Source organism: Lontra canadensis, unplaced genomic scaffold (assembly GCF_010015895.1).
Source record: "Lontra canadensis isolate GAN:19392208 unplaced genomic scaffold, GSC_riverotter_1.0 scaffold24, whole genome shotgun sequence".
Classification (NCBI taxonomy): Eukaryota; Metazoa; Chordata; class Mammalia; order Carnivora; family Mustelidae; genus Lontra; species Lontra canadensis.
In genome coordinates this window covers 11,028,662-11,317,019 of record NW_022631018.1, presented here as the reverse complement: position 1 = coordinate 11,317,019, position 288,358 = coordinate 11,028,662, and the positions used below count along the sequence as shown (strand labels likewise).

Genomic DNA, 288,358 nt, shown 5'->3' with positions numbered 1-288,358 from the left:
TTTTTGTCCCATGTAATCCTCACAAGGACCTCATAAAGGATGCACTGTCCCATCTCACAGATGTGAAAACTGAAACTCCAAGGGGTATTCAATTTGCCGAGGTCCTATGTCCCTTATTAAGGGGTTGGGCTGAGGAAGAGTGGGACAGAGAGAACAGAGCGGAGACTCCAAGTGGGACAAAAGGAGGAAATGTAAGGAGTAGACAGGGGAGGGGAGGCTGCTGTGGTGAATGTCACTGTGTAGTCACCTCAGGTGGCCTCAGGATGACATATCCAATTCATACAAGCTTATTTCACTGCCCCTGGGCTCTCATTTTGCTCAGATTGGTTCTCAGGGTAACACAAAAGCAAGTCTGGACTCCCACTAAATCCCTTAAGGAATTATTTATCCCTAAAGCTTGGTGTCTCAACATACAAAGTCAGATGACATGTATAGTTAAAGAAAACTCTGCATTACACGTCACATAGTCAACCGGAGCATCTCCTTTCCACGTTAACACTGCAGATCAACATTCCATTCACTTACTCAGCCTATGTCAATTACTGCGTAAGCAGACAACAAAAAGCTGTATCACCATTCATAGTGTCTAGCCCTTTTCTTGTAGAATTTTCTTTACAAGTTAGTCTGTAATTTAACTCCAACAAGAGCAAAATAACCAATCACAAATTTAGTGTATGCATTACAGTTACACAGCCATGTGTGTATATCCATTTTTCATTGCTATAACAAATTACCACAAATGTTGTGGTTTAAAATAAGACAAATGTCTTACCTTCTAGTTCGGGAGGTCCTAAATCCAAAATGGGTCTTAGGGAAGAGATACAGGTGTCAGCAGAGGTGTGCTCCTTCCAGATGATCTAGGGGAGAATCTGCTTCTTTGCCTTTTCCAGCCACTGGAGGCCATCTGCGTTCCTTGGCTAGTGGCCTCTCCCTCCATTTTCAAAGCCAACAGTGTGGCAGCCCCCAATTTCTCTAACCGCAGCACTACTCCTGCCTCCCATATTTCTGTCATCCTATCTTTTAACTCTGACCCTCCTGTCTCCTCCTTTCGGGACTCTTATGATTATATTTGGTCCATGCCGATTATCCAAGATGATCTCCCCATCTATCTCAAGAATCCTAACTTAAATATACTTGCAAAGTCCCTTTGCCACGCAAGGTCACAGATTCACAGCTTCTGGGGATTAGGACGTGACCATCTCTAGGGGATCAATATTCTACCATGATATGCTTCCTAATTTCTTTCAGCTCGTTGACTTTTAATAATGTGTGGAAACTCAAGACCCAAAGGCTTTAACAATAAACGGACGCATCACTATCACCTTCCAGAGGACTCTTGACGTGAGAGCCCAGGGCAGGTGTCATTGAAGGTCACTGTTGGCTCAGGCTATAAAAAGTCCTGATAAGTTTTGTCCAGTATTGTCCTAGACATTTTCACCATTAGGAAAAAAAAAATAGGGTAAATCATTCTCAATTTCTATTTGAATATTCAAATTTGCGCCTTAACAAAAGGCACGGGCTTTAACCCCTTTTATATTTTCAGGAATGCATTTTTACTGTATATTTCAAAAAAGATAGCCGAGGGTTCCACAACCAAATCGGATGGCCACATTTGCATTGCTTTCTGGAGCAGAACAATCTTCTCAACGTATCGGAGGAGCTCCTGTCTGTCTGGTCCTATCGATGGTTAGGAGTCTTAGAAATCACACCTTTAGACTTTATTTTCTAAGTGACTCTGTAGCAGGGAAGCATGGTGCCTGAAACTGAGGTTTGAGCAAAACAGGGAGCCTCTCTGGTACAGCCTATGTAAATGGAGGAACCTAGATGTAGCATTTGGATTGTGTGGGAGAGGTTGGAGGAGTGAGTTCTCACTGGTTAGCTTTTATGGTTTCCCATGGGGCCATTCTGCCTCCCCTGGGGACATTTAAAACAGTTAGGGTGTCTTGTTGGGGGTGGGAGGCAGGAACTACTGGCATTTGTGTGGAAGGAGGCCAGTGTCTCTCAGCTCAGTGCATGGGAAGCTCCTGGACTCGGATAAATTATGTCGCGCAAATGCTAACAGCACCAATTTGAAAATCAGATGGTCCTCTCCCTGTGTCTCACCCACATTGATTTCATTCAATCTCCTCTACTCCTCATACCCCCACAGACCTGCTGTCTCCAGCATTAAAGGAAATTTAAGCTATAGTTCTCGTGTTTCAGCAGAAGCAGTGAATACCCAAGACAACGCTATATGGTAGCTTAGGTAGAAAATACTACCAGTTTGTAGCGATTAACATTTGTCCATGGGGCTAGATTAAAACAGGGAGAGGCCCTGAATTCTAACAAAGATTGTTTTTCTTGTCCCTCACGTAATTTAAAATAAAAATGACACTAAACCATAATGTAAGAAAGTCTAATAACTCAGAAAAGTTCTGATTCTTCGTATGGTGACTACCATGATTTTTATTTTTTTTAATAAATAGCAAATGCCTTAAAATCTATTTTCCTCATTTCTTTTGCCTTTCTATTTCTGCTTGGATGAAAATTAGAGAACTCTTCATTTTTAATCTACTTAAGTTGGTTGTTAATGATTCAAAGTGAGGGGAAAGCAAGCTACTTGGTGGACCCCTGGGTAGAATTTCAGCTCTATCACGTACTAGCTAGATGACTTTGCATCAGGTGCTGAATAGGTCTGTAAAATGGGAATAATGAAATATGCCTAACGATTTGTAAGAATTCCGTGAAAGCGTGTGTCCCTTAGTATATTTTTATAAATGCTCAGAATATTATAGCTATGAAGAGTATTATATCTTCAGTGCTCAGTGTGTTTTAGCTATAAATAGTATTTTTTTCTTCCAGTCCCACCATTCCTCAATATTCATTCAAACACCTTTGAAGTCCTACAGTGTGCCCGTCCCATGTGCTAAATCCTGAGGAAATACACTCAGACCTCACAGTTTGTGACTCAAAAGTTTGTAACAAAGTTTGCTACAACAAAGTTTGTTCAACAAAGTGAAACAAGTTTGTAAATGAGCAAATACCACAAAGTGCCATGAATTTCTTGATTACACACACACACACACACACACACAGTCTATATAGCCTACAGAGTGGGGGGCAGAAATGGTCGATTCGGAAGATGCAGAAATGTCTATGAAATTCTTCCAAAAAACAATGCTGTCCCTGACTGTTTAGAGTATTTTCATCTAATTCAAAAGCAGCAGCTTTCATCCAGATGTGCCATAGATAGTACATTAAATTATGTTCTAGGGAATGTTGGCAAATACTTCTTCAAAGACCATATTGCCTGAGAATTATTTTCTGAATCCTTGATAGTAAGACACATCTAGATAAGAAAACAAGTTGGCCAACCGTTGTAAGATACTGATTCTATTCTATGCATTCTGACTTCAGAAATGTTGAAGTATATAAAAAGGATGTTTGGAATCAACTGAAATGTGGTATATGTAGAATGTTGGCATGCGTATTTGAGTAGTTCATTCTCTTAGCATTGACTACATAGTAAATGGATTTGTCTTCCTGTCTCACTTTGTCTACTTGCCACTACAAATCTATGGTGTATCCTTTCCCACTTTCTCATTTACCCGAACACTGAAGACTTCCTCCATTCCTACAAAATAAAATTCAAACCGGTTGACATGGCACTTCCACCTTTTTTTTACTTTGAAGATTTTATTTATTCATTTGAGAGAGAGAGAGCAAAGGGGAGCTGCAGGGAAAGGGAGAGGGAGAAGCAGGATCCCCACTGAGAAGGGAGCCCAAGGTGGGTCTCAGTCCCAGGACCATGACCTAAGCCACCCAGCCACCCCACAACCTTCTCTTTGGTCCTACCTTTTGATCCTCAATCCTCCATTCTATGCCCCCTTGACTCTCAGCCCCCATCCCTCCTTTCAGTTTTAACCTACATGAATCCTTTCCAAAGATTTTCATCCCTCCTCAGAGTATCACTGTATCAGTTCTATTATCTCTTGCCATTTTTTGCCAAATGATTTTCTTCTGCGATTTTTCTCTGCTTATCTCCCAGCCAGAAGCACAAGTTAAGGAAATTGTCAAATATTGAATAATCCTTGTTAGTAACTATGCTTACAAATAGCAAATAGCAAAAGCAGCAGGTTAATCTGTAATTACATAATGTAAATGCTTAATGTTTGTTAACAAAAAAACTATACAGCGATTGAATACTTTATGTTAGTGAGTCTTTGCTGTGTTACCCTTTCTATTTCTTTTGCAATTTTTGCCCATTTTTTTTCTTCCTCAATACTACCCTGTAGCCTGGTCATCCTGCATGCCCAGCAACACCTCAGCTGCGATTTCCCTTTAAACCCCTGAAATCTGCATAAGCCAATGTGGTGTAGGAGGGGAGGCCACATGCACAAAACAATGAAGTAGATATTAAAATTAGTTTATTTTTCTACTTAACTTTTAATAAATGAGAAGAAACACAGTAGTCTGTCTCATAAAGAACATTTATAATACATAACAATCCATAAAGCCTCATGGTGAGGTAGGAACAGCTTTGGAAAACAACGCACGGTCATAAAACATACAAAAAGTTAGGTAAAATGTTGCAGCACTAAAGGACATTTTATATGCATCTGCATTGAATGAGATGATAATTGCATTTAACTGTGCCACATCTGGCCCAAAGGACAGGCTATGGTCGACATAAAACAACACAACATGGAAGTTTCATAAAGAATCACACAATACATTGATACACTTCATTGTGCTGTTTCAAGGCAGGACCATAACATGGCAATGTGTTTTTTTCTATATAGCCACATAGTAATTGTATGTTACATTCCCTTCAGCATCTTTTTGCCAAAGACGCTGGACCACAAAATTTTTGGTTTAAAAGTTTAAACTGAATGACATACAAAAGGCTCTTGTGCCAGTGAAAATGACTGCTAAATGTTCCAGAGCTTGTTGGTAAAATAAAATAGCATTGCCACATAGTATCGGTAGAGCTACATCAAAATAGTGCTATTACAATTCCCATTTCAGATGGCCAAACACTGTATTTGACAGCTTTCCATATAAAAAACAACAAAACCCCTCCACCTTCCCAAGAGTTTTAACACTGTTTTATGCCTTAACTGAAACTCCATTAAAATAAATATTTCTATATTGTAGAATTATTCTCCATATTTGTATATGTGTGAACATCTTAAGACAGCAGGTAAATGACATATCATTCAAATGGTATCTGCTTATAAACAACAAAAGAATCTTCAACTTAATACCAGTTAGCCTACTAAATACTTCACATTAGGTTCCATAGGCCCTTTCCCTCAAAACTTTCCAAAACTTCAAAATTAACTGAGCATGTTAACAGGATACAAACATGTTAACAGTCTCCTACCTACTGAGATTTTTCCAAGGTGCTCTTGATGGAAATGTTTCCTATTCAAATTACATACCTTAGTTATTCAAATATTGTTTTCTAAAATGCTAAAATTCATACACCTAAGTTTTTGCCCTTTTGGACTTTTTTAAGCTTCTAGTCCGTACTTTTACAACACAGATGCCCTTCAAAAAACCCTTATTAAACAATCGCGGAAGCTGAAAGGTGACAAAGGAGAAGGAAATCTCTCCTCACTAAGGCGGCATTTGGCTTGGAAAAATTGGAGTTGGTTTGATTTCAGGCACATGCAGCACCTCCTTTTCACTAAACTGAGACAACAACAAGTTTCTAAACACATATTCTACTAAATACACTGATCTTGCTCAAATATAAAAGAGCCAGCAGGAGAGATGCACCTCCTAAAATTGATGCATTTTTGCTATAAAACAGCGTATTTAAATATCGGGTTTAAGTCTCCTAAGAATTCAGGGTATTTTCCCTCATTTTCTTCCAGGAAGGAATAAGCTATTTTGGAAAAGACACTTAAATCCCACAATATTTAAATATAAAAGCATTTTTTAAAAGATAATGCTAAAAATGGGTTAGAAAGTGCATTGTAAAGAAATAAATAATTCTCTGCTAAAACTCAAAAGGTGAGTCAGTGCCCACAGATTTTGCTATTATGACAAAGTCCTTTGAAAAAAGAATTCTATGGTACCACTTGGTTACGTGTAAGTGATTCAAGAATTATGAAAGTGAAACAACTGAAATCTAAAGGTTGTTACCTTCAAAGCACTTCTGGGAAAAAAAGGAAAAAAAAAAAAAAGCCCTTGTCCCATGCTTATTATACACCATCTAAAAAAAATACAAACCCTCATTTAGCTGATGTCTTATACATTATACAACCTTTAAGACCCAATAAAGCATTTGTAAAGAAAACCCCACTGGATGTATTTTACCAGTTATCCTATTTTATGTGTCATTACCAAAATGTTCCTATAACGTAAACTGTTTTAAGATCTTAATAAAATGGTTTGTAGTTTTTAAGTGTTGAATCAGGAATGTATGTGATACAGTACAGTTTGAAGCTTTCTTTTACCCATGTGAGATTCCCGAATTTCATGTTTAAAAAAATTTTTTTGCAAAATTCAAAGTAACTTCCAGCTTAGGAATTGAATTACACAATTATCAGGTAAGAGTATTAAAAGATCAAGATGTATTGCAAATTGGCAGGTTATGGTTTTGGCCCATTATAGCAAATGTGAACTTACAAACTGTGTTCCTAAAATTACCTCATTCTCATTGGAAAAATCAGCTGTTCTTAAATAGGCCCATTGCCAGCAATAGGCTTACACTAGGAAAAAACACACCATCTACCACAAAAGACCCCTTTAAAAAGTTAACTGTCCAATGCCAACCAACGCTTTCATCTTAAGACCCATTAAACAATGAATTATTTCAAATCCCAAAAGATAGCCATCCCCAAAGTAGTCAGCTATAAAAGTTACCGAAGTAGTCAGGATATCTTATTTCTAGAAAAATAGAGCTATACATGATAACTGATATTAATATTCATCCTTATGAGGACAAAAATCTAGTTTCTTCACAAAGCATAACCCCTCTCTGTCAAGAAAAATATAACTTAAATATCCTTAAATACTATTTGCGTATGGATTCGAAACCCATACAACAACGAAATAGCCAAGAACAATTTCCTGTGTAGATGCTGTGGCATCTTACAAAATAAGCCACTATTGCAAGATCTGAGCAATGTCAAGAGAGGATGACCTACAGAATCTTAATTATCAATTTTGCCTTAACTTTTTGAAGAATTTATTATCCAAACTGCATTAACCATTAGATTTCCTTTTTCTCCTAAGTCAGTGGCTCCAGGCAAAGCACGGGAACCGCTAGTTGTCCTTGAAAAAAGCTCCATTTGAATCCATTTATGATCTGTCACCATGAAATGACTCTTCTAAGTTTTGTTTAAATATCTACAATTTGAAAGATTACATGAGTAAGCTTGCATTTAACATGTAACTATCAGATTAGCTTTAATGTCCTTAAAAATATCTACTGTATATATTTTGTAAGTAAACTTTCAGCTCAATGCTCCTAATGCCAATCTTTCAAAGGAAGTAATGCTGGTGAACATGTCCACATTTTAGACTAACTTTGGTAAAAGAAAACACGAGTTAAAATCCTCCTGATAATTTAAAAATGTCTGAATATTAACTTACAACAATGTAAATATTTAATTTGGTAAACCTCCTTCCCTGTTCTTACTCTCCATATGCCCTATTATATATAAACCATGGTTCAACTTGTTAATTATCTCAACTGTTTATTAGAATAATACTCTCAGCAATATAGAATCCAGGATGGTAACTGATCTTTAGTATTACAAATACCCCGTGTGAAGAAAATAGGGGAATTTTTCCTAATAATATCCACGAGTCATTCTTAAAAAAAAAACATGCTGCCATTATGCTCTGTAATGATTTCAGAGGGCAAGTAAGTATTACCTAAAACGTCAAAGGAAACAAACCTGTTGATGATTTTTCAAGGTTAGTGATTATAATTCTAAAAAACAAAGTGTAACACTGGGGGAAAAGAAAAGCAGAGAAATTCCAGTAACAATTTTAATTTATTTATCCCCCTAATTAATTTTTTACCATGGAAAAACTGGAAATCAAATGTCATTATGTTATATAAGGTTTATACTTACTTTAAACAAAAATGTAACATAGTGTTAAAACTGGCTTTCCAAAATTGTTACAGCATGGCTGTACTCTGCACTAATAATCACAAAGTTGTAATATAGAACTCTGTTAAGCAGTCCCATTATGTTCTTACAAAAATAGAATTAAACTGTGTGACCAGACAAGGACTTCAATTACACTACTTGGCAAACTTAGAATTTCAATGGAGTCTTTTTCCTCTTGCAGTTTAAAGCAAAAGTCAAGTATCACATCTTTCTCAAGACTCATAAAGATGATTCAGGTTGTTTGTTTGGCATTTTTTTAATCTCTATCACAACAGCTGGGATGCTTTCAACTTTAGTCCTTCTGGGCTTCTTCTCTAGATTGTCACTAAGTTCTAGACAAGAAATGCTAACTGTCGGGGCCTTTTCTGCTTCCTTTCCAGAAGGGGCTTGTGGCCGTGTCCCACAACATTGCTTCAAAGCACACTGAGTTCTGCAGGCAAGTTCACATGGGACTACACTTGATTTAGAGCCTACACTAGCAAATTCAGGCTGAATGGTGGTAGCGTGAATTCCGTGATTATGAAAAACGTCTTTAATGATTTTGGCCACCTGCATGTATGATGTCGGGTCTTCACATTTTATGTGGGCAGTGGCAATGATTCTGCTTCCAGCAAGTTGCCAAACATGTAATTCGTGAACTTCCTCAACTCCTTCAACATCTCGAAGTTCTTTTATCAAATTTTTTATATCAATTTGTTTGGGAACAGTTTGCAGAAGAATGAGAGCAGATTCCTTAAGCAATGGGTAAGTTGTGTAAAGGAGTATACAAACCATTACAATGCAAAGAGTTGGATCTAAATATAGCACCCAGCAAGGACCGGCCTCATGAACTGCTGTGTGAGTACTATTAAGCACTTCTACAAATGCTTTGCAGGGGTCAGGGGCACATGGATTCACACAAAACTCCCCTTCAGGACAACCCTTCCAAGAAAAGTAAAAGACCAAGGCATTTACTACTACAATCACTGAACCCAAAGCATCTCCAAAGACATGCAGAAAAACTCCACGCATGTTAAGCTGTGCAGCCTTATCATCATCTTCCAGTTCCACCTGGTCAGGTTCTCTGATAAGATTCCCATTCACTTGTACTTCCACCGCATCATTTCCGGACTTTTCTGGATCTACGAAGAAAGAAAAAAATGCTGTAGCAGATACATCTAAAGTGTTTATACAAACACCTTCATCTAATTCCATTTTAGTGAAAGAGATGAAAATTTTCATGGAACATAATTTAAAAATGTGCCCAGGGCAGTTTAGTATAAAATGACATACTGGTGACAAGCCAGGGCATAGCAGCCAGGGCTAAATAAGTCATTAGGAAGATACGAATTCCCTAACTGAACCACCCTTTTACCTCCCCACCTCCAAAAAAAGTTCATCTTTTCTGTGGGGGGTCCTGAGAACATTCCCCTATGCTTTTTGGCATATACAAAAACACAAGAACACATAAAATTGAATGCTATCTCCCATAAACTAAATGCCAATTATGGAGAAGTCTACCACAACTGCCTGATTTGACAGAGCTCTAGTCGCTCTTTGTCATGAAGGTGTGTTGTGGCTAACTCAAACTTTTTTGTCATGAATATAAACCAGAGTCTCTTGGTGGAGCCGGTTTAGGAACTGACAAATCAGTGATATAAACCCATCAACGAAGATAAACTTCAGGAAACGGTGAAATAAAGCTCCATCTACCCTGCAGGCTCTTAAACCAAATGTACCTATCTCTTAAAAGGAATTACCATATACACATGAGAGGAGCTTAATTTTCTTTGGAATAACACCTTGCAGAGTGAAGTGAGGGGATATTCAATTTTTATTAAACCTTTTCAATATACAAGTTCAATTTCATTAACATGATATCCTGCATCTTCAAAAAAGAACAAGCTGTCTACATAGAATCATACCACTAAGCAAATAAATGTAAATGAAAAAAATTAGAAGGAAATACACCAAACTGTTAACGTCATTAGAGCCTGGGTAGTTGGGCTTTGGTGGATTCCTTCTCCCAGCTCTTGTCTTCCAACATATTCCGAACTGCCTTGAAGAGCAATTATATTTAGAATGAAAGCAACCAGTAAAAGAGATGAGTAAGTTACCATCACTTTTATTTTGGTATGATTTTGGAAAGTCCTAAGTGAAATGTTAAACATGACCAAACTGGTCTTAAATGAAGGATTTGCAGGATTAAGCTCAAACTTTAGATAATTAACTGAAATATACATCGCCGTTCTGGAAAGAAACCTTTAACCAGTGTTTTGAGCCCAGGAAAGTCCATGGCTAGCTGGCTCTGAATAGAATACTGAGAAACTTGTTTAAAGGGCACAAGAACCGCTTGGGCAGGGCAAATTTTCAAATGGCCAACCACTAAGGACAAATTGGGGATCCTCTCCGTTTCCCAAGGGGTGGGGGGCGAGAAATTTATTTAGGAAGCACTTTTGATTCCGTGAAAACCAAAATCGGTCTCTCGAAAAGGACGGCTAGTCTGGGCGTCCAAGTGCAGCCTGCATCGCAGCGGGCTGACGGTCACCTCCCGACCCTTTCCCCACGGTCAAAACCACACAGTCCCCACCGCCACCCCCAGCCGCGCGCCCCGGCCCAAAGGGGTCCTGTTTCCTCGTGTGCCCTGCGGGTGCGGGACCCGGAGGGCTAGAGGCGGCGGCGGCAGCGCGGGCACCAGGGGGCGTGCGGGCCATCCCGCCCAGGGCCAGGCGAGGGTCCGGGCTCCCCCTGACCCAACCACCTGAGGTGGCCACTCTCTCCTCACCTGGCCGGTCCAGTTTCAGCCCGTTGGAGTTGCTGCTATTGGACACCAGGGTGTTGGTCTCCTCCTGGTCGGGCCTCTGGTCGCCCGCGGTCACGTTGCCGTCGCTTTCCCCGGCGCGGTTGCTCTTGCTGCGGACCCCCTTGGCGTGGCCGTGGCCGTGACCCCCGTGCGAGTGGCCGTGGCCGGAGTCGTTGCCGAAGCCACTGTGATGGTGGAAGAGGCAGAGCCCCATCACGTTAACCAGCAGCCCGGCCACGCCGACCCCGAGGACCACCAGCGGCTGCTGCATCTCGTGCGGCTCGATGAAGCGCTCGATGGCCTCCAGCAGGATGGCGAAGCAGAGGCCGGTCAGGAAGATGGCGTTCACCAGAGCCCCCATCACTTCGGCTCGGATCCAGCCGAACGTGTTCTTCTGGGTGGCGTGGGTCCGCCGGGCGAAGCGCTCAGCCACCAGCGCCACCACCAGCGCCAGCACGTCCGACAGCATGTGAAAGGAGTCGGAGAGCATCGCCAGCGACGAGGTCACCCGGCTCACCACCACCTCCAGCACCATGAACATGAAGGTCAGCATCAGCATGCACAACAGCCGGCCCCGGTTCCGACCCCAGCACCCCATGGCTGCGGCTCACGGGCCCGCCGAGCGCGGCCCGGCGGCTACACTGGCGGTGGCGGCGACTCGCCGGCGGAGGCGGGAGGACGGCGCGGGGCTCTCGCCGCCCGACCGGGCCGCTCAGGAAACCGCTGAGTGGCCTCCGCGACCGGACGGGGACGAGCCCGGGGTCAAGCCCCGGAGCCCCCGCGCCTGAGGGCGTCCCCGGCGGGCCGGCGGCGCGTAGCTCCTCAGGCGTCCGTGCTCGGAGCCGGCGCGGAGGCCCGGCTCAACCCCAGCAGTCCCCACACCCCCAGCGGGGCAGCAGAGGCCGAGGCGGCGGCTGCGGCGGCGGGGAACCGGGGCTCCCGGAGCCCGGGGACGAAGAGCCGGAGCAGGAGCAGGCGAGCGGCGGGGGCGGGCGACGGGCAGCTCCGCGCTACGAAGGCTCCGAGCATCTGCAGGGCTCTCCACGCAAGTCTTCCCCTCGCTGGTCTCCTCCGCTATGGCTCGAACCGGGAAGCCGCCGCCTGAAGAGCTAAAAAGGCGGCGGCCACGGCAGCTGCACTCGGCCCGGTCTCCGGCGCCTTCTTCGCCCCCCCGCCTTTGCAGACGGTTTACAAAAAAACTTTGCTTTGCACTCGGAACCCCCGTTTTCACACGGACCCGAGCGTGACAAGGCCTCGGTGCCCCGCCCACCAGGCCCGGCTCGCTTTCCCATTGGCCAGAACCCCCTCACGACAGCCTCCGCACCCCGCCCATCCGCGCTCGCTATTGGATGGAGGCTCGGCGGGGCGGGAGGGGGCGTTGTCGAGGCGCCAACAGATGGGGGCGGGGCTTTTCCCTTCAGGAGCCGGGCGTGGGCCGGGGGCCGCGGCCGGGTGCAGCGGCGGGCGTCGTGGGGGAGGGTAGGGGGCGCGGGCCGCGTGCAGCAGGAGGGGGAGGAGCAGGCGGGGTCCCCCGGAGTGGCGGCGCTGCTGCTCAGGCCCTGCGGTCCTCGCGGCGGCCGGCACACCTACGGGGGCCAGGCAGCAAACAGACTTTGATCCTCCGAGCTGAGTCCACGTGGTGAAGGGAGGCTCGGGAGACAAGTTGACCAAAGTAAAGCCATTTTGGTATTTAGGCTGACCCTTAACCTAAAAGTCAGCAGGTCATAAAAAGAGTCACAAGATCCCACTCATGGAAGACCACAAGACCCGACTCCCTCTGGCAGTAAGAGTCATAGAGGCTGGACATTCTTAAAATTGCTCCCTGTGGGTAATTCCACAACCCTAAGACAACAGAAAAACACCGCTCAGTGTAAGTGATAAGTCAAGCAGTAAGCCCATTCCTATACGTCAGACATTTAAAAAAACAAACAAACAAAACTTACAAAACCGTTAGAGGCAAAGGGGGTCTTCTTCCTCACCTGGGAGGAAAGGCCGCTATTTTGTCTATGATGTAGCCCCTTTCTTCTAGATACACCCTGTCCCTTTCCCTAAATGGCTTGCTCTTGAATTATTTCTCCGCAAAGCCAAAGCTCCCCGCCCCCACGCCGGACCGCCCTGCCCTGGCAAGGGGCCTGAGACCCTCTCTCTGGCAGCTTCCACTGGCCGGCATCGGCATCAATAGAAGACACCAGAGACCCAATAGAAGAGACCAGAGACCCAGACCGCTGTGTGGTCAATGGCAGCCTGTGGTGGGCTTGGCGGGGGGACTGGGGGGGTGAGGGGGGGAGTGGTGGCGAGAGGGGGAGCCGGTGGGTGTGGGGCTCCCAGGTGTGTCCTCCTGTTGAAAAGGGGACAACAGCCTGGGCAAGCGGTGCTGCATGGGGCCTGAACTGAATCTCTGAAAATGTTTCAGTAAAGCAGACCGCAGACCAACCCTCTCACCACCATCCCTAGGAGACCTTGTGTAACATCAGATATTTCTGTCACTGATTATCTAAAGACAATTTAGGGTGCAGACGTCAAGCAGGAGCAACCTGGGTTCTGGTCCTTGCTTTGTCACTAGCCAGCTGTGTGACTTTGGGAGAGTCAACTAATCTCTCTAGACCTGTTTCTTCATCCATCACGTAAAAGATTGGGCAAGAGGAACTCCTAAGATTCTTTCTGAGTCTAAAATTCTAAGGCTCTATGATTTAACAAACATTTTATTTATAGACTACAAGGAGCTGAACCCTGTGTTGGTTGCTATGGGGAAGGGGAGGGGCAGTTAAGAATACAGAAGAATGAGCTTCTGTCCAGGTGGAGGTAAAATATAAACACACAAAATGTTTAAGTTACGATGAAATACTCAATTAATTGTGCCGACACTAGTTTAGAGTGCATACATATTCACTGTGCTCTGAGCGGGGATTAGTCCATCTGGAAGTGAAGATTTCCTGTTCCTAAAGTGGAGGGGAGGCTGGAATCAGAGAAAGCAAAGGAGGACCCCTAAAGGCCTCACCACAGCCCCAGAACGGAGGAAGAAACCCCACTGTTTTGGATTGCTAGAGCAGAGCGGTGCTAGCCAGTGCCTCAGGATCTATATATAAGGCTAGTTTGGAGCCATGTTGTTTTGCATTTAAAAAAAAAAAAAATTTCTATTTCTGTTTTTTTTTTTCTTTTTTTTCCCCATTTGTATGTGGTGTGTTTCTCATTTCTCCAAGCAAACTGCAAAGCAGGATCCTTGTCTTCTATTTCTGTTCTGCAATCATAGAAAAGAAAGGAGAAAAGTTTCCCAGACAGTAGCAAAGGAGGAATTGATAGGATTTGATGATGAATTGGGAGAGTGAAAACGAAGGAGGAGAATTTAACAAAGATGTTTCAAATGTTAACCTGATAAGGAAAATATTGCTTTAAACATGAGGAAGTTGGGGGAGAGGGTGGAAGCAGCTGATTTTAAGGGGAAAATAATCCATTTTTAATGTGCTAAATTTGAAATGAAATCTGGATGGTGACAATGCTGAGTGGGGAGATGGGTCTTGGGAGTTGATAATCTCCCCTCCTTTGGTATGGATAATTGACACTTAACTGACCATATTGTGGAAACACAGCTTCAAACTTCCTTCCAACCAGCCCCTCCTATCTAGAACTTGGGGAGCCCCTTATAGGTCACGGTATCCTATGGAAATAGCTGAGAGGCAGTTGGATGCCCATTTTGCTGCCTATTGGGAGCTGCTGTGTCCCTTGATTTAAACCATGGATTTCTCCAAATGTGAGAATTTAATGCCCAAAGAGGAACCAACAAGGAGATGTAGAAGGCAATGAACAGGATAGCAATCCCTTCAATAACGAAGCAGACTGAATTGGAAGATGTTAAGACCCATATAAAACAGGCTCAGGGGTACCTGGGTTGCTATGTCAGTCAAAGGTCCCATGCTGATTTCAGCTCAGGTCATGATCTCAGGGTCATGATCTCAGGGTCGTGATCTCAGGGTCAGGAGATTAAGCCCTGCTCCAGCCCCCGGGGAGCCTACTTAGGATTCTCTCTCTCCCTCTGCCCCTTCCCCTCACCTCTTGCCCTGGTAGGCACTCGTGCTCTCTCTTTTCTCTAAAAAAACCAACCAACTAACCAACAGGCTCTTGGGTTCCATTCAACCCAATGGTCACTTATGAGAACCTATTTTGTAGAGATTTTTCTTTCTCTTGTGTAAGCCATTTCACAATGTAAAAGGGGAGGCGGGAGGGGAGGGAGCTACATTTTCCAGGTCAGGCCTCTGGTTATAAAAAGTTATAATCCTGCACTCCACAAAGAGTAATACCGGCAAAACCTTTCAGTTGAATAAACTTTCCTTCCCCCCCCAGTACTGTGTAGTCAAAATCCTTTGGTAGCTTGATTCACATTTGTCCTTTGTCCTTTGTCAGCTGGTAGGCCTTTCCCAGAGTTAACACAGCCAGGAGTGGGTTAATGCAGAAGGAGTCCATATCATTACTCACCAACAAGCCTGGGGGTTGTGGTCCTTGGTTGAGTAAAATGGCTTGGCTTTTTCTTCTGAAATCTTGAGAACTCTCCGGATACTTTGCTTAGTATCCATACTGACTAATCTCAGCATACTTTAAAGATGAGAGAATAATGCTCCTTCTGGAAAGAGACTGCCAATTTGAGTGAAAAAATCAAATGTGTAACCCAAACTGTGATCTCCAAGTCCTCTAAAGAGCCCTCCCTGCTCTCAATGCCAAGTTCTTCCAACCAGGAGCTACCCAGGGAAGGAAGCTAGCCTGAAGATGGTCCAGCCCAAACGCAGGTCTCTAAAGACCCTTGCAAAAGACTACTTACACGCAGACACACCTCCAAATCTCCGTTATCAAAACTAATGGCTGTACCACGGGAAGAAGAAGAGAACCACGTGAAAACCAGATTGCGTTTGACTTTGGTTGGCAGTAAATCACTTCTAATGTTCAATCTTCAAGCAAAAATGATAGGGGAAAGGGATCTGTTTGTTTTTTTGTGTTTTGTCTGTGTGTGTGTGTGTGTGTGTGTGTGTGTGTGCGGTTTTTTTTTTTTTTTTGGAACGTACTTGAATAATTATTACAAATATACAGTAAAATCTCTAGCAATAACATGAGGGCCAAGGTTTGAATTTCTAGCTGCTCCCTGAGGGAACAGGCAGTAGAGAAAAGAATAAACAAGTAACAATGCAGTAATAAAGCCCAGAAACATCACAAAAGAGCTCAGCGGTGTAAGGGAAACCATATGAAAGAAAGGGTCAGAGCAGGAAACCCTATGAGGAAGCAAAGGGGAAAGCAGGAATAGTGTAGAGTAGAATGTATATCGAGAGGCCCAGGACAATCGCAGAGATTTTTGTACTTGGTTAAGCTAAGGAATGGCAGGTGAGAATGAATAGCAAAGGAAAGCTCATTTTTCCTGGAGACTGAAAACTGGATCAAAGTACGCCAGTCACGCCTGGAAATTAAATCTGGAAGTAAAGGCAGTGACACCTATATAGGAAGGCTCATTAGAGACATTTGTGAATTTCTTGCATGTGGAATCACATTAGACCAGCAACTGCTGAAGGCTCAGGTGGTCATTTTGAAGGTTTAGATGGAATGTCCATTCTCTCTTTAGCCCTTCTACTCTAGGGGCTGGAGATTGTAATGAAAGTACAAAGAACAGAAGTTTAAATTTTTTTTTAATTTAAAAGCATGTTTCTATGGCTCTCTCCCTCACTTGCCTATAAAGATGATGCTGACCCCAGAACATCTTCAAAATATTACACCCCTAATGAATTTTAGAAAATCCAGGGAACTGGTCCTTTAAGTTACTCTGTGACTTGAGGGGCACCTGGGTAGCTCAGTCGGTTAAGGGTCTGACTTGGTTTCGGCTCAGGTCATGATCTCAGGGTCCTGATTGAGCCCCGAGTCAGGCATGGAGTCTGCTTGACATTCTCTGCCTCTCCCTCTCCCCCTTCCTTTGTTCACTCTCTTTCTCCCTCTCAAATAAATAAATAAAATCTTTAAAAAAAATAAAAAGTAACTTTGGAGAAGTTATTAAGCCTCCCTGGGCCTGCCTTTCTACATCTTTTCAGTGAGCGGGTCAAAGAGATGATGGCCTCTCACTGGAGTAAGGCAGGGGGTACTACCTGCCTGACGCTCGGAGCCTTTCAGGCTAACTGTTTTTGGGGTTCCCATGGACCCAGGGCTGCATTTTCAACCTACAGACTCAGAAGCTGCGTTTTTATCATTTCACCTGCGTGGGATGGATTCCCATGGGTTCAGCTTGGGCTAATTTGCTGGCTGGACCCCTGGTCTGTTCACTTTCTCTGTCTAGAGACATTGCACCCAGCCTGCCCCCCTGTTGGTGGACAGGGCCATTCCGAAGCAAGCTCCCCAGGGAGGAGGGAACTAGACCAGCAGGTGGGTCTTCTGCAGAGGGAGCATTTCTGCTCTGTGTCGTAGGCTGTAAAAGCCTCCTACCCGTCTCTGTACACACTCCACCCTTCCAGCCCCTGAGTTATATTCTCCTTTGCTGCTGCCAGAGTCACCTTTTCAACACCCAGTCTGGTCACTGCAAAATTCACACCCTCCACCACCACCACCACAGTGCAATCCTTCAGAAGCCTCCCAGTGTTCTGGGAGGAACCCAACTCAAGTGCACGGGGTTGGATATGGTCGGGCCCTGGCTGCCCTCCCCAGCCTCAAGCCATCACCTAACAGGACTGGCCTTTCTGGCCACCATGCACCCTCCTGCAAAAAGGCCTGTGCACACACTGTCCCCTCTGCTGGGACACTCTTCAATCCCCTTTCCCCCACTTTAGTTCTTGCTTATCCTTTGGCTCTCAGCTCAAGGGCCAATCGACTCAAGGAGGTCTTCTCTAACACCTCTGACCAGGTCAGATCTCTCTAGTGGGAATGCTCTTGGCTCCTGGGACTGATCTTTTGTGGCACAGAACAATGATGCAATTAAAATTTAGCCACGTCAGTATTGGTTGGATTGTGAGCTCCCTGTGGTCAAGGGCAGTGTGGGCTTTTGCTCACGATTGTATCCTAGCCAGCCTGGCTCAATAGTTGTTGAATGAATGAATGTTAATAAATCACCTTCCTCCAGCTTAGTAATTCATGCATTCAGTCAATAGGACCTGAGCTCTGAACATCCATGCTTCCCCATCTACCCTTGAACATGAGAAAGCACCTTTTCTTTCTGGACAGTGCTGGAAACGCCATGACATTTTCTTACTCATTAGCTCACCTTCTTCTTTACTTCAAGCAGGCTTTTGCTGTGATATTATCTCACACGAGAGGTAACTAATTGGGTGAAACTGGGACTCAGCCTTGAAATCTGCCCTATGATAACAGTCTAGGTTCTCACAGGTTTCAAAGTAGTTCCATGTTCCTTAAGGTACATGACGACTCTGTGAGGTTTGCGGAGTAGATCCTACAGATTATGGGCTGAGATTCCAAGATAGGAAGAAATGTGCTCAAGGTCGCATGGCTTGTGAAGTCCTCACGGCACCAAGAACATGTTTATTTTTAACTTCATACCCAAAGTCAGGGGGAACATACCCAGTTTGAGGCTCAAAACCTAACATGCTCTGACTAGACTCTGGCATTCATCTTAGTTCTGAAAGTTTCTTGTTCTAGGATTTTCTTATTAATTTGTAATTACTATAAGGACCAAGGGGAGGTGGCCTACTTGTGAGTGACATCTCCTTCACAGGTCACTCCGAAGTCTGATGCCCTAGGGGTGTGTCCCAAAATTGGGTCCTGTTCACACATCATTCTGTAGAATGAGTTAGTTAATCCCTCTGCTTCTATCTACTTCTGTCTTTCCATTTCTGTCACAACTGAGATGTCTTCCAAAGGACTCACAGTGAAAAATGGACCTTCACCTGGGGTGCCTTGGCAAAATGCAGGTTCGGATTCAAGATTCAGTGAGAGCTGTGGTGGGGACTGAAATGCGGCGTTTCTGACAAGCCCCCAGGATTCTGATGTTGGTGGCCCCCAGACCACACTTTGGAAGACAAATGCATTAGAAAAAAAAACATTTTTTTTAAACCCTGGAAGAATATTACATGGAGTTAAGATAGTGTCCTCAAACTGAAAAAGTAGAGGAGAGGTGAGACTAGAGATGTTTCCCTCCACCTGTCTGCTGATTGGGGAGGAAGAGAGCCAAGATCTAGCCTTCATGGTAGCTGCTTCAATGACCACGCCCATGAGTCCTTGTAACTGACTTTATTTATGCTTTAATTTGGCTTCAAGGCTTCTTCCATCATAAGGTCAGAGTTGACCATCTCTTAACCTCAAGAGAGACATCCTTCAGTCCCCAAAGTGCTGTTGTCTTAAAAGTGACTGTGATCAAAATTACAGGGTTTACATTTCTAGGCACTGCTCTGGGGCCTTCCAATTTGAGAGCAATCCTTTCATGGGAAAACCAGTGTCTGCTAAACTGGGGCAAATGGAGATTGTCTTCTCTCTCAGTTGCCTCCTGGAATGGCACCGAGGAAGATGGCAGAGCTAAGTCTAATGGAAAAGGGAGTCTGGCTCCACACATTGGGATGGAAAGAAGGATGAGCTGATAATTAATCGTCTCTGTTTCTGCAGTCAGCTCTGCAGTCTGGGCCTACATGTCTCTCAAAGCAATTATGCGAGCACTCCTAATAGGCCTCTGCCTCCTGCCCTCCTCCAGTCTACTTAACCCAGTGCCTTCTGATCAATATTCCCATACATCAATGCTCTCATGCTCACAATGCTCTTGCTCAAAACCCTCAGTGGCTGCCCATTACTCACTGAATAGGGTCTTTGATCTAGGTACTTAAAGCATCCTGCACATGAACTTAACTTGTTTATCCAAACTTACCTCTCACTTCCCCTCAACACAAGCCCACCACTCAAGCTAGATTATCTTAAGTAATGCTTCCAAGGTAGCTAATGGCTCCGTGCTCCCATTTCCTCAATGTGGACCAAAATAATAACTTGTCTTATTGGGTTATTGGGAATTAAGTGAGTTAATACATATAAGACGCTTAGGACAATGCCCAGCACACGGAAAAGGCCTGTGACAGGTTGGACAGTGGCCTGAAGAAGATATGCCCGTGTCCTAATTCCTGGCAACTGTGAATGTTACCTTATTTGAAAAGGGGTCCTTTGAAAATGGAATTAAGGCTCTTGAGATGAAAAGATGCTCCTGGATTATCTAGGTAGGCCCTGAATCCAATGACAAGTGTACTAATAAGAGACACATTGGGTGACTAGACAGAGTAGGTCATGTGAGGATAGAGACAGACTGTCAAGGAATGCCCACAGATGCTGCAAGAGGCAAGACAAGAAATCTCCCCTAGAGCACAGTTTTGCCCACACCTTGATTTCAGACTTCTGCCTCCTTAACTGCGAGAGAATAAATTTCCGTTGTGTTAAGCCATGATGTTTGTGGCAATTTTTTTATGGCAGGCATAGGAAAGACATATGGGGCCCATTATATTTTAGCCATTATTATCATCAATTAATCCCCAAATGTGCCTTTCCTTTTTCCTCTCAGCATCACTTTTTATCTCACTGTTCTCTTTAAGTGTCTAGCACAGTACTTTGCAATTAGAAAACAGAATAAATATCTATTTTAAAAATCTAAGAAAAGGAAGGAAGAAAGAAAGGAAGGAAGGAAGGAAAGTTGGTTGGGAGGAAGAGAGGAAGGGAGGAAGGGCAGCCCTACACCTGCCACTTACTTGGTGCTCCAAGCCCACAGTAGCTTTTCCTGATTGTCCTAGTCCATAAACTCTATCATACAGTGACTCTGGCATACAGTGACAAGAACAATCATTTGATACTTGTCACATGTTGTCCCGTGGTGTACCTTTGTGTGACTCTCTCTTCCCAAAACTTCTTGAGAACAGGGATTATTTCTTTTATCATTCTGTACCCTCAGGGCCTAGTAAGTAACTCAAATCTGTGACAATAATAATCCCATTGTCAAAAGCCGTCCACTAATTTGTTACTCGTTCTAGTTTCCCTAAGCCCTAGCATTTATCATATCCTTGTCAATGCTAGTGGTTTGCTCCTTCTGTCAACTATCTTTCCCAACCAGCGCAGAACCTTTTAGTCCCCACGTATTTCAAGGAGCAGCAAATGGAAAATGAGCTTGAACAGGCTGATTCTCCCACTGGGTAGTTTGTGTTGAAGTAAGTGGCTGTAGGCCCATGCCTAAAACGCCTTTCCTTACACATACAGAGATGGTGGTTTTCCTGATGTTTCTCTGGGTGGAATCATTTGGTATTTCTTCACTTGTGAGTCTGTTTTCTGTGTGACCCACATAATTCCTTGTTTAGGTTGGTGAACCCCTAAACTGCAGGGAATGAGCTCGGCCTTAAGCTTCTCGCATCTGATGACAATTATTCTCGTGACTCAATGTAGGTCATTCCTTTTTTTTTTCCCCCCCTCCACACAGTTTAAGAACTTGGACTGACCACCACTTGCTAATGTAATATCAGACTGACTTTAAGAAGAAAAAAAAAGGCCTTCTTATTTGGACATATTTTCAAACTTAGGAAAAGTTTCAAGGGACCCCCATTTACCTTTTACCTATATTCACTTCTTGTTAACATTTTATCCCATTTGCTTTAGCATTTGTCCTCTCTCTTTTCTTTTTTTTTTTATTTTTTAAAGATTTTATTTACTTATCTGACAGAGATCACAGGTAGGCAGAGAGGCAAGCAGAGAGAGAGGAGGAAGCAGGTTCCCCGCTGAGCAGAGAGCCCGATGAGGGGCTCAATCCCAGGACCCTGGGATCATGACCTGAGCCGAAGGCAGAGGCTTTAAACAACTGAGCCACCCAGGCGCCCCTCCTCTCTCTTTTCTCTCTTGAACCATGTGATGGTAAGTTACATACATCAGGATCCTTCACCCCTAAATATTATGTGCGCTGCCTGAAAATAGGAACAGTCTTGACCTAACCACAGTATATTTGCCAACTTCATCAATTTACATGGTACTGTCCATATTCTAATGCTGTCAGTTGATCTAATAATATCTCTTTTTTTTAAAAGATTGATTTATTTATTTGAGAGAGAGAGAGAGGAGACCACACATAAGGGAGAGGGGCAAAAGGAGAGGGAGAGAGAGTCCCAAGCAGCCTGAGAGCTAAGCGTGGACCCTGAGGCAGAGCTTGATCTCATGACCTGAGCTGAAACCAAGAGTCAGCCGCTTAACCGACTATGCTACCCCGGCACCCCAGTGTCTTTTACAGCATTGTTCACACCACCCCCCAAGCTTATACACAGCATTAAGTCTAGGGTCAGGCTTACATTTGGTTGTCTTGTCCACCTTCCCTTCCTTTAATCTAGAATATTCTTACAGACTGTTCTCATTCCCTATGATGTTTACATTTTTTAAGAATACAGTTTACCTTGCCTTTTTTTTTTTTTAAAGACATTTTCATATTGCATTCATCTGATGTTCTGCGTGTACATTCTTGGCTGGAATGTTGCAAAATTAACATTTTGTCCTTCTAAGAGTGTCACAGCTGGAGGCACACGATGTCCATCCACCCTTCACTGGTAATGTAAATTTTTCTCATGCATCAAGGTGTTGTTCAATCTTCTCTACTGTACAATTAATTTTTTTCCTCCCTTGAGCTAATAAGCAGTCTTTGGGGAGATGCTTTAAGACCATGCTAATGTCTTGCTCAGTAACCTTTCTCCCTTAGATTTACCAGATATTGATGGTTCCTGCCTAATCCCATCTTTACCCTGATTATTGCCAAAGAATGATTTTCTAGTTGCAGGAATCCCTCCACCTTGACCAGTCAATCCTCAGTATTCTACTTAACTGTCATCTGTCTCTCAATCATCTATCTATTTGTCATCAGGAAGGCAACTCGTGAATCTTATGTTTCAGTGGTTTATAATTTATCGTTGTACTTAATTTTAGTGCTGAATCTCTCCCAGACTTAATCAGTGGGAACCCTCTTCAAGCTGACTCCTGTGTCAGATAGCTATTTAATTAAGGCTTCCGGATTTTGATCAGAAGATAAAACACAAGACTTTAATAGTTATTCTCTGCTCCTTAGCAGAATAAGAGAGTATATAGTACAGGGGTAAAGGGTTTGGAATTGAGATAGATCTGGGGTCCAGTCTGACTTTTCTATTTACTGGTGATGTTTCTTGGGTCGATTATTTCCTCTCTCTGTGCCTTAGTATCCTCACTATAGGGTAATCATATTAGAACCTACTTCACAGGGTTGTTGTGAGAACTGAGTAAGCTAATGTATGTGAGCTGCTTAGTGGCATACCTAACACTTGATGTACGTGGGCTACTGCCCTTATTTAATGTCCCCATCTGACAGCTCACACGGGGTCAGGTTGTCTCCGATGCCACTGCTGCTTCCTACTGCTAACAGACACCATCCAAAAGCCACTGCAAACTCCTATCTGTCTAACCTTTTAAAATACATCTCAATTAACCAAATTGTTGACTATTGTGGGTCTCCAGGAATCCAGAGATTTCTTTCCTTTTGTTGACAACGAGGAGTGCGAGACCCTGAGCGGTGTGTTGGCTGGTTGTGCGTCACCCGGAAGAGTGGAAGAGCCAGGAGGGCTGCCCAGTCTTCAAGTAAGTGCTCTGGATACCATTCTCTATCTCTACCGAGATCAAGCACAGCATTCGTTCGGTTTCATTTCCCAGTCAAGGGGTATTATTCAGAGCATCAGTGGGAAAGCATCTCATTTTCAGCATGACTCATCCTTGTTCCAAGATTACCATGCTCCACTTTCATTCTTTGCCTCCCACTCAGTTTCATATCCAGCCGGAGCCCCGAGAGTCGGTGCCCTCTCTGCCCCCCACCCTGCCTTGTTCCTCCCTCTCCCCAACCTCCCCCATGTGTTCACCTCCCTGCCCAGCCTGTCCTGCCACCCTCAGATTCCTCTGGCCACTTTTGTTGGACTCTTTCTGGTTTAAGAAAGGCATGTCTTCCTGAAATACCACCCTGATCTATGTTGAAAATAGAATAAAGAAATATACTCAAATTGCAGCAGACATACAGGGACAAGTGCTTGCCCATATGCCTCTGACATTCCATTAAGACCCAAGCATTATAGCAAAAAGCGCATATGTCTCAACATATATATTTTATTTCAACCTCCTCCAAAAGAAATTAGGGGTTCTTCTGACGTGTCGGGATGTTGTTGAACAAAATAGAAGTGGGAATACACGTGCCATTGGCTGACGCTTGGGGGATCTTTTTATTGTGCCAAGATTTTCAGTTTTGTGCTGTTTTTTTGAAACATGCTCTGACCTGTATAATTTGATCCTTGCTTACATCAAGATGCTAGTAAAATACTGAATTATTTCCAGATGGAATGATATGATGTTTGGGATTTGCTTTAGAATAATCCAAGATGTGGGAAAAGTGGATGAGGGGAAGGGTGAAACAAGAGTGGCCATGAGTTGGTCAAGTTTGAGGCGGAGTGATGAGTACATAGGGCTGCTGCAGCTTGTATATGATTGAAGTGATCTATAATGAAAAGTTTTAAAATTAGGGGGCACCTGGGTGGCTCAGTCAAGACTCTTGGGACTCAGTGTTGTGAGATCAAACCCCAAGTTGGGATCTGGGTGGGGCAAGGACACTGCTTAAGATTCTCTCTGTCCCTCTCTCCCTGTCCCTCCCCACCTCCCACTCTAAAAAAAGAAAATGTTTTAAAATTAGTTTAAATTCTCATAATTTGCTTTTTCACCTCCCCCCCATCCTGTTTGTTTCTTTTTTACTCTGCTTTTCTCAAATATGACATTTCTTTTTTTTTTAAGATTTTATTTATTTATTTGAGAGAGTGAAAGAGAGATAGATCAGGAGCTGGGGGGAAGTGGTAGAGGGAGAAGCAGACTGGCCGCTGAGCTGGGAGCCCAATGCAGGACTCGATTCCAGAACCCCGGGAACATGACTGAGCCAAAGGCAGATGCTTAACCAACTGAAGCCACCCAGACACCCACAAATCTGGCATTTCTTAAAAGCCCGCTCAGGCTGTGTACTCTTTAATAAAAGCTTTCTGGCTACTCTACCCACTAAAGCACTAATACCACTTAGCACCTAAATGTGGGTTGCCTTGCGTAAGTCTGAGTTAGTCTTGTGGCCCGACTAACCTGGATACTTGTTAAGGGCAGACACTAAGCCTTATATTTTGGAGTAAACCCCACACTGCCTGGCCTAAAGCTGGGCTTAGTCAGTGCTTCTTAACTGATGGACATGCTTGTTGGTAGACTGGAAGAGATTGGTGAAGCAGGTTCTGAAAGGTACCGATATAAAGAACAAGCTGTGTGTTTGCTCTGTTTTTTTCTTCAAAGCTCTTCTGCATAGTTTGAACTACCTCATTTTACCCTTTAGGAAGAACTGTTTTAAGAGAAATTCTTCTCCCAACTAAAGCATTTCACATTAGGCAGTCATTCAAGAACGATCAGGGCAAATGCTAGTGGAGAGTTCACCCCCAAAAGACACTTAATAAAATAAAACCCGATACATGGAATTAATCTTGGAGCTCTGCATCTCCTCCCACTGCACTAATTGAAGGAGGCAGTAGGGTGGGAAAATATCAAGAAGAAAATGTCAGTTGTTAGCTTTCAAAATTTTGCCTGGGGAACCACATAAGAACTGTCTCATTTTCGGCTTGTCCCTGCTGGTTTAATGCAGGGCGAGAGCCAAATTCAAAGGGAGTCCCATTGAGCTGCCATTTGCTTGTTAGTTTCCTCTTACACACTGGTCTTTCCAAATGCTTAGAACTAGTTAGTGCTTTATCAGACCAGGGGAAGAGCCACTGCAAAGCTGGAAAGAGTCCAAGGAAAATTTCTCCATCTTTCTTCTCCCGTTGGGAAGTCCAGGGAAATCATCCCTGTGGGGAAGCCTTCTCCCACCTGTTAGCCCCCCTGGGAAGGATACTCCCTAGCATTTCCCTGGATGAGATTTTACCTCAGTAATAGCCCCCAGAAGCAGAAACATTTGTCCCCATCCACCCAACCACATAGACCCCCCGGCCCACCAGCAGTTGCCTATGATCTTGGACACAAATACACAATCTTGTATCCACCATGATTTGCTTCTCAGCCTTCTCTTCTCCAAGGAAGATAATCCCTGGAGAGGATGGGTGAAAGAAGTACAATTGTCTGGCATTCAAGCAGAGCATAAAAGAGCCCAAAATACAGAACGTTCTGCCTTCACCTGCTGGAGATCCCCACAGAGCCTCTCCAAGTGGGTCGTTCAAGACTTCCCCAGAGCCGACTCTTCCATCAGACAAGTGAGGCCTGACGGTAGAGAAACACTGTTCTCTGCATTAAGCACTGATTGGGACGGTAGAAAGAGTAACAACAAGAGAGAGTTTGGTGAAACTTCAGGAAGAAGTGCAGGAACCAAGAGGTTGGAGGCATTATGAAGCCTTTGCCCCCAGACAGTCATAAGTCTTGCCCGGTTTCATTGTTCACCTGCAATGAAGCAAGTGAACCAAATGACCTTTTGAAATCCAGTTCTAGTGTCCTTTGATTCTAGACACCCAGCAAGTTTCCTTCTGCTCTGCTTGTACTCTGAACTCCATGTGAGTGACCTTGGCTGGGCTTTAATCACTCAGTCTCTAGATTTCCTCAACTGTAAAACACAGGTTGTTGCAATGGGTGACAAGTCCAAGTGTCCAGGAAGCGGTAGGGCTCGTTGCCAGATTTCTGCTAAACGAGGTAGCGCTTTCGAGATGATTGATAACGGTGGTTGGCTCGGCTCCGACAGATGAGCCCAGCGTAGAGAAGTTGGGTGGATGTTTTTCAGAGTATCCAAAGGGTATTTTCCTCCAGGAGTAATACATTTTGGTATTCTTTTAGGTGTGCTATGAATAAAAGGGATTTATTTTTCCAAGAGGAAGTTCTGGAGCAGCTTATATTCCTTTTCCCCAACACCCTGAAATGCCTTCCAACTACAGGATGAGTTAAACATAAATTTGATGCCGGGTACGCACTCTCTCTTAACAAATACTTATTTCTTGTTTGACGTTGTGGGGGTCCATCTACTGCCTTCATTGGAAATGCTCACATTCACATTCTGTGGCTTTGGGAGAAAAGATGAGAAGGGACAGCAGCACAGAGAAGCCCCTCTGGGAAGCTACAGCAAAGGCTCTGGGCTGACCATGATTTTGAGCCCCAGGTTTTGTAAACAAGTAACCACAACCACAAACCACAGGGCATTAGGAGTAAATGCGCAGCAAACAGAGGGAGACATGGGTCACACATTTCCCTGTCTCGTCTACTACAGTGGAATACAAAGGGCAAGTGGCCTTGGTTTTGAAAATGAAGGACAGAGCGATCTGGCTGCTGTTACCCAAATGGCAGGTTTGTCTGTATAAATCACGGAGGGTGTTCCCGAGCACAGACTGGAGCCACACTCCATCCTTCAAGGTGGACACCTGCGTAACGGAGGATAACTAGCGGTGCACATACTGGCATCTTGGTACTTCTCCTTTTGTAGTGAGAACAGCACTGGGTCCAAGTCGGGAACCCTGAATGCTAGCCCTGGCTCTTCGACAGATGGTTATTGCCACTTTAGACAAATCACTTTCTCTCTCCCGGCCTCAGTTTCCCGTCTGTTAATTTAGGGATTAATCAGTGATGATTCAGATGTTGGAGCCCTACCCTAGACCTCCGGAAGATGCCTCTGGAAGTGGGGCCTGGACAAGTGACGTCTGCAAAACCTACCCCATAGGACTCTGATGTCCACACCGAAAGAACTACTAGATTCAGAGGTTGGTGACTTCCCGGATTCTCCAAGATGGAAAAGAAAGAAAAAAATTCCATGGGGAGCGCTATCAAGTTGACAGCTTGTCATTTGGCCAGGGCACTTCATCTCCAAGGGCACTTGGGGGCTCGACTGCTCATTTGCAGAGTTTCCCCAGGTAGTGTTTGGGCTTGGTTCTGAAAGTTTATACTGTATAATGAGAATGCCAGTGTTTTCAAGCCTTGACTACATTAAAAAATAATTAAGATAATTCTATAATTACCAGACATGACTTCATTGGCTTGCCCTTATTCTAATGGAATCTGCTGAGGGTACTTATTTTCCCCTTCTGGAGATGTGATCTACAACCTCAAAAATTCCCTACGAGGGACTTCAGAGAGAACTGTCCAGCTGAGCTACACTCACAGCTCTTCTTAGTCTGAGTACTTTCCCTAGAAGGTGTTATATGCATCTGTGGGCTGAGAATGGTAATGAAATAAAGGTAGCATTTGGCCAGAGAACCCAAGAAGGCCCAGATCCTGGCCTCTGGCCAGCAACTCCTCTCCATGAGATCCTCTAAGGAAACCCGTTCTCAGAGAACCCTGGCTGATGTCAAAGACCGACTCTGAGACACATGCCCATCATCCAGGCTGGATGGGGCTTGTGCAGAACCCCATTGTTTGAGGCACGGGGCAGCTTTTTTCTCTTTATCCTTTTCCCCTTAGTCACTCCTGGGTCTGGATCTCACTGTGTCCAGCACAGAGGAATGTCCAGGCAACAAGAAGAGAGCACAACAGCAGGACAGACACAAAGGCAAAAGGGCATTTGTGTCACTACCAAAAGCAGAGCTGGTCCAGCCTGCCCACCCCAGGACTCCCTGGTGGGAGAATCTGTGGCCTTTTTGACTTGAGAGACAAGAGGAAGAGTGTAAGGAAGCAATGCCAGAGAGAACCAAAGAGAAGACAAGTGTTAACTCTCTGGCAGGAGAGAGGGTCCAAAGAAAGATAAAAATGCTGGCCCACATTCTGCTTAGAGGCAGCTGGAAAGTTCTTGGGAGGAAACCCAGGCACCCCTAAGAACCACTTTCTGGGGTTGGGTTCCCAGCAAGTGTACCCCTCCTGTTAAGGGCCGGCATTGTGCCATTTCCCCCGTATTCCTGGGATTAGCATAGTGGCTGGCATACTGTGGGTCCTCTGTGTCTGTCATGGACTGAATGTCTTGTCCTCCTCAAAGTTCATATGTTGGAGCCCTGGCTCCCAATATGATGGTATTTGGAGGTAGGGCCTTTGAGAGGTCATTAGGGCTAAGATGAGGTCACAAGGTTGGGGCTTTTATGACGGGATCAGTGCCCTTAATGAGAAGAGACACCAGAAAGCTTGCTTTTGTCTCAGCACACACACAGAAGACACGTGAGCACAAGAGGGCGGCACCTGCAAGCCGAGAGACCTCAGAATGAAACCCACCTTTGCTGGCACCTGGTACTTGGACTTCCAGCCTCCAGAGCTGTGAGAAATACGTTTCTGTTGTTTAAGGCACCCAGTCTGTGATCTTTTCTTATGGCAGCCTAAGCTGACTAAGACAGTGCTCCATACATTTTAATGGAATGATGGAAAGATGAAAGAAATCCATATGATTTTGCTTTCCATGGAGTTATAGCAGGATGTGTGTAGTACCACATCACCGAGATGCAAACGATGCCCAGCTCAAACGCCTTAAGCAAAAATGAAGGATGTCTTGGTTCGTGTAACTGAAAAGTCCAGAAATGAATCTTTGGGCACAGCTGGATTGAAAGGCATGAACACCGTCTTCAGAAATGTTTCTCTCTCCATCTCTCTGCTCTGCTTTGTTGTGTACTCAGTAGCATTTCTCCAAGCTTATTCTTGACCAACCAGTTAAAAGAAAACATTGTTTTTCCAATAGTTCCAGCAGAAGTTTCTGCTGTTGACTTTCATTGGATAGACTTGGGACATAGGTGCCCTGAATATCTTTGTGGCCAGAGAGCTGGGAGGCGTGGACAGGTTATGTGCTCCTTCACAGACGTGGTGGGCTTGGCCTCACAGGCCCTCCAGGGACTCAGGAGGGGGACAGAGTGCTCCTTAAGGGCAAGCCAGGCCCCCTTACCTGAACGAGGAGACGACGTTCTACTCAGGAGAAGCACACATAGAGAAAGCAGGTGTCCAACACAGGTAGTATGGGACTGTCGTGGATTAATATGAACAGCAAAGCCTTAAATTGAGATTTTGTTTATATATTGCTGTTAAGGTTAATTTTGAAGTTAATTATTTGCTTTAACTGAAATAATTAAAAACGAGAAAATGAAAATATGTTTGAGCTTGAATCAGCATGCTTGAATTTCATTCTAAAGGCTTATCCAATTGTATCTTTTTATCTATCTTCTGGTTATGTAAGTAATGCTCATTATTTTTTTTAAAGAAAATACAGCAAAGTATGAGGAAGAAAATAAGCATCCCCTATAATCCTAAGTATAATAACAATAACTACTAGAATTTTTCTATACCTTTCAAGCTGTTTTCTATTTTATATATATGCTATATCTTGTGCAATCTATTTTACAGAATGTATTTTAAATGTTTGTTGTGATTCTATTCTTGTTTTGATTGTATTGATTGTTATGAATATATTGTTATGATTGTTAAATATTGTTTCATGTTGGGGTGCCTGGGTGGCTCAGTCAGTTGGGCGTCTGCCATCGGCTTGGTCCCAGGGTCCTGGGATTGAGCTCCACATCAGGCTCTCTGCTTGACGGGGAGTCTGCTTCTCCCTCTGACCCTGAACCTGCTTGTGATCTCTCTCTAATAAATAAATAAATAAATAAGGTCTTTAAAAAATATATTGTTTCATGTTTTTAAATATTTAAATCATTGCTTTTAATAACTACATAATATGACATTTATTAACTGATGGACATTGGACATAAAGATTGTTCCAGTCTTTCCCTATTATAAGTAACACTCCCATGGGCGTCTGTGACCATACAGCTTTACACACATAGGAGAGTATTTCTTTATGACAAATTCCAGAAGTGAACTTGCTATGACAAATGGTACAGGTAATTTTAATTATGATGCATGTCAAAATTGGCTGGTTTTGTCTTTTGCCCATTTTTAAATTTTCTTGTTGATTTATAAAAGTTCTTTACATATTAAGGATATTACCCTACATTGAATTCTCCAGAAATTGACTCTGAGACAGATTCCCATGCAAAAGTTTATTGGAGAGTGCTCTTGGGATCAATACCTAAGAAGAAATTTTAAAAAGCAGGATTGGGCAGAAAACCTCACTCAGCTGATTCTATGGGAAGCTCTGGAGCTAGGGTGACCTGCCTTGAGGAAGGAGGGTGAGGTTTTATTTTTTATTTATTTATTTTTAAATTATTTTTTTAAGGTTTATTTATTTATAGGAGAGAGAGAAAGCTGAGAGGGCACAAGCAGGGGGGAACAGCAAGCAGAGGGAGAAGCAGACTCCCTGTTGAGCAAGGAGCCCAATGTGGGGCTCGAACCCAGGACATTAGGATCATGGCCTGAGCCAAAGGCAGCTGCTTAACTGACTGAGACACTCAGGTGTCCCAGGGTGAAGCTTTTATAACCTTTTAGTGACAAGTCACTGGATGAGGGCTGTCCCCAGAGAGTGGGGATGACCAGGCAGAGTGACTCTTTTCAGCTATGGATAGTTGAGGAGAAGAGCCTAGCTGTGACCTCTGAGCCCCCAGCACACCTGACTTGACAACGAGAGGAATGACCTCAAACCCGAAGGTGGGATCTGGTCAGCACATCGCAGCAGCCTCTACAGATATCTTCAACGATGGTATGTGTTGTAGATGCTTTTTTCTACCTTGTCATTTATCTATTGATTTGTTTATAATTATTCTTTGTTGTACTCAGTTTTTAAGATGTTTTACATAGTCAAAGCTGGTTTTTTTTTTCTTTCCGGTTTCTGACTTTTGAATCATCCTTTCTCACTCTAAGAATAATTTTAAACATCTCTATTTTCCTCTAGTAGTCTCGTTTTTGTTCCCATTTAAGTCTTGAATCCTTTTAGATTTTATTTTGATTGAAGGTACAAAGCAGTTATATTTTATAATGATAAAGACCTGTTTTCTTGACAGCATATTAAATAGTGCCTCTTTCCCCCCATGGATTTGAAGATGCCGTCTTTAGCAAAACTCATGGACTGTGTACACTTCCCTCTGGCTCTCTGTGACGTGCCATACATCTGTCTATACTTGCACTCATGTAACACTGGTTTACTTTATTTCATTTTTTAGTTTATAAACTAAATTTACCCCCATGCCCTCAGGCTGCCCTTGCACAGTCAGACCTCCCCTGAACTTTAACCCCTGCCACCACTGATCTGTCTTCTGTCCCTATTGTTTTGCTTTTTCCAGAATGTCATACAAAATGAATCAAACAGTATGTTATGATTTTGAAGCTGGCTTCTTCCACTCAGCAGCACATCCTTAAGCTCCATCCGCGTTGTCGCCTGTACCAATGGTTCCTTCCTTTTGACTCCTGACTAGCGTTTCGATGCATGAATGTACCACAGTCTGTTTATTCACTTCTGGACTGCAGGACATTTGAGCTGCTTCCAGCTTCTGGTGATGATTAATCAAAGTGCTGTAAATATTCAATGTTTGTGTGAACATAGGTTTTCATTTCACTTGGATAATTATCTAGGGGTGGAATTTCTGGGTCATACTTTTAACGACTGCTTATATCTGTGTGTGTGTGTCTCTGTGTGTGTCTGAACATTTGTAATGTGTATTAATATATGAAAAGGAAAGTGGCTGTCTCATTACATTTGGACTCCTTTTGGTCTTCTCTTTATTTTTTTTTTAAGATTTTATTTATTTGAGAAAGAGAATGAGAGAGAGAGAGAGAGAGCATGAGAGGGGAGAGGGTCAGAGGGAGAAGCAGACTCCCTACCGAGCAGGGAGCCCCCAATGTGGGACTTGATCCAAGAACCCCAGGATCATGACCTGAGCCGAAGGCAGGTCTCAACCAACTAAGCCACCCAAGCAACCCTTGGTCTTCTCTTTCTCTTCTTTGTTCTTGGTCTCTTTTCCCCATTAGAATATTGAGTAGAGTTGCATGAAATCTGTTGATTGATTTGTGTAGAAAGCCACCTATCCTAAGTCATGACCCTTTTTAACAAGGCCAAGAAGTTCCTAAAACTGAATCATGAGTAGCCCAATATCTGACAGACATTTTGTGAGTTTGCTAATTATTCCTTTACAGGCAAGGGCAAGGACTTTGTAGTCTTAAATTTACATAGGACCAAGTCATCTCTTTTGTACGCAAGGCCTCAAGACCCAGGTGGGCCAAATTTGTCTGAGTCAGGAGAGTGCTCTCGCATGAAACCAGGGGGCAGAGGACCCTGGAGTCAGGTCACCAGAAAAGCATAAGTGATCCTGGCAAACACCACTGTTGCTCTCAAGAGTGGTCCACCCTCTAGAATCTCCTCATTCTGGCGCACAGTTTGGGGGTAAATCATGGAGTAAATGCAATCCATTAGGACGCTGGAATTTTCAGTCTTGTCTTGAAGACAAGATGGCGTCCAGGTATGAGGACCATATGTACGGCTCTCCAACTTCCTTCACTAGTTACTTCAATAGGTATCAATCCTTGCCATCTGCATGTCTAACCAAAAACTTGTTTTAAACCATTTAAACACATTTCTTCTTGGCCTTTCCTTGAAACGACACTCACAAACTCTTGCAAAACCAGAACTACTTGTTCACAGTCAGCCCTGAGCAGGGTGCTTTCATCAGGGCTGGTGATTCCAATTATGCTGTTTAGCCGCTTAGGCTCCCTGAGTCTTGGCCACCTCAGGGACTTCCTTTTAATTTGTTTGTCTCCCTTAGTTAATTGGATAAGCTAAGTGAAATGAGGTGTCTCTTGTAGAAGTGCCTGCAAAGAGGAAGTCACCGCCAATTCACCAGTCTGGCATTCTCCCTGGTTTGCCAAGAGTAGAAAAGTATGAAGAAGAACCCCGTCAGCTCCTTTACCCGGGGAGAGTTCAGCTGTTACTCTGTGCCTAATGTCAGGGAAGAATCCATTTCTTTGAAGCGTTCCCAAGCTGTTCTGGCTTCCCAGCTTTTTAACCCACCCCATAGTTTTGGGCCCACAATAGGGACCCATCTACATATATCTTGGCTTCCAAGTAGGACCTTTCTTCAGTCATCTATCTGTGCTTTCATCCTATCTGAGTTGAACTGAGCACCTGCTTTGTGTTGGAAATAAGACAGTTCTTGTCATTCACGTCGTTATTTACGACTGGTTATTTTTTAAAAGATTTTATTTATTTTGAGAGAGAGTGTGTGCATGAGCACGAGGGAGAGAGAGAGAGGACAGGCAGAGGGGAAAGACAGAGGGAGAAGGAGAAGAAGACTCCCCGTCGAGCAGGGAGCCCAATGAGGGACTCAATCCCAGGACCCTGAGACTATGATCTGAGCTGAAGGCAGACGCCCAACTGACTAAGCCACCCAGGTGCTCTATGACTGGTTAGAAACCATGCTTTGGAGATAACGAATGATGGCTCTGCCTTTGAGCCAGGGATGAATCCAGATTTAATGGGGACTACAGCAAACACAGTTAAAGAGGGGGCCTCTTTAAGAAAAAGAACACAAGGGGCGCCTGGGTGGCTCAGTGGGTTAAGCCTCTGCCTTCAGCTAGGGTCATGATCCCAGGGCCTGGGATCGGGCCCCGAGTCGGGCTCTCTGCTTGGGTGGGGAGCCTGCCTACACCCCTCTCTCTGCCTGCCTCTCTGCCTACTTGTGATCTCTGTCTGTCAAATAAATAAATAAAATCTTAAAAAAAAAAAGAAAAAGAACACAAAATTATGACACGGAATTAGGCACAGGGCCTCGAAAGGGGGCACGTAAGAGCAGGACCCTAACAGCTCAGCTCGCTGGCTTCTCACAGGCTCCCCCTCTTAGCCAGAAACACTTAGGTTCAAACCCCAGTTGTGTGATCTTGGGCAAGTGACTGAACTGCTCTCTGCTCTTGTCCTCATCTGCAAATAATTTTGGAAAATGGCAAGATGATAAAATACACCTGATAATGGTTTGGGGCCAGCTCCAAAGATGAGGACAAACACATGTAGCCCCACGTCTTGGCTCCATGATAGGTGCACAACAAATGTTAGCTATTATTAGAAATGTTATTATCGTTATGAGATTTTACCCAGTCGGATTGCCTTACCACAAAATTGAGCTTCCTGAGCAGAATTTAGGAAGGAGAGGGGGAATGAAGTCCAAGTTCACAAATCTGTACTAACCTTGCCTGTCTACGGTCCATACATGTGTGATGGCAGAGCTCAGCCCCACGGCCCAGCCAGCAAGCACAGCTCAGAGAGCCGCGGCCCGCGGCCCATCTGCTGCATTAAACATCTTCTTGCCCCAAGAGCTGATTCGCTCTGAGGTCATAAAGCATTTCTCTTCAAAAACAGTATATTAATATCTGGTTGTGCAATTAAACCAGACTTGTCTAGTTTTGCTTTCCTTGAATGAAATATGTTCATTTAGCATAAGTGAGAAGGATAAATACCAACAAGTTTTGTGTTTTTTTCGATGCATGAGGACTGGATGGATGATAATAAAACAAGAAAGTCCACTTGGAAGCTATCAAATTACATCCTTTGTATTTGTATAGCACATTCCTCTGATTCTGATGCCATGATGTCCCTATAAAGTAAATATAGACTTCCATATTACTGATTTACAGGGTTTTAACTTGGCGTTCGAACCAGATTTTCCTACGTCTTCTTTTTTTTTTTTTTTTTCTTTCTAAGGTCAAAATCTCCCCCTCTGCCCAAATAATTAAATATTCTCTATCTTAAAGCCTGTTATGGGCATCAACCCTGAGAGTCATTTTCTCACCCATATCTCCCTCTGGGAGACAAGGCTAGGGCATTTGGAAAATAAATTGATAAACAAGTTATTAGAGAGGACCAATGCTGTTTCTTCCCTTTGAAAGTTTCTTCTTGAGATCTTCGTGCCTTTTGAAGCCTGAGATATCTGAAAGCCTGATAAACCAAATATAATTACGCTTCAGTTAACTAGGATCAATGGCAGCTCCAAGGTTGGTTGGGGGGAGGCAATGATTTAATTAATCCATAATTTCCAATAGCCGCCTCTAGCCAGGCCAAACAGCCGTGCAATCTGAGTAGAAACAGCATACTTGCTGTGTAAACATGATTGCAAGACAACCTTCCAGCCTCCCTCCCTAACAGATTTCTGGCCTTTAAGCCCCTCCTGTGTAGAAACTCTTACTAGCAAAGCAGGCTAGAATGTTCTGGTAATAAAACTTAATTGGATTATCTAAAGGTTAACCCAAAAAATTTGTTTCAAACTTTGTAGTAAAAAAAATTTTTTTCTGAAGATGTTTTCATTCAGTTTTTGCCTTAGCAGATAAAATAACCCTGGTGTAAACTTGGACTTAGAGTCCAGCCCAATGGCCGGTGCAGAAGAGGCATTCAATAAATGTTTGATAATATAATTAACTAATGAGGTAGGGAATGGAATAAAGACAGTGTTGGATTTGTTCACCAATTTTTTTCTAGCCTTCTCTTTATCTATGTAACTGACATGTTACTGACATGTCAATTACTTGAACATGACAAAAATACAGGATTAAAAAACGTCCCACTGCTTGGACTCCATAAGCTTTCAAAGCATCCCTCATTCTTTAGGTTCATCTAAAATCATCATTCTTTTAGAAGAAATACTGCTTTGTAGAAATGTTTACACTCAAGTAAACTCCACAGATGTCTCAGGTGCCGGTTAGAAAAAGAAGTGGGTGAATTAGCTCATTCATCCATTTATCAAATATTTCTTGAGCATCTGCTGTGTGCCAACCTCTCAGGACTCACTAGTGAGCAGGACAAACAAGGCCTCTGCCCCCACAGAGCCACAAATGAACAAATATAAACATAATTGCAACTTGAAATTAGATTCCAATAGGAACACAAGTGGGAGGGGGTTAATTTAGTTTAGGAGGATTGGAAAGTTCTCTTTAAGGAAAGTCATTTAAGTAAGACTTGATACAAGAATAGGAATTAGGCAACAAATATCACGGAGACTATTCCCCACATGACATCAGCACATAAGACGAGCATGAGGGAGAAAGACACCTAGAACATTCTGGGAACTTCACAAAACACAGAGAGAAAAAGCAAGGTGAGGCAGGGCCAGCCCATACAGGCCTTGGGAGCCATGTGTGCGGGGCTGTTTATTGCCTCTGATGCTTCCGATAGCCTGTCTTCCTCCCCAGAAGAACCGAGTAAGTTCCTAGGAGCTCCAGACACTGCAGCCACCCACCACAGGCCTGGGAATCCCGGGGACGCAGATCTCACCTCCAGCTTGAGAATTGGCCCCCCGGATGCGTCTAAGCCAATCAGTAAATGGCATTTCTCTGGTGACTCTCATTGGACTAAGGTGTGCACGTGATCTAACGTGGCCCAATCAGATTGCAGAGAGAAACTCCGCGTCCTCGGCTGGGAAGGAGTTCACCCTCCTCCACCATTCTAGTCACTCCGCCACGGGAGGATTCCGCTCTTAGGCTGAGCTGGTGCCCAGGGCCGCAGAGCAGAGAAGCGGATGTAGCGTGGTTTTCAAGTAACAATGCTGAGCTTCTCAATCAGCCAACGCCAGAACCTGCCCAGTCAGCCATATTTCCTTGAATTTGCTCCTCCCTTGGGTTTTTTGGATATTCCATCCCAGGTCCCCCAGCTCTCTGGTGAATCAGTGTCTCAGCTGGGTGCGCTTACATTTTCTAATCTGTCAGTCTCTGCAAGGCTCTTCTGGACTCCTCTCTCCTCTTTCTCTCTGGGGGCTCTCACCCGCGCCCATGGCTTCCTTCTTTACTTAACTTCTTTACTTGCCAAGTGATGGCAATTCCTTATGACATCTCTAAGGGACGGCCCGGCTTGAATACCTACAATAAATTCACTGGGAATACAAATAAGTTCCAAAATGATAGTTTCTCTTTGGAATCAGCAACTCCTCCGGATTTCCTACTTCAGAAATAGGTGCTTAAAAATGTATATGAAGAAGCCAGAGGGTGCCTGGCAGAACACGAGAACAGCAAGTACATGCAGAAAGCTGGCAGCCCTCAGGGATGGCGGCGGCTGCTCCCAGGCTCGCTCTCGGACACCGTCTCTGCCTCTGCTGCGTTCTTCCTATTGCAGGCTGGCTTCCTCCGCTCCTGGGACCACGTGGAAGAATGAGGCCAGTACCAGGTTACCAGCTGCGCCAACCCCATCGTCAGCCTCCCAGAGAGAGATCGACATCTCTTTCTCACTTCTACTGCCAAGTTGAGGAAGCGTTCTCATTGACCCATGTTGGGTCAGGTGCCCCTAGACAGGGGCTGTGTGTTGGTACAGTGGCTTCACAATAACCATGGAGGGGTGGGGAGTGGGCAGTTCCCAGACGGAGAGAAGGGTCCATTCCCAGAAGTAAGAGGAGTGCCAAGCTGCCCACACAATGAGGTGCCAGGACAAGGGCTCTTTCCTGTGAGTGAGGGGATAACTTTCAGAGAAGGCAGTTAAGGAGTGGGGTAGACACTCCAAATTTTCATCCAGGTCAGAGACCTTGGGGTCATTTTTGACTCCTCCCTTGGCCACCATCCTCCCACTTCCTTGGTGTCTAATAAGACACAAATTCCTATTACTTCTTCTTTCAAGATTCTTCCTAGCTGCCCTCCTCTTTCCCTTCTCATTCTGGTTCCCTAGTTCAGTCCTCACTGGGCAACCTCCCACATTCTCTAATACCCCACTGGTTTGCCAGACTCCCCTCTTCCAATCCAGTCTATGGTCAGACTGCTCTTTCTGAAATACCACCTCAAATGGTTACAACCCAGATCTGAAGTTCTCCCATGTCACCTTGCTGCCTAGATAGAATAAAGGTGGATCCCTTTGGCTGGCTGGTCAAGACTGTCCCCAACTGTAACCAGCATTGTTAATTGTCTTCTCCACACCTGTGACATCCAAGGTCTTTCCATCAGGTCTCCTAGCCGTGTGCCTCGGTATGATTTCACCTACCCTAGCCTCAGAGTGGGGCTCAAATGGCGTAAGCCCACCAGGGTTGTCCCATCACCTGGCCCTAATGACTACTTCAGGAAAAGCTGCTGAGTGGGGTCCACACGAGCCAGCACACTCTCCAGGCCAGTGTCATCAGCTCAGGGGATGACATGTGAGCCCAGGTGACCCACTAGAGTGAACCGAAGGACTTCTGCTAGCCAGGCTGGGGCACAGAGGCTCCTTCTCCTGATGGACCTGAATAGAGAAGCTAATAGCCCAGGGGCTGTGGCAGCCATCTTCATTTCCAAGAATAATAGCTGAAAGCAGGGCAATTTGGCTAAAAACAATTTTCTCAAATCCAATTAGCTGAAAGCTAATTTCTGAATCAAATTAAAAGTATATGCATTTTCACCAACTGTTTTAAAAAATAGTATTTCTTAAGTTATGTTTTTGGCTAATTGGTCATTTGGCAGATTGACTTAAAACCCAACCCAGTGGGTTTAGGATGATGCCTCCTTCAGAAGAGTGGAAAAGTCATCAATGCGAGGTCCTTTCAGTAGGATTTGAACTCCAGACTGGGCCTCCACGGATGCCTGCTGCACCTGCTGACTTTTCCCAAACTCGAGCCAGTCTGTTCCCATTAGAGTTTAAGCCAGGTTTGGTCAGGTTTCCTTGTTTTCTTCCTTCCATCCATCCTTCCTTCCTTTCTCTTTCTTTCTTTAAAAGATTTTCTTTATTTATGTGTGTGTGTGTGAGAGAGAGAGAGAGAGAGAGCGAGCAAGCGCACAAGCAAGGGGAGCAGCAGACGGAGGAAGAAGCAGCCTCCCTGCTGAGCAAGGAACGTGATGTGGGACTTGATCCCAGGGCCCCAGGATCATGACCTGAGCCAAAGGCAGATACTTAACCGACTGAACCACCCAATGGAGGCATCCAACGGTCAGGTTTTCTAAGGGCAATTAAAAACATTCTAACTGTTATAATAAAGTATCTTTCTGAATATTTCCAAATTCTGATCTTCTAATTGTTGGCTCCAACCAACAACTCACGTTTCCTCAGATAGCCTTCACGTCTTCATGTCTCTGAACTTTCGATGTCCTCTTGGCTTCCCAGACAGGAACCTCTGTCTTCTCCTCAGGCTGATACAGCCCCCAGGGTCCCTTCCTTCTCTGAATTATAATCCCACTTTCTCAGTCCCAAGAGTCAGACTGACTTAAATTCCTTCAGAAGGTCGTTAGGAACTGAAGCAGCTCCCAGGGTAGCTCCTTCTCATTTCTCCTCAGGAGCTTCCCAGTTGCCTCTGCATGCTGTTTTCTGCTCTGTGTCTGCTCTGGTCCCATCTCTGTGAACGGGCAGCCTCTTAGTCACCATTGTGCCTTTGTAATGTCAGGGTATGTGTGCCCTGCCGTATCCTCGCTTCTACCTCAGAGCATCTTTTTCAGCTTCTGTTCCCTCAGCTTGTGTCTCATGTTCTCCATGGGCCCAATCTGGGTTAGAATAACTAGGCTTGGGGCACCTGGGTGGCTCAGTGGGTTAAGCCTCTGCCTTCGGCTCAGGTCAAGACCTCAGGGTCCTGGGATCGAGCCCCCGCATCGGGCTCTCTGCTCAGTGGGGAGCCTGCTTCCACCTCTCTCTCTGCCTGCCTCTCTGCCTACTTATGATCTCTCTCTCTGTGTCAAATAAATAAATAAAACCTTTTAAAAAAATAGAATAACTAGGCTTTATACACCAGGTCATGCCAGGTCCGTGGCTGGCCTGCAGTTACTGGGCTAAGTCTTGGCCCTAGGTCCAAACACCTGTGGACAGGTGGCAGGTTGTGTAGTCCACTGGGCTGCCCCTTCCATAGGGTTGAGGGAGAGGAGACCTGGCCACCTAGAAATGGACTGTGGGCCCAGCAGAACCAGTCTGGCCTTTCAGGAAGCTGTACCATCATTTGGCAATCAATCCTATACCCCATTTGTGTTCTAGTGTCCTATTAAATTATTATTTATTGGAGCGCCTGGGTGGCTCAGTTGGGTAAGTGTCTGCCTTTGGCTCAGGTCATGATCTCAGGGTCCTGGCTCCAAGTTCCATGTCAGGCTCTCTGCTCAGCAGGAAGTCTGCTTCTCCCTCTCACTCTCCTGTGTTCTCTCTCTCTCTCTCAAATAAAGAAATAAAATCTTAAAAAAAATAAAGTATTATATATTATCTAAAAGTGCATATGCTTGTTTCTTACCCATTTAACTAGATTGTAAATGTCCTTAACAGTAGGAATGAGGGTCCTAGATGTCTGTAATAAAATGATGACAATGGTTGTCGTTGTCAGTAGTTATCAATACCCCGGTTCTGTCTAGTAACTGCTGATATGAAGTTATTAATAGTAGGGGTATCAATAGTTAGAGTAATGGTTCCTGAGCGCTCACCATGTACCAGGGTACAGTGCTAACCGCTTTATTGGGGGAAAAAAAAAGGGCCCTCCAGTCTACGCCTCACCTCTTACCCCACCTACAGATGAGGAAGTTGAGGCCATGTCACACAGCCAGTCAAAGTGTTCTGACTGGACCCAGCCAGTCTGATTCCAGAATCCATCACCCTAGCACATGGCTCCCCTTTGAGTGGTGCTCGTTACGTGGTTATTGTAATTGTGGATACTCTGCCGAGAAGGAAAAATTCCCTCTTTGTGCCGGGTTAGTTCCACTGGTCTATTTGTTCCAGGAAGACTTACTTTTTGGCCTAAAGCCTCTTTCACAGTCAGCAAACGCATGCCAGAGAAATATTCACGGAGCGAAAGACAATCCACTTTCAAACCAAAAAGCCCGTCTTGGCTGCAAGCAAGTTCATTAGCCAGACGCCCCTCCCTTCTCCCATGGCTCCTTGGCACGGCTCTGCAGAAATCCGGATCCAGGGGCCATGTGCAAGGTGGCTTCTGTGGGCATGAGTATTGCTAGCCAGACATGTGGGCGGGAGGGCCAGCCGGGAGATGGTGTCAGCTGTTTCCATCTTCCCTTCGCTCCAGGTTCAGGGGGCAGAGGAGGGAGTGTCCCAGCCTGGATTTGCCTTGAATGATGTTGAAGTATCCTGGAGCTGGGGCCCGGGCTCTTCCCAGCCCAGCATTTCATCTGCTGACCCCTAGCACCCTCAGGTCCCCGGTGACACTCCCCTGGCTGAGGTGACTGTGCCTGTCTGTCCCCTTTGCCAGCTAGTGGAGCAACAGGCTATCTAAAGGCTCTGTGAACGTCCCCACCCCTCCCGAGCAGGAAGGGCATGTTTGCCCACTTTAAAGATGGAGAAGAGGCGGCAGAAGACATTTGGGACCACCTTGCTGGTTGTTGGAGGTCAGGTGCGGGAGGGGGGACCCACTTTCTCTGCCAAACTCTCTCCGTCTCTCTGCCTCTCTCCCCACCACCCCCACCCCAACAGGCCAAGCTTCCTGTTCACTACCCACACCCCCTTCGCATCACACATCACTGTCTTTCCTTGAGCCCTCAGAGCCCCCAGGAGTCTCCTGAATCCTGGCTGGATCGTAGAGGCACGAGAGGAAAAGGGAAGCACAGGCGGCCAGAGTGGGGATGGAGGAGGAAGCAGATTCAGCTGACAGGGTCTGATGGTGGAGGCATGTCTCAGGCCCAGAAAAAGCTGTACCCTAGACTCTGCTTTCCCGGGTAGCCGGGAACCTGTCAGCAATGTGGGGTGGGAGGGATGTGCAGAAGCCTTTCTTTCTTTTTTCTTTTTCAAATATTTTATTTATTTATTTGAGAGAGAGAGAGAGAGAGAGAGAGAGAGTACAAGCAGGGGGAGCAGCAGGCAGAGGGAGAAGCAGGCGCCCCCCGTGAGCAAGGAGCCCAACATGGGAGTTGATTCCAAGACCCCAGGATCACGACCTGAGCCAAAGGCAGACGCTTAATCCGCTGAGCCCCCCAGGCACCCCAGGACATGGGAAAGCTTTTCTAATGAAAGGAATGGGAGAGGGAAAGAGCGAAAAGAACCCCCAGTGCTGCCTTCTTTGTCCCTGTTACCCCCACCCGTCTGCCCGCTGACTCTCTTAGCTGTTCCTCTCTTTTGTCCTGCACACAGCCACATGTTCTGAAGAGGCCCATAGTATTGGCTAGGAAGGTCAGGGCTGGAGGAGACCTTTGATCTCATCTTGTCTAACACTATCTTTTTGTAACCGAGGAACCTGAGGCCCAGAGAGGGGTCATGTCTTGACCAAGATCACATAGCTAATAAGCAGTAAACCTGAGATAAAAACCACCAGTGCTCTGTGTTCCGTAAGGCTGTCTCATTCATCCCTACCCCCCACCCCAGCCATACACAAGGCCCCCACAGAGACTGGGCAAGCCAGGTCCCCAAGAGGGTGTCCAAGAACATGGGCCATCTACTATCTCTCCATGTCCACTCAGGGGGCCTCAGGTGTGTCCTGTCATGGCTTCTCTTCCCCCATCTCTGTTCTTTACTGTGGTGGATGGTGCTCCCAGAGCAGGTGGTCCCATGTGGGGCTGTGGTCATGGAGGCAGTGGCCGGCCCCATGGCCCTCACACCACAAACAGTCCGGGAGCCTTCTCTGCTCTGTGCGTTTGCCAAACCAGGTTCAACTGCACCCTGAAGTGGGTAGGAGCCCAGGGACCGTAAAACCTCTTCCCACACAAGCCTAGCCATGCTGCCGGGCACAGCTGCTTTCTGCCTTCCACTGGGCCTCGGGACCCTTTCCGGGGTTTGCTCTGCGCCCTCCTTCTTGCTTGTTACCGTTTCCCATCTAAGGGCCTTGTGGGGAATCTTAGTAGAGCCTTCTGGGAACACTCTCGAAGGAGCGTCCCCATGCCTTGCTCTCTTACCAAAACGAACAGGCCTCCATTTTGAAATCCCAACAAATCTAGAAGGGACAGAATGGAAGCTCTAGGGCCTTCTGGGCAGGACTCGGGGCCCAGAGCTGTTCCTTCTTAGTCCCTATGAGGGGACTGGCGGCAGGGTGGGGGAGGAGCAGGAGGGGTAGGGGATCTGTGTTTGCATTCAGACTGTCTTAGGAAAAGTCAGGATGAGTGTCCCAGGAAAAGGCTATTAATAGGCCTCCTTCCACACGCTCAGCTTTCTGGGGCTGGAGCTGTGTGAGAATGAGTCAGCAGACGGAAAGGCTAATGGTGAACCTGGAGAAGCAGAACTATATCTCCGGCAAGGCAAGTAGATGCCATGAGACTGCACTTTCGTGAACCTCTGGCCTCGCACCATGTGGCCCTGCCTTGGTGATGAGATCTGTTCAGCGGGTGCGTTCCTGAAGTTGGTTCCGATCCTGAAACCAAAACTGACATCGGCAGAAACATCCAGAAAGTCCTTCCCCTCACTTCCTCTCCCTCACTTTCTCTTCCCTGACGCAGCAGGTCGCCAGGGGGCAGGGCTTCGGGGGCCGTGTCATGCCTCTCCGTGCACATGTCTACTGGGCTCCCCGTGTCCATTAGACACACACTGCAGAACCCCCGGCCCCTGGCGGGCGACTTTGCACATGTTACTTCACCCTCCCGTAACCCCGGGAGGACATTGTATTGATATCTCGCTTTCACAGATAAAGAATCAAAGCTGAGTGACATGAAGTCTTTGCCGGGGTGGGCGGGGGGAGCGCAGCCCAGGCCATTTACCAGCTGTCTAGCACGCGCCGGGGGCTCAGGCATGGGCTGTTCAAGCTGGCTGAAGATCCTCCTTTCACAGATGGAGAAACTGAGGCTTAGGGGACGCAGGCGACCCAGGAAGTAGCAAGGCCTGGACTTGGTTCTGGGTCTGCCTGACTCCCACACCAGGTGCCTCCAGGCCTCAAGGCGGCAGGGACCCCAGCTATATCTCTGCCATTAAATCTACCACACCTGCCGCCTGTCCAGGGAGGGACTGGCCTTGCGTTTCCTGCCTGAGCACCTGTCAGTGTGGGGGAGCCCGTATCAGTCGTGGCAGACCGGCCTCCAGGCAGGACTTCCCTTATCGCAAATGATACCTTTGCACCCCCATCCTCCTTAAAGGGGGGCCCCGGCAGGGCAGATCCAAGGTGTCGGTTCAGGAAAGTGAAAGTTGGGAGAGTGGCCTAAAGGGGACACTTTCTTGAGACCGAGGCCTTGGTGATGTAAGCAGAACCTTCTGTCAGCTGCAGGTCTGAGCAGTTGCCATAAAGGGAACGGATGTGACATTGGCCTGCCTGTTTTCATCACATCATCAAAGTTCTGTGGTTTGTGGCTGATTCATTTAGATCCAGGAATACTTGACTCTCAGGGAGCTTGTCTACAGCGTGGGGACAAACCCAGGGTCTCAAGAGGTATTTTAACCTCTGATTTCTAAGAGCAACGATGGCGTCCAGGATGTTTTGAAAACCAGCCTGAACGTAGAGTAAGTCCAAGCTTCCTGAGCCCATTTCCCCAGCTGCCCAGTCCAAAATTGTCCTTCCCCTCCCTGTCTTCTCTCTGCTTTCGCTTTTTTCATAGCCCCTTTCTTAATTTTGTATTATTTTCTTTTCTGTCTCAGCTACCCCCATAAGAACAGAAGCTCCACAGAACAAGGACTCCGTCTTTCCCGGAGGCTAGAGCACGTAAGAAGCCTTCAGTGAAGGTGTGTTGAGTGGATACATGTGTGGGGGAGTGAGAGACCACAGCTCGAGCGGTCATTTCACCATAAACACATCCTCCCTGTCAGCTTGCTTGGGGGGTGGGTGTCCGAGTCCTGCGAACCTGGCCTCCCCACTCCTCAGCTTCAGCCAGATGGAGAGTCTCCCTGGGCTCTACACTAGGGGGAAGGGACAGGGGGCTGAGGTTTGCAAAGAGCCCCTCTTGAGACCTAGTAAGCTCTGAACAGAGGAAGGAGTTCCAAGGGGACTCCCTTTCTTGGGAAGATTCCCCACTGCTGAAAGTGGCATGTCTGAAGCTAGTTGTGCCGAGCAGGGAGACTTTCTAGAAAGTGCCCACTCCAGATGATGGTGGGCCGTCCAGCTGCACGCCCCCAGCCTAAGCACCCCTTCCCCGCCCAGATCCTGTTTTGTTCATCAATTCCCAGAGCCACAGCTAAACTGCACGTACACAGGGGACAGATGCCGACAAGTGTTCTCTCTGTTCCCAGGCCACATGGATAACAAGACACTTGGTGTGCTCAGATGAAAAGGGGCTCCCCTTGCAAAGGGCGTGTTGCACAATCCCACTGAGCTCCCTGGAGTGGGAAGCTGGTCCCTCTCAACTCGTGATTACCGCCGTGGAGATTAAAGGCTTCCTGTCAGAGAGAGCGGTCCCCCTGAGCCAAACAACACTGACGGCTGGCCAGCAGCCATCTTGTTAGGGCTGCTCTGGGCAGCCAGGCCTGGAGTGACTGCCTCCTTCCTGGGCCAAATTGCCTGAGGCAAAGTCAAGGTGCCCAGGCCAAAAACAGTCCCTCAGTGAGCACCGTGCCATGGCCTGAGCACTTTCTAGGCCTCCTCAAGCTGCATTGTGGCCAGAGCAGCTGCGCTGGCATGTCCAGTGGAAGCCACCAGAAGGTCTTCACTTGCTTACCCTCCCCAAGGTACCCTGAGAATTTCCGATGTGTGTCAGAGGGGGAAAGAAGGGCTCCGCTGGGGAAATCGACTCAAGGGGGTATGAGGGGTGAAGGAGGTCATTGCTCCCCGAGCCTGCCATGTTTACCGCACTAGGGGCCTGAGCCAGTCAGAGTCTGATCTCCCGGCCTCGTGTCCCCAGACTGGCTAGGGATCCAAAGAGCCTGGAGCTCCTGGTAAGAAAGCAGACCTTGCGGTGGGGCCTGCAAATCTGAGCTTTTACAAACCCTCCAGACAATCCTGATGCCATTGGCTCTGAGTGCCCTTGAAGGAGGGCAGGCGGCAAGGATCACCGGGTGAGGAGTCAGGAAAGAGTTCTCTGGTCTCTGCTCTGTCAGGTGACTTTGGGGAAGTCGTGTCACCTCTCAGCACCTCAGTTTCCTTGTCAGTGAAGTACAGAGCTTGAACAATCTGTTCCCACCCTCAGAGTGGCTCGAGGAGACGCGTAGACGGTTACTGCTCTATCCACACATTCTGCGGTGCAGTCACAGTCACGGTCCCGAGGAACGTCCTGGCCGATAGGCCACCCTTGCTGAGAGCAAGGCCACTCCAGAGGCTCCAGTAATAACAGCCACAGCTGGGGGCACCTGGGTGGCTCAGTTGGTGTCTGACTCTTGGTTTCAGCGAGGGCTGTGATCGCCAGGTGGTGGGATTGAGCCCCATGCCGGGCTCCATGCTCACGTGCAGTGACCACACCGTGTGCTCACATGGAGTCGGCTTGAGTTTCTCTCTCTGTCCCTCTCCCCATTCTCTCTCTCTCAAATTAATAAATGGATCTTTAAAATAAAAAAAAATTTAAAAATGTTACAGTGACAGCTGGAGGTATGCACTTCATCTGCATCGTGTCATTTAGACTTTATGAAAAGCCACTTACTGTAGCCCGTATCCTCACCGTCCAGTACAGTGCACACTAGCTGCATGCGGCTGCTGAGCATTTGAAGTGTGGCTAGCACAACAGAGAACATGGATTTTCTTCATTTCCATTTTAACTGAATTGTAGTAGTGACTTCAGGCGGCTGCCATGTTGGCCAGCACAACTCTGAGCGGCAGATTGGTGTTAATCTCATTTTAGGGATAAAAGGACAGGATTGGAGAGGGAAGGTGACTTTGTGGCAGAGCTAGGATTTGAAGCCAGACTTGATGGACTCCAGATCTGTTGGTCATGCTCGAATCACTGTCATGTTCCCTGGAATGAGTCCCATCAAGTCAGGAGGGCCGGACTCCAGTCCCAGCCCGGCCTCTGAGAAGCTAACCACCTTGAATGTTCTCCAGGATTCTCCTGGCTCGGACATCTCAGGCCCGTGTGTTTGCAGTAGGGCCCTGGAGAGAACATGGGGAATGTTCTGTTACCTAGAGCCTTCCAGAGGCCTCTGTTCTCACTAGTCCCCCCAAATCACTGGTCTTCTCCATCACCCAACTGAGCCGTCTGAAGATGGACTACTCCTTATGACACTTCTATGCTGTAAAAAGTATTATACCCATTTTATAGTTGAAGAAACTGAGGTTCAGAGAAATGAAGTAACTTAAGGTCTTACAACATGGTGAGTGGTAGAGAGAGGACTGAACTCAAATCTGACTCCAGAGGCAGAGCTCTTAATTTCTGCCACATGTGGTCACTGGGGTCAAGCCAAGTTTCCAAGGATTCACAAGTTTATTTCGGGACCAAGGCATACCCACTCCCCATGTGGTCCTTCCACTTTGCCTGAATCCAGCAGGGATTCATTCTCCTGCCACGATCCCACCCCGTGGGTCCACTGAGGCTCCAGACCTTCCTGGATCACGCGAGCGCATTACAATGTGGCATGTGGGAGCCTCCAGCTGGACATAAAGCAAAGGAAGAACAGCTGGTCAAAGGCTCTGTTGGCCATCTTCATCCCCAGAGCCCAAACCTACCCCACATGGAGCTAAGAGAAGCAGAGGCCTCAGTGATCAGGGCAGTGGGCTCAATTCTTAAGGGGGGGCCACACAGCGTCCTCTGACTTAAGGCAACTTCCTACCCACCGGTCCGTGAGCTGGTTGGTTCCAAGCTCCTGACAAAGGCTCCAAAGCCATGTCCAGTATCCTCACAGTGGATAAGAACATCTTCGTCCACAGGGACAGAGATCACCCATGCCCACAGTGAGATGTATGCACCTCAGGTCAGCTCTGTGGAGTACCCAAGAGGCCCACGTGCAGTGACCACGCTGTGTGCTCGTGTACACTTTCAGGCACACGCACACTCATGGGGTGGGGTCAAGGGAGGAAGACAAAGGCTGCCAGCTGTTGGTCTGGTTAACTGGAAAGGATCCTTTCTCTAGGAAATTGGGGAAAACACCCCCAAAAGCCCAGTTCTAGACCTGGCAACTTGATCTCTCCATCCCGCCAACCACTGCCCCAAGAGAGTGTCATGATCAGCTCCAAAGGATCCTTTGGAGAGTGCAGGTCCCAGCAGGCTGGAGAGCCCCCTACATGCTCATACTCGCCACATACACACCCCATTCACACACACCACACACGCATAGTACATACTCACGCCCACACAGGTTCACAACCTCCCATCCTCGTTCACTTGCTGTCATGCACACACCTCACATACCCTGACACACATGTTCACGTTCACACACACTTACTTCTCACACACACCACACACTTACACGTCCATGCTCGCTCAGCCCGAGCACAGGGCAGGTGTCTAGACCCTCAGCAGCACCTCATCCCTGGCTCTTTCCAAGGGTGTGGAGGGATGTAGGGCTCTCCCCCTCCTGCCCCTGGGGCTCAGATCGTGCTGGACCCCACTGCAGTCCCTAGTGTTGTCAAGGCTGCGTGGGCTGGCTGGGCAGGGGGATGGGGGAAGGAGACAGTTGCAGAAGGGGAAAAGCCGACCTCTTAGGGGAGTGTGAAAGACACAAATGGAAAGAAATTCCCGATTCACTCCTCTTTTCTTGAAGACAGTTCTCTTTCTCTTTCCATCACAAGGACGGAGGGTATGGGTCTTTAGGACACAATCTCCTCATCTCCTCTGTGGTCTTGCCTGCCCGTGTACCCAGCAGTGTGCCTGGTGCCTGGTGGAATGCTTTCCAGCCTGATGAGCCAGAGACCCAGATTCTCCAGATGTTTTGCAAAGAGACCGCACTAAACTTTTCAACAAGCCCCAGGAAACCTACCTACCTGCCCATCTGGGGCTTCCCAAGAGCCTCCCATAAAGAGCTTTGTAACTTTTGCTCCAGCCAGGCCTCCGGGTCCCAAAGGCTACCCTGGGCCACTCACCTACCCCCGCACCCCATCTCCTTCCTGGCATGCTCCCCGGGCCCAGGCTACACTGTCCAGGCCCAGCAACCTTGGTGCTACAAAGGGGACCCCTAGGTTTTAACCTGTCCCCAGATGCTCACAGGGCTGGAGTCCCAGCCTTGAATGCCCCTGCATCTGGGCCTGCACCCTGTCCTGTCCTCCCATTGTTCTGCCCGCCTGTGTACTTGCCAGGAGCTGCCCTGGGACTTGGGGAGGGGAGGCTTCTGCTCAGCGGGCTCACTTGGCCCTCAGATTCCTCCCAGCAGTCGGTGGTTTCCTACAGCCCTTTTGTATATCCTGGAGGAAGAAGGCCCCTCTTGTGGATTCCTGGCCTGGGCTCCCAGCCTCCCAGAACTCGGAGCCCATTGCTCCAGCCTAGCCCCGGTGGCCCACAAGCATAGAGAGAAGACTGATGGCGTCTCAGAGAAGAGCCACCCCTACTACCTGGGGAGCAAAGGGCAGAACCTATGCTCTGACAGGGGAGGGCAGGAAAATGGGGAATTCCAATGTTGCTTGTCATTGGCCTCTGACTTCACAGCTGAGTCTGGCTCTGTGACTGCCCCTGGCAGGATGCCCCAGGAAGCCTGGGCCGCCTTCCCTGGGCTGGCCACAGCCTCAGCTCAGAACAGGCATTGCAGGGTCCAGGTCCTGGGCCTCACATTAACCCGTGTTTTTCTCTAACCCTGAAGCTCATTAGAAGCCACTCCTCACACCCGGGTGCCTCCCCTTTACCCGCCCTCCTCTTCCCTCCTCACTCTCCAGCCCTGGCCATCTTGGCCCCTTGTTAATGAGACTCCGCAGTGTTTCTGGGCTCTCTTTGATCCAGGTTTTAATGAGCACAGCCCTCCCCGCTGGCGCCTGGGCCAGCAGAGTCTGCTCCTCCCCCAGGGGGATGCTGGAGGAAGGAGGCCAAAGGCAGTTTTGTGTCTTCTTGTCCCCAGGGGTCTCAGACTCTCCCTGGGACTCCACGACACTTTGGGAGTGGGCAGTGCATCCCCTCGGGGTGAGGAAGCTGGGTGGGTGCCCACCATGCGAGGCCACGCTTCTACTCATTCATTCCTTCCACCAACACCTACCTACTGAGCACCTGCTTAAGGCGGGAGAAGCCGAGTGTGGAGGCAGGCCTGGGAGCAGAGGTTAAAGTCAATGAAAATCCAGAGCGGGCGCAGGCAAGGCAGGCAGAGTCACGCTGCTCATGTCTGGAGGAGCAAGCTCCTGGAACCGGTAAGGAGGGCACCAGATCTTTTTTTGTTTTTTTTTTACATTTCTGGAGCCCAGCGCTAAGTCTAATATAGAAGGTTTTCTGAAGAAAGGATTAAGGGCTAAATGAAAGCATGCATGCCTGAACAGAGGACCTGAGATCCTGGGCCCTGACCCACTGTCCTCGGCCAGGAGGGCTCCAGCTCTCCAGAAGAGAGGGGAGAGGCAGGGAGGCAGCTGGGAGCCCCTGGCCACGGCCTCTCTGCCATGCCCGTAAGGATGAGGCTTAGAAAGCTGCAGGTTTCCAGGCATCAGAAGGCAGAAGTTTGGACGCTCAGAAACGTCAGGTAAAAGTGACGGCTTGTAGCCGCTGGGGAGAGGAAAGGCGGTGGTGGGTCTGGGCTTTATTCAGAAAGTGAGTGGATGGTTTATTCAGAAGGTGAGGTGGCAGTGCCTTGGAGTTGCTCTGATTTTCATGCCTCTGCAAAAGCTTCCCGAGGAGTGCCATTTGGTCCTGGTCTCCCCCATCCTTCCAGAGGCCCCACAGCATACCTCAACAGCGTGTGTGTGTGTGTGTGTGTGTGTGTGTGTGTATGTGAATATATCAACAATAACAGGGATGCCTGGGTGGTTCAGTTAGGGGCTCAGTCTGCCTTCGGCTCAGGTCGTGATCCCAGGGTCTTGGGATCGAGTCCTGCGTCATTGGGCTCCTTGCTCTGTGGGGAGCCTGCTTCTCCCTCTGCCTGGTGCTCCCCCTGCTTGCGCTGTCTCTGACAAATAAATAAAGAAAATCTCTTAAAAAAAAATTAGTTTCATTCAACCAAGATGTATCAAACTTTTACCAAGGAGCTTCTTGGGATAAATACAAGATGACAGCCCCTGATCACCGTCCGGTGGGGCTGGCAGACAAGAGACTGGATGTTAAGCCCCATGTGGAAGGTGTGAACACAGGGTGGTCCCGTGCCTAGGGACTCGCTCCAGGCCGACTCTGTCGCTGTCTGCCATCTGTTGGGAAATGGCAAGCTCCCTGAGGACAGGCGCTTATCCTCATAGTCCCACCCCCAGGCCTCACAGCGAGACCCAGACCCAGAGGAGGGGCTCCGTGCAAGGGACTGGAATGAATGATTGCTGAATGGGAGCTAACTTCCAAGAACAGAAAAGCCAGGAAGTCAAAAAATCAAGATAAGAAACCAGAACAACTGGGCTCAGAGGAAATAGAGCGAATTCAGGGAACTCTAAGATAATTCTAATTTGTAACTTCCGGAGTGATCTGAGAAGATACAGATGGCGTCTATAAACCAGAAATAGGTCGATGTGGAAAAGGAACCATTAAAGAGGAAGAAAGGTTTCTGGAAATTAAAACTGTGATTGCTAAAATAAAATATTGACTGTAAGGGCTAGAAGAAAAAGAGGAACCCATCTTCCCGAATATAAGCCAAAAAGAAATAGTCAGAGAATCAGTCCAAGAGTCCAGAGAGCCAAGAGAGATAATAAAGAGGAAGAAACTATCAAAGAACTAAGAGAAGAAAGTCTCCCCAAACTGGAAAAAGATTCAAACCTCCCAGCTTGGAAAGGCGCATTTAGGTGGGGAAAACAACCCACGTACACAGACACAGCTTTATGAAATTCCTGGGGACCTCATATGCAAATGTAAATGATATTTTGACCACAGGCCTTCAGGAACTCCCACCTGCCCTATTTCTAATGGTGGGCAGGGCCCTGCGCCATTCCAGCCCAGTCTACCTGAGGGCAGGAGCACTCTCGTGTAGACAGTATCCCTCCCCAGGCATGTTTTTTTCTAAGGGCACTAAAAGCAAATAGTCTGGAGCTTGAGGATATACTTATATTTTTGAGGTTGTTCGCCTGCAGCTGTCCCCCCAACACTGAGTCATTTTATATGACCTTTCTCTGAGAGGTTTCAAAACATGGACTCTGGAGACACCCTGTCTGGGTTTGAATCCCATCTCCACCTTTTACGAGCTTGGGCAAGTTACTTAACCTCTCTGTGCCTCAATTTTCTCATCTATAAAATGGGAATGAAAACAGCCCCCGCAGAGGGCTGCTGTGAAGATTCAATCATGAATATGTCTGAAATGGCTCTAATAGCACCTGTTCTAAGAACAAATACTAAACAAGGGCCTGCTACGTTTAGGTAAAGACGTAAAGGTAACCAATGGAAGAATTGCAAAATCTCGGCAAAATAATCAAGTGGCTGAGGGGGTGGCAGGGAGTGGAAGGTGCTAGAGACAAGCTAGATTCCTAGTCCTTCCAGCCAGGGCATTGGTGGACGCTGGGCATGATAACCGGAGCATGCTGGTTTAAGGCCCTCCTTTGGGGCTGTGGAGCTAAAACCAGAAATTATTGCAGATGGTTCTCTGGGGGTAAGACCAAAGGTGACAGGTAGTGTCTCCTTCTAGGCCCCCTGCGCTGTTTGATTTTCCTATACTATATATTACCTTCCTACTTTTAAAACAAGTAGTCTTATGGTTTTAAACGAATATGGTTTTAAACTAGCTAGGGCTCATGATGTGCTGGATGGGACCCTGAGAGCCAGCCGTGTGTCCCTGGGCCGTGGGGGAGGTATTTACATCCTAGCAATCATCAAATACGCAAACCAGAGCTTTTTGCTCAGAGAGTTGGTCTATCAGCACAAACCAGATAAGCCAGTTATCCCTGTGCCAACTTTTAACTCTTTTGATACCTCCTGCTCAAAAAACTCCAAAGGTCGGAAGCAGGGGGCACGCCTCTCACAGTCTCTGTTCACCCCGAGAAATAGGTGAAGTGAAATTTTATCTTTCTGATCTCTTCAGGGCGCCTCTGGTCAGTCCAATATTGCAGTCCAGGCAAGGGGTTATCCAAGTGACAGTGTCCTCCTGACACGGTGACAGAGACATGAACCCTGGGGGCTGGTGATGCATTTACCCATGTGCATTTATTGGGTATCTATCCTGCACCAGACACTAGGCCCAGGGAACCCTAGTCCCAGCTACAAGCCCCTTAGGGCTGCCTCTTCCTTCATCAATAGAGCAAAGGCTCTAGAAACTTGGCAGTGGCTGGAAAGTCCTTCTAGAATAGCGGTTTTCAGACCTAAAGGGGCATCAGAGCTACCTGGAAGACTTATCAAACACAGATGTCGGGCCCCACCCTTGGAGTTTCTGATTCAGTGGAAGTTGTTGATGGGTCAGAAACTTTGCATTTCTAACAAGTTCTCGGGTGCTGGGATGCTGATGGTTCCAACCAGTGATTCTCCAGGGGAGGAATGAACAATGAGAGAAGGTTTACATTTCCAACCTTGAGATAATTTACCTAATTAAAGTCTTCTGGCTCAATTACCATCCTTAGCCTGTGAAAGGGTTGGCTAAGACCAGTTCCTTGGTGTAGAAGCAAACATACTTGTGCAAATGCACACACATTTGCATTTACTCATGGGCAACTTCAGATTGCAGTGGCACCGACCATCCCTCCAGGTCTTTAACACTGTGGTTAAGTTTATGAAGTCTGCGGTTTTGAAGACCCAACTTCAGACCTGGCTCTGCCACTTGCCAGTTGGACCTCGGGCAAGTTACCCACTCACTCAGGGCTGTCATTTCTTCACCTGTCTTTCGGGGCTAATAATATTATGGAGTCTACAGCACTCTTCTGAGGGAATGAGGCATGAGAAGTGTTCAGTACACAGTACTTGCCCAACCCTTGAAGGCCATTATCAGCCTTGATGGAGATAGCGTTACAGTTGTTACTGATTTGTGTTTCTAACTAAATACTTGTCTTAGAGGTGGTTTTGCGTTGGGGGTGTATGGTGTTTGTTTTTAGTGGACACTCTGTGTTCCTCATCAGATTAGCATTTGGGGGCTGGGACGGTCACCTTTCTTCTTCTGCATCTTTTAACAGGGGTTTCTGAATCCAGCACAGGAGAGGGAACGGCAAGGATACTCAGAGGACTTAGCTCTTCCGCTCCATGCTGGAAATGCAGAAAGAATTAAGAATTCCAGGAGAGATCTCTGGCTCAGAAATTTCTTTTCTCTGAGATAGGTATTTAAAAAAAAAAAAAAAGAGGATAAGAGAAATTTAGTTCGTATGTGCTTATGCGTGCATTTTTTGTTCTCTACTCCCACTCAGCGCATATACATCAGAAAATGTTTTAAAAGGTGCGTGTTGTAAATTCCAGGTGTAAATCCCATGTCTGTTCCACGTGCCATGTCTCTCCAGGGCCAAGCACTGTACTGGTACTTTGTATTTGCTAAATGGTGTGAATGGATATTGATCCAAGGGAGGACGCTGGATACAGAAGCCTGGGGAAGAAAACAAAACAAAAAACAAAAACAAAACTGTGACTACTTGAACCTGGATTTCTCTAGCTGGTGATGAGGTGGTCCTGGGAGGAAGGGCTAAGCGACAGCCCAGGGTGATGGCCTCGGGGTTGCCATTTGCCCCCAGGTGGTCTAATACTAAGCTAATTTGGGACCTGCCCAAGGAAACCATCGCGGCTGCCCAGGGCCCAAAGCCCTGTGACTCTTAAACAGCCAGATCCCTCCGCCTTCCCTCAAATGCTGCTTCTGTCTTCACTCCTGCCGGCCTCTGGACAGACGGTTGCCACATTTAGCAAGTCAAATTCAGGATGTCCAGATAAGTTTAAATTTCAGGTAAATAACAAACCACTTTCTTGTGTAAGTGTGTCTTGGGCAATATTTGAGACACAAACTAAAAATGTTATTGTTTATCTGAAGTTTATCTGGAAGGTTTGTATTTTTTCTGGCAGCCCTCCCTGGGCCCAGAGTGCCCTTCTGGGCTTGTCTACTTGGGGGACTTCCTATCCTTGAAGGCCCAGTCCACATGTCACTTTCTCTGATGCTCAACTCGTCACCAGGCAGAATTCAGTGAGCTAGCGCTGTGGGCCATCTCACACCTCACCAGCACACAGGCGGGCCGTGTCCCTCCTCTGCCCCCGACTGTGTCCCCAGCTCATGGGAGGAAGCCTGTCATCGAACACTGCCCCACACCTGGGATACCCAGAACAGGACAGGTGTTGAGCGAAGAGATGGGAGGAGGGCAGAAACACAGACAGAGGATCAAGAAAAGAGAGCTAGTCCCTGACGTTGTATGCCTCTGACGGGCAATCACATTAGAACGTTATTTCCTTACCCGATTTTTTGGTTGATTCTCGGAATGGTCAGAAAGAGAAGATGACTTACTGCAAACCAGCAGCCACTGTCCTTCCTAGCTAGTCAGGTCATCGTTGAAGAGTCTTCCTATTAGCGTTCTCTACCCTATAGATGATCTGAATCCCGAGTGACATGTCTCGCAGAAGCACACCCAATGGGAGCAGGAGGGAGGGCCAAGGCTGTAGCTCTCAGGTGATTCGGCCAAAAGGGAACTGGGGCCCATAGCCCAGCAGCTGAAAGGCAAGACAGCAGGCACCGGGGCTCACGAGGCTTTGTCAGGCTGCAGGGATTCCTGGGATGTGTCCTACAGAGAGACGCGGCGGCAGGCACCCTCCCTTCCCCACCCCGCCTCTCTCATGAGTCATCACCTCCAGAAGCAGAACTAGATGACTGGTATCGCTGCTGGGGGGCCCGTGGGTGGGGACACTGCCCCCTTATCTCAACAGCCCTTGCTCTACTTACCGCATCCACAACAACTGTGGCAGGAGAAACCAGCTGGTAACGGAGCGACCTTCCTTCCCCACTGGACAACTCCTCGAAGTAACCGCAGCCAGACTTCCCAGCCAGAGGCAGGCCCCAGGGCCCTTTCAAAGCCTGCCCAACGTCCCTCCTGTTGTCCTCCTCAGCTTCTGGAAGGGCTTGAGGAGCCTGAGGGAGTCTGCTGAACAGGGGTCCAGTCAGAGAGCTGACTGCAAGGCCCCCTGCACACCCAGGTCCCTGTCCATCCTCTGCTTTGTGCAGCGTTGGCTTTGGTCTAATGTTGGCTTTGGCTACATGCCCTGGAGGCTGAGAATCCTGAGCAAAGCCCTTCCAGCCCAGGGATCTCAGCTCCGTGGGCTCGAACCACAGGGGCTGCTGAGTTTATACCCGGTGGAGGGTGAGTCTAAAAGGGAGGCCTTCCAGAGGCAGCGGGGAGTCAGGAGGGAGACAAAATGATCCCACCGGCCCAGAGCCAGAGAAGTCCCAGGCAGGTCTTTGGGGGCAGGGCCTAGCTCGGCTGGGCTGGAGGGGAAGTGAAGAGAGGTGGAAGGGAGGGAGGCAGGAGGTGACTGCGTGTGGTAATTACACACCTGACTTCCCCAGCAGCACCAAGGATGTGAGGCTGTGGTTTGGGAGCTCCTATCATTATATTTTGAGTGGAAATAATAATAATAATAATAATGATAATTCCCTTGTGCAAGTTGCCACTAGAACAGGGCTGTTCAAAGGGTGGAAAGAGAGAAAGCGGTGTGCCTTCTTCTAGACCAGCTGTCACTCCCAGAGAGTGAAATCACACGCATTTTTTCCTTAGGCTGCCCTCCGTGGGAACACGGAGGATTATCTGACCTCCTCTGTCAGCAGCAGGACCTAAGTGCTCACTATCAGGGTCCAGGGAAGGGGAGGGATGTGTGAGCCTCGAGCCCTTCACGCCCTCCAGGGCGGGCCCTGCCTGGACCACAGCTGGCTGGGCTCACAACCCCTGTCTGCAGCTCTGCGAGCCTGGGGGACCCCGGTCTCTCCCCAGGCCCAGTCTTGTGTCCCACCTACCCGCCCCCCCAGCAGTTTGCAGCTGCCGAGAAGAGAAACAGAGGAGGCTAAGGAGAGATGGGAGGGAGAGCAGTGGCTCTCAGGCCCTTGGTGATGCCCTGGTGCCCGTCCTTACTCCTGGGCTGGGAGGCGGAGGTGGCTAAGGAACCCGGCTGTCACTGGGGACGTCAAGCGATTCACGTTGTAAAATGGAAATCGTTGTCCAATCCCGCACCTTTGATCCATCTCCCGTGGCCAAGGCTCCTTATAACTCAACTGTCCCCGCTGGGGAAGGGACAGGATGGATTGCTAGGTGAGGGGGGATGCCTGCGCCTCGGGTCTTGGGATGACAGCAATAAAAGCTCTGATATGGAAAGCATGAAACGTCTGCCTGGCACCAAGCCCACCCCTATGGGATCTCGTGCATCTTCACAACAACCTATAACACAAGCACTAATATTAGACCCACTTTAACAAAGAGGAGAGTGAGGCTTAGGGCAGTAAATAACTTGCCCCAAGTCCCACAGCCAGCAGGAACCCAGAGCTGACTGGCTTTGGGTCCACCCTCTGGGTGTCCGTATTGTGTCCCCTTCTGGGGACCCTCACCTGAGGGCCTCTGCCGTTCCTGGCCCCTCATGGGAGCAGATTAATTCTCAAAGCACTTGGATGATGGCCCCAAGGGTAGCAGGTGGGGGGGGGGGGGAGCCGCTGTCCAGCAGTGGAATCCGTGTTCCCCTTCTGTGCTGTGTGACACTAGGTCTCTCTTTTTTTTTTTTTTTTTTTTTTTTTTTAGATTTTATTTATTTATTTGACAGAGAGAGATCACAAGCAGGCAGAGAGGCAGGCAGAGAGAGAGGAGGAAGCAGGCTCCCCGCTGAGCAGAGAGCCCGATGCGGGGCTTGATCCCAGAACTCTGAGATCATGACCTGAGCCGAAGGCAGCGGCTTAACCCACTGAGCCACCCAGGCGCCCCGACACTAGGTCTCTTCACCTGGCAAACAAACCTGGGGATTTATGTGCATTGGAGGTGTGGGGTCGACGAAGGAGCTGGTGTGCACCACCCAGCACCAGGCACAGGCAGGCAGTTTTACTCTTGGGCAGGCTTTCTGCTGCTCAGCCTCAGTTTCCTCATGTGAAAACGAGAGGAATGATTTCCAACACCCTTCATTGCCTCTACCTCTTCAGCTTCATCCCTTACCTCCATCTTCTCCCCAGGCTGGGGAGACAGGGGAGGGTAGCCATGTGAAGGCCACTGAGACTGAGATTTCCCAGCTGAGCTCATCAGTGATTTTTGACTTTGGCCTTGAGAGGCATGAGCTCTGGAGGGCAGCGGGCCTGCGGCCAGAGGAGGGCAGGACAATAGTTTTATAGCTTTGTTTTATGGGAAGAAGCAGCATTGCCCAGTCCCTGGAGAGTGTCCAGTGACCTAATCTCTGGGAAATGGACACTAGAAACATTTTTGGCTTCAGGGGAAAGGCATAATTCGGAGGTTTCTGTGTGGACCTCCTGTAGAAACAATGGCGTCCAAATGTTTGGCTCTAGGACCACACCCTCTCCCAAATTCCACACATTCCCCACCCCCAGCCGGGTCTTGGTGGTAGGGCTGCTGCCAAGCATGACTCTGACCCTCACGTACCTCCGGGGGCGGGTGGCGGGGTGTGAACGTGGGACCACTATTAACGGCAGCCCCCCGTGATACCCCCAAGCCAGCCCTGGGCACAGAGCCCACAGAGGAGGGCCTGGAAGCCAGGGGAAAGAGAGGCCAGGTTGGGGGTGACCTCAGCAGGCTGGCATAGTGTGGCCCTGGCCAGAACGAGGCTGGAGGGTGCTGACCTTAGTCATGGTTCCCTTGGTGTCACATCCGCATGTCGGTATGGGCCAGCCAGGGAGGAAGATAGCATGTGGCAGGCTTTTGGGGAGTGAGCTCTGTCCTCTTCCTCGTTCCCCAAAGGCCCTAAAGCTGAGGCACCAGGAGGTATGAAGGAAGCAGAAGTCTCATGGAATGGAAAGGGCTGGGAAGGGCCCTGTCCTGGGCCCTTAGAGGCAGCCAAGACAAGCAGAGTTTTCAGAATTCTGTAGTTCCAAAACATCCACAGGACAGTCAGGAAGTGAGGAGAGTTTTGTGCACAGGCTTTTGGTCTCATTTGCCTTCCACAAGCCTGCTCAGGATCAGTCATCTGGCTTCAGAAAGCCTCAGATCGTGAGAACCTGCCCACCCCCATGCCTTCGCCCCCACCACCTCACCCCGCTTCAGCCATGATGTGAACTCCAGAGTCCTCTGTGGGAGAATACAAACGTGCTTGGTGTCCAGAGGCCCGAGTTTGAATGAACGACATCATGACTTGCTTGCTGTGTATTCTTGGGTAAGTCACCTAACCTTTCTGGGCCTTCATTCCTCCCCTGTAAAGGGAGAAGAGCTACAGCACAGGGTTGTTGTAGAAACGAAGTGAAAGAATGTTCTCGAAAGGGTCTGAACATACAGGGAAGCGTGTGTGTTCCCTTCTCCCCCCAGCAGTGTTGATGGTAGACACAGGCGTACAACTTGCACACGTATGCATGTCTTTCATTACATTATCGCATAAGCCCCTGGTTGGTTGCCTTAAGACCTATTTGGAGCAACCCCCCGTGCTGCCCAAACCACTCATCCCCCACTCCTACCCTTGGCTTCATCCTGGACTCAGCTTGTCGTCTGGCCTTGTGGAAACCCAAGGAAGACAAAGGCCCCATCCGAGCACTCACCCACGATGACCCCCCCACCAGCCCCGCTGTCAACACCCCCTACCCGGGTAGGGTTGCCATGGAGGGGGCGGGGACTGGAAAGAGAAAGAAGAGCCTTGAATTCTCACCCATACCCTGAGGAAAGTCAAGGGAGTGAGGAGGAAGATGGCAGGTTTGGAAAGAACAGAGAAAACCACTGACCTCAGAAGAGAGCCCAGGTTGAGGCTTAGGAGACTGTGGGTCTGCATGGCTAAGTCCTGGGCCTCAAAATTCACGTCAAAGAACCGGAGCTCCCTTATTATAAGAGAGGGAGGGGTCACTGATGTTGCCGGACAGAGAAATGATAATGCTTGGAACGATAATCCCGATAGCAGCAAATGCGTCCTGTATGCTGGGCAGGGTGCCAAGCCCTTTAAGGCATCGTCCCATTTAACCCTCAAAATAATCTTGTGAAGTCGAGATTATCATCTTTATTTTACACAAGAAGAAACAAGGACTCAGAGAAGGTAAGAACTTGCCCAAAGACACATGGGGAAGAATGGGCGGAGCCAGGATTTGAACCCTGACCATCTATCTCGACAGGCTATGCCCAAGAGCAGGAAGACATCCAGGGTGAACAAGCGAGGGTCCACGAGACATGGGGAAACACTGATCCAACTGTGTGGCTGACTCCAAGGTGTCGAGCACTTAGCTCAGTGCCTGGCACTTACCTGCAATGGCCTCCATAAATATTTGCTGAATGTGTGCATTGAGGATCCAGCGGATTAGCAATGCCCGGCATGGTAGCTACAGAGAACCAGAAATTAGTTTTCACTGGGGCTCAGGGGACATCATGAGTCTGATGGAGAACTGGGGGACGTTGATGAAGGGAGCAGTCACTTTGGAGAGAGGTCACTCCGGCCGAAGAGGGAGTCTCTGCATCAAAGAGAGTCATGAGGATGGGTAAAATCCTGGAGCACAGGGACAGAAGGGTCTCCGAGCAGGAAAGGAACTTCGAGGCTTGGCCATGCTTAGGTGGACTGGAGCAGAAAGGGAACAAGAGAAGGAGAGGCAGAGAATGGGGGAGGAGAAAGTGTCCCTGGGTTCACACTTGAGAACAAAGAAAGGCTTGGGGACACAAGAGGTCTTCCCGAAGCTCCCGCCTCCTCATTTCCCAGAGATCCCCCCACATCTGAGATGAAGCGTTGGGGCTCCTAGCTAATGCAGCAGAGGGCCCCCCCTCCGAGGACAGGGTTCTGGACATTTTCCTCCCTCCTCTCTATCATTATTTCCCCCCTCTCTGCAGGATCACACTCCTGTCTTAATTTTTTTGTTGTTTTGGTTTAAACTCCTCTTGATCCCACTTCTCCATCCAGCTGCCACCATATCCTTCCTCCTTTACAGCAGAACTCCTTCCTAAGGGAAGTGAAAACAAAGGTCTAGATAAAAACTCGTACACAAATGTCCATGGCATCATCCTTCACCATGGTGGAATCAACCCCAGTGTCTGCCCACGGATGAGTGGATGCACCAAATGTGGACTGTTATGCAGCTGTGAAGAGGCAGGAACTAATGCGTCTGCTACAACATGAATGAAGCGTGAAGGCAGGACGCCAAGAGCAAGAAGCCAGACACAGAAGACGACTACGGATTGTGCTATTCCACTTATATGAAAGGTCCAGAGTAGGGGCACCTATAGGGACAGAAAGTAGATCAGTGTTTATGTACGGAAGAACGGATTAGAGGTTAAAAGCCAGAGGGTAAGGAGTTTTGGGGAGGAAGGTGTTGAAATAGTTTAGGTTACGGTGATGGTTGCACAATTTTGTGAACCTATCAAAAACCACTGATCTGTACCCTTTATTCTTTTTAAGATTTGATTTATTTATTTGACAAAGAGAGAGAAAAAGAGAGCCCAGGCAGGGGGAGTAGCAGACGGAGTGGGAGAAGCAGACCCGTGCTGAGCAGAGAGCCCAACATGGGGCTCGATCCCAGGACCCCAGGATCATGACCTGAGCCAAAGGCAGACACTTAACTGACTGAGCCACCCAGGAGCCTGTGAACTGAGCACTTTAAATGGGTAAAATAAAATAAAATAAATAAAATTCTATCTGAGCACAAAAATAAATAAATAAATGTGTGAATTTTACGCTATGAGAAGTATATCGCAATAAAGCTGTTAAACTAAAAAAAAAAGCTCCTCGCTAGTTGTCTGCACTCACTGTCTCCAGGACTTCTCCCATCCTCTCTTGACGCCAGGCTAGTCAGTCTTTTGCCCACTACTGGCACAAAACTGCTGTTGTGAGACTCACCAGCAACTTCCATGTAGCCCAATGCAGGGTCACCTCTTCCCACCCTCCGTCTTCCTCATCTGTGATATTTGACATAGTTGTTTCCTCCCTCTTCCCAGAAAGACCTTCCTTCCCTGGCTTCCAGAAAAGCAGGTGTCCTGGGCCCCTCCTACCTCAGGGAAGGTCCCTTTTCACTTTCCTTGGCTGGTTCCTCCTCACCCTGTGAGCGTCTGGCTGTTGGGCCCACGCTCACCCCTCAGCGTGATCGATCACACGGTGTCAGAATTTCAGAACACCAGCTCTCGCCTGATGACCTTGGGATCCCCTTGAACTCCACACTGCCTTGACATCTCCAACTGGACATCTAGTGGGCATCTCAAAGCCATGTTCAGGGGTGTGGAGACGTCAGAACCCTCATCCCCTCTGGGGGTTGGGGGTGGGGAATGTAAAATGATGGAGATGCTGTGGAGAACGATGTGGCCGCTCCTCAGGATAGTGTTTCCATCAGATCCAGCAATTCCACTCCTAAGCACAACCCAAGAGAAACGGAAAGTAATATCTACACGAAAACTTGGACATGAAGGCGTTACCAGAACGACAGCATCAAAATTCATGAGTTATTTACTTTTTAAAGTCAATTTGAGGAAAGTCAAGTTCATGCATAAAACAGCACAGCCTTTGTTGCATTCCGATATGCATAACGAAGTAGGGCTTGTTTCCGTCCTGTGGGCTGGGACTCTGCTCTGCGCCTGGGTTTGTTTCGGGAGGTGAGACCCACTGACAAGAACAGCCAAGGACACGGGGTCTGAGAAGGGACGCCCGGATTCCCTCTCTAACCCGCTTCCGTCTAGAGGTGTCCTGTCTCCCTCGTTGGAGCAGAACTTGGCTCTGAGTCTTCTCGAAGATTGTGAGGCCTGAGGGAGGGGGCAGGCTGCTTCCATCAGATCGGGAGCTTCCCTGGGGTAAGAAACTGTGTCTCTGTCCCATGCTGGGGGTGTGCTGAGGGCAAGCTGGGAACTTTCTTCCTCAGTATTCGCCCCCTGCCCCCACCCTCCTGCACAGGACCAGCAGCACCGCCACAGCTTCCAGAGGTTACGGACAGACGGAAGAGCCGGTGGCCACAAGAAGATGCCACCAGTGGAGTCCTGTGCCAATATAGGCATTGGCAGCCAAGGTGCTCCCAGGCCACTCCCAGTGCGGTGGGGATTGTGGGTTCTGCCATCCCAAGCTGAATCTTGTGTGGTTTCCCCCCAGAAACCACAGGCCATGTTGCTATCCTGAGATTTCCCCCTCCTGCTGCATCGTCTCTGGCCAGAGTGGGTGGGCGGAGAGGGGTCCCCTGCAACCCCTCCACCCGTTCCCTGTGGGTGGAACCATGTGTCCTGGCCTCCGAGGAAGACAGGGAGGGTTGGCAGCCATCCGGGGCTGGGATCCCAGGAGCACACCCTCCCTGCCGTTGGGCAAGCTGGCTAATCTCTGCTGGGACGATCTTGGCCAGTGGCTCACTGGGCCCCAACAGCTCATCTCTCTCCGCCAGTGGGGGGAAAGCAGCCAAAGCCACAGGCCTGTGCTCAGCGGGAGAACACTCGGGGCTGGCAGCGCCCTTGCTAAGCTCTGGCTGTTCTCCTCCCTTCCTGCTTGAGAAGTTTCCAGGGGAAACTCTGTAGGGGACAGGCTCCCCGGAATGTGTCGTCAGCACACAGAAATGGCTTCTTTTCTCAGCCATTTTCAAGTTCATGTTTCAGCTCTGCCACTTCCTGTGGGTGACCTTAGCTTTGCCAGATCTCAGCTGTCATCTGTGAACTGGGAATAACAATGTCTACTTGCAAGGATTAACCAAGATGATGCCTAGAAGCCAGCTCTTAGGGGTGCCTGGTAGACAGGAGGCGTGCCCTAAACGTTCTTTTATTGTTGTTGTTGTCGTCGTCGTTGTTGTTGCTCTCCCTTCCTGCTATGCTTCTGGAAGCTTCTGGTGGGCTGGCTACAACGCAAGTGTATGGGAGTTGTGCAAACACAGAGTATGTTTGAGGCCCGCTTTATCAGAGGACAGAAGAATGAGGCCCAGGGCCACCCCCGTAGGGCCTTAAAAGGACAGAGCTGGCAGCTGGAAGCGGCCTCACTGTAATCTAGCCACACAACCCTCCCCGGGGACTTGACCATAGTTATCAGATCTATTCAGGTAAGGGGGAGAGTTAACCTGTTTCTACCTTGCACCTGCCAGTAAGATGCCCCACCGCTCACGAGACCCAGGAGATGCAGGCTTGCCTCAGAACCCACACTCCTGCCTTGGAAAGATGACAAGCTGAATCTGCTTTCATTTTTCTCAAGGCAATCAAGGATTTGAAATGCTGTAGTGTATTTGCTATTGTGAGAGGCTGCAGCTTGGCGGTGTGGAGCCATGCTGTGCAACAGAACTTTCTGCGATGAAGAAGTGCTCCATACGTGTGCCGCTCAGTACGGAAACCACCAGCCATGGGTGTTTCCTGGGCTCCTGAGGTATAGCCAGTGTGACCAAGGCACGGAGTTCTGTAATTAATCCGAATACAAGTAACCATGCGGAGTCAGTGGCTATGGTATCGGATGGCCCAAGTTTAGAGCCTAGACCCCGAGCTGGGCAGATTTGTGGCAGGCAGAACACGATATTTACCTTTCCTGAACTTCTTTTCTCTCTTCTGTGTAACGGGGATCATGACACCTGGCTCACAGGACCGATTTGAGGATTATGTAAGTAAATGAATAGAAAGCACTTAGCACAGTAAGTACACTATGAATACCGGCTGTTATCATTATTCTTTACAAACTCTAAGCTTCGGGGGCCTTAGTCATTTGGTCAACAAATATTTGAACACTTACAATGTGCCAGGCACCGTTCCAGGCACTGGAGATGCAAAAATGAGTGAAAGACCTGCCCTCTCGAGAAGTCTCCAAATGACTGAGGGAAACTGACGGATAACCAAGGGCTGTGAGGCGGGAACAGTGGGAGATCTGGTGTTGCAGGGTCCCAGAGGAGACCTTCAAAATAGCCTAAGCTGGGAGGAGGAGGTCGGGAAGTCTTCCTGGAGTAGGCAGTGTTGCTTTCTTGACATTTACTGACCCAGCTTGATCTCCTAGCTCCAAAACCCACCACCACTTGACCTTGTCTCTGTAACTTTCTGTTTTAGTTTCATTTCCTGCTGTCACAATTTGCCACTAACTTAGTGGCTTAAAATAACACATTATTATCTTGTTATTCTGAAGCTCATAAGTCTGAAATGGCTTTCACTGGGCTAAAATCAAGGAGTCAGTTGGGCCCCATTCTTCTGGAGGCTCTAGGGGAGAATCTTCTTCCTTATCTTTCCCAGCTTCTTAGAGGCTGCCTGTGTGCCTTGGCTCATGGCCCTTCTTCCAAGTTCAAAGCCATAGCATCTTCCGACCTCTTCTCTCTGTGTTTTTCTCTGTCTCTGTCGCTGTATCTCACTTTCTCTCCTGCCTCTCTTCTATAAAGACCCTTGTCATTACATTAAACCCACCTGGATAATCAAGGATCGTCTACTATCCTTTCTGCCAGGTAAAGTAACACACTCACTGGTTCTAGCAATCAGGACATGGACGGACATCCTTTTCTGTTTAACAACTTTACTGACATAAAATTCACAGAGCAGACAGTTCACCTGTTTAAAGTGTGCAATTCAAGGGTTTTTTTCTTTTTTCTTTTTTTTTTTTAGTATATTCACACAATTGCATCACCATCGCAGAGTAAATTCTGGAACATTTTTGTCACCAGAAGAAGAAACTTCAGGGACACCTGGATGGCTCAGTCAATTAAGTGTCTGCCTTCCACTCAGCTCCTGATCTCTGGGTGCTGGGATCGAGGCCCACACTGGGCTCCCTGCTCAGCAAGAATCTGCCTTTCCCTCTCCCTCTGCTTGTGCTCTCTCTCTCAAATGAATAAATAAACTCGCTTAAAAAAGAAGAAGAAGAAGAAACTTTATATCCTTTAGCTATCATTCCTTTATATTCCCACACACCTGCTCCTGCCCTAAGCAACTGTTAATCTATTTTTTGTCTCTCTAGGTTTCCCTATTCTGGATGTTTCATATCCATGGTATTCACATAGTATGTGATCTCTTGTGCCTAATTTCACTAACCATAATAGTTTCCAGGTTTATCCATGTTGTAGCAGATGTCAGTATTTTGTCTTTCCTATTTGCTAAACACTATTCCGTTGTACGGATAGACCACATTTTGTTTATCCACTCATCTACTGATGGGCGCTTGGGTTGTTTCCATCTTTGGCTATTATGAATAATGCTGTTATAAACATTTGTTTGCAAGTTTCTGTATGGACACCTGTTTTCATGTCTCTTAGATATCCGCCTAGGAGTGGAATCGCTGGGCGGGGTGTGGACATCTGTGGGGAGCATGGATTCTGTCTATCACACTCTTACTTCAAAATTTTGAAAGACTGATCACAGAGACCAGCCTGTGAACTTATTCACTTGGGTCTGGAGTGCAACTATGGCTGCACAAGGAGGCAAATTCATAGGCACACACGGGACAGTAGGTAAGACAGATGGTACCAGTGACCCCACAATAGGGAGCAGTCACTGTGGTCCCTAAAATGTTCACAAGCCATCTAGCTGGGTTGCATTTTTTTCCTAGGACTCAGAGATGATTCCACAAACCTCTCCTCCTCCTGGAGCCAGTCTGAGTGGGTTCCTGCTTCTTACATAAGACACTAATAATATCACAAAGTGGTTTGAAGGTTTGGTGAAGCCTCGATGAGGAAACTCATATAGAAGAGGTGAAATACTTTAAGAATGAAGGTAGGAGGGAGACCCAGGTTGAGCTCAAGCTCTGTTGAATGGGATCCAAACATGGGAAGTCTGTGAGGCCTCTGGCAGTGTGAGACCAAGGAGAGTGGATGTGGTAAGTGCTGGCCCTTCAGAAGGAGACAGAAGCAGCTCAGGGGAAAGCCCTAGATGGGGCAGCAGTGGGAGGAGGGGCTGATGGCCAATGGTGCAGAGGGGACTTGCTTGGGACATATATGAGTCCTCTCTGGCCCTTTCAGGGATGGTGGTAGGAACTCTACAGAGAGCTAGGGGTGTGGCCAGGCAGGAGGGCAGGAGCTAGAGGGACAGAAGTCTTACAATGCAGTGCCCTACCTTCCAAGACCCAATTTGGCACCGTCTCACTTGGATTTCCCACCAAAGAGAGCAGCGTGCCTGACAGACTGCCTCCTGCAGACCACGAGAGAGGATACGTGGCATCTCTGCTTGGGCAAGGCCCAGGGGTCACTGCATGGACAGTGCCTTTCATTCCTACCCCCTCTGGATGACTTACAACCAAAGTTTCTCTTCAGGAGCTCACTTGAATTCAAAAGAGTTAATATTTTTTGCAGGGAGGACAGAGGTTGAGTCAAATTGGCCCATCTGGTCAAGTGACAGGGTAGGGGACAGCAGAGTCTGAGGCCAGAAAGGAGAATTATCAGCTAAACAAGTTTTTTCATGGGGCAGGCCACTGGGAAGAGGGAAGGACACAGAGACGGGGCAGGAAGAGGGAGATGAACTCAGGCAGGTCAGGTGGGCAGCAGGAGGATATTAGAAGGGGATGGAGGAGGGTATCTGGGGGCGGGGGATGTAAGCTGGGAGGTGCCTTGTAGAGGGCACAGGAAGAGGGGCAGCCTGGGGCAATCATTCACAGAACCATCACTCATTCACCCCATAACAAACATGTACTGAGCATGTGCTGGGCGCCAGACATCTGTTAGGCTCTGGACACCAAGGTGATGGGGGTGACATCCCTGCCCTTAGAACCAGGGCCCCATAGGTCCCCTGTACCCCATAAGGTAGGCAGCTTGCCCTTCTGGCTCCCCTTCCCCACCCACACATGCATCCTTGCCTCCAGGGGAGTCCTCTTTCTTTGGAACCAATACATGGAGACATTTTTTTACTGAAAAAGGATCATAGCCCAAGCTCTTCAGGGTCTGTGTCTGGTCCTACAGGCCGCTCCAAAGGCAGAGCCAAAGAGAGGAGCCCCGAGCTCAGAGCCATGGCCTCATGAGCTGACACGTGTCCCTGGAACCCCTGTCTCCACTCATGGGAAACTGCTGTCCTCCTGGAGGTGCCCCCTTCCCTCTCCCCAAAATCCCCAGGTGCACAGACTGGAAGCAGAAGGAGGGAATCCCCCGAGACCCAGGGACATGGCAGGAGAAGGGGCCTGGAGTTCGGAGACAAAGGCAGCATGGGATAACGGAGTAGCAGGGAGCGCTCTGGAGACAAAGACGGGTACTTGATGTATATCTGCTCTACGCTGCCAAAGAGCTGTGTGCCGCTGGGTATGTAGACCCTCTGGGTCTCGGTTACTTTGCTGCCCAGATGAGGAGAGTGGCCCCCAGGAGAGATGCAGACACCACGGCTGGACAGTGTGGGTGTGACCAGCCCCAGGGGCAGAGTCCACCTGTGTAGGGGGTAAATCCTGGGAAGGGAGCCCATCTCTTCCCTGACAGACACAAGCCATCACTGCTTCCTTGGGCTTTCAGACAGCTGAGCTCCCAGACTCGTCTAAAGGGCGGGCTGAGCTGTTTGCAAGAGGGATTACCACCCCCCGCTAAGCCTGCTGAACTTCGCACAGAAAATGGGTTAATATTTTCCCTCCAGGAATCTTAAATCTGTACAGCACTTCTCAGTTTCACTGGAAAGTGAAAAGTAGTAAAGTAGGAAAAGTAGTAAACCCATTTTATAGAGGAGGAAACAGAGGCCCAGAGAAGTTAGATTTTTCCCTGGGGCCACTTAACTGGGAAAGACCCCTGGGCTGCCAGTGAGTTCAGGACGTTTCTACCAAATGGTGCCACTGCCAAGAGGGGACCTACAGGTCTCAACCCTCTGGCTTCATCCACAGTTGAGGCAGATGGGCACATGTGAGAGCCCTGGGCAGGCTCAGAATTTAGTTCCCCTTCTTGAAATATCCATGCAGCATTTATTTAGCCAAAATTTAAGAAAGCCTCATTTTTCTTTGCAACAAAAATCTTTCTTCAAAGGTCAAAAGAAGAGATTTGTGATATACACTAGCTGTAACCAAACGTTTTAACCTAATTGAATTTGCCTCTCTTTTCAAATTTTCCATCACTCATACTACTGGTGACTCACACTCACCAGGAGAGAAGTAGCGAGCGCAGATACAGTTACAAAATCTTCTTCGAAACATGCTTTAAAATTTTTTCCCGGCATTCGTGTCAGCAAAATATTTCCCACTTTTCTGTGGTTTTTGCTCATTTTCATTTTCTTCTACAGTTGTGAAACCAGACAATGTTTTGGGAGATGCATCAGTGAGGTGGCTTATGGCCATAAGAAACCCCAAACTCACTTCGCCAATGAAGAAATCCATTGTTCCACAGATCTGGCTCATCCAGAGGTAGGAAGGCTTCAGGATCAGCTGGGTCCAGTAGCTCAGCTCCAGTTCCCCAAATTCTTTCCACTGTGTTTTCCTCCAAGCCTTGGCTTCGTTTCATAAGAGTAAAATGGTTGCAGTGAGTAGCCAGAAAGTGGAAACAGTCCAAATATCCATTGACAGGTAAATGAAATAAAAAAAAAACATGGTGTACCTACAAACAGCAGAATTTTATTTTGGCCACGTAAAAGAAGGAGATCCCGACACGTGCTACAACATGGATGAAACCTGAAGACATTATAAGTGAAATAAGCCAGTCAGGAAAGGATGACTGCTGCATGATTTCACTTACATGAGGTACCTCAAGTAGGAAAATTCAGAGACAAAGAATAGAATGGCGGTTGCCAAGGGCTGGGGACCAGGGTGTGGGGGAGGGAGAAGTGATGGTTTAATGGGGACAGAGTTTCAGTCTGGGAAGTTGAAAACAACTCTGGAGATGAAAGATGGTGAAGGTTGCATAAGAGTGTGGATATGATTGTATTTCATGTCACTGAGTTGTACATGTAAAAATGGTTAAGATGTTAAATTTTATGTTAGGTTTATTTTAGCACAATTAAAAAAATATATACCTACAGTATATACGCCAAATATATATACAGTGTATATACAAAAAAATACAGCCTCAGGACCCCCACCACTCTGAAGAGAGCAGTGTTCTTTTAAAGGAAAGGATGCCTCTTCTCTAGATGCCGTTAACAAATCAGCCCTCTGGTTAGGGTCACATTTTCTGAGTCCTAAATCATTGGGGCCAGGAAAAATGCTCCGCACTGATTGGCTTCGGCCTATTTCCTGACCTAATCACTGTGACAAAAGGCTTGGGATTATCGTCTTTAGACCAGCCAGGTCAGCCTCCACTGTAGGGACGGAGTCCACTTCCCCTGAACCAAATGAGGGAGGGGTAGCACGGAAGGGAGGAGGAGAGTGGGGTTACCTGGAAGGGTGGAGGCAGGAGGGGAAGGGAAAATGGAGGTTGGTGGGTGGAACAGAGAGTGTTGGCCCTCTTCCAACATTCATTGTCCCTTTCTCCTGGACACCTGACCAGACTACATTTCCCAGCCTCCTTTGCTGTTATGTGTGACTTGGGACTAAGGACTCACCAGTGGAATGAGTAGAAGGTCTTGTTCTGAATCTAGACCAATGCCTGAAGGAAACAGGCCTGCCTCCTCCATGCTCTTTTTACTTTGTCCCATAGCTTCAAACATGCAGAGGAAGACAAAGTTTCTGGGGGATGGTAAAAGAACTTACCAGAAGGAATCTGGGTCCTTAAATCATTGCCCTTAAAACTGCGACCATGCACATCATCATTGTTACATGCATGAGGAAAAATTTTCTATATTTGTTTCTTTTTTCTTTAAATCTAAATTCAATTAATTAACATATAGTGTATTAGTAGTTTCACGGGTAGAGGTCAGTGATTCATCAGTCTTATATAATACCCTGTCCTCATTATACCATGTGCCTTCCTTAATGTCCGTCACCCAGTTTCTATCATTTTTTTAAAAGATTTTATTTATTTATTTGACAGAGAGATAGAGAGAGAGCACAAGTAGGCAGAGCAGTAGGCAGAGGGAGAAGGAGAAGCAGGCTCTCCGCTGAGCAGGGAGCCCGAACGTGGGGCTGGAGGGTCACAACCTGAGCGGAAGGCAGCCGCTTCACAAACTCAGCCACCCAGGCACACCTGGTTTCTATCATTTTTTTTTTTTTTAAAGAGGTTTCTATCATTTTTAAGGTGCAGTCCAGGTGAGCAAACTGCGGCTCATTGTCTGTTTTTATAAATAAAGTTTTATTGGAACACACCCAAGCTCATTCATTTACGTGTAGTCCAATGGCCGCTCTCGCCCTATGATGGCAGAGTTGCGTGGTTGCAACAGAGACTGTATGACCCACAACACCTAAAATACTTATTCTCTGACCCCTTAGAGAGAACGTTTACTGACCCCTGTCCTACCTCATTATTGGATGTCTTTGGTACAGCAGCGCAGCCTTCCCTCAGCTAATGCAGCGCACACCCAACACTGCTCACTACGGGACATACATGAAAGTGCCTTAAATTGAAATGATAAATTACTTATTACCAGTAGAAAGCACCTGTATATGCTACTGCCCTCTCTGGGTGACTGCCAGTCTCAGGCATGGTGACCTAAGCAATGTCGCACCAGACGGCCATGGGAAAATTTCAGTACAGATCAGCAGGCTGGGGAGAAATACATATTTTATTCCTCCTGGGTAGCTTTGATTTCTTTGGCAGAAGCTGGACCAAATTTTACAGCACAGTTATGAGAAAAGACATGCGTAGAAATCTGGGTCGACTGGCCCCACACTTATTTCAGTGCTGTTTGAGTCTCTTATAGATCAGTGCCCAGAATGCTGTCCATCTGGTCCAGCCCTTGAGATGCCTTGGTACACTGTTCTGGATGCTTCTTTCGGCTGGTTTCTGCTAACCCAGCTCTGGCTCTGGCTGACCAGGGGGTCTGGAGTATCAGCCCCAAGACAGCTGCGGGCCTCCCGGTTTCTCACAAGAAAGCGCTCTTCACAGTCTCCTTTGGGGACAATTCTGACCCACCAGTACAAGGAGACTCCGTGAGTCCGAGAGTCGTCTCTGAAGGGAAATATCCCCATCGCGATGGAAGATTTGAGGGGTTGGGGTTGGCTATGGACTCCGAGGTGAGGGAGGGAACTTCCTCAGGTCAACACACTGGCCAGCAGCTGGCTTCACCCCAGCGTCCAAAGGGGCTCAAATCAGCGCTCCGGAGTCAGCTGTGGGATTTGAATCCCAGCCTCGCCCAACCGTGTGAATTTCTGCAAGTTACTTCACTTTCTCGGCTTCAGGCTGGGCTGTAACAGGGGTAACCGCTCTCACAGGGTTGTTAGAAACTTTACGTGACATCTTGCTCAACGAATGTGGCTCTGGCTCCAGAGGTTTAGACCTCTGACCACTGCTAGGTTCAAAGACGACATGGAATCGCGGAAACGTGTGAGTGCCGGGAGTTTTGAGCAAAGCAGGCGTGCCAGAAGGGGCTGCCTGTCCGTTCCTGCCGGCATCCCCCCTTGAGCACTGAGCGCAGAGCAGGGTGGAGGGGAGGAGTGAGAAGGGAGGCAGAACATCGCCTGGTAGCTTCTTTCCATTAAAAGTTACTGGCAAGGGAATGGGAGTTTGCCAGACCCAGAAAAGTAATCTCTGGGCCGATCTGCACTTGAACCTTGAACGCTGGAAATGGTTTACCCTCTTAACTAAGGGTGACAATCCAGTGCCACCAAGCTCTTGGCAAATGCTCATTCAAAGTTGCTCAGAAGGACCTGGCCAGATCTTTCTTATCCGTGAGACTCTGTTTCCCCATCATCTCCACAGGCAGGCCTGGGCTGGGGTTGCCCCTCGAGCCTTCCCCCACACCACCTTGCACACCCCCATTATAAATTTATCTCACGTCTATTTTTGCAATGTGTTCAACAAATATTTGTTGAGCGCCTGCCACACATAACTCTTTGTTTATTGTCTGTCCGCCCACTGGACTCCCTGAGTGAGGGCAAGGTGTGGCCACCCCCAGCTCTCGGGGGCCTGCGCCCGGCCTGGTCCGTAGATCTTCTGAGCATTCACGACTCTTATTCAGTGAATGACCGAGGCCCCCAAAGCTTCGCTTTATTCTTTGATGATTCCGAAGGATCCTCACAGCTACCATGAACTCGGTGCTGTGTTCCAGCCATGACGTAATGTTGTCTACTTATCTAACAACGCTGTGAAAGAGAAAGTCCCATCCCACTTCTCCAGGCGAGGAAGTGGAAGCCCCAGCTCTCACCCTGCCTGACCTCACACAGCTCCTGGCCGGGACCCGTGCGGCCGGACACAGTTCACTCCCACCCACCGCTAACCAGCTCGATGCTAACCGGGCTGCCCCTTGCTGGGTGGGTACAGACATCTGCCTTATTTCAAATCTGTGACTTGGCTTAGAAAACCAAAGCAGGTGACTCTGATCTTCTATGTTTTCATGATACGTTTGTGCAGGTGGTTCTTGGGAGGGCGCCCACCTCTGGGGTCAAATAAGGTCGGGGAATTGTTCACACTAAGGTCAAACACTATAAAGCAGAGCGACCAAGGTGACTTTCCTGTTTTAGGAAGACCAGATACATGGAGCCGATCTCCACGGGAAAGCTGTGTGGCTAGACGATGGGGCCTCATGAAGTTTTGGGATGACAACTTCCTCACTGGGGGAGCCTACAAGTTGGGCCTGTGGGTTTTACTCATCTCCCTTCTGATAAGGTGGGGGTGAGATTAGGCCTGCAAGCATCAGAGTGCATGCAGGGTCCCCATGCCTGCGGGTCAGCGGGCCGCATCCCCTTCTAGAAGCCCCAGCGTGTGAACAAGCCTCTGGTAAGGCCTTGCACTATGACTGCCTGGAACAAAGGAATGCTAGGACCACCAACATTGATCCCCATTTTCTGTAAGTCAGGAGTTAGTCTTAAAAGAAAATGCCCCAATTTTGACCTCCGTGGGGTGATGCCTGGGAGAGGGAGCGGGAGGATGGAATTTGAAAAGTCCCAGAGAAGCCAACAGTCCACCTGACGGAGGGAGAGGCTCCTTCTGCCTTCACCGTCCCTGGTGACCGGAGAACAGGGCGAAAGTGCGGGGGGGGGTGGGGGTGGGGGTGAGGGGGACACAGGGACAGAACTGGGCCAGGATCTTCACAAACACAATGCTCGGCAGTAAAAGCAGGGCTTGAGATCGCCTGGGTTTCTACTCACCTTGTCAGAGGGAGTCCGGGACCACCCACCAGGGCAGGCGGTATGAGAGCTCCGTTTGGTTCTAGAACTTTCAGAACTTCATGCTTGCTATGTTGGTGATGGCTTGTCTCATTTCCTAGAGGAAAAGCAGCATCTGTGAGCCTGTGTTGGAGGAGGAAGGTGGGAAATCAGCGTTGCTCCCACCAGCTCTGTCCAGGGCTAGAGGGGGAGTGACTGCCTTCCCCACAGAGGGGACGCTCAGCAGGGTCCCGGGGACTTGATCCAGGAAGGCAGGCAGGGGTCACCAGGGCAGCCCGTGGGCCTCGGAAGGGGCCTGAAATGCTATAGGGGCGGGCTCAGGGCTAGGGGCTGGGGTTCTGTGATGACTAGAGCCCAGGATAGTAGAAACAGCCTCGTTCAAGAAATGCACGGATTTCTCTGTATGAATCCCTCCACTGCCAGCCAGCAATCCACTAGCAGTGTGACCCTCCTCTGTCTCCACTGGTCATGTCTGAGCCTCAGTTTCCTTATCTGTAACATGGAGATAATCCAGTCATGGTGATGAACAACTAAATGGATACAGTCGACTCCAGATCTGACGGACAGCACAGGCTACATGAATCCTAGCTGTTCCAGGCCTCCCCACCACCGTCCCCCAGGCTGGAAGGCTGCCCTCAGTTTCTCAGTCCAGGCCCCTCTTAAACGAAACCAAGGCAAGGACGGCGGTGAGAACAGGGCTGTGCTTGTGGGAAGTTCATGGCCTCACATGTGCCTGATCTGGAGCCTGCTTTCCTGGACAGGGCTAAAGTCCACGGACTCAGTGACCCAGAAAGCACGGGTTATGCCGAGGCTTGGCTCTTGGGTGTCCACTCCCCAGCACCCTTAGGCAGCCCGGAAGGCTATTCTGGAGAGATGTCCTCACGGTCATTGGCCAACGCCCAGAATGTGCCAGCCTCCCCAGATTCCTGAGGGCCCCGCTGGCCCCCTGGTCTCAGCTGGTGTCCACCCAGGGTGGGCTGTGTTCCTGAAGGACCTATGGCCCAAGAGCATGGCTTGCTCGGGAAGGAGCTGCCCCAACAGGCCAGTGTGGTGAGAGCCCTTGGTCTCTTCTGGGCTCACGCTACCCCAGGCCTGGCATCCAGCCCCAAGCTGGCTGCCTGCCCACTTCTCGCGTCTCATTTGCTTATTGCTGTTTGTTTTGGAGGCTTCTGGGAAACAAGTCTCCACCTGAGGGAAATCTCTGGCTCTGGGGACTTGTGACACCTGAGACTTTGAACTCTCAAAGAAGCCGGGCTCACAGTTGGCCACCTCAGGCCAGGGGGGTGGAGACAAGCTTTATCTCAGCACCTGGCCTTGCAGTGGGCTCCTCTCAGCCTCCTCTGCAGCCATCTCGGAAAGAAGACAAGTGGGCCCGAGACAGAGGTCGTGGACAGGACCTGGGGGCTCTAAGTGGCCGCCACCTGGGGGGTCTGTGCCAATGTGGCCTCCCGCTCTAGCTGAAAACAGAAATTATAAACATTTTTGTGTTTCTCCCATAATTTGTTTGGATTTATTTTACTATGAAAGTCAATGACTAGGAGCATGGGGAGAGCATGCAACTCTTGGTCTTGGGGGTTGTGAGATCAAGCCTCTTGTTGGGTAGAGAGATTACTTTAAAATAAAATCTTAAAAAAAAAACAAGTAATAACCAGAGGAAGATTATTCAAGTTAGTTGTGAACATGTTCTTGCAGTGGCCAATTAACAGAAACCCCAAACACACCCCAGTGTGAGAGGCAAGGACAGAAAAGTATTTTTTTGAAGTCTGCTCAGCAAAGAACTTTTAAAAGCACAAATTATCTGGCAATGCCTAATTTTTTAAATTGTGAAATAGATGTTTAAAAAAAGTCATTGAAATTTGGTAGAATCATAAAAGAAGCAGGTTTCATATAATGAATTTGCAAAAAAAAAGAAAGAAAGAAAGAAAAAAAAAACCCCTCAGGTTATTCCCACCAGAGATAACCGTTCTGGTGTACATTTTGGTGTTCAAGCTATCATACTATATATATATGTATATCATATATATATATGTGTGTGTGTATATATATATGTATATATATATATACACACACTTTGCATCATGGTTAGCATTCTAACCTAAGCATTTCCCCTGATCAGTCGATTCATGTTCATTGAGATGATTTTAAATTTTTAATGGCTGCATAGCCGACAATTGTATGTTTCAACAGAAAGTTTTTTTTTTTTAACCATTTCTTTTTTGACATTTAGGTTGTTCCTACTTTTTGTTCTTCTAAAAAATATTTAATAACTGTCTTTGCACATTTATCTGAGTACATACTCAGATAAATGTGGTTTACTTAGGTTAAATGGAGGTTTACTTAGGATAAACCTCCTATAAGTGGAATTTCTGAGTCATGGTGTAATAACATTCTAAGGCCCATGGCGTATCCCACCCTTGCTGGCTTCTCCTTCTGCATCCCCAGAAATCATTCCCACCTTGAGATCAGGTATTTGCTTGAACGTTTAGTAATGTTATGATTTTGTCTTTATACATCTGGATTACAGCCCATCTGGATTAATCATAACACTAATACCAGCTAACAGTTATCAGGTAGGTACTATGAACGGGACACAAGGCTGAGAACTTTACACGCATTACCTCGCATAACCCCTCATTACCCTATGAGGCAGGAACTGTATCTCTTTGGTATTAGAAAGACACAAACTTTGGATTTAACTTGGCACATGGGATGAGGTAGGGATCTAGTACAACATGTTCATCATATACTACTAATTTCCTTTTATATATAGGATCCCTTCCTGGGTGACTTCTTCTCCATTGAGCTGCCTGTCTTGTTTTGTCCCTCCCTGTTTGTTTTTCTTTTAAGATTTTTATTTATTTATTTGACAGAGATCACAAGTAGGCAGAGAGGCAGGCAGAGAGAGAGAGGGAAGCAGGCTCCCCGCTGAGCAGAGAGCCCCGATGCGGGGCTCGATCCCAGGACCTGGAGATCATGACTGGAGCCGAAGGCGGAGGCTTTAACCCACTGAGCCACCCAGGTGCCCCATTCCTCCCTGTTTTTATCACTGAAACTTTAGAATGTATTTTATTTATTTTTTGATTACGTTTTAAATTTTAATTTCCGTACACTCAGTATGCTCTATGACGTTTGTTTCACGCACACAGTACATACAATGTATCTTAATACCTGGGAGTACAGGTCCACCCAGTTCTTTTCTTCCCAGCAATTTTGTGGCTCTTTTCACCCATTCACCCATTTATTCTTCCAGCTGAATTATTCCACACAAATGCCTTGTGACAGATTTTACAAACCTTAGATATTTTTATCAGCATTGCATCAAAATCATAAATTTGGACAAATGGCATTTTACCATATTAAGAGTTCTCGATGTGATGTTTTACCATTTATTTAGTGCCCCTCAGAGCAGTTTGGTAAAATTTTTATGAGCACTGTGCATTTCCCGTACACTTTACGTCTTGGTGTTGCTGTTGTAAATGGGACCTTTTTTTTTTTTTTTTTTTTTTTTTTTAGCACTTAAAATCTTTTATTTTGATGTAGTACTCAAGATAATATTCACAACACATTCTGCTCATCAGTCTTATACTGGTTATCTCAATTTGGTCCTACACAGTACTTCCTTTTCTGTAGTACATTTTCTAAAAACACACTGATGAGATATATAAAAATGTACTTCAATTATCACTGTTCTAGAAATAATTTTAATATTTTGAGAAAACTGTGTGTAAAAAGCCCAATACACTTTTTTCCAAGAAAACAAAGGGATTCATCAATAAGGTAGCAATCTTTTCTCATGGTAGAAATAAATTATATAAAATTTAAGTTCTTGATTTATATCATACTTTATTTTCTATCTTTTATATACCACATATACTCATTGAAGGAAAAAGACTAAAAGCACAGATTTACACCAAAAGAAGTGATAAATAACTGCTCTTACTCCAAAAGAATCATATTAATATAAACAATTAAAATTTCAGATACATGAATAAGCCATGTTCTGTAAACAACAATGTGTTAAATATTATATGTTACATAAATATTAGTTTTACTAATTTGCAAAATATTTTAGCCTTGTCCATTTTTTCCCTATGCCTCAGTTTTCTCATAACTTAGGTACTCACCTCTTTTTATAGTTGTATCAGAAATTAAGATATTTTGCTAATAAAAATTGTCCTTGAAATCTTACCAACAGAGTAAAGTCACATCAAACACACTGAGATCTATTTTTTGAAAAACACAGTGATTCTCAATCTTACTCATAGGTAAAGTTCTAAAGTCAGAGCCCAAATCATTCTTGTGAAGGGCCACCAGGAGGATAGACGCACTGTCAGTGAGCAACTGCTACTCTGTATTTTTCCTCTGGTGTGAGAGTAGATCCTTATTCTTTGGTTTGAACACCAGATAAAATCTGTAGATGGTTGGATTTAGAGTTCAGACTATACAACAAATACCTATAATTAGACACTAGACTTACACGCAGCACAGGGTGACTCCCTACCTAAAATCCTTTTGAAGTGCTGAACGTCACCTTGAATTCAGTCCAGGTATACACAGAGTGAAGTCCACCTTGTTTAAATTACTTCTCTCTCTCTTTTCCCACTTTTTGCTAAGTGTATATTTCTGCTCCTCGGTTTAAATATGTCTCCTCACATGAATAACTAATAAGAAAGCCACTTAATCTTTAGGTAAGAAGATGTTCTGTCCCATCTTCGTATTAATTCTTAAGTTTAGACAAGTTTTTTTTTTATGTATTATTCATTTAGAACTACTGTTGTAAAATAAAAATCCCTCAAATCTTTCATACGACTTTCCCCCATACATTTATATTCCAGAAAGTTACAGAGCTGGGGAGGTGGCTCACAGAGAACACACCATCTCTACAGAAGGAGCAGATACAGAGCAACCCTGACTCAGGTCAAGATTGTATTCCTTACTTCCATGGTACTGAGATCAAAGAAAAGAAATTATTGGGACCTACAATGTTATGATACAAAGAAAATCGTAACCACCCAATTTCGAAGAGGAGATTAACAGACTAAGGAACAAGAAAACCTTTAAAGTTTCAGGGATGCACCATTATGCTAACACATTCAGATAAGATTATCAGGAGAGAAGTGTCTGCACTTGCTGTGGCGATCGGTGGAGGATGCTCTCTGGATCTTTGTATTCATTGACTGGATCCATGACGGCGGCATACACTTCACTGTAGGCTCTGCAGACTAATTCTGTAGACTGTTTTATGATCTGCTCTTTCACCGTGGCACTTAGGAGAAAGTTCAGCTGTGGCATCAGCAAGCTGTCTGGGGCTGACAGGTAACGATCAAACTGAACCATTGCAGCCTTCAGTGCCACAGAATCTAGGTTGGGCAAATTAGCTAAAGAGCCCTGTTCAGGCTTCTGTTGCTGTATGGTGTTATAGATAGAACTCAAGCCTGCTCTAGTTAAAACGTAAGAAGCTTGCTCATTTATAAGTGTGTCCAAATGTGCTTCAATCTGAAACTGCAGCATTTCTAGACGTCTGTCAGTGAACTCAAACAGAGCTAGTGTTGTCTTCATCATATATAGTGAATTGACCATGAAAGTGGCCATGTCAGCTGTGCCTAAATTGCTGGCAGATACAGTACACATTTGGAGGAGGGGATCCAAGACACATGATAAAACTTGCACGAAGTCAGCTTGACGGGCATCTAATGGTACAACTGAAGAATCGTGAGAGGCCAAAACTTCACGCAACAACGTGAGTGTCTGATTTAATGCCGAACTTGGTCCAAGATCAGGTGGTGGGAGTTCAACCTTGAACCGGTCGCAGGCTCGGTGAGCTCGGAGCGCAGCCGGAGGCCAGGCAGACGGGAGTAATTGGACACTGTTCCCTGAGGGCACACTGAGGAGTGGGACCCCTAGCTCTCGGCTCCTCCGGGCCAGAGACTGGGAGGCCGCCATCTTCCTTCCCGTCCTCCGGACTCTACGGAAAGCCTTTTTTTTTTTTTTTTTTTTAAAGATTTTATTTATTTACTTGAGAGAGAGAGACAGAGAGATCATGAGAGGGGAGAAGGTCAGAGGGAGAAGAAGACTCCTCGCAGAGATGGAGCCGATGTGGGATTCCATCCCAGGACTCCGGGATCATGACCTGAGCTGAAGGCAGCGGCTTAACCAACTGAGCCACCCAGGCTCCCATAAATGGGACCTTTTGCATATGGAGCTCCTGGCCTGGTGTTTGCTGCATGGACAGCCTCCCATTCAAGGGCAGCAAACCCCTAACCTCAGCTCCCAGACATGACTGTGTCCAGCAAAACCTAGCACCCAGCTAGAGCTGACCCCGTCAGGTGGGAACACCTGCAGGCAGGAGCATAGAGGAGCTTTGACTCCTTATTGAAAGCAGTGATTCTCACTGTGTGGAGTCAGCGTCTGGGGAAAAAGAACTATGGACTTTCAGAAAAATGTCCCCAATGCTGCCAACACTCCCAGAGGATTCATGGACAGCCCCAAACACACCTAAGAACTATAATTAACACACTTGCAAAAAAAGGATGGCCCGGGGGCACCTGGCTGGCTCAGCGGGTTAAGCCGATGCCTTCGGCTCAGGTCATGATCTCAGGGTCCTGGGTGAGAGCCCAACATGGGGCTCTCTGCTCCGCAGGGAGCCTGTTTCCCCCCCTCTCTCTCTGCCTGCCTATCTCCCTACTTGTGATCTCTCTCTCTCTGTCAAATAAATAAATAAAAATCTTCATAAAATAAAACAAAAGGATGGCCCGGGGGTGCCTGGGTGGCTCAGTCTGTGAAGCATCTGCCTTTGGCTGAGTTCATGATCTCAGGTCCTGGGATCGAGCCCCGGTTGAGCTCCCTGCTCAGTGGGGAGTCTGTTTCTCCTTCTCCCTCTGCTGCTCCCCATGCTTGTGCTCTCTCAAATAAATAAATAAAATCTTCAAAAGATAGATTAAAAAAAAAAATAGTCCAGCTACAGTCTCCTCCAGGTGGGTTGTGTTGAGCACAGAAGTCCTCGGGTCTGTGTGACCGTGGGTGAGTCACTTCTCTGTCTGAATCTTTATCTTCTTCAGGAGAAAAATATCCACGCAATGCAGTGACAGCACCATCTGGGGATCAACCGAGGTGCTATTTGTGAAAGTGCTTTGGAATCCGCGGCTCAGTAACACAAAGGTAAGAACCATTCATTCCAGGAAAGGGCCGGTGACAAGGCCTGGCTCAGACACAAGGTGAAGCCCTTGTGGATTCTTAGAGAGCATTATCTGCCCCTGTGCCACCACCGCCCCCGTGAACTTGGCCTTCGCCCTCAGGAGAGGCCGATAAAGACCTTTGCGGCGTTCCTCTTCTGAGGTTACAAGACTGTTACGCTGACCCAGCTAAAACCATGATTAAGTGGCTGGATGTTGGAAAAAAGGCGTCGGGGCTCGTGGTTCACAGATATCAGTTTCAGGGTTGTTATAAAAATTAATAATTAATCCTTCCCTGCATGCTGGAGGAGAACAGCCGGGAGCCTTAGCGAAGCCTTGCACAGAGTGATGGAGAACAGGACCGGCCAACCGGAGCCCCGGGAGTTCTGGCTCTGCGTGACCACAGGCTGGCCCTCTTCTCTGACCTCCCGGGGTCCCCACTATAGAATGAGGGGCTACACCCCATGAAAGTTAATTCGCCACTGAAAAATTCTGCAAAGTGTAATGATAAATGCAAATGCCTTACAAGAGACTTGAAAGGTCTTCCAAGTTATTGTCCTGCTTCTGACAGCTGAGGCCACCGGATCTCACGCCCCAGCTTGAACTTTGGGCTCTAGACACATCAGCCCGTGTGTGTGTGTGTGTGTGTGTGTGTGTGTGTGTGTGTGGTAGGGATGGGGGTGGGAGCACATCATCCGGGGAACATTTTTCTAAATACAAATGAATTGCTACTCCCTTCTTCCCAGGATAAATCTGAATGGGGGAGGGGATAGGCCCCATCCGTATCCCAGACTTTCCAGGGTAAAGGGCAGAGGATAGGCCTGCAAGGGAATTAACAGGAGCATTTTGAACACTCCACTCTCCATGTGGAAGGTAGGAGGGAAGCCTCATTCTGCTTTCATCCTCTCCTTGGAGAATGAGCCATATGAGGCATGGAAGGCCTTTCTGATTTCCCAGTTTCTGGCTCAGTGACTGGCATACAACAGGAGCTTAATAAAAGACTCTTGGACAAACGAACGAGGCCTTCTCCCAGGCTTTGCTTAAACCTTGTTATAGCCTGGGTGGTTCAGTTGGTTAAGCATCCGCCTTCCACTCAGGTCATGATCCCAGATCCTGGGATCGAGTCCCGTGTCTGGTTCCCTATTCAGCGGGGAGCCCGCTTCTCCCTCTGTCTGCTGATCCCCTGCTTGTGCGCGCGTTCTCTCTCTGACAAATAAAATCCTTAAAACAAACAAACAAAACCCTCCTCATACCCTTCCCTGCCCCCCTCCCTGCTACTAGGGTATCTCTTCTGCTTCTGACTTCCGCTCAAAATCCACCTACCCAGGGTGCCTCCCACTGAACCCCCGCCCCTCCCTAATTTTGCATCCTCAGCCCTGTGTCCCCCTGTCTCTGCTAATCCCACTCGGAAGCTGCCTGTGTGTGAGTTCTTGTAAATGGCCCTACAGATAATTCAGTGGGCAGCATTACAGATTATCTCTGTCTTGTCTGTTACAGTAACAAATGCACACGCTCTGCCCAGACGAGCAAAGTTATGGCTTCTGCTTCCTGTAATGAATCTAACATTGTCACAAATTCCATCAGGTAGGGTAGTAGAATCAATAGGCTAATTAATTGACTGGTTTGTGTAAATATTCAGCGAATTTTAAGTTCAAAACAACAAGTCATTTCAGCCTTCCCAGATCTCTTGGTAATGTGGCTATGAGTCCTCATGCCACGGCTCAGGTTCGTGGTGGGTCCCTTGCTGACCCTCGAGGGGCTCTCCATGCTAGGTAGCCATCTGCCTGGTCCATAAGCCAGCCTGGCTTCCCCCAGCCCTCAGCTATTCCCACTACCAGAATTCTCAGCAGGGATCAGGGCACAAAGGACCCTCTGCTTTTGCCTTAGCCCTCAGTCTACTCAACCACTTGCTTCCTCACTCGGGAATGGCATCCTGGCGCAGAAAGACGGGCACCCATGAGTCTGGCCACTCACGTCCCAGATGTGGGCCCATCTTCCTCCGGTAGTTCCCAGGCCCGGGAAGGCGGAGCTCTCCCACAGAAGCCTTGCTATCCCTCTCACCTGCACGGCCAGAGAGTGGTCCAGGGACAGCCAGACCAGTAACAGCTGGGAGCTCGCCAAGATTCTCAAGCCCTGCCCCGACATCCTGAATGGGTGCTTGCGGTTCTACAAGACTCAAGGGCAGACCCTGTGCAAGTCTGCGGAGCAGGACACCTCCCAGGGCATCCCGGGTGCTTTCTGCCCTCACCCAGCCTCGGGCTTTGTACTCTGGCCCTCAGGTCCTGGGCCTTGATATTCTTGGGGCTTCAGCAAATTTAGGAAATCCTTTTTGCCACTTCCAAAGCCCAACTTCCAGATGCCGTGGACCCGGAAATCTTGCCCCAGCACCTGTCACTTCCGTGGACATGGGCGTGGGGGACGCCAGCAGTCTGCGTGGACAGGATGGGAGGAAGCGCTGGGGCCTTGGTGTCACACGGGCTGCTGAGATGTCACCTAGGAGCGTCCTCCCCTCTGTTAGGGTGTGAGAGTCCCTCTCACCACTGTGCCCAGACAGCCGTACACTCCTTGAGCAAGCAGACACCTGCCTTTGTCTTCCGGGTCTATAGGGGATAACTAAGCACGTCCCCCCGTTTGCTGCTGGGAAGCTTCCAGTCAAATCCACGGCCCAACAGTGGTAAGTGTGTAATTCTGTGTGATCCCCTCATGTGGCTCGTTCCTGCCTCCATCCTTCCTCCTCACGTTCCATATAAGCATTTTATTAAAACCCATCTTTCCTTTATTAGTCCCTTTAAATCTCTTCTGAAGCCAGGTGGAAGAAATTTACAGTCAGGTACCGTTCTAGGTCCCTGACTGCATTTTGTCTCACTTCACCTTCACCGGGATCACGGTCTCTTTTTTCAGGAGGAGGAAAGCAAGCCTCAGAGAGGCTCGAGACCCGAGCCAAGGGCAGCAGCTGAGTGCCTAAGTCGGGGGTCTTGGCCCTCTGCATTCAGAGCTGGGCCCCCAGAAGGGCTCTCATGGGAGGTGGGCCAACACTGCTGAGAGGGAGCCGCAGAGAGACACATATTGGTTTCTGCTGGGCCCCAGAAGTCTCCACCAAGCATTATGGGGATTTGCCCAGTAGCCAAACACTAGCTGGAAGGCTTGTTTGTGCTGGGCCCACTATTTCCCCCAGTTAATTGATGATGAAGGTCCTTTTTTTTTTTTTTTTAAGATTGTATTTATCTATTTGACAGACAGAGATCACAAGTAGGCAGAGATGGAGGCAGAGAGAGGAGGAGAAGCAGGCTCCCTGATGAGCAGAGAGCCCGATGTGGGGCTTGATCCCACGACCCTGGGATCATGACCCGAGCTGAAGGCAGAAGCTTTAACCCACTGAGACACCCAGGCACCCTGACGATGAAGGTTCTTGAGAACAGAGCTGGGGCCAGTGATTCTGTGAATGGAGCAGGCACACTGCTTTGTGGGAGTGTGTGTTGCAATGGGGTGCGTCTGCCTCACCCCCCAAGGCCCTAAGTTCTTAAGGCAGGGACTATGTTCCCCACTTTGCCGGGTGCTCCAGGCAAGCTGGTCCCCTCAAAACTCAAAGTGAGCCTTCCCTCCGAGAACTAATTTCGGATGAATGCGGAAGATGACACCAGGCACCTACTTAAGAATGAGAGAATTTATATGTACCAACAAGAAAAAGTTATCTTTAGTTGAAAAAAGCAAATTAAAACACAGTATATGTATTAAGATCCAATTTGTGTGTTTTTTTTTTTAATTTTTTTTTTAGTTTATTTGACAGAGAGAGCACAAGTAGGCAGAGTGGCAGGCAGAGGGAGAGGGAGAAGCAGACTTTCCACTGAGCAGGGAGCCCGATGCGGGGCTCGATCCCAGGACCATGGGATCATGACCTGAGCCAAAGGCAGACGCTTAATGGACTGAGCCACCCAGGAGCCCCCAATTTGTGTTTTTTAAATACACAGTCATATGCATGCACGTGTACACACACACACACATACACAGGTCTTAAAGGAAGCCTCAAACACCAAATTATTAACAGCTACTTCTGGAAAGAGAGAGAGATAATGGGGTTACGGGTGACAGAACTTTTTTATTGCTTAATTTTTACTATATATACTTCCATACTGTGAGAGCTTTTTACACTGATGTTATCACTTCATAATTTAAGGGAAGACTGATTTTTTTCAGTGTAGTGAATAAAGTCAGCCACTGTGAACATGTCCTGTGAATGTGTGACTAAGATTGCAGAATGCCTCGTTGCATCCAAAGGGCCAGTGTGTTGCTTCAGAGAAAGTCTGGGCAGGTGGGAGGAGGGGATATTTGCTCCCTGGCTGGGCAGTTGTAGGGAGTGATGGGCAGCCTCACAAGCCTGGGGTTTTAGCAGCTCAAGCAGAGTTGCCATGGTTGTGGCCTCAGAAATGTAGCCGAGGAGCCTCGGTGAAGTAAGCAAGGGTGCCCCTACTGGGCCCTCTGAAGGCGGTGTGGAACCCAACCTTTCAGAGGTAGGAGGCTTCGGAGAGGCTGACCTCTGTTCCTCCCTGGGGGTGGGGGCGGGGCAGAGTGACCCAGGGTGGTGGCGAAGGCCTGCCTCACACCCCCAGCCTCCATCGGCTAGCCATCCGTCTGGGAGGGCCACTCCCCTCCTCCTCCTCGGTGAAAGCCATCCATCCAACATGGAGCCTGTCTTCCCAGCCACCCGGTCACAGTGAACGAGCATTCTCTCTTGATGGGCCACAGAAATTCTCATTCTTTTTTTTTTTTTAAGACTTTATTTATTTGACGCAGAGAGAGATCACAAGTAGGCAGAGAGGCAGGCAGAGATAGAGGGGGAAGCAGGCTCCCCGCTGAGCAGAGAGCCCGATGCGGGGCTCCATTCCAGGACCCTGGAATCATGACCTGAGCTGAAGGCATAGGCTCTAACCCACTGAGCCACCCAGGCGCCCCTCTCATTCTTTTTTAAACAGCTGCCTTGTGTCACCTTTTACAGAACATCCTCGGTTCATTGCAGGGGGCAGGCTTCCCTCCAGTCTTTGAGGGAACCAGCCGGCCTAGAGAAATGGGCTTTGTCCTGGAAGGCCAAAGGTCAGCTGGAAACCTCAAATACCCAAGGGGAGGGCGGGCCGAGGGCTGCAGAGGAAGCTGGGCCTCTAGGCTGGGCTTTGGAGGGCGTGGAGCGCCAGGAGGTGGAATGGAAGATGCTGGGGAAAGGAAGTAAAGTGACTGGTCTGAAGCCATTAGGCCTGGGGTCCTACTGGGATCCCTTGAAAGCCACCTCTCTGCCTCCCTCCCCCAACACCAACCTGTCCGTCCCAGCACACAGATAGGAAAGGCCACTGGGCCCTACCATGCCTACTCCACTCCCCACTCCCTTGGTTATGCAGATGTCCTTGCTAAAGCCCAGGGACTGTGACCACCCCCCATCCTTACAGGAAACGACATGGTTTGGGGACAGAACGGACCCTTTGCGGTCTTGTGCAGGCAGGCAGTGGAGGGTGTACTCAGGACCATGAGCTATGGAGTCAAGAACAGTCCAGAAACCAGCTGTGCGTCTCCCCAGCTGCGAACCCTGAGCATCATTAGCTCATTTCTCAGGGGGCGTTGTGAGAACTGGATGAAATAACAGGAATAAGACATTTAACCAAAGCGTGCCAAGGAATCTCTCCGTAACTACCGATTGCCAAGGCCGCAGGCCCGCGTCGGACGTCTGGTCTAATGGAGCCATGGCGCCACCTTGTGGCTGCTGCTCACAGCAGTACTTAATCGCCCTCAGATCCAAAGACCCTTTTTATCCCAATGCCCAGGAACCAACCGTGCTTGATAAAGCTCGTTGTTTAAATATGTAAAGTCTGTAATGGTGAGTATGGGATTGGTGTCCAGCAAAGGATCTTAAAAGGGTCTTAGAGTTGCCAGAGAAAGATCATATGGGAGCGCTCTCCCCTTCCCGCCATTAGAGATCACCTTTCATCATTGCCCAAAATCCCAGGCTTTCCCAGCTTTAGAGGTGAGCAGGAAGCAAGCTTTTATTAGCGTTAGCACAAGCCGGTGAGAACGTCTGTGCTTAATTTCCAAGTGCCTGTGTCTTTTCAAGTTCTGTGCTATTGCGTGATTCCCAGTCCTGCTGTTTCCCACCCCCCTACTGTCCTGGCCTTCTTCTCTTCTCCCCCTGCATCACTCAAAACTCGCCCTTCCTTTTCTCCCCCAGCCCCACCTAAATCCTAACCTACAGTCAGCCTCCTTCTCATCCTACACACTAAAGACTATCTCTTCTAAAATCGCACCCCGGTTCCCTCTGCTCCCCTTTTCCAAGTCACTCTGCTCCTTAGAACAAGCACATCATGTACGTGCTTGTTTCCTCTCTGGCCCCATTTGAATGGAATCTCCAGGAGGGCAAGGATTTCCATATTTCTCCGTTGCTGTATCTTCAGGGCCTGAAACCGGTGCCTGGCTTACAGTTGGTGCTCAATAATTGTTGGTTCAATGAAGAAGGAATGAAAGTGAAGGTGGAGTCTGAGGTGGGGAAAGTCATCACAGACTCAAAAATGAAAAGGAAAATGTTTTCCCAAGGTAGCAAGGGTTTCCTGAGGGTGAGACCGGTGCAGACATCCAGGCCGCACACATAGGAGGACGTGGCTCTCAGAAGGGGCCTGGGACCCAGGGTTTAAAGCTCTTTGCTTGCAATCTTGAAAATTTGAATCATTGTATCTTTGGATGTGTGTTTTTTAAAGTCAAGTCTGATGGGACCACGGCACCCACAGGGGCTTAGAGCCTAAGTTCCTTGGAGGGCCTGCCTCCCACTACCAGCTCCCCCACTCCCTGATGCACCAGGCCCCCTCCGGCTTTCCCATCTTACCTGTGTCCCATGACCACTGACACATTCTGCTTCCAGAGGGGCCTGTACATGGGCAAAGGAGAGGTCAGGATTGGGGGCCTGAGGCCTCGCGGGATGGGACATGAGAGCAGTGTCCCCCCTGCCCCAGGCCTTCCCCATCCCCACCTCCCAGGCTGGCAACTCCATGGCAAGGCTGGTGGGTGACCACTGGAGACCTTATCTTGACAGGGGCGATCCAAGAACCCTTATCCAGGTACCAAGAAAATCCAAGCTTAGAGGTATAAGGATGCTTAGGAGTGACCTATCTGCTGTACGTGGGTCCGAGGGGTCGATGCCTGGCTCGGCTGCTCCAACCTGACACTAGGCAGGTCTGGAGTCTGGAGGGATGAGGAACTGGATAAGCACCCAGCCAGGGGTCCCTAGACGCCAGTCACAGGGATCAGTGTGTGTCTCTTATGCTCAGCTTTGAGGCACCCACCCGGATGAGCCACAAAATACAGATTCTACACATGCACAAAATGCACTGTTTACATTTAAAACTGCCATGGCATGATATAAGAGGAGTGCTAAATTCATGCTAATAATTCACAATCTTTTCTTTACTTCAAACATTAAATAACAAATAACACTGTAAGCAGAGAGACCTTATAAATAGTATCTATGCTTCGATAGTATCGTTTCGATAGTATCATTTGTCTTTATTGGAACTGCATTATCAACTGTGTAATAAATCAGCCATAAAATAGCCAATAAAGGAGCGGTTTCTTCCCATGTATCATTAACCCCTCATAATTCGGTCTCATTTCATGAAGCTGGAAAGGTTAGAGTTGCTAGGAACCCATCACAAACTGTGCGGGGTATGGCCAGCCCTGCTGATTTGTATTAAGTCAGACATGTAAAAAAAAGAATCCATCCAAGCTAAGTTTCTTGAAAGGGTGGGGTATGTTCCAGCAAGTTTTAGCCTCCATCAGATTTCTCAAGAGTAGCACTATTGAAAGAAAGAAAGAAAGAAAGAAAGAAAGAAAGAAAGAAAGAGGAGAGAGAGAAAGGAAGGAAGGAAGGAAGGAAGGAAGGAAGGAAGGAAGGGAGAAAGAAAAAGGAATGGCACTATTAATAGACATTTTGTGGCGGGCGTGGTCCCACACATTGTAGGACATTGAGCAGTGCCCCGGCTTCTGCCCATTAGATCCAAGTAGGGCCCTCCCTGCAACCATTACAGTTTCCGTCTCCAAGATTGCCGAATGTCCACCGGGGGCGGGCCTTAGTTCAGGATGACTGGCTTAGATGGATGAATGAGATGGGGAGTAAAATACCATCCTGGCTCTCATGAGCGTCAAACACATGTTCTCTCCTCCGCCTGCTGGGGCCCAGGAAGCACAGACACAGACACCCTCCACTGAGAGATCAATAAATGCAAGAGACATAAATATAGGAAAACTAAAGCATTCTTTTATTTAGTGAGAAACAGGTGGTAAACGACAGCCAGCTGAAACACTCTTAAATAGAATAAAAAGGAAGAATATAGACATCACAGTGATGAATTTCACAAAAGGGGACACATTTCCACTGCAGACCAGTGGGACACTTATAAACAAGAGGTCGCAGTATTAGTGGCCGGTTTGTATCCAATTAGGTTTTGTAAGCTCAAGAACATCTAAAACCTTACAATGAGGCACGACAACTGTCAGAACACCACTCAGTCATTTAAAACTTCTCACTAAGTGCTACGCCTGGCTATTTTTTTTCCTAACATTATTTCCCCCCAACATTTAGAATGTCGTATTTCATGTTCCAGTAGTAATCACACTCAGGATTAAAAGCCCAACCCACCAAGAAAATGTCATTCTTTCTATAAAGAAAGAAAAATTAAAGGTGTGTACATTTTGTAAAGAACAACCAAAGTAATTCTAAAATATCTTGCTCACTATACAGAAAGGCATGGCTCATGGAACCGAGTATGTAAAGCTACAGCAGTTGAATATCAATCTTTAAAAGGTAGGCAAGGTTACACACTGTACACAGCTCTGGGGCTCTCTGCTGGGCTAGCGCATGCCCAGAATCTGTCTGCTTTTCAGCTGGTAATTTTTTTCAATATCTGACAAGGCTTGAGCGCGGAGCTGAGCAGCATGAAGCCTTTTCTTCAGGTCTTTGCACTTGGATTTGGAGGTGAGCAGACTCTCAGAATTCTCACTCCTCATGACGTTCTCTTTACTTTCACCACTGAAATGAACTTTCTTCTTAATTATCGAGGATGGAAGATCGAAAAGTTCTTTAGAAAGCAAAGAGAAAGGGTTTTAAGTTCAACTCCTCCGTACTTACCAGACTTCTCAAAAACATTTATTCTTTCCATTCACGTTGGAAATCTGGGGACCTGTGCTATTTTCTCTGGGATAGGAGGTTGTGGGCTTGATGCTGGCAGAAATCAATCCATTTTTTAGCCCACAGCATTGAAAAACTTGATCCTGGAATGTGCCAAGGACCATAGTCTCTTAACAGCCAACTCTTCTTTCAAGGTTAAGTGCATTGGGGATTACAGGCCACAATGTAAAACCTCTGGAAATCGATGTGATTTATCTCTATTCTTGAAAACAAGTGTTATTCTACTTAGAACACATAACTTTCACAAAAGTAAGGAAGCAGGTTGGATTTTTGTTTGTTTTTTTACAGAGAACATGTATAGTTTTGCTTAAATATTCAAGAACACTTATTTCAAGGCAGCTTAATTGAGCAGAAAATTATTTCAAAAAGAATCTAGGCAAATTCAGCTTGGAAAAGGTAATTCAAGTTAACGGTGTAGTGAAAACTGTGAATTGTGTTTTCTATATGAAGAAAAATGTACTTGAAGTGGCTACATTATTAGCTACTGACTGAACTATCTGGGGGCTGGGGACTTGCAGTTTTGAATTCCAGAAACTTTCTATTTTTCCTTTGTGTTCTTTTAAAGGAACTATGTTCAAATATTTACTGAGATCACTGTATGGGCCATTGTGGACCAAACAAAGGTCCCATTCTCGTAGGAGGAGACAGACCATAAACAAGTAAACAAGCACACAGGGGTAATAGTTGAGGTGATGTGGGCCGGGCGGGGGCACAGAGAAAGGGAGACAGAAGGGCTGGATGGTGTTTACAAGGATGAAGGTGACTTGTGAGCAGACCTGATGCAAGGGAGGAGGTGAGAATCCATGTGGCTCTCTGAGGAGACGCTCTAAGCCCAAGAAATGGAAAGGTTCTGGCGTCCAGCTGGTGTTGGGGCAAGGATGGGAGCGGGGGGTGAGGTAGGGAGTAGGGCGGGGCAGTCTGCAGAGAGAAGCGCTGCCCTCTAGTTGTCCTGGGACTTCCCAGGACATACCTTGTGCCTGTTCCAGCTGCAAAGCCAACTTGGCTTTCAGACCTTAACTCTACTGCTTCAAAGATGTCCACCTTTATTATAACAAATCTCTGTCTTCATAAACCATCAACTTGTAGATCTAACGAATAGGGTAATTTTAGAAGAAATAAGTGTTGAGAAAAAGAATTCGTATTTCACTAAGTGAAAATGAGTTAACATTTCACTAAATAGACTAAGAGCATTTACAGAGATGCTGCTGCTGACTGGGATGATGATATATTATACTTTCCTCTGATTAGAATTTTATAGCTTGAAGGCAGAGAGAGGATCTTTCTAACCGTCCTGAGTGCACAAGGGCACCCATTTGTCCCTGCTTTGTTTATGACTGATGTGCTCAGTGCTCTCTACCATCAAGTAGCTCCTAGTCCCAGGGGTGGGGGTCCTTGATTCCTACAGCTCATTTCAAGTGTTCGCCATGACTTGCATTGAGGTAGGTAGGTAAAAAATATATATATATTATATATATATAGAAATATGCATATTTGGATTATATAGAAATATGCATATAGAAATATGCATATTTCTATATTTATATATACAATTTATATGTTTATTATTTATATATTTATAATTTGTATATTTATATATATTTACAATTTACAATATATATTTAAAATTTATATATTATATACAAATATATATTAAATTATATATATAAATACATATATTTATATTTCTATATCCTATATTGAAACACATCATCCTGCTCTAGCTCTTTCCAGACTTTGTTCAAAGACTCTCAGGGCAAGACAGAAATAAGCTCTTTCCCCGGAGGAGCAGACCCGGCAGAACCTTCAAGAATTCTGAACAACAGGTTTGATGCGTGAAACTCACCCGGATAAAAATGTCTCCTGCCTCTACCACAGTGATCATAATTCCAGCCTACTTTGTCTTTGTGGGTGGCATTAAGGGAAAAACTGGAATAAATATTCTAAAACTACTGAAATGGTAGGTAGTAACATTGAGGAAAAAGAAGATATTTCCAAAGAGATGAAGCCCAAGTTTTAAATAATTCTTGTTTCATTCACTTCCATCACGTATCTCTATCATGTCATTATGACCATAAGATTAACTTAAGTAGTTTTTTTGGTCTGTTCCATAAACAAAATGCTGTCACTCTCACTGAAGTAACCAGATTCTCTGTCAGTTTACTGCAGATGGAAGGGATAGCCTTCTCCAGTGCTGCCCTCCAGGGTAGTAGGAAGCCATAAGAGAACTCTGCCTGTTTCACCGGAAAATTCAGATACTCGATTTTTAAAACGAAAATAAAAACACTCTATAAAAAATTTATGTCATACAGAAATTTAGAGAAAAGAGGTTTAACACTGTGCTTTTCCTGTCATCTTAAAGACTAGATTAAGGTGGAGGTAGGGTTTCTGTGGAGTAGAGAAGGCCCGTCAGAGCTGGCCCACGGCGGGGGGTGGGGGGTCCTCACAGAGCGGAGCGAGGGCACAAGGGCCGCACAGGCAGGGCCCTGGGAAGGCTGATTGTCCGCCAACGACGCCGAGTAATGGGAGAAACACAAGCAGCGCATGGAGAGATCAACCAACCACATTCTGACAAACACACGTTTCAACGTGAAGGGGTCTTTGCAAAGATCCAAAAGTGATGGCCTATTCTACGGTCGGTTTATCACACCTGTTAAGCCATAACTTCTGTAAAGGAGGTGGCACGTGTGACCTGCTCACGCGGTGGGAGTTAAATGCTGGGATTTCTGCTTGAAAATGGGGGAGAAATGTAGAGTTTTGGTAGTATAGAGTTTGGGGTAGAAAGGTAGAGTTTTGATAATATACCCATTTAAAAAAATGTCCTAACTTTTAAAACCAAGTCTCAAAAACTAAACACGTAGTTTGATGAAGTAAATAAAATTGAAGACGAAATCATGATGACTCATCGCCTCAAGTCTGTGAACCCATGAAGTAAATCACTGCCATCACCGAATCATTTTTTCCATCGAAATGCGTATATTCAATTAATTCCGTGTTAAAACAGGAGACTTGGTCAGTTAAAAGTCGCTTATCAAAGCCCCAGGGCGGCGACGCGGGCGCCCTTCCTGTATCTGCGGGGGCCGCTCCTGCTGGCGGAGCCGATTCTCATACCTGGACCGCTCGCCAGACGCAGGAACTTCTGCTCCTTCAGCAGACTGTAGTTCTTCAGCAGACTCTCTGCCCGCGCCAGCTTGTCCTCTGCCAGTCTCTCCCGGACACAGAGCTCCCGTTCCTTCTCTTTAAAAAGGCAAAGGAGCGAGAGCCATGTTAACTGGAGGCGGCGGGCCCAAGGCAGCTCACACCCGGTCACCGCCCGGCCTCACGTCTCCTCACGACCAGCGCGCCTCAGGGGCGCCGTGGAAGTTTTGTGACCAGAAACCCCGTCAGCCTGCTGTGCTGGGTTCTGATCCAGCACCTCAGCGTGTGCGGGGCCGCCGCAGGCTTTCGCAGAAGGACCGGTTTGGGCACAAATACGAAGTTGGCCTCCACCTTTGGTCAGGTTGTCCGAGAGGAACTCATTTTGGGAAAATAAACAACTAAAGTCATCTCTGCTCTCCACTGAGAATGGGCAACGGTCCACGTTCCGGGCATTACCTGACCTCATGGGACAAACCCTCCTTCTCCTTCTGGGAGAAGAAAAAAACAAAACCCACAACTAATGTGGAGGTACTTCTTTAGATCAGTGACATTTTTTAATCTATGGCCCAGAATTCAGGAAGTTCGGATTTCAGTTGCTGTAAGAAACTGCAGAACGCTGGGGGAAGTTTTAATAAAGATTTGTTTGTTTGACAAATTCTATTGACAAATTCTACTGACAGAAGCCTCAGGCAAAGGTTTCTGGGTAAGCACAGAAAGTGCTTACCACAGAAAGCATATCTCACAGCATGCTACGGCCGTCATCAGGAGGTAAAAACTGAGATGACTGCGTTGGATGCTTTCTAAGTTCATTTGAACAGAAACGTGTCTAGAGTCGGCATCGAACACGCAGCTGAAGAAGCCAAGTCAGCTGAGCCACGAGGGTGGCCTGACGGGAAAAAGCTGACGTGAGGCCCCCAGGCTGCTGCTACCCCACACCGTACTTGAGGGGAGTAGACGGACTTTCAATGTCAAGAACTCATTAGCACCTGGTCAGTTAATGCCCCTCAGGGTGTCTGTGGGCCTCGAACACCGTGTGCTCGGCTCAGTTGCCCGAACACATCAAGGCCCTCCGCGTGCCAGGATTTTACATCCGGACTGTGCCGGCTCAGCCAGATCAGAAAGTGGAAGTGATGGCTTTTATTACGGAAGCAGCAAATGCACAAATGCTCTTTTATAATGGGAAAAAATGTAGGGTATAAAGATGCGGAGGAAGGGAAAGTGCGATGGCTCCTGCGGTAGGGTGGTCAGGGTCACAGTGACCGCCGGTCGAAGTGACCGAGCTCAGAGAAAGAGACTCAGCATGCAGGTGCCGGCACTCCTCATGTACTGTCACACGAGACATGGTTCGGGTTCTCAGGTATTTACAGGAATGTTCTAGAACATACGCGTGTCACATACTCCATTCAAGCAGATCGAACACACCAGGAAACCGTGCGGAGCTCTCCCGAGCTCGGCCCCGTGCGGACTTACGCTCCAGCCTCTCCTCTCGGGCTTGGAGGGCCCGCTCTCGCTCCTGCAGCTGACGCTCCTTCAGTCTGAGCTCTCCCAAGACCGGGCTGGAGTCCTGGCGCTTCTCTGGCTCTAATCGGCGCCCTCTTCTCTCGGGATTTTTTCTCTGTTCTTCTGCAACCAGGTCTGCTATCAGAGGATTCTCAAGAATTTCTTCAACAGAAGGTCGGTGGTAATCCTGGGGGGGGAAATGTCCAGTGCTACAGTCGAGATTTTATGACACGATACTCATCCTAAAAGAGCAGATACATGGAAAACTGCGTACATTCCCGAGACAAAAAGAAAGACTCCTTCATGGATGAGTCTTAAACACCCAGACAGATGGAGTTCGCTGGGGGGTTTATTAACCCATGTGGTTCTGGGTCCACAAGGTAATGCAGATGTGAGCTTACCTTTGTTCCCGCTTAGCCTTTCTAACCAAAGTTCGGTCCCTGAGCTGGTGCTTGGTGCATGTCCAGATCCGCTCTAGGGCACGTCCTGCCTTGCATCCCCAGTACTGCTTTAAGTGAGATCCTCTCTCCCTGAACTTCTCTCTCCCTGAACTTCAGTTCTGTTAGGTGGCCATTATCCTGCTTTGTAATTCCACAGCATTGAAATCCTGCTCTTACATCAACCTGACCCTAGGACACCTCCCTTCGCATCCCATGGCCAGAGTTTTTCCACCGAATCTCTTTATTTCCCCTTGACTCTTTCTAGCCAGGCCTCCCCTGCCCCACCTCTGGTCTCTGATCTGGAGAGAGGGGCAGGGTAATGAAGTCTTCTATTTGTGGCCCCTTCCCTTGCCACATGCCACACTGAGGTAGATGAGGGAACTGAGGATTTGGAGCTTTTCTGTAATCTTGCTTTGCTACCATCTGCTAGTAGGGCAGAGAGAGAGGGAGGAGACAAAAGAGAGCACAGAAGGTAGGCCAGCCAGGAGGCACAATTTGCCAATTTACATGTTTTCACTTGGGTTAACAGAATAGATTTAGCTAAAGAAATACAGCTAATGCCGCTTCAGTCTCAGTGCTCCGAGAGAGAAAATATGCTACTCTACAACGTAATCGAGAGACAGACAATATAATCTTATGGTCTTTACCTTCAAATTTAACATCCTCGTAATTATGTCATTCAATTCATCAGAGTAACGATAGGGAATTCGCCTGAATTTGCCTTCTCTAATCTTGCCAGCTAGTTCTTTCTGGTTGAAAGCTGTAAATGGAGGCCTGGGGGAAAAATGTTTTTAATGTAAAAATGAAAATACAGAATAGGAACCAAATCAAGAGCACAGTTTAAGCTCCAGTTTGTGTTTATGTGTCTTCCGGGACTGTCTTCCACAGCTAAGTTGCCCAACCTTGGCATTAGACATTTAGGGTGAGAGAATATTTGTTAGGGGGCCTGTCCTGTGCATCCGACGACTATGTTTTGTAACACCGCTGGCCTCTATTCATGAGATGCCAGTAGCTATTCCTAGCTGTGACATCCAAATAGATCTCCGGTCATTGTCAAATGTCCCCTGGACGGCAAAATTGTTTCCCGCTCCCTGGCTAAGAACCACTGCTCTACAGAATAGTTTAGAAAGAAAAAAAGGAAAAGAATGGGAGCTCTTTCTTGTTCTCTATTTCCCCAGACCTCTCCCCTAGATTTCTGTTTCATTTCTTCCATAGGCCAGACTGATGTATTGTTCTCCCCTTGAGCTAAGCATCAGTCTGGCAAGGGACGCATCAAACCAGGTTAAAAGCCTCAGGGGTTACACTGTTAATTTGTAAATAATTTTTTAACCAGCCCATCTTTTTTTAAAAATTATTTTATTAACATATAATGTATTATTTGTTTCGCGGGTACAAGGTCTGCACTGTCCATCTACCTTAATTTTAACCCAAGGTATGAGTCTTTCAGACTTGAAAACACATGGATGCTCAAAAAGCTGAACGCAGTGAAAGGCGACAAGCCTCTGTGACTATGAACTTCACACCAGAAATCTGTCTTCATCATACTTACATTAATGCACACAATTCATACAGCAAACAACCCAGCGACCAGATATCCGATTTCTCATTGTAGGACATGCGATTCATTTGTTCCTAAAGGGGAAGGAAAGGGTAAAAATGTAGGAGTTAAAAGTCTGTTTTAAAACTTACAAAATGACCTGAGATAAAAATGGAATCTTTAAGTTTGATTATATATTGACTTGGAGAAAAAAAAAAAAAAAGGAAAATATTTTATATTATATTTTATATCTGTAACAAAAATATTAAATAAAAAGACCCATTCAGTTTATGTCTGAACCTGTATCATAATAAAAAGAGATGGTACTTTGTATTTTATTTTCAAATGTATAATGGAAAAAAGATAATGATCTTATCCTAATATACTTTGTCCTATATAATTCACTCACTTATTTTTCATTCACAAATGTTGTTGTGTTACAATAGATCAAGGGCTGATAATTCAAACCTCTACCCTGAAGGCATTCATAATCTAGAAACTCATTTTAAAAGAACTAGAGAAAATTTCAGAATAACCAATACATATATCTGGCCATTTAAATGACAGAAGTATAAATGGCTAATTGAATTATCCATTTATGTATTTTCCCTCAGTCCACAGTATAAATCACAGTATCAACTAATATTCTCATTTTCTAGTTTAATCATTTGCCTGTCTCCCACACATAAAGTAATAGTCTACCATAGTTCTTATTCTCAACACAGGGCACAGAATCAAGTACCAAAACCTTCAAGAAGCGTCTTGCTTTTTTAAACTCCCAGCAGGTGAATCTGATACCATTTCCTGACAATCAATGCCTTATGGAGGGCTGAACTGATCTAATTATAAGGGCAGGAGGGAAAAGGAACAAAAGAATCACAAGGTTTCAAGTTTTCTAAGAACCCCTTCTGGATGATTTTCCTTTAAGTGAAAGCCTTTCTATTTGGAATCTGATCCACTGAGAAAATGACAGGGTTCTGGCAGTGTCTAATCATAGTCAAAAGCAAAATTGTTAATTTGCAAAGTTTTATACTATAGTCAGCTTGGTGAAAATAAATCAAAAAGATCTTGAAAATCCTGGAAATGTTTGTGAACTGTTAAAAAAAAGAAGAAGAAGAAGAAATCCCCATCTTGATCTGCTCAGATTTCATATACAACACATTGGTAATAGCATTTACTGCTTCAAGCTTTCCAAGAGCCATCAGGTAATATCTACAGAGCCATAAACAGTTCATATCCTTTGACCTTTCAATTTCATTGAGAGCCACATGCCAAGGAAATAACCAAAAAGAACAATTCACAAAAAGGTATGCAGAGCAGGGCTCTTTAGAAGGATAAGGAATTTTGGAAACAAAATATCCAGCAACAGAGGGAATGAGACTTAAGGTGGGTGGGCTGCAGCTCCCCTGCCCAAAAAGGCATTAAAAAAAGCAAGAAGTGAACACTGTAAAAACATGTATCTGAACTGAACCCTGAATCTGCATGCCCAAGAACCATCTAGAGAGTGTATTAAAAGGCAGAGTCCAAAGTGAAAAGTGGAAGGTGTTGCGGGAAGCAGAATCCAAGTCCAGTGCAAGAACCAGTCACTGGATTTGGGTTTGGGGCCCAGGACTTTACATTTTAAACAAACCCTCCAAATAAGTCCAAGCTGGTGTATAGGACCCATGGCACTTTAGGAAATGTTGCTCTTGAGGCCAGAGACAAAACCCATTTCATCTTCGTAATCCCAGCACTTGGCACATAGCAGTCATTCAATAAAAGCTTCTCTTTAGGGGCGCCTGGGTGGCTCCGTCAGGTAAGCATCTGACTCTTGGTTTCAGCTCTGGTCATGATCTCAGGGTCCTGGGACTGAACCCCGAGTTGAGGTCTGCTCTCAGCTGGGAACCTGCTTGAGATTCTCTCCCTCTCCCTCTGCCCTTTCCTCCACTCAGGTGCTCACATGCTCTCTCAAATAAATAAATAAATCTTAAAAAAAAAAAAACCTTCACTTTAATTGCTCATCAGAAGAATTTAACAGTCTGATGATCCATTTGGAAAAATGTAAATTTTCTTCCCGTAAAATGAACAACATGATTATTTCTTGGCTATTGTGTATTACTAAGCAAAGAAATAAACAAAACTTCAATTTCCCCGCATTTGAATGCTTAGCATTAGGATGTTTAAAAAGTATCTAAATGCTGAAGTACTTACAGGAGACATATAATAGGGTGTGCCAACAAATGTTTTTGCAAAACTCGTATCATGGTTTAAAATTCTAGCTAGCCCAAAGTCGCCAAGCTTAACGTTTTGCTTGCCATCCAGGAAAACGTTGGCTGGTTTCAGATCCCGATGGAGCACGGTATGACCACCATCGCTCCGTCTGTGGCATTCCTTTAGGGCCAGAGTCAACTGAGTCATCACTCGAAGAACAAACTCTTCATCTAAGTATTGTCTGAAACCAAAGCAGTTATACAGCTTTGTGTTACTATATATATGTGTGTGTGTGTGTGTGTATACATATACTACATACATGTATTATATTATTAATATACTATTAATTATCAATACATTGTTAATCATTAATATACATTAATAAAATATATTATATATTATATACGAATACATTATATATACATATATTATATATATAAAGATTAATTTACCACATATATATATATAACTTCTGAACAAAACCGTTAAAAAGATGGGATTATGTGAAGTATCTAGTTTTCGAAGTGTACAAATAGGGAAATAAATAAAATAAATAAATTTTCAATATGAGATAGGGATGTTCATTCACCAGGGATTTTCTAAAGCACTGTGGACCCACCAAACAAACAAATACAAGAACAGTCTTTTACATTACTAAGTACTCCATCCCCAGTCCTACAACAGGATGCTTAACAAAAATGAAACTTGGCTCATTCTCAGCTTAAGAATAAAAGATTAATTTACCTTTCCTTTGTTCCCTTTGTAATTACACTAGCCAGGTCCCCTCCTTCACAATATTCCATTACAATGTACAGTGTTGTGTTGGTTCGGTCAATAATTCGATCATAGTAACGGACGATGTTTGGATGTTTCAGTTCACGGAGTAAATTCACTTCAGAAACAAGCATCTGTTTCTCAGCTTCTGTCATGGAGCCATAGTCAAGTTCCTTCCAAACTAATATCTGAAGTAAGAATTTCCAAGGTATGAGTGAACTCTTTATTCTCAAAGACAAAGAATGAACATTCTAAAATTTAAAAATTTTTGAAGTCACTTCTCTATTAAATAGCGCACACGATCATTACCATCTAATTTATTTATTTCAATGAACTTTAGAACCCCTGCGTTTATTTCCGTAACTTTACCCTAAATTTCAATCAATAAATTATGCAGCGAGAGAGAGCGGGATGAGGCACTTTAGGCCTCCCCCAACCCCCAACCCCTTACCCTCAGTTGCTTTGTGGCAAGGTACTTTGGTCAAAGCTGGAGCAGAGGCAAAGTCCCTCATCATTCCAACCAAACTTTTCCAGGGTGAGAGACCTTAGTAAAGATCCCTCCGTCAGCAGTCGAGCAGTTTCCTCTCCATTGTTTCTTCCTGTATAAGATCTACCTACACACACTGGGAAATTAAGAATCCAAAAATCCGAAGAATGGGTATTTTAAATGAGTTCTGACTGCGAGACAAAATCTCCAGGTTCTGCCGATCCTGCCTCTTTCCCATGTCCAAGAGGATACTCTACTCTGAAAGAGCTCAAGACTCAGCGACCTGTCACTAATGGGAGGCCCTTAGCAAGTCAAAGCGGGAAAAAGAGAGAAAGGGAAGAAAACAAAAACAGAGAGATCTTAACAGATGCAGTCTCCCAGCCCTTGCGCGACCCAGGGTAGACACAGACCTGGAAGAGATGAGCTCTTCCAGGCAACCCGCCTTGGAGACCCACAGCCCCAGGCCTCCCGCTCTTCCGCCATCCCAGGGGCGGAGGGCGCTCGCCGCAGGCGGGCGAAACCGCTGCAGGGGCGGAGACACGGAGGTGGCCCGCGCTCACCTTGCCGTCGCTCTTCCTCCGGATCTTCTGGCAGCGGCCATAGGAGCCCGTGCCAATGGTGTACAACACCTCGTAGTCCTCCGCCCGAGTGGGCATGGCCGGGCCCTCCGCAGACCTCCTGCAGGTCGCTCCGCCGGCTCGCAGGGGTCTCCGAGCCACACTACCTACCTGGCCGCACCAGTCTCCAGCCCGGTTTAACCGACGCGGGCCCTGGCCTGGCAGCCTATTGGCCCGCGGTGAGATGGCTTCGCCTCCCTGATTGGTTAAAAGAACACAACATTCTAGGCATCTTGGGAAAGGCGCGTCGCTAGGCAACCGCATCGGCGTCGCTGTCGGCGCCGGCTTCCGCTCAGCCCAGCGCTCGCGTCGGGAGAAAGGGGCGGAGCTAAACCAAAAAGAGGCAGGGGATAGGAAGCGGGTGTAGGCGGGCCTCCGCAAGTCTCTTCCTCCCGCTGAAGTCGCCAAGGTAATCGAAAGTAATCGAAGTCCAGTCCGGGGACCTCTCCTCGGACTTCTTTGCACACTGCTGCCACCAGCCACCTTCTGACCTTTGCACTCTGACCCCTTACACTAAGCACTCTCTTCTGCACACGCCGTCCTCCTGGGTTCCTGAACCCTGAGCCTGGGCGGGGTCACACGGCAGACTGGGGGCTCAGTGCTGAGATGCAGAGTACAGAAGCTCTGCTGAAGATAGGTGAACGATTCAGACTGTGGTCGGGGGCTGTGCCAAGCGCTTCACACGTGTTGTCTCGTTTATTCCTCAGCACAGAGCTATAATGTGGGAATTAGTGTTCTTTCCCATGAGGAAATGGAAGCACAGAAAGGTTAGATTATTTGCTTTAGGTCCAACAGCCAGGAAGAGAAGAAATCGATTTGAAAACAGTAGATGCTCATAGAAATGACTTAAAGCTTACGCACGACGTTAGGGTGTAGTCATCATAGAGAGACTGTATTTTTGAACACTAAATTTAGAGTCCTGTTTGCGCAGGATGTATGCAAAACCTCAGTGTAGAATATGGAAGTCCTTGATATTTTGGAATACCCGGCAAAATATGGTGGCTCTAGGACAGAGACAGTCAGGTTTACCTTTAAGACTCCTACAAAAATTTTTTTATTAGAAAAGACTACCACATAGGTTATTTGGGGTGCCAAACACATAATTAATTGACAATAGGTCATAAGCTATAGCTTCTTCCCGGTGCCTCGCTCACCTAGGCAGATCAAAGAGTACCGTTTTTACCTGGAAGGGGGGCCAGGCCTCGAAGGAGAAATAGTCCATTATCAGAAGACTAATAATTTGGCAGTGCATAAGTAGGTCAATTTTCTTTAAATATCTGTTCAACATGGAGTTGAAAGGAACTTGATTTTCTATTAAGAATTACAAACCAGTTTCTGTTAAAAATAAAGAATTTCTTACGTGCACTGAATATAGCATAATTGGAATTGCCAGCCAGAAGCATTATTAAAATAACATTCAAGGACACTGTCTTACCTCAAGGGAATAGGACCAATTTAGGTTTCAAAAGTTATGTAAAGAGCCACAAGTGTCTGAGCTAATTGACATTGTATTTCTTATTTTAGTACTTCTTAAAGATTGATATGCATGATGCTCTTTGGTCTGCCCCAAATCCAGTCCTGCACCTTCTCTCTGGCCACTCTTCTGCTCTCTGGCTTTGCCCCAGTTCTCCAAACCTGGCACACTTTCTCAGCTCCCACCACCACCATCACCTTTGTACCTGTTTTTCTGCTTGCCTGGAATACTGTCCCTTAACCATTCATTCACCCCAAGTCTGTCCAGAGGATACAACTTGTCTTTTGATACTCAATACCAACTTACTTTCCTATACCCTAGGAAACCCTTCTAGCTTGCTAAAACAAGCAATTTTTCCATTTACAGTGTTCACAGACCCCCTTGTACATAAATCAATATTTCCCTTGTTATTTATCATTATTTGTTTACATGGGTCTGGCAGTAGCTCAGCTCCAAGCTCCTTGCAGCCATTATAGGTCCTATAAAAGGAGGCATGCAATAAATTTTTGTTAAATGAAAGTATGAGAAAGTAGTTTATTAATAATCATGCAAGGATCTGGAGTGAGCCCTGAAGTACACATGTTTCAAATGCCCCAGCCCCGTGGCAGAAAATATTGGAGGACGGCCATCCCAGGAGTATGGAGAGTGGCATCTAGACACATATGATCATTCAACAAATATTTATTGAGCACTTACTATGTGCCAGGTGTGATGATAGGCGTTGATATGCTAGGTGTTCATTAGAGAAGAAACACGGGAGCCTTGATCACAATGATAAAGGAAAAAGTAACATAGACATGGCAGGACAAACCCTGACAACCAGCCAAAGTTAGTCCATACCATTGGGGGGCAGTAAGGGGCAAGACAGCCCAGCAGAGTCCACTGGATACTCTGCTGGACAGAACTCCACTGGACACTAGAACAGACACACTGGAGGCCAAGGAGCATATGCAGGCCAATCAGGAACACGGTACAGGAAAACATCCCTTCCCCCATCACTTCCTCTCTCCTTCCTCCACTGTCTGCCAATTTTTTAAGACTCGGATTGCACCCGGTTTCTTCCCTGAAAATTTCCCTACTCCCTTCAACCCACGGTATTCTCCTAAAAGAGGAATTAACTGTGCTTTTTACTCATTCAGAATATGTCTAGTCTTTATCCCTAGCGTCTTGTGTAGCTCTATCTTCTCTGACTTATTACAACAAAAACTCTCAATCTTCAACAAACATAAACTGAGACCCTGCCAGGTGCCGAAGATACCCCAGTGAGTAGGACTCACATGCAGTCCTGAGGGTGGAGAAGAGAGATGTACTGGTGTGCCTCGTGCACAGAGAAACTCAACCATTACAAATTGTGGTCAGAATTAAGAAAATAGAGAACCGAGGGGTGCCTGGGTGGCTCAGTTGGTTAAAACCTTTGCTTTCAGCTCCGGTCATGATCCCAGGGTCCTGGGATCGAGCCCCACATCGGGCTCTCTGCTCAGCAGGGAGCCTGCTTCCCCTCCCCCTCTCTGCCTGCCTCTCTGCCTACTTGTGATCTCTGTCTGTCAAATAAATAAATAAAATCTTAAAAAAAAAAAAGAAAATAGAGAACTGAGACAGAAACCAAGATAACATTGAACAGAGAACTAAGAGCTGAGCAGTTCCATGAGAACGGGGCCAAGGCGTGAACTTCTCGCTCACACCCAGGGTCAAATTCACTGTCCTCACGGTCTTCTTACTCATGTGATCAGTTTTAACAGAAATGTGGTGAAATCCCAAATAAAGAGATTATCTGCATTATGAGGGTTCTCAGAGACACAAGCTAATTTTGGAGAGAAGCTAGTGGGAAGACTAGTGAGTATCTCTAACTTAACATGTTCAAAATCAAGTTCCTGGTCTTTGCCCCAAATGTGTTCTATTCACTGTTTTCTTTGTCTAACTAATGCATGGGATTTTTGTTTCTGTCTATTTTGTTCACTACAGTATCTCCAGCTCTTAAAACGTGCCTGGAACAGAAATGGGCACTCCACTGGCATATGTACATTGAATGAATGAATGACTGAGTGAGTAAATGAATGAAGGAAGGGAGGGAGGAACAAGTGAAGGGACAAACAAAAGAACAAAGCCATACCTCAGTGCCCTCAGCTTCCCTTATAATGTTACGTGAAAGAGCCACTAGAGGGCTGTAAATCACCATGTAGTAAAGGAGGAAGCGTCCCTCATGCACACCAGCAGGGCCTGTCCTGACAGGAAACTGAGATTTGCATATTGAACATTTCAAACCTCAGACAAATGCTTTGTGTCTTTTCTTTCTACAATTCCCAGGAGCAAGCTGAAGTCAGGGATTACGGAAATTCTTTCAGGTACTTAATAAAGATTTCTAGAAGAAAAAAAAAAAAAAGGAGAGATTCTTTGTTTAAAAAATCAGAAGAGAAAATATGTTTCCGAAAAAATGTGCATGACATCGTATGTGCTGAGGAGATAACTACGTTCTAGGAAAAAAAGAACGAGATGTTACCAAGATTGGCCCTAATGGTGACACACTGTTTCATATAAACAGAAGGGCAAGGCTCAGGCTGAGAGTCAGCTTTGGACGTGATGTCAGGCAGCAGAGGAAGAGTATGATGAGAAACAGTTCATCTTTGAAAACCAAATAGTGGGGCGCCTGGGTGGCTCAGTGGGTTAAGCCGCTGCCTTCGGCTCAGGTCATGATCTCGGAGTCCTGGGATCGAGCCCCGCGTCGGGCTCTCTGCTCAGCGGGGAGCCTGCTTCCTCCTCTCTCTCTGCCTGCCTCTCTGCCTGCTTGTGATCTCTCTCTGTCAAATAAATAAATAAAATCTTAAAAAAAAAAAAAAAACGAATAGTGTCGAGTTCTGAGCTCTACCACATGCTCAAGACCGAGACTGCACCCAAGGCTGACTTGTGTTCAATATAAAGATAAACTTTCCGACAAAGAGAGCCATTCACAAATTTTACATGGTTTTTCATGATACTTGTGAAATAAGGTTATCTGTTATCTCTGAGAATATTGAGAATATAAATTAGTAAAGAAGAAGTGTTCAAACTAATCTCAGATGCTGAAGCCATGATGTATTTCTAAGGGAGCAGCCTCTGGGGAACCCTCCCGGTTCTCCCTTCAGGGGGCAGCAGAGTGAAAGTGTAGAAGGGGGTGGTTGATGTCTAGGAGCCCCTTTCTGTTTTCCTAAGCTGTGTCACCTAGGGAATCGGCTCTGCCTCTCTAAAATGAGAGTGTGAAATCAGATGACCTTAAATGACCCTTCCGGCTTGACACGTTGTGATTTTATCTCACGTTCCAGAACATTCACGGGAACTGCTGTTAGAGCCAGAACACTGGGCTGTTGAGCTCTTGGTTTGACCCCAGATGACAGTTTTTATTAAGTAGCTATGTCTGCATTGGATTTTTCGGCATCCCCTCTCCTCATTCTCTACCTTTCCGGCAACATTGACTGAATGACAGACACAGTGAGAGGTCCCCCTAGAAAGGTGAGACAGGTGTAAACTAGCTCTCCCTATACAGGGTGATAATCACTCTGGAAGAGCTTTCCCTAAATGTTCAGGGAACACAGGAGGAGGAGCCCAGACCTGATGAGGATGGCAGGGAATGCTGGTTAGGGCAAATGTTCCCAGAGAGGTGGCATTTGAATGACATCTAAGGGATGACTGGGAATTAGGAGGAAAGGGACTGTGGTTAAAAGCAAGGAGACAAGGGACAGGCTGCAGGTTGGTGAAGCAAAGCGTGTGTGTGGTTACCTTGTGAAACAGGTGGTCAGACAGGTGAGCAGGACAACCCAGGGGTGGAGGCAACCTTCTGACAGCGTCCCCATGGAGGCTTTGAGCAGATGCCCATTACCAGACTGTGCTCTCGAAAGTTCACTTTGGTAATGGTGCGGAGCATGACCGTGGGGACGGGAATGCAGGTGTGAGCTTACAGTAGTAAAACCCAGGGGATAATGATACCAACGGAACTGAGGGAGTGGCTGGGGGAATGGAGAAGATGGGGGCAGGCAGCGAGACCGGGGTAGGAGGCAGATCGACTGTATGCATGTGGGGGAGGAACGGGGACAACTCCTGGCTTGAGTGACCAGATGGATGGCGGTGTCCTCGCTGCAGGATGAAATGCAGGGGGAGGAGCACGTTGGGGTGGGGACACTGAGCTCATGTTCAGCCCGAGGGCCTCTGGGGGAGCTGGCTAGTGGGCAGTCAGAAGTGACGTTTCAGCAATGGTGTCTGGGCTGGAGACAGAGCTGGAAGTAGGTGGTGACAGAAGCCAAGTGTGGGGGTGAAAATGCCCCGAGAGGGGCAGAGTGATAAGGGAGATGGGAAGGGAGCCTGGAGGGTGTACTGGACACGAGGAGGTGGAAAAGCCAGGGAAGGACCCCAAGGAAAGTGACCAAAGAGGTAGGAAGCAATAGGGAAATAACTTATAACCCAGCTTCCAACCCAGGAGATGGCTTGAAAAATGTGGGCATAGTCCACGGTGCTGGATATTGTCAAAAGGGCAAATAAAGTTAGGGCAGAAATGAAAACACTGGGTCTGGTCATTTGGAGAGCCTAAGGGAACCACCTAGGAGCATTTTCTTTTTTCTTTTTATGAGAGAGAGAGAGAGAGAGAGAGAGAGAAAGTGGGGGGTAGAGGGGCAGAAGGAGAGGAAGAGAGAGAATCTTAAGCTCCACTCCCAGCGGACAGCCTGACAGGAGGCTCGATCCCATGACCCTGAGATCATGACCAGAGCCAAAAACAAGGGTCAGGCACTCAACCCATTGGGCCACCCAGGTGCCCCACGCAGGAGCATTTTCAAGGGGAGCGGTGTAGAAGCCGGCAGGACCAGATGGTGAGGGCAGATAGAGTGTGTGTGTGCACAAGTGTGTGTGCATGTGTGTGTCCTGCGGGGTCCTGCCTTTCTGCCCGGCCCCCAGAACAAGTGGCCTGACATCAGCCTGCAGCTGGCTGCAAGTCACACACTCATGACGGGTCCTCTCATGGAGCTCACGGTCCTTCACAGCATAGGCTTCCCCGCCGGCCGTGGGTGAGCTCCCGCTGTAAAGGCTCAGGCCACCACAGGCAGCTCGCAGCCCCCCAGAGGCCTCGAGAGGGGCGGCGTGGGCCTGCCTCTGCTCCGTGAGGAGGGTTCACAGGAAGTCAGAGGAGGAGCTCCTATTTTGACTTTCAGGGGAAAGAACTGAAAGTGTAGGCACCAGCCTGGGTCTGCTCCACGGTCAAGGCTCATAATGAGCTCCCAGTGCCTCCCAGCAGCAACCAGCTTGAGCCCGGATTCCATCCAGAAGAAGAGCCCCCACACCCTTTTTTGTTGTTTCTCAGCTCTCACTCTTTGACCAAGGCCTGCGGGCAAGTAGCCTCAGTGCTGCAGCGTTTGGTCAGGAGCACAAACCCGGGCAGGTGCAGAAAGGAGAGCCTGCAGCGACGGGCCTCGCACGGTGACTGGTCACAACTGGTCGCTGAGCTAGGCCAGGCCCTGGGCCAGCACAGGTCCCATCTCACAACTGCCCACAGGGAGTTCACAGATGAGGTGCTAGAGGCACGGAGACATGAACTGGCTGACTCAGGGTGGTGAGAAGCAGATGCAAACCTGAACCCCAGATGCAAACCTAAACCCGTCCAGCAAGCGAGCAGGATCCTGACAGCTGGTTTATGGGGTTGACCTGGTTTTGTCCAGGACGGAGGGGATTAAAAAAAAAAAATCAACAGCAACAATCCAATGTCTAGGGTAGTTTCTGTTTAACAGCTATGCCATGAGGCCTGTCATCTGCCCAAGGGCGAGAGCTCGCCACCCTCGATGGACCCCAGAGAGCTCACGTACTGCAACAGTGTGGTGTGGCGGGAGTGTGAGCTCTTGTGCTCCTGAGTCACACAGACCTGAGACAGGTGCCCGGCCCCACACACACAGGTTGGATGAGATGATGGGCAGTTACCCACGGCCCCTGCCCCGGAGAAAGGGGGACCTACAGCCTCCCTCGAAGGGTTTCATTGAGGGTTCGATGAAATCGCAGCTGTGGTGTCGGACTTGCTGTAGATGCCCCTGGTGTGATAGCAACAAGGGTTCCTAGTATAATTCTCTTGCCGCAGAGGGAAACACAACACTAGCCGTTCTGCTGACTACTGAGGCTCCCAACAGACACTTTTTTTTTTTTAAGATTTTATTTATTTCACAGAGAAGAGAGCACAAGCAGGGGGAGCAGTAGAGGGAGAAGCAGAACCCCCCCCCCCCACCCACTGAGCAGGGAGACTGACCTGGGGCTCGATTCCAGGACCCTGGGATCATGACCTGAGCCACCTCCCCCAGCCCTGACACCCCCGCGACGGGCATCTAACCTCCAGCCTCCCGCCCGTCCAGCGTTTCAGACACCAGCACTGCCCCACGGGGCCCAGCTCCTCCGTCTAGCCTCGGCGTTCCTGCTCGCAGGTGGCAATCTACCCATCGAGGGCATTCGAGACGGGGAGCCGATGTGAGGCACAGCTGTTTCCATGGTGTTTTAAAATTCACTTCCCCATCAACGAGCAGATGGAAACAGCTCCCAGGGGCCTGTCACGCTGCTTTCGCTGTGCTTTCTCTCCCTCTTGTCTTCTTCTCTTCCCTCCTCACTACCTGTCCAGTGCAGATAGGCAGCCGAGGGGAGGTGAGGGAAGGAGAGGCCCTGGTCTGTGGCCCTTCAGGGCTAATTCCCTCCCTCATAGGCATCAAATTCCAGAACTGGCCTCCCTCCGGTCTAATACACGTTGCCGAGACCTCACTCTTCCTCTGGGAAGCTTGTTAGAAATGCAGATTCTCGGGCTGCACCCCAGGCCTGCCCTTTACCACAGAGCTCATGTGACTCCTGCGCAGGCTCAAGCCAAGAACAATGACTTCCAGCCTCGCTTTGCTCAGAAACACAATGTGGACAGCATCTGCTTCTGAGGCACTTTTTCCTGGGAGTCCCCGATTAGACCCAGGCCCAAGCTTTGGGAAGGCCAGGAAAGTGCTCGGCCAATTTGAAACCATCCCAGCAGTGAGTAGCTGGTCAGTGACAGCCTCTAAGGGAAGGCTTCCATGGGACCAGGAGGCCTGCCAGGCAGCGCCGCAAACATTTCCTCCCTGAGGAGGAGCAGAGTCGGAGGACCGGCCTCCCATCTGCTCTAACTTAAATATGGAAGACGATGAATGCATCAAAACGTTGGCATCTTAACTCTGTATGATTAGCGGGAAGGTATTTGCAACACCTCATATCTGATCTCAATATCCTATGGTTCTCAAATTGAGTGTTGACCAGAAGCCCTGTGGGGCTTGTTTTCCTGAAAACAAAAATGCCAGGACCACACCTGGGACCTCCTGCATCAGGGTCTCTGGGGAGGGGCCAGGTTTCTGTTGATCTGGGGAAGTCCCCAGGTGGTTCTAGAACCCCTAGGAGCAGAGCCTGCAGCCTGCTCAGACCTGCCCTCTCCCTGCCATCCTACCTGTCACCAGATGAGGGTGCCCTTCCTCCCTCTAGAAAGCACTGAAGGGACGCCTGGCCCCTCACCTACTTGGGCCAGCACTCTTTGGGGGAAGGAGAGGGTGGAGGTAGGAGAGGAGTGGATGGTGAGAGACTAGACTAGACTAGACTAGAGAACCCAGACCCTTGGGTGCTTAGATGCACAGTGTCCAAATATAGAAACCTTGACCCCATGACTGAAAGAGTAACAGCAAACTTCTGCTTTCTGGGGACAGACATGTTCCTTCCTGAACGTGCCTCAGGACCTGACCGACCCTTGAGCTGGGTTTTGAAGGTCAAGTAGGAGTTAGCCAGGGAGCTAGGCCAGAGTGGGGGGTAGTGCCATAGAGAACAGAGGGGACGCCCTGGGTGTGTGTGTGACTATGCTGCTCTAGCAAGAGGCTGAAGCAGGCCTTAAAAGTTCTTGAATCTCGGGACGCCTGGGTGGCTCAGAGGGTTGGGCCTCTGCCTTCGGCTCAGGTCATGATCTCAGGGTCCTGGGATCAAGTCCCACTTCGGGATCTCTGCTCAGCGGGGAGCCCGCTTCCTCCTCCACCTCTTTCTGCCTGCTGCTCTGCCTACTTGTGATCTCTCTCTGTCCATGAATAAATAAAAATCTTTAAAAAAAAAAAGTTCTTGAATCTCGGGAGATTATACTCTAGCCTGACGGTGACGTGGAGCCCCTGAAGGGTTCTCAGCCGGAGGGAGGGGAGCGCCATCAGATGTGCATTGACACAGATCACCTCAGGATCAGAGAAAGATTTGACCTCCAGGGGCAGGGCATCCAAAGAAGAGGTCAATGTGGAATCCAGGGCATTTGAAGACCCCTACACCAAGACAATAGCCATAGAGAAGAGAGGACACACTCTGGTCATGTTTAGAAGATAGAACGACTGGGACATGGTGGCTTGAATGGGTGCAATGAGTGGGAGGGAGGCGTGGAGACAGACGCCCAGGTTCCTAGATGTGCCCCCTGGGGAATGACTGCACCGTTTAGACATCAGCAGGAAGGAGGGGCGGCCTGTGGAGGAGGTCAAGCCCTCCCCCTGGAGATGCCTTTGTGCAGTGGACAGACGATCGAGGGAGGAGAGAAATAGAGATCTGGAGTCAGCAGCAGGTAAATGTCCATGTGGAAGACCGGGAGGCTGGGGCGGAGGGGGGTTCTGGGGATGGGGGACCCCGGCCACACAGGGTGTGTGGGAGGGGGCTATTTTCATGACTTTGGATTCTGTTGAACCCCAAACTGGCTAAGTTCTGCCTACAGTCACGAAATTAGGAATGGTGCCTGGGGTTAAAAGCAGTTCTCCACTAGATGGTTTGTTTTATGTAATTATTGGTGGCTACTTTCATTAAGAGTTGTTGGTAAAAGCCTTGAGACTGCATTTATTGAGGCTGCTTGAGTGAAAACAGAAATTACAATACAGAAGCAGGTTAGAGGAGGCCCCCACTCCCCATGCCCAGTGCCACGATGGGCCTTCGCAGGAAGTGAAGAAGGGTCTGGAATGAGCACACCTAAGGCCTGAGGAAAGGCCCAGAGGGGTGGCGCTGCAGCTGCTCAGCTGGTCCCACTGGGTCCTTTCTTCCTGTGACACACAAAAGAGGAGGCGGGGACGGGGGCGGTGTTGTAATTTGCACCCAGGACGGGAAGCGCCGGAAAGGGAAGTCGGCAATGCCAGCATGAGCCATTTGTTCCCGTGGCCACTTGGGCTCTGGCTGCTCACAGGGCAGCCTGCTGGAGGAGGACAGCCGCTTTCAGTTGCTCCTGTGGGGTGGGGCTTGCCCCCAGGGCCCCCTCAGGCCCTCACCACCCCCTTTATCTATCCACCCCAGCAAGCAGGTGCAGCTACAGAAGAATGCCTGGGTGGGATCTTACGTCCACTGCTTGGGGCCAAGCACCTTGGGTCGTCCCACGGTCTCACTTTCACTCCTAACCTATTTTCCTCAGGGATTTAAAGGAGGAACCAACTCCACTAACACTGGGATCTTAGACTTCTGGCCTCCAGAACCATGGGACGATTTCTTGATTAAGCCACCCAGTGTGTGATATCTGTAACAGCAGCCCCCCACAGTCCGGATCTGTCCGGATGACCGCAGGGGCAGGCCACACCAGGCTGCGCTTGTCATACCTGTGAAGAGGTGACCTCTTTCGAGAAGGGAGAGGGGGATGTATCTGTCGGGCAGTTAACCTTCTGGCTTCTCAGCAAGTCATGCTCGTTCCTACTCCTGTAGCCTGTCCCTGCCTCTGTTTGAGTTTGTTTGCTCACTTATTCATTTGCTGGTCCACTGTCCATTTGTTTATTTGGGTCATTCTTTTCACTTTTCTTGTCCACATTCTGTGGGCCAGCCACTGTTCTAGATGCTGGGCGCGCGGTGGGGAAGGGGACAGACAGAAGGCCTGTCCTCACGGCACTTCTATTCCAGTGGGAGGCCAGGCATGAGCCATGTCAGTCATGTGCTGGATGCTGCAATGACAGGAGCAAGGTTTCCTGGGGGGTCTTGATGTCCCAGCGAGCCCTGACCTTGAACCCCCTGCTTCGGTGTGAGCACGAAGATGGCTCAGGTGTGTATAAACAGCCTTGTCAATGCTGTTAAGTGTTCTGCTAGTCGTGAAAAGCTGTGCATCTTGAATACAGATGGGGGCCTTGGTGTGGTCCGCCTGCCCCCTCTGTAAGCCCCGTTTTGGGGAGAGGACTGAGGGACACTCTGACCACGTGGCATGGATGTGTGACACCCACTGGGACTGGATGTTCTAGCTAAAGACCACAAGGTGACAACAACCAGAGGGTCATGAGACACTCAAGGGGTCTCTGCAGGAAGTTGAGGGTCACAGGTGTTGTTCAGGGCAGGGCAACTCAAAGCGTGCCTCCTGGGATCACCAGGGCCACTTGGGACCTTTGGAGAGATGCAAATTCAGGCTCCACTCCAGACCTACTGAATCAGGAACTCTAGGGTGGGGCTCCCTGGGAGTTGCTGATGTGTCCGGAAGTTGAGAAACATTGGTGCTGGGGACAAGCATGGCTCTGGGGACAAACGGGGTTCAGTTTGAGAACTGGCCTTCTGCTTACTGAGCTTTTGTTCTCTTATACTTAATAAAGTATAAGTATTTATACTTTATAAAAAAGTATTTATTATACTTAATAAAGGCATTTAAAAAAAGTACCTAACTTCCCCCACCGACTTTCTAAAGTTGTGAATAGTGTATTTAGATAATGCGAGTGAGTGTGGGATCCAGTCCAAAGACAGGAAACACTAGCTAGTTATTGTCTTATAATAATTATTATTCTCCGGTCAGCTTCTGGAGAGCAGGTCTTCCTACCCAAAGCTTTGGAGCCTCAGGAGCTGGTTAGAAACCCTCAGTGTGACCCCAGCCCTCTCTCAGACTGGCTGTCTGGCTGCCTCGGAGCTCTCCGCCACCCAGCAGAGCCAGGGAGGCCGCCTTGCTCAGGGTGCTAGAGGCCAAAGGGCTTATAAGCCAAGAGTTGTCAGGAATCTGGGCCCCAACTTGCTCCAGGAATTCTGGCCTGAGATAAGGCAACACCATTATTACCCCACGCGACAGTGCAAACTCAGGGCCTCAGCAGGATCCAAACAAGGAAGCCTGATGGCATTCTGGGAAGGAGGGGGCTCTGAGGGGAAGAGCAAAGTGATCATTACGTGTGTGTATGAAGTGGAGGGGCTGTAAAGATTGCCCAGGCACCCAGGCAGTCCAGGGTTCCGGGTACCAGGGAGGGCGGGAGTACGGGCTTACTGTTCCTGTTGTCTCACCGACTTCTTGATTAGGTTGTCCCTTTGAGCACCTGGCTTTGTGACCCAGAGAAGAGGAGGCTGTTCAAAGCTGTAACAGAGCTCTGTACTTGTACCGGCTTTACGGTTGCTGGAGACAGTCGCCCCGAGCAGTTCAGAAAGGCCAAGGTAGACGTGCACACTCAGCGAGCTCACGCCCGGACCGTGCCTTTCCTGCCCTGCCCCACCCCTCCACCCAGATTTACTGGGTGATGCTGGATGTGGGGGTGGGGGGCACAGCCTTAGGACTCCCAGACCTGCTTACGTGCACAACCGGGCCACAGCCAGCCAGCCTCCTCTTGCTCAGGGGCTGAGGTGGGGCCCATACTCCCTCACACCTTCCCCTAGCTTCTTCCCAAGATGCCCTGGGAGGTAATCCAGGTATTGGGCCCGTATGTCAGGGTCATGAAGTGGCTAAGATACAGTGGCTTCCCCTGAGGTCAAAGGGCTTTGGCCCTGTCTGCACAGGGGACACGTTCCTGGGTCTGCTCTTGACTTCGGTGTGCCTCTGCAGTGGGCTCTGATCCCTTTCCCAAGCGTGACCCACTCCAACCCCTGCAGAGATAACCAGCCATATTCTCCCATTGACTCTCCTGGCCTCCCCTCTGGGGTTCGTCAAATGGGGTGAGAACATTGACACACCAGCAAAAGATACGCCCAGCCGCAGACAAATCAGAGAGAGGAAATAAACGGTTATATATTCCTGTCCGCTTTACGTTCAGATATATATTTTCCTCTGATCATCCTTATTTACATGTGTCTTTTATTATCTGGATTCTTCAAAATGATCTAAAATTATTTATGAAAAATACATGTTTAGTGGCAATCTATTTCTTATCTCAAAGGGGGATGAAGTGTGAGGAAGAAAATTAACCCCCAAGTCAAGGCACAGTCTGGCTACGACACATGGAAAGGGACAGGGGGTTGTCTGTGCTGAGTTGACCGTTATGCCCACTCAGGGTCTTGACCATCTCCCTTCCCATCCCTGCCCCCTTTCCCCTGTTCCCTCCCCAAGAAAGAGAGGAGGATGCCACTTGCGGAGAAACATCTCTCTCCCTCTGCTCCTCTGCTCCTCACTGGTAAGGAAGAGCTCCTCAGCCCCCCCCCCCGCCCCCAGGCACCGGGCCCCTCACTGAAGGAGGCTTCTTGGCACACCCACCCTCATCCAGCCTTCTGACACCCTCTCTCTCCAGCCTGTCCCAGTCTCGGGTCACTCGGTGTCCCCTGAGCCTTTAGCAGTGAGCCTATAAACCTTCCCCAGACACCGGTACTGGTTATTATTTTAAGGTATACAGTTCAGTGGCAGGAAATACCTTCATATTGTCGTGCGAATCACTACCTCCCAGCTCCAGAACTAATCTCGCATAACAGAAACTGGAAAATTTTGACAACATGGTATAACATGCATGAACCTTGAAGACATTATACTAAGCGAAAGGAGTCTGTCACAGCAGGACAAATGCTGTAGGATTCCACTGCTAGGAGGTAACCAGAGTTGCCAAATTCATAGACACGGAGAGTAGAAGGCTGGGGGCCAGGGGCTGGGCAGAGGGGGAAGTGAGGGGGTAGTGCTGAATGGGGACAGAGTTTCAGTTTGGCAAGACGAAAAGAGTTTTTTGGAGGTGGGATACAGAACAATGTGACTATTTTTAACACAAATGAACTGTACACTTAAAAATGGCTAAGGGCGTACATTTTATGTTATACGTAATTTACCATAACTAAACATTTTTAAAACAAAAAAAAATTTTTTTTTAAAAACTGGAAACTCTGTACCTTCACCCCACCTCTATGTGCCTCAGTTTATTCATTTGTCAAATAGGAATAATCCTACTACCCGATCTCGGAGGAACGTCGTGAAGATCTGCTGGGTGATCTACAGGAAGGGCCCACATTGGTGCCTGGCCACCTCAGTGCCCTGTGTCAGCTGGTGCTATTACTAGTGTCCCACGTGAAGCAGGGTGGGAAGGGAGAGGTCAGTGGGGCTACCTTTCAGAGAAAAGGGATAGGGATGATAGGACAGGGTGGGGAAGGGTGAGGGAGAGGAGTCTGCTGGGACCTTGGGAATCTATCCCCCGGATGGAGGGATTCCTTAAGGCTTGACCTGCACACCTAGGTCCCAGCAGAACTGCTGAGTCTGCCCATTATGTGGCCTCTGATCATTTTGAATTTGTGGTCCTGGATCTACAGCAGGCTGGAATTTCTGAGTCTTTTACTCAGCAGAAGGGTGAGCTGAACTCAGTTTTGGCATAGACCAGATAGGTCAAGTGCAGGGGAGATTTTTAAATTTCTTAACAGAATAAACTACCTCCACGCCCTGCAACAGGGTTGCTGGGAATATGATTGCAAACTGTCTTACCTTCCAGTTCAGTAGACCCTCAGAGCAATTTTTTAAAATGTATTCATAAAAAAAAAGCCTTATGAAACTATAAATACGATTGCATGTAATAAGTAACCTTATTTAACGGGAAAAAAAATCACATCCTTGAAAATCTGAGCATGGTCCCCCATTATGTGTCACCATAGTGATGCCCAGGGTCCTGGACTTTCTCCTCCTCATGGCAGCCCCCACCCCGTGACCAGAGGACAGCGGCTGAGCAGAGCCCCCCAGTCCTGCGGAAAGATTCAGCTGCAGATGGGCAGCAAAGACTAATGAAACAAAAAGAGATTACTCCAAGGGGTTTTACAGCATCTGTTGGACCAAATGTTTTCTGACGTTTGTACTAATTCTCTGGGGGTCTTGCTCCAAGGACTCTAATGACCTCATTCCTCTCTGATTTTGCTCTCCATCCAGATTGCAGGCAAGCACGAGCAGTCAGTCTCCTGATGCAGGGGCTGAGGAGTGGGGATGGGCTGCCTCCTCTCCTTGGGGTGGGTGTATGGATGGGGGTCAGCTTGCATGGAGCCTGGGAGGGAGGGCTATGGGACGCCTCAGCCTCGCCCCTTGCCTCCATCCTCCATCCTTCGGCAGTGGCTGCAGCACTAATGCTAGGAACGCTGGAGATACCGGTTCTTCTTTTCTGTTCTATAGCTTTCTCGGGTTTAAGTGACATACGATACATGGCACACACTGCAAGTGTGCACTTTGAGGAGTTTTGACACATGCGTACACCCATGAAACCATTGCCAGGAGGTACGTATCTACCCTCCCTCCCCTCCACACCTCTACGTCCCTCCCAGGCAACCACAGATCTGCGTTTTGTTTTTTTTTTTTAATTTTATTTTTTCAGTGTTCCAAGATTCATTGTTTATGCACCAGACCCAGTGCCCCATGCAATACGTGCCTTCCTTAATACCCACCTAACCCCCACTCCCCTCCCCTCCAAAACCCTCAGTTTGTTTTTCAGTTTCCACAATCTCTCATGGTTTGTCTCCTCCTCCGATTTCCCCCAATTCTCTTTTCCTTTCCATCTCTCAATGTCTTCCATGTTACTCCTTATGCTCCACAAGTAAGTGAAACCATATGATAATTGACTCTCTCTGCTTGACTTACTTCACTCAGCATAACCTCCTCCAGTTCCACCCATGTTGATACAAAAGTTGGGTATTCATCCTTTCTGATGGAGGCATAACACTCCTTTGTATATACGGACCATATCTTCTTTACCCATTCATCTGCTGAAGGGCATCTTGGTTCTTTCCACAGTTTGGAGACTGTGCCCATTGCTGCTATTAACATTGGGTACAGAAGGCCCTTCTTTTCACTACATCTGTATCTTTGGGGTAAATACCCAGTAGTGCAATTGCAGGGTCATAAGGTAGCTCTGTTTTTAATTTCTTGAGGAATCTTCACACTGTTTTCCAAAGTGGCTGCACCAACTTGCATTCCCACCAACAGTGTGAGAGGGTTCCCCTTTCTCCACATCCTCTCCAACACTGGTTGTTTACTGTCTTAATTTTGGCCATTCTAACTGGTGTAAGGTGGTATCTCAATGTGGTTTTGATTTGAGTCTCCCTGATGGCTAATGATGATGAACATTTTTTCATGTGTCTGATAGCCATTTGTATGTCGTCTTTGGAGAAGTGTCTGTTCATGTCTTCTGCCACTACATTCTTTTCATGTTACAGAATTTTATACGAATGGAAGGGGACGTTATGTCCTTCTTTGGTCCACACTCACTCTGCATCATTATTTTTTGAGATTCATCCATTATCATGTATACCACCTATTCATCTCTTTTTAGTTCTGTCATTTGTTTATCCATTCAAGTGTGGATGGGCACCTGTGTACAAGACTTTGTGGGGACATAAGCTTTCATTTCTTCGGGTTGAATAGCTCGGTGTGGAACAGCAGGATCATGTGGTAAGTGCATGTTTATTTAAAAGATTACCTCACTGTTTTCCAAAGTGGTTGTGCCATTTTATGTTCCCACCAGCAGCACGTGAGAATTCCAGTTGCTCTGCATTCTTGCCAGCATTTGCTACTGAAGGCCTTTAATTTTAGACATTCTAATAGCCGTTTGGTAGTATCTTGTGGTTTTGATTTGCATTTCCCTAACTGATGATTTTGAGCCTCTTTTCATGGGCTTATTTGCCATCTGTATACCTTCTTGAGTGGCTTATCTGTTTGAATCTTTGTCTATTTTTAAAATTGTGTTGTTTTTTATTATTGAGTTTTGGGAGTTTAAAAAATATATAACACAAGTCCTTTATCAGACAGATGCACCACAATCTGTGACTCGCCTTTCCATTCTCTTAACAGGATCTTAAGAAGCGCATGAGGTTTCTTTCTAAGAAGTCTGATTTATCAATATTTAATTTTATGGATCACGCGTGGTTGTCATGTCTAAGGAATCTTTCTTCAGGGGAGGTCCCAAAGGTTTTCTTTTGTGAGTTTTTCCAGATAATTATAGATTTGGTTTTACATTTAGGTTTGAGATCCGTTTTGAGTTAATTTTTATATATGCTGAAAGGCATGATTCCAAGTTTATTTATTTGCATATGTATATCCAACTGTTGCAGCCCCATTTGTTGGAAAGACTATTTTTTTTCATCACTGAATTACCTTTCACCTTTGTAGAAAATCACCTACACATTTGTTTCCTAGGACTGCCTAAGAACACACCACAAACCTGGGGGCTTAAAACCACAGACGTGTATTCTCCCACAGTTCCGGACGCCTAGAGTCTGAAATCATGGGCTTGGCAGGAAGCCCGCTCTCCAGAGGCTGAGTCGCAAATTCTCTCTGAACTCTTCCAGCTTCTGTCAGCTCCACATACTCCTTGGTTTGTGGCAAAAGAACCCCAGTGTCTGCCTCCATCTTTGCCTGGCCTCCTCCCTACGTATCTTTCAGGATCTTCCCCGCTTCTTATAAGGATACCTGTCACTGGATTTAGGGCTGATCCTAAATCCAGGATGTTCTCATCTGATGATCTCCAACTTAATTACATCTGAGGAGACCCCTTTTCCAAACAAGATCACATTCACAGGTTCTGGGTGGACATTTGCTTTGGGGAAGGGAGGAGCACAAGTCAGCCCACTACACCCACGCAGATGTGGGGCTATTTGGCTACTACTGCTTTGTAGTAAGTTGTGAAATCAAGTAGTGTTAGTCTTCCAACTTCGTTCTTTTTCAAAGTTGTTTTGGCTATTCTAGTTCCTTTGTATTTCCACATTAATTAATTAATAGAAAAGGGAGGGAGGGCAGGGGGAGAGGGACAGAAAGAATCTTAAGCAGGCTCCATGTCTAGCACGGAGCCTGATGTGGGGCTCAACCCTGAGATCACGGCCTGAGCAGAAATCAAGAGTCAGATGCTTCACAGACTGAGCCACCCAGGCGCCCCTCCACATGAATTTTAGAATCAGCAAGTCAATTTCTACCCAAATGACTACTGGGGTTTTTTTGAGCTTGTATTGTATCTATCTGGGGAGAATTAACACCTTAGCAATATGGTGTCTTCCAAATTATGAACGAGGAATGTTTCTCCATTTATTTAGATCTTTAATTCTCTCATCAGTGTTTTTGTAGTTTGCAACATGCATGTCTTTCACATTGATGGTCATGTTTATCCTCTTTTCAGGTATTTTGATCCTATTAAAAAGGGTATTGTTATTTTAGTATCAGTTCTGAGTGTTCGCAGCTAGTATACAGAAATGCAATTGATTTGCAGATATTTACTGTATCCTGCAGTCTTACTAAACTCACTTATTAGTTTAATGGCTTTTTGGTAGAGTTAATCAGATTTCCCTCTTATCATCTGAGAGTAAAGACAGTTTTACTTTCTTCTTTCCAATAGGGATTTCTTTTCCTTGCCTTATGCATTGGCTGAAGTCTCCAACACAATAAAATTGTTGAGAGTAGATGTTCTGACGGGCACCCGACCTCAGGGAGAAGACATTCAGTCTTTCACCAGCAAATATGGTGTTAGTTGTAGGTAGAGTGACCACTTGTCCCAGTTTTCCTGGGACAGAGGGCTTTCATGGGCCGCACCACTCTCAGTGCTAAAATTGGCCTATTCCCAGGCAGACTAGGACAGTGGTCACCCTAATTGAGGGTTCTGGGCCAGTTTCAGTGATGATATTTTCTTCTCATTATAGGTTGTATTTTTCTATTTCTTTACATGCCTGGTAGTTTTTTATTGGATGCCAGACATTGTGAATTTTACTTTGTTTGTTGCTAGGTATTTTTGTATTCCGATAAATATTCTTGAATGTGTTGTGGGATGCAGCCATTTTATCCTTTCATGCCTTTAAGATTTGTTACGTGAGATGAAAGCAATGTTTAGTCTAGGGCTAATTATTTTCACTACTGAAGTAAGATCCTTCTGAGTACTCTACCCATAAATTATGAATGTTTCTAGTCTGACTGGTGGGAATAGGGACTATTCCCAGCCCTGGTGAGCTCTGGGTACTCTTCCCGTCATCGGTTTGAGTGGCTCTTTCCCCAGCTCTGAGTACTTTCCTTACACACATACGCGGGTCATCACTCTGCTTAAAACTTGGAGATTCCCTGGGTTCTCTCTCTATGCAGCTCCCTCCTCCTCAGTACCCTCTTGTGTACTGTAGCCGCCTGGGTCTCCCCAGATTCGCAGCTCCTTCTCCTCACTCATAAAATCTGCCGGGCTCTGCCTCAGTTTCCCTTCCCTGCATTTTGGCTTAGAAATTCTCTCAAGGCAGTAAACTGTGGCAACTGTAGGGCTTGCTTGTTTGTTTCCCACCTCTCTGGTGTCCTTGAACTTTGTTGCCCGAAGTCCATTGTCTTGGAAGCCATCATTTCCTGCATCCCTCCCTCAGGCTAGGAGCCCTCAGAAGACAGGGGCTGTGCTTGCTTCATTAGGCTGGTGCTCCTGGAGAGCGGGCAAGACCTGGGCCTCTGCCTTCCTCCTTATCCCTCCTTCAAAGCCTGTTTTAACAGATGCTTAAGACCATAGCATTTTACTCATGGTTATACCTCCAAGTACATGTTTTGCTTTCATGTGACACAGATCAAGCTGCAGTCCCTTGAGACTATCCTTTCTTCTCTCAATGATTCCCAAGATCACACATCATCTAGAAAGTCTTCCTGGATGGAGTGAGCTAGATGACATCTCCTTGGCACACCATCTGCCCCTGAGTTTATGAATCCTTTTCTCCTGGTTTGCCACTCTTCCAGTGACTCCTGGAACTAATGTCCCCAATCTTGGGTTGTCCCAGGAAGGTCTTAATCAACCTTACCAGTTCTGTGGGAATATGTGGGGGTTATAGTTGAAATAATGTTAGGAAATATTGCTGGTCATATCCTGCTCATGGGGATTCACAGAGCATGTTAAGATTTTAAAGGCACTGATAAATATTGTAGTAGAGGAAAATGTGTGCTTTGTTGACACATATTTGCTAAATGTATTTGATTCCAGTAACTTTTCTTTGATCTCAGAATCTCTCTGGACTATTTATTGTTCTCACAAACATACTTAAAGAAAACACTAAAACACCAAATCACCATGAACAAATCAGAGGTTCCCCTCCTCTGCATCTATCTCTTCCAAGAGAACAGACAAATGTTTAAGCAAATGATTCAAAGAAAGAATTTGAAATCACTCTCAACAACCCGTTCTGATTTTATCCTCACAGAGCAGGCTGGTTTTCCATGGGATTCTCTGGAGTCTCACCTCCGGTATGTTCCATCACCTCCTCCTACCCTGTGTTTTTTGAATCCCACGTTAGTCATTTGCTCCTACGTGGAACTGGTTTGGTGTCAACACGAGTAAGGCTGGGGTCACAGACTAATAAGGACACAGAAGAGGGGGCAGGACCACACCATCACACAACTTCAGGGGGCACCCTTCATGCTGGACTCCATGTGACAGTCACGCCCCCAGAATCATGCAACACAGTAGCCCTGCAGAAGGGTTTGAAAGTAGACACTCCGTGGGCTTTCGCATTTCCAGAGCTCTGAACGTACCACGGCTCTGCGTGGAATGCTATTCCGCACATTCTCTTGTTAAAAGTCTACTTCAGTCATAGCTGAACGCCACTTAAGTGAAACCATCCTGGGTTCCTCAGGGGGCATTCATGTTTTCTTTCTCTGGACTCCCATGGTCTTATCAGAGTCTGCCTTTGAACGTGACTAGTTGTGTCCAGGCCTTTCTCCCTGCCTAGAGTGTGCATTTCATGAAAACAGGGACTGTGTCTTACTCACTTCTGTATCCCTGGCTCTTAGCACAGGACCTGGCCTGGCAGAAGCTCACAGATGGTTTAATGGGTGAGTAAAATAAATGAGCTGAAATTCAGTGGAAGCTCCAAGGATCAGCCCTTCTGGGAAAGTCTTTGGTGTAGCATAAGAGAGTTCTTCAGGGCTCAGGGCAGGGTGAGGAGGGGGAAGGGGTATCTGAGACATTAGGGTATGTGTTCGGTTCTGGACAAAGCCAGGGAAGTGGTGAGACTCAGCTCAATGTCCAGCCAGCTGTGTTGATGTTGTCATGTTGCTGGACATTAAAACCTGATAAGTTTCGTTCTTAACATCCTCAGTGAGGATCCTCCAGCACACAAGACTGGACACATTCATGTGTGCACAGGCACAACTTGGGCAAACATGGGAATTATCGCACGTGGTCACATCCACAGGGAAATATGCAGATGTGCACTTGGATGGCTGGGCATAGAGGTGCATGAGACAGAGGCAGGATCATGCAGACGTGCACAGGCTCGGCAACCTTCGAGAGCCTGGAAACATAGTGAGTGTGATAACAGGTAGTCAAGGGTGAGGAAGTGAGAGCCGTGAGCAAACAGATGGGCTGTTCTTGATAACCAAAGCCAAAGGAAGCTTGGAAAGACTGAACACCGAACTCCTCCCCACCTTCCCTTCCTTTCTTCCATAGAGTTCTGGGACTGAAGGCAACAAGCCAGCAAGATCCTTCCAGCATTGCCCCCCATAAGGAACCACAGTATCTGATAGCAGCTGCCAGCACCAGCACGCATCCAACTCGCTTGGACCCTTGCTGGCACAGCTCTGCACAGAATGGCAGGGAGGCCTCTGGGAACTTCAGCAAATCCACTCCTTTGGGCCACACTCCTGCAGTGGTCCAGCTAGTTCCAGCCTCCAGAATAATTGCTTACACCTTGCCTGTGTCTTCCAGTTGCTGTCCTTAGAGACACAGTGTGTGTGCTGGGGTGGGGTGCATGTGTGTAGATGTCCCTGTGTGTCCTCCCTCTGGCCAGGAGCTCCCAACAGCTCCTCTCTCTTGAGTAAAACCATGCCTCCCCTGGCTCCTCTAGAAGGTGCTGTGTTCTCCTCACCTGCACACCCACCAAGGGCCCCGAATGACTGTGGGTTCTGAGTTGGGCTGTTGCCATCTCAACCCTCCAGAACATTTGGGCAATTCTGGCTGCAGAGGACTTTGAACATGGGGCCCTGGTGAGCCTCCAGACTTCAAGTTTCAATCTCTGGCAGGCTCAGAGGCCACAGGCTGGGGAAGCGATCCCCGGCACAATCCCAGCTGCGGCACCCCAAGGGCAGAGCCCTCTCGGGTTTCTTGGCATATCTGACTCTCTAGGGAGTTGTTGAGAACCTGAGGTTTCCTCAATAATTTACATCCATGCTCCTCCCGTGACAGGATCACATGGCCCTGGACAAAGTCAACAAACACTATCCTGGGGAACCTGATCTCCTGGGTCCAGTAACATCAACAGAGGGAACAATGCCGAGGATTGCTCTGAGTTCCAGCCAGCACCTGGGAGGTCTGGACCCAGCTGGAGGCCTGTGACCTGATAGGGCCACTCCAGCTGAGCAATGGCCTTACTTGCTGGGAGGTGGAGGGTAATGGAGAAAAAGGCAGCCAGCTACTCTGGGAGTCTCAGGAAAAAGATGGAGGCTCAGTTTTGCCCAACCCCACTAGCCTGTGGAGCTATCGAGTGAGGTGACTGTGCCGTGGCCGCTCCACTCCCCACCCTGTCTCTGTCCTCGCCTAAACTGAGCATCTGCTTGGTCTTCCTGTTCCTTGTCCTCCCACCTGTGCTCTGGGCCCATCCCCCTCTCCTGGTTCCACTCTCCTGCATCCTCAGCCCTCTCTCTGCACTGGCTCCATTCCCTCAAAGAGAAACACACTCGGAACTTTGGAATCTTCCAATAAATCCTCCCTCGCCTCTCCAGTCACCACCCAACTACTCTCCTTCCCTCCCTGGATAGGCCACTGGAGACAGACTGAGGGCCTTCCTCACAGCCCACTGGCCTCTACCTGTTCCACCAGCATCCCCCCAATGATTAATTATACCCACAAACACTCCTGGGCATCCGAATGTTCCACAGACAAGCTCTGAACTTGCTATTGTTCACCAAAAGTTTTTAAAATACCTTCTCTGTGCCAGAAATGGAGGTATAATATGAATGCAATTAGGGCTAAGGAGCTTATGATTTGACAGTAAGCAGAAATACGAACCAAGTGCGACAGATCTGATTGCCAAGGGATACAATTGAAACATGCCCAGAATCTTATGGGAACCCAAGGGAAGTGCCTGGAACAAGGAGGGGAGAAACAACTGGTCTGAGGAAACTTTCTGGGAGAATTAGGTTGGAACTGAGTTTTGAAGGATGTGTAAGAAGTGGATAGAAGAAATTAGGATTTGGGTTATAGGAGTCTTTCATTTTTTCTTTCTTTCTTTCTTTCTTTCCTTCTTTCCTTCTCTCTCTTTCTTTCTTCTTTCTTTCTTTCTTTCTCTTTCTCCCTTCCTTCCTTCCTTCCTCTCTTTCTTTCTTTCTTTCTTTCTAGGAGATAGAGGGAGAGGGAGAGAGAGAATCTTAAGCAGGTGCCATACTCAGTCCAGAGCCTTATGCAGGGCTCAATCTCATGACTCTGAGATCATGACCTGAGCTGAAATCAAGAGTTGGATGCTTAAACCACTGAACCACCCAGGCGCCCCTGAGTCTTTTGGTTTTAAAAGTGACAGGATGAATTTAAGCAAACCAGGGATAACTGGATGAAGCAGGACTCTGAACTCACAAAGCATTCAGACCCTCTGCTCTCCTTACATCATTGATGTTGTTTCTTTCTCTGTTTTGAACTCATTCTCTCCTTATCAGTTAAGCTTCCTTCACGTTTCAGGGGACAGGAGGGTCATGGTCACAGAAAATCTTAGGCTTATATCACCTCAGCTGTTTGTTCCCAGAAGAAAGAACCCTTCCAGCATTAACATTTATTTTTATTGATTTTATATTTATTATATATGTAATATATGTTTCATATATAATATATATTTATAACATATAAAACAATAAAGTATATATAATATATAGTTATATTTATAAATTATATTTATATGAAAAACAATACATAATATATATTTATAAATTATATTTAATTATTTTAGTTAATAAATTAAGAATTAAATAAGTAATAGTTATAGATTTAAAAAAATCCCAGAGGAGGGCTCTGATTGGCCCCGCTTGGGTCACGTGCCCATTCCGGGCCAATCATGGCAGGATGGGATAACCCTGCTTGACCAGGCCTGGCTCTCCTCACCCCTGGGGCCAGCGGGAAAGACGTGATTGGCAGCCCTGTCAGGACCCCACGGAATGAGAAAGGAGTAATCCAAAGGAGCGGGTACTGAGTACACAAATAACAGATGTTCACTGCAGAGCACTTTCTAGCCAGAGGGAATCACACGTACAAAACTACACAGCAGCCATGGAATGTGTCTTGGAATAACCAGGAGTTTTATATAGCTGTATCTAAGGATAAACTTAGGGGAATGCAAGAAATAAGCCTATAGGAGAAGGAAGAATTTGGAGGGCCATATGTGCTAAACAACAGAGTCTGAATATTATCCTAAAAGCTGCGGAGAATCTTTGGTAAATGTTATGTCAGATAATTACATGATCAAGATTCTTATTTTTGAGAAGAAAACCCCTTTTTCCCATAGACCTGTTTTTTTCCTTTCTTCCCTGTTTTAGTTAATGGCATCCTCATTCTGCTAGTCCCATGAGCTAAGACATCTGAGGACAACTCGGGGTCATCTCCCTCAGTCAAGTTCTTCCTGGAGCCTCTCCCCATTAGCCAACCCTTTCCTTTCTGTGCTCTGCCTTCGTTCAGGCCTGAGTCTGTTCTTGCCACGACTGCTGTGGTGGGCCCTGCTGATGAAGACCAAGCAGGGAGGTTTCTGCGGCACAGCCCAGGCTGGGTTAGACCTGGTTCTCTCTGCTTCCATGGTGCTCACGGCTCTCCTAGCACGCATCCCATGGCCTTGTAACTGTGGGCCGCCTGGCTCGGACCATGCTGTCTACATACGCTCTGTGGGGCCTCGGGAGCATGAGCCCTGTTTTTCATTTCTTACCCCAGCTGCACAGATAGTGTCTGATACACTAAGACACTGGGTCAATGTTTGTTTGCTTTTAAAGACTTCATTTATTTATTGGACAGACAGAGATCACAAGTAGGCAGAGAGGCAGGCAGAGAGCGGGGTGGGGGAAGCAGGCTCCCTGCTGAGCAGAGAGCCCGATGCGGGGCTCGATCCCAGGACCCTGAGATCATGACCTGAGCTGAAGGCAGAGGCTTAACCCACTGAGCCACTCAGGCGCCCCAGGTCAATGTTTGTTGATTAATGAAAAGACAAATGAATGAATAAGCCCCACCTCCTGCCACTGAGAGGCGAACACGAAGGCACCCATAGCTGAAAAATGACAATGTTCTAAGGCCTTGGTGAAGCACTCTGAAACAAGGGTGTTTGCCTCGTCGACTTGCAATGGGCATGCACGTTTTCTCTATCCTCAGAGGCCTCTTTCCTGTTTCCCTCTCTCTATCCAGCTCTCTAGGCTGTCTATCCCTGCATGCTGTGGAACTGAAATCCATACCCTGTGTGTATACGTGTGTGTGTGCACTAAGTGCCTTTTGTTCCTATTTTAATTTTTAAAAAAATTTTCTGAAGCAGGCTCAACGCTGGGCATGGAGCCTACTTCAAATTTTTAAAAAATAAGACTCACTGCCCTGAGATCAAGACCTGAGCAGAGACAGGAGTTGCATGTTCAGCCAATGGAGCCATCCAGGTGCACCACCGATTTTCATTTTTTTTTTAAGTAAATAATCTCCAATCTTTGCGATGTCACGATTAGTACCACTTATTGCAAACATTTCACATCTGATTGTGTGAAAAGTCTGAGTTTACCCCCCAGGAGCTCTTTACTGAGGGCTGAATCATAAGGAAGGACTCCTCCGTGTGCACCCTAGCTAGGGACCCATGGCCAGCCAGCATCGGGGTCAGGGAAGCACGCAGAGCAGCCCTTCCCAGCCCCCGCCCCAAGGCTTTGGGCTCCTTGGTCCAGAACTCACCTTCTCTGGAAAAGCTCCTCTGGCAGAGCCCACCTTCCTCCTGGCACTCTTCTCTCTGGTCCCAACCTCATGGCCTTGCATCTTCCCTGCTGGATCCGCACGTGCCTGCCCACTCAGGAAGTCAGTTGGCCTCATGCTTTGGAAACTCTGCCAATCCTTGCTTTACACTTTCTCATCTTTCCCTCCTTCCACCTAGGAGAGTCCTATGCCACCTTCCTCATCTGTCCATCTCCCCACCCCTGTACTGCCTGGTTCCAGCCTGGGCTCACCCAAGCTCATGGTTCACCAGCGTCTGATGATCAGATTCTCTTTCATTCTCCCCTGAGACTCTTCCGACAGGTGAGAGGAGGCTGCTGTCTGACCTTCCATTTTAGCTGTCTGGGGCAGCTGCGTGTCCCTCTGTTCAGCTTCAGTTTTGGTCTCTCCCAGGTGGAGTGGAAAGTGTGCGGCAGCAAGAGGCAGAAACTCTGACCTATGCTATCAGACCTACCACCAGTTAGCTCTGAGACCTCAGGGGTCATCTGTGCCCCCTGGTCAGTTTGCTCATCCATTAGGGAACAGGGCGAGATCCCTCCTCCTCTTGTCTTCTGGGACAGCTGTGTGAGACAAGTGCCTGCAAAGTGCTGAGCAAACTGTACGTTCCCTTCGGGGGGTCGAGGTCCCAGTGTCATTTTACCCCTGGTTCTCTTGTCCGTGGAACGCTAAATTACAAGTGGCTTCAGCTGTGAAGACATGCCTTGTCTCACATGGCAAGGGGCCTGGAGGGAATTCCAAGACGCAGCAGCTTGACAACGTCCAGGCTCTGGCTTAGCTTCTGTACGAGGCTCTTGGCTTTCTTCTTACTCGGTGCCGCAGCCGCTCCCGCGCTCAGCCTCTCACGCCAATGGGGGTGAAGCAGGAAGGTGTGGGCAATGGCGGCGGGCGGGGGAGCTGGTTAGAACTGTGAACCAGCTATTGTCCACTGGGACAGGACGGGGTCCGGACTGACCTCCTTGGTGAGGAGGAGGGAAGAGGCTCCCTTGTACCGCTCTCTGTTTTTATCCAGGAGGGAAGCGCTTTCCCAGAAGCCCCCAGGGCATTATGCCTCAGATTCTATTGGCCAGGCCTGGGGGGGGCGGGTCTCAGGACTAAGCTGACCCCGGATATAGTAAGATTCTAAACCAATCACGGTTCGTCCATGGGGTCGGGAGGAGGGCCCTCTGACACACAGAGAGAAACTGGGGTTTAGCCTGCACGGGGGAGCCCGTCCTGCAGCCCCTGCCCTTTCTTCCTCGCGTCAATCCAGGCCCTGCGTCGTGGGCCCTGCCTTGCTCTTCCTTTCTGGTTCCTGCCTCCACTCCAAAGACATCTTGCCATTTTTGTCTTCCTTTCCCACGGTTCAGAAGTCCGCTCGCTCCCCTGCTGACCCGCCGTACCCGGTACCTTCATGCACCGAGCCCACCGCCCAAGGATGACGATGACCTGCTCCTCCCGCGAGCTAGAAGCTGAGTCTTTTTCTTCTTGCGCCGACTTTCTCAGATGTTGCGGAAAACATTTCAGGACCGTCTAGCCCTCATGGCCAGATGTGTGCTGTGGAATCATGTCCGAAGGCCTTTATTTTTCCAGGAACAATCCCCAGCGTTCACACAGCACCGAGTGTGTTGCTCTCCCTTGCTGAGACCCACGTCCTCTATCTTGAACCCCCGGGGGGCCCCAGGAGGCAGACAGGCCGGGCCGGCCTGGTAACCACCTGTGTGGGATGAATCACGAGGCTCCAGGAAATCAAGGAGCTTGCCCAAGGCGATGGGGCTCCCAGCCGCTGGGTCTGGAGCGGGGATGCCTGGCTCGGGCCCAGAATGAGGGCCTTTTCCATGGCACTGCGACTCCAAGACAACTCACAACTGGCCTGTTTAGATTCCAGACAAGCAGGAGTTCGCCAAGCTCATGAGTTGCAAACAACAAAGTCCCTGTGTGTGCCAGGAAGAGAGCGTAGGAATCGGGTCTGATGGGAAGCCAGGCACAGGGCGGCCAACAAGCGTTCTTATGTGTCCCATCGACACGGAGCTCCGTTGGTTTGAAAACGTCGCTCACAGACGTTTCATCTGATGTCTCAGCAGCCCTGTGAGGTGGACATGGCAGGGCAGATGCCTGCTGCACGTGGGGAAACTGAGGAAACGTGGTCGCACTGGCTAGAAAGAAGCTGAGCTGGGATCTTAGCCGAGATTTCTATTTCCCAGGCTGGAATTCTCCCTGCTCATAGAAGAACAGGTATTATAAACCCGCCCCTCTGCTTGCAGGTTCAGGGGTTCTGGGCTGGTCATCTTGTCAACTAGTTTCTCAGAACAATGCAGAAAGCAACCAGGGCCTAGCGAGTGGTTTCAGGGAAATGTGGCCAACAACCTTGGCTGAGCCCAGGCCAGCCTCAGGCACGCAGCCAGCTGTGTGCAGGAGGTGACAGAGGGGCAGGCTGGCGGGGTCTCCAGGGTCCTCCGGCCAGCAGGGAAGCATTACTCGGAATTTTTTCCTGGGCTTGGCGGCTCCTTCTCTAGATGGCCTGTGGGGATCAGCCTCTCCCCTGAAGCCCTTCATCATGGCCACAGCCAATCTCTGTGATGCCATCCGGGGTGTGTCAACATGCTGCCCTAAGGGGAACAGAGCCTCTGTCTTCCCCCTCCCTTGCCCCTTTGCCAGCCCATTCAGGAAGCACACTCCGTAAACAACAGCTGACTGGCCCTAGCCTGCCGTGCCATCTCCCATGCTCTGGGCCTGGGGAAGACGGTAGCTCCAAGAATGAGAAAATGCAGGCATTGATGAGGAACCCAGAGACCCAGGGGAGAACAATGCAAATGACATTTTGTCCACAGATCTAGCCACCTCTGCTCCCAGATTCCGTTGAGAGATGGTCCCTAGCGAAAACTGGTGGGCCCTGTACAGACATGTTGGGGGTCCCTCCCTCTATTCCCTGGGTCCACTTTCTTCAGCTGCCCTGGTGGTAGCTGGCTCTGGTGTACTGGGGACTTATACTCACCTTGAGCACATCCTACCTGAAGCCCACTCCCTGAGTCTTTTTGCTCTTGGCCCCGGGGGTTTCTCCAGTGACAGGGGAGTCTTTCCCACCCACGACAGGAACAGCCCAGAAATTTGGGGAAGTTAATGGCCACAGAGGCAGCCCCTAATCAATGGGGGACAGGAGGTGATGGGTGAATTCTCAGCTTTCTGCAGAACTGAGCTCCCCCTGCCCACAATGGCAGCATCAGTAATGTCCCCAATATTCACTTTTCCTTGTCCCTTTTTCTTTCTTCTACACACTCTCTGATCCTGAACTCATTCGAGGAATCATGTCCCAAATAACCGATCTGCACTCAAAGCTGAATCTCAGGCTTTGCTTTAGAGGGAACCCTAATGGGCACCTGGGTGGCTCAGTCAGTTAAGCATCCGACTCTTGATTTCGGCTTAGGTCATGATCTTAGGGTCGTGAGCTCGAGCCCCACTTCGGGCTGTGCTGTTGGGTGTGGAGTCTGCTCAGGATTCTCTCTTCCCTCTCTCTCTGCCCCCACCTCACCCCTGCTTGTGCATGCTCTTGATATGTCTCAACAACAAATAAACAGAAGAGGAGGGAACCCAAACTAATGATCATCTCTGCCTACCTGGGCTGCTGTAGCTCCCAGCAACCTTGCCCCCTCCTAGATGGGTTTGGTGTGGTTTTATAGGGGCCGTAAAGGAGAAGAGGCTGCAACCTGGTGATCCAGTGACTTTCCTGGACCAGTTTCCCTGGCCACTGTTCCCTTCTCTGAGGAACTATACAGAAGACCCCCCGGAAAAGCATAAATCACAGAGGTTAAGAGGTTAGACTCTGAGGCCACTCTGCATCTGAATCCTGACAAGCCACTAAACTCTAGGTCTCATTTCATACATCTGTAAAATAGTGATAAAATCACCTACCTCGGGGTCATCGTGAAGGTGATGAAGTTCTCAGAGTATGTTCTAGAACACCAGAGCTGGTATGTGTGTTTGCTACGCATCTCCTCTTCCTAAGAGTCCCTTGTGCAGTGTCTTGGGAGAGGGACAGACTGGGGGCACTGAGGCCCCCCAGCGGCCTGGCTCATTCACATATCTCACTTCTGCCTTGGCGGTCCTGGTGGCAAAGCTGACTTCCTAATCGTGTGACCAGCACCTGTTTTAGTGCTCTGCAGTTGCCATCTTGAAATTCTTAAAATTTTTGGACCATTTTTGTTTTGCCCTGGGTCCTACAAACTACGTAGCTGGTCCTGCCCGTCGCTAAAGTCTTGGGGAGAGGCCTCTGTGAATGATGAGAGCAAAATGAACCCTGTCCTATGGCCAAGCTGAGCTCATGCTTGCTTTCCCCCTCTGAGCTCAGCAGAAGATGCAGGCACAGTGGAGCTTTTATCAGAGTACTTGCGACGGACAATGGCTCATGGTGGGGAAGGCTGTAGGGGCCAGCCGGTCCAACCCTCAGCCAGAGTTGGGTTCTCCCACCCACCCCTGGCACAGGCTCACCCAGCTTCTTTGTGAATTCTTTTAGGGCCAAGAAAGGATCCGTTTCATTGTTGAATGTAATTGTTACTGCCGCTCATTCTTGTGAAGTGTTTCAAGTTCTCTGAACCCTTTCGCAAGGATTATCTCATTGGGTTGTCACCAACCCTCTGTGCAACAGGCATTTTCTAAGAAGTAGAAATTGAGGAAATTATAACTTCCAGATTAGTAGCCCTTGCTGCCCACACTCAGCCTCCCCCTTCCATCTCTCAGCAATTGAAATCTCACTTCATCTAGGAAGTCCTGCAGTCTATTGAAACAGAAGAACACCTTAATTCTTTGTACTAAATTATTTTTCACCCAGGCTATAGGTAATATAATACCTTCTTTTCATATGTGCTTCATTTTGAATAACAGTCATGAGAAAGGCATGAACTAAGCAGCCTTTTGATAAATTGAATCTTTTTTTCTTAAAATACATTCAACTCGTTTAAAGATGGATAAAGCAGAATCACAGAAACTCCCTCCCATTGCCCAAAGAAATAATGCAGAAATTTAGAAACTAGACAAAAACACAACTTCAAGCAGCCACCGCGTCAATCACACAAGAACACACACTTAAAAATGTGCTCGTCAAAGAAACAGAAGCTTCTAGAACCATGTGGTTTTGTCCCTCTCCTGATTGTGCAACTACATCCATGGAGAAAATTTTGAGCACTTCACCAGTATCCACCCATCCAGAGGGGAGCCATGTGAGGGAATGATAGAGCAAGGAACTGTCTGAGAGTGGAGATCCCCAGGTCCTGGGTCCTGAGTGGGCAGGAAGGACTGTCCTTGGCTCATTGTTTTCCTGGTGAGGTACAGGGTTGACCAGAAGAGCTGGAACCCACAGGAGAAGCAGCCCCGGTGGAGAAGCTGGAACCCACAGGAGAAGCAGCCCCGGTGGAGAAAGCCTCACCACGAGGACCTGCCAGTTGCTAACTGCCCAGACCTGTGCTACCAGATGTCTGTGACTGAGTGTGTTGCAGGTGCTCCCTGAGACACACTATTGCCTCTCGCTTGCTCAGGAGACCCTATTTCTCCAGCTTCTAAAAACAAAGGCTTTTCCTTCATTTCTTTCTTGTCTGCCGTGTTCAGATTCTTGTACCCACCACGACCACACCTCCCCACCTCCACTCAACAGTAAACACCTTTCCAATGGGAAACTCATGGGGCATCTGCTGGGGCTGGTCTCTCCGTGTTAGAATCTATCCCTGTGGTTAGACAGGTCACTACCCATGGGGCTGGTAAGGTAGCCCTCTTGTTAATCCTTTCCTTCCTCTTTCAATAGCCGGTCAGTCTGAATCAGCGCTCCTCCTGACACACCAGTCGTCCCATCATTCGGACACAACTCTGATTTATTCCAATTACTCTTCCTGATCTTACATGGAATGTACTCAAAAGGCTGAGTAATCAACCATTCCATTTCTCTGCCTCCAAGGAGAAAATGCTTTATAAATTCCACATTCGTTAACTCATTCAATCCCTTGCCTTTTGTAGTAGCCCTTTTAGGAAACCAAAGCCAGGTTATCTTCATCATGGGCCAGCCTAGGACTGCTGTGAATTCTGTCATGCCTCAGCAGGCACAGATGCATCTCCATGAGTCATCCTTCACGCCAAGCTTCTCCCCAGACGATGGCTTCTAAGTATCTCCAGATCTCCTCGAGGAGACCTGTTCCATAGTCTCACCTTTGCCCTTCATCCCCTCCCGCGTGGAATTGCTACTTCCTGGTGTCGATAACCTGAGGAAATTCTGTGAATTCTGGCCAGACAACCTGATGGGTATCAGGCCGGGGCTCTTGTAGAAAGATCAGGCTTGCTATGCGAGCTGCCCCTGGAGGTTCCTCTGTAGTCGACCACCATCCCACAGTAATCATAAGCAGCATTTGATTCAACTCTGTCCACTTCCTTCTCGTACCTGCTTCTTAAGAACTGAGTATGCGGCCCTTAAAACGGGAAGAGAAAATGTCATCTCTCAAGATAGAAGCTTCAGTCTTCTTCAACGAGAGAGGAAAACATCTGCGAAATTACTGTGGCTTCCTGAATCTTCGGGGTGCCTTCAGTGCAGGCTTTTATATTTGAGGATCATATGAATTATACATAGACAGCTATGAGCTGGTGGACAGCTTCCAACTACTAGAAATTATATTTCCCTCCCTTTTGATAATGAGTTCAAGGTCTTCACCACAAGTGACATCATGTCTCAGAGGCAAAAATAGGTCTCTATGAAGACTATGTAATGTCTTCTGTCTAGCAGATCCTATTTCCTCTTTATGCCCTACTCTCCTTACCTTCCTAATTGGCTCTCGGACCTCAAAGCTCTTTGTTGCTGCTGTCGGGAGCCTTAAATAATTAGATGTAGTCTGACTAGGGGGAGGTTAGGCACTTAGCTGGGCTGACTATATTTCAGTTCATCTTAGAAACCCAAATGGCCTAGGGCTCTGCAAAAATGGGATGGTGGACATTACAGCCTGGGGGATAGTAATACAATTCTTAGGAACCAAACAGGTCATTTGGACCTTAGACACAGGTACATGTGAGAATAATTTACATACTCTGTTAAACCCAACTGGGGTGAGATAAAACAGCCTCCTTTACTGGGCGTTCAATACAATGGGCTTTACAGAGAAGATCTCATGTAATACTGAAAAGAACTCTTTCAGAGTTTCCCATTTAACTCACGAGGAGAGAGAGGTTTAAAGGATAAGTAAGATGCTTAACAAAGGGGTTCAGATTCACGCTCACAGGCTGGGTCCTGGGGGTTGCTGCCCTTCTGCGGACTCTTCTTGGCTACGCTCTGGAAGCTAGCGGCTGCCATGATGAAGGGACATTTGTGCACTAGAGGCCGTGGTGTCTCTGAGCTTACTACCTGCTGCCTGTCATACCCAGAATTCAGAAATGAAAGGAGCTGTTATGAGACGGAGATCTCTCCCCGCTTTGGTCTGAAGTGAGGCGTTCTCTTTCTCTTCCCCTCTATGGGGCAAAGATAAACACAAACTACATTTCACTTCCACCTTCCAAGAAATTAAAAGCATGGATTTCAGACTTTTTTTTTTTTTTTTTTTTTAGCAGCTAACTGTATCTCTGCAACAGCTGAGGGAAGAGTTTAAAAAAATAATAATCTAGCGCTTGGGAACTATTACATAGACTTTAAAATTGAGGAAAAGCAAATTCTAGAAGCTCTTAATTCCATCACCCCTTTAAGAAGTATACTTAATCCTTTAACTCTTTTTTTTTTAAATAAATTTTATTTTTTTAAACATATAATTTTATCCCCAGGGGTACAGGTCTGTGAATCGCCAGGTTTACACATTTCACAGCACTCACCATAGCACATACCCTCCCCAATGTCCATAACCCCATCCCCCCTCTCCCAACCCCCCTCCCCCCATCAACCCTAGCTTTAACTCTTAATTTACTCAAAACAGAAACCCAAACAGGCAATTTGTTGTTTTGGGGAAAACATTTCAATGGAAATCAAGAGCCCAGTCTCTAGCCCCCACAATTCTGTTAAGTAGCCATTTGATGCTACCAGCAAGAGACCAAAATTGCACCAGAATGAAATCCACCGTCTCAAAACAAGGTGATTTCTGAAGTTCATGCTGGCTAAGGGTTAATGAGGTATGCATCAGTTGGAGCTGAAAATAATATAAAGATTACTCCCAAACAAAACTGCCGTTCTTTTATATATGTGTCCTTTTGACGAATGTGATTTATATGAATGAGTGATGGACCAACAGATCTAATCCTCTTAAAGTATTTGGAAATTCAAAATATTTCCAACTATTGAAATTATGGGCAAATTTGTAAAAGTCTAAGAGTTCTAGACCCATCTAGTGTTGTTTATTCCAGTAAATTGTTTACTGTGATAGCCCCTCTTCGAACATGGCTCCTGATAAAGCCATGCCTCCCAGTATTTACACCCTCTTGTAGACCCACCCACGTTGATTGAATCTGTGACTCACTTTCTCCAAAATCACATCATGCCAGGACTGGGTCTGGGCCAAAAGAAGTCTTGGTGGGCTTCTACTTCTTGTGCTTTTTGGAGCTCCAAGTTGCCACGGCTCTCACTGCCCCACACTGAATGTGTGAGAGTTCGATACATCCAATAGAGACTGTCCCAGATGCCTCGTTTCCAATGTCATCCTTGGTCCTAATTGAAATGTGTACATTTCAGGGAAAGCTAAAAGCCCTATTGTGGGCTCTAGATGCCTTGATGGAAAGAAGCTCCTTGTCACCAATATTTTGAATTGTCCTTTTGTTTAGCATCCTGGAGATGCCTAATGGCTCAGAGGCATGCTTTGCTTCTGCCAAGAGGGCAGAGTAACTGAAATGGCATGTGGGGTCCTCCACAGGTGAGCCCTCAAGATGGTGGTCCTAAGACAGAGTTCTCACAGAGGTGGATTTCCTTAAGACTCACCTTGGTGCTCAAGACTCTCTGAGGTCTGCCTGTGTCAGGGGCTGTGTGTACCTGCTTAGAAAGCCACCTTTGTGCTCCCTTTGCTTTCTATCACTCCTGGGTTCCTCTTCCTAGTACTCTAAGCTCTTCTGATTTCTCCACTTCTAGGGCTCCACTTTCTTGTCCCTCAAATGTCCACCAGCTGATCCTGACACAGTCTTCGTTAACTGGTAAAAAACTGAAGATAAGGCCTTTGTCAGGAAGTTTTGCATCAAAAATGAAACACAGGCATGAAGCTGTAACAACTGACAACTTGGGGAGGGATCCCAGCCCTATGATTTCTCAATGACACCAGGAAGACAGCTGCTGTCATCACAAGGATGGCCCAGTGTTCTCCCTTGCTCACAGTAAGTGAGCGGTAAGAACTTTACCACCATCTCTAGAGCAAATCTCACACCTAAAAAGGCAGAAGAGACTCCAAGGACAAGCAACAGAAACCCTCTAGGGGAAAATTCAGAGACGAGCTTCATGATACAGTCATGTTTTCTAGCAAAAAGCAAAACAAAACAAAAATAAAAAAACATTGTTCCATTTCTTCCTTTGTAAAATGGGTTTGAGCATAACAAATTTTTCTGATGATGAAAAGAGCCTGGCTCTTTTCTGGTGGTTAGTTAACCCTTCTCCCTTCCATTTGTGTGTCATTTATATGTGACCTGGATGACTGATTTTTTTTATATATATATATATATATATATATATATATTTTTTTTTTTTTTTTTAAAGATTTTTATTTATTTGACAGATCACAAGTAGACAGAGAGGCAGGCAGAGAGAGAGGAGGAAGCAAGCTCCCTGCCGAGCGGAGAGCCCGATGCGGGGTTCGATCCCAGGACCCTGAGATCATGACCTGAGCCGAAGGCAGAGGCTTTAACCCACTGAACCACCCAGGCGCCCCTGGATGACTGATATTTAATATTTCTTGTGCCTCTAAGAGTTAAGAACAAGGTTATACAAGTCCTGAGAGGTAAAAATTTATTGATTTATATATCAGCATGTTATGATATGGTCACACCTGCTCATACAGCTGACTTTTTCTTATAGCCAAAAGAGGAATTTTTTTTTTCCTTTTAAAAATACATATTATTTTTTCCAGCAGGAAGAAACATTTTAAAAACAAGCATTTTCATATTAAGTGGAGATTTAAAACAATGGCTTTTTTTCCCCCAACTCATGAGAAATAGGGCTGGTCAGTGAGAGATCTCTGAGAGCTTCAAATATGCCGTCTTCTGCCCTCGATTTGTTCTTCATCTTGGACAGAAACAACTTCTAGAGGGAAAAAATTAGAACCTCAACTCAAAACAACAGCCTGAATCCAAACAGAAGAAGAGGTAGACTGAACTGTAACATTTTAACTTATTTGGTAGATTGTAGTATGATATTTTAATACATTTAAATTTTTTCAGTGGGATCAAACATATTCTACAAACAATGATCTAAACAATAAATGTTTTAAATGCTCAAAACAAAATCTCAGAGAGGCTCATATCACAGTCTACTTCGCTTTGAGACCCGAAAGCACAGAATCAGCTTTAGAAATAGGCAAGCTTCCCATGCACTTCAGGAAAAGTTTGCTTTTGTCAAATTCTTCAAATCAAAATCGTGCTGTTTAAGACCACTGTGAATGCTTTCCTACCTTCTGAAGCCACTGGAAGGATCTGTGGCAGGAATTTCCTGAGAGCAGTGAGTAGCTTAACTGTGAGAAATTTATTCAGTACTAACAGTGAAACCAACAGAAAAGACAAGGCAGTGGTATGCTGGAGATCGCTCCGACTGGCTCCTGACCCTAGAGCCGATGGTTAAATTTTATAATTTTGCCAGCAGTTGTTAAACAGCTGTTACTAAAATTATATAAGCTTGTAATTAGCGCTGAAGCTCAAAGTGGTTCACTTTAATGAGTAAAATTTGTACGAGGGTAAGAAACAGTTTAGCAGTAGATCATATATTGGGTTGAGCGACAAAAAATTTGAGAGATAGGTGAATTAGGATGTTATTCCATTTTTCACATCACAAGTTGGTGACAAGAGTTCAACAAACTCAACTAAAGCATCCTGGGAAAATCACTTGGCCATAAAGAATTTACAGTTAAGTATATTTTATTTTCTATTAATTGTGTTCTATATTCTTGCATCAGGAAAATTTATAGCCATCTTATGTACATCTGCACACATCATTTTTTTTTTTTTTTCCAGGAGAACGGCCTGTTCAACATTTACCAGTATACCACACCAGGATAGCAGTATCTCCACCATACCAAGGGGGAGAGTAGGGAAGGAGTGGAGGAAAGAGTTTAAAACCAAAGAAGGAAGTACACTGTTTTTTTCATTTGGTTTTCAGTTTGCCCTCAGCATCCAGCTGCCAAGTGTGCTCCCAAGTACGTGCCCACAGATGTTTATGCCAAAATACCTCCAGAAACACACAAACACCCCGTCCCCACCACTAAGAAGTAAAAGCACTTTACTTGAAAAAAATCAACTTTATTTTTTCTAGGTTAAAAAAAAATAGAACCAGCTATTCATTTTTGTTGTTGTTGCGAGAAAATGCTTCTTTTGGTGTTCACATCTCAATTTCTGAAAAGGTGATCTGGTTACTAAAATAACCCGTATGCGCTCATAAACCAGATCCGCATGTGACCAGCCCTTTACAAAAATTAAAGACAGTTGCCACAGCCTTTACATTCACATGTACATTTCAACATGCAGGTAACAAAGAAAGAGAAACAGGTCAAAAGCTGAAGTAAACATATGGCATCAGGAAAATGAAAACCCATCTGTATAAAATAAATACAACTTGTAATAACTGTAAGGAAAATGAAAGCACTTAATGCAACAATGGCAGGTCTGTGTGTAACTGTTTCATTACCCAGTCATGAGATAAGTTACTGTAAAATGCAGACCCCTCATGTGTAAAGAGCTTGTGCACCAGTCCTGTGTTCAACAGTTCTACACAATAAAAATAAAGCCATTCAAAATATGTGTGCCTACTTTGCAACTAGAATACACTTAAAATTTTTTTGTTCTTTCAATTGTTTTAAAAAATATTAAATGTAAAAATCCTCCAATGGAAATTTTGCAGAAAAACCCCAATTTTATCTTCCATATGGCTACAACGCCCCCTCCCCCAGCAGTTCAGCAACCCTCAGCTTATTCCCAGGGTCCAGTTCCTAATTGTTGAGGATCAATGCAAAATGATTGCAATAAAGCACCAACCAGTGATTGCTCCAGACAGCACCCGGCCCCTCTGTGATCTAGAAATGTCCAATGTCGGTGGTTTTGGTCCCAAACATATTAATCTCCACCCCCTCATATCATAAACCAGTGTACCTTCTGCTTTGGACTTGGCCTTTCACGTGAACAGACATAAGGTTCCCAGTATTACATGGCAAAAAAGTAAGACTAACCATTTTTAGTCATCCTTGTGGACCAGAGCAGACCCCCTCACGATGGTAACTCTGGAGTGAAATCCTGTGTCCTGAAGAAAATAACTCACTCTTCCTATTCGGCAGTGCAAATAACATTTCCTTATATCGAAAGAATCCAGTAAGACTGTCCATGATTAAAGACTGCTATTTCTGATTATGACCAGGTCCCACTAGTTCACAAGAGTCTTCAGGGAAGTGATTGTCAAAATGTCACTAAAGACAAACCCACAAGGAGTAACACGAACAAAGAATGAAGAGGCATTCTTAACATCAGTCCCCACAAGAGTCACATGAGGACGGTGCTCTGAGGCCTGTGTTGGGTGACTTCACATCTCATTTCCATTAAAGGCTTGCGCATCACTGCAAAACCACCAACTCTTGATTATTCGGGGATTCCTTTTCTAGCCCATGGATTATTTAGGCTTTTGTGTTCCCTCTTTCTGAAGCTGTCTTCCCAAATCTTTCACTACTCATTAACACAGTCATAAATACATAAGCAAGAGAAACTAATGAACAATTAAAATCATTGTTTTAAAAATCAGCAAGCATCTCTAGAAGAACAAAAAAGCCTGATTAAAAAAAACCCCTCAAACTCATAAATACACATTACATTTTTGGCTAACTATGATGTATCACTGGATTAATTGCCCAGCAATCCCTAGTTCCTTCACTGTGGGGAAGTCATGCTTGATTGTAAGATTAAAATCTACTTAATAATATGACAGAACTGAACTCAGAGCCCTCTTTTTGTAAAAAGCTATTTAGATTCTCAACTAACTTCTTTGCCCACCCAAAATGTCATTTTCCATTCTGTCATTTTTCTTTACCTTCCACTGGTGTATAGGTTTCTCCATCATATGTCTATATGTATCATATCTGTGTATTTCAACACCAACGACAGTTTCTCACGTGAAGAATAAACCGCCGGTGTGGTCATTTCCATATGTGCTGCACATGGCCCATGGCCCAGCAGGTAGGTGCTCTATCACTCTGATGTGTTGGGAAGAGGATCCAGAAGGGAGTTCTCACGCCCCTCTGCTGTAGGGATCTAGGCAGGTCAGCTGAGACCAAGCAGTGCTGAGACTATAAGCTACTGGTATGACACTGGCACGGTTTTATTCTCTCCCCCCTGAATAAAATGTGTATTCCCTAAACCTCCTTTCATCTCACTTTGCAAAGAAAGTACAAATTTGGAATTTTTATTCACTTCTACACAGTGGCATATTGCTGCTTCCCTGATTTGCCACAGAACGCTCTCTCCACATTCCCTAGTGCAAGCAGCTGTCCTCCAGTTACTGGTAAGGAGAGCGCGATGGATGCTCTCAGACGAACAAAAAAGAGAGAACACGCTGATTAACAATAGGAGGGGGATACGTAGATCAGTGACACATCTATTACAACTCACAAAAAATGAACTCACATATCTATTGGTATTTGTCACTCTACAGACTGTTGACATGACTCTGCACTTGAAAAGTAAAGCGTCTTACCCCATAGCTGGTTTAATGTGTACAGTATATTAACAATAGCACGTTCCTTTGGAGCACAGCGCTGGCAAAAGTGGCCCTGACCTGCGTTTACGCATGCGCGTATGCCTCTCTCACCCTGACAGAACTGGCCAGCCCTTGCTGTGGCTTGCTTTAGCGATAAGGAAAAGGCCTATCTAGCTAGGACTGTGTGTGCCATACTTGACAGTGAGCACATTATTCTCCAGATATCTGACTAACCTCTCAAGTGAACAATTTCAATTCAGCCTGGATTCTAGCAGCGTTTGCTGGACCTCAAACAGAAGCATCGTTAAGGCTTCCTATCACCATCCATGCCTCTGAAGCAAGATCAGTTTCACCTACTCACTGTCCCTGTAAAACACAGTAAAATGCTTAGGTTTCCAAAAAAAAAAAAAAAGAAAAGAAAAATTGCATCTTGTAACAACCCCTACCAAAGCACATACAATAACTGTCTTCTGCATTTTACCAGTAGTAGCATAATATGCAATGAGGTATTTCATTAACACATTATTCTCTTTCATATATGCACGGGATTAACCCAAAGATGAAGCTGCTGTGGGCTTGTATTTGGTGTTGCTTTACCTTTCCCACATAACTGGGAGAAAATTCACATCTTTTCAGTTTTTTTTTTTTTTTTTTGGTTTATTTAAAAATAGAAAACATTAGCCTCTATTTTTCTTTTCTGGCCTACTTCTCCAAATTGCCATTTGTAGGATTAGTGACAACGGGGCATCTACAACGCTCATATCACAGGAAACTGCCACTGACTTCCTAGGATCCTCAGAGCCTACAATCCCAGACCAAACACCAACTCTGTCTTAATGCTGGGAGTGCGGGTGAGGGACAGAGGCCATCCCAGCACTTTCTGAGAAGAGTCTGGTTCGACCGTGAGGTAAATCATAGTGGAGGGGAAAAAAGTATTCTCTAGAAATAGAAACTTGACTTTATCCTCTTTAAAGAAACTGTAAAGAGATTGGGAAGCCTTTTGTGCAGGTCTGATGGTTACACCACCCTGATGTGGGCAGCAACTTGAGGTGATGACAGAACACAGGTTTGGGGGTACCATGTGAGAACTTATCACCATTTTAAGCCTATGTCTGGCTCTCTTATTTACTCTTATTTTTCTAATAAAACCCCTATCTCACTTTGAACTGATCATAATGTTTCGCATTAATCTGTTCCAGCCCCCCTCCAAAATATAGTTGGTACTAACAAGCCGAAGTGGGCGGAACACAGCCTCTGAGCCGATGGGAGGCTCTTGTGGGCGCTCCGTGCAGGGGGCACCCCGGTACCCACGCAGAGAGGAGACAGCCTCTAAGAATCCCATTCACTGATTATGCTGACGTTTGTTTTCAGGCTATATTACTAATCCTTTGCTATATATGCATCTGATAAAAGTGCATTTGGTAAAAGACAATTATCAGTCTATGATATGCCTCTATATGAAAAGAGAAATCAAGTGACCCCCCCCTCATTTAAGGGAAAGCACTAGCGCATGTAAACATGATGTTGGACTGAGCTAGCCTTTTTAGGAACACATTCTAGTACCGGAACATGTCCAGTGGACACTGCTTCTCCCCCACGGGCGTGCCGTGCCAGACACCGGAGTGTCACTGTGAACCGCAGGGGAACAATTCTTGAGGGCGCCGCCCAGCTCCCCTCCAGGCTCCCAGACACACAGCCAGAGTTGGTGGAAATGAGGGCGCTCTACAGCTCTGCCCGGATAGAGACTACTAGCTAAGAGGAACAAATACAACTCTCTGAGCTGGAACTAGGTCATCAAGTACGTCTGGTGGCAACGGAGTTTCTCTCAGACGGTCTTCTTCGATGAGTTTATGATTTCGTCTTCTCCAAATGTGGTGTTTGCTTAAGTGTGTGGTAGAGTGTATCTTTTTAAAACATGAAAGGTCCTTAAAACATATTAGCAGGTCATTATATTACTGATCCTCATTTTAGTAGAGTTTTAAAATATCCCAAAGGGGGATAAATATTAATCCATCCATTGAATTTCCTTTGCTTATTTTTTTTTATATTCTGATTTGCACATGTAAAATAATGCACACTTATGAAAGTATGAACTCCTATGGTGACCTTGACAAGTCCAAGTCAATTCCTAGAACAGGCAATGGTAAAAATACTGGATGATGTTATACCACATGTAGCCTGACAAAAATGCGAAAGACTGTATGAGAAATATCCACATATTGCTGAGGGTCATCTCCCGGGAAACAGCTTCCTTATGGCCCTTGGGAGGTGGAAAAGCTCCTAAAAGACAAGACAGAAATATTCATTTACTTACTGTGGTGGTAAGGTCTCCTGGAACAAAAGTTGAATATTAGTTCACTTAGAATTGTTGTTGTTGGTTTTTGAAAGCATCTTCTGTGACTTCTCATTGTTCCTGAAGAGAGATCTCATTTGAAATACAATTTTCGAACTGCTGAGCCCTTTCCTACCTCTGAACATTTGCGTTTATTCTTCCTGCCTGAGATGCCTTTCCTCATCTCAGGGAAAGGCAACCGCATCTGCATTCTTTCGGTATCAGAAAAAATACCTTCGGAGCCATCCCCCGCAAGTCAGTCACAGTCTTCTCTACCGTTTATTTCCTTCTTAGCATTTTCCATGATCTGTAATGATCCAGGTCTATCTTTTCTTTTTTCTACAGACTTGTTTACTCTCTGTCTCCTTCTGGAATTTAAGCTGCATGAGAGTAGGCACTCTGGCTGCCTTGCTTCCATTGTAACCTTAGAGAGTTCTACAGTGGCTAAGACACAAGATGTGTGAAATTGAATATGTATATATATATAAAGATTTTATTTATTTGACAGCAGGAGAGAGAGAGAGAGAGAGCACAAGCAAGGGGACCAGTAGAGGGAGAGAGAGAAGCAGACTGCAGACTGAGCAGGGAGCCCGATGCGGGGCTCAATTCCAGGGTCTAAAGGCAGACACTTAACCAACTGAGCCACTCAAGTGCTCTGAAATTGATTTTAAATAATTTCTGAAATGACATAATTGACACCAATTCCTCCATTTACAAGTTAAATGTTTCTGCCACAAAAAAAGCAGTGGCAAATCATTGGTATTCTTTTCAAAAGGGAATATTATTTATGAAATATTACCTTAGTAATTAAAAGGAGAAAGACAAAGTAAACAGATGTCTTCAAATTCTTTTCTAGAAGGGAAAGCTAGACCGCTTCAGGGCAATATTACCTAAGGTCATCTTGATAACACTTCAGCATTTCAAATGGTCTTTGTCCTTGCTGATAATCCCTTTGAGTAAGCTGATTCATGCCGGGATTTGCTTCTCACAAGCAATTTACAGAGAACACTTTCAAGTTTCAAGGTCTATTATACAAATAGCTTTCTTAAAAAGAGACTTCCATTATTGTTGCTACAATTTAGGCTAAATATCATAAAGCAAGAGACAAAGACTGAGAAAGAAGAAAGATCTTGCTAACTCTTAATCACCACATGCCTTCTTACACATCTATCCTATTTTATCTTCAAAGAGATTTTGAGAGTAAGACCAAGGACTGAACATGGCGGAGAGGGGCATCTTGTTGAATGAGTCTTACTAAGAATTCTAGAGACAAGCACAGCGTCCAGCCCCTGTCATATGAGTATGTACTAGCCCACAGCTCTGGGGTCAAAACAGATCCAGAAGGAATACTGTTGTGGGTAATGTGAAACAATCCTAAACACAAAAACAGAAGCATTAAAGGTAATTAACAGTATCAGCCTTTGTGCACCATTAGGCCTTCCACAGTTTGATTTAACATGAACATTAATTCTGAACCACAAAAATCGAAGTGGGAAGAAAACAGCACTTTCTGTTAATCTAAAATCTCACAGCTATCATCTGACCTAAAACAATTTTCTCTTCCCCTTTTTCTTTTCCTAATGTAGGTTCCAGAGAATAAGCCTACAACCTATGTAGTTATTTGTGAAAGTACTTTGGTAATGCCTGGCATTCTACCAACGCTAATTTCCTTCTTTCCTAACTTCCTTTCTTCCTCCCTCCCTCCTCCTCCCTTCCTATGGCTGTTTCAACGCATTGCAGTTTTCACATAAGGTAGAGAATATTAAGTACAGATAAGGGAACTTCCGGTAAATTGACTTTTTTCTCTCAAGGAAAAAAGTATAAGGTCGTATCCGTGAAAATGTAAAAAGTAAGCTTTATCCCTAATGTAAAGAAAAGGATAAGCATGTAAAAACGCAGTTCAAAATGATCTCAAATGGTATTTTTTCGATGACAGTATTATAAACAATCACATACAATGCCAAATCACAAATGTTATTTGCTATTTCATAAAACAGCCCATGTAATTGTATACATACGACTGTAGTCTTCTACATACTGTGTACTGTCTTGAATTAGTTCCACTTGTACATTTTACTCATCATGTGATCTTGCACATTGGCTGCTGAAGTAAAGGCCTGAATAAATTTAACATTAAGACTGTCCTAATGAATATTCTAAGCTGGAATTCTTAAATATAGAAATAGTTTGATTGCTCTAGGGTATCTGGAGAATGGAAAAAATGGTTATCTCCCCTAAAGTATATCTTTGGAACGATCACCAACTTCAGAAATATACGTAACAGGATACTGTGTACCTGTTTCGTAAAAATGGGATAAGAGTTCTTCTTTTTCAATAAAACGTTGGTAGAGCCAATCAGCAAGGCCATCCGTCTCCAGGGGTACATCTTTAATTGGAAAGATCCTATGAAGAGTTAGAAAAGAAGCAAAAACTACTTTAATTCAGAAATCAAAATCAATCAGAAGCACAACTTACCTTTGGTGACTGAAATGCTGAAGAAAGTTATGGAATCACCTGTGGCTTTGGCAAGGGTTCATTTCTACAGCTTCTCAGGGAATCTCTCTCTTTTTTTTTTTTTTTAAAGATTTTATTTATTTATTTGACAGAGAGAGAGAGAGCACAAGCAAGGGGAGCAGCAGGCAGAGGCAGAGGGAGAAGCAGGCTCCCCACTGAGCAAAGAGTCCGACGTGGGATTCGATTCCAGAACCCTGGCATCATGACCTGAAACGAAGGCAGCCACCCAACCAACTGAGCCACCCAGGCGTCCCTCAGGGCATCTTGGTTTTTAAAAAATTGTTGACTATACAACAGAGTCCATTCATTCATTCAAACATTTGCCAGCCTATTGTATGTTAGGTCCAGTGCCAGATGATGAGAAAATACTAATAAACTGTCCTATAGCTACAAATAATTACTGAGAAATAACTGTCTTCCCATGCTTATGGGTTTAAGAAGAAATGGTGTTCAGAATAGATGAGATTTTAAAACTGTAGTTACTGGGGTACATGAGTGGCTCAGTCCACTGGGCGTCTTGGTGTCAGGTGGGGTCAGATCTCCCAATGTGGAGAGAGAGCCCCATTGGGGTAGCATTCTGCATTCAGCAGGGAGTCTGCTTCCCTACGTGGCACATGCACCCACACACTCTCTTTCTCTCAATTAAATAAATAAATCTCTAAAAAATAAAAAACAAAATAAAATAATAAAATAAAATGCAGCTACTGTAGGACATTTAGCATAGTCAGAGCCTTGGCCGAATAATGCACCTTAGCAATGCTCTTTTGGAGGAAATGTCTGTGAACCAGACAGAATCTGCCTGAACTGGTGCCTGAATTGTATCAGAGACAGAGGTTTCCAGAGCCGGGCCGCCTCTTACTGGAGCACGAATGTGCAGATTCTGTGAATGGGTCCCGAATCACCAAGAGACGGACGGGGATGATTAGAGATACACATCCGCGGGACTCAAGGGCAGAAAAGGGCAGCTTGAGTACATACTCTGTAGTTGCTGACGCTGAAGTTTCTTTTTTGTTTTCCATTTTTGTGGGGGAGTTAATTTTATTTTAATCAACGGTATAAAGAGGCACAGTTTTAAAAGCCTGCAAAAGGTTTGTTGAAAAAATAGTGGTCCCCGTCCCACTGCCGTTGTTCCTCTCTCCCCAGAGGAACTGATTTTTACCTCTTTGAACCAAGGATTTTTATATCTATTGCCATGTTTCCTCTTCAGTTTTAGGGCCAGCCTACTGACCTCCCACTACGGTAGAGGAGGAGTAAGCACCTTCTTCCCTCTCCCACCACACAGTCATATCCTTCGCATCTTCCCAATGCAGCTGTAGGGTAATTGCAATGAGCAGAGTACTAGACATTTACATTATTATGATCATGTACCTATATTCAAAGCTAAGCCATGCAGTCAATCAACACTACCCTTCCTTTCCTGTCCAGTTTTTGTTCTCCCTAACTTGAGCAGTTACATCATTTTCTCTGTATGGGGAACTAATTCAACCATAAGCTCTTGTCTATCTAGAGTCAATTCTCTAGAGCATGTCTGCCAACTTTTTCTTAAAGGGCCAGAGAGAAAGCATTTGGACTCAGCAGACTTTATGGTACCTGTCGCCACTATTCAACTCCTCTTCGGTAAGTGTGAAAGCAGCCGTAGACCAGGTGCAAGTACGTGGGTACAGTTATGTCCAGGTGACACTGTATTTAAAAACCAGACAGTGAGCCAGACCGACCAGTCCTCTAGATCTTCTCTCAAGGCGTTTGTGTGCATCAGATATTCTTTTATTTTTATCTTCCTGAATACATTTCACCCACACTGTCGATTTGTTGCCTGTGGTTTTTCATCCTGCCGAGGCCCCTTACTCTGTCTTGGTGATTCTCCTAAAATACATTTAATGTTTCCTACATCCCATGTCTTCCTTTTTCTGTATTTACTCTACATTCTGATGGAGCATGTCCTCCAGTGGTTTCTGGAGATAAAGGGTTCTCCTGAAATCTTGCATTTCTGCCGATGTCTTTTTTTTGTCCTCATACCTGGCTAACAATTTGACTAGATAGAGGATTCAGGGTTGCAGTTCACTTTCTTCCATCTCCGTCTTTGTGTCTTCCTTTCTAGGGGATTCTTACTTAATTTCTTTCTTTCTTTCTTTCTTTTTCTTACTTAATTTCTAATCTTTTCTTTTTTCTACTGAGTTTTTGCTTCTTTTCTCATATTTTTAATTTCTAAGAGCTCTTCGAATGTTCCTTTTTCATTGTTTTACTGTTATTATTTTTGTTATAATATTACAATATTGTTGTTTTATTGTTACAGTATCTTATCTCTCTGAGAATTAGAATAGAAACTTTAAAACACGCAGGAAAGTACAGAGAGGAGGGTTAAGGAACGAGCCGGATTTCTGGCAGCTGTGCTTTTCCTGCACCATTCCTCCAAGTCACTTTCTTCTGTTTGTTTTCATGTCCATCTTTCACAGCAGAGGCCGATCAGATGACCAAGTCACCCAGTGGGTCTTTTGTCGCTGACGCACATTTACGGACAGGGGATTACACAGCAGACTGACGGCTCTCAGCACTGAGTGTGGAGCTGCACAGAGGATTATCCGGTTGGGCCATTTAAGTCAGTCTTTCCTTGTGAACTTGCCGTTGCCGCAGAAGAAGATCCTCTAGCGTCCTGCCCAGAGAGTGAAGGCCTAGTTGTTGGCTTTCTGGCCACAGATGGAGAGAGCAGGGTTGGGGTCTCAGCACCTAGTGCCATGACATCACTTAACCATGCCATTTTCATTGTGGGACCTTTGCCTCAGCTGTGCCAGGTGTCTGTGCGACCACAGAGCCTCTGGTTCCCTCTCCAGAGTAAGCCTCCAGTTCCCGCCACAGCAGGGAACAAAGAATCCCCCAGCTGTGGGATGGAGAGTAGGAGATCTGAGTTCCTCAATGGATTTCAACCAGACCCAAGTGTGACAACCCTTTCAACCTTATTTCCACGGGCACGGATCCGCCAGTTTTTCAGTTCTGTGGCGTAAGGTTGGCTCCTGGCCATCCCCCCCCCGCACCCCCCCCACCGGCTTAGGGTTCTGACTGCTCATCTGTTTCCTGACTTCCGACTTTTGTTACTATTGCTTTTCCTACTTTCCTCATCCTTGTGGGTTTACACTTTAAAGAAACCTCTTCAGTGTCATTCTATTGGAGTTCTGGAAGGGCATGCAAGTTGACATGACTCTGAGCCACCATGTTCTTTAGGAAGCTGTCCTGTTATTTCTGAAAAGTCCAAGATGATTTTTGATCTTGGGCCAGTGTCTACTACTTGGCATTCTACAATTCTACATTCTACTTGAAATATTACTATTTCAAGTTTAGGCAAAATGTGTGTCAGTCACTTAGTAAGGATTTGAAGATTATAATGAGGCATACCCATCATAAAAACATTCAACAGCTTCTACAGTTTATCGGTAGAACACAATGTCCAGACGAGTCAAGTAGTACAAAGGATTCTAAATGACCAGGATGTCCATGCTCAGACTCCTTCAAAGGCTTCTTAAAAATTACTCATGTAGCATGGTCATTTGCATAAAAAACAATCAGAAGGAACATTATTTATGAATTGCATTATAATCAGATCCCTTTCTCTTGTTATTTAAACACTTAAATATCATATTTGGGATATTTAATATTTAATATTCAAGTATCCATGGGCAGGAAAAAGAAGAGAAGAAATGAAGGAAAAGTATGGTATGGAAAAAAACTATTAAAAATCAATTTCAGGAAATCACAATTTTGATTAAAAATTTTGCTTTCAAGGGGCGCCTGGGTGGCTCAGTGGGTTAGAGCCTCTGCCTTTGGCTCAGGTCATGATCCCAGGGTCCTGGAATCGAGCCCCACACTGGACTCTCTGCTCAGCAGGAAGCCTGCTTCCTTCTCTCTCTCTGCCTACTTGTGATCTCTGTCTGTCAAATAAATAAAATCTTTAAAAAAATTTTTTTGCTTTCAAAAATTTGAAAAGGATGAAAGGTAACCAAACTATAGTTTCATTTACACAGAAAGTAAGTTTCCCAATCTGAGTCACCTTTCTATTCCCCTAACTATAGTACTATATTGCTCTATGGCAGTAATACAGAAATGTTCTGGTTTATTAAATATTTTAATGGGGTAGGAGATCCTAAGGTCCAGAAACTTCAAGTTTCAGCTTGCTACTATAAAATCCCCTACCAGAATTTTCTTTTGCTTTGAAAGAGCTAACCACAAAAAGAGGAATTAAAGAACATCACAACTTTTTTTTTTTTAAGATTTTTATTCATCTATTTGACAGACTGAGATCACAAGTAGTCAGAGAGGCAGGCAGAGAGAGAGAGGATGAAGCAGGTTCCCTGCTGAGCAGAGAGCCCAATGCAGGGCTCAATTCTAGGACCCTGAGATCATGACCCGAACCGAAGGCAGAGGCTTTAACCCACTGAGCCACCCAGGCGCCCCCATCACAACTTTTAAAGAGAAAAAATACTCGAAATGCTTACACTACATAAAATCATCCCATAGGCTAGTATTTCTTAGCCCCTTTAATGCCTACACTCCTAGGTAATTGGAAGATCTCTTTCAACTCAAAACGTTTACCTTTGCACTCTCTCCTGTTCTCATGCCTCACTACAGTGAGAGCGGGGCTCCATGGCTGACATTCCCTTCCACAAACAGTAGAGGCTTTGTTTTGGGTTTTGCTTTTTTTTGTTTGTTTGTTTAAGATTTTATTTATTTGTTTGACAGAGAGGTAGAGAGAGAGCACAAGTAAGCAGAGCAGCAGGCAGAGGGAGAGGGAGAAGCAGGCTCTCTGCCGAGCAGGGAGCCCGATGCGGGACTGGATCCCAGGATCCTGGAATCATGACCTGAGCCAAAGGCAGCCGCTTAACCAGCTGAGCCACCCAGGCGCCCCTTGGTTTTGTTTTGTTTTGTTTTGTTTTGTTTTGTTTTAAACGTGTGGAGAGTCTTGGCTTTTTAGCCATAATTAAAATCATCCCAGAAGGTAGTGTGGCATAATGACTAAGAGTAGAGACTCTGGGACAGACTGCCTGGGTCTGAATTCTGCCTCTACGGCATTTGCAGACTACGTGACTTGGGGAAAATGGTTTAACCTTTGTACAACTCAGTTCCATCATCTGTAAAATGGGGTTAATAATAGTATTTACCTTATAAAGTTGTTATATGTGTATACTAGTGGGCAGAGGGTGGTGGCATAACTTGGCATACCTTGGCAGGGTGGTGGGTGTTAAATGGTAAATACTTTGTGCTTTAAAGTTTTCTGGGTTCAGCAACGGTGGTAGTGACTGGACTGGACCTACAGCTGTTATAAGGGTCTGACGATCCATGACTATTTGCGTACAGCATAATACTCTACCCAGATAGTCTGTGTGCTGTGTGTACTTCTGTACCAGTGGGGCTACAATGAAGCCAGCCTCAAGCCAGTCATGTAAAAAGATAAATGTGGTTACCAAGTACTAAGAAGGTGAATTCCTGACAGAGATTCTCAAGAGTCTTAATATTAATACTGATCTAATCAGAAGAGCAGAGACACAGAGACACAGTTTCAAATAAGACAGCCCGAGGCTATTTAAACAAGTTTGTCTTTCCATTCCTTCAAAGGGTACCTTCTACTCTTTGAATTATAAGGAACCCTCAAATTAGAAATAATATTCCAAGAATTTTATTTTCTCCTCTTTTTCCTCTCCCCATTTTAACTAAGAATGCAGATCCCTCGGGGGAAAGTTACAGAGGATATGCAAGCTCCTAAGGCTATTTCCACAGACCACTTCCCCTGCAGTGGACATGGAATCCTACAGAATTTAGCCATTAGGCAAACATCTATCTTTCTTTTTAAAATGTTTTATTTATCCATTTGAGAGAGAGTGAGAGAAAGCAAGAGAGGGGGAAGGTCAGAGGGAGCAGCAGACCCTCATGGAGCTGGGAGCCTGATGCAGGACTCAATCCTGGGACTTCAGGATCATGACCTGAGCTGAAGGCACTCGCCTAACCTACTGAGCCACCCAGGTGCCCAGGCAAACATATTTCTATGGAAAAATGTCCTCAGTATTCACCATACAACAGTAAGCTCACAGCTCATCTGTTACATCTTTGTCCTTGGCTGCAAAAAGTTAAACTCCCTGTCTCAAGACACCATCTCGACTAAGAGTGGATTTGAAATGATGATTTTTTTTTAAATTCAGTTTGTGAAGTAGCTTTTCCTAGCCTCTTCCCTTGTCAGAGAAGTCTTTTCAGGTACCTACTTATATGAAATAGCCATTTATATTGTGAAGACGGCATGTCCATGTCCACCAAGCAATCTTACAGGTAGGAAGATTACCTTAATCTACAGGTGGGAAGATGAATTAACACAAATCATGACAATTTTGTTTTTACCTTTTCTGTACTCCTTTTTCTTGTCACATTGCCTGATCAGAACAATACTGAATAGAAGTGGTAGTAAGAGCTCCCTTGTCCCTCATTTCTCATCTTTCAGTGGGAAAGATTCAATAGTTCACCAATAAGTACAATATTTACTATAGTTTTTTTTTGTGCATACCGTTACTATTAATGCAATTAAAGAACTCCCCTTCTATTCCTAGTTTGCTAAGGATTTTCTTTGTTATCATGAATGGGAGTTAACACTATCAATTTTTTTTTTACATCTATTGACATGCTTATGTAATTTTTTTTAATTCTGATAATGTGATGAATTAAATTGACTGATTTTTAATGTTAAGCCAAACTTTAATTCGAGGAATATATACTCCCAGTATATAATCTGATGTGTTTTTTATATATCACTGGGTTAGTCTGGCATTTATGATCATGGAAGATATTTGCCTGTAAATTTTCCTTCTTATAATATCCTTGGTTCAGGTTTTGAGCTCAAAGTTATGCTGGTCTCATAAAACAGGTCAGAATGATCCCCTCTTTTCCATCCTCTGAAAGAATTGTACTTAATGTCCTTTATCGTCCTTTTAATGACTACAGAATCTGTAGTAATGTCTCCTTTTTCATTCCTGATATTGGCAGCACTGGCCTTCTTTTTTTCTTCATCAGGTTTGCCAGGAGTTCATCGATTTTATAGTGTTTTTAAAAAAACAATTTTTTGGTGTTATGCTTTCTACTGTATGTTTTTAATTTTAATAATTTCTCCCTTATGATTCTCCGCTTTTTATTTACTATCTTTGTATTTAATTTGCTTTTTTTTCTAACTTCTTGAGATAGACATTTAGATCACTTATTTTCAGTTTTTTTCTTTTCTCATAGTAGCTTTTTAAGGCTACAAATTTTCCTCTAAACACAGATTATGTTATATCCCATAAATTTTTTATAGATTATATTTTCCTTATCATTCTGTAAAAAATTTTTTTTCTAATTTCACTGTAATCTTGTAATACACAGTAAACATGAAATTCCTCTCACTCCCTAATGATGGACAGTTTCTCATCTTTTGTTATTCTAAACAATGTGGCTATGAATAACATTATGCAAATGTCCACTCATATGGTTACAAGTATATCTACAGGATAAAATTCCAAATATAAAACTGCTAAATCAAGATTAAATACATTAGTAACTTTGAAAAATACTACCAAATTGTCTTAAGGATTATACCAATTTACATTCCCCCTAGCAATTTATGAGAATGCCTCTCATGGAAAGATTTTTTAAGATTTATTCATTTTTAGAGAGAGAAAGAGAGAGCACGTGCACAGGTGAGCACAAGCACGTGATGGGGGCAGAGGGAGAGAGAATCTCAAGCAGACTCCCCGCTCAGTGCAGAATCCACATGGGGCTCTATCTCATGACCTGAGATCACAACCCGAACCAAAATCTAGAATCCAACCCCAACAGAGTGAGCCACCCAGGCGTCCCTCATGGAAAGTCTTTGAACTGGAGAATAATAAAGTCAGATGTTCTGCTTTAGAGGAGAGCTAGCAGAACTTCACAGTTGGGATATGCAGAACTGGGAACATATTCTTGGGGATCCATCTATGAGTTCTCTTTAAGTATACAGAGATCTTGTGTTTTCATTTCAATATTAATCTTAATAAAAGTATTCTAAATTATAAGATAAACATTTTTAAATAGTTAAATTTTTATTTTTATTTTTTAAAAATTTATTTTAAAGATTTTATTTATTTGACAGAGAGAGAGGGTACAAGCAGGGGGAGCTTCAGGGAGAGGGAGAAGCAGGCTCCCTGCTGAGCAGGGAGCCTGACATGGGGTTCGAACCCAGCACCCTGGGATCATGACCTGAGCCAAAAGCAGCCACTCAACTGACTAAGCCACCCAGGCATCCCAATTTTTTAATTAAAAAAAAAAATTTTTTTTTTAAGTAGGCTCCACACTGGGCATGGAGCCCAATGTGGGGCTTAAGGTAATGACCCTGAGATCAAGACCTGAGCTGATATCAAGAGCCAGAGGTGTCCCCAGATAAACATCTTTTAACTAAGTACCACCATGTGCCTTCAGTGCCTGTGTATATAGTCACTTTGGCACAATGCAGTATTACTATAAAAGGCCAAAAAAGGCCACACTGGAGGGCAAAATTTATTCTTTTACCTCTTAAAATCTGAGATTTAGCTGCAGCTCTCCCTATGACTTATGAGAGCCATTAAAATAAGAAGTGAGTTATGTTTTTTCCTAATTGCAGAGTAGGTCACAAGTAACAGTTATAAATTCTGGACAAAACACAAAAAGTAATTACTTTTTGTAATTACTAAAATCAAGGAGATACTGGAGGAGAGTCAACACTGGGAAGACAGGAATGGCACTGGGTGCGTTTTTCCATTTTTTCCAGCTTTTTACCTGAGGATAATTCCCAGTTAGCGCCACACATGGAGGCCTAAAATTTACATGGGGATATGTAGTCTTACTGGCTGAAGAAGAAAAGGACAGATATCAGGACGACCACAGCAGTTGAAAAGACAGGAATCCCAGAGAACAGCGCACACAAAAGGGGAGCCATGACTCGAGAATGATGTACGTACGGGGCAGACTCTAAGCAGAAGGCCTCACAATCTGTAGCCCACACAGCTCCAGGCACAAGAGAGCTGTGCCCACACTATACAGGAAGCTTAACTATTCAGGAAATTTAATCATTTCTTTCTTTTTGTTTCCGCCAGATTAGATATCCTTAAACAGTTGGATTTTTCAGGGAAGTCTGTTACACTTCATCCTGATACTAGAGGAATGTTTTAAGATTTAAAACTTAAGCTTAAAAATTGGATTTTACTTTTTAAATGAATGGCATTACAAGTTACTGACTTTTTACTTTTAATTTAATACTATCTTAAAACAGCTTTGCAATATAGGCAGCGCTCTTTGCTCACTTCTACCACACTGAAAAGCAGTCAAACGGTTTGGGGGAATTATTTGCATTACTTTTTAACTTATAAACATACACTCCCTATAAATATAAAATCAGGCCTACTCAACCTAAGGATAAGTTAGCAAGAGCCATAGGGCTGGAGGACATTTGAATTATCTTTGTAAGGAGAAAAGGGACTAAAAATATGGCTGAGTTACACAGAGAAGGTTGGGTTTAAGAACCCTGAACTCTTGAAAGGACATGGTGAGGCTGGCGAAGTATATATTGCTTTAAGTAGGGGTTGGTGTGGGAACGCGGCTGTGCTTTAACAGAAACCCTCCCCTACCATCTGTCTAGAATAGCTTGGACACTCTCTTGCCTTAGGAAACAGCCAGGAGGGCAGAGCAAGTGCTCCCTCAAGACCAATCTACTTTTATTACTCTGTTTGATCACTGTGGGATTAAAATATTAAAACAACTAATCCCCTAATATGGCAAGTATCAAATGCATTCAATACTATTCCTCTTGGAAGCAAATAAAAGTTCTTATGGGACATAAACAAACAAACAAACAAACAAATAAATAATGGAAATAAATCTACACAATACTGGTGGCTATCTGAATGAGAAACTAGCTTCTCATTTTTAAGAAACAAAAATTTGAATTATCAGTAATCCAGAATGTGCTCTTAAATACAGAGTATTCTACTCAAATCCACTGAATCAGATTCAAGAGCACTAGATGAATTACACTTGCAAAAAAAAAAAAAAAGATATAAATAATGCTTAGCAGCTGGCACCTCTACATATTTGAGTTAGAACATTTGAATTTTCATGCTACCAAGGATCCAAGATGGGAGCTGACAAACAACACAGCTAACCACTCAATTCACTTAGGCCAACAACAACTAAAGGAATTAAAAGCACTGAGGGAAATTTTGAGATGAATAGTTCCTGCTTCTAAAAGCCTAATAATCTAGCAGAGGGAAAAAGAAAAGTAAACAAATACTGTAAAACCAGAATACGATAAATGTTACACCAGGAGTTTAAAGAACTTCCCTGTAAGTTTTAAAGGAAGGGGTGTGTGTGTCTACTTATATAGCACAGGATACATGGAAATGGCAACATCTGAGTCTAAAAGAGTAAGCAGGATTTTAAAAAGTCTTTTTAAATAAAGTAACAAATACACATAGTTTTTAAGAGTCAGAGTACTACAAGGTTGACAATGAAAAATAAACTTTTTTCCTTCCTCAGACACCTGTTTCCCAGATACGGTTTTCTTCAATTTTCTTTCACTATTTACCTCCATCGTGGTTATAAACATGCTACTACCCCTACTTCTAGATTACCCAGTTTCAAATATATTCATTGACTTGTTGCTATAGAAGATAAGGATTTGGGTCTCTTACCCCTTTGTTTTCTTTTCCTTCAGTTTCCTCTTCCTTTTCTCCTACAGTTAATATTTCCTTCTCAGGGCCAACTCTGTCCTTTGTAACTATGCTTATTAGTTTTATGTTCTATTTATTTTCTTACATGTCTGTTCCTTCTATCAGACTGTGCCGTACTCATCACTGCATATCCAGTGTGTAAATCAGTGCCTAATCCTTCATGGGAACTCAAGTTTGTGGAACGGAATTAAATGAAAGTAATCTGCCAGCCTAAAATTTAGGAGGTACCATCTGTAGACAGCCATCAGTACCCCGGGAACAGCAAGTGACACCACCAGGGTTGGTGTGATAAGAATAACTCGGAAATGCAGAAGCTACTTGTCACCAAAAACAGATTTATGGACAAGAACGGATATTGTCAAGTTTAACATATCAGAATATCTCCCGGCATCCAAGTCCCAGAAGTTTTGGTTTGAGCCATTGTCTTGAGGTAAGCTGCTCAAGGCTTCATCCTCAACATACCAAAATGTAGTATTTATAGCTTCCCCCTGGATCCACTAACGAGGCTTAAAAAGAAGCCCACTTGGTTATCTGAAAATAGAATTCACCAGCTCAGATACATAAGCTTTTACCCACTTCAGCACAGGGACAAATCAAGGCTCTGAGGCAGCAAACGCAGGGTCACAGAGAATTTCCAGTGCCTTGAACGCTGATGTTCGGGAGAAAGACGGGAGAAAGCCAAGTAGCACCTTGACCACTGCTTCCTCTCACAGTCAGTAAGTTCAGCTTGGGACCTCTTCCCCTTGAGGCCCCCTCCTTGTGATGGTGGAAACTGTAGTAAACCAACATGCTACGTGAGGGTAAAAACAGTGAGGGGGCACTGTTCAGACCTCAAATTCATTTACTACATCTCTGTGTTCTGTCTTTTGAGACATAGTAAGGTGCTTAACAGATAAATACTTGCTCAAGGGACTGAACTGTCAAGTAAGCAAAACACACCACTGGTTTGTTTGCTTTGAAGAGTCCCTATTACACCCTCCCTGAGTCTAATGACTTTTAGAAATTTTTTGTTAAGACTATTCTGGAGGCGGGGAGGTAGTTTAAGGTTCACAGCAAAACCCAGGAGAAAGCACACAGAATTCTCCCTGTCTCCCTAATGACTTTTTAAAATTTTTTGAGATGATTTCATGCTCAAGAGAAGTTGTAAAAATAGAACAAAGAATTCACATATATGCTTCACCCAGGTTCCCAAAGTATCACTTTTTCCCATATTTGCTTTACGTTACCATCCTTTTTCTCCACATATGCATATGTATCTTTCTGATATATATACATGTGATTTTTCAACTTTTGCGAGGAAGTTACAGAGCGTGTCCTATAAGTACTTCCACATGTATTTTCTTAAATACAAGGACAGTCTCTAAGATAACCATAGTTGAATGAGCAAAATCAGGAGATTAACAAGGATACAGTACTATTATCTAATCTATAATCTATACATTCATTCAAATCTGCCAATTATTCCATTAATATTTGTTAAAAAAAAAAAAAAGAAGAAGAAGGGGCGCCTGGGGTGGCTCAGTGGGTTAAAGCCTCTGCCTTTGGCTCAGGTCATGATCCCAGGGTCCTGGGATCGAGCCCCGAATCGGGCTCTCTGCTCAGCAGGGAGCCTGCTTCCCTTCCTCTCTCTCTGCCTGCCTCTCTGCCGGCTTGTGATCTCTGTCTGTCAAATAAATAAATAAATAAAATCTTAAAAAAAAAAAAAGAAAGAAAAAAGATTTCATGCTTTGGGAAGAAGAATATAGCAGTACAATAAATAATGATTGAAGATGGAACCAATATTAATAAAGGGAATATTTAATAAGAAAATATATTTCAGGTAAAAGGTAATGAGGTGAGCTTGGCTGTGGCATTTAGATTAAAAAAAAAAAAGGAGAGAAAGAAACATTGCAGAAGTCTCCTTCACAGGAATTAGCAGCTGATTTTGAGACAGAGAATTAAATTTGAAAGTCGAAGAGTCAAAAGAACTCCAAAATTTTCATTCTGGGTGAGTGCAGAATGATGTTAACATAAATCCCACTGGACAGCCAGGAGAAACAAGTTGCATGAAGGAAAATGAGTTCAGTTTTAGAAATACTAGGCTTGCAGAAGCAACAGGCTATCCTGGTAGAAGAAAGGAAGTGATGTGAGGGTCTGGAACTTGGGAGAAGGCCAGGGAACTAGAATGGCATCTGTAGAGAAGCTGTTTCTGTTTACGCTCCTACTATGAACTCAACCTCCACAGACAAAAGAGGGCTAAAAACAGTATCCTGGAGAAGTCTATATTTAAGTAATCTGTCATGGGGTGGGGGAGAGAGAGAGAGAGAGAGAGTGTGTGTGTGTGTGTGTATGTAAATCTTGTATTAATGAAAAGTTAGACAAAAAGACGTAGCTAGCCCTGCCACTTCTCAGATTCAGTTCAATGACTACAAGTAACTAAAAGATAGTGATCATCAGAGTTATGCTTAACTATTATTCAATTAACAGTTAAGCGCTAAGAATTTTTTTATTTGGGGGACATAATACTTCCAACAGCACTAAATTTAGAAAACAAAGAGTAGTTTTTGAATACCACTGACAGTCACTGTGATTGACCATGAAGAGACCCAAAAGTGAAAAGGACATTGGGAACCCCACCGCGCCCGGGAGATTGGGAGAGGGCCCTTCATTTCCAAAGCTGATCATAGTTCTCCAAATCCTATTACATCCAGATTCATGTACTGAAAATAACTTAGTAAATCAGATTTGTAGGTTGTGGTCTTTGTTCTTGACTATACTAACAGTACAAAATTTCTTCCACGTATAACTTTTAATAAAATTTGGAAAGAAATGATGTATGGTGTGGCACCTGGGTGGCTCAGTTAGCGGGGGTCCAATTCTTGATTTCGGCTCAGGTCATGATCTCAGGGTTCTTGGATGGAGCCCCGTGTCAGGCTCTGCGCTCAGTGAGGAGTCTGCCTGTCCCTCTCCTCCTCTCTCTGCTCCTCCCTCCGCTTGTTCTCCCTCCCTCTCTCTTCATATATATATATATATATATATATATATATATATATATAAAATAAATAGATAAATAATCTTTTTTAAAAAAGAAATGAAGTATGTCTTCTAAGCAGAGGATGATTTTATCTCACTTGAAATGATGGTTCCCCTCTTTCAAATTTCACCTTCATTACAGAAACACAGAATTCAATCCACATCTCAGTCAAACTGCAATTAAGACCACTTATTCAATGCCTCCAGCATCCTGACGGGTGCCAAACTAAAATGTTTTCTTTTCTTAAAGGGAAATTTAAAAGTTCACTTTTAAATTATGGATAAAACTGCTGGTGCGGAAAAGAAGAAAGTACTTTTGGGTGGTGAACATTCGTAAAAACGGCCAAGCACAACTAAAAACTTGAAGATTAAATTTAATATGTAACTTTCCATTTTTCAATTAGAAGCTCTCAACCGTGACTGATGACTAAAATGTCCAGGGAAAAGCTAGGATACAGAGGCAAAGCAACAGAGTACAAGAGGTGATGAGAAAAGCAGATAGGAAGAAGAGAAATATTAGAAACAGCACAAGTAGGGGTGAAATGAGCAATGATTCTAAGCAAGGACAAAGAAACGACCTAGTGTAAGAGAAAGCAAAGACAGGACACTGTTTTCTTCTGCTAGGAGAAAAGAAAGCCACTTCTCGCTCAGGAGGCAATCTCAGTACCTCTCAGGTGGTAATTCTGGGGTGGGACAGAGGGTGGTAAAGCTCTGAGCACGCGTCACTACTGCCTAAGCGCGTGTGACTCAGGTGTGAACTACTCCAGAGTTATTCACAGTTACTGGGAAAAGGTGACCTGAAATTTGGTTTCCATTAAGTTAAATAAATGATTTTCACCATAAGTTAATTTTATTCTACTTTATTTCAACTTTTACACCAAAAAAGTATAGAAATTTAAGTCTCTTTAATGTTCGGCCTTAAATCATGGATAAAGCACTAGAATATGAAAATCTAAACTATATGATTTGAGCATTTCAATATGCTGGATTTAAAGGGGTAAAATCTATTTCATGTCTATAAAATGGTATTTATCTTAAATGTGAATTTATTAAATTCTTAAAGCTACCTGATGAAAATCTTTTTGTTGCAATTATGCAAAGATTAGACCAAAATTCTAAATTCTGAAGGCAATTTCTTTCTTTGATTAATTTTTAAATTGAAGAATTAATATATTCATGTTGTTAAAAAAAAAAAGAAAAAGAAAGAGAAAAAAACCCTCAAATACTGTAATGAGATCCCTCCTCCCTGCCAGAGGCATTCACTGTCAACAGCTAAACAGCAACTCTCTGGCAGTCACTGCCCTGTAGAGAACCAATGGTCCCAAACCACTTCATTTATTGAATAGTCTGTGTCCCACTGATACGGGATACTTACTTAATCATACACAAGTCCCCAAAGAAGTCTGGATTTTCGAATCTTTCCATTGATCTGGTCCTGCCCTCATACTACACTGTTTTAATTACAGTAAGCCTTGACATCTGGTAGGAAGAATTCCTCTGTTTCTTTCATCTTCAAACTATCTTCTCTGTATTCAGTTATCTTTACTCTCTCAAAGGAATTTTAAAACCATTTTGTCAAGTTTCCAGAAAAACTCTCCTGGATGTAATGTAATTGCAATCGTGTTACATTTATAGATTAATTTGGGAGAACGGACATCTTGCTAATTTTGAGTCTTCCCCTCTATGAGCACAGTCTCTTTTTCCCATTTATTCAGGTCTTTTATGTTTGTCAGTGAAGCTTTATATTTTTTTCTTCATACAAGTCTTACACATTTTTTGTTAAGTTTTACTGTGAGGTACTTTACAGTCTTCTTGCTTCTGAGAATAGTCTCTTTTTAAAAAAAAATTATATTTCTATTTATTGCCAGGCTAAGGGATACCACTGATTTTTCTATAGTGATTTTATATCAAGCACTGGGTATGATACACAACTGATGAATCATCGAACTCCAAATCTGAAACTCATGATGTATTATATGTTGGACAATTTAATTTAAATTAAAAAAAAAGATTGCTGAACTCTGTAAACAGATGGTCAACTAGGTAGACTATTGTGATGGTTAACTTTATATGTCAACTTGACTGGGCCAAGGAATGCCCAGATAGCTGGGAAACATTATTTCTAGGTATGTCTAGCAGAGATTAACATTTCAGTTAGTAGACTGAGAGGACTGCTCCCACCAATGCAGGTGGGTGTCATACAATCTGTTCAGTGCCTGAGCAGAACAAAAACTGGAAGAAGGGTGACTCTTCTGTCTCTGCTGGAGCCAAGACATCCATCTTCTCCTGACCTAGGGACAATAGCACTCCTGCTTCTTGGGCTTTCAGACTCCGACAGGGACTAGATAGGTATCATCTCCGCCTTCCCTCCCTTTTGCAGACCATGGGACTCAGACTGAGTTGACCATTGGCTTTCCTGGTTCTTCAGCTTGTAGATCACAGACTATGGGAATTCTTGGCCTCCATAATCACAAAAGCCAGTTCCTAAATTGAATTTCCTCTTACAGATCACTCTGTATAACCTATCAGCTCTATTTTTTTGAAGAGAACCCTGACTAAAACAACCAAGAGTCATCTCAGTGGATGACCCATAGTTCATTTTCAGTTAAGTTTAGAACATCACCAAACCTTTATAGCGTGGGACACGGGGAAAAGCCCTTTCTAATGGCTCCCAAAATAATATAAGACTATGAAACCCCCCCAAAAAAAACCAAAACAAAAAAATAATGGACCTCCTTATATGATCATAAGGAGGGTTTTCAGGCAAAACTGATGCTCATTATGTGTTCAGTGCCAGAAGAGACTTCAATTCAAAATTGAAATTCCTGACATTATTGTTTGTGGTTAAAGGGATGGAATAAGGAAGAACCATTTTTTCCCCTCAAAGCATAGGATATTTTATTTTGAAATTTATTTTACTTTATTTATTTATTTTTTAAGTAGGCTCCATGCTGGGTGCAAAGCCTGACATGGGGCTTGAACTCACAACTCTTTGAGATCAAGACCTGAGGTGAGATCAAGAGTCCAATGCTTAACTGACTGAGCCATCCAGGTGCCAGTTTTGAAAATTTTAACTAAAAATACAGCATTCAAAAACTATTTCTGACAGACAACCAGACATTATATGCCTCCTGAGAAGTAAGCATCACCATTTATGGTGTTTCTTGTCAAGCAAATTCAAACTTCAATCTGATGAAGTTTTAGTATCTACCTACCGATTAACAGGAAATAGAAGGGACAGAGGAATACATAGGATAAAATTGACAAAATCAAAACTGTAGCAAACTCTACATGGCAAATAATCTGGTATCCTTAAAAAAAAAACTCCAAAGAAAAGAAAAAGAAAGAGGAGGAAATCAGTAAATAAGAAGAAATTTAAGAGATATACTGACTAACTGCAATCTAACTGAATTCAAACTGTTTTTAAAAAATCATTTATGAGGGGTGCCTGGGTGGCTCAGTGGGTTAAAGCCTCTGCCTTCGGCTCAGGTCATGATCTCAGGGTCCTGGGATCGAGCCCCACATCGGGCTCTCTGCTCAGCAGGGAGCCTGCTTCCACCTCTCTCTCTCTGCCTGCCTCTCTGCCTGCTTGTGATCTCTGTCTGTCAAAATAAATAAATAAAATCTTAAAAAAAATCATTTATGAGATAATTCAGAAAATTTGGTTACTGTCTAGATATTTGATGGTATTAATGAACAATTATTAATATTTTTAGGTATGATAATATGTAATATTTTACCAAAGAATTCTTATATTTTAGAGAATATATAATGAATTATTTACAAATGAAATGATACGATATCTGAGACTTCCTTCAAAATAGTCCAGTAGGGTCTGGCAAATAGCACAGGGAAAACAACATTGCCCATAAGAGTAAAATAGGTACATGAGGCTAAATTTACAGGTTTGATATTTTCCATAATAAAAGTTTAAGAGGGAAAAACTATTTCTGAAATTATAGTCTAAAATGTATAAAAACTTGTGACTTTTAAATTTTGTTTATTGTGAATTTTAAAATTTTGTTGTTTTAGGAAGTAAGAAAAAAAACAAAAAGGAAAACCAAAATGACATAATAATCATAAATATATTAGGTTTATGCATAAAATTACTGAAATATTATATTGGGTTTTAAAAAAGTTTTCATTTATTTATTTGATGGAGAGAGAGATCACAAGTAGGCAGAGAGGCAGGCAGAAAGAGAGAAGGGGGAAGCAGGCTCCCCGCTAAGCAGAGAGCCTGATGCAGGGCTCAATCCTGGGACCCTGAGACCATGACCTGAGCCAAAGGCAGAGGCTTAACCCACTGAGCCACCCAGACGCCCCATAAAATATTATATTGTTTTTTAAGTGTTGGTAATTTTTCTCAAAAATAAGTTTTGCCCTCATCCCTCTGACAATCACCCTCCCATTCAGATGTCATTTTAATAATACTCATCAGAAGTATTATGTTAATACTAACATCAGAAGTAACAGGTTAAAAATATCTACTATACAGAAATCTAAAACACAGGGTGGAGGGAGCTATATGTAAGAACTAATATATTCAGCATGGTGTCATTAAAAGTCAAAAATAAAACCTGACAAGTCTATGGCTAATGAGGAAATGGGTCATTAAATGTATACACTAAGTAGGAATTGGAAAGTCACTAAAAATGTAAAGACTTTGTAATAATATTTTTAAATACTTATAAAATTTGTAATCTTAACACCTAGTACATAAATTGTATGGGTACAATGTTCGTTAAAATGCTATATGGGAAGGGCGTCTGGGTGGCTCAGTGGGTTAAGCATCTGCCTTTGCCTCAGGTCATGATCCCAGGGTCCTGGGATTGAGGCCCGTGGGCTCCCTGCTCAGCGGGAAGCCTGCTTCTCCTCTCCCTCTGCTGTTCCCCCTCCTTGTGCTCTCTTGCTTTTTCTGTCAAATAAAATCTTTTTAAAAATGTTATATGGGAAAAGTAGAATATAAATGAACTTTTATACATACTGTAGCTAAAGCTGTATTAAAAACATATATAAGAACAAATATTAAAAGGAAATATTAAGGAATTTAATGTGAGCATGCTGGAGAAGCATTTACCCTCTATGAAATATTTTCCATGGTCGCATACTTCTATTTTTGAAAATAAACTTAGTACTTTACAAAGTATGTAACAGAGGATATCTAATAATGTTAAAGTAATGTAACCTTTTAACCCCTCAAATCTAAAATATTATCACTTCAACATGTCATCAAGAAGAATTATTGAGATATTTTACAGTCCTTTTTCCTACTAGTTATTGAATCCAGTGTGTGTTTTACATTTACAAAACAGCTCAAAGCAGACTAGCCAAATCTCAGGAGCTCAATGGCTACATGGCCAGCGGCTGCTCTCACTGGAAAGTGCGTGTTTAGACCGCATAAACTCTAGCCTTCACACATTCGTTAAGTACTGAATTTCTGCTATATGCCAGCATTGCTTTGGGAGTTGTCAACAAGAGGAAGTATCTTCTCCCAAGGAGGTTATGTTCTACAGGGGGACAACAGACATCAGTGAGTGAACCAGTAAGATTTCTAACAGTGACTGAATACTAGATAAAGATGGTAGCTTCGCCTTAATCTTATGTTTTACGGAAATGTATCTTACTATCAGGTTACAGGATTATCACTCATTTCATAAATATGAAACCCGAGGACTAAATAATAATAGGGCGCCTGGGTGGCTCAGTGGTTTAAGCCTCTGCCTTCTGCTCAGGTCCTGATCTCGGGGTCCTGGGATCGAGTCCCGCATCGGGCTCTCTGCTTGGCAGGGAGCCTGCTTCCTCCTCCTCTCTCTCTGCCTGCCTCTCTGCCTACTTGTGATATCTCTCTGTCAAATAAATAAAATCTTTAAAAAAATAATAATAAATAATGATGTAACATTTCAAATGTATCACATTTGCAAAAGTTAAAGGGGATGACTTTGACATATTGGAAGAGATGATCTCTTACATACTGCTAATGAGATTGTAATCTGATGTAACCACTGGAAGAACCACTTGACAATACCCAGGAAAGGTGAAAATGCACGCACCCTATGATCTAGCACTTTCACGCTGGGCACACACATTCCCTACTTTAACGCTCACTTACTAGCATATGCTTAGTGAAAGAGGTATAAAAATATTCACTGTAACACTGTTTATTATAAAAGCAAAAATACTGAGAAAACAGGTATCCAACAATAGGAGAAAGGACTGATGATGTGTGACAATCATATCATGGGAATAGAACAGTTAAATAGTGATAGTAGTTCAAATGAATGAAAGGGAAACATAAAGATAAAAAAAACTAGAAAATAATGCAGAGTGGAAAAATACATGTTGTAAGATGATAAATCACCTATGATTACCTACATTTAAAAAAACACATACAGAATATTATATATTATAAGTGTATCTGTGTAATAAAAATATTAGGACAGGAAGGCTACACACCAAGTTATGATACTTCAATGGTTGGGAAGAAGGGAATGGAATTGGGAGGGCACATAATGGCAACTTAAGTTCACAAGAAATGTTTTCTTTCATTAATAAAAAATCCTAAAGCAAATATTTTAAAATGTCAACATCTGTCCATTCTTGCTAGTGAGCACATTTTTTTTTTTAAGATTTTATTTTTAAGTCATCTCTACACCCAACGTGGGGCGGGAACTCACGACCCCCAAATCAAGAGTCACGTGCTCTACTGACTGAGCCAGCCAGGCACCTCTAGTAAGCCTATTTTCTTTAAAAATATTAGTTAAAAAAATCCTTTGCTGAATTAGTACCCTCCCTCCAAAACTGAAAGTAAGTTCTTGCTCAAAGTCCCTAGTGGAATGCCTTCTCCAAAGTCACCAAAATTCCAATCAAATAAGACATGAAAACAGCACGTCTGCCTTTCGTAATCTATCTATGCTACCACCTACACTCAAGGTTAGATCTTTTTTTAAGATTTTATTTATTTATTTATTTATTTTTAATATTTTATTTATTTATTTGACAGACGGAGATCACAAGTAGGCAGAGAGGCAGGCAGAGTTGGAGAAGGAGAAGCAGGTTCCCTGCTAAGCACAGAGCCCCATGCGGGGCTCGATACCAGGACCCTGAGATCATGACCTGAGCCAAAGGCAGAGGCTTAACCCACTGAGCCACCCAGGCGCCCCATTTAAGATTTTAAAAATAAAAATATAAGCTACTTCTGCCCAAGAAGACCATTTTTTTCAAACTCACTGTCCTACTCTGGAGTAAAGCAGACATTTATATTAAGGGCACTGATTACTTTTGCTTTTATCCTTATAAACATTCCATCCCTGTAGTTAAAATCTAATCATGTTTAATTTTCCTATTAAGTCCTTAACAGCAGCACGTCATGCCCATTACTTCTTTAATAGGAAGAAGCTATCTTCCAGTGTGACAGTAATAATATAAAAGGGAAAGTGGGAGGAAAGAGTTGTCCCCTCAAATGTTTCTTACAATTAAGGCTTAGTTCTTCTTTAAAAACAAGCATTGCTTTTGAAAAAGATCAATAGTGTGGTTGTATGTCTACTAATAAAACATATTGCCCTAGTTAAACAACGCATAATATTGGGAAATAAGGAATAAGAAAGGCCATCTTTTAAACTAATTAAGTGGCCTAAAATTAATCTGTGGGGAGCGGTAAATTACTAACATTGGACTTATCAATAATCCATACACACTTTATATATCTTCCTAATGGTATTTTGTATTAGTAAGGTGCTTCGTGGTTTTTAAAAACATTTTATCAGTGTATCATCTGATGCTCAAACAATGCATTCACTGAAGCAGGCGCAACCTCCAACCAGTAAGGTCCTCAGATGGGCTGCCTGAGGGGCTCTGTATGCGCTGGGTTTAATTAGCAAAATGGTCTGAGTACTGAATCACCACTTACTGCAAGTTTTCTAAGGAATAAGCTCCAAACACCTGCCTCAAAAGTTTGACTTTTGACAGATAACAATGCTATCTATCTGTAAGGTACAATCTAGTATACACCACATCACAAATGTTTACTTTCTCCTTTATGTGGTATTTTAAGAAAAGTACTTTACAGCATATAGTAACATATGTATTTACAGTTTTAGGGTTTGTCTCTCCCAGAAATCCTATACAACATACAAACCCAAGAAGTAAGAAGTGAGTGGACAATTTCCCAATGCTATTGGGGAAAAAAAAAAGGGTTTGTTTTAGAACACTTCAAGTCAGCTATTGGATTCTTATGCTTTTTTCCTAAGCATCAGTATAGAAACTTAAAATCTGGACGAATATTCTGCTGTACCTTCTGGTAATCTAGTCTTTTCTTATTTAAATAAAGACCAAATGTTTTCTAAGCATTTAGTTTTACTAACATATCATAAGTGGATTCACTCTACAGGGAAAAAAAAAAAAGTTTTATTTATTTAAGTAATCTGCACCCAATGTGGGGCTTTAACTCATCACCCAAGATCAAAAATCACATGTATCTCAATCAGATGCCAGTCGGGGCACCAGCCAGGTACCCCCCAAAATGCCTTTTTTTTGCTCAGAAATCTCCATACACCTGTCACAGTATGTTCCAATGAGGTACAGAACAGGGATTGGAGTTTACCTGGCAGCCTTGACAATAATTTCCAAGAAGAGAAATGTATTAAAGAAATAAAAAATGGCCCAACTACAGAATAATGTTAAGTAATGTTGAATGATCACAACTGTATTGTTTTCCAAGTACATTCTGATGGTCAAGAACGTAATGGTGTTCTAAGAGTACCCGAGCCACCCAGAGGCACAGATGTGTCCCACGGGAAAGGACAGTTACTGCCCTCCGTGAAATTTACCTAAAATATGGTCGAAGTACTTCACATATACAGAAACATATTACAGATTTAGTACTTACGAATTGCTAAATTTTTCCTTAACCTGTTTCTATTTCCAATGTGGAGCTTCCCTTAGAATTATGTCTCATTTAATTATCACCACCACCGAATTTGCTTTGGTTTCATCTAAAATGGTCATTCAAGTGGTACTCATGTTCTAGGATTTATATATATTTGGTATTTTCATAACCTTGTACTAACTGCATTATTTCTTTTAAAATAGAGAAATTAAAATACATATAGTGTTCTAAGTGGGATCTGATAAATGCTGAGCAGAAGAGTAATTAATTTTTGACTTTCACATGTATACTCCTCTAGCTTATGCTGAAAAAAACTAGCAACAGTACCAACTTGCCCAGCTAGACCATAATCACCAGGTAATCATTTCAATTAAATTTTCTAAGACTGAGAGAGCACTTTATTAAAAAAAAAAAGCCAGCTGGGGCTAAGAAGAAACAAATACTTTCTACATAATATGAAACAAAATTGCATCATATGGCTTAATAGAAAGGTTCTGGATAAATTATGCTTAATTGCAGGAAAAAATACATTAATTAATAATTATTAAAATCTGCCTATGGATGAAGATAAGGCAACATTAAACAAAACTACTATTTTTCAGTGAACTTGACAGACTCCTGAGACCTTTTCCTTTTCCTCTGGGCACCCATTCCCCACTTTAACCAGTCAGTGCTGTTCAGTTTTTCTTACCAGCCTCCCCACATTAAAAGAAAAAGAGAGGGGCGCCTGGGTGGCTCAGTGGGTTAAAGCCTCTGCCTTCGGCTCAGGTCATGATCCCAGGGTTCTGGCATTGAGCCCTGTGTCGGGCTCTCTGCTCAGCGGGGAGGCCTGCTTCCTCTCTCTCTCTCTCTGCCTGCCTCTCTGCCTACTTGTGATCTCTGCCTGTCAAATAAATAAAAATAAATAAAACAAATAAATAAATAAAAATAAAAGAGAAAGAGATTTGACCTCATTTATATTATTCATATTTGTGTATATATGATTTCTAATGTTGCATTTTAAATCTCTTATTCTAATTGGAAACATCTCATCCTTGTTTAAAGTTTTAAAAATATAACCAAACAACTGGAGAGTGTGAACCAAAAAACCAATCTCTCTGAGAATGGGAAATAAAAAAAATGGGTGAGGAGTACCATGTTTCTTTAAATTTATTTTAATTTCAAAGGTTCTATTCCTACCAGAAAAAATCTAAGATAAGCAATAAACAGTTTATTTTGGGATTGAGAAAACTGGAGGTAGGGGGAAGCACCCCCCAAAGCCCAACTAAACCAAACAACAACTCTTTCTTCCCTATCTTCCAGGGTGTCCAGATGGCCTAGAACAGTATAGGAGGGGACCAAGTCAAAGTGTGGGTGATAGGGATTTATCCCTGGGAGCTGCCACGGTCACAGCCCACATCCCTTCTCACAAACTTCTTGCAAACCCTCAAAACGATCCTAATGCCAAGACACCTCTTTCTCTCTGGCCCCTTTCATTTCCCCTCCCTTTTCCATCTGAACACAAGTCCTTTCCTTTTCCAAACATTGGTTAGACAACAAACTCTTCTTATTAAATTTCCGTGAAGAAGAGTTTATCTCTTTACCTGTCCCAAGTCTCCTAGGAAGTGTGTGTGTATGTGAGTATGTATATATAAATAAATAAGTGGGCATAATGTGTACTATCATTAATATTTTAGGATATGATTCTACATCATGATTTAATCTTTGCTAATCTAATATTTTAGAATTTTCTTCATTATTTCTATGTCTAATAATAAAGTTTCTATAATCAAACATATTTCTCAAAAGCTTCAATTTGATCAGTAGAAGTATTTTTCTGTATCAAACTAACCATTCCACATCTTTTATCTACTATTTGGTTTTGATCTCTAAATCAGGAGTCCTTAATCTTTTTTTAAATCAATCTATTTTGAGACTAGATCAAAAGCTGTGAAACTTCTCTGCAGAGAACTGCAGACGTATACAACATTTTGCACAGAGACTGGGTTAAAAAATTCTCTGAGTTCAGTTGGCAGCTGCACTCATGGTGAGCAAAACAGAAGCTGAACCACTGTGCTGTACACCTGAAGCTAATGGGACACTGTGTGTCCACTATGCTCAAATTTAAAAAAAATTTAAATTAAAGTAACACCTGATTTTGAAGGCAAAAAAAATATTCTCAGGTCCATCCAGGTTAAGAACCCCTGCTTCAAGTGAATTTAAAGACCTTGAACTTACTCCTGTTAAAATAATTTTGTGAAAAGTGGACATTTCTTCAATTTCTTAGATCCCTTATGATTCCATGCATTTTTTTCATCTATAAACTAAAATTGTTTTCTGTTTATTGGTTAAAAAAGAAAGCAGGGTCAACTATAATAAAATGCCTATATCGTTAATGTTCCTTCTGGGTGTGCTGTGCTAGGTAAAGTTATGTATACCCCATGCAAATACAATCGACACGTGTCTTAAACATATACCCAAGAGTTGTATGTTTTGGGCCTGGGCCCCAGAATTGAGTTTCATTTATAGATTACAATTTAAAAATTTACTGAAGGCTAGATAAGTTTCATGGATATGAAAATGAAATTCTTCGTGGAGAAATTCTTGCAGGGCCTAGCATACTGCCTTATCCACAAGAAGTGCTACGTAAGTAAAATGGACAACATACATGGAATGGAGTCCGTGCGGTCACCAAGAATTACTTTCTTACCTTACATATGACCTTCACAATCTGGCAATGTAAGTCACACAGCGGAATCAACTGTAATTTGATAGTCATCTCTTTCATATCAAAACCCCAAATTGTAACATTTTAGTTTTAAAACTTTAGTTTCAAATTATTCCAACTCTGTACTTCTATTTGTAAAATTATGATGGTTTACACATATGAAAACATGTACCTATTTACTTTCAATGAGTACGTAATTTGAGTAGTTTTCCTCTTGAGTTGAGGGCTTTTGTGGCAATTGTGATCCTGTGGGGGACCAACTGCTCACTTTGTTTTGTTTTTTTGAGTTAACATATAATGTAATATTTGTTTCAAGGTACAGGTCTGGGATTCATCAGTCTTCCACAACACCCACTTTGTAACCAGTTGCCAAGGGTTGAGATCTTTGACCAGGAATTTAAGATAAATGGCTCATAAAGCGACCAAGTCTATTCAGGCTTCATCAGTGTGGCACTTTGCTATAAACACCTTTTAAAAAAGCAACCTACATTAAAAAAGTCTCAAGAAGCTGGTACAGAATATTCAGTAAATGTGTTTGCTGTTGTTTATGCAAATGCCATATTAAAATGTTAAATATTAAAACATTAAAATTTTAAAGTGTAAGTATACCTAAATTCTCAATTTAATCATTTAGAAAATCTTAGGAGACTGCATGATTTAAAAACAAATTCCATTTCTATTAATAAAAATCTACTTAGCCCAAATGAGTGTATATATGTGTGTGTATATATATATATATATATATATATATATATATGCTTGATGTTTGCCTTTAAGTACTTCTGCTCAGAGTGTCAAGCAATCAAGTAATGACAGTGCCTCCAGAATGCCATTTTTAGAGACTTTTATCACTCAGTGAAAATAACTACTTCAAATGATATTTTCATATTAACAAGTCAGCATAAGAATGGTTTGGAGCCAACTATTTTCATTATTGATTAAAAATTTAATATTAAACCACTGTCCTGAGATAGTACTTTACGTTGGGTATATACTGAGTTACTAACACAGAATTCCTACCTGTAATGTACATGTGTGATGGTTGGTTTCCTGTACCCGAGGATCCAGGTCTGAATATCTATGGGTTCAGCTTTGGGGTAAGCTATAGTTGTATCTATTATCCACTGGAGGCCTTTCGATTTGCTACCTGAGGACACAGCAAAAAACAAGTTAAAATTGGATCAAAATTTTTTTTTTAAAGATTTTATTTCTTTATTTCATAGACAGAGATCACAAGGAGGCAGAGAGGCCGGCAGAGAGAGAGGAAGGGAAGCAGGCTCCCTGCTCAGCAGAGAGCCTGATGCGGGGCTCGATCCCAGGACCCTGGGATCATGACCTGAGCCGAAGGCAGAGGCTTAACCCACTGAGCCACCCAGGCACCCCAAAATTGGTTCAATTTTTATAACATTTATAAAATATAGTATAAACAAAGCATACTGATGTATCTTCTGCTTTATGAAAACAGGATGAACTCTGGTGTTACTGTTTCATATGATACACTTAGGATGATACCAAGTATTTCCTAATATGAAATGGCTGAATCTCAAACAAATAAGCAAATAACAAAGCACTATTATTTATTGGACATGCACGACTCAAGCATTCAATACAACAGTGCACTGCCAAGGTCTAATTTATATTTTATCACTCATAAAAACTGGCCTATGAAAAAGTCAGAAGCTAAAGTATCACATTACAAAAGTAAAAAAAAAAAAACAGTTCTCAAAATAAATCCATTCACCAAATACAATACAGTATAATATAAACACCAAGATTTGTGATACCTGGAAGACATTAATAAATGCTGGAATAAGGCCCCAAATTAAGCATTTTATTGACATAGGATTGTCAGTTGCTATTCTTATTTAACATAGACAAACAAAAAAAACCCCTCCCACTTTAGCAAGAGTTCTACGCAAATAAAGCAGTAAAACCATCCACTCTTTGGTAGGCATGGCAGGTAACTGCAATTATCAAGAGGTTCTGTTTACTCTGGTTATTGGCCTCCTGCTTCTATTCCCAGCATGGAGTAAAAAGTTGAACAAGAATTGAGAGGGAATCCTCACAGAGAATGCTGAGGACCAGACTTGGGTGACAGTCTGTCCTTCGTCTGAAGTATTTAAGAGATCTCTAAAAAAATAAAACCTGTTCTAAAACCTAAGTCTAAATGTGCATTAGGAATCAATGATATTTTACTTGTGTACATCAAATAACTAAAAAGTGACCTTAAGCTTTAAAAAACTTTAGAAATATTCTGAAGGGGAAAGATACCCACAGAAATAGGTTTTAAAAAAATGTTTAAATAACCTACTGCTAAAGGAACAGAGTAAAGTAAATGTGTAAAGAAACACATTTAACAAGCTATCAGTGATATACATGCTGAAATGTTTAGGAGTAAAGTATACTGATGTCTGCAACTTATTTGATTACACTAAAAAACAACCAAGATGAACTAATGGATTGATAGAAGGATAGAAAAAGACAGAATAAAGCAAATACAGTAAAATGTTAATTATAGAATCTAGTTGGTCAGCTAGTGGATATTAACTATAAAATTCTTTCAACTTTTTACATATGCTTGAAAATTTTTATAATAAAATTATTGGGAAAAATCACCAGAGTTCAGTTTAGTAACTATTAAATCATATAATAAACAAAAAAATACTATCCCTTTTAAAGTTAATCAGACACAACTTTGATACATATATGGATCCTATACATATGTGTGTGTGTGTGTGTGTGTGTGTGTGTATTTTTTTTAAAGTAGGTTCCCCTCCCAGCATGGAGCCCAATGTGGGGCCCAACGTGGGCCCCAAACTCACGACCCTGAGATCAAGACCAGAGCCAAGATCAAGTCAAATGCTCAACCTACTGAGCCACCTGGGCCCCCCAGTATATGGATCATATATTAAAAAATAGACAAGGCACGTTCTGTACTTATATGGAACAGAACACTAAATAGTAAATATGAACACTAGAGAAAATAAAATACAAAATACCAAAACATCGAGAAGAAAATGGTAAAAGACAAGTGAAACTAGTTTTGGGATATATAACTTTCTAGAACTTCTTATAATTTTTCCTAAGCAGCTACAATAAAAATTCTAACCAAGTTAAGATAAACAAGAAGCTACTCTGCTTTCATTATAAAAAGAAATTATTTCTCTCCAAGAGAAAAAAACATGTCTTCGTGATTGTGTGATCAATATGACAACAGCCCCTACCCTTGCTATCTAGAACACCACAGGGTATTACTGACTGGGCAGAACTATTTAAAAAGCAGCAGTCGTTATTAGTGCAACTAATCCCATTTGGAAGACCTTTGCCTTCAAGCTTTGGCTTGGCTGACATTGCCACCATGTCTGAACTTTCCTTTTCTATTAAAAGACTCTTTCAATTTGTCTTTTTAATAGATGATGAAAGATTAAGAGAGCTGACTGCCAAGCAGCTGCTTAAAAAAAAAAAAAAAACAAATGAAAGGAAAACTCAGTGCAGTCTTACAGGCATTCTCTCTATGTCTGGTCCTAACCATCATTAAAAACATGTATTTCTGAGGGCCAATCCTTTTCATTTTTACTTTAGCTAAAGTATATATATATATATATATTTTTTTTTTAATAGCAAAATACTACTAAAGGAAACAGGCTTAGTGAGTTTCTTTCAGTTTTTCAATTTATCATTTATTACCCAATTTTACAGTCCCTGTGATAAACTTGTTCAAAACAGTCTTTGTGCTGTTGGTGCAAATTCTGCAAACCTTCCCAGTTCACCAGGCTATCTCCAAAACAGTTGCATCTTTGAGTATGGTTTGCTTTTTCTCGCCATAAAAGTAATACATACTCCTTTAAAAAGAAAAAAAAAAACCAGAAGTATTCAGAAATGGGGGGAGATCATCCATAATGTTACAACTCAGAGAAGCAACCACTGTTGACATTTGGATCTTTCCTTTCACTCATTTTCCACTGCTTATTGCTGACATATTTGAGCTCACAATGGTTTCACAAGAGTTGTGTGTTCCAGGGGCGCCTGGGTGGCTCAGCGGGTTTAAGCCTCTGCCTTTGGCTCAGGTCATGATCCCAGAGTTCTGGGATCGAGCCCCGTGTCGGGCTCTCTGCTCAGCGGGGAGCCTGCTTCCTCCTCTTTCTCTCTGCCTGCCTCTCTGCCTACTTGTGATCTGTCAAATAAATAAATAAAATCTTAAAAAAAAAAAAAAGGAAAAAAAAAAGAGTCGTGTGTTCCTCCCACTCCACTAACATGATACAGAATAAGCACTTTCCAAGCCATAAAAACTCTCTACAAACATCATTTGTAATGGCTGTGTTGTAGTGTGTTGGATGGATATTTGATAACTTCGGGCCTGTTCTTCCTTCTGGCTATTCCAAATTTTTGCTGTTAAAAATAATGCTGCGGGGGCACCTGGGTGGCTCAGTGGGTTAAGCCTCTGCCTTCGGCTCAGGTCATGATCTCAGGGTCCTGGGATCAAGCCCCACATTGGGCTGTCTGCTCAGCAGGGAACCTGCTTCCCCCCCTCTCTCTGCCTGCCTCTCTCCCTACTTGTGATCTCTGTCAAATAAATACATAAAATCTTAAAAAAAAAAATGCGGGGTGCCTGGGTGGCTCAGTGGGTTAAACCTCCTCCTTCGGCTCAGGTCATGATCTCAGGGTCCTGGGATGGAGCCCCGCATCGGGCTCTCTGCTCAGCAGGGAGCCTGCTTCCCCATCTCTCTGCCTGCCTCTCTGCCTGCTTGTGATCTCTCTCTCTCTGTCAAATAAATAAATAATATCTTTTAAAAAAATGCTGTGAAAAAATAATAAATAAATAAATAAAATCAATAAAAGTAATGGTGTGATAAACCTCTTTACCATGTATGTCTGATTATTTCCCTTGGATAAGTATTATTTGTAGTGGAATAATGGAGTCATTCATCAACACTTAAAGACTCTTAATAAACACTTTCAAACTGCATTAAGTTCATACTCTATATTAAAAACAAACCAAAAAAACTTTCTAGGGCGCCTGAGTGGCTCAGTGGGTTAAGCCTCTGCCTTCGGCTCAGGTCAAGTTCTCAGGGTCCTGGGATCCAGTCCCACATCCTGCTCTCTGCTCGGCAGGTAGCCTGCTTTCCCCCCACCCCCTGTCTGCCTCTCTGTCTATCTGTGATCTGTCTGTCAAATAAATAAATAAAATCTTAAAAAAAAAACTTTCTAGGGGCGCCTGGGTGGCTCAGCGGGTTAAAGCCTCTGTCTTCGGCTCGGGTCATGATCTTGGGGTCATGGGATCGAGCCCCGCGTCAGGCTCTCTGCTCCGCGGGGAGTCTGCTTCCTCCTCTCTCTGCCTGCCTCTCTGCCTACTTGTGATTTCTATCTGTCAAATAAATAAATAAAATTTAAAAAAAACTTTCTAAATTTGATAAATGAAAAAAAATACATCATTACAATTTGCATTTGCAAATCTATGATTAGTTTTTCAAATTAGTGATTTCTATTCCTGTACCATTAACCTAGCAATTCCACTTCTAGGAATCTATACTCCCGACTATACCTCCACAAATATATGAAGATATTTACAGCTTACTGCAGCAGTGGGAATGGCCAGCAGTAAGGGTGGGTGGGGTAAAGGAAAGACACCTTTGTCTTTGTGCATTTTGCATTACTTGAATGAATTATTGTAAGCATGAACTAACTTCTGTAAATAGAAACACTAAAAAATTAAATTTGAACCTTCTCCCTGGGTATTATTTCTGTTTGACAAAAATTATAATTATAAAAAGAACAATAATGTTATCTCCTGGAACTCCAGATAATTCCTGAGTTCCAACAAAAGAGTGCTAAAAGCCATCATACCTAATTCTTTAGCATCTCCTCCTGCTGGACTTCCATTTTCCTGTCGTGCTACAAGCGCACTCAAGATAATGTTTGTTGCCCCAATCCTTGGCAGAGTGACATGTGTAAGAAATGGCAAGTTATTTTTTTTGGCAAACGCTTGACTTGTTTCTCGCCTCTTCCTGAGGAAGCCCCCTTCTGGAAACAAAACAATCCATTTTCGGTCTCTGCTCCTGTAATTCTTTTCTAGGTGCTTTTTGAGAAGAAGAAGCTGCTGGTCACGATGAGATTTTCCCTAAGAAGGCAGACACACATACAATAAGTATGGGCACATTTGAAATTAAAATGCCACAAAATTAAATAGAAATAACAGCTTCTAAAGTAAAATCCCATTCACAGATCAGAAGAGCGATTTCCCCCCACTCACCTCCCCCTTTGACTGTGCGGTAAAAAGAAGTGATTAGCACTTACAGACATGAGCAAGACAATTGCTCTAATTACCTCTGAGAGTTCACTCATTCATCAGCTCAGTGACTTTACTGAGAGCGTGTAACTTGGCAGGCACTGTCCTACACACTGGAGATAGAGAAGTAAGAGACTCTCATGGAGGTTACTCGAGTAGAAAAGGTAGAAAACTAAAAAGTGTAAATTTGGATGGTGATGTGTTAGGAAGAAAATGAGTAAGAGGATAGAGAAGGTCAATGAGGTCAGAGAGAACAGCCCCAAGGAGGTGAACCGGGAGCAATGAGCTGGTAATGTGAAGGAACCAGTCAAGTGGAGAGGAGAGGGAGAGTTCTCCAAGGGACAAGAACAAAAAGGAGAAAGGCCTGGAGATGGGAACAAGTGCTACGTATTCAAAGAGCAGTACCAAGGCCAGTGTGGCTGATTTGTGATGAGTGAGGAAGACAGTGGTAGAAGAGAACATTGCAGAGAGAGGTGGGGGACAGAGAGGAAAGGCCTTGAACTTGGTAAGTAGTCTGGGATGAGAAGTCAATGGGTGGTTCTGAACAAGGGAGGGTCATGATCTTATTTACATTAAAAAAAAAAATCCAATGGCTCCAGTGACAGAAAGACTCCAGCAGATAAGCCGGCAGACTATTGCAGTAGTCCAGGCAAAGGGGTGTGATGAGATCTGACTATGGTGTATTGATGAGAAGTGGATACACTCAGGAAAGTCTGAAAGTAGAGCAAACAGGGCATTCTAATGGACAGGACCTTAGTGTGAAGGAGAGAGAAGAAAGAAGGAATCCAGAAAAATTTGTAGGAAAGCCCAAAACCCACAGACAAATATTACAAAGGTTCTTCCTTTCAGTATAGTTGATTCATTAATAATTTTCCAGCCAACACAAATACAGAAGGCCCCGAAATAACCTGTATGCATTCAGTCTTTAAATTACTCCAGTGCAAAGCAAGTAAGACTTTTACTGAACCGAACTGATCATGATTAAGCTTTATTCATTAAGTTCCCAAGACTGCATGTAAAACATTTTTATATTCTTGGAAATACCTAGTAGTAAAGTCCAAGAGACTTTCTTTAAAAATGGTAGTTTCTCTCTCTCCCCCAACAATGTTACAGATTTTTATTACTATCTTACTGGGTTCCCAAGGGGAGGAAGGGCTGCTCTTTAGAAACAAACTTGCAATATTTCTGGTAATTTTGAAATACAGTCTTTAAGTATGTAAAACTTTACATTGCAATAAAAAGGAAAATGTTTTGGAGTACGTTATTTTCTACGCTTATCTCCTCAAAGTACACTAATCACTTAGTGTAACTTTGTGATGCCTCAGGGTCATCAAACAGGGTCAACTGTTAAAACTGTGATAATTTCCTCATAACTCTCCTGATGAAAAGGGCTCTGCTTTCCCTTAGACGGCTAAGCTGCAATGGCTGCTTCTACTTATTCCCCTCCTGCGATGCTCTAAAGTATTAATGCTAATTTCTTTGTTATGTTGTTCTAATCACTGTTCGTTCATTTTGTCTCAAGCTTGTGGCCAATCCCCAATGCCACTTCCTCCTGAGGTCCCCAGGCAATGCTTGCATTCGTCTTTCTGCTCAGAAGAACCAAGAGTGTTTCCTAGAAACTAGATCATGGGCACAGCATGCAGAAAAGAAAATGTTCTGTACGTAAGTGTCTGGAGTAAAGTATGTATGTTTTGTGACACCTACAGTCATCTCAGAAGTTTCTCTACACACTTCCAGCTTATTTCTGAACTTGTGGTCTCCGATGAGACTTAATCAGATTCAACAGTTATTCAGTAAGTACTTATATGGGTAAGGCTGAAGCTGCTACATATATAAATACCAGATAAGTGTGGCATTGCCATACGTAAAAACTCTTGCATATCATATTTCAGTTTTGGAGAAAATCAAGCCTGTGATACCAGTGGCATACCAGGGAAATACCGTAATGTAGTGCTGACTTGATAAGAGGGTGTGATTCCTTCTCCTACACTAACTAAACTTGTCCCTAATGCCTGGGACCCACTCTCAATCTACCTTCCTCTATCAAACTTATACTTATTTTTTCTCTAAAGTTTTTCTGAGTTCATAAAAATCTGATGGGTTCACTTTTCCTACTATGAATTCCCCAAATATGTTCTTCTATCTGCCTACCTACCAGCAATTTAGGTGCCTTCTCTATCATGTGATAGTGACTTGTTAGTAAAAATAATGGTGAAAATATAGATGAAGAGGGGCACCTGGGTGGCTCAGCGGGTTAAAGCCTCTGCCTTCAGCTCAGGCCATGATCTCAGGGTCCTGGAATCGAGCCCCGCATCGGACTCTCTGCTCAGCAGGGATCCTGCTTCCCTCCTCTCTCTCTGCCTGCCTCTCTGCCTACTTGTGATTCTCTCTCTGTCAAATAAATAAATAAAATCTTTAAAAAAAAAAAAAGAAAATATAGATGATGATAGTGGTAATCATGATAAAAATGATGAAGAAGGGACCAGGCATTGAGTAATACACTCCAAGTGTATTACTTCATTTAAACCCCACCCTATGACGGCAGTGCCTCTTGTTGTGTTCGGGTACGGTGTTCGCTGTCTAATGGAGGGGTGGTCGACTCCATACCCTAACAGTTGTCATATGAAAAATGAGGAAACTTTGAAAGTTTAAATAAGTTGCCTTATTCATATAGCTAAGAAGCAGAAGAGTTGAGAATGGCGCAGCGGCTTGATAAATCTTTACTAAACACAGTACTGTTCCGATGTGAGAAGGAGGGTAGAGATTAGAGTATCTGCAATGTCACCATTTTACTGCTTGGGCACACTCAAACTCAGATCGAAAGAAATGTTTCAGGGAACAAAGAGTCAGAGGAAGAGCTCCCTGAGATACTAGAGCTCGCTCTATGTATTATAACTGGTTTGGGCCTATGTTTACAATAAAGGATCAGTGTGATCAGGCTATCACTGTGAAAAAGGAAAACTCATACTCACCTGTCTTATAAAGAAGTCTCCGTGAATTAGAGAAACAATTCCAAAGTTTGTGTACTTAAAAATATGATCCATCAACCACATCATTTGAGCAACAACCTAAAATATTTAAAAGCAAGAAATAATTACATGGTAAGTATTAGAAACGTGCTGTAGTCTAGCCAGGGCTTTAAGTTTTAAATAAAATCACCTAAGCATCCTCTTAATTAAGCTATGTATTTTAAATCCAGTGTTTATTTCTATAATTAAAGCACAAAGTCCCCATGAAAAATTACTGATCTCGAGTCCAAGTCTTGAAATCTCAGGTCTCAGGTAATACATATTACTGTGTAACAAATAAAGCTGAATTAACTTCTTAAATCTGGACTTAAGGATTCCAAATTTGTTCTACCCTAAACAAAGTCTCTGGTGATTCTTATATAACTTGTAAAATTATTTTGAAACAATAAAATGAAGTTATTGAATGAGGGCTCTAAGTTTAATTAATAAGCACTAAAGCTTTATAAAATGTGACTTTACCTTAATGGCTAAAATATTAAAAATTATAAATTATAAACATATAAATGTAAAATTTAAAATTTTATAAAAGTTCAAAAATGTCCAAAATAAAAGAACATTCAAGTTCATTTCATAGAATGATTTATATATGCGATTTTGTTAAGATTTGTTAGTTTATGCAAGGCCGTATTCTTTACCAGCATAGTAATATGCATAGCGCCTCAGTTCTTAAACACAGAAATAGTATCCCTTTTTGGTAAGAGTCAGTACTCGTATTAAGAGCAAAAGACTTGGGATGCCTGGATGCTCAGTCGGTTAGGCCGCTGCCTTCAGCTCAGGTCATGATCCCAGAGTCCTGGGATGGAGTCCCCCATTGGGCTCCTTCCTCGGCAGGGAGCCTCCTTCTCTCTCCACCTCTGCCTGCTTGCTCCATCTCTCTCTATCTCTCTCTCTCTGACAAATAAATAAATAAATAAAATCTCTTAAAAAAAAAAAGAGCAAAAGACTTTATTTCAAACAAATTTCAAAATTAAATGTAAAGTGTAAACAGGGATCTAATTAATAAAGTGGGTAATTGTTCCTCCCTGCTGAGGAAATGGCATTCCTTGTTATAATCCTTAAATAAATGCATTAATAGCTACAGCCTCAATCAAAAGAATGCAACAGAGCCCCTTTGGTTTCTATGGGAATAACGTATGTAAACTTCATCTCGAAGCACCAAATTATATGAATTTACGTATGAGGAAAAAAATGAGCACAGACATCGCTGGTGCTTTTGCAAAAACATTATAAAAGCTGACAAATAAAATAACATTAATGCTTCTGCCTTAATTTTTCAGCATCACTAAATAGTTCAACTACACAACTCCTTCCCCATGAGCTCTACTATGTTAAATCATTTTAAAAAATAAAGATATGTGCCCAGTGAAGAAGTCATTCCCCAAGGCAATTAATACAGAATAAAATGATTGCCATCATCTCGTTTTTTTCAGTCTTGTTTTGCTTTGTAATGATGACTACTTTGTTTAAGTAAATTGAGATTTGAATTAAATGGAATTTGCTGAAAAGTGTCCCAAAGAACAAACAAAAAGCAAGTTGCTTTAACCTATAAAATACTTGAGCTTTATACAAGTAGGAGGTTTAGCAGCTATTTATTGATTTCTGGGTTTAAAATACCAACACTAAAGCCACGAGCTTTTATGTTTCACCTTACATTTACAGTGGATTTATCTCTTCAGTTAGAAGGGCCACCTAAAACAATTCATTTCAATAAGACAGCCAAGCTACTTCTGAGATTTGTATGGGTAATTCTGTCTTAGCTTATTTTAGGGGAAATGTTACAAGTCAATAAATGTTTATTATATGTCTAATAAAGTTCTTTTGACAGAAATAAAAATTCTTAGTTTTATCATAATTTGTCATAAAAGGACATGACTGAATTCACAGATACTTATTTTTAAAAGGTACCAGCACATTTGGAAAATACAATTAATCCTTTGTTTCATATTCCTCAAAAGAGGGTCAGTAAACACCAGCTGCCTGAAGCAACTCTCAGTGTTTCATAGATCTGTCACTCCGAGCTCTGTCAGGTAATTCCAAGAAACAGAATTGGCCCACATCAATTTTTCTTTATCTGGAAGCATGGGTTTTCTACATATCGAAACATCTAGAGACGATTACATGAAGGACTATGTTCTTTATATCCTTCAGAAAGTATAGTTAAGTCAATGGTTCTCCTGTTCAGAAATCTGTAAGGACAGTTTGGGTTGTCACGACGACTAGGGTGGGCTACCAGCATTTAGTGGGTAGCAGGCAGGTATGGAAAACAGCCAGCAATGCCCCAGACAGTTCAGGACAAAAGTGCTGTCCTCCCAACGGGCCAATGGACCCCCACTAACAGGAAAGGCTCCTACAAGAAGTCTCCTGAATTCCAAAGTATGTTACACTCACATAGCCATTAAACTAGTATTTTTTTATTTGTCCCACAATTTAGCGTTAGCCTTCTTTCTTTGACTGTACCCACAGAGTATGCAGTAAGTCAAGTGAACATTTTTACTGGTAAATATAAATTAATATTGCCCTATACATATTAGGCAGGAAGGAGAGATTATGGTACTTCCAGCTTTATACTTCTCAATTATTCTTTTATGAAAGAAGATTTAAAAAAATTCTTTAAGGTTCCAAGTTACTCACTAATAACAGATTATAAAAAATGTTTAGTATAACTTATCTGAAAATAAAAACAAAATTACTCTGAACAGAAAAATGAACCTAAGTCAAACTAACAGAAATCTTTTTACAAAAGCAAACAAACACGACAAATTTTCTTTTATCCACATAATTGGTGAATTTCAGATTACCTAATATTCTAGTTAATATAGTTATCATCCATGCCAAACTTGGGTGAGAATGATTAAGCTGGACATATTTATACTGACCACTGTAATCATTCTTTGAAATTCAAAAACCAATTAAGGACACTGTAAACCTTCAGAAATTTCACTACGAATGTAATGACCATATCATTAAGAATAAAAATTCTCTTTGATGAAAACCAAATAAACTAGTCTTTACAAAATTTTAACATCACAAGTAATAAATATTAATATAAGAGCAAATATATTTATACAGGGATATTCTTTTAACAATTCAAGATTCTGAATATAAGATATAAGATAGAATTTATTCTACATTCCAGCAAGATTGTGCCTCTGCTTTTCAGATGGACATGAAAAATAGATTCCACAATAATCAAACATTTTCCTTTATTCTTACCTCATCTTCTGACCCCCACCATGATCTACTGAATCAAAATCTCTAGGACGTAAATATACCAGGCTTAGTCTTGCCTTGGTGTTCTGGCCGAGACTGTTTCACTAAAGAAGGCCTTCTTGCTTCACCACTCTAACTAGGCCAAGTTTATGTCCTTTCTCCTCTACAAAGTTTTCAATACCTGTCATACATGGGGAGCTCACCCTCTACTAAACACCTTTCACTTTGCAATTAAGTATTGTTCACTATACTTTCCCTCCACCTACGCTGGACTGTTGGCTCCTTTTAGAGGACAGTGTCTTAAAGGATTGATGTTCAATCCTTATAGTTACTGACCATGAGTATGAAGCACTTAATAAACATCTATTGGTTTCATTGCTATTAGGATAACTATGAACTCCACTAATTTATACACTTTCTACTTATTTAGTTTTCTATGAACACACCTCTTTATCTTCTAAGGTGATAATTCTTTTAATGCTAAAGACTGAATTTATTTTAAACCCACCCCTTTGATAGATGTATTTAGTGATCAACAAAAGTCATGTGAAACCAACGGTTCATACATAGCCTAGCAACACCTAACAAAACTGGCCTGGTATCTTTCCTTTCAATTTGCTTTGTAAAGGATGTTTACCTTTTTTTTCTTCTGGCTAAAGATCCTCAAGATCAGCTAATTCACTGACCAACTAGACTCTTCTATCTTAAACAATACTGCTTTTTGTTCCTGTATTTTTCAAACCAGTGACCCACCATTTCACCTCAAGACAGCTCCCAATCTGAACATCTTAACTCTGATCTCTCTAGAGTGATCAGAGTTATCTCCAGAGAGATCTTAACTCTGATCTCTCTGGAGATATCATTCACATTATTTTCCAGTTACTTTTTTGAAAGACCACATTCCTGTCCTGAAGCTGGAATTAGAATTATATATATACATATTTTTTCTTTTGATTTTTCTCCATTTTTTCTTTAAATTTTCTCAATTTTGGAAAAGCATAGATATTCAAGTTTACGTTCCAAACCACAGTAAGATACTCAAACAGATTCTTTATCAACCCCCCACCCCGCCTGCCTTCAGGGTGCTTACCAGGCCTTTGTCCTGGAGGCACATCATCAGAGTGCAAACGTCCCCCGTTGCCTGATGATTCACCAACATCACTGCTTCATCTTGTGAAACGGCTTTAATATCGTCCCCCCATTCCATCACTGGAAGAACAACAAAGCTGTCACTTTAAAGATTTTACATTACTAGAAACCTTATATTAGACAAACTGGTACACATCAATGATGAGAGATCACTTACCTAAAACTTTAAAAGTCTGAGCTAAGTTTACTTCCTGTAAGTATCAGGCTGTCGATATAATATTTTATAAAGCCCCCAAACATCCATTAAAATGTAAAAATGCTCATCCTTTGACCTAGAAGTTTTACTTCTTAGAAATTTATCCTGCAGAAACATTTGTCCCAACAGGCAAAGATAGATGCGTAAAGGATGTTTATTGGGACTTAAATGTTCACCAACAGGGGAGTCAATAAGAAAGTTATGATATCATGGAAGAGTATGAACCCACTGAAAGAATAGAGGGTATCCCTATACACTAACCCAAAAAGGACTTCTTATCAAGAAAATAAAGCAAATCACAAAACAATATATATAGCCTGATTCCACCTTTTTAATGAAGGAATAAACTTTGTTATTTAATACAGTAAAAAAAAGTCTAGGGGAATGAATTCTAAACTACTGATATTGATCACGATTAGGATGAGCTTTCTAGAGCCCCTCAAATTCTACTTTATAATAAAATGTGAAAACATTCCAAATATATGCAAGTATTTTCATTTTTAAATAAGGAAACTAATGAAGATGTTACACTTATTAAGAACCTCCAGACAAAAAGTCATTATTATGTACACTCTAAGGAAAACACTGGCATCTCCATGTAGTTATGTCTCATTTAACAGTAAATCCACTTCACAGAAAAAAGATAACTGACCAGCAGTTTTGAGCATCAGGATTCTACAAGTCAAAGCATCCAGGGTTCCTCAAATGTCTGACATGAATTATGAGGGGCTGATTATATGTTAGTATTCACTCCTCTCACACACGGCTAAAGGGAAAAAAGCCAACCCACCTGCCTGTAACAGTTCTGGATGCAAGAGGCATGGGGAGTTGTGGAGCTCACCTGCTCTGCCTCCCCCAGCCTCCGTCCTTTTCCAGCCATCCTTCACTGTCACCCCAACATAGCAGAGCTCCTCATAAGAGTTCATGTGAGAAAAGGGGTCTGCTAATTGCTTCTTTCTGTTAAAACCCATTTAAGCAAGGCACCTATTCATTGATTTTAAAGACTTTAAAATTTGTATTAAGGAAATTTTCAGCTGGGCTAAACACAGTATTAAGTTGTGGGACCTCTTTGCAAAGTGAGGTATTCTAATCATTACCAACACTCAAATGTTATTACCAACGCTCAAATAGCTTATATGGTATAGGAAATTTTTTATTTTAGTTTCTTTTAAATGAACGCAGCATAAAAGTACACTAAAGGGATGTCAAATAATCCTTGAGGAATAGAGGCAGAACCGTGGGAGAGAACCCAGCCCGGCCCCTTGAAAAATGCAGCAGCACCAACTTTCCTTCCAGTGGCCTTTCCTTCCTCAAGTTCCAATTCAGCTCAGCTGACAAGCTAACTACTGAAACATATTTAAACAGCTGCTGTGGGGAGTATGAATTGGTACAACAGTTTGGGAAGTCAATTTGGCAATATATATCAAAACTGAGAAATGCAGAAATCTTTTATCCAGAAATTCTACTTCTAGGAATTCAACTTACAGATACACTTATTTATGCACAGACCGACGCATATGCAAAACTGGTTACTGCAGCCTTATTTGTGAGAGCAAAGAGGAAGGGGTGCCTGGGTGGCGCAGCTGGTTAAGCGGCTGACTCCCAGTTCTGGCTCAGGTTGTGATCTCATGAGCCCCACGTCAGGCTCTACGCCCAGCTTGGAGTCTGCTTAAGATTCTCTCTCTGTTGCATTCTGCCCTTCCCTCCCTCTCATGCCCGCTCTCCAAAATAAATAAATTAATTAATTAAAAAAAAAAGAGGAACGAAGAAAACAACTCAAAAGGAAGACTAGATCAAATTCATAGAAATTGAAAACCAATAGTGGTTTCTAGGAGGGGGACTATTCAATTTGCAGAGCATTTCAGTTTTGCAAGATGAAAAACTTCTGGAGATTGGTTATACAATAATGAGAATGTACTTAATGCTGAACCATACACTTAAAAATGGTTAAGAGGAGGGATGCTTGGGTGGCTTAGTCACTTGACCGATTGACTTTGGTTTCAGCTCACGTCATAATCTCATGGGTGGTGGGAACAAGCCCCCCAACCCCCATGGGGCTCCAGGCTGCTATGGAGTCTGCTTAAGATTCTCTCTCCTTCTTCCTTTGCCCCTGCCCCTGCTCATCTGTGCTCTCTTGCTCTCAAATCAATTTTTAAAAAATCTTTAAAAAAATGGTTAATTTGATAAATTTTATGTTATGTATATTTCACCACAATTAAAATTTTAAAAAGGAGACTAATTATATCTATGTAAAGGAATATTATGTAATCATATAATTTGTATACTAACATGGAACAATATGCTATAAGTAACAAGAGCAAAATGCAGAACACTGTGGCAGGGATGCCACCAATTGGGTTTTAAAAAGGATGGGGGGAGGGGCACCTGGGTGACTCAGCAGGTTAAGCATCCGACCCTTGATTTCTGCTCAGATCAATATCTCAGGGTCATGAGATCTTGATTTTAGCTCAGAGCAAGATCTCAGGGTCATGAAATCAAGCCCCACTTCAGGCTTGTGCTGGGTGCTAGGTGTGGAGCCTGCTTAAGATTCTCTCCCTCTGAGGGCGCCTGGGTGGCTGAGTTGATTAAGCAGCTGCCTTTGGTTCAGGTCATGATCCCGGGGTCCTGGGATGGAGCCCTGAGTTCAGATTCCCTGCTCGGCATGGAGTCTGCGTCTCCCTACACCCCTTCCCTCATGCATGCTCTCTCTCTCTAATAAATAAAATCTTAAAAAAAAAAAAAAAAAAGATTCTCTCCCTTCCTCTCCCTCTGACACCCTGCTCACACCACCTGCTCACCAACCCACCCTCAAAAAATAAAATATAATAAAGTAAAAAGAATGGAGGGAGATATATTTGCTCAACAGAAGTTCCCCCATCATGCCTCTGTTGATAATCCACACATGCAGACAGACAGACAGACACACACACACACACACTATTCTTTTATTAATTCATTCCTCATTCAGTAAGTCAGCACCAGGCACTACTAGGTGTTGTGGATATAAAATGAAAAAGTCAGCTGCATTTCTATACACTAAAAATGAGACAGAAGAAAGAAAAATTAAGGAGTCAATTCCATTTACAACTGCACCAAAAACTATATGATACCTAGGAATAAACCTAACCAAAGAGGCAAAGAATCTGTACTCAGAAAACTATAAAGTACTCATGAAAGAAATTGAGGAAGACACAGAGAAATGGAAAAACATTCCATGCTCCTGGACTGTAAGAACAAATATTAAAATATCTATGCTACCTAGAGCAATCTACACATTCAATGCAATCCCTATCAAAATACCATCAATTTTTTTTTTCCCACAGAGCTGGAACAAATAACCCTAAAATTTATATGGAACCAGAAAAGACCCCAATAGCCAGAGGAATGTTAACAAAGAAAACTGAAGCCTGTGGCATCACAATTCCAGAGTTCAAGCTCTATTGCAAAGCTGTAATCAACAAGACAGTATGGTACTGGCACAAAAACAGACATGTAGCTCAAATGGAACAGAATAGAGAACCCAGAAACAGACCTTCAACTCTATGGTCAACTAATATTTGACAAAGCAGGAAAGAATGTCCAATGGAAAAAACACAGTCTCTTCAACAAATGGTGTTGGGAAAATTGGACAGCCACATGCAGAAGAATGAAACTGGACCATTTCCTTATACCACACACAAAAATAGACTCAGAATGGACGAAAGACCTAAATGTGAGATAGGAATCCATCAAAATCCTCAAAGAGAACAGAGGCAGCAACCTCTATGACTTCAGCCACAGCAACTTCTTCCTAGACCTGTCTCCAAAGGCCAGGGAAACAAGGGCAAAAGTGAACTAGTGGGGCTTTATCAAGATAAAAAGCTTTTGCACAGCAAAGGAAACAGTCAATAAAACCAAAAGACAATCCACAGAATGGGAGAAGATATTTGCAAATGTCTTATCAGATAAAGGGCTAGTACCCAAAATCTACAAAGAACTTAACAAACTCAACACCCAGGAACAAATAATCCAATCAAGAAATGGGTAGAAGACATGGGCAGACATGCCTCCAAAGAAGACATATCAATGGCCAATAGACACATAAAAATATGCTCACCACCATTCGGCATCAGGAAATACAAATCAAAATTACAATGAGACACTACCTCAGACCAGTCAGAACAGCTAACATTAACAAGTCAGGAAACAACAGATGTTGGCGAGGATGCAAAGAAAGGGGAACCCTCCAACACTGTTGGTGGGAATGCAAGCTGGTGCAGCCACTCTGGAAAACAGCATGGAGGTTCCTCACTAAGTTAAAAATAGAGCTACCCTACGACCCAGCAACTGCACTACTGGGTATTTACCCCAAAGACACAAATGTAGAGATCCGAAGGGCACCTGAACCCCAATGTTTACAGCAGCAATGTCCACAATAGCCAAACTACGGACAAATGAATGGATAAAGAAGATGTGGTATACATATACAATGGAATATTACTCAGCCATCAAAACAAATGAAATCTTGTAACTTGCAACAACATGGATGGAACTAGAGGGTATTATACTAAGCGAAATAAATTAATCAGAGAAAGACAATTATCATATGATCTCACTCATATGTAGAATTTAAGAAACAAACAAAGGAGGATAGGAGAAGAGAGGAAAAAATAAAATAATACGAAATCAGAGAGGGAGACAAACCATAAGAGACTCTTAATCATAGGAAACTAAGGGTTGTTGGGAGGATAGCATAACTGGGAGATGGACATTAAGGAGGACACATAATGTAATGACCACAGGGTGTTATACAAGACTGATGAATCACTGATCTCTACTTCTGAAACTAATAATATATGTTAATTAACTTAATTTTAATTTTAAAAAAGGGAAATAAAGGAAAACAATAAAATAAAATAAAAAGAACAAAAGTATTATTCTAATAGTAGTTAAAACATTTAAGAGAAGTCTAGCTTGGTTCTATAAACACTGAGCTACTAAGACTAATGTGGAAAGTCTTCTGGCTCCATATCTATATAAACAGAGGTTTCATAACCAAATATTCCTTTAATGCAATTTCTGCCACATGAATGGAAAATGCTAGATACTTAGGTCTATGCAGTGGGAAAGCATGTAAGTGTATTTAACTGCAAATAAGTTGTTGTTGTTTTACATAAAACATATCCTACCTGTTTGCTTTACATAAAGTAGATAAAACTAGTGTGTTAGCTTCAATCTCTTAAATTGAATTTAGAACCCTTTGATGTGGCTTGAATAGCTTCCTCCCCCTCAAATTTACATCCATCTAAAATCTGTAAATGGGACCTTATTTGAAAACAGGGTCTCTGCAGAGATAATCAATTTAAGATGAGCTTTTACTGGATTAGGGTGAGCCCTACATCTAAGTCCAATATCACAGGTATCTTTAGGAAGAGGGAAATGTGGACTTTTGAGATACACAGGGAGAATGCCATGGGAGAACAGAGCAGAGGACTGGAGTGACAGATCTACAAGCCAAAGCCTGAGGACAACCACCAGAAGCAGCCAGAGGCAAGGAAGTATCCTCCCCTAGAGCTTTCAGAGAGAGCATGGCCACAACCACACCTTGATTTTAGACTTCAAACCTCCAGAACTATGAGAGAATAAACTTCTCTTATTTGAAGGCTCCCTGTTTGTGATACTCTGTTATATCACAGCAGCCCCCTGAAACGCATATACCCTACCCACCCCAACTTTCCCCATCCCTTTTCTCTCTTTCCCATTCTATTCCCCCCCCAAATTATAGGTTTTTCTCTGATCGAATATAGGAAAAGAATGGTACTGTACTTTAAACATCTAGAATATTTTAACAGACATCTAATATTATGTATTATAAATGGCTCTTAATGTTCATTTCTATAATCCTTTCAGGGTACAATCATTAAGAGTAATCCAACACTCTTATCTCTCAGCCGTAACTTAGCCAAAATTTATTTTCAAACTACGTGTCAACTTACTAAGACTCACATAGCATTCTGAATCAAACAAGTGAAGGTAGCTCAATCAAATTTTTATTAAAAAATTATCCTGGGGCGCCTGGGTGGCTCAGTGGGTTAAGCCGCTGCCTTCGGCTCAGGTCATGATCTCAGGGTCCTGGGATCGAGTCCCACGTCGGGCTCTCTGCTCAGCCGGGAGCCTGCTTCTCTCTCTCTCTCTGCCTGCCTCTCTGTCTACTTGTGATCTCTGTCTGTCAAATAAATAAATAAAATCTTAAAAAAAAATTACCCTGATGTAGCAATAAAGTCATGTTGAATTTTATAAAATCTCACTTTTATTCAATAAATTTAGTTTCCAATATTTGTGCTATTCTTTTATCATATATATATATATGTATATATATATATATCTCTCTTATCATTACACTCTTCAAAGATCACTGTTAGAAAGTCACATGACCAACAAAACCAAGATAAAAATGCTTATAGAGAAAAAGCATTTATCTTATGTATGAAGTAGCTATGTTCCTCAGTTTATATCTTGCTTTCCCAGAACCTATATGTATAATAATGGAGCCAGTATCTTAACCAAGGAATAGAATTATTTGCATATTAAAGAACAGAAGCTCTGGATGCCTGCCAGTTCTTACACTGTACTGGATTGGAAGAACAAAAATATTTTAACACGCTGTTCTATGAAATGAATTTTCAAAAAAGAACTAGGTCAGGTCCACTATTTCCAAAGAGAATGAAGGACAGCTAAATAAAATCTGGAAGAAAACCTCTAGTTGTAAGTGAATTTTTAAAATTCTTGTTAAAAACTAAAGCCAAAGAGTATCTCTCTCTCTCTCTCTCTCTCACACACACACACACACACAACTTTCTCTTTCTAACATATCGTCAATATCATCAATAAATCTCCCCCAAATGTTATATACTAGTATTGATCAAGATAGTTCACAACTCAAAGAGAAAATAAAAACAATATGAATCCATCCGAAATTCCTTAAAAACAGTGATGCTAAGGCCATTATACTGATTTACAAAAGAGAATGTGGGGAAGGAAGGCTGCTTAATATATGACCACAAGAGCTCACCTTACTAAGTTCAAAAAAAAAAAAATTATGCCTGAAAATTCATGCCACAAACTGTTTTACCATTCAGTGCTTCATTTTTCTTATTTATGAAATTTTGATATTATTAATGCTACTCAAATATAAAGTGAAAACAAATGTTATATAATTGATAGAATCACAGAAGTCCTGGGTAACTGGATTACATGACAGCTGAAGTCACTTTTGGAATCACTATTAAGTAAAAGAGTCATATTTCTACTATGTCATGTAAGGTCAGGTATTCTAAGATGAATAATCAGGATTAAAGAGTGACCCCTCCCCACCAAAAAGAGGTGAAAGAATTTCACATACCTCAAGAACTATGGCTATTAATAGTCCACACTGGAGGCAGACTGGGTTCATCCAAAGTTAGGGGATAGCAGAGCAAATGAGGCAAGATAGAAAGGGATTGAGGGTACGTACTAAAGTTGGCTGTGAGGAAGCGGGTACTGATTAATGGAGGGGACGCTGCTGGTGAGGAAGAACCAAGCAACATGGAGATTAACTAAAAGAAATGAGAGAGAGGGCTCCTCTAGTAGAGATACTCAATCCATAACCTACCTCCACTCTCACCCATCCTATTCAAGCTCCCAGAAGCAGGGCCCAGATATTTAGGAAAAGCTCCCTATGCCACTTCCAGGCATTTATCTGAAGAAAAGAAAAATACTAACTGGAAAAGATATGTGCACCTCCACATTCATTGCAGCAGTATTTACATCAGCCAAGATAGGGTAACAATGTGTGCTCATCAATGAATGAATGGATAAAGAAAACACACACATGGAGGAATATTATTCAGCCATAAAAAAGAGGGAAGTCTTGCCATTTGCAACAACATAGATAGACCTTGAGGTGTTTATACTAAGTAGAATATGTCAGAGAAAGACAAATACTGTATGATCTTTTTTTTTTAAGATTTTATTTACTTATTTGAGAGAGAATTAGAGAGAGAGAGAATATGAGAGGGGAGAGGGTGAGAGGTAGAAGCAGACTCCCCACTGAGCAGGCAGCCCAATGCAGGACTTGATCCTGGGACTCCAGGATGATGACCTGAGCTGAAGGCAGTTGCTTAACCAACTGAGCCACCCAGGCACCCTGTATGATCTTTTTATTTTTTTTTAAAGATTTTATTTATTTATTTGACAGACAGAGATCACAAGTAGGCAGAGAGGCAGGCAGAGACACATAGAGGGGGAAGCAGGCTCCCTGCTGAGCAGAGAGCAGAGAGATCAAGTAGGGCTCGATCCCAGGATCCTGAGACCATGACCTGAGCTGAAGGCAGAGGCTTAACCCACTGAGCCACCCGGGTGCCCCTGATCTTTTTTTAATGTGGAATCTTTTTTAAAAGCAAGCAAACAAACGCCAAGCTCACAGACACAGAAAGCAGACTGGTGGTTGTCAGAGGGTTGTGGGAGTGGGGAGGGGGAATGGGTGAACTGTTTTTGTTTTTTAGTTTAAATAAACTGTTAAATTTTTTTTTTTAAAAAGCACAGACATGTGCTATTACCAAAAACCCCAAAAAAGCCCTTAATGTGAAAGACAGAAACAGAAAAATAAAGGACCTGGAGGGAACAAACACATGAAAAAGAAAACTTCAAAAGAGACCAGCATTAATACACTGATGTAAGAGATGATGATGATGATGGTGATATAACCGAGATAATAACAAGATGCTTAAAAAAAAAAAAAAAGGAACATTTAGGGAAGAAAAAAGAACTGCTGGAAATCATTATGTTAGCAAAAATAAAAATCTTAATAGAAAGATTGAGAGCTAAAGTTGGGGAAATCTGGAAAGTAGATAAAAAGATAGATACAGGAGAGAAAAGATTTTGATGTGAGGGGGCCATTCCTCAAAGTCTAACATTCAAATAATAGAAATTCCAGGAAAAAAGAACAAAGGAAAAGAAATCAAATAATTAACATCTAAGGATGTCAATTTCCAGATTGACAGGAAACATCCAGCAACCAGTGGAGAGTGGATGAAAATACCCACACCAAGGCATACATACTCAAAGTTTCAAAACAATGCAGCCAAAGGGAAGATGCCACAAATTTTCAGAAAGAAAAAAATGGGAAACAAAGGTAAGGAATCAGATTGGCTTGGGAAACAGCTACAGAAAGCTAAAGGATAACACAGTTAAAACAGTTTCAAAATCCTGAAGAGGAACTATTTCCAACCTGGAATTCTCTACCCACACTATCCATCATGTGTGACAGTGAAAAAATATTTTCAGGTGTGCAACATCTCAAAAAACAAACCTCTTGTTTGCAGGAAGCTGGGTATGTACTTGCCAAATAAGGGGATAAACCAAGAAAGAGAAAACTATGATGTAAGAAACTGGGAATGCAAATCCAGAGACAGGCAAAAGGAACTCTCAGATGACTGGAAAGGGAGGTCCCAGGATGTTAGTTGCATACTAGACTTACTGGATAGCCAGTACAAAGTGGAGTAAGTTAGGGGTTTCCCAGAGAGACTGCCCAAAAAGATGAAACTGACAGCATCTGAATGACTTGAGAACTCTAAAACTGACAAGAAGTTTGGAGTTGAATTAGTGATCATTTCATAGAAAAGTAAGTAAAGAAGGGGTGCCTGAGTGGCTCAGGCTTTAAGCGTCTGCCTTCTGTTCAGGTCATGATCCCAGGGTCCTGGAATCGAGCCCTACTTTGGGCTCCCTGTTTGTGGGAAGCCTGCTTCTCCCTCTCCCACTTCCCCTGCTTGTGTTCCCTCTCTCAACATCTCTCTCTCTCTGTCAAATAAATAAATAACTAAAATATTAAAAAAAAAAAAAAAGAAAAGTAAGCAAAGGAAAAATAGAACAAAGAACAAAAATTACTAATTCTAGGGGAAACATCGTGTAGGAAAGTGAAAGTATACACAGTTTTAGTATACGGCTCAGTAGTAAACAGATTACATATTCATAATTAAAGAAAATCACTGAATATTAATATCATAAAAATTATAATAAAATTCAAATACAACCTAGAAAAATTACCTTTTAAGGTATTACTTAAAAATATGATGAAGACGTAATTCTAGTGAATTAAAATAATACTAAATAACACATAGAAGAAAATCACCCAAAATTCCACTGTCCAGAGATAAGAAGACACTATTAAAAATTTTGTAGTATATTTTCCAATGATTTTTCTATGTGTATAAATTTATGTAAATTTAATATAAATATAAATATAAAAGCAAAAAAGGAATGATACTTAACATATTATGTTATACCACTTGGAATTTAATATATCATATAAAATTGCTATCATCAAATATGCCTCCACCTTATTTTTAATGCTATATATTAATTTATTACATGTAAGTCCTATAGCTTAGTTAAATCCCTGATGCTGGATACTGACTATTTACTATAGAAAGTGCTAGATAAATAAGCATACAAAGCAAAGAGCTATGGGGTTTCTGATCTAAAAACTATGGTAACTTTCTTAAAACAAAGAGCAAAAATGCTTCTATTTACAAATGTTAAGTTACCAAAACAAGTAAGTTAAAAACACAAAAATGTGTTTTAGCAAGTAATAGAACTGCTGTATATCTTGATTGTGATGCTGGTTATGTAACTGCGTTTGTCTGTCAAAAACTCACAGGCTATAAACTATTGGGGGAAATTTTACTGTTGCAAATTATACCACGATAAAACTGACTGAAAAACACATGCAGAGATTTTGAAGACATGACTTTTTAATATGTTCTTTGAATCAGTGAATAAACTCACTGAAACCTAAAAACTTTGATGGATGTAAGTAAGTTCCAAATGGGTAACAGAGTTCCAAAGAATCAAAACAGCAGAAACCAATGAAATCGATAAAATAGAAAACAGAGAAAGAAAATCAATGAAACCAAAAGAAGCTCTTTAAGAAAGTCAATATAATTTATAAACCTCTAGCAAAACTAACCAAAAAAAAAAAAAAAAAAAAAAAAAACCACCCAAAATTATCAATGTCAGGAATGCAAGAAAGGACATCACTATGCATATCACAAAGATTAAAAAAATTAAAGGTATATTATGAGCAACTTTACAAACATAAATTTGACAATTTGAGTGAAAGGACCAATTCCTTGAAAACCACAAACTAACAAACTCATCAAAGATTAAATAAATAACCTGAAATAGTATATCTCTATTAAAGAAACTGATTATAGTAAAAAATTTCCAAAAGTAATTCCTCCAGCCCAGATGGTATTATTGGCATATTCTACTAAACATTTAGAAAAAGAACACCAATTTTAAACAATCTCTTCTACAAGAAAGAAGAGAATACTTTCAAGTTTATTTTATGAGACCAGCATTACTCTGATATCAAAGCCAGAAAAAAACAAATGAGAATTACAGATTAAAATCCTCAACAAATATTAGCAAGTGGAATTCAACAGTATATACCACAACCAAGTAAGATTTATCACAGGAATGCAAGGTTGGTTCAATATTACAAATCAATGTAATCCACCATGTTAACAGTCTAAATAAGAAAAACTGTGTGATCAGATTGCTATGATCTGAACAGCTGTGTCCCCCTAAAATCTGTATGTTGAAATCTTAACCCTCAAAGGTGCTGCTAATAGTCAGTGGGGTCTTTGGGAGGTAATTAGATCATGAGGGTGTGGCCGTCATGAGTGGGATTAGTGTTCTCATAAGAGATCCCCCAGAGCTCCCCAGCCCATTCCACCATGTGAGGGCACAGTGAGAAGGCCACAAAAGATGGAGAGAGCCCTCAATAGAAGTTGACCACGCTGGCACCTTGATTTTAGACCTCCCATTCTTTGGAACTGTAAGCAAGAAATTTCTGTTGTTTATAAGCCGCCCAACCTGTGATATTTTATTATAGTGGCCTGAATGGACCAAGATATATGAATTGATGCATAAAAACATTAACAAATTTCAATATCCATTCATAATAAAAACTCCTAGTAAACTAAGAATAGAAAGGAATTTCTTCAATATAACAAAGTGTTTCTACACAAAACCCATCGCTAACATATTATTTAGTAGTAATTATATATTAATGCTTCCCTCATAAGATTCAGAACTGGTCAAGAATATCAAATTTCCTCTCTCTTATTTCACAATATTCCAGATGCCCCAGCCAGTTCAATAATGCAAGGGAAGTCATACAGGTTGGAAAGGGAGATAAAACTGTTCATATTCCAACGGCATGACTGTCTATGTAGAATATCCCAACTAATCTACAAAAAGATCTCATTGAAGGGTACGTACACCCTGATTTTTACAGCAGCATTAGCAACAATAGCCAAACTATGGAAAGAGCCCAAATGTCCATCAACTGGTGAATGGATAAAGGAGATGTGGTATATATATATATATACACACATATATATATATATATATGTGTATATATATATGTATATATATATATATATATATATATATATAACGGAATGTTACTCAGCCATCAAAGAGAATGAAATTTTGCCATCCAATGATGTGGATGGAACTAGAGTGTATTATGCTAAGTGAGATAAGTCGGAGAAAGACAAATACCATATGAGTTCACTCATATGTGGAATTTAAGAAACAAAACAGATGATCATATGAGAAGGGGAAAAAAAAAAAAAAGAAAGAGGAAAGCAAAGCCTAAGAGACTCTTAACTATTGAGAACAGACTGAAGGTTGATGGAAAGAGGTAGGTGGCCAATGGGCTAAATGGGTGATGAGTATTAAGGGGGTACTTGCTATGATGCGTACGAGGTATTATATGTAAGTGATGAACCACTAAATTCTACTCCTGAAACTAATATTACAGTATATGTTAACTAACTAAAATTTAAATAAAAATTTGAAACAAAACAAAAAAAGTCTCGTTATATGAGTTTAATAAAGTTGCAGGATATAGAGTCAACACACAAAATGTCAATCTTTTTTTATACTAGAAATGAACAAGAGGAAATAAAAAAAATTTTACATACCATTTACAATAGTTAAAAAAATATACTCAGATATCAATGTAAAATAAAACACATAGATATGATCTGTATGCTAAAAACTATGAAACAGCAGGGGAGCCTGAGTGGCTCAGTGGGTTAAGCCTCTGCCTTCAGCTTCAGTCATGATCTCAGGGTCCTGGGATCAAGCCCTGAACTGGGCTCTCTGCTCAGCAGGGAGCCTGCTTCCCCCTCTCGCTCTGTCTGCCTCTCTGCCTACTTGTGATCTCTCTCTCTCTGTCAAATAAGTAAATAAAAAATAAATAAAAACTATAAAACAGCGATGAAAGAGATCACAGAAGGTCAAAACGAAATGAATATCATGTTTGTGGATTGAAAGATTCAACATAGTAAAGAGCTAATCCTCCCACAAAAAAATCTACAAATATAATGTAATTCCAATCAAAATTCCAGTAGGAATTTCTCAGTTACAGATAATAGGATTCTAAAATTTATAAAGAAGGACCAACAAATTAGAATAGCCAAAATAACTCTGAAAAAGAATAAAGTTGGAGGAATCAAACTACCCGATTTTAAAACCCACTATAAAGCTACAGTAATCAAGGGGTGCCTGGGTGGCTCAGTGGGTTAAAGCCTCCGCCTTCAGCTCAGGTCATGATCCCAGGGTCCTGGGATCCAGCCCCAAATCGGGCTCTCTGCTCAACAGGGAGACTGCTTCCTCCTCCTCTCTCTCTCTCTCTGCCTGCCTCTCTGCCTACTTGTGATCTCTGTCAAATTAATAAGTAAAATCTTAAAAGAAAAAAAAAAAGCTACAGTAATCAAAATGGTGTCTGAAGGACAGACATAAAGATCAACAGAAAAGAGAGGCTAGAAATAGACCACACAAATATGGCTATGTGATTTTTGAAAAAGGTGCTAAGTCAATCTCATGAAGGAAAATAAAACAGTCTTTTCAACAAAATTTAAAAAATATGAAATCTCAACCCATACCTTATACAACTAATTCAAAATGGATCAGACAGCTAAATGTGAAACTTAGAACTACAAAACTTCTAAGAAGAAAACTTAGGAGAACATCCATGACCTGGGGCTAAGCAAAGTGTTCTAGACAAGATATAAAAAGCACAATCCATAAAAGAAAAAAAAAATCAGTAAATTAGACTTCATCAAAACTTAAACTTTTTGCTCAGCAAGAGATACTGTTAAGAGGATAAAAAAGACTGGGAGAAAATATATACAATCACGTAGCTTACAAAGAATTTGTATCTGTGTATCCAGAATATATAAAAAACTTTGAAAACTTAGCAATAAGACAAGCCACCCAATTAAAAACTAGGCCAAAAAATTGGATTCTTCACCAAAGAGCATATAAGGATGGCAAACAACTATGAAAAGATGTTCAACCATCATTAGTGACTTTGGGAAATACAAATTAAAACCAGGATGAGCAACCAGTAAACACTTATTAGAATGACTAAAATTAAAAATACCAATACTGAGTTTTAGCAAGAATAAAAAAAAACACTGGAACACAGTATCTCCAAAGATACTGCTGGTGGAAATGTAGAAAGGTACAGCCATTCTGGAAACAGTATGGCAGTTTCCCATAAAGTTAAAAATACACTTACCATATGACACAGGAAAATGGGTATTTACCTGGAGCAAGGATCAGCAAACTTCCAGTAAATACTTGAAGCTCTGCCGGCCACATATGTCTCTGTTGCATATTCTTTTGTTGTTGGTTTTTACAAAGGTTTACAAATGTAAAAGCCACTCTTGGCTCATAGAGCCTTACAGAAACAAAAGGAAAATGTGGCCCATGGGGCATAGTTTGTTTACTCCTATTCTAGACAAAGGGGAACTTACATAACACAGAAATCTGTACATGAATATTTATACTGGCTTTATTCATAATTGATAAAAACTGGAAACAACCCAAATGTCCCTTAATAGCTGAATGGATATAGACTGTAGTATGTCCATTCAATGGAATACTACTTAGTAACAAAAAAGAACATTCTAATGATACATGCAACAACTTGGGTGACTTTCATAAGCATGCTGAGAGGAAGAGGTCCATCTCAAAAGATTCCATTTATATGACATTCTCAGAAAGACAAAGTTACAGTGAAAGAGAGCAGATCAGGGGTTGCCTGGGGGCTAGAGGCAGAGGGTGAAATGTGATAACCAAGAAGAGTGATTACTGCAGCACGGCAGAACTACAAATGATTTTTGCTCTGGTTTTTCTCCTTTCTTTTTCTTTTTCTTTTGTTTTGTTTTTGTTTTTGTTTTTTGTTTGTTTGCTTTTCTACTTTCTTTATATTATTCTGTTTCTCCAAGTTTTCGGCATTGACTTCCTACTTTTATAATTCAGTGAGTTCCCCCCACCCACCCCAGAACAAAGTAATAATGAAAGGTTTTACTAAGGTACTACATTCTTATTTGTTTCTTAAATGTCCATTTTCTCACATTCATCAACAACCTCTCCCCCAAAGTAGCCCGGTCCAAATATATTTTATTAAACCACTGAGAACTGAAGTAGCTAAGACTTACCTCTTAAGTTTCTTTTGCTAGTATGTTCCAATAAAAGTACTTCACTCTTTGCAAAGTCCTCAATTTGCTCAGTTTTGTTTTTTTCAACCTTTTAAATAGCTGCTTTCAGTTACCTACAGAACACTATACTAAATTCAGAGATCAGAATTTTAATCAAAGCTATTTTAATTTGATTCCATTGGAACAGTTGAAGCTATAGAATTCAGTACTACCTGCCTCAGGTTCCTGAAATGAGTAATTGGAAGAAGGGAAATTCTAACTTCTAAAGATTACACCAAATTGCCAGGAAATAAGTGTACAATGTAGGTACTTCTTTGCTTTGCTACTAGAGCTTTAAATAGCTTTAGAATCTGACCATTAAAAATGGTAGGGGTTTTGATTTTAATGAAGTTTAGAATTACAAAGGAATTTAGAGATATCTGAACCTAAATCCCTGCCTTCACAGATATTTTAAATCAAATGCAAAAAACAGAACTCTTAGGTTGCTTCTTGCCTGACCAAAGTAGTTATAAAGAAAAACATACAGATGGTAAGTATAATTAATGTGCATCACCTCCTGCTCACTATCCCCCAAAGCACTGACTGCTGTATTCATTCATTCAACTAGTTTTATTCTCTTCAGAGAGAAACAGGCTCTAACACTGTGGGGACATAAAAGTATCCTGGGATTCCATCACAAAGAAATTAACTCATGAAAGTCAACTACAGGACCTTGGCAGAAAGAAAAAAAAAAGGAGAGAGAGAAAAAGTACAAGGTAAGGGAAACGAGAAATGAAAAAAAACTGAAACAGAGACCATTTTAAATAGCACAGGCAATTCTGCGAGCCCTTCCAGCCCACAGATGTATGCCCTGGAGTGAGCCTGAAACCAGAATCATGGATCCGCTGTTCCTTGTCATTTGCACCTGTCATGTGCCTAGCCTCATGCCAGCATCTCATTCCCTAGCATCTCAATGAGCTGTAATTTAGTTATTTAAAAGATACATTTTCTCCCATATGACACTTAAGCAAACTTTCCAATGGCTGTAACATGATCTCTGCCCGCAAGAAGTTTGTTCACTTATTGAGAATAAAAGACACACTGGGGAATAATGCATTATCGATGAAAATATGCACCTCAGGAGGTAGGAGATGAAGAAATCATTGTGAGCTAACACATGAAGGGAGGAGATACCAAAGACATGGGGGAACAAGGGCCTGCCTGGATAGACACCTTCTGGAACAGGTAGCTGGTACTGAGAAGGACGAAAAATAAGGCTATATCTGTAAATACGAGGTCAGATGACAGAGATACTTTTGAAAGTCAGATACTAGAATTTAGGCCAGGAGATAGAAAATTCCTTTTTTGTCACCAAGCAGGTGACAAAGGTGAGAGAAGTGGCATCCTAAGAGGAGGAAGCAGCAGGACTGTGTTAAAACAGTGCGTGCCCCACCCGAAAGAGGGCAGCTACTGTCCAGCTCCAGTATCTGGGAGCGTGGACCCAGATTACCATATCCTCCAACTTCGCAAGTATAACTGGAAACGTGAGAGTTTTTATGAAAGTTAAAGAAAGAGGACGTTAACACTGGAGGGAGGTTCCTCCTGAGCAAGCAGGAAGGAATGGAATCTAAACAAAGGGATGTTTTGCACTGTAACTGGAAGAAGGAAAGGAAAGGAATACCAGAAGATAAGACTGAGCAGCAGGCTTGGGCCAGTGTACTAGAGCACCGGAATCTTGAATATTATCTTATAAACCACAGAAAGCCAGCAGGGAAAAGGAATAGGCAGTATGTGGGATGGAGGGAAAGAATGAGGGGCTGTGGGGATGGAGGAGAGTAGTTGTTAAATGAGGGGTATTGTTTCAGGATGAGAATGTGTGTAGTGTCTTTATATCCTGGAAGACAAGGGCAAAGACAGAAGGAGACAGTAATCAGTGAGATGAAGTAAGAGAGATGGGTTATTAGCTTTGGATAAGAAACTATCTCTAAATGAATGAGAGTGTGAAGAAATGGGGAAAGAGGACAGAGAAAGGGGGAGTCTCCAGAGCCACCAACCAAGCCCATGGCAAAAACGCAATGAGTTAAAAACTAACTTAGGAGAGAGAACTGATCAGAAAGTGATCACATATGTAGATATCCTAAGCAGAGCTGAGCTAGACTAAATTGGGGATGCCCCAAAAATGAAAGAGGGGAAAGGAGATACAAGCACTCACACCAGCCAAGCACCCAAGAGGTCTTTAGCAAAGAAATTCAGAGTTGGAACTAATACAGCCTCTGGTTTGAGGCTTGACCATATTCCTAAACTTTGAAATCTAGGATAGCTAAAGAAGAAAGTATTAAAAATATAATCAAATGAGAAACTAATTATACGACATATTAGTAAAATTTGCCAATTTTGAAGAGCTTTCATATTCCTTCAGTTGCTACAGCAGCACTGTGAGGCACACAAGCTGGGTGTCACTCTTACTTAAAGCTAAGGATCTGAGAAGATACTGAACAAGGTAATGCCATAAGTAAGCACTATAAATCCCACTGAAATCCAGGTCTGCTGGCCCCTGAAAACCGAAGCATAGACAGCCCCTGTCTACTGAGATTACTAAGCATTTAACTAAAAGAGAGGTGTGCTACGTTTTCACAGGAGAATCAAAATAGCATTGTCCCTGGCAAGCTCTGTCAACCACACTGGACAAGTTACTTAGCTCCCACCAGTCTTCGTGTTCTCATGTACTTAATAGGGCTGATAGGACCCTCTTCTGAGGGCTGGTTTCAGATTTAATAAGAAGGCACGTGAAAGCACTTGCTAGAAGGCCTAGCATATCAGGTACTCCGGGTAAGCTTCTCTTCTCACTGGAGGCATTACTAGTTACACATGCTTTGCCAGAAGTTAGTTTCCTTGCTGCAGAATTCAGTAAAAAAGATTGCAGAGAGCTTTTCTTTTAACAGTTAAATCTTATCAGAAGATAAAGGGTTCCTAAAGGAAGCAGAGAAATTAAGTCAAAAAGTGAACTCTAAATTGAAGAATCTAAGGTCACGAGAAGAAGACAACATCATTTCAAGATCAGGGTGATGAACGTTAGAGCATGACAGAAAGGAGAGAATAGGGACTAATAACTAGAATACACTGTAGGCATAGGTGCTTCTCACTGAGCAAGTTCAAACCTGGAGTCTATGGAGCCCATATATGGACTTCAGAGAGTTGTGAAGCCCTTGAAACTGTAAAACTGAGCATGTGCAAAGGTGCTGCGGTAAGCCCCAAAATGTCCACCCCCTAACCCCCAAGGTATCCATGTCAAATCTCTGGAACCTGTGAATGTTACTCTGTAGGGTAAAAGATGTGATTAAACTAAGGATCTTGAGAGGAGCTTATCCTAGATTATCAGATGGCCCTAAATCAATGACAAATGTCCTTATAAAAGACACAGAGAGAAAAGACATAGAGAAGGCAGCAATGTGCCCGAGAGGCAGAGACTGGAGTGATACAGCCACAAGCCCAGGAATGCCTACAGCTACCAGAAGCTGGAAGAGGCAAGGAATGTCCCTAGTGCCTCTGCAGGGAGTGGCCCTGCTGACACCTTGATTTCAACTTGTGGCCTCCAGAAATGTGAACAAGTAAATTTCTGTTATTTTACATGCTTCTGAAGTAAATTGTTAGGGCAGTCATAGGAAATTAATACAGGGAGCACTTCAGAGAGGGGGACGTAACTTCCATTAGATTCTAAAAGCAGTTATCATGAATCCCAAAAGGTAAAGGAATTACAGCTGTAGAGGATAGAGCAAAACTATCTATAAACAAATGAACCAGAAATTGTGTAAAAACCTGCAGAACAAGTCATTACTTGGAAAAGGCCCCACAGTTCATAACTGTTGAAATAAGAAAATGATCGGCTGTCTCTGGCATCTAATCCAATATCCATTTCATTAGCTCTCAGGAGTTTAACCCTACAAATGCACCAGAAGTCAGTGATTCCTAAACAACCATCTAGCTTATTAAAAATACAGGTTCCCAAGTTCCATGCCAATGTACTGACTCAATCTCCAGGACAGAGGAAAATATACATACATAAAGCCCCTCCGATAATTCAGATGTGCAGACAAATTTAGGAACAACTACTCTAAGGCAGGGGTCAGTAAACTTTCTGCAAAGGGTGAGACAGTAATTTGGGGCTATATAGGCCAAGAGGCAAAATTGAGTATATTACATAGCTATTTACATGACAAATTTGTTTTCCAAAATATTTCTATACATTTTTTAATGGGCAAAATTTAAAATATAAAGCTGAATGCAACTTTTTGCAATATGGGTCTACTAATAAGAAGAATGGAATTTTTTCTTGGGAGGGGTCATGTTTCATTTAATTGGGGTTCACAGTGTTTCCTATCATCAGACTGACTGCAAATGGTCATCTGTAAAAACTAGGAGCTGGAGATTTACAAAAAAAAAACAAAAACAAGAACAAAAAACAAAAAAACACCAAAAAAACAAAAACAGGCGATGGGCTGGATTTGGCCCAAGGGCTATGGCTTGGCCAACCACTACAGAAGGATAAAAGGAAGAACTATAACCCTTGCCCTTAAGCAACTGACAAATTACAGGAAGAGCAAAAGCAAAGCAACAGTGAAAAATGTGAAGTGGAATTCGGAATGCTTTATGTCGGAGGGCAGTGCGTCCTAACTATTTCAAGCATGAACAGTCTTTTTTAATGTCAAAAAAATACGGCAGATAACTATACAGTAGTTCTTTTACCACTGAGTGAAAATATCCATCACAAAAAGCAGCAGCAAAACATCTATAATGCTTTTAAGGGATTTATTAATTAAAAGAGTAGCTACATGTATTTGAAAAAGATTAACACACATTTACGAGACATATTATTTATTCACCCACAGATGGTACTTAATATGTGCATGGATTCCCACCCCTAGAGAAGTCTGGGGCGCTGCAGCCCAAAGGTTAGGAACCACAATTACAGAGCAGATGCCAGAGAGGCTCCGAGAGAAAGGAACAGTGTAAGCTAGACCAGTGAGAGTACAAGGATCGTGGAGGCCAGCAGCGGGGCGAGGGGTCCAAGGCGAACGAAAGCGCCTGGCTCCAGGGGTCCCAAACAGACCAGCTTCCGCCACCTGCCGCTGACAAAACACAAAGACAGAGAAATGAGTGGTGGTGAAACACGAAAGAAATGTATTTCAGGGAGGCCAACACTGAGAAGAAAGGGGGCTCATGTCTCCAAAAAGCTGGAAATACTTCAGGCTTCTATATGGAAAATATGGGACCAAGGTGGGCAGGTAATGTAAAGGCAGGCACTGAAGTTTAAATTGATCATCCTCTTGGGGTCAATCACGGATGGGGTCTTGGTGGCTCAGGGCTGTCCTTGTTGCTTGAGGGGGTGGTTCTGGTCCCCATCATGGGAAGGCTTTGCCCTCAGGATCTTCCGCCTGAGCCAAGAGACAAGCTGGAAAGAAGAAAGCAACTGAAAAGTTTGAGGTCAAAAATGGAGGCAGCCCAAGTCCTCTCTCAGGATGTCATGGGTTTAGATAAGGAGGTAGAAATTTTCAAGGAAACTGAAGAACAGATTTGACGGTGTTAAAAACAAAAACAAAAACAAAAACAAAAAACTGCACACACACAAAACCACAGGCCCAAAATGGTTGTCACTTAGATCGAATTCCCAAACTGGTACTTAATATGTAATCTAACTGTAGTTCCAGCTTCCCCCAGAACTGTAGTCTTAACCTGGCCAGCCAGGAATTTTTCAATCCACACCAATGAGTCTGCAACTTGCGCCCTCACTACCCCCAAAGAAAGATGAGGTAATCTGCACAAGACATTTTGCCTTAAAAAAAAAAAAAGACACCTTGCCTTTCCCCCAGAAAGTGGCTTTGCCTGGAACAATCCTTTTCTTTTGCCAATAGCTTTCTTGCCCTCTACCTTCTATAAAATCCTCCAGTTTTTGTACAAATCATGGGAGTACCTCTCTACTTGCTAGACGGGGTGCTGCCCGATTCACGAATTGTTTAGTAATTAGATCTTCAAATTTACTTGAATTTTGTTATATAACAGGGAACAGGAAGAACATCAACAAGAGAGGGCAGGAGGCTGAGGGGACGCCTTCATAAATAAGAGTTCAGAACAGGATCAAACTAGGCAGGCACTGCGTCACGGCCTGCCTCTGCCACCAGAGCCAACATTTAAGTGCTTTCCACGAAATGTATCGAACGGGTAAGTGGTGCCTCATTCAATCTCCTCTAAGAATAGTTTCCTCAATATGTGAGTCGTGTAAGTAAACGACCAGGGTTTCATCATGTCCTACTCTAAGTGGTTCAACATCTAGATTCTTCCATCTCAAAAAGTTTAAACAAACAAACAAAACACAAACTGAAAAAGCTTTCTTTTGACCCAATTTCTCTCTTGTAACTATTGACCCTCGTCTCTCAGAGCCACACTTCTGGGAAGTCACACGTTCACGTTTCCATGTGACCTCCTCCCATTCATCATTCACCTCCGGTGCGCTCCAGTCCAGTTTCCACTTCTACCACCTCCAAGAAGCTGCTCTTGCCAAATGCAGCAGCAGGCTAATAAATCAGCTCTCATCTTCCAAAACATAAACTGTCAGCAGCAATCCCTCAGCCCCTCCCTTGAAACGCTGTTGACTTCGGCCACCACGCTCCTAGGGCAGGCACTCCTTCCACTCCTCTAATGTTCTCAGGAGCTCCAGCATCCCACTCTCCCTGGCCTCAACCTGGACATTTCCTCAGTCTGATCCTGGCCTCTGATCCCTTCGTACTCACAGGCACCTACAATCTCCCGGGGGGATTGCCTCCAGCCCTGGCTTTAAATACCTACCAGAGGCAATTTCCCCATTCATCTTCCTAGCACAGGTTTCTCCTCTAAGTTCTGGACAGCGTGTCTGTGGTTATTGCCAGGCTCCACTGAGATGCTTCCCATCCGTCCTATGCTGAAGTTTTCTCTTTCCTCTTAACATTGCTCTTCTCTGAGCTTTTCTATCTACCCAGCAGCTCACGCCAGAAACCTCATGGTCATCCCTGTCCCCTGCCCTTCTACCACATCCTCTATGGGCCATGACTCAGAAAGTCCTGCCCACCTTCCTCCTAGAAAACTCTCCAATCAGTCACTTCCTTCCACCTCTACCACCATCACCTTACCGAGATAAAGCGAGAATCTTCCTGAAGGCAGCCCCTGCACACCCTCCCTTTCCTCTCATCCATTTCCACAAAGTGGGCAGAGCTTGGAATTATAGGTATGAGTCTGAGCCCATCATTCCCGGATGTAAAATCCTTCAATGGCTTCCTCTTAGGATAAACTTCAGAATCCCTACCAGGCACTACAAGACCTCACTAGATTTGGCTTCTTTCTCTCTTCTTCGTCCCCCACCCCCTGCTCCTCTCCTCATTCACTCCCTGCTGCAGCCAACCTGGCCCTCCCTTTGTCGACACCAACCTTCTTCATCCTCTGACCATGCTGCCCCTCCTCCAGCATCACCAGGCCAACTCCTACCCGCTCCTCAGCTCTCAGTCTCGCTTCCTCAAGGAGGCCATTCCTCCCTGAAACTACCTGTCCCGCGATTTAGCCCCCTGTTACTTGCTCTCAGAGCCCCTTTTCCCAGTTGTGATCACACGGTGGTCATGTGACTCCTGTCGTCTCCCGCAAGAAATGTCAACCGCAGAAGAACAGATGTGCTGTTCATTCTGCCGCTATCCCCCACCACCAGCACGGTGCCTGGCAGAGCCGGCACTCAAGTATTTAGTATCAGAATAGGTGGCCGAATTAATTTGAAGACAGTTAAACCTAAGTTGCTTTGGAGATTTTGTAATTTATAAACATAGATGTTAATATTTTAGTTGGACTATGGCTTAAATGACTGATGACAAATTATTTTTATTTATTGATTAAAGCAGAACTGTACTGAGCTACATACCATTAGCTAAGCTTGAGTGTCCTCAAATGTATTTCTCAGCCTATAAAAGCTACCAGGCTAGCTTTTATTCATTTAGACGTACCTTTCCCCAGTGGTTAACATAGTTGTTTTCCTAGGCATTAATATAATTATAACCATAATAACGATGATATTATTAAGTTCTTTATAGAATACAAAACATCACACTATCCAATCAACATTAAGGCTTCACGAAAGATAAACAGGACCTCTACTTTTACCGATGATGAAATGGAGGCTCAGATAGGTAACTAGCTCAAAGTTATAAAATTAGCAAGTGATGGCAGCAGGAACCAAACTCATACTACTCAAAAGTCAGTACTTTTTTCTAACATATGCTATCTCTAACCTCGCACTTACTTAGCAATATCTATTATTTGTTCAAAATACATCTGTATATACCTATCTGAGGTTTAAAATGGCTTTAAATGATTATTTCAGTTTTGAAATGATTGCTGGTGTTGGGGGGAAAGGGTAAAATAGGTGAAGGAGATTAAATTACACTTATCATGAGTCACTCACTGAGAAATGTATAGAATTTGTTGAATCATATTATATACATGAAACTAATATAATACTTTGTGCCAATTATACCTCAATAAAAATTAAAATAAGTAAAAATAAAATGCCCAATTCAGTCTCTCACATACAAAAAGCAATTTCAGTCTACCCATAAAAAAACAGCCCACAATTCTTATTCAAATGACACCCTTGTTCTTTATCGATGTAATCTATATTTTATTCTACAAAATAGATTTGGCTTCCAGTTAATTTTCTTCTCTGATTTAAATTAACTTTAAAAATGGAATCCTCACATTAAGGGAAAATGTGCATACTGATCTCTGTTTTTCAGAAAACTTTTCACAGGTGCACTTCGGACACACAGTTGGTGTGTCCACCTACGAAAAATAAAAACTATGCCAAAAATCCTTTTGGTGGGAATAACCTAGATCACATTCTCTGGCACAGTATCTTACAAATTAGTAACTATTAACTGGCAGTAGGTAGTTGATAAAGATTTGACTGATCTATCATACAAGATACTTCTACAACTAATGTCCTGTTTTCTTGAGAAGAGCAGACTGGAAATAGTTATTCCTTATAACCATATTTCTAAGACAGCTACTAGCAAAACACATAACTACAAAGCATCTCCTCAGTAAAGAGGTAAGGGGTCACTTAACCCAAATATGAATATTAATTCATACTGACTCCAATTAATCCCAGCTGATTTTCAACAAGGATGCCAAAACCATTCAACGTGGAAAGAACAGTCTTTTCAACAAAAAATGCTACGACAACTGGATGTCCACATGTCAAAGAATGAGGTTTGGACCCTTATCTTACAGCATATAGAAAAATTAACTCAAAATGGATCAAAGACCTAAATATAAAAGCTAAACTCAAAAGAAAACATAGGTGACAATCTTCATGATACTGAATTGGGCAATAACTTCTTAGATCTGACACCAAAAGTGTCATCCAGTGAAATCAACCAATGAAAAAATAGATAGGGGTAGTATACAGAATAAAAAGAAACTTATAACTCAACAATAAGATGACACACAACCTCATTTTAAAAATGGGAAAAGGATCTGAATAGATATTTCTCCTAAGATTTACAAATGGTTAATGAACAAATAAAAAAATGCTCAACATCATTAGTCATTAGAGAAATGCAAATCTAAACTATCATGAGCTGCCACTTCACATCCACTAGGATGGTGGATTAAGAGAACAACAAAAGGCTAGAAAATAGTAAGTTTCAGTGAGAGAGCAAAGATCCTGGAACTCTCCTACATTGTTGGTGGGAATGTACAATGGGACAGCTGCTAAGGAAAACAATTTGGCAGTTCCTCAAAAAGTTAACACAGAATTATCATATGACCCAGCAGTTTGATTCTTAGGTCCTGGAGAATTGAAAACATATGTTCACACAAAAACTTGCACATGAATGTTCACAGTATTATCTGCAATAGCTAAGATGTGGAAACAACCCAAATGTGCATCACCAGATGAATGTATAAACACAATGTGACCTACCCACACAATGGAGTATTACTGAGCCGTACACAGGAATGAAGTACTGATACATGTCACAGTACAGGTGAACCCTGAAAACCTGCTCAGTGAAAGAAGCCAGACACAAAAGACCACATTTTATACAATTCCATTTATATGAAACGTCCAGAATAGGCAAATCCAAAGAGACAGAACATAGATTCATGGTTGCCAGGGTCAGTTGAAGGGTGGAGAAAATGGGGAGTGACTGCTAATGGGCTTGGGTTTCTCCCGAGGGTGATGAAATATCCTGGAATTAGTCAGTGATGATGGTTGTATGATCTTGTGACTATACTAAAAACCACTAAATTTTACATTTTAATACAGTGAATTTTGCGGTATGTGAATTATACTTCGATTTAAATATATATTATAGATCCTTAACACCAAATCTATACCGATCATAGTCTTCTGATGATTCAGAAACATCTTGGTGTATTTAAATTTACAGATGTCTTTCCCCTTAAAGTGTCGAATAATGCAAGCTTCAAATTAATAGCATATGCAAAATATATCTTATGTACATGATTCATAATGTTTCTTAAAGTTTAATGAGTAGAAAAAAAGTCTGGGAAAAGTGTTATACTAATAAACTTCATCAGAGCTATTAAACCATAAGAAAAAGTATAACCTTACAATTAAAATTTATGCATGCATTTTACAATAGTAGTTTTTACTATAATTTAAAGATATAGAAATCAATTAGGCTTGCTTTGTTTTTTATGTTTTAAAACATGAAAAGCAAAGAGTAGTAACTAATTTTAATAATGTAGACTTTATGGGGCGGTTGGGTGGCTCGATCGATTGAGCGGCCGACTCTTGGTTTCCGCTCATGTCATCATATCATGGGTGGTGAGATCAAGCCATGCACGGGGCTCCATGCTCAGCCGGGAGTCTGCTTGAAGAGTCTCTCCCTCTGCCTCTCCCCCACTTGCTCTCTCCAAAATAAATAAATCTTAAAAAAAAAATCTAGATTTTATATGATTATATTCAGAAGAAGAAATGAAGCTTCTACTAATTAAGGAGTGTACAACAGTAGCAAATATTTCACCAAGTTAGTAATATAGTACATGAAATTTGAAAAACCTTGTGACCATGTTCTTCTAAAGGCACTTCATTTCTCAGTTTCCATCACATGCCTTTGCTACATGAAACCCAGAGCTGAGATCTCTAACAAACTTTCAGTTTTTAATGGTAGAGCTTATGAGCTTATAGGCACTGGTAAAGCATATAAGTGCAAAATTATCATATGTCTAACAGAAACAGACTAGTAACTGTCATTTGAGTTCTTTTAAATAAATATTACCTATGCCTCTGGGGTCTAGGCAAGTAATGCACATGAGCAAAGCAGGCCCAGAGTTAAGACAAGGAAGCAGTGGGATATCTTGGGTGCACTAGAGATTACAGGCTCCATCCGAAGGAAGTGGCCGTTACTTAGCTCGGGCAAACTTCTGCCAGACAAGAATGAGGACCCAGCACAGCCAGAATTCTAATTTCTCAAGGAAGTTTTGGTTTTATTTTTTATGTTCTGCGAAATCTCCCTAATTTTGAAATGTTGGCAACTAATGAGAAAAAGCTGAAATAGTGCAAAGGCCAAATCAAGCTGGTCAGCTGCTGAATACGGCCACTAGTTTGCAAGTTCTGAAAGGAAACTCTTGAAACTAGATTATAACAAATAAACTACAAATATAGTATAATATATTTAGTATGCAATATATTATACATAAGTTGAATATATTTAATATGTGGAATATACTATACATGTATTTATCAAAGTTTGGGGGGCTACTGGTTACCCTTAAAGTTCTCAAAGTGATCCACAGACCAGATCTAGTATTAAGATTACATTTCAGGGGGGCCTGGGTGACTCAGTGGGTTAAAGCCTCTGCTTTCAGTTCAGGTCATGGTCCCGGGGTACTGGGATCGAGTCCCGCATTGGGCTCTCTGCTCAATGGGGAGCCTGCTTCTCCTCTCTCTCTCTCTCTCTCTGCCTGCTTCTCTGCCTACTTGTGATCTCTGTCAAATAAATAAATAAAATCTTAAAAAAAAAAATTACATTTCATATACTCCTTACTGAAGTACCAAAGGTCACTCACTTCTGTTCATTTTGGTGACACTTTTTTCCTGTAGCCAAGTGGAAATAGAGGGGATGTCTTAACTATACTCTGCTGACAAGTAGTCCAAGAATCAAAACAGTCTGGGAAACACTATGAGGAAAAAAAATTGGTGAGGCTATTTCTTGCTTTTGGACAGACCTTAAAGAAAATTAATTAAGGGAGTGCCTGGTGGGCTCAGTCAGAGAGGCATGGGACTCCTGATCTTGGGATTGTGAGTTTGAGCTCCATGGTGGGTATTGAGATTACTTAAAAAAAAAAAAAAGAAAAGAAAATGAATGAGGAGGTAAAACTGGTCTCCAGTTTATAATAATCAACTAGTAGTACGGTAGAATAGTGACAGAACTATCTGAATTATAAACACACAGTTGAATAAAAATCCTGTGTTGTTGTGTTGTACTTTCTGATATGTACATGGTGGAGTTACAGATATGAATCTTCCTAAAAAATACACATAATAACAAGGAGAAAGGGGGAAAAAAAAAAAAAACACCTTTACAAAACTGCCCCCCCTTTTTTTTAGTAAACCTAGGAGAAAAAAATATAAAAATTCCAAAATACATAAAATCAGGACTAAGATCAAATAAGGCCGCTATCAGAAACAATCTATGATGGGAATGAAGAGCCGAGACAGAATGCGGCATGTGATGAGGATTACCCAGGAGTGGCAGATCTCCAAAAACAACAGTAAAAATGCACTTCTTTAAGGAGAGAGGTTTACACTGGCATGGGTCCCTCCAGTCACAGCTACAAAGGAAGGAGTAGGAAGTCCAGAACAGGTAGCAAAAAGCCACCTAGGCTCAGTCTGGTTTGGATAAGCAGAGGACCTGTAGCAACACAGAGAAGCACACCCAGGTGCCATATGTAAAAAGATTTCCTCTGAGGCAGAAATCTGGAATCTACCCTGGCCCTCTTACAAAGAGCTGACTGAGAAAAATCCAAATTGTTAAAGTACAAGGAATAAAAAGGTAACTGGCACAGCATTCACTTAGAGATACCATAAGAAAAATGGCAGAAATGAGCAGCACAATGTACTAACTGTAGAAGAATGTTCACTAGAAAAATATTATAATGTATAAGATATAAACTATAAATATTCTTGAATGAATGTAACAAAATCAGTAAAGTTACTGATTTTCTTACAGTAAAATCAGTAAAGTTACACATGCATAAATATAAGAACTCAAGGAAGAAATGTCTAGACAAGAGGAACAGTGAAAGCACGAACTGGAAGAACTCAAGAAAGAAACAGAAGAATACACAAACCCACCACAGAAATGAAGAAGAAACTGAAATGAGAACAAAGAAAAGCGATATTACGTAAGACACCATAAGAGACATTAAAGACAAACATACACAACATGAAAAAGTTTTAAAATGATTGAAGAGAAAACGACAGATTTATTTAAAAAAGATACACAAAGGGAGATCCAACAAACATAAAATCAGGGTCGCCAAAAGAGAAAACCAACACAAGAAAATGACATAAATATTCAAAGATATAATTAAAGAAAACTTCCCTGAAAAAAAAATTAGATTTAAAGTACATAATAAAAGGGCACACATGTGCCAGCTTATCCTATACCAGCATATCCTAGTAAAATTACTAAATATTAGAGAGAAAGAATCCTTTGGGCAGATAGGCAAAAAAGATCCAATCATTAATATGGGGAAAAAATCCAAGATGGGTTCAGACATCTTCACAGCAACACTTAAGGTCAGAAGACATCTGTATACACCTATATTACTTAAGGCAAAGGTGAGCCAAGGATTTCTTTTTTTAATATTTTATTTAATTTGACATAGAAAGACACAGCAAGAGAGGGAACAGAAGCAGGGGGAGTGGGAGAGGGAGAAACAGGCTTCCCACCAAGCAGGGAGCCCAATATGGGGCTTGATCCCAGGACTCTGGGATCATGAGTTGAGCCGAAGGTAGGTGCTTAATGACTGAGCCACCCAAGTGCCCCTGAGCCAAGGATTTTATTGCTTGCTAAGCTGTCCTTGAAATGTAAGGTAAAAAAGAAAGTAAGTTCTGAACATGTTTGTAAAAATAATATTCTCATATCATTCCCATGATTCTTTATGGAGAAATTACTAGAGAATGAACTTCAGCCAACCAAAGAATGACTGGGAAAAACTGAAAAAGTGCTTGGGTGAGCATTATACATATATTTAACTGAAGAATTAGGACTAAAACAGAAGGAGGTAGGGTGATAAAACAGAACATACATATTATAGGCCTTGACACTGCATAAATGCAAATAACAAAAAAATTGGGAGAAAGCAAACAGGAAGTGTCATAAGCTTACTGATTACCTTGACATAATAGCAAGGAGTCAGTGGATAGTCTTAAAGCTCACAAATCAAGTACTAAAGTACAAGCATACATAATATTACAAAGGCAAATACTATCATGAACAAATACTATTGCTATTGACTAAGATTTGGTGATGGAGAAGAAAAAGGGGAAGAGAGAAGATTTAAACAGAATTTTACCTTTGTTCCTTGAGAAGAACCAAGAGTTACTATCAGAGAACCAAGAACATCATTTAAAGCAACAAGACTAAAATACAAACCTACCTAAATATCACAACAACAAAACTGCAAAGAAAAGCAGACAACACAGTGAAAGAACTAAAATGTGTGTGTGTGTATGTGTATGTGTATGTATATGTATATATATATATAGAGAGAGAGAGAGAGCAGAAAACATAAAATAAAATGCCAGAGCCCAGATAAAGCAAATCTGACATATGAATAAATGTAAATAGATTCAACTCATACGAAAACAAAGAGATTTACAAATTTACTCATAAAGCACCTGGGTGGCCCAGTTGGTTAAGCATCGGTCTTCTGCTTGGCTCATGATTCCTGGAATCAAGTCCCACATTAGACTCCCTGCTCAGCAGGGAGTCTGCTTCTCCTTCTCCCTCTGCCCCTCTTCCCTGCTTGTGCCCTCTCTCTCTCTCCCAAATAAATAAATAATGAAAATTAAAATTAAATGGATGTTCTTAAAAAAAACAAATTTACTCATAAAGCAAAACCTAACTCCATGTTGATTACTAGACATACATCTAAATCAAAGTAATTTTAAAAGTTTAAAAACAAAAGGACGGGCAAAGAAATATCAGGCGAACATAAAAAGAAAGTAGGAAGTGTTCTCCCCAGCTCTTTCTGACTCCAGTGTCTGTGGTGGTAACCACTACAAACACTGTAAATACTGCTTCAGGTTTTCCGTTACAGTGCATATGGGTATGTGTGCATGAATGAGTATCCTCTGTACTAAAAAACGGATCTAAATTAACTACTCAATTATATATGATCTTTGAAATAAGAGCAGATATCAAATTTAGAGTACTACCAGATTGCTGAGCTTAAAGCATTAAATAATATTTACATTTAATGGTGTTTTTCCATATAAAAATCAAAACGCTGTCCTGAACACTCCTTTCCTGGATTCATGTCCATGATGCCATGGACACAACATCATGCAGTAAGTCCTCACTTGGATGGCAATCTAGTATAAGCACTCAAGAACTAAAATCCCAGTTGAAATGTTGTTCTCTGTAAGGGTAGAGATTTAAGGAAGTGGTATTTCGTTAATTTCGTCAAAAAGTACACTACAAATAGAAGCAAGACTTTTTCTTAACCTCCTGCAGAAATCCCTAGCTATGACATTGTTTTCAGGTGTTGTAGTTTTGGAAAGAGATTTCATGTCTCAGAAACAAAAGGGCAATATGGGTAAGGAAGATGAAGAGACTCTAGGAATATTATATAAAGGTCAATAATGACTCTGCCTGTGGCAACATCAACTCAGTGCTCAAGAAGTTAACTGTGACGCTCAGTGTTTGAATTTCAAAACCAATAACAAAAGGAAGGTATTGTTATTACACCAACCTGGTAAGCCTGTTGTGAGCATTTAGTGCCTGAAATCTTCGGGACCCTGCCTGGCTTATACTTAGCTCCTATTACCATCATGAAGATCCAGAGTTTAAACTGACATATTATGCAAAAGTCTTTTAAATCTATTATAATTACCGATTATCCAGTTAGCCCAACAGAGAAGTATCTACCTAATGGGGGAAAAAAAAAGGCATTTACAGCCATTCAGTCCCTAAATTCCCTATTCCCTGTCGGCTACCACCTACCACTGATGTGAGATCAGGAGCCCTTCCTCTTTAATCCCATGGTACATGTCTATGCGAGTATTCTACCAGGATGTTTGTGCTGTTGGTGTACCGACTTCCCCACCAAGTCGTCTGCGAACTCCTTAGAGACAGCCTCTATGTCTTGTGCACCTCAGAACCTCCACGACACCTGTTCCCACACATAACAGAAGCTCAATAAAGGTGTGTTAAATTAACAAATGTGATACCATAGGAAATGGATACATATGCATATATTTGTATGTGTGAAAAACACCATCCAGTTCAGGGTCTGTGTTCTGCGGACTGCAGTGCCCTTGCTCTCTGATGTTTCAGGAAGGTAGGCACCCAAGGCACCTCAGCTAGGACCAAGAAAGAAAAAAGCAATCATTCAAGAAACACATAAGGGGCCCTCGGAGAGCTTCAGGCAACAGACTAGGCTCTAGGGTTATAAAGACCACATTACCATCTGTAAAGAGCTCCCAGCCTCATGGGCACCTAGCAGCTGAGGATCTCACCCCCCACTAGGGAGCAGAGATGTTAAAGTTAAAACCAGATTAAACCATGCAACTCCCAGTTCTATACTGCAGTGCTCTTTCCACTAGAACAATGCCTTTCAAATGTTGAGAGGGCTCACAGTAAAAAACCCATTCCGTAGCACTCCCTGGTAGATACACACACGAATGATCTTTTCATCTTCACTCTATTCTATTTCACTTTTTTTTTTTTAAATGTTCAGCCCGACACTAAATGGCTTATGACTCAAAAGTGGAAAAATACTGCTCTAGGAGATATATTTTTAAAACTTTCTCTAGAATTTCAACATTAGATATAATTCCTAATAGTTTTTCTCATGCAATGAATTTGTACCACAACACTAATAAATAAATAAGACACTATCAGAGACTCAAATAACCGACAAGACTAACAGAGTCATGACGGCTGCCACTTGGGGAATGGGAGGAAGCTAAACCTATCTCTGTCAGCTTTCCCTAAAGCCATCAATCCAAGGCAGAGAGCATTTGCTAGGCAAAAACAACCTAGTGGCAAGCCTCCTGACACCCCAGCTCCTTTCCAGCCAGACTATGGCCCAAAAGACTCTTATCCTATATAGAAATTCTGGAGCTTCCACTTACAATGAATTTTTTTTTTAATGATTCTGTGTAAGAGACTTTAATGAAATGTGTTTGGATGAGGAACAATGAATTTATTAAGATAAGTGAATGAAAATCAAAATAAACTATTTGAAACACATTTTACTTAAAAAAAAAAAAAAAAACAAACAAACAAAAGAAAAACTCTCTCTGAAATTTGCCAGTCCTCACTTCAGTTGAGGGGAGAAAAGTGTAATGATTTATCCCAGATCTGAATAAAACATGCAGAAATGGATCATTAATTACGTTATATGTCTTTTGGTTTGCTCTCTGAAATATTAGGGCAAAGGCAGTACACAAATTTTCCTCAACATGAGATGTCTGTACAACACTTGCCATGAAAGGAAATGTGGCAGCAGCAATCACCATTACCTAGTAGCAAGCTAGAGATGAAAACCCCAATGTCACCAGAATTCTTTCAAAAATTGTGTTCCCCTGGAAAGTCACAAACAGGCAGCAAGACCAGAAAAGTCCTTTCTCCATGTTCTAGGTCCACAGGCAGTACTCCAGCTCTGAAAACACCAAGTATAAGAATATTCATTCAAGGTCTTGGGCTGACTAGCCTCACCATTCGCCATCCAAGAAGCAAGTCTGAGTTTATAGGACTCATTTTTGTGACATTTTATAAAAGACAATTTTTTAAAAAAGCTTTAATAAACCTTCCTGTCTTCCCAAGAGAAACGTGTTTAGAAAAATATCCTTTTTATAAAGATAAAGTCCATTTTCTGAAGAAAAAGGAGAAAGGCATACTATTTGTTAGACTTGCCCAATAGAACTTTCTGTGGCAATGCAAGCGTTCTGTGTCTGTGCTCTCCAGTACAATAGCCACTAGCCACCCAGGACCGAGCACTTGAAAGGTGGCTGGTGCAACTGAGTAAGTGTATTTTCAATTTTATTTCATTTTAATTAATTAAAATTTAAACAACAGCATTTGGCTAAGTACCTACCATATGGGGGAGCATAGATTAGAGAATCAACGTAAGCAGCAGAACTGGCTAACTGACTTGTCTCAGACTGAATATCACGATTTGAAAAAATGATATTCAATATCAATATTCAATTTTCAGCTTCCCAATTAACATTTAATTAATTAAGTTTTCCTCAGAAGTGGCTTTTCAACAGTTTGGCAATTTTTATTCCAAAACATGAACATCCCAGATCCGCTGAGCACAATTCCTCTGGCAATGTTCAATTTTCCATCTGTGAAACTTAAGCAGAGGGGAAGGGAAAAAACTGAAACCCACCTTCCTCTTGATACAACGGGAAGAAATGGAACACATAATCCAGACCAAATGCTAATTTAACCCTCTAGGCTCTCTCATGGATACATCTGCTCATCAGCCCCTGCTTGTGTTGCTTCTTTAACCCAGCTGTGGCTTTCCACAAAAGTCTTTCCTACATTTGTTTGACCTCTTGATTGCGTTCCCTTGTGATCAGGCCATGACCATGACCACCACCTATAGGAAAACCAATTAAAATACAAACACTAAAATATTCTCTATTTAAGTGGTCAGAATGCAGTAGCCTGAAGGGAACAGATGCTTCAGAAAGACTAAAATATGCAGATCACGCCAAGACCTCTTTCCAAGCAGGTGGCAAAAGAAAACTGCGCAGTTCCATAGTCAGCGAGGGAAAGGCAACGCAAGAAAATATGCTCAGAAATGCGTTGCGGCCATGCTGTGGCCAAAGAATAACTAACTTCAAGCAGCATCACTGCACTCAGTATAGTCTCAAGGTCAATGCTGAATGTTGTTGAGCTTTTCGTCATGCTACTGTCTATACACAAATAAACCACACACACGAGCACAAGCGTTTCACTATTTCATTGTGTTTAAGTAGAATGAACTTCTAGAACTTTATCTAAAAATACTGTGAGTTGATTTAAAACCAGCAAAGGAGTAGGTTACATGCAGAGCAAAGTCACTAGTACCACATACCGTATTTGGTGATGTTTAAACTATACAGAGCAAAGCAATTCTAAGATAGCAGTGTAACTCAGGTAAGAATTCAGCATCATAGCTGAGACTTCATTTTTTTCCTCTACCACTATCACTACCACCACAAGGTCTTAAAAAAGGACTTAGAAGCTCACCTACTCTATCCAAAGAGTATCAGGGTCTCAATGAGACCCAGAGCAATGCATACACTAGCCTGGGAGCTTTGGGTCTAGCAGAATAACAAACAGCTTTGCCAAAAGGAAAAAATGCTCCATCTAGGGCAAATGAGAGCACTCTGACCTAGCAAGAGTCTGTTAGACTCCATAAAACCTAAGCACTGTCAGTCCTTTTCTTCTGTGCATGGATAAAATCTACAGATGCAGCCTGGGCAGGAAAGGAGGAGACAGAGAATTTAAAATGGGAACTGCCATGCTGTTTGCCTCGTACCCTCCTCACTCTTCCAAGCTATGTACTACAGACTCCACTGACCGCAGCATCTGCGGCATGGTCTCTAAGGAAGCTATCAATTATAAAATTCTATGATAAAAGCCTCAATGTCTAAGACAAGTGCTAGAAACCTCAATGCTTTTTTTTTTTTTCTCATCATCTTAATTCTTAGGGGAAAAAAGTCAAATAAATGTAATAAACAACACAGAATTTTCACAGCAGAGGCCCAAGTTCTCAAAGCACAGAAGGCTTATAAACAGAAAATAAAAATAAAGACTACTTCTCATTTAGTTCTTTAAAAGTCCGCTTCAGAATAGCATTACTCCTGTGCCCCAAAATGAAATTTAAAGGCAGAAATATAAATCTACTTAAAGACACCCAGAATATAAATTAACATAGATAAAACTTAATTCTTATATTTAAGTCTCATACAGATTTATGAGATTAAAACATAGATTCCAGTAAACAAAAGAAACATACGTAAGAGAAAAGAAAGCCATGTTTTGCTTGACTTAAGGTGTTAACACAGTACAATACGACATTAAATGGAAAAACTTACTAAACTATCTCAGTACAAATATGGCTCAGTCCTTCTAAATTCCTACTATATTTATGGGCTAAATATGTTATTTCATTTTACAAGCCCTCAAGTCCTATATAACCCACTCCTATTTCTCTAGGTGAGTTTTGGCAAACGGGTTTTGATAAATGTCAAGCACATTAAAAACATATTATTTAACAGATTTATCAGTATATAACTATAAAATTACACATCTGAAAATATCATCCTTCCTAAATTGGGATTCTGAAAAAAACTCAACAGAACTGTTTTCTATTTTTTTTTTTTACAAGCCAAAGCAGCAAAGCATCTTTCAACCCAAAGTGTAATATATATTTAATCATGGCTCCTGACTTAAGCATAACATTACAAATTGTTTCATACACGTTAAGCAAAAGTGCTCTCACGCTCTTACCTGTATATCCAGCATACCATCCCCAAGAAGCCACCATTCCTAAAAGCCATTTATACATGATTCCTTCAATATACCAGAACCGCTTACTGTCCAGCAGTCGAAGGGGCTGAAGTATAATTACATAGCAGATGTAGGATGAAATAGCAACCAGGTTGTTGGCGACCATGAAGGCAAACCTCATCAGGGCTTTCACCAAGATCCAGCCCAGCCACGGAGCTTCTTCCAAAGTCACAGCCATGCTCACACTGGCGTCCGTCCTGTCTTTCTGAGGTGAAAGAAACATTCATTTAGAAAGGAAAATGGATGATACACATCCAAACAGTCACCAACACAGAAATCCGCCTCCAGCACAAAAACACCAGGAAAGCCGAGGATCTAAGCTTTCCCGGTGTAGTACCTCGGTGATCTCTCCGGGAAATTCCAGAGGGGGACAGAGAGCGAGGAGGAGGTGCCGCACAAGGTCAAGGGAGCTGTTCGCAGAGGCACAGGGTATGTCATAATATATTTAGCAAATGATAATACTATTCCCACTAACTAATCAGCGGCTGTCCCCGCACCGCGCCTCACTGCAGTCTGCTGTGGGCACTTTCAGGAAGAAAAACAGACCCACTTGCTTCAGACAGCCTCAGTCTCCCCAAACTGACGACACGAGTGACAGAAGGCTGTTGCAGGGACCCGATCCCTTTCCCAGCTATGAGAACCGGGGTACCCTCACCACCCCCATTCCTGGACATCGGTCGTGCCTTAGAAAGCTCTCTAGCATTAGCAGAGAGTTATGCCAACAGTGTTCGTTTGCGGCAAAGGGGTTTTTGCCCACCCCCCTCTTTTTTTAGGGGAAAAAGGAGAGGGGCCTTAAAAAGAGGGCAGAAAGATGAGAGGAAGAAAGTAGGGGCTCACCCGGCGAAAGGAGGAAGGACCGGAGTAGGGGGAGGGGAGCAAAAGCCAGAAGGAGGTGAAGGCACCGGGTCCACGGATGAGGAGAATGAAGTCCCCGAGCAGAGGGCAGACGAGCGAGGGGTGAAGGAAGAAGCGCGAAGGAAGAGGCGACGGCAGTGCTCGGGGGAGTGGGGGGGGGGGGGGACGGGGGGCACCCGCAGCGGTTTCCGCCGCCCCGGGAAGGGGTCGCGGCGGCGGGGGCGGCCCGCGCGCCGGGCTCACCTCGGCGGGTGCGGACGGCGGGCGGTGGAGCGCGGGGGCGAGCGGGGCCGGGGGCTGGCGGCCCGGGGCGCGGTGCTGCGCGGCGGCGGCGGGTGTCCCCGGCCGAGGGGTCGCGGTCATGGACGCGGCGGCTGCCGAGGCGCGGCGCGAGCGGGCGCGCGGGCGCCCTACTCCCCTCGCGGCTGCCTGCGGACAGAGGGACGGCGGGGACTCAGAGGCCGGACCTGTCACCGGGGCGGGTCCGGGGAGGCGGGCGGATGCCCCGCGCCCCCGCCTCCTCCTCGGGGCCTACCGCGCCCTCGTCCCTCATGCCGCCGCCGCCGCCGCCTCCCCGGGCCGCACGGCGACGACACTCCTTCCCCGCCCCCTCCGCACCTCTCCGGGCCCGGCGCCGCCGCCGCAGCCCCAGGGCCTGCGCCAGCCGAGCCGTAGGTTACCTCGGGCTGGCCGGGCCCCGGCCCGGGCTGCGGGAGCCAGAGGAGCCGGAAGAATGCATGGCCGGCGGCGGGGCCGGCGGAAGGAGGAGGCGGCGGCGGGGCCGACTCCGCTCCGGCTGCGGCGCGGCCCGCGCCCGGTCCCCGGCGGCGCCGAGACTCGTCCCCCCGGGCCCGGCCGCGTTCGCTGGGGTGGCGCGGAGGGGCGGCGGGAGGAAGCGGCGGGAGCCGACACTGCGGCGGAGCCGCCCCCAGAGCGCCCTCTAATGAAGGCGCCGCGGCCGCCGCCCGCGTCCCGGATCCCGCTCGTTCGCGGGTCAGGCCCTTGGGGTCGCCTGGTCCCTACGCCGGCGGTACCTCGTCGAACCCAGTTCCCGGGAAGAGGGCGGCTCAGAAAGGTCCGGTAACGAGCGGCGAGCCTTACAGCACACGAGGAGCGCCGCGGTCCAAACCGAGAGCCCCCTTCAGCCAACACAGCCGGTTCGCATTGTTAGGGCTCTCCCTCCTCTGACAAACCGATTAGTGCCCGGACTGGGAAGCCGGCTCCTTGAAGGCTGGGTGTCCTCTTTTCTTTCCTAACGAAGAAGCCCAGTTGCTCTCACGGCATCTCTTCTGAACCTCCCCAGAGTATTAAGGTCTAGAGTTTAAAATCAATTCATTTTCAGTGCCAGAATTCTTCTTTCTGGAGAGCACCCAGAACTTTAATGAAAATTCCAATTCCCCATCCATGTCCCCATCCCCATCCTCCTAAAGGGGGGGGGGCCTCCAGTGGGAATGGGTGGTCTACACAGAGACACTGACATTTAGTTAATTGAGCAGGGAAAAGCACTGAGGCAGCGCCTGCCATTAAGTGCCATTAAGTAACAAAAGTGGTGGCCGTAGGTATCCCTGGACAGACCTTGTCACTCCTGGACACTGGAGCTGCATTCTGTTTCAAACGCTGACCCCCATAAGGATAACAGACAAATAACTCAATGACCTCACCTGAACATTCTCAAATGGCCTACCTACATTTCAGTTTTTTAAAAAACCGCATAAAATCTTATATCCCTTCATCAAATTTGTAAATGGGGTCAGAGGCCGTTTTTACGTGTCCCTAGTGAACTAACATGTTTAATAAATCAGAATGCCAACTATTCTGTTTTGAAGATATTTGTTACTGTGTTTGCTTTGGACTTTCAACTATTAACTATCTCTCTCTCTCTCTCTCTCTCTCTTGAATTAGCTTGTTTGTCTGCAGGTGAAAGAAAGAGAATTCACTTTTATGCCATATGAAAGAATGCTTTCTATTCCCATTCCCTCTGGCCGTGAGGAGATGCATGAAAGCACAGAGCCTGGCTGAACCAATTGATTAGATTCCTTTCCATTTATTATTAATTTGTTTTTATTTATAGATGTTATTTACCTCCTTCAATAATATTATATTTTAACCACGTGGGGCATAAAAAGGCACAGGCCCTATCAGAGAACTTTCCATATAATTTCAACTAACGTGTACCAATAGAAAAGTTAGATATGCTCTTTCCAGTCTTCTGTATTTTCTTTGAGAATTTAGGTACCAAGGTAATAGCGTCCGTAAATAAATCTCATGAGAGAAATAATATAGGTACGGTAGATTGTTGTTCAAAAGATGCCATCATATTTTTTTTTTAAATTCAAGTATAGTTAACATGAAGTGTTATATTAGTTATAGGTGCACAATATAATGATTCAACAATTCTATATATAATTCATCACAATAAGCATATTCTTAGTCCCTTTCACTTATTTCACCCATCCTCCTACCCACCTCCTGTCAGGAACCCCCAGTTTGTTCTCGATAGTTAAGAAGCTTTTCCTTGGTTTATATATTTTTTTCTTTGTTCCTTTGCTTTGTTTCTTAAATTCCATGTATGAATGAAATTGTATGGTGTTTATCTTTCTCTGGAGGATTTATTACACTTAGCACTATACCCTCTAGATCCATCCATGTTGAAAATGGTAAGATTTCATTCTTTTTTATGGCTGAGTAATATTCCTCTGTGGTGTGTGTGTGTGTGTGTGTGTGTGTGTGTGCGCGCGCGTGCCCCACATCTTCTTTATCCATTCATCTGTGGATGGACACTTGGGTTGCTTCCATATCTGGGCTATTATGAACAATGCTGTAATAAACATGGGGGTGGGTATATCTTTTTGAATTAGCTTCTTTGTTTTCTTTGGGTAAATACCTAGTAGTGGAATTGCTGAATCCTATGGTAGTTCCATTTTTAGTTTTTTGAGGAACTGTTTTCCACAGTGGCTGCACCAGCTTGCATTCCTCTCAACAATGAATTGAGAGTCCCTTTTTCTCCACATCCTCGCCAACACTTGTTATATCTTATGTTTTGATGTTAGGCATTCTGACAGGTGCGAGGTGTTAGCTCATTGTTGTTTTGATTTTCATTTCCCTGATGATTCATGATGTTGAGCAACTTTTCATGTGTCCCTAAAAGTCTGGATGTCTTCTTTGGAAAAATGTCTATTTATGTCCCCTGCTCATTTTTTTTTAATTGGATTGTTTGTTTTCTTGGTGTCAAGTTGTATAGGTTCTTCTTTATATATCATTATATTTTTTAAGTGAGTGAGACGGGTAAGGCACATGTATTCTATTTGCTCTGTCCCCTTCAGGATTCCCCCACATGCTGGTAAACACTGGCTGACACATAGAAAGATTGTACAGTAGGGTTTGTACCTGGCTCCTGGACCAGTGTGCGGCTGCCACAGCACCAGACCGACCAGCGCTCTCCTGAGCTGTATTTAGTACTAACCAGCCAGGCCCAGAGAAGGGCCAGAGGTTGAACAGCACCTTCCACAGTGGGTCTCAAAGGTTAGCGTACAAAACACCACTCGGGATGTCTACTGAAAAGATAGATTGTCTCCAACCAGAACGTTTTGGTACTCCCAGAGGAGCCGGAGAGCCTGCTTTTTAAAAAATATCATCGGTAATTCTGATGTGGGTAGTATACAGAACTTGCTTTAAGAAAACCTGACATAGAGGTATCCTAAGATAATCACATTTTTTCCCTAGACCTTTCCTAATTTTAAATTATTTGATCATATCCGTTATCATCTATATTAGTCAGCCTTGGCTGCTGTAACCATGTACCACAGACTGAGTGGCTTAAACAACAGAAATTTATTTTCTCACAGTTCTAGAGGCTGGAAGGTTATGATCAAGGTGTCGGCAGGGTCACCCTCTCTCTGGAGCCTCTGAGGAAGTTCCTTCCCAACAGGGTTGTTTTCTCCTGAGGCCTCTTTCTCTAGCTTGTAGATGGCTGCCCACTCCCTATGTCTTAACATGGTTGATGGTGTGTGTGCATGTGTCTGATGTCTGTCTCTTCCTGTGTATCTTCATCTCTACTTATAAGGACACTAATCACATTGGGTGAGGGCCCACCCTCAGGACTCCTATTTTAACTTAATTACCTCCTCAGAGGCCCTGTCTCCAAATGCAGTCCCATTCTAAGGTACTGAGGGTTGGGGCTTCAATGTAGGAGCTTTAGGGAGACACAGTTCAGCCATAACATCATCCTTCTACTGCGTACACTGCTTTACACTATTTAAGTAGCTCCTTGTGGAAGGGATATGGAAGCCCCAATTTTGATTGAAGTTAAGCAAACAAAGCAAGATACCATAGTCCAAGTGTAGATATGACCTGGTCTTTTGTTTTGTTTTGGTTGGTTGCCCAAGGGCCAATGAAGGGGCTTATCTTTTTAACTTTCTTGATGACTGCGGCACATTCAGTTTCAAGACGATTCAGTACTGGGGAGCCTGGGAGGCTCAGTCAGGTGAGCATTCAACTCTCGGGTCGTGATCTCCAGTTGTGGGATTGAGCCCTTTGACGGGCTTCACACTCAGCAGGGTAGCTGCTGAAGAGTCTCTCTGCCTCTCCCTCTGTCCATGCTCTTTCTCTCCCTCTCAATTAATAAATAAATAAATCTTTAAAAAAAAAAAAGACAACTCAGTACCTACAATGGGTAAGACTGCGTTTAAGCTGACTTCAAGGAGCAATTTCAATGATGCTTAATTTGTAGTATCTCATCTTAGATATACAATGTGTATCTATATAAATGTTTTGGCCCTGCCATCTTTCAACACACTTAGGTACCCTCCTGAGATTTTTTGTTGTTGTTGTAGCTCATTTCCAAAACAGTCCAGGCAGACACATGTGTGAATGATTTCAATGACACTAACAAGCTTGAGAAGGCCAGGTCTTTCAGAGAGAACTGAGGAAATCAAAGACCTTCTTTAATAGGTTCCTGCTACCTTAGAGCTCTGTTTATCAAAACGCAAACATTAATCAAGTCAAGCATTTGACAGCCTTCATGTGCACCCCAACAGGGTGGGGGGAGGAGGGAAAACAGACTCCACCCTATAGCCAGGCGTGTTGGAGTTTCAGTTTCAAAAGCCCACATGTGAACCACAAGAAGATGGTCCTTTGAAAGAGAAAGATGACTTCTCACATTTCCAGGAGTTTCCAGACATTTTAAAACATTCTAACCACAATACCTTAGAAGGTTTGATTCCACCCATCTGGTGGAATACACATTAACTAATCAGATTATAACCAGGAAGGGGCTCCCTTGGGCAGAAGAATCCCCTGGGCCCTCTCTTTTTCCTCGTGGCAATTACAAAAACATTTCACCTACCTGGGCCGATCTCTGTGCTAGAGCTTCAGTGATCTAGTTCCTGTCTAGGGGGAAACCCCCTCAGCAGTGCTGTAAGTGTGCGATGAGCTGGCCCAACTAACCCCCGTCACTAAAAATAGTTGCAAACCAGAAATTAGCACCCAAAAGTCAAATTCTGACTGCTAGTCAGCTTTAACTTCAAACAAAAAGGGAAATATATATATTATAAATATATATGTATATAAATAAATATATAATAAATATGTAAAATATATAAGGGAAATGTGTACATTATAAATGTATGCAAATATATTAAAAGTATATAATACATAATAAATATATATTATATAGTAAATATGTAAACATATAAACGTATATTTAACATAATTTTTTTATTTTATATTAGTGTCAGTAATCATTTTATATAAAATGTATGAAGGCTTATAGCCTCAATATTTTTTAGACAAGTTGGGTAAAATCATCGAGACTTGACTGTAGCTTCATTTAAGCCATTTCAGCTACATTTTATTAACAAGGTTGACCCTAAACAATACTGTGAAGTAAATAATTCTCTCTTCTCTGCACCCCTCTCCTTTTCAACTGATTTCCTTTTTCCCCTCTTAATATTAAAATGATCCCTAGTTTCCAAAGGGCGCTGAAGACCCGACCTAAGACCCCCACTCTCCCACTAGATTCTCTAAGCTAGAACCTTCTTTCTTAACTGTCCAACATTGCATTTCCTTGCGTTAGCCCTGTCTTCCCTGCCTAGTGCGGTAAACTAATCCATGCCAAGCTCTTGCTTCCTACAGGATGAGCACTTTATAAAGGACCTTTTCTTCCTACAGGATGAACACTTTATAAAGGACCTCCTAAAATCCCCTGAGTCTAACACCCCTGCAGTGGTGATTATCAGGCACTGTAGTAGATGAGTATTCTCGTAAGATATGTGGAGAAGCCTATTTCAGCAAGTTCCTCCCATGACAAAACCTATGAAGTCATGTGGTACATCTATGAATAAGACAAATACAGGGGCGCCTGGGTGACTCAGTCTGTTGGGAGTCTTAGTCTAGACTTTGGCTCAGGGCATGATCTCAGGGTCCTGAGATCAACCCCCGCCTTGGCCTCTGCTCAGCCCGGAGTCTGCTTGAGATTCTCTCTCTCCTGCCCCCTCAGCTCCTTCGCCCGACCCGTGCACTCGAGCTCATGCTCTCTCTCTCTCTCTCTCAAATAAATAAATCTTTAAAAAAAAGAGAGACAAATTCAGATTTAAAATCGTATTTTTCTAACAGAACCAAAATAATGACCTTCTTATTAGTGATTATGTTAAAATGGTAATGACGGCTGACATGTATTGATGACTTTCAACATTCCAGGCCCTGTTCTCAATGGTTTGCCTGCGTTAACTCATTCAATCTTCACAAAGACGTTATGAGGACCATATCGTTAGGCATATCTTACAGATGGAGAGATTAGACAATCTGCCCTAAGTGGCCCAGCCAGCAAGCGGCAGAGCTGAGACTGGAAAGGCTCCAGAGCCGGTGCTCCTGTCCACACACTATGGTGTCTCTTTAGGAGAGACCTATGGAAAAGCTCTTCTCCACTGAGAGAGCGAGAAGTTTCAGAAGATGCTACTCTTTTCCGGTCTCACCTCTTATCCCTCCCTCCTCACCCCTCCCCTGATTCGTGCCCCCACGCTCTATTCTGCTCCTCACACTAAGGGAGTCACCCTCTTGAAAGGATGCTCGGTGTAACCGCGCACATTCAAGTTCATGCGTTCTTTGCTCCAGCTTGTCCCTTCTGTGCCTATTTGATTATATTCATCCCTTGGGCCCCAGCTAAGATATCAAAGACTCTCCCACCACTCCAGAATTCATTACCTCTTCCTCATACATTTGTTTTCACCTGCGTGCTCACTGCCTTGCAATGAGCCTGGCTGTTTTATATGTCAGGTTCTCTGCTGAAATTAGGAGTTCCACATCAGCTGTCTTTCTCATTATCATTTCCCTGGTGTCTAGCTTACTGCCTTCTAGATGTAGGAAACCAATTTTTTTTAAGATTTTATTTTCAAGTCATTTCTACACCCAAGGTGAGGCTCAAACCCACAACCCTGAGATCAAGAGTTGCACGGTCCACGGACCGAGCCAGCCAGGCACCCAGGAAATGAATTTTTTAATTCAATATTTGTCTAATTTATTCAGATTAAATCATTTTTTTAATTGACATACAAGATACCTTGAATGGTGACATCATCACTATCATCCAAACCAAGGCAGAAGAAATAATATTGCTCATACTTCATTTTAAAAGTATTTCAATTTTTGCAGCATGATTGTTTCCATAATATTTGGTGACTAGAAGTACCTCAACTGAATCACTAATGATACAAAAGAATAATAACTTCTTTTATTCTTAAAATAGCACCCTCTCTCTTTTCACAAACCATCACCTATTTCCATGCTTCCTAGACAATGTGATCATCATGTTTTTCTGAAAGTGCCATATTTAACATTGCATTTTCCTGTTCCGGCTTTGACATGGTTTCCCCACGTGGGAAAAAATCTACTCTGAATGTCTCCATCTGGTTAACTTTGGGGCCTGCACTACCCAATTCCTCACTCATTCTAGACTTTATCAGCCAATGGGTTGTGTACACCATGAGTTTTAGTGAGGTTCACAAGGCAGAGCCCGGTGCTGCTAAGGGCTGCCTCCCTTTACCCTACTCTATTATGACCATTTTCAATGAGTGCCATAAAGTCAAAGGTTGGGAAACATTGTCAAACTCTACTTCAGTTCTCATTTACTTCCTAACCAGCCTCCTCTGCTTTTAAATGGACGTGTTTCATAGCTTCACTTTGGCCGTGATACCTCACACCAAGAATGTCATCCTTCTTTCTTTCGGGCCATCTCTTAACCCACAGGAAGCCTGTCTTCTTGTCCAGGATTCCAGAGCCCCTTCTTTGAATAACTACTGCGTTTAGACAGAGCACCTCACAGTTCTGACTGAATTCTTTGCTTTTGCATATCCCTTCTGAATGCTCGTTGCTGTGTAAAGTCACCATTAAGTGCCCAGTTAGGAACCTGCAGTTCAAGGAGATCTCAGCCTTTGAATTGTGCAGAGTCAAGAAGTTCTGGGCGCATAGTTTCATGGGGCTCTAACTCGGACTGCAGACAGATTCCAGCTGCTCCGTCTCACCTCTTTATCTGCTGGTCGCTCGGTAGCTACATCCTTTCCATCATTCTGTCCTTCCACGCTCTAACCTCCTGTTTAAAACAAGATCCACTTTCCTCAGTCTCTTTAGATCCTCCAAGAAGCTGAATCTTCTCAAGGTCTGGGTTCCCGTTAGTTTCCACATAAGACTTCTTCCTTCACAGTTACCTGAATTCCAGCTTGGCAATTTCCTGGGACTCTGTCCACAGGCTTTCCCAGCACTGCTTCTTTCTGGAAACAGTATCCTGACTAGCTGCTCTGAATTACCTTCTCCCTTTCTCTCCCCTCACCTCCATCCTCAGGACACCCCACCGAATCTAATCTCTAGATTCCCTTCACAGCTTCGAGACCTACCATTGACAATAAACTCCTAAGTTGTTCTGGAACCTTTGATCTCATAAATATCCAGTGTTTCTGGGTGTTCCCACAAATTAAAAAAAAAAAATCAACTGGCACATCTCCATTCTGGTTTTGGGGTGGCAGAATTTAGTGATGTTTGATAAGAAGAATTCCTCTGTAGAAGAGGAAGTCAGGACAATTGCACTTATGAACAGAGGAGAGGAGGTGTGGAGAAGTGACGTGGGCTGTTCTTCATATAGTGTATCAGAAACAGAGCTGGGGCGGGGAGCGCCTGGGTGGCTCAGTGGGTTAAAGCCTCTGCTTTCGGCTCAGGTCATGATCCCAGGATCCTGGGATTGAGCCCCACATCGGGCTCTCCACTCGGCGGGGAGCCTGCTTTCCCCTCTCTCTGTCTGCCTCTCTGCCTACTTGTGATCTCTGTCTGTCTAATGAATAAAATCTTAAAAAAAAAAAAAAAAAGAAACAGAGCTGGGGTGGCCTTAGGGGGACCAGTTCCTCCTGGTTGACCCAGGGCTTTCATGATTTTAGCACCCAAAGTCTGCATCCCAGAAAGTGACTCAGTCCTGGCAGATGGCTAGTGACCCTATGTGATCTCCTGACCCGTGGGTCCCCAAGCAGTCCCTTAGCCAGGTCACAGAGGTCCATCTTCCCTACCCACCCTACCTTTCTCTGCTATACCTGGTCCCTGATGGTCTGATACATCAGAGGTTAGCAAGCCATTTAGAGCTGATAATGTGTTTAATGTTTCCTTTAAATCGTATTACTTGTCCTTACCAGGGTTAAATTTCCCATTCTTATCCAAGCCTTCTGCGGTGTAGCTTGGCTCTTTCTGTGATTCAAATCAGCTTAAATCCTAAAGGGTTTGAGCAGACATTTTCACTGTGCTCATATTCGAGCTGTGTGTTTAAAGTTGATTTATCATCTTGGGGACTGGGCCTGTTGGCTGAGACCCTGCTGTAATGAAAATCATGGCACCTTGCATTCCTCCACTGCTTTGCAGTCAACAAAGCTCCCCTGCCCCCCGCTCTCTAAATATCTCTCTCTCTCTCTCTCTCTCTCTCTCTCTCTCTCTCACACACACACACACACACACACACACATCTTGTTGGAGGCTAGCAATAACCCCTCGAGATAGGCAGGTACTTATTGGTTGAAAGAAGTAAGAAGGGTAAGGAAAGGATTTCCTTGTAAGTGGTTTCCTCTTGAAATGTCATTAAGAAACATTTTATAAAACCCACCTTTAATTCCTCTGTTTCTTTTAAACTTTATCTCCAAAGTGTAAACCAAAGTGGAGTTCAAAATTGTCTGGAACCATTATTTACAACGGCCAAACTATGGAAGCAGCCCAAGTGTCCATCAATAGAGGAATGGACAAAGAAGTGTGCTATACACACATGCACACACACGCACACACGCACGCACATGCACACACACAGGGATATTACTCAGCCATAAGAAAGAATGAAATCTTGCCATTTGCAACAACATGGATGGCTCTAGAGGGCATAGGGTATTATGTTTAGTGAAAGAAGTCAGAGAAAAAAATACCGTGTGATTTCACTCATATGTTAAGAAACAAAACAAATGAGCAGAGGAAAAAAACCAGAGAGGCAAACCAAGAAATAGACTCAGCTACAGAGAACTGATGGCTACTAGAGGGGAAGGAGGTAGGGGTATGGGTAAAACAGATGAGGATGACTTAGGAGTACACTTGTGGTGAAAAGAAACAAATTTTATGAGTAGAAAATTTTTTTTTTGCTCATGAATTGTTTGATAAATTGCCCTAGAAAAAAAAATAATTTTTTAAAAATTCTCTGGAATCAGCTGTTGGCCACGCCTTGAGAAAACTTAGAGTCAGGCTGGGGGTCCTGGACAGCTTCTCCCTCCCAACACAGCCACCAACAGGCCCTAGAGCTATGGTTCCACTCTCTGTCACCCTGAAGGCTGGCAGGCCCTGCCCCTCTATTCCTTCTCTCCCAGAATATTATTTCTATGGGGAAACGCAGACTTATAAACATTCTCTTGAAATATTACCTGATGGTAAATTGGGAACTGTAAATAAAGAACATCTTATCCTTTGGCTTCCTGTTGTATCGTCTCATAGACGCAAGTTCCTGTTTTAAGCACTACAGATTAAACAGAGCTATGGGCAAAGGAGCGATGTTAAAATGCTACCTCTTCAAGTATGAGATTTTAAAAAATGTAGTGCCATTCAAGTGATATTAATTATATAGTTTAAGTTCTTATATGAGGCTTTGGTAAAGTTTCAGTAAATCCATGTTACATTGAATTAAATGACATTCAATTGCCAGTTTGTTCTCCCCAGCAGATTTTATATACACTAAAATCTGGAATTAAAAAGAGCCCCTGGGGGTTAAACGTCTGCCTTCGGCCCAGGCCATGATTCCAGGGTCCTGGGATCAAGCCCCACATCAGTCTCCCTGCTCAGCGGGAAGCCTGCTTCTCCCTCTCCCACTCCCCCTGCTTGTGTTCCCTCTCTCACTGTGTCTCTCTCTGTCAAATAAATAAGTAAAATCTTAAACAAAAATAAAAATTAAAAAGAGCCCCCAGATGACTCTTTTGGTTAGGCATGTGTGGGAGACATTGAAATAGAGTAGGTATTTTGGAAGCATGTCATCCTGGGACTAAAACCCTTTATAATGGCTGAAGAGGCCTTATAGGACTGACATCTTGCCTCGCTCTCCAGCTTGTCCCATGCAAGGCATCCCCTTACAAACCTAGGTATTTACGAGAACCCATTGTGTGCCTTTCCACCTCAGGGTTTTGGCCTTTCATTTCCCTGGGGGAAGGTACTTTCTGCTGCCCTTCACTTGGTCAAATCAGGTTCATCTTTCCTATCTCCGCTTAATCCTACCTTATTACATTAGCCTCCCCTACAATGCCCCCAGCACAAGGTCTCTGAACATTCTGTTCCTTCCCTTCATAGCACTTCATCACCATTTGTCATCGAACCGCTCATTAGTAGTTTAATGTCCGAATTTCATACCAGGTTGTAAACTCTGATAGTGTACGGATCGTGTGTGTTCTTCTTTATCATTGTGGCTTTAGCCCTCGAAATGCACCTGGGACAGAAACGGGCCCAATAAGCAGCTGCTTCAGTGCCACCGAAATCGTCATCAGCTAGATTTGAGGTTTTGGAAGCATGTTCCTATTTCTAGTCTATTCACCTTCCAAACCATGAGCTCCACTGCCATACGAATCTTCTAGACATGGATAACTCCGAATGTCCACAGCTCTCACGTGTCCCATACTGGTCCATTGAAATGCCCCCAAATGTTAAAAAAAAAAAAAAAATGTAGAAAGGTTAAAAAAAAAAAAAAAGTAAAAGAAAACATTTATTGAGAGTATACTGTGCTGGATGGATACTTTATATAGTTAATCAATTTGCTCCTCAGAACCACCCTTGAGGAATGTTATCTCGATTTCACGTGTGAGAAGTGAAAGGCTTAGGCAGATTAGCTAACTAATCTATTGGGTCTTGTAAGAGATGAAAACCAAGATGGCGCCGGAGGTGTACGCCCTTGCATTCTTGACTTTCAAACTCGTTTCATTCATTAGAATCAGGTTTGGCTCTGCATGATGGAAAAGTCCAAAGTATGGTAACGGTGACTTCAGCAGGACATAAAATGACATCTTCCTCACATTAGATACCAAGGAAAGCCATCTGGGGTCATCACCCTAGTAGATACAGGGTCTAATTTTTTCTAAGGCTCACGCGCTAAACTGCTATGTAGAAAACTAGGCATAGGAAGCTAGAACTGGAACTGAAAGACCAGCTAGATTATGGGAGTATCCAGGCAAGAGAGGACAGACAGTAGCTTGGGCTAGGGTGATGGCTGTTGAGAAGATGCATTTGAGAGAAATTGAGGAGGAAAAGTTGGCAGGGCATGGTGAGAGGTTGGAAATGTTATTTCCAAGACCACGTGGATCAACTCAAGCATAAAAGTGAAACTGGGCTTCAAATCCCACATCGGACTAGTCAAACAGTATCATGCTAATCACTGAAACACCAGGGTAGACCCAGAGAATATCATCCCAGCCCAAGTATAAACTGTCTGGTCTGGGCCTTTGTTATAAGAATCAAAGGTTCTAAAGAACAAATTACGGCTCCTTAACTTGCTGCCTTAAGCAAAGGCCATTTAAATCACCTCCAATCGATGTGTTCCGCAAGGAAAACAATCTTCTTTATAGCCTACCAACCACACCTCACCTCAAATAGACTTGCCATAAATGAAGCCAGGAACTCCTGCAGCTCTAAAATGTTTTCCTCCTACTAAAAAGTGTTCTAATAGTTACCATGAACTACTTATCTAGCTTTTATCGGTGTGGAACTGTGCCTCTCACAGTATTTCCAAATGATCATTTGTTTCTGTCTCATTTCTTAATTCATATTTTTTTTAATTCCCCATCTCCCATTCTCCCTTAACTCCTATTTCTAAACTGCAGATAGCGAAGCAAAGTATTATTTACTTAGAATTGTCATTGTGGTTTTATGATAATTTTAACATTCTTTGCAAGATGTCGCTTCTTTTTAGTAGCAAGAGCAAACAGTATGTAAAACTTCTTCATTGCTGCTCTCCTTTTTGTACCATAAAAAGAATTGATGGCTTTAGAAATTAGGATTATGAGCCAAGCAAACAATGACGAAAAAAGCTTGATGGTACAGAATGAAAATTTACACTTAAACACAGCTCTGCTATCTTTCTCCCATTTATATATAATCTAAAGTCTCTAATAAACCTGCAGGAACTTCTTTTTATATCTGTAAAGTACATAAATGTTTTCTTTGCAAAGTAATAATTAGCATATCCTAATATTACTAAATTATACCCGATAGGAGCCTAATTATTTTACTCTGCAATATTTAGCAATTTTAGCTTAAATTCATTTCATTACAAAAGCACTAAAAATGAGGTTAATGAAATAATTCTGAAAATCTTCCAAAGGTGACCAGGATGAGTTTAGGCAATTTGGGGGGCCAACTGCGTGTGTGGCCGAGGCAGGCATGTTTCTCTCTGTTAAAGGTAGCAATAAATTCTGCCCCCATTCCTGAAAATAACTGATTCAGTCAGAAAAGCTAAAACACTGTCCCAACATCTAGCAGCTCCAAGAATGCAAATTTAGGGATTCCGTAGCACCCGCCCACCAGCAACCCACTCTCGGGCTCTCCTTGAGCCTTGTCAACCATCCAGAACTGCTTCAATTATGGCAATTAATCTCCAATATTCTGGCCTCCGATCATGACTATCTGTCCTTCCAGCTCTGTCCATTCTTCCCAAGTTGGAACGCCCCACCCCACCTTTGTCCCCTGTGTGCTCTCTCCCTGGGTATCTCTCACCTCATTTATCATTCACACTGGTACCTTCAACTTGCCTTCCCCATAGTCTTTTTATTACACCAGCCCACAAAGCCAGGGATGGGCCATGAAAATCCATTTTTTTGTCCAACCCAGATTGACGATATTGGACTCAGTGGAAAAAAGTCACAACGCCCAGTACAGAAGAGTGGCATGCTTGGAAATCCCTTTATATATCCCTGATCTGCTTCCATCCCATCTGTTTCACTTCAAATACAATACCCTCCTCACCTTAAACTTCTGATCTGCGTTCTCTTCCCTCGAGCCCAGCAGAAGGGACTATCTCCTGCCTGACTCTTTGCCCCCCCAGCTGGAAACCTGTCTGCAGCCATTTCCAAGTGCTTTTGATCTGGAGAAGTTTTAATTCACATTTCTTAGGCACATTAAGGGAAAGAGTTACTAGGAATTTCCGCATTTTGTGTGACTATTTTTAAGACATCAAACTTCTAAGTAGTGACGAGCCCTATGAGCAATTGTTCTTACTGAGAGGAAAGGAAAAAACAACAACAACAACAGACCTGAGGTTCTTTATAAGTAAGTGGATATAAATACACAGGTATAAATATATAGATATAAATGCACATATAGATGTAAAACAGCTTTATTGACATACAATTCTCATACCACATAATTCACCCATTTAAAGTGTTGAACTGTTTTCAGTATATTCATTGACTTGTGCCGCTATCACCAAAATCGGTTTTAAAACATTTTCACCACTCCAACAAGAAACCCTATATCCGTTAGCAGTCATTCCATCATTTCTCCCCAAACTCCTCAGCCCTCGGAAACTGCTCTTCTTTTTTCTGTCTCTATGGATTGACCCATTCTAGACATTTTATATAAATGGAGTCAACACACTATGGCCTTTTGTTTTTGGATTTTATCACTTAGCATAATGTTTTCAAGGTTCATCCATGTTGTGGAATGGATTGGAACTGCATTTGTTTCTATTGTCCAATACTAGTCTATGGTCTTGGTACAACACATTTTATCTACCGATTCATTAGCTGGCTGATGTTGGGGTTGCTTCCGTTTTGGGGCTATTTTGAATAATGCTGCTAAGGACCATTCCTGTGCAATCTGTTTTCAGTTCTCTTGGTCATAGTCCTAGGAGTGGAATTGCTGGGTCATAAGGTAACTCTACATTTAACCTTTTGAGGAACTACCAAGCCATTTTTCAAAATGGCTACACCATTTCCCATTCCAATAAGGGGTCCAATTTCTCTATATTCTCATCAACACTTGCTATTCTCCCTCTTTTTGCTTACAGGCATCCTAATGGGTGTGAAATGATATCTCATTGTGGTTTTGATTTACATTTTCCTGATATTTACTGATCCTGACTATCTTGGGGTGCCCGGGTGGTTCAGTCGGTTAAGCGTCCAACTTTTGATTCAGCTCAGGTCATGATCTCAGGGTTGTGAGATCGAGCCCTGCTTCACGTTCCATGCTGGGTATGTATGAGCTGCTTAAGATTCTCTTTCCCTCTCCTCAGCCCCTCCCCCCTACTCATGTGCTCTACCTCTCTAAAAAAAAAGATGATATTGACTATCTTTCCATATGCTTATTGGCCATTTGTATTTTTTCTCTGGAAAAGTATCTATTCAGACACTTTATCCTTTTTACTTTGGGTTGTCTTTTTAGAGTTGGGTTATAAAAGTGCTTTACATAGCCTAAATACAAGGACCTTACCAGATAGATGAATTGCAATTATTCTCTACCATTCTGTGGGTTTTCTTTTCTCCTCTTGATGGTACAGCAACAAAAATTTCTAATTTTTTTTAAGATGTTTTTTATTTATTTGACAGACAGATCACAAGCAGGCAGAGAGGCGTGGGGAGCAGGCTCCCTGCGGAGCAGAGAGCCCAATGTGAGGCTTGATCCCAGGACCCTGAGATCATGACCTGAGCCGAAGGCAGGAGTCCCCCAAAATATCTAATGTTGATGATATCTAATTTAACTATTTGTTGTTGTTGTTGATGCTTGTGCTTTTGGTGTCATATCTAAGAAACCGTGGCTTAATCCAAGATCTCAAAGATTTACACCTATGTTTTCTTCCAAGAATTTAAGTTTTACAGTTTGAGCTGATTTTTGTATGAGGTGTGAGGTGGGGATCCACCTTCATTCTTTTGCATGTGGCTATCCAGTTGCCCCAGACTATTTTTCCTCCACTGGAGGAGGCTGATGCCCTTTTCAGAATCGATTGACCATAAATGTGAGGGTGTATTTCCGGGCCTTCAATTACATCTATTCATCTATATGTCTTAACTTATGCTAGTACCATCTTGTCTTGATAACTATAGCTTTGTAGTAAGTTTTGAAATAAGGAAGTGTGACTCTCCCATCTTCACTCTTCTATTTCAAGATTGTTTTAGTTATTTTGGGTCCCTTGAATAGTTCCATATGAATTTTAGGATCAGCTTGTTGCTTTCTAAAAACAAAACAAAACAAAACCAACTGGGATTTAGATAAGGATTGTGTTGCATCCACAGTGTCCTGGGGAGTGTCGGTATTTGAAGTCTTTTTATTTGTTTAGATCTTTAATCACTTTCAACAATATTTTGTAGTTTTCAGAGTATAGGTTTTATGCTTTTTATCAAATGTATTCCTGAGCATTTTATCCTTCTTGATGCTGTTGTAAATAGAATTGATTTCCTAATTTCATTTTCAGATTTTTTTATTGCAAGTGTATGAACAACATTTTTTATATACTAACCTTGTTTCCTGTGACCTTGATGAACTCATTTATTAGCTGTAATACTTTCTTTGTGTGGATTCAGGATTTTCAGTGTATAAGATCATGTCACCTGTCACCTGAAGGTTCTTAAGGACTACAACGACTACGCAGTGGTAGGACTAAACTGGGGGTGGTTCTTCAATCCCTTCAAATTAGTGATGTGTTTTTTGCTGAGAATGTTTCATTTTTCTAGTTAGAAAAGATAAGTCTCTCAGCAACAAAATTCACTACTAATTCTTTACACATTGCATTTCAACTAATGCAACTGAAAAACACAGTTTTGGTTTGTTTTTTTTTAACCACAAGGGTTGCACTTATCAGCCTATAAAAACACATGAGATCATGACGGCAAAAAACTGTCAGTATTTATCTTTTTCATTTAGAAGGCAGCATGATTTAGTGGAGAGACCTCCTCGGCCTCTGGAATTAGAAGACCAGTTGTTAGCCCACATCTTAGCAATGATATTACAGGGTTAACGTTCAAGATTCAGGGAGGGTCCAACGACTTCTCCAGGCTTCCTTCTGTAGGCTGGCTGTTCCCTCTGCAGAAGATGGAGTCTCAGGAGGGTAGCAGTGCCCTGGACCAGAGGAGACAGCACTAGCCAAGCCCTTTCCTTGGGAAATGCCTACTTCTTTTCAGTCCAGGCTTTTCCTTGGTGTCATCTATAATTCTTTTCCTGGTTTAACACTACTATGACATTTCACTTCACTGAGGAAACCCTCTCACGCTTAGAGTGGATCTATCGTTGGTGAACATATATCCAGACCTTATCTGGCCTGGTGCCTGATCTACAAAATGCATGGGAAAATCAGTAATGATCTAGAAGAACAAACCGGCTGTGGCCTTATCTCAATCACAGGGCCACGGCTTCGTCACGGGGATGGAGAACTGGCAGGGGAAATTCCAGGCCTTATCATAATGCTCATTGCCGTAGCTGCCTCGTTGCTTCCTTCCTTAATATGCAATTAAGGACTGACTTTGTAAGAGACAAACACCATGTCAGTTTTATGATAGCCAAAGCCTATAATCTGAACATGTGTTTTCCCAGCTGGGCTCGAGAACCTGGTGGCAAGAGTGTGGCCCTCAAGTCAGTTTGTCCTTCGATTCAAATCCTGGCTCCATCTCGTCACAGCATGAGACGTTGGCCATTTACCTACTCTTTCTAACCTTTTACACTCTCTGTAAAAAGAGCACATAGTAGTTCATAGAAATGATGGTGAGAACTGAAGAAAATATATATAGTCCTTACCATACGATAAGCACACGCTATGCTTTAGCTGTTAGGAGGAGGGAGAGGAATATTCTTCGTCAAGGCATTGGGCTGATGAAGCTAAGAAAATTCTTTTAAGCCCACTCCAGCGGTTTTCAGATGTTAGTATACATAGCAATCACCAAGAATAATTTTTTTTAATGAAAATTCCCAGACTCGACCCCCAGACTTTCTGCTTCAGTAGTCAGTGGCAGGGCCCAGGAGTCGGCCTCTTTAGCAACAGCTGTACAGCAGCATCCTGACGCAGGTGATCCGCAGGCACTTTTGAAAATTACCTTTCGTTTTGCAGGCACCTGGATGGCTGAGTCGGCTCAGAGGCTGCCTTCAGCTCAGGTCATGATCTCGAGGTCGTGGGATCAAGTCTCAAGTGGGGCTCCCTGCTCGGAGGGGACTCTGCTTCTCCTTTTCCCTCTGCCCCTCCCTCTGCTCATGCTCTCTCTCTCTCTCAAATAAATAAAATCTTAAAATTAATAAAAAATAAAATTACCTTTCATTTTTATATAATTTCAAATTTACAGAAAAGCTGCAAAAATAGCAGAAAGAACTCACGCTTTACAAAGATTCATCAATTTTTATTTTGCTACATTTACTATATCGCTCTCTCTTTTCTCTATTTGTCTCTAGAAAATTTTTTTCTAAATCATTTGAGAGTAGGTTGTACATCATACCTCTTTACTCCTTAAAACTTCAGTGTGTATTTCCTAAAAATAAGAATATTCTCTTTACAGGGACACCTGGGTGTCTCAGTGGATTAAGTGTCTGCCTTTGGCTCAGGTCATGATCCCAGGGTCCTGGATCTGGTCCCCAATCAGGCTCCTTGCTCAGCAGGGAGGCTGCTTCTCCCTCTGCCTGTTCCTCCCCCTGCTTGTGTGCTCTCTCTCTCCCTGAAAATAAGCCAATAAAATCCTTAAAAAATAAAAAGAATATTCTCTTTACATAAGCACTGGTCAGTTATCAAATTCAGGAAACTCAACATTGATAGAATACTTTTATCTAATAAACAGTCCATATTCCAATTTCATCAATTGCCCCAATATGCCTTTTCTCATAACTTTTTCTCCCCATACAGGATCCAATCCAGGGACCAGTACATACTGCATTATGAGTGACATGTCTTTTGTCTCCTGCAATCCGGAACAGTGCCCGAGCCTATCTTTACTTTATGACATTGACTTTTTTTTTTTTTTTAAAGAACACAAGCCAATTATTTAACAGAACATCCCTTATTGTGGCTTTGGCTGATGTTTTCTGGTGATTAGATTTGGGTTATCTATTTTTGGCTAGAATCCTACATAAGTGAGGTGTCCTTTTCAGAACATCTCCTCCGGAGATGACACATGATACCTGCTTGCTTTTTATTGGCGAGACAGACCTCACTTTGAGAAATACTTGAGCAACCACCATCCGTTCCAAGAGGCCTCAGAACCTGAAGTGGTCAGACAAGGACTCAGGATGGATACTATTCTGAATTTTCTGATTGTGGATTTGTTACGGGACTTCTCTGTCCATTGCCTTGGTAGCTCAGAAGGTCACATATTCAACACACTGCTATTACCTTCAAAACCACAACATATCTTTATGTTGAAGTTATACAATTCCCTACCTCTACTCCCCATGCATTGATTTTTTTTTTTTTTTAAAGTAAGCTCTATGCCCAACATGGGGCTTGAACTCATGAACCTGAGATCAAGAGCCACAGAGCCCCGTACTCTGCTAACTAAGCTAGCCAGGTACCCCCCCTCCACTCCCACCTATTTTTATTCATAGTAACTCTGGATCATGACTTCTATTCTGTGGTTAATGCAGATGATCTATATGATGTAACACGTGACATAACTAGATGCACCCATGCTCTTGGTGGTAGTTTGAGGCTAGTGGAGAAAACTTACTTTCTGGCATCACACATTTTACAATGACCTATCAGCTTCCTCTTTGGTGGTGTGCTTGGAAGGGCTCACTTATTCTTCCACTACCTCTAAAACATGAGGCATAAACTGTAACTGCTCTTTTATTACTGATGTTTTCATAGAAAATCTCTGGCCTGTTCTCTCAGTGTCCCTACTTCATGTTGACAATGTAATTCTCATGGCATTCGTTCATTCATTCATTCCTCCATTCATTCTACCAGTAGTTTGAAGACTAAGAAAGAAGATGATGTTAGTCTTTAAAAGGCTGGCATATCTTGGGATGCTGGTGACATAGTCGGTTAAGCATCGTAGCCTTGGTTTCAGCTCAGGTCCTGATGTCAGCCCCACATCGGGCTCTGCACTCAGCAAGGAGTCTCCTTGAGTTTCTCTCTCTCTCTCTCTCTCTCTCCCTCTGCCCTTCCCCCACATTCTCTCTCTTTCTCTAAAATAAATAAACAAATCTTTAAAAAATAAATAAGTAGGATGCCTGGGTGGCTCAGTGGGTTAAGCCTCTGCCTTCAGCTCAGATCATGGTCTCAGGGTCCTGGGATTGAGCCTGTCAGGCTTTCTGCTTGGCGGGGAGCCCGCTTCCCCCTCTCCCTCTGCCTGGTGCTCTGCCTACTTGTGATCTCTCTCTCTGTCAAATAAATAAATAAATAAAATCTTTAAACGAAATAAGGAAATAAAATAAATTTTAAAAATTTTAAAAATAAAAAATAAAAAGCCAGCATTTCTTGAGACCAGCCGCATGTCAGCCACCACGTAACACCTCACAACAACCGGAGAGGAATGTTTCTACAGACAAGGAAACAGAATTACATAACTCACTTGACAGCAAACTACTAACAAGCAGTGGAACAAGGATTTAATCTTGGGTCTAAATGAACTCTTAAATCTACTGTTCACAGGTAATGCCAATAAATTGCAATGGTAAAGACAGAGTGAGCGACCTCAATTCACAAATTTCAGAATACCAGAATTAGGCATGCTTCTCAACATTGAAAGGGCAGCTTCAGGTCAAATGAGAGCAGCACCTTCCAAAATGGCCGGGAAACCTGAGGGACTTTTACCCTGCAGGGCCCTTCAGGAGAAAACCGAAAGTATCGTAACAGATTCTTCCGAAAATGTTGAAAATAAAGTTGAAGTCCCTGTGTTCTTGCCTGCCTCTCACCTACCCTCCTTCTTCCTCTCCGTAGATTACTATTACTGCGTTTTTATACTTTGCATAAATAATGTCATTACAAATATAAATCAATAAATTGAATACAAAAATACTACGTTATATGTAAATATGTACAACTTGGTGCTGCCACCAAACATGTTTTCAAGACCTAGCATTTCTAGCAAAAGTTGGTCTAAGACACAATGTCTAAATACACATTTTTTAAAAAAGATTTTATTTATTTATTTGACAGAGATCACAAGCAGGCAGAGAGAGGAGAAGGGAAGCAGACTCCCTGCTGAGCAGAAAGCCCAATGCGGGACTCGATCCCCGGACCCTGGGATCATGACCTGAGCCAAAGGCAGAGGCTTTAACCCACTGAGCCACCCAGGGGCCCTAAATACACATTTTTAATGCATTCATGTTAATGATCATGTGCCATGAATTCCTGCAATTTATATGTGTTCTTCTCATGAAAAATATTTGGTTTATAAGGGGTTCTCAGGGATGTTAGGATTGATTGGAAAATGCCTTTAACGTTGGAGAGTAGCATTATGAATAAAGCCCCCAAAGAGAAAGAGGAGAAAAGATGTGCGGAGCTGGCATTTAGCATTAGAAAGACCCTTTCCCTTGAGCCTGAAGGTCTCAAAAAGACATTATTCATTTCAATAACTCCGCATTAGGAAAAAAGAGGTAAGTGTCAAAATAGATGCTATACTAAAGACTAATTAACGTTTTATGTATTCTCAGATGTGCAAGTTGTCCTTATTTATTTACTTAATAAACAAGCTTAATTTTAAAAAATATTTTATTTATTTATTTGACAGAGAGGGAGAGAGAGAGATCACAAGTAGGCAGAGAGGCAGGCAAAGAGGGGGAAGCAAGCTCCCTGCTCTGCCAAGAGCTCGATGTGGGGCTCGATCCTAGGACCCTGAGATCATGACCTGAGCTGAAGGCAGAGGCCTAACCCACTGAGCCACCCAGGCGCCCAAACAAGCTCAATTTTTTCGAGCAGGTTTAGGTTTACAAAGTTGAGCAGGAAGTACAGAGAGTTTCCGTATCACCCCTCCACTCACACATATACCTCCTCCTACAGTATCAATATCATACACCAAGGTGGTACCTTTGTTTTCTTATATATAGATGAAATTATGTTGACACACCATTGTCCTCCAAAGTCCATAGTTGACACTGGGATTCACTCTTGGTGTTGTATCTTCAGTGGGTTTTGGTAAATGTATAATGGCATGTATCCACCCTTGTAGGATCACACAACAGAGTTTCACTTGGGCATAAAAATCCTCTGTGCTCTCCCTATTCATTCCTCCCTCTTCCCAACTTCTGGCAACACTAATCTTTTTATTATCGACATAGTTTAACTGGAATCACACAGTATATATGTAGCCTTTTCAGATTGACTTCTTTCACTTAGTCACACATGTTTAAGTTTCCTCCATGGGGGAAAACTCCGATAGTTCATTTCTTTTTAGTGCTAAGTAATATTCCAGAATTGTCTAAATGTACCACAGTTTATTGATTCACCTACTGAAGGACATCTCAGTTGCTTCCAAGTTAGGACAATTCTGAATAAAATTTCTATAAATATCCATGTATAGGGTTTCATGTGTCTCCGGGAGTGCAACCCTTTTCAGTAAATACCAAGGATCATGATTTCTGGATTGTACGGTGAGAATGTGTTTAGTTTTAAGAAAATGTCATACTGTCTTTCAAAGCAGCTATGCCATTTTACATTCTTACCAGCCCTGAATGAGAATTCCCGTTTATCCACATCCTCACCAGCATTTGGTGCTGTCAGTGTTTTGGACTGTGGTCCCTCTAATAGTTATTAGTGGCATTTCATTGTTGTTTTAATATGCAAATCCCCAATGCACATGAGTGTTACTATCTTTTCATATGCTTACTTACCATCTGCATATCTACTTCGGTGAGGTATCTGTTCACATCTTTTGTCCAATTTTTCATTGGATTGTTTGCTTTTTTTTTTTGCCGAGTTTTAAAGTTCTTTGTATATTTTGGATAGCATTCCTTTATCAGATGTGTTGTTTGCAAATATTATCTCCCCCTCTGGCTTGTTCTTCTCTTTCTCTTTACATTGGCATTCACAGAGCAGAAGTTTTTTGGTTTTAATGAAGCCCAGCTTATCACTTATTTCTTTCATGGATGGTGCCTTTTGCATTGTGTCTAAGAAGTCATCATCCAACCCAAGGTCATCCAGATTTTCTCCCATGTTATCTTCTAGAAATTTTATAGTTTTGTGTTTTACATTGAGGTCTTTGATCTATTTTGATTAATTTTTGTGAAGGTTGTAAGGTCTATGTCTAGATTCATTTTTCTCTACATAGATGTCCTGTTGTTCTAGCACCACGTATGGAAGAATCTACCTTTGCTCCATTGTACTGTCTTTACTCCTTCATCAAAGATCAATTGATGATATTTATGTGAGTCTATGTCCGCACTGTCTATTCTGTTTCATTGATCTATCTAACTTTTTTTTTTAACCGATGCTGCACTGTCTTGATTACCATAGCTGTAAAATAAGTCTTGAAGTTGTGTAGTGTCAGTACTTTGACTTTATTCTTTTCCTTCAACATTGGTTGATTATTCTGGGTCTTTTGTCTCTATATAACTATAGATTCAGATTGTTGCTATCTACAAGATAACTTGCTGAGATTTTGACTGGCATTTTTTTCTTGTCTAATTGCATTATCTTGGACTTCCTCTCTACTAAGTCCCTTACCATCACCTAGTCAGTTTCCATCTTCCAAAATGTTGTTGACATCTCTCGTTTGCTGTGGTCTCCATACTTGTTCTCTTTTTCCTTGTGGATTTGTATCTTTTTTAAAAAGATGTTTATTTTATTTATCGTTAAGTAAACTGTATCCCTACTGTGAGGCTAAAACTCACAACCCCATGATCAAGAATCTCATTGCTCTACTGACTGAGCCAGCCAGATGCTCCAATTTTTTAATTTTTAAATTTTTTTGGAGAGAGAGAGAGTGAACCATGGGGGTGGTGCAGAAGGAGAGATAGAGAGAGGTAGTTTCTACACCCTGCAGGGAGCATGAGGCAGGGCTCAATCTCACGACTTTTAATCATGATCTGAGCTGAAATCAAGAATTGGGTGCTTAACCAACTGAGTCACCCAGGCACCCCTGTATCTTTTTTAAAATCCCCCCTTTATCACTTTAGTGAGATTCTGGAAAGAGAGCAGAAATAAATGAATATGATTGCTTCATTAGGTTACCCAGAAGTGTATTTATTTTTCACATATTATCACTTTAAAAATTATGCCTAAGGGACCAAAAAAGCTGCAAGTTGCAGAGCTTCTTTCAACTTTTAAGTAGGTCTGATACCTATGATCTTTATAAACTCTTCCCAGAGATAGAATCCCAAATGAATAATAGGTCTGACACTATATCGACCTTCTCACATTTTTATGTACAAAAACATAACTTAATGGGTAATTACGTGCTTTACAAATGGATTTGCAATGGGAAATAGTTAACTCTCCAAGGATATCTAAAGTAAAATTTTATGGGCAAAAACTCAATTCATAGCTAATGGGAACATAATCATTATATATAATATAGTGTACTTACACCTTTCTGCTAGCCAAGTCACTAAGCATATTCTTTAATTTGGAAGCTGGAGTTTAGTGAGTGGCACCAACATTTTAATCAGTGGAAAATGCAAAGAGGAGGACACACAGAAAGAAAATAGGCCATGAGAAGGACTGGATGACAAAGTAGAATGGCAGCCACAGGTGAGAGAAGGCCATTGAGTACCTGGTGAAAGGTACCACTAAGATAATATGAAAATAATGTTGGGTTCTCACTACTGTAATGGACATAGTGATGGAGGGATTAAGGAAAGGGAAGGGGGAGGGTGGACCAAACAACTGCTGTGGACATGAGTCCAGTGTCCTGTTACAGTCAAGGGCATGACTGCTATGGAACAAAGAGTTTCCAAGTTACAAGACATGCTGGATTTGAATAATGGGTTGTAGATCAAGAATGTCCTACATTAAAATAATAATGGCAAAGACAGCCAACCTAGAGAATTTAAGGGGAAAAAAAAATAATGAAAGTAGATTTGATGAGGATCAGAAGGAAGGAATTCTTCCAAGTAGATTTCAGAATTTCAAAAGCACTGATATTCCAAAAAGGGGTTGCAGGTTGGCAGAGGGGGATGAAATGTGCCCTCCTTAACAAGGAAATAACGTAAATGATGACATCAGGGACAAACCAAGCGAAAACGTAATGATAAGGGCCTCATAAAACAATATAATAACTAATGTTTACTCAGCATTTACTATATGACAAGCACAATGCTAAATATCATACCATTAACACATTTCCTCTTCAGAGTTCCCTGTGAAGTAGAAACTATTTCCTGATTGATAGATGAGGAAACCGAGGTTCCATGACTTTAAATGATTTGCTCAAGTCCACACGAACTCTAGTCTGATTCCAGAGTTGGAGCATGGATTTATAATTCCTAGTCTCAGTAATAATTACTATTTCCTAAATATCATTTATTTGTCAGGCATGTTGTATACTTATCTTTATTTCTCACTACAGCCCTGAAGTAGATTTAAATAATACCTAGGTATTAATAAGGTATCATGCCTTATTAAATATTAATAGTAGCCTTGAAACAATCCTGTGAGGTAGTTATACAGATATTTATAGGATATTACTTTATCAATTATTAATAGTATTTTGATGGAGATTAACATTCAAAAGTATGAACAGTTGATATTGAATTCCCTCAAAAGCAAACCACCTTTAGCATCTGTTTCATCTCCCCTGCCTCCTCCTACTCCTCTTCTCGTCCTCTCTTTCTCCTCCTTCTCCCCTCCTCCTTCCCCACCTCCCCGGTTCCTAGCAAATCACAGGGCACTCCTACACCCAGTTCTAGCTGCTGCTTCTCATACTCAGATCTGGAGCCCATCCTAACCAAGGCAGGGAGTTTGTCTTAGTTTATCTCAGCTGCTATAACAGAGTACCAAAGACAAGACAGCTTATAAACAGTGGAAACTTGTTTCTCACAATTCTAGAGGCTGGGAAGTCCAAGATCAAGGTGCCGGCAGAGTCAGTGTCTGGTGAGAGCCTGCTTCCTGGTTCATAGACAAGCCATCTTCTCACTGTGTTCTCACCGTAATGATGGAAGGGCTAGGTTGCTCTCTGAGGTCTCCTTTGTAAGAGCACTAATCCCATTCTTGAGGACTCCACTAACCTCCCAAAGGTTCCATTTCCCAATATCATCACATTAGGGACTAGGATGAATTTGAGGGGTGGTGGGTAGGGGAACACACAAACATTCAGTCTATAGTAGATTTCAGAATTTATAGGCTGAGTCTGTCCCCATAACCTCATCTCAGGGAGCTGAGAAGTAAATCCGCCCTCTAGGACCTAGAGTCTGGCTCCCTAGTCATGGCTGCTTGGTGCCTGTGTGACCTGCCCATTGCCCTATTTCTTTGGTTTCTGGGAAGACCACAGACTCAGTGTACCCGAGGAATGCACGGAAGGTGATTGGGCTGATCTGTGAGGCATACCTCTCTTAGTGCTTGGCCCTCACCACCCTTAGTCCTGAATCTTGACACAGATCCTGCCCCTGACCTCAGTGCTGAGACTGCAAATCAAAGGTCAGCCCAGTTGGAACTATGCATTTCATGGTCAGGGTCATGGTTCTCCAGACTTTGAGCTTTTGCTGCAATCTCAATTTCCTCTCACTGTGCTCCCTGCCCGCCCCCAACCTACCTCCCAGTGCCAAGTTTTCTGAAATTGTGATTAAAGTACCAGGCTTTGTGGGCCTTGTGCCTACTCTGCCCAGTTGGCCTCCATCCAAAGCAGTATGCTGCAGCAAGGGAAGACCTGGAGGTAGATTTCCCATAAAGCTTGTTCAAGTGCTCACACTTTAGGGTGTCTGTTAGCACTAGGTGGTACAGAGCATCCTAGGTGGAAAGAGAAAGCCAGGTTGTTGTCAAAAAGAATTTTATGCTGGTAAATTGCCTACAGTGATCTCAAAAGAAAGGAATATGAATCTCTAAGACACAAGTATTTTGTTGTAATTTCCTTTCCTCATTCTAAATAATACTCGCTTCTGTATCTTATTTTTACATTTGTATTATTTTTCTAGAAGAGTGACCACCAAATTTTATAAGCTTCAGGCCCACAAAACCTGGATCTGCCCTTGGGAAGACACATACCCAAACCTCATCTCCAGAGATTGTGATTTCATTGATCTGGGGCAGTAGATCTCAGCTGAGGTAAAATTTTTCTGCCCAGTGGATATCTAGCAATATCTAGAGACATTTTCAGTCATCACAACTGAGAATGGGGAGAGGTTTGCTCTTGGCATTAATGGGTAAATGCCAGATTGCTGTAAAACAGCCTGCAAAACACAGGACAGCCCCACAACAAAGAATTATCTGACTAAAAATGTCAATGGTGTTGCAAGTGAGAAGCCCTGATCTAGGATGAGTCTCTGAGCATCAGCATTTTTCAAAATATTCTCAATTAATATGAGTATACAAACGGGGTTGACAACAACAGTTCCAGAGAAAATAATAGCTAACCTTTACTACTGAGTACTTGTTGTGTGCCAGTCATTGTTCTAAATGAATGAACTCCTTCAGTTTCTGAGTAAGCCCTATTAGTATTCTTATTGTTCCCATTTTACAGATGAGGAAACTGAGGAGCAAATATTAAGAAACCTACCCTGAGACTCAACCCCACACAGTTGGGCTCCAAAGGCTGGGCAGTTAACTACCATTGCATACCTGAACCTCCTGGACTGACTGGCTTCATCCAGCTAGAGCTCTCTATGAGAGAAGGGAGTGAGGGTCCCTGTGGCTCCCATAGTTGTAATCCTGCCTACCCCCAACACTTAGAAATGAAAATGAGAAAATGTCTTAAAGTAGATACAGCTGAGGGCAGTGGCAGAGAGGTACTACAGAACCATTTTGGAGTATGTGTCAAAAGACAGTAGTTGGGTATTTGTTCCAGTTTCTCAGATATGTATATATCTAGTTCAATTTGATGAATTTTCCTAAAATGAAAGTTTAATCTAGATAGGGTAGACCCCTGTTCGGGTAAGAAAAGAAACATGCCCATCAGACTGTATGTAAGTAATAGTAATTGTTGCTCCCTTCACCGTCTCTCTTGCACGGTAAGAGTAATGGGCTATGTGGCAACGTAGCTTTCACAGATGGCCATATTTAATTGAAAGCCATGCCCAGCAGCTGCTGGAAATGCTGACTATCAGACTGGGAAAAGTACTGCCAAATGGGAGGAATGCAGACAAGGTCTGTGGCAAAATGATAGAAATATATAAAGTGAAATGACTCTCTTTATTCACTGTTACAAAATGCTCAAGCAGAAAAGGAAAGTACCAGCACACTTCGTTTTGTATTTCAATTCCATAACACTGAGATGATGAAGGTAGTTCCTGCCTTCAGGGCAGGGGATGTGGTGGGGATAAGGCCAAGATGCAAATATTTCTAAAATAAAACAGGCCATGGAAAGAGGTCTATCCCGTGCTTGGAAAAGAACCCCAAGCCCCACATGAGAACCATGCCATGGCCAACTCCTTGGCCTCAGCCCAACAAGACCCTGAGCAGAGAATTGAGTTCTGCCATGCTTGGATTTCTGATTTTTGGAAACTGTGAGATAATAAATTTGCATCATTTTCCACTGATAAGTTTGGGATGATTTTTTACACAATACCAGGAAACAAACACCAGGGATTACAATGGTTGATTTTTTTTTTTTCTTTTTTGACAGAGGGAGAGAGATCACAAGTAGGCAGAGCAGTAGGCAGAGAGAGAGGGGGAAGCAGGCTCCCCGCTGAGCAAAGAGCCCAATATGGGGCTCGATCCCAGGACCCTGAGATCATGACCCGGGCTGAAGGCAGAGGCTTAACCCACTGAGCCACGCAGACGCCCCCAGTGATTGATTTTTGAATGCCAAACCAACCTTACATTCCTGGGATAAACCCTATTTGGTCATGATGTATTATACTTTTATAGTGTTAGATTTGATTTGCTAAAATTTTTGTCAGAATTGTTTATATATGTTCATAAGGGACATGGCTTAAAGTAAAAGAAGAAATCTGAAGGAGAAAGAAATGGAAGATGAGAAAGGAAGACATGATAGATGAAAGAACAATTTAAGTAGAGGTGGGGAAATAATCAGAATAAGTTTGGAAAACAATCCAATGGGTTTTTTGGTTTTGGTTTGGGTTTTTTTTTTAAGATTTGATTTATTTATTTGATAGACAGAGATCACAAGTAGGCAGAGAGGCAGGCGGGGTTGGGGTGGGGGGAGAAGTAGGCTCCCCGCTGAGTAAAGAGCCTGATGTGGAGCTCGATCTCAGGACCCTGGGATCATGACCTGAGCCGAAGGCAGAGGCTTTAACCCATTGAGCCACCCAGGTGCCCTGGGTTTTGTTTTGTTTTGTTTTGCTTTTTTAGAAGATTTTGTTTATTTATTTAAAAGAGAGAGAGAGAGGGGCGCCTGGGTGGCTCAGTGGGTTAAGGCCTCTGCCTTCAGCTCAAGTCATGATCCCAGGGTCCTAGGATCAGGCTCTCTGCTCAGCAGCGAGTCTATTTCCCTTCCTCTCTCTCTGCCTGCCTCTCTGCCTACTTGTGATCTCTGTCTGTCAAATAAATAATAAATGGAATCTTTAAAAAAAAGAGAGAGAGAGAATGTGTGTGCATATGCATGTGTGAGCAGGGAAAGAAGAAAAGGGGGAGGGAGACGGAGGGGAAAGAGTCTTGAGCAGACTCCTCACTGAGCACGCAGCATGACATGGGGTTTGATCTCACGACCCTGAGATCAGGACCTGAGCGGAAACCAAGAGTGGGCACTTAACCAACTGAGCCACCCAGGTGCCCCAACAATCCAGCATTTAATTTGGCTGGATAATTAGAGATAAGAAGTCAAGTGATGGAGAACGCAGCTGCAAAACTCGGGAGCAGAATGCATGCTTAATTTGGGAGATGAAGTCAAGAGTCTCTTAAAGTCACTGAGGGCCATAACGGGATGAGTGAGGCATAGCAGTGTGCAGTTCGTAGCGTACCACGCAGAACCCGAAGGACTGTAGGGAAGCCCTTGCAATTGTCTGGTTAGAGGTCACCAGAGCCTAAACCTGGGCATGGTGGCAAGGAGGAGGGAAAGCAAGAGACAGAGGAAGAGATCAAGCCTGTAGCATTCAGCCTAGATGTTGGATTGGCTCCACTCCCTCTTTGGACACCTGAAGAACATCAGCAGGCCCAGTCATCTAGTCCAATCATCTAGTGATTGGGACCAAGCACTGAAGGCAAACCTGAAAATTACTGATCACCTGCAGGCTGGGATCCCTATGTTCCCGCTGGGCCCTGGCCTGGCTGGTTGACCCAGACCAGACAGTTGTTAACGGTGGCCTAGGAGGCCCAACCCAGAAGAACGCCAAGAAACTGGTTTGAGCCTGCTGTCTATTCTGGGATGGTAGGTGGTTCAGCTTAATAAATGAAAGTGGGAGAGGGGACAGGGGCCTCAGGGAGCAGAACTGTGTTCACTCAGTAGGGGCTTGAAGCATCTCTCTTGGGTTGGTAGTCCCCATGCAAGGTCAGAAGCAGAGGCCGACAGAAAGGACTTTCCTGGATCTCAGCCAGCTGTTTCAGGTCATTATAATTCAGTGGCTCTTAGCATGGCGGGGGCCTAACAAATAGGATTATTGAGTAAGACCAATCTCTGTATTTTACAGTTTAGGAAAATGAGGCCCTACCTGCAGAAGGGTTAGAGTGCTTTGCTTTATTTAATTTTGCCTACCTGAAGTAATTTTTTTTTAAAGATTTTATTTATTTATTTATTTGACAGAGAGAGAGAGTTCACAAGCAGGGAGAGAGGCAGGCAGAGAGGAGGGGAAGCAGGCTCCCTGCTGAACAGAAAGCCTGACGTGGGGCTTGATCCCAGGACCCTGAGATCATGACCTGAGCCCAAGCCAGAGGCTTAACCCACTGAGCCACCCAGCCTCCCCTGAAGTAATGTTTTTAAACCTTGACACAGAAAGTTGTATGTTGGAGTATAGAGATTCATGCAAAGCCCTGGGACCGAATCCATTTTTCAGCTTCTAAGCAGGTTTTTGCCTTCCCTGTGATAGAGAATTTAAAGGGCGTAACGGCAGAATTATGGAGTGGACAAGGGAACATGTTGCTGATTGGAGGGTAAATCCAGGGAAAAGCTGTTTCCTTCAGCCTGGAGGCATCTTAAACAGGAGGATAAATCTCAAAACTAAGAGCGATATCCATTGATTTGCCGGAGAGTGGAGCCACATACACTTTCTCCATCTGCTCTGATCCTAGGAAGGCAGCTAAGTTCACTATCCCTGACACAACCTGGCTTCATAGGAACCCAAACAATTGAAAATGGAAGGCGCTGTCTCAGCAAAGTGTCATCTAGACTCAGAATTCTCAGGTGACCTGGACCAAACTGGGATGGCTGGGACAGGTAAGCCAGTCCATGGGGCAGTAAGCCAATGTATCCGCAAGACCCCTGGGGGCAGTGCTCCCCAGGGCTGTCAGGGGCTTCCTAACCTTAGACCACTGAATATTGGAGCTGGAAGTGATTGGTCATTGGGACTGCAACTCTGGAAGTGCTGGGGAAGGAGACAATTGTGGGTATCTTATCTCCTCTCATCTGCTCTCCTCTCCTTCCCAACAGCTGGCAACGTGCTCTTCTAAAGCAAGGGTTTAGTTTTCAGACTCAGAGACCAGCTGCCTTAGGAAGCTTTCCTTTTCCCCCATCAGATGGGATCCCTCCACCTCCTGAGTACTCGTCCCAATGCATCAGTACCTTCATTACAGCAACATGGCGTCACACCACACTTTGCATGACGGTGTTATTCCCCCTCATCATGGACACTGTGGTGCACCACCCAGATCCCCACCATCAGAGCCAGGGCATAAATCCTCCCAGCTTCTGGGGATGTTGCCTGCTGTAAGCTCATCGCTGAGTCCCTCCCCAGGAAATTCCCTCCTGCAAAGGGAATCCTCTCATCTAAGCTCACTCTCCCTCCCAGGGAGGAAACCCGCACCCAACGACATCATACAAAGACACATCTCCCTTGTCTTAATTCTGGACCTCTCTGAAGGGCCATCTCCGCTTCAGAGCTCCTGTGGGACCATATTCCAGTTCAGCTCCCCCTTTTGCCAAATCCTACACAGGTGTTGTTCTTGAGGACACTCCCTGATAAACTTCCAGCTCCCAGATCTCCATCTCCGACCCAGGAAACCCAACCGACAATACCCCCTTGAGACCGGAAGCTTACTGAGGACGAGCTGCCAAATTCTTTGTATCCCCCTTCTTCTTCCATCCTGCTCCATCTCCCTGGTACTCAGCACAGCGCTGAACAGATTTCGGAGGGATGGGACATGGATGATGACTTGCACAAAAATTGGACAAGGACCATCTTTTTCCCTTCTCCCTTTGGATCCAAAGTAAACACTGAATATCTTCTTGTCTCTAATATGCAAAATATTCATAGAATTGACAAAGAATACAAAATATATGCAATCTAAGAATTCCTTCCGTAAAGCGTTTCCCGAGGAAATTCACATTTTAAAACCCAGAGAATGTTTGTTTATTTTTAAAATGAAGGAAGTGTAGCCCAGTCTCATTTTAATCTTTCTGCTTTAGGTGAGCAGGCCTCAGGGGCAATCCAGAGAGGCACCGTATAAGTCTACCTGGTTTCTGGCACCCTGGCGAAATTCTCACTGCTGATGAAAAAAGTCAACAACCTATTCCAGTGACTCTGCAGACACTTCAGAAAAATCTAAAACCTTCCCTTGTTTAGCTCAATGATAATTTTGGCTAAGTGCTTATTAGTGGCAATGCTTATAGCCTAATTGGGGCTGTATTTCTGCTCTAATGGGTCCCAGTCAACGTTCCCAGCAAGAGGTTGTAAGGCAGATCCCCTGGTGGGTTGGCATTTTACTCTTCTAACAGCCTTCTGTTCTGTTTGATTAGCTTTGTGGTCCTCCTTGCTGTGGCTGCCCTTCCTAACCCCTGGGGGGAAGCCAGAGGACACTTGTTTGAACTGGCTTCTAGATTACACAGATCCAGGAGGTTAAAGTTTACGGTTGGACTACACGTTAACATTGATTTTTATATCCCCAACCATCTAGCGGCAGGGCTGGCTTGAAAAACGTTTGAATGAATGAATGAACAGACAAATGATGACTATCATTTCCTGGATCTTGAAACCCCAAAGATGGGTTAATCGGACAAGCATGATGCCTTTCGTCCTTCTTTACAACTTGAGATCCTTATTTCTTCATCCAGAGTACCATGACCTTCACAGATTTTTCTCTCCTGTACTTTTTCCTTTTCAAAGGCAAACAGCAACATCAGGCTTCCCAGAGGCAGAGGATTCTTACCCTCCATCACTCTACTATGTTGGAGCCCCACCTTGGCACTCCCTGAAGCCCACAGCCAGCTCTCCCATTCCCAGGAGGGCCCTACCCCCACCTCTGGGGTCTAGTTCCATCAAAAACATCCCGGGAAAGGCTGATACCTTCATCCCCAGTCCCAGCACTCTAAGCCAGGTTCAGCGGACAAAGGCCCCTCAGTTCTTCCTTTCCTAACTAGACTTTCTAGGCTGGCAATTCCCACCCCTCACCCCAGTCCCGGGGGAGTTCATTCTTTTCTGCTCTGTTCATATATTCATCAGACGGGACTCCTGTTTTGTGTGTCCCGGAGACTTTTATTTTTTGGTCTTTGAAGTGGCTTTGCATAGCTCTATTCTGCTTAACCGATTTTAAGGTAATTTCTTTTATTTCAAATCCATGAGGCCCTCCTCATGGCTCATGTCACAGTTAAGTTGTTGTCTCCTCTGGGGCCCCCAAAACAGCACGTGAGGGTGGTATTCTTTTTGAGGGCTCACTACTGTTGACTGCTTGTGGGTACAGCCTAGGCTACAAGGTCCGCACCCTAGTGAGCCCCTTCTTCTGTTTTCTGATTTTTCCCCCCCAGCTTTATTAAGATGTAATTGAAACACAACATTGTGTTAAGTCTAAGGTGCATCATGCAATGATTTGATCCATATACATATTGTGGGATGATCACCACAAGATTAATTAGCACATCTATTGCCTCACATCATTACCGTTTGCCGTTGTGACTGTGGTAAGAACATTGCAGATTTTGTCTCCGAGCAACTTTCAAATATAAAATACAGTTTTGTTAACCATAGTCACCACTTCTTCGTTTTAGAGCTGTTAAGTTTGTACTCTGACCAATGTCTACTCACCTGCCTTGCTCCTCAGACCCCATATTCTCTGTTTCTGTGAGTCTGGCTTTTTTAGGTTCTACATACAGGTGGGAGCATGCAAGATTTGTCTTTCTCTGACCAATTTATTTCACTTAGCATAACACCCTCTAGGTTCATCCGTGTTGTTACAAATAGCAAGATTTCCTTCTTTTTTATGACTGAGTAGTATTTCATTATATACATATATGATATACATACACATAAGAATAATTAGACACACACACACACACACAATATCTTCTTTATCCATTCATCCATAGATGGATACTTAAAATGTTGTTTTTATATCCTAGCTATTGTAAATAAAGCTACAACGAACAGGAGAAAACAGATATCTCTCCAAGATAGTGATATCATCTCCATTGGATATATATCCAGAAATGGGATTACTGGATGATATGGTAGTTCTATTTGTAATTTCTTGAGGATCCTTCATAATGTTTTCCATAGTGGCTGCACCAAATTACGTTCCCACCAACAGTGCTTGAAGGTTCCCTTTTCTCCACAACCTCACCAATATGTGCTATCCTAGTGAGCCAATTTGGAACCTTCTCTGCCCTTCCATCTCTCCCCAGTTACCTGCTCATTCAACAATCAGGTATGGAGAGCCCACTAAGGTCCAGGTTCAGAACTATCTTCTTGGGATACAGGATACATACATTTTAGTGGACCCTACTTTCAAGAACCCATAGTGAGGGAGTGTGGAAGTATGATGTGGTCAGAGTGATGGAATTACCCATTTAAGAGGATGGACAAGGAGCCCCAAACTAAGGACAAGGAGAATGACCTTGGGAGATTTCCTAAGGGAGGAGATGCCCCTTCTTTCGTCTTAAAGGATTAGTCAGCAGTAGCTTGATAAAGATGAGTGGATGCGAATATTCATTTATGATTCATCCAACAAATATGTTTGGAGACCTGCCACATGCCAGGCAAAGTTCTAGGTGCTGGGGAGACAGCAATGAACAAAATAGAAAGTTCATATTCATGGGAAGAAACAGACTATAATCAAATAAGTAAAATATATACTATGTCATAAGGTGCTAAGAGTTATACAGAGAAAAATAAATTGCATGTAAGGGGTGACTTTTATTTTTTTTTAAGATTTTATTATTTATTTGACAAAGAGAGAGTGAGATAGTGGGGGAAGGGGTAGAGGGAGAGAGAGAGAAACCCAATGAGACTCCTTCATGAGTGCAGAGAGCACAAGCAGGGGGAGGGGCAGAAGGAGAGGGAGAAGCAGACTCCCCACTGAGCAGGGAGCCCCATGTGGGGCTCCATCCCAGGACCCTGGGGTCATGACTTGAGCCAAAAGCAGCCACTTAACAGACTGAGCCACTCAGGGACCCTAAACGGGTGACTGAAAAATGGTAGTTTTAAATAGGGTAGCTAGGGAGTGCTACTCTGTTTTTACCAATCCCTTTCATCTTCATTGTGGTTTTAACTATTTCAAAACACTCTTACATCTATTAGCTGATTCAAATCTTAAAATAATCCCGTGAAGAGGTGGGCAAAATTAGTCTCCTGGTCTCTGTTGCTCCCTGTGATAGTTTGCTAGGGCTGCCATAAAAAGTACCACTTAATGGCTTAAACAATAGAAATGTATTGTCTCATAGTTCTGGGGGCTAGAAGTCCAAGATCACAGCGTCAGCTGGGCTGGCTCTTCCCGAGGGCTCTGATGGAAGCTGTTCTTGGCCTCTCTCCTTGGCTCGTAGATGGCTGCCTTCTCACAACTCAGCCTCGCCATCCCTCTATCTGAGTCTGTCTCTGTGTCCAGATTTCTTGTTTTCATGATGACCCCAGTCATACTGGCGGGGGGGGGGGGCACCCTTATATCCTCATTTTAACTTGATTACCTCTTTAAAGACCCTGTCTCCAAATAAAGCTACATTCTGAAGTACTGGGGATTAAGGTCCAACATATGAATTGTGGTGACAGAGGGAGGTGAAGGACACAGGTCTACCCACAAGACCCCCCAAATTACTGAACTTCGCATACCACCACCAAGATACATGGAAGCTGGTGCTGACCAGCTCGAAGGCTAAAGGTACAAGACGACCCGCGCCATCCATGATCACTTGCAATTCATAAGCCTAATTACCTCGGATCATCTACCCAGGACTGAAGGCACATTACATGAAAGGTTCTACTTGACTCACTTGAAAAGCCAAAAAAAATTTTTTTTTAAAGGACCTGACCAATCTAGGTTGAACTAGATTTTGATTCCAGGATTAGTCACCTCTTTAACTCTGAGAAATCCTGAAAAATCCAGACTAAGCAAGGCCTGGGCAAGCTGCTAAAGCTAAGAAACCAGGCAGAAATAACAAGGGAGTAGGATAGATTAAGAGGTAATGTGAACCCAAGAAGGAATGAGAATAGTGAGAAAAGGGGAAATAGAGAGGTAGGGGAGCTGCAAACCCTCCGGTCACCTCAGAAATTACACCTCCTCACTAAAGATTAGGTAACATGTGGAAAAGTATTCTGAAAGGTTGAAAGTGCTACAATTATGAAATATTCTTTTCTGAGGCAGAAAAACAATGCATTGTCTCCTCTGGAGACCGGTCCTGCCAGGTTTTCTGGCAGACTACTTCTAATTTTTCCTTCATTTAATTTTTAGTCACAAATAAAATAGCATAACTCTGTGAGTTGCCAACATCCATTTTCATGGCTTTGAGGAGGTTGCTCTTTTTAATTAACTAATGTGAAAATTTCCAAATCATATTGACCTCCAAGCTAACTCAACTAGCCGTGTCAGGTTGAAATGCTCTGCTTTCTCCTGAGGTCCTGGTATAACTCTTATCTTAGAAGGCAAGAAGGTTGGAATAAATGTCCCTGCCTCTCATATCTCACTCCTGCCTTGGTCTAAGTCTCCTGCGAATAGCAATTCATTTGTGTTCAAGAACCTTCCACCCAGGGGTTCTCAAAAGCTACTCAAGGCACACCTGATGGGCCTCAAACTGACCCAAGAAATTTAGTTTTCTCTTTAGTCCTTTGGGACAAACTATTTACAAATCCATATGCTCACTTTTATGGACCTCTAAGACCTATTTACTAATAGCATGCTAAGGGAATTATACAAGGTTAATCTAATTTGGAATTCATAAACCAGAATCAATGAGCTACAAGATTTTATTGAGGATTCTAATTTAATATTCCTCCAAGAAGTCTGGCTTCCAGGGAAAGTTCTGGTGGAACCTCGCCCACATTCTCCGGATGGCGCTTTGTCATTCCTCTGTGTCGCCATGTGTGAGTCAATGTCTTTAAGTGTGGCCATTCTGACTTTTAATTATAATTTGCTGTTAACTTAGCTTCATCACTATCAAGTTAGTTGTGATTTGTTTGGTTAAAATAACCAGTATTGCATATTTGCTCCAACTGTATTTTTTTACTTTTAATTCTCCAGTAATTACACATAAAGACAATTATGCATTGCAATTTGAATATGAATCCTTTATGTCCCAACTGGTAAAGCACATGTACACTTAATCTCCTAAAATATACTTTGCAATGGCCCCTCAATAATATTCTTGAATTATTTTTCCATTAGTACATGGGAAAGGAAAGGGTTGTTGGGCTATTGACTATTTTGCCCAGCATAAAGTGAACTTGAGGAAAAAGAAAAGGTTGAAAACTACCGCTTTAGACTCTAGGAATAAACAACTACATTTACTGCACATTTTGCAAATAGCTTGTAAATGGCATATGCAAATTTATTTCCCTCGGTAAATGCCTGAAAAATAAATATCCGCACTTACCTTTCTCCAAACTCTACTCAGCTGCACGCTCACTGTGGTTGTAGCAGGAAGTAATGCAGCTGTACTGACCAGGCAGCAGAGTGGTGACTGGGAGTCACCACTGGCAAACTTCAGAGCAAAGGTTTCAGGGTAACTATAAACTGTAAATATGATTGGCACAGACAATGCTGAGCTCTGCATGTACAGCCACAGTTCAAAGAAGTTAAGTTTCTGTTCAGGGTTGTGGTAACTGCTGGTTGCACATCAGTAAATGCCCAGTGTCCGTGAAGGTCCAAAGTGACCTGAGGAGGCAGTCTTACTTTAGGGTTCCTTTGGGCATCCAAGTATTCAGGAATCCTCCAGAGTTGGCCCTGGGCTGACTTGAGGCACCATTGTGGTTTCAAATATTTACCCCCCTGTGGATCCCACTGAATTTTATTTGTATCTGTTACAGTGTTGTGTTGTGCTTTGTAGTGGTTTAGAAAGATCTAACATCCTCACAGACTTTGTTTCTTTAGGGCAGGACCAGGTTTTACCCATCTTTAGGAGGCAGCTTGGCAGAGGGCCAGCCACAGAACCAGAGGACTGGGAAACCTGGAGTGAATCTTGGCTCCACCAGTGATTGACGAAATAAATGATTTTTGGACAAGTAGTGGTACGCAAAGATACTGTTAGTTTACATTATCACTTAATCCAGAGACTAAAGTAGTTTCTGATTACTTCCCTATCTTTTCTCATAAATAGATAGATGGATGGGCAATGGCCAGATTAAGATCCCTATCTCCACATCGGGCTCTCTGCTCAGCGGGGAGCCTGCTTCCCCCTCTCTCTCTGCCTGCCTCTCTGCCTGTTTGTGATCTCTCTCTCTCTCTGTCAAACAAATAAAATCTTTTAAAAAAAAAAATCCCTATCTCAATCATTCTCTTTACACACACACACACACAAAATCAACTCCGTTTCTTTCTGTGATTGCCCTCATTTTATCCTACTATAAATGAGCTTCCTCCATGCAAGTGGGGGCAATGGTTGTAAATAACTTTGTTTTCATTAATTTCTGTTTAGCAACCAGAGGGAAAGAGAACTGCTCTTTCTCCATATCAGTATACACAAGTCCAAAGAAGTCTCTGATTAGCCATATCTGGGTTGTATGCCCACCCTTGGGGAAGGGGGGGAAGGGTTTGTATTGGCCCACCAGGAGATTCTGGTACAGTGGGGAGAGGAAATCCCCAAAGGAAAGGGTCTTTCTAAACGCTGTTACCAAAAATAACAATTGAGGTTGGGGGTGCTGAACTTGGTCAGACAAAATAGCAACCATCTATTTCAATCAGCAGGATGCTATATGTAAGGCAACAGGACCAGGTACCAAAATAGATGTTCCAATGAGCCTGTCCGTGTCTTCCTTTTTTTGGCAACTTCCCATCCCTCTGTTCTTGGTATCTCCTACCTCCTTTTTTATGTACTTTTGTCCCAGCCACACCCAAAGTTACTTCTGGGACTGTTGGGAAGCTGTAGCAAAACGCAAAGGAGCCTACCTGGCTTAACTCTCTTGGGAAGCCAGAGAGAAAATATGCTTTTATTTTGGAATAGAAGGAAAATCAGAAAGCTGTAGTAGTCGAGAAAGGAAAAGTAAGCAGAGAGGCTATGATAAGGCCTACCATCTTGGTGCTTAAGGAATCCCATCAGAATTAGAACCTTGCCCCTAATTCTGATGGGTGCCAACACATAGATTGGCCAGGTTTCTTTTTCTCATTCTCTTCCTTCCCCTCCTCCTGCTTTTTCTCTCCTCTGCTGTTGCCACCGTAGCAGAGGACTTAAGGCGGTGTTCCTGCCCTTGCCAGAGGCTCAGCACAGGGAGTGCTGCCTTCAAGAGCTTGAAGTGTCCAAGCCTGAAGCAGAGAGTGGTTTAACTCAGTCTCAGATGAGGCCTGGGGCTGGAGGGCCTATCATGTTTCCGTCCAGTAACTCGTTTCCTGGGGCTTTGCTTTGAGTCCGTTGCAGAGAACACACCTGTGGAGGAAGGGTTGTTGATGCACCAAGGCTCCTGAGCATGTAGCAAGTTGGCCCTGGGATGATTCAGTGCCAGTGGAAACCATGTCCCCGGGATTGGGAAAAGTCAACATCTGCACCAGGATTTGTCCTGAGTCCTTGCTGATTGTCTACGCTTTCCACTGGAAGCATACGCCCAGGGGGGTTCAGAGAGAAGGAGGTAATCTACGGTTTCCTGAGTTCTCGGCCATGGCTGGGGGCTGACAGGAGGTTGGACACAGGAGAAAGTCAATGAAGGGAGTTTCAGGACCCCCTTCCAGACAGTTGTGATGTACAGAAAAGAAGACGGGATGTGGAATCAGGGGATTGGAATATAAAGCCTGACTCAGTTTCTTACTCACTGTATGATCTTGGACAAGTGATTTAGTTCCTCTGTGCCTCAGTTTCCTCATCAGAAAAAATGAAGACAGTCATATTTCACAAGGTTGTTGTCAGGACAAAAAAAGCAAATACAGTTCACGTGTTACTCCATTTCTCTGGGTCTACTCCCTTTCCCGGGAAGCTATAGAGTATAATTGTTAAGAGCTCAGGATCCAATGCCATTTTGAATTACAAATAGAAATATTTAGGTATGGAATGATCAAATACCTGGGATTTTCTTCAAAATAAGGCAGGAAGGGGAGAGCTGGTGCAGTCTTGCAGAAAACGAGGTTGATCATAAGTTCATAACTGTTGACGCTAGGTGATGGATACGTGGAGCTTTATTATGTAGTTGCCCTGCCTCGCACGTACAAGCAGTCCTCACTATGCACGGCTCTGATACGCATGGATTGCAGTTGCCAGGGTTTCGTTGGATAACAACAGCCCCTCCACAACACAGTTCAAATTTCAGTTCCTGCGGTATACTCACCGTGAGTAATTAGCCTTCATACAGCACCAGCTCCCCGGCCAGCTCTTCAGTGCCCAGATCCCTGCATAAAAACCCAACGCACATCATGGTCAGTGATCTGTCACATCCCCGCTCTTCAAGACCATCGGTTGGTTATCGGTCACTGCCTAACTGTTGCTCACAAGCAGACAGGAAGGCAGGTGCTGGGTTGCCTCCTTGTCCCCCAGGAATAAACCCATAGGCCATTTTACAGAAACGGATAATCAAAAGACAGAATTGGCCAACAGAAGTGAAAATGCACCAGAGAAATGAAAAGCGATAACATTGCAAGTGAAAAGTGAAATTCGAGCTGAATGGAAATGGAATTCTAGAGGGACAGCCAACCGTGGAGATATTGGCAGTGCCGCCATTCAGGACTGCAGATAGAGCGGGAGGAACTCAGGGAAGGCAAAGGCAGGGACATAAGGGGTTGTGACAAAAAGGATGATGGCATCTGAAAGGAAGGGACAGCTGGAAAAATCTTTGCATTGAAGGCACTCTTGGAGGAGTTTCATAACGTTGAAAGTTCAAATGATAAGACGTTGGAAGCTGATCCAGACTTAGAAAGAAATCTGACAGCTAGCCCAGGCATTAGAAAAATGCTGTCTGGGGGCATCTGGGTGGCTCAGTGGGTTAAAGCCTCTGCCTTCGGCTCAGGTCATAATCCCAGGATCCTGGGATCAAGCCTTGCATCGGGCTCTCTGCTCAGCAGGGAGCCTGCTTCCTCCTCTCTCTCTGCCTGCCTCTCTGCCTACTTGTGATCTCTGTCTGTCAAATAATAAATAAATAAAATGAAAATAAAAAAAAAGAAAAATGCCGTCTGTGTCCTATATGATGTGAGGAGAAGGCAAGCACCGTTCAAACTACTGTTGATTTGTTCTTTTACAAAGAAATAAAATACTTTATTGGGGGGAGGGGAAGAGGGAGAGGGCGAGAGAAAGAATGTCCAACAAACTACCCTTTGAGCAGAAGGGCCTGAAAAGGAGTTCCAGCTTATGACCCTGAGATCATGACCTGAGTGGAAGTCAAGAGTCCATCGCTTAACTGACTGAGCCGCCCAGGCGCCCCAGAAATAAAATACTTTTATTTCCAACGTGTCTAATGTCTGAAGTTGCGGTGTACTAAATAAACATCAGCTTTACTATTTTTTCCCCCCATTTCTCAATACATTTACAACCGACAGAATTTTAAATGTTTTGACACAGAGGTTTAAAGGTCACAAAACAATGGTAATTTTTCTCACTGTTTCTAAAGCTCGCGTTGCCCCTTTCAAGTTTCGAGTTTCAGCCGGCAGGGCCCGTGGAACAGTCCAGTGCCCTGTGGTTAAGTGAGGACTTTCTATCTGGACCTTGTCAAGACTGACTCGTTTTTGGTTTGTTGGTTTGTTTTGCTCATTCCTATTTAACCATTTCCTCAGGAGAACTCTGCAGTTTTCTGTGCCTCAGTTTCTTCGCCCGTCCCATGGGAACAGTGAGAGCACTCCCTTTGCTGCTCGGCTGTGAAGCTGGAACCAGCTAATTCCTGTCAGGCACGCGGCGGTGAGTGACGCCCATGAAGCCCTCAGCCACCTTGGCTGCTGCTCTATTTATAGATCTGGACAGAGACAGACAGGACCCTGAGAGGTCACCGAGTACCAGCGCGTCACACCCACCACCCCTGCCACCCTGCCATGCCTCACAGCAGCGCCTGTTCACCGGCTTCCTCAGAATGCGGTCCTGAGTACTCCGGAGAAGGATGTCTACACAGCTTTTTCTTGAGGAGCCTCCAACTATATTTTCCCCGTTTTCATTCAGATTTTGACTGTTACTATCAATCTAACTAATTTCCCGCCTTCCACCTCGGAACAGCACTTGCCCTCCTGTGCGCTGGATCCGACCCCCTTGGCGTCTATCGTGACGCAGCTCCTTGACCCCTCAGGTGCCTAAGTGGCCTTCTCTACTCTCCCATAGCACTTTGTGTCTCTCCTGTCACTTTTCATGATGAGCAGGTGACACCCCCGTCTTCTGCCTTAAACTCCTCGCAGAGTGAGACTGCAAGATGGCGAAGCATCCTTGGCGCCATTTCTCCGAAGTAACCTGGTTTTTCCTCAGGTATTAACTCTCTGGCCCATTTCCTTTGGGGAAGGATAACTCCGCCCCAGCGCCCCACCTTCACCCCTGCTAAAGAGACGGGGTTTTATTGCCTGGATGGAATCCCAGGTTGCTTGCCAAGACCATTGGTTTAGGCTAGCGTTTGCTTCTGAATGGATCAGTGCAGGACAGTTCTCTCACAGGGGATTGGTTTTGGGAGGAGCATGTGACCCAGTTGGGCCAATGAAAAATGAGATGAACTTTGCTAGGTGCTTCTGGGCCAATGAAAATGAGATAAACTTTGCTGGGTGCTTTTGGGCGGGGTGATGGGGGGCGGGGGAACATCTTTGCTTCTCTAAAGGAAGCTTGGTAAAAAGCTTTCCTCCCTTTGGGAAGCTCTCCTGTCTCGAAAACTGTACTGCAAAGGGGGAAGCTGACCTGAAGATGAGATCAGGACACAGAGGGCAGGTGACTCAGGAGCCACACTGAATTACACTGAACTTCTGAACTTCTATATACATGAGCCAAAGAAAAAAGTTGCTCATTACATTGGAGCCCAGTTCCCTGGAACTTGCAGCGTAACCAGGCCTAACTGGTACAGGATCTTGATCTTCTTATCAACTTATCTCTGTATCCTCCACAGTATCTGTTGTCTAGCAGACACTCAATAAATGCTTGCTGGTTTGGCTAAACCCATGCTTCTAGTATGGTTCCCTTCTGGCTGTCTAGATCTTGTCTGCAGAGCAGTGTTCCTCCTACCAGTCCCTATCAGCTCCCCTCCTCATCTAAGCTTCTGGTTTGAATAGCTGGTTTTTAATTTTTATTTCTTAGAGAGGTGGGGGGAAGGGACAGGGAGAGGAAGAGAAAAAATCTCAAGCAGATTCCACGCGGAACACGGAGCCACAGGCGGGGCTGATCTCAGAACCCCCTCTGAGATCATGACCTGAGCCAAAACCAAGAGTTGGGTGCTTAATTGACTGAACCACCCAGGTGTCCCAAATAGCTTATTTTCTAAAGCTGAAACAGCTCCTGAAGTGACAAGAATGTTGTGTATCCCGTCCTGCTCTCTCTTGGAAATTCCTTGATGAACACTGGCAAATCTGAACTCCTTGACTCTCCTTTTCTAGACTCTGGTCTGGCATGTGTTAGATTGCAATTGTAGTTATTTCAACATACTTCCATGAAGTTTTAAGTTTATTACTTCCCAGTGCTGCCTTTGGAATCACCATCATCTAATCAATCAGCCATCTTCAAATCACCTTTTAGGGTAAGTTGTCGTTGTTAACTATTCAATCACCAAATATTGGTTGTAAAATCCACAAATGGAATGAGATAATTTCTAAGAAATTTTCTGTTTATTTTCCTCACCTCTGGATATAGATTATTAAGAGTTTCATTGTCAGTAAGTAATATTTCTTGACTTAAACATCTCATGCTTTATCTAATTTCCACCTGTCCCCATCATTTATTGTTTTATTTTTTTAAGTTTATTTAAGTGATCTCTAGACCCAGCCAACATGGGGCTCAAACTCACAACCTGAGGTCAAAGGTCATATGCTCTTCCAACTGAGCCAGCCAGGCACCCCTCATTCAGCAATCCCTTACCTTAGGGAGAGCAAGTAGGGCCAGAGATAGGCACTGATCTAAGACAAACATCTATAGGCTGTCTAGAACCTAGGAAATGGAAAGGCATTAGAGTATCATCCAGTCATATTATGGTATACTGTGCTTGGGCAACTAATTAGATCATTTCTCAGAGATTCTGAATATGAACCATAGATAGAGAGATACAGACTGTGGAATGAAAAAATTAAGCTTTCATTAAAATTAAGTACTTCTGATCACCAAGGGACCAGATAGTGAGTATAAAGATGAGCCCCATACTGGGAGAAAATATTTGCAACATTATGTAATGATTGTTATCTAAAAGAATTCCTCAAATTTAATGTGAAAGAGATAGACAACCCAATAGCTGTATCCAAAAGTTTTGAGTAGGCGCAAAAGGGAAAATCCAAATGGCCAATAAATAATATAAAAGATATTCAGCCTCATTAGTAATTAGGAAATGTGAATTAAACCCCAACAACCACATTATACCTCTACCAGTTAGGCAAAATTGGAATATCCAAAAACAACACAAAAATAACATGTAGACAAGGGTATCAAACAAAGGGAACACAAATACACTGCAGGAAGGACTATAATTGGCACAATTACTATTAAAGAGTTTGGCCTTATTGAGAACCTAATGACCCATTAATTGCTCTCCTAAGAATATTCCCTAGAGAAATCTGTCCACATGTGTACCGAGAGATACGTAAGAGAAGGTTCATAACATGATAGCAACCAACGGAAACAACCTAAATATCCAGAAATGAATGACTCAATTATGGTTTATTCTTACAATGAAATACTATTTGGCAATGAAAATGAATGACCAATGGCTACATGCAACACCATGCTTAATCCCAAGCTGGCAGGAGGTGGTCGAGTGTAAAAGGGGAATGTCCATTGTCCTTCATGGCTGCTGGCTTTGCCTTCTTGAAACATTTGAAGTGGACTCTGGATTAAGCCCCCTTTGGAGTCATGCAAATTTCACATCTGGCTTCCTGCTGGTGCAGATTTTAGGGCTCAAGGCCAAGGATTCTTGTCTTAAAGACTTTTTTTTTTTTGAATGAGACTTTTAATTTCTTTGGCAATGCAAGTGCCTAAGAACTGAGAAAGCGTCAGTCAGTTTCATGAATCAGTCACCGCTCCCAAAGCTCTTTCTGAACATAGTTCTTTTTTTTTTTAAAAGATTTTATTTATTTATTTGACAGAGAGAGATCACAAGTAGGCAGAGAGGCAGGCAGAGAGAGAGGAAGGGAAGCAGGCTCCCTACTGAGCAGAGAGCTCAATGTGGGACTCGATCCCAGGACCCTGAGATCATGACCTGAGCTGAAGGCAGCGGCTTAACCCACTGAACCACCCAGGCGCCCCCTGAACATAGTTCTTAAAGCTGCTTTATTTCTTTGCTTCCTTAATCAACCAGTAACTCACTCTCTCATTTCAATGGTGTCTGTCTTGAGTCCATCTGAAATGACAGGCTTCAGGGCAAATCCTTCGACCCTCATCTTTGCCACAGGCCTGCCTCTTGGTTCAGCTGAGAAGTTTTAACTGACCTTTGGAAACTGCTCTGGACAACTATAGTTTCATCTCCTCTGATTTTGGGTAGAGAAGAAATTGACTTTTCTAACTCTGTGAAGATCTATATTTCTGGATCCATATTTCTGGGTACTTGGCAATCTGACCGATTCTTGCCAGAACTTTGCTGTAATATCTTACTAAAAAGCAGGAAGGAGCAGCCAGCAAACACTAACAACATGGTTTTATGCAACTGCTTCCTCTGAAGTCAGGGGCTTAGGCAAGTGGTCTTTCAAATAATCGAAGGTGACGATCTTGTCAAATGTTTTAGCCTTAGCATAACAAAGACACTGGCTTTCTAGTAAACCATATTAATTTTCTTACTTCCCAACTGCTAAGCCAATGCCACATATTTTGGGTTTTTTATAACAGCAATGCTATACTTTGGGTACCAATTTTTGTTTCAGTTAGGGTCAGGGTAGGTTGCTCTAACAAAGAGACCCATCAATAATCCTGCACCTTAAAGAAGACAGATATAAGAACAGTTTAGTTCTTTCTCAGGTAGCAGTCCAGGCTGAGTTTCCAGGCAGTGGGGGGCTCTGCTGCACCTGACATTAGGGATCCAAGTTTCTTCCATCTTGCTCCTCCATCTCCTTGGCCTTGATGTTGACTGCAGGGTCAAAGTGAAGTCATGACCTTATTGAACCCCAGTGTGCGGGAAGATGGGAAAGAACAAGGAGGAGGCACACCCTGGTCTTAAGGTATAGGCCTGGCAGTGACACACAGTGCTTCTGCTCACATTTCTTTGGAAGGCATTTAGCCACTTGGCCATAACACCAGGAAGGCCAGGAGAAGTGAAGAGCAGACTTCCGCGGTCAGTTCTATTATCCCCAGATTTCCATCTCAAGTCTTCAAGTTACTTTTCTGCTGTGAGAATAGAATGAAATTACAGATAGTGATCGTAAAATCAGAGCCACAGGAAAGATCAGAAGTACAAAAGGGAATTCTCCTCTCATGTAGATTATTAGTGGGAAAGCAGAACGTCACAAGCATCTTGCTGAAACGGTGGGGCATTGAGATTTTAAATAATTTCCAGCAAGTCAGATGTAGTCAAAGGAAATCAACTGTACAGGGCTCATTAGTACTAATTGAAGATGTCTAAAATTTCATAGGTAGGCTCTTAGAAAAGAAAGACAGAGGGAAAGAAAGGGGGAAAGGAAGGGAGAAAGGAAGAAAGAGAGAAATGAAGAGCCTACAATAGTGCCTGGCATAAAGTGGGCACTTTCCCGACTTGGCTATCAGTTGTCCTCACTTCTGTCGTGTTTATTTCTCTCCAGGGGCTGTCCTGGCTCCCCCGAAAGAAGGTGGTGTGATCCCGAATGGCAGAGGGGGCCGTGGCCTCCCGGAGAACCCAAAGACTCAGAGGGCAAGGCAGGGGCACTACAGAAGCGTTTAGGTGATTGACCACTGAGGCAGTAAACCCTGAACACCATGGTCGTCAGTGTAACCCCCAACAAGCTTCTTCCTACTCCCTAAGCCCTCTCCTGGCTGGCCAGCCTCTTCTTGTCCTGCTCTCCTGTCTAGCCTCATTAATTGTCTGCTCCAATTCCACCTTCTGAAGTCACCATCTCTGCCTTGTCCCAGAAGGGGACCACAGCCTGTCGAAGCTGCGGCAGCTGGGGGCAAAGGCAGTTGCACATGGCCCCCCTGCGGGGAGGCCACCCACCGCACCGCATGCAGCAGTTCCCCCCTGGAGAGGACAGATGTGATCTCCCAGTGGCCACTCAGGTTCGTGTGTGTTCTGTTCAGTCCCGTTGGAAAGTTCAGGAATATCATTTGATGGATTTTTCCAGGTTCAATCGGGAATTAAACAGATGTCTCTATTTCTGGATGTTTGAGTAAATTCCTGTCTGGGTTGCCTAAGCAAAAGGTCATTCATGTTGAATCCAAAGCCTGGTATTGAACTTTGTCCACTGTCAGGAGAGGGCCTGAGCCCACAAGCAGAGGAGGGGAAAAGGACAGGACAGTAAAAACTTGCCACTGAGAAACTTCCTGTGGATCATTATTTTGAGCTCTGTAACACAAACACAAAACACAACCTCCCACGAATTGACATCCATTGTTTGTAAAGCCTTGTACTGGGGATGAGGAGAGTGGGAGGAAGGCTTTTGCTTCACAGCCGTTCTGGTGGACAAAGATCAACCAGGGAGGGAAAAATTGTCCTAAAAGACACAGTATTCATGAAGTAAAACATAGCATAGTCAGTAGGTCAGCACGAAGAGACTGTGACTGAAATGAGTCTAGGAAAGAAATGAGTTTGTTTAAAGATGGGTTTGTTCATTCAGTCATTCTCTTCACAAACACAGAGCACAAACCATGGGCCATCTGTGGTGACGGGGACTGGGGACACAAAGACAAAGAGGACACAGACCCTGCCCCCACAGGTAGATGCAGGAGACCAGCCACCTGGCCAATGAGGCAGGAAGGTGTCATTAGAGCTATCACAGACATCAGTACAAGGTTCAGGTGTTTCCAAAGAGGTAGGGAGTCTGTGGGTAGAGCCAAGAAGGGGCTTTCCAGAAAGGGTAGCAAGGGTGAAAGCAGCAGCGTGCGGGGAGCAAGCACAGGGTCTGAAGGGCTGGGGTAGCCCCTGGGGCCTCAGAAATCCAAGTTCCCAAAGCATCTGTTTCCCAAAGTATGCTGTTAAAATCCAGAAAGCGACTGCTTTATGAAAGGTGCGAGATCTGGGGACAATGTAATGACGGGAGCTCCTACCTGTATGAGCCAGTGGGACTGCTCCTGGGAAGCCCCTGGCCCTCATGAGGGGAGCTGGTTATCAGACAGATGACACCCCATTGGTGCAGAAACCACCTGGAATCAGAGAGCAAACTGTCCCGCCCAACCTCCTTTGAGGAAGTGTGACTCCAACACCGCCACTCTGGGGCGGACGGGAAGGAGCTAGGAGATCCCCGTAGATGAACCCAAGTTGGAAGCCTGGCTACTTCGTTAACTGGACAAAATAGTTGTATCAGTTAACGACTTCTTGGTTGCAAGTAACTCAAGCACTCAAGCCAGCATAAGTGAAAAGGGCCAATGTGACATAAAGATATAGGGCTGTCCCTTCATCTTAGAGGGCAGGAAGGCATCCAGGTCCCAGGAAGGAACAGGACCAAGGAAATGGGTGACTATCTCCAGGAATTGTGTGATGCACTCTCCCTCTTTCTCTTTGGGCACCTGATTTCTCTGTCTGTCTGTCTGTCTATCCTGCTCTCTGTCTCACCATAACAGAAGATGACCACCCACAGTGTCCTTGTTTCTATGTTACAGCTCCCAGTTCTTGGAAAGCCTGCATCTCTTTGCACACAGTTCCAGATGCCTGAGGGAGGGTTCAGACTCAGAGGAGGACAGGAGAGCAGAGTTCATGCTGAACACACGGGTGCTGAGGAAATACAGGGTTCATGGGAGTTAGGCAAGCAACCCAAAGGAGGCTAGCCACGACTCCTCATATCCTTGGGCCCCAATCCCTGAAAATTATAGTCATTGCTTTACCTGGTTATAGAATTGATTTGATGAGTTAATATATGTGTAGAAACTACCATATAGTAGGTCCTTAGTAAATGGAGGTGGTTATAATTACATTAGACGATAAGGATAGAATGTGATCTATTTTTAGGGAAGCCTAACCCCAGAGCCAGGCATGCAGCCTTCTGTCCTCCACCAGAGTGGATCACATGAACATAAAGATACGGGGAGAGGCCTCTCTTCCTTGGCCTCCCCCCATACCCAGCCTCTCATTTCTCACCTCTTAGTGACAAATTAAAGTCCCCCCCGCCCCAAGCTATCTTCGCTGTTACAAATCAATCATTTACATTTGGGGATTTGGGGTCCCTGCCACCCCCCACAGGTACTCATCTGTAACGACTCTATTTAGGAGTGTTAAATCTATGCGGTTTTTATGTCTTTCCTCTTTATTAAACTTCAAGCCTGTGGTCCAAGAGACCATGTCTTCATGCCCTGGACATTGCCAGGCATCCAGGGCTCGCTTGGTGCTTTGTTGACTTATCAAGTTTTCATAGCAAGTGCAATATCAATATTATAGTCTCGTTAGAGGAATGTCAAGAACTCCTTCATTTGGGGCCATTGCCTTCAGCCAGGATGAAGTTTCCTAAATAAATAAATGGTCATGTGTTTTATTTCCTCTCCCATGTAAGCCGACGTGTCATACAGCCTGGAATTTGGAAGGGATTTGGTAGGGATTCTAGGTCAGACAGCTCCTCAAGGCAGGAGGAGCTCTGAGACATGGCCTCTGGTCTGTGCTTGAACAGGGAGCTTATTGCCTTCCTAGGAAGCTCACTCCAGCTTTATTCTTTTACAACCTAGAAAGTTCTTTGCATGAAGAATCTCACATCTGCCTTTGTGTCACTTCCATTAAATGTTCCTGCTTCTGTAGGACCAGAACTAATGCCTCTTCCCATGGCAACTCTCCTGGCATCTGGAGTGAAGGCCCAGTTCACTGTATCATGACCCCACTAAGCCTCTTCTTTTCAACCCAAGTATCCTTAAATCCTTCTCCAAAAGAAACAGTTTATAGACCTTTGGCTTACCTTTCACATCTTGATGTGTTGTTTCCCTTTGTGAATCTTTCTTAGAATTCAGAATCCAGCACTGCATGTAACACTCCAGTCTGGTGTGATTGCTGAGGAGAGTGGGATTAGGACCTTTGTTCTAGGATCTAGCTGCTATGATTTTACTAAGGCTGTGTATATTTAAGCTAGTGCCTTCATTTCTTTTTCCCTTCCTTTCCTTCTCTTCCTTTCTTTCTTTCTCTCTTTCCTTTATTCCTTCCTTCCTTCCATCCTTCCTTCCTTTCCTCTTACTCCTCCTCCTCTTCCTCTTCTTTTTCTTCTTCCTCCTCCTCCTCCTTCTTCTTCTCTTGACTGAACTACCACAATTTTGGCTCGTATTAGTTTTTAAATCTCCATCTATTTTTTCAATTTATGGAAATTACTCTTTTTAATAAATGTAACATACATTATTATGGAAAATCCAGGGAGAAAAAAGCAGAACATGAAAGGATAAATAAGAAAATAATAATCATATGTTAACTCTTTCTCTTAAAGATAATAAATATTGTTTACATTTTGGTATGTACTCTTCCAGCCATCATTTTCTGTGCATAAACACACAAGTATGTGCATACTTTGACAAACATGGGGTTAAACCTCTATGGTGGGTTAAAGATGGCTGCTAATTCCTTGTGGCTCCTCTCATTGATGGGTGGTATCTCGGAGTCTGGGCTGGGCCTGAGTCTGGTTTTAACCAATAGAATGTAGATGGGGTAATGCTGGGTAACTGCCAAGGCGGGCCTTAGGAGATCTCAGCTTCTGCCTTCATCTCTTGGAAGATTCTCCTTGGAGCCCAGCCACCATGTGCAGAAGCCTAACCAGCCACAGGGAGAGGCTCCACTGTGGCCTGTGACTGAAAACACCACAGAGCTCCCAGATGGCAGCCAGTATCAGCTATCATCTATGTGAATGCAGTCCTTTTGGATCTTCCAATGAGCCTAGAGCCTCAGTCAGTACCAAGTAATGCACAATGATCCACCAAGTAAGGCGTAATAAATTCTCATTTGAAACCACTAAGTTTGGGGGTAGTTTTTCACAGCAACAATAGAAAAACGATTACACATAATGACAACAGATGTTTCTACAGCATTTTCTAGACAAGGTTATTAATCCTTTATACATGTTTACCCACATAATCCTCACAATAATCCTATGAGGCAAGTACTGAATTATATACTAATGTTCCCATTTTACAGATGAGGAAACTGAGACACAGGGAAGTAAGAAGCTTGCTCGGGGCCACAGGGTGAGTAAGCGATAAGGCTGGGATTTGAGCCCATGAAGTCCATTAGGTTCCAGAGTCTGTGCTCTAATCCATCATACCCCACTGCCTCTTTGCTCTTTTCTCTCATTTTAGATATTATAAGCAACTTGCAATGTCAATAATTATCAGTCTACAAAATCATACTTAAGGGCCACATGTTGGAATCTGTTGAAATCTCAATGCGATCATCCATCAAAGTATTAACAATCTCTTGCAGTTGTGGGATTCTCTTAATTGGATATATATCCTCCTAAAGTCTTCAAGTCGATAGAATTTGTTGAATAGATCAGAGTTCGGCAGTGAGCCGCCTTGGACCCAGCTGAGAGCTCCTTCCAGAAACAACATTTAACAATATTCTTTAAATATAGATTATTCACCAATGTTTCATTGTCTCAGCTGCTGGTTCCCAAGCACAGGCTGGGAGGTGTGCCACATAAAATCACGTGGGCACTTGTTAAAATGCAGATTCTCAGGCCTTGCCCCAGACCCTCCGGTAAGAGACTCTCTGAAAATGGGGCCTGGGAATCTGCATTCTAATAGCAGCACATGATTCTGAGGGCAGCTAGATTTGTGAGTCATTGAGCCTAACTTCCCTTCCTCCTTCTTATCTATATGAAATCCCATCCCAAATCTCATGTACACTGTAGGAATACTCTGCTTATCACTGTGACGGATGTCCGGGCTCTGCTCTTAGCCAGTTATATGATTTCATCTCTAGACTTTTTTCACCTGTAGAATGAGGAGGTTAGATTAATTATTTAGAGGGTGCTGTGTGGGTCCACACATCCCTTCTTCAAGACTGAGTTACTCACTCCCTCAGTTCTTGGGAGTGCTGGCTGCTGACAGTTCACAGCTAATCCAAGGTCACATCTCCAGTAGTGTAGCCTGCATCTGATGACTGGTTGATGAGGAAATACGAAGACCAAGCCCTCTAGTCTCTAGCCTCCAGGGTGAGCCGGCCTCTGGGGTGCACCTGAGATTTGTGTTGTGTCTGCCTCTTAGTTCAGTTCCTCCCTCTGCCTATTTCAGTTCCCATCACTTGCCCCAATCTCCATCTCACTCTGTTTCTTAAGGAGCTGATTACTACAGTGACCTTTTGCTCTTGATTTGGATTGATTTGATAGCACAGATTTTTTCCTCATTACCTTTCCAAACATCCTGGGCTCTCTGTTCAAGAGCGCTCTCCCCTTCATCCTCCTCCCATTTATTCTCCATTCATTGAACAGACTTTTATTGTACTCCTACTGTGTGCCAGACCCTGAGCTCAGCCTGGGTATTCAGAGACTTGGCCATGTCTCCAATGGTACCAGGAGAGCAAGCACTTAGGAACCGAATGGCTCTTCTGTCTCTTTCTCATTTGTGAACACTGCTGTTTTCTAGACTGTGGGTCTAACTCATCTTCTCACTCTGAACATGACTCAGTGGGCCTTTTTATTCCATGCTCATGGTTGGCAATCTCCCCCCACCTTTGTAGGGGCTTTAACCTTTCTGACACCATTCTTATGGGTTTGTGTCTCTCTTTGTATTCCCTTCTTAGCTTTTGGGGTCCTCCTTGAGCTCCAGCAAGGGCCAATATAAATGTTTTGTTCATTTAAGACACGCATGTCTATTTCATGGTTGTTGGGTTTGCGGTAGTGGATAAATCTGAGGGGGAAGGAGCTTGAGGTCTTTCAGGAGGGTGAGGGCAAAAGTAAGGGATCAGAGTTTAAACTGTCATCCAATAATCCATCTAGGACCTACCTATGTCAGGAAAAAAACAGGAATAAATCAGCCACATTTGCTGCTGCCACCCGTCTCTTTTATCACTTCCAGCCCTAACTCCCCACTCCTCTTCATGGATTTATAGCTTCCCTGCTTTCTGTTCTGCACCCTTCCCCCTCTCTATGCTGTCAGTCATCTTCATTTTTTCACTTGAATGAGACTGAGTCATAACGCATCTTTTCCAGCATTCATCAGATTTTTTTTTTAAGATTTTAAAAATTATTTATTTATTTGACAACAGAGATCACAAGTAGGCAGAGAGAGAGAGAGAGGAGAAGCAGGCTCCCCGCTGAGCAGAGAGCCCTATTCGGGGCTCCATCCTGGGACCCTGGGATCATGACCCAAGCCGAAGGCAGAGGCTTTAACCCACTGAGCCACCCAGGTGCCTGCATTCATCAGATTTTAAGCTTGTTCTTATACTGTATTACAACATAAAAGGCTTTATCCAATGGACAAGGACAAGATTTCAACAGACATTAAGAAAATAGCTCTTTTTACCCTTTTACAATCACATCATGTCCAAAGGCTCCTCACTGAAAACCTGTAACAATCTAGGGTGCCTGGGTGGCTCAGCTGGTTAAGCATCTGCCTTCAGCTCAGGTCATGATCCCAGGCTCCCTGCTAGGTAGGGAGTCTGCTTCTCCCTCTCCCTCTCCCCCCTCCCCTGCTTGTGCTTTCTCTCCTGCTCTCTCTCTCAAATAAGTAAAATCTTAAAAAAAAAAAAAAAAAATATATATATATATATATATATATATATATATATATATATAACAATCCAGTATAAGAGTAGAAGGAACCCAAATCCAACACTCTCATTGTATAGTTGAGAAAACCAAGAAACAGTGAGGCCAAGCAGCTTTCCAAAGGTGACACAGTATTTGCCAGAGCAGGAAAAGAAAAAAGGAATCCACAGATGGTGTATTTGGGAAGCCTTTGCCTGTGGGAGGTGCTCGTTTCTGGATACTACCTAAGAGTATTACTTTGATTGAATACATACAGAAATGGGCCTATCCTTATTAGTATGTTACCTGCTGCTCCTCCATAGTTAGGGGGTCAAGACCAAGCCCTAGGTATCCTTTTTGATGGGGCCTAGGAACAAAAGAATCTAGGTTCCAGCCCACCTGGTTCCAGCCCTTACAATGACCTTAAAAAAGCCACTTAACTACCATATCCTCTCCCAGCCTGGCCTTGCCCGGGGTTTCAAAATCTTTCTGAAAGATGGAGAACATTCTGCAGCATGGGGAGCTGTTTTTCATCCTGCCTGTGCCCTGGAATCCTCGATGGAATTTGAGATGGGGAGTAGGGGGGCCTTGGGGCTGGGACCCAGTGTCTGGGAACTTTTTGAAAAGCTTCAAGAATGATTTTGATGCACCGCCAAGTGTGGAAACCACTGACAAAGTATAAAAGACAAATAGAAGAGTAAAAATAAATGACAATTATTAGCCAAAAAGAAGTCTTAGATTATCTGATTAAGGTGGATAGCTAAAGGACAACCTAAAGAACAATGGAATTGCCTACCTTTGGGTACCTGGGTGGTTCAGTCGGTTAAGCGTCTGTCTTCAGCTCAGATCATGATCCCAGAGTGCTGGGATTGAGGGCCGCATCTGGCTCCCTACTCACCCGGGGGTCTACTTCTCCCTCTGCTCCTCCCCCACCTCTTGTGCTCACGATTTCTCTCTCTCTCTCCCTCAAAAATAAATAAAAACTTAAAAAGAAAAAAAAAGAAATTGTCTTTTTCAGAGCACCCCAAGCCCTAATCTCAGATCCCTTTCCTCCTCCCAGAAAAGATACCTATTGCTACAATGACACTTCTTTTACCTCGAAGTACACATGCCCCGCCCCCCCCGCCCCCCCCACTATGAATCATCTCAACCCGCCTCCATGCTGAAGTCAGATTCCAAGTAATGCCTCTGAGTAAGCACCCTGGCCCTGGTCTGTTTTCAGGTCCAGGAAAACCATCTGATTAAGACCTGGAAAATGGATTCATGGTAGCCCAAATCTCCACAGGGCGATCTGTAAACCAGACTGTTAATGCGTTCCCTGGGAATATACTGTCAGCGTCCTAGTTCCCCTTTGTAAGTAATTGAACGGCTCTGAGTGAACTGTTCAATCACTAGGTCTCTGAGATGATTGTTATCACCTGTTCATCACCCTCACAAAGTATGTCCTTCCTTATAGCTGGTTCTTTTTGGAATACCAGTGGAGTGCGGTCAGAACCTTGTTAAAGAACATGATCCTGCGAAGAAAGAATGTGGGGGAACATTTCATTCAGTCCCTGAGACACAAAGGTAGACACTTGTTACTTTTGTCTGCCTGACACCTCTTTTCCCTCTTCTGGGGAGGGAGCTTCCTTCGTTGGGAGAACTCCTTTCTTCCTCCATGTGGTTCTGGGCTGCTGATCAGAGTACACTGGCCTGTTTCTCTGGGGCCACAGGTATAAACCTGTGACCTGCTTACCCATAATAAAATTGTACTCACCTGTCCACAGCAACTGGATAATTGAGGATTATCCAAGGACCGATTTTTAAAAAATAATCAGAGATTTTAAAAAATGAAGCTGGTGGGGAAACTATCTTTCCTTTCTGGGCAAGTTGCTATGTGACTGTGACACCAGGGCTGCCTTGGGAAAATGGTGGGAAGGATGAGGCCGCCGTGCAGCAATGAGGCTGTGAGAAAGAGAAAACAAAACAAGGAAAGAGAGGATGTTTTTATGGGGTCTGTTTTGTCTGACTGTCCCAGCATTATTTGGCAACTGTTCTTTTGATTCTTTGAGCTGCCCCAAGATTCCCCCCCAAAGCCTCTTTTTTTACGTAAGTCTATTTGTTTTAGAATCTCTGTCACTTGCAACCCAGAATCCTGATGAACAGAAACACTCGGACAGCATTCCTCTCTACCATGTACTTTTTCGAAAGTTCAAAAATGTGAGGGTCTGAGAGTCTCAGAACCGAGCGCATTCCCGTGTCTTTGATCAGAGTGTGGAATTGCTGGGTGGTCACCTTGGTTATGCTGGGAATTATGCTTCCCAGCACCCCTTGTCCGTGATGACTCTGGTCAGAGTGGCCTGAAAGGAAGCGGCCTGAGATATGGAAGACAGCCGTGAAGGAGCCGCCATCATGCCCTGACGGCCACTGTTGGCTGGGGCTGGTGAGGCGCCCAGAGATGCAGCTGTTCTCCTGTGTGTCCTCACTCTTCCCCTCTCTCTGGGACTGCCAGCCCACTCTCAGACACTTTGTGGCGAACTCACAGAGGCAGTAGCTGTAAAGAGCCAGCCAACATTCTTCCAAAGATTCTTCACTTGGAGCCCTGGGTGACTCCATTTCACAGCGGGACCTGCCTTATTTTCTGTAAATTCCACTTTGTTGGGCCCCACTGGTGCTTGTTGTGACTTCTGTGATCTTTCAACAACTCCTTCCAGATACTCGCTTCCCCAGCATCTGCCCCATTTGTGAAAGAGCTAATATTATATTAAATTCCGTATTCTGTAATACTCGTAGTAGTTCTGCTTCCAGAGTTTAATTCTGACTCATACAAGTGGTATTGGGTGGATCCAGACACAGAAGCTTCCTGCTTCTTTTCTTTGCTTCATGCCCACACTCAGTCCTTCTGCCTCTGTAATTCTCCTCCTCTCTGGTCACTATATCCCCTTCTTCTTTTCACATCTCCTCCATGGCTTTGTGGGTGGATCTGACCCCATTCCTGCTCACCTTACTATTGTGCTAGTTGCTGTCTCAAGCCACATTTCCCTCTGACCTCTGTCTGACTCAGCTTCACGTTACTTCCTGCTCTCCATTCTAGTCACAAGACAGCAGACTACCTGGAGGGTTTACACACACTGGCATCCAGCTAAGGCAAATGTCGGGGTGTCCTGCCCAGAGCCTCCCACTCCTGATTTCCACGTAGGAGATGTTGTTTGAAGAGGAAATGGAAGCTTTAATGGTTACTGTGTGGTTTCTATAGTAGATGCCAAATACATATTTATAAAATGAATTAACATAGTAAAAATTGTTTGAGTTGAAAATTACCAAGGAATCTTTTTAAAAAATCAACGTGGCATGCTGTTGGCCCATTGAACGCTGCATGCACGGGTCTGCCTTTTCCACTGGGATGGGCTCAAGGTCTCTTCCAGCTTTGTGATAATGGCTCAAAGGCCAGAACAACTAATCCCTGACCAGCCACTGCTCAATACGCAAACTCTGTTGAGTCAGCTGGCCTCTCTAGGCCTTGGCGAGCCTACCTGGATCGATGAAGTGAACAGAGAAAAATTTTTAAATTTTAAGATTTTAAAATCGTGGTATCTTAGGCCTGCAAGCAACCTTAGGGGTTATCCTTAAGTTGGGTGGCTCCGTCTGGCTCCGTCAACCCTTCCAGCTGGGGCCCTGTGGCCATGTAGCACCATGCCATCACTGCAGACAGAGACAGGGGATGGTGGTTCGTGCCTCTGTTGGGACTCTGTCCAAGAGCTGGAACAAGTGTCTAGCCAGCAGAAGTTTCTTCATATAGAATTAGGCGTCCTAAATTTTGAAAAGGATACTGTTTTCCAGTTGACATGAGATGTGAACAGCAAGTGAATCATGGGAGAACTTGGAAAATGGGAGAGGAAAACCAGCACTGAGCATCTAGAGTGTGCTATGTTAAGGTGTAATCTTCGCAACAACTCTGTGAGCTAGGTTGTGCTACCTCGAATTTACAGATGAGGGACTTGAGGTCCAGCAGTTTCAAGTCATGGATCTCAAGTGGCACAGCTGGTAAGATCTGGGATGCCAGACGCGGAGAGACCGCAACCTCTGTTCTCTTGCCATGTATAATCCTAGACCTCTACACCTGCCCCTCAGTCATACTTGTTTAGGGGTGTTTTCTAGCTTTCTGGTAAGAAGGGAATTGGAAGCCAATGTATTATATCATGCTGGCACATATGTCACATTATATATCATATCATATCATATCATATCATATATCATCTCATATAAGTGGTTGGTTGGGGTAAATTTATGATTCAACACTGCAATGCTCTTTCAGTCATGCAGATTTAGTTATTCTCCCCTCTTCCTTTTGTTGTCTACAGACATTCCCCATTGTATAACTTCTCTGGGTATTTGGGCTCCTGGGTGGATTATGCCCAGCCATTAAAATCAAGGTTGGATTTCTTAATAGGTGAGCAATGGCCTTTAACTTTGACAACTCTTGACAAGAGTTATTTGGTTCTGGGCACCTGGGTGGCTCACTCGGTTAAAGCATCTGCCTTCGGCTCAGGTCATCGTCCCAGGATCCTGGGATTGAGTCCCATATAGGGCTCCCTGCTCAGTGGGGAGTCTGCTTCTCCCTCTCCCTCAGCCTCTCCCCACTGCTCGTGTATACTCTCTCTCGCAGATACATAAATAAATAAATCTTAAAAAAAAAAAGGACTGTTTGGTTCTGCTACATATCACACATATCCTCTCATCTGTCCTCACTGTCCATGGGTTATCATGGATAAGCCAGCAGAGCCCCAACTGCAGCCCAGACAGGAAAATGACTTGCCGTAGTCATTAGGAGGTAAAGCTGGTACCAGAGGTCATGTTCCCTAACTCTTGTTTGCATGTTTCCTTGTTGCATGTTTCAGTGTTCCTTTCCTACAGGTAGGATGCAGTTTTACCTAGGCCTAGTGCTGATTTCAGGAGCAGGGTTGGGAGGCTTTAACCAACCCCTCTTCATCTCCCTCAGTACCTCATCCCACTCCCACATTCACCTCTTATTTTGTCATGAACAGTTGATGTTTCCAGGAAATTCTGTGCAAACACAGCAAGCTGGGTCCCCAAGGCCTCCCCTTTCCAACTAACAAGGGGCCTAAGTCCTTCCTGTACGGAAATTCTGGAGCCGCTAGTCCATGCACCCATCTCTTGCAGGAGACTGTCAGCTTTTCCCCAAGAACTTTTCTCTGATGTCCCCAAAAGTATAATGCAGGCTCTGCACAGTGTAGACTTGCAATGGATATTTGCTCCTGGGCCTGCTGCTGGAGTGGCCAACTATGCTCAGTCCCAGTTAAGGAAACTTACCTATTTGGAAATCGGTATTCCTTGCATATACTCTCTAGGACAGGCAAGGAGTTAAAAGATAAGATGGATTTTAATTTCTTATGGCTTCTATCACTTTGATACCATGTATCATGGATTCCTACCCTAGGCTGTAGATTCCTCAAGCAAAGCCACTGTGTACCAGTATGTAGTTGAAGTATGTAGTTTCCTAAGTGAATGACTTAGAATCGGGATATGTGATCCTTACAGTACCTAATCTAGTACCTAAGGGTAGCACACTTTATGTGCAAAAGCACCTAGACATCTGACTGTACGATCACAGGACAGTGAGCTTACATGATCCTTTTTACCATTGGGGAGGGAAACATGGAATTTGTAACCCAATGTAAACTATGAAGGCAATATTTGGTCACCTCTGTGCCTTTTGCATTTCACATTTTAGTGACTTGAAGACACTCTTCTAAGAAAGGATACTACACATTTCAGAATTGTTGTAGACATATGCTGGGTTGGTTATCTGCTCAGTTGCTCTTCTCTGGGTACAGCTCAACCTCCCCCTGTTAGGGCCAATTTAATGTTAAAACCTGTTTAACTATTAGGGCCTGCTTAGCCAGAGCAACTCCATATTGCCCAGGTAGCCATATTGTTGTTTACATCCACGGACTTCATTCCGGGAATAAATGCCCCAGTAGTTCCTGGTATGGTTCCAGGTATTGATTCCGGGAGTAAACGCCTTAACAATAGAAGCCACGTACCTTGGGTCTGCGGTTATGCCCTATAAAACCAGCCTGCGCGATCAGGACGGGGTCGCTCTCTTCGGAGGTGGCCCTGGCCGGTCAGTCTGACTTCTAATGCTTGGCATAGAATTAAGCTCTACATAACTTTCACTTTGTCTCAGTCTTGTTCCTTTGATAATGGACCCCAACACCCCCAACCTTCTTCAAACACACACGCTCACCACAACCCTTAGGGGGTCCAAGCCACCATGTTTATGCTATGACCTGCTCAGTTTCTCTCTTCCAGGAATTTGGAATTTGAAATATAGAGACACAAAGAAAAGAGCTTGTCTGGGGGAGGCAGGCCTATTAATGGCAGACCCCCTGGAGGGGAAGTCCATACACACACACACACACACACACACACACACACAGTGAGAGAATCAGAAAAGTTGGTGGTTCTCAGGAATAAACATACAGAATCTGGAAGCGAATTAATCTTTTCCCCCTGTTGCTTTCTGCACCTCCATGCTATTACAATAAAATACAATAAAAGCTTGTATTTTATGTCATATTTCGAGTTCTTTTAGAAGCCTGTGGAAGGCAAGAATGAACTTAACCTTATTTCTCACAGGCCTAACCATCCCTGACCTTCTTCAGGCACTCAACGAATGTTGCTGTAGTTGAATGAATTTGACTGACTGTATTGACAAAAACAACAAATTTGCATGTTTCTGGGGCAAACAATATTAAAACTCTGCTTGTGTATTTCATCTGTCTTTGTGTTGAGACATTGTGTGATGATTTAGGAAGCGAGTAGCCCTTAGAGGAGTACGTGTGCTTTAACAACAACAACAACAAGGTGAAGGGAGAAATTCCTGTGAAACACGTTAGTGCCGTTCTCTGCCCTCAGGCCTCCCGCCCGTGTCCCAGCTCTGGAACCCCACAGCAGACACACAGTTAGGAAAGGGTACAGAGAGAAAGGGGGCCTGCCATTTGTGGATACACATCAAGCACACCCTCTCCTGGGGCCAGACTGACATTCTGAGCTTTCAAACCAGCTTTAGGGACACAGAGTGGAGAGGCTCTGGAAAGAGCTGAGAATAAGCTGGGTTAGGAACCTGAACAGAAGGCAGTAGGTGTGGAGTGTGACGTCTTGCCCCTGAGGAAATGGTTGCTAGAGTCCTTCGGTGAGTGCTTCCAGGTGAGTAGTCTCCTGTCTGAAGAGTCTGTCAGTTGCCTGCACTGGCCACCTAAAGTCCTTCCAGAAGGACTGGGGGATGGTCTTAGTGAGGTGGGGAAGGGCGCAGAGTCAAGGCCGGAGTCCCAGAGGCTAAGAGCATTCAAGGTGTAGAAACCCACCCCCCTGCACCCCACATCAGGTGATCCTGGGCCAGTGCCCTCGTTCCTGCCCTCTGGGCGGCCTTGCTCTGGTAAACAGCCATAGAATGTTGACACATACGCAAGTGTGGTTGCAGCTGAAGATCTTAAAACATTCAAGCGCCTTCCCTGCTGTAAAATCTCAGAAAGAGTTTGGACAGAGGAGAGGGGAGAAGACCCAGAGAGCTTAAAAAATGTTTTTGTAAACCTGTATTTGCTACACTAAATATGTCCGTGATGTAAGTGGGCCTTGCACTTTGGGGGAGTTCCAATTGCGTTTTAGGATTTCAGTGGTAAGAAAATATATTCTTAAGTTCTGTTTCCATGTCTCTTTGTCGTGTCTTGGAAAGTCAGCAGCTGAGGTGAATTTGTTTCTGTACTGTGGCCTACTTAAAAAAAAAACAAAAAACAAACAACAACAACAACAACAACGAACTTTTCATTTTTTTAAAGGAATTTCATGTACCATTTAGAAAAAGCCACCTTATTAATATTTTTAAAAGATTTACTTATTTGAGGGGGGAGGGGCTGAAGGAGAGAGAAAGAGAGAGAGAGAGAGAGAATCCTCAAGCAGACTCTACTCTGAGTGTGGACCCCGCTGCAGGGCCGGATCCCAGGACCTTGAGATCATGACCTGAGCCAAAATCAAAAGTTGGCCACCTGACCCACAGAACCACCCAGGCACCCCCACCTTACTAATATTTTGATAGATTTCCCAGACTCTCATTTATGCACCTATATTTGAAAATACATAGTTTTAAGAATATGAGATCAGAGATGCCTGGGTGGCTCAGTTGGTTAAATGTCCAACTCTTGGTTTTGGCTCAGGTCATGACCTTAGGATGGTGGGATGGAGCTTCAAGTTGGGCTCTGTATCCAGCATGGAGTCTGCTTGAGACTCTCTCTCTCCCTCTTTTCTTCCCCCAGCTCGTCTCTTTCTCCCTCTTCAAAATAAATGAAATTAATCTTAAAAAAAAAAAAAAAAGGAGGGGCGCTTGGGTGGGCTCTGTTGGTTAAGCATCTGCCTTCGGCTTGGGTCATGATCCCAGCATCCTGGGATGGAGCCCAGTGTTGGGCTTCCTGGTCAGCGGGGGTCTGCCCCTCCCTCTGCTCGTGCTCCCCCCCCCCACACACACACACTCTCTCTCTCTCTCTCTCTGTCTCGCAAATAAATAAAATCTTTAAAGAAAAACCATACTGTTTCATAACCTGACTTGTTTTTACTCAAGAATCTATAGCGAACATATGTCCATGGCCATCAAAAGATGTACATCACCCTCATCAATCTTACTAGTTACATATAATTTTATTTTATGGAGTTGGTGTAATTTGATCAATTCCTATTGATAAAACATTATATTGTTTCCGATTTTTGTCATACTAAATAAACCACATTTGATAAATGTACTTTTTTGTTTTTAAAGATTGTTATTTATTTATTTGACAGAGATCACAAATAGGCAGAGAGGCAGGCAAAAGGAGAGGGGGAAGCAGGCTCCCGGCTGAGCAGAGAGCCCAATGCGGGGCTCAATCCCATGACCCTGGGATCATGACCTGAGCCGAAGGCAGAGGCTTTAATCCACTGAGCCACCCAGGCACCCTGTACTTTTTTTTTTTAAAGAAGATTTTATTTATTTGACAGAGAGAAAGATCACAAGTAGGCAGAGAGGCTTTATTTTCCGCGGATACAACGCATCCGGTGGTTTCCCCAAGTTACTTACCAGGGTAGCAACGGCTGGGGTCAAAGTGTGACCAGATGGTATTGGTGCAACGCAGATTTTAGAAGCAGAAGCGGTGACGAAGTCTCCATTATCTGGAGACCCATGTTCATCATACATAGAAGGAAAAGTCAACCGAATTGTGCTAAGGCCAGTTCTCAGCATCTCTATGCCAGGGTTGTGCACGTAATGGTGGTTTCTCTCCAGAACCCAGCCAATAGGCTGGGCTCACTACAGCAGGGAAATGTCACCGACGCGAGAACACCTGAGGGACCAAACTGGCCTGCCAACAACAACCAAATGAACTCTTCAGCAGCCGCCTGGCAAGGGCTCCCCTCCCACAGGGGTTGTTGATGGCTCAGGCTTTTACAATGCTCAAGCCGTGTTCCAAGGAGCTTTTGTGGTTTAAATCAATGTGCTTCTGGGAATAAGTGCCCTTATTATTCCTGGTTTCCATTATTTGCTGTGCTCTTACACTTCTGTGACATAATATCCTTTGTGCCGCTGTACAGTAACAGTCCTTTCAGGAATCTCTAAGAGCTTTCTAATTAAGACCCACAGCCACATGACAGATGGAGATACGGAAGCCCAGGGACAGGGACAGAGCCTCACCTTGGTCACAAATGTTCTGAGGCCAGGTCTGGCTCCCACCAGAAACTGGAGGGCCTGGGTCACGCTACTCGTCTAGGAAGGCTGTCACTGCAGCAGAGACTACATTCTTGTCGGGCTACCCGAGGGCATGGGGAGGGTGATAGGCCCTTTCGGTCGGCTTAGGGTCCCCTGGGCCGCTGATCTATGGAGTTGAGGACTGAAAACTGGAAGTGCCCGCTGGCTGGGCACGAGCTCTTGGGTTTACAATCTGTTCTCCATGGCTAAGCTCACAAGGCCAGAAACTGTCATGGCTAGGTCATTTGAATTCTTTTTTTTTTTTTTTTAAAGAATTTATTTATTTATTTAACAGACAGAGATCACAAGTAGGCAGAGAGGCAGGCAGAGAGAGAGAAGGGAAGCAGTCTCCCTGATGAGCTGAGAGCCCGATGTGGGGCTCGATCCCAGGACACTGGGATCATGACCTGAGCTGAAGGCAGAGGCTTTAACCCACTGAGCCACCCAGGAGCCTCAAGTCATTTGAGTTCTTAAAGTCAGTAAACTTGATCGACTGCCTTCTATGTGCCAGGCACCAGGAATGCAAAGATGAACTTCTAATCCCCCCCTTTG

The 288,358-nt window shown here is 43.9% G+C and overlaps 3 protein-coding genes and 1 long non-coding RNA gene across 9 annotated transcripts; 1 reads left to right on the top strand and 3 right to left on the bottom strand.

Annotated features, from left to right (window-relative positions):
* Positions 1–4,401: 4,401 nt before the first annotated feature.
* Positions 4,402–12,103, bottom strand: SLC30A1 (solute carrier family 30 member 1). Its single transcript, XM_032862814.1, has 2 exons — positions 10,879–12,103; positions 4,402–9,235 (listed from the first exon to the last, which is right to left on the bottom strand). The coding sequence occupies exons 1-2, from the start codon at positions 11,492–11,494 to the stop codon at positions 8,334–8,336; spliced, it is 1,518 nt and encodes a 505-aa protein (XP_032718705.1). The 5' UTR covers positions 11,495–12,103; the 3' UTR covers positions 4,402–8,333.
* A 78,241-nt stretch (positions 12,104–90,344) lies between these two features.
* On the bottom strand, positions 90,345–101,767 carry NEK2 (NIMA related kinase 2). The gene is made up of 8 exons (XM_032862813.1): positions 101,464–101,767; positions 100,387–100,604; positions 99,643–99,883; positions 97,465–97,547; positions 96,563–96,689; positions 95,446–95,662; positions 93,949–94,074; positions 90,345–90,730 (listed from the first exon to the last, which is right to left on the bottom strand). Exons 1-8 carry the CDS (start codon positions 101,557–101,559, stop codon positions 90,504–90,506), a joined length of 1,335 nt encoding a protein of 444 aa, XP_032718704.1. The 5' UTR covers positions 101,560–101,767; the 3' UTR covers positions 90,345–90,503.
* Positions 101,768–112,529: 10,762 nt separating this feature from the next.
* On the top strand, positions 112,530–114,435 carry LOC116870755. Its single transcript, XR_004383289.1, has 3 exons — positions 112,530–112,597; positions 112,883–113,021; positions 114,242–114,435. It is a non-coding gene; the product is annotated as an uncharacterized LOC116870755 (long non-coding RNA).
* Positions 114,436–143,117: 28,682 nt separating this feature from the next.
* Positions 143,118–261,656, bottom strand: LPGAT1 (lysophosphatidylglycerol acyltransferase 1). 6 transcript variants are annotated; one of them, XM_032862808.1, is made up of 8 exons: positions 261,581–261,656; positions 222,231–222,495; positions 185,672–185,790; positions 181,315–181,410; positions 177,901–178,174; positions 173,077–173,203; positions 146,491–146,597; positions 143,118–144,142 (listed from the first exon to the last, which is right to left on the bottom strand). In XM_032862808.1, the coding sequence occupies exons 2-8, from the start codon at positions 222,466–222,468 to the stop codon at positions 143,991–143,993; spliced, it is 1,113 nt and encodes a 370-aa protein (XP_032718699.1). In that variant the 5' UTR covers positions 222,469–222,495; positions 261,581–261,656; the 3' UTR covers positions 143,118–143,990. The 6 variants fall into 6 exon arrangements, with proteins under 6 accessions (XP_032718699.1, XP_032718701.1, XP_032718700.1 ...); XM_032862810.1 differs by lacking the exon at positions 261,581–261,656 and adding an exon at positions 224,247–224,263; XM_032862809.1 differs by lacking the exon at positions 261,581–261,656 and adding an exon at positions 223,826–223,844.
* Between the last annotated feature and the right edge of the window lie 26,702 nt (positions 261,657–288,358).

What these genes read in the sequence shown, in the direction of transcription:
- LPGAT1 (XM_032862808.1), bottom strand. Translation starts at nt 222,468, where the DNA reads ATGGCTGTGACTTTGGAAGAAGCTCCGTGGCTGGGCTGGATCTTGGTG. An exon ending in ATGGTATGCTGGATATACAG is followed by an intron (nt 185,791 to 222,230) that starts GTAAGAGCGTGA and finishes TTGTTCTTCCAG; the next exon opens with TGATGGAATGGGGGGACGAT. An exon ending in ATCACACATGTACATTACAG is followed by an intron (nt 146,598 to 173,076) that starts GTAGGAATTCTG and finishes AACTCTTCATAG; the next exon opens with GATCTTTCCAATTAAAGATG.
- NEK2 (XM_032862813.1), bottom strand. Translation starts at nt 101,559, where the DNA reads ATGCCCACTCGGGCGGAGGACTACGAGGTGTTGTACACCATTGGCACG. An exon ending in GGAGGAAGAGCGACGGCAAG is followed by an intron (nt 100,605 to 101,463) that starts GTGAGCGCGGGC and finishes TTCTTACTTCAG; the next exon opens with ATATTAGTTTGGAAGGAACT. An exon ending in ACAAAGGGAACAAAGGAAAG is followed by an intron (nt 99,884 to 100,386) that starts GTAAATTAATCT and finishes CTTTGGTTTCAG; the next exon opens with ACAATACTTAGATGAAGAGT.
- SLC30A1 (XM_032862814.1), bottom strand. Translation starts at nt 11,494, where the DNA reads ATGGGGTGCTGGGGTCGGAACCGGGGCCGGCTGTTGTGCATGCTGATG. An exon ending in GCTGAAACTGGACCGGCCAG is followed by an intron (nt 9,236 to 10,878) that starts GTGAGGAGAGAG and finishes CTTTCTTCGTAG; the next exon opens with ATCCAGAAAAGTCCGGAAAT.